The sequence below is a fragment of the Pituophis catenifer genome, unplaced genomic scaffold (genome assembly GCF_029215685.1).
Source record: "Pituophis catenifer annectens isolate HBS135680 unplaced genomic scaffold, rPitCat1.0.hap2 SCAF_1, whole genome shotgun sequence".
Lineage (NCBI taxonomy): Eukaryota > Metazoa > Chordata > Lepidosauria > Squamata > Colubridae > Pituophis > Pituophis catenifer.
Window position 1 is genome coordinate 198,494,682 of NW_027256881.1, and position 288,358 is coordinate 198,783,039.

Genomic DNA, 288,358 nt, shown 5'->3' on the forward strand with positions numbered 1-288,358 from the left:
TAGTGTGTTTCCCCCTTTGCTTCAAGCAGCAAAATAGCAGGGGCTGATTTTGTCTCTCACACATCGAAGGCTCGGTATCCTGTAGGTATTTTGTTTAAAAGGGTGGACTGATGATGTCAGCTATCCCTGCAAACCTTCTTGCCGACGAATTAAATCCGGAAAGATTGCATGTGTAACCATTGTTTTGGGTTATTTGGTCTACGTATTCATTTAATATTGATTCAGCTGCATTCAGGAGCTGAACATTACTAAACTATGGCATTCAGAATGTGAGGCTATTTAAGAGAGGTTTAATATATACAGTATGCCCCATTTCTACTTTCCATTGTACAGTTGGGAGAAGCCAGGGAGAACACTGAAATACAAGTAGGATTTTAAAAGGGGGAAAAAATAGCTGCAAAATATGGACCATTAGAATAGGCTTCCTGAAAAATCAGGAAGTACAATTCTTAAAGAAGCAATTATTTTTGTTTCACATAGTCAAAATAAAAAATAAAATCTGAAGGCTATGTTTACAGTCACCATTGGGAAAAACCACACTTTGTTTGGTTTATAGATATAGATGCTATCCATATAGATGATTTATAGATATAGATGATATGCAAACAAAATCCTCCAGAAAAGAAAACATTTTTCAGCAGTCATAAAGTGGCTGCTGTATGCCATTTTAATTAATTCCACTTTGATGACAGTCATTTTTTGGTTAAACAAAATGCTTTTTTTAAAAAAAAATGTAGAAATCAACAACATTCTAAAAGATCTGAACTTAGCACAGCCCCATTCTGTATTATACGAAGTTTCCAAGGATTCAAAAATTTGCCTTACTATTGAAATAAAAGATGCTCTTACTGATCATTGACATCCATATCATCTTTGTCCCAATCACTTAAGATGGAACAGTTATTTCAAATCCTCTAATAGCTGATAATAAGTCTTGTAAAGTCTGCAGTCTTTCTGGAAATTCCGAATTATTACCACCCCATAGCCAACACATAGCCACCTGAAATAGTTAAAAACTACTATGATTGAGTACCTCAGATAAGTTCCATTCCCCTTGCTCTACTTAATTAGTAGAAATAAAAGCCTGTAGTACAGGGGTCTGCAACCTTAAACATTCAAAGAGCCATTTGGACCTGTTTACCACAGAAAAGAAAACACTGGGAGCCACAAAAACCTGAGTGGGCGTGGCCAACTCAACATGGAGTGGCGAGAGCAAGTTGCAAGTCTAGAGCTCTGGCCTGGCCCAGCTGTGGCTGCTGCTGCTGCTCTCACTACCTCCACAGCCTGCTCACTGCTCTCACAGTGCCTTGTGCAGCACACTTAAATTTAGCGCGCTTCACAATGGGGGAGACAGCATCCCCCCTCCTCCTGGAGCCCATTACGATGTGGCGCATTGGCCGCAGCCAGGCCGAGCCAGTGTCTCGGGGTGAAGAGAAAGCCGTGTGTCTCCCCGAGTGACCGAGGTGCACGCAGCACCAAGAAATGCCGGAAGAAGTTCCCGCTAGATGAGGGGCAAGTACAGGGGTGCTTCCCTCCCGTTCTGGAATATGGAGTGTGTTTCCAACCCTGCCATCACCCTTATCTTCTCAGGCCACATGAGCAGTGACTGGGAGGGTGAGGGGCGGAGCCAGTCATCTGATAGGGAGCCACAGCAGGGAGACAAAAGAGCCGCAGGTGGCTCGGGAGCTGCACGTTGCCGACACCCGCTGTAGTAGAAGTTCTTGAAATAATATGTTGTGCATTTATATCCTTGGTGGCAGATTCATTGCAAAGGACTTTTAAGTTTAAGATTCAAGAATGCATTTTTCTAATTGGTTGGTGATGTCACTAGATGAGAGGCAAATGTTAAGACTTCTTGTCTTTCTTTGCTGCTATCTACCACTCATTTAGAGCTTTGCAGCCAGAAAAACTTTTTTAAAAAAGCCAGATTCTTGTAGCCCAATTTTCACCCAAGATCTAACACTTCTAATTAATTAATTCTGATCTGCACTCTTCTAATTAATTTCACCTGCCGCTATACAGGCTGGAAGAAATACATTAATAATTGCTCCCAGCAGAAGTAATTAAAGCTTTATATTTTTATTCCAAATTTAAAATTGCCAATATGGCCACATTCATCACTTAGTTCAGCCATGCCTTTAAAGTATGAGCGCCAACAGTAAGAATATATAAGCAGTAACGAAGAGGTTAGAAGCTGGCTGTTCCCAAATGATATTTGCTAGTCACAAGACATTATTTAAAGCATTTCTTTGCTGCTTCCCACTAAAAAATGTTGAAGAAGTTTCAAAAAAAATTCAAATAATGAAAATGGTAGATTAAAATACTGGGAAAGAATAAAACGATTAAAATATTCTTAAAAATACATAAGCGATGAAATAAGAAAGAGGTAGCGATAATGTAAAAACAGCAATAACATCTGTTTATCAGTGTGTGAGTCGGTGGTGAAATCCTCCGAGGTCTGCCACTGATTCGCTGTGCGTGCATGCGAGTGCACACCAAATGTGCGCTTCATGCCAGTGGTGAGTTGCTCCCAGTTCGGTCCGCTTCTATAGAACTGGTAGTAAAACCAGTGGGAGGCTCCACCTACCCACTACAACGTCATCATGGGTTATCTGCGCATGCGCAAAAGCTTCCCATTGCGTGTGCGCTCCCATTGCGAACCGGTAGTAAAGGTAAGTAGAACCCACCCCTGCTTCACACGCAGGCACTACTGTGCAGCACTGAAAAAAGAAGCTTAAGAAGTAAGTAGAACAGCGAGGGGGGGAACAGCGATTTAGATTCGCTAGAAAGCAGGATTTCCTGCTTCCTAGCGAATATAAATTGTGCAGCACACCAGACGAACTGGTTGCATTTTTTTACTATTGGTTCGCCCGACCCGGTAGTTTTTATTACTACCAGTTCGCCCAAACTGGTGTGAACCAGTAGCATTTCATCCCTGGTGTGAGTTGCCCAGAGTCATATATATGAGACGGCAGCTATATAAATTGAATAAACAAATGAATACATGTTTATCAACCTTTTAGACAAAAGCCAGGGAAGGGGGGAAAAAGATCTTTGCCCACTGCTAAGAAGATAATGTGAAGGGCACCAGGCATACCTTCTTGAGGAGGACATCACAAAGCTGAGGAGATATTACTGAAAAGGCTTGCTCTTGGATAGCCATTTACTCAGAATGAGAGGATAACTGGAGCAGCCTGAATACACTGTATGCTTCATCTAATCAAGGCTTGCTCGTACAGGAAAGAGCTAGAAGGGACCTTGGACTTTGAGGTCTTCTAGTTCAACCTCTTGCTCAAGCAAGAGACCCTTCAGAGCTTCTTGGGTGAGAAGCGAAACATCTTCAAAGAAAAACCAGAAAGTCCAGTTGCTTCTTGAAAAAGCACCTTTGGGACAATCATGACCTGGATGACTGAGAGTCTCCATAGACAAGAGACCCAATATCAGTGATGGCTAATCTTTTTGCCGTCGCGTGCCAAAAGTGGGGGGAGTGCGGGGAGGTTGCCCACGTGTGTGCCCACACCCATAATTCAATGCGCCCCGCGCTTGCGTGCGTGCCCTCCCATGCTCCCCCCTGCTTTTAACATCCGATGGCACGGTGGCCCAGTAGGCCTGTTTTTCACCCTCCCCAGGCTTCAGAGGCTTTCTAGGAGCCTGGGGAGGGCGAAAATGGCCTCCCCCACCCCCGGAGGCCCTCCAGAGGCCAGAAACAGCCCATTTCCCAACTTCCGGTGGGACCAGAAGGCCCAAAAGTCAGCTGGCTAGCGCACGCATGCACGCTGGAGGTGAGCTATGGCAAGGCTCGCATGCCCACTGATATAGCTCCGTGTGCCAACTGTGGCACCCATGCCATAGGTTCGCCATCACAGCCCTATACCATTTCAGACAAGTGGCTGTTCATCTCTTCTTAAAAGCCTCCAGTGAAGAAGCACCCACAACTTCTGAAGGCAAGCTGTTCCACTGGTTGATTGTTCTCACTGTTGGGACATTTCTTCTTCCTTCTAAGCTGCTTCTCTTCTTGATTTGTTTCCATCCATTGCTTCTTGTCCTGCCCTCAGGTGCTTTGGAGAATAGCTTGACTCCCTCTTCTTTGTGGCAGCCCCTGAGATATTGTAACACTGCTATCATGTCACCCCAGTCCTTCTTTTCATTAAACTAGACATACCCAATTCCAACAACCGTTCTTCATATGTTTAAATCTGCAGGCCCTTAATCATCTTAGCTGCTCTTTTTTGCAATTTTTTTTTCAAAGTCTCAACATCTTTTTTTATAATGTGGTAACCCAAACTGAATGCTAATCAATTTTTGATTGTTTCCTCTCTTCTTTGTTGCCTAGTGCAGTGTTTCTCAACCATAGCAACTTCAAGATACGTGGATGTCAACTTCTCGAATTCTGAGAGTGGAAGTCCACTTATCATTAAACTGCCAAGGTTGAGAAAGATTGTCCTAGAGGCTGTTCTCACAAAGACTTTTCTGCAATGGTGTGTTGAAAGAGGCAAAAAAAGTAACGTTTCCTGGGTTCATTTCTTTGCTGTCGTCATTGCTGAGCTCACACAAAGTGATAAGCCTGTTTGGTAATGAACCAGGTTCTCTTCTGATCTGGCCCCCCAAACACGACAAACCCTCTGTAGTTAAATAAATGGTCCCTTTATAAGGAACTTCAGCAGCCCCAGCAAAAAGTCTCTTTCTCTCTCACAGCAGTCTGCCCAGCATGGGGATGAATAGTTGTCTGCCACACCTATCTCCGCCCCCTGCCCTTTATCCGCAGAGCTAGGGTGGGACTTCGCTAGCAGCGGTGGCTCTTCCATCCCAAGGATTGACCCACAGATTTCCACTGCTCTCCTCTCCTCTGCCTTCTGCACATCTGCACATCAGGCACTGGACCCATCTGTTCCTCCTCTTCCTCATCAGCCACCTCCAGACCTGGGGGCTGTTGACTCTCCCTCTGAGGGCTGATGGATGGCCCAGGCACCGCCTCTGTCTCTATCTCTGACAGCTCCATTCCCTTTTCCCCCTCAGAGCTCTCCGATTGCCTTGATGCTGACCCTGACTCCCACGCCGCCGCCTTATCTGATTCAGCTGCTGGAGGGGCCAGCGGCCGACAAGCCACAACAGGTTCACTCCTCCTTGGCTCTGCCTACAAGCAGAAGTAGCTACACAAACTAGGCATTTGCTAGCCCTGGGAAACATTAGGTCTGGTTTATCTCTTGCATAGCAAGCTAAGATTTGGAATTCTTGGCTTCGAAGTCTTGTTAGAGGGAATGAGATGCCAAGAGGTTTTGGACATGGTATCACAGCTGAGATCTTTGTTCTTGGAAACACTTCCAATTATAGGCCCATTTGGGAAAGCCCATTTGCTCATAATTAAAATGCTAGGCAGCTCAACAATCTAAAGTTATTCTCTAGTGCAAATGCAGCCATTATTAGACAAGAAGAAGAAGAAGAAGAAGAAGAAGAAGAAGAAGAAGAAGAAGAAGAAGAAGAAGAAGAAGAAGAAGAAGAAGAAGAAGAAGAAGAAGAAGAAGAAGAAGAAGAAGAAGAAGAAGAAGAAGAAGAAGAAGAAGAAGAAGAAGAGTGGAATAAGTATATTTTCTATTATTTTCCTGTCAGTATATATTTAGCACTTTGCAGACTAAAAGAATTATATAAAACAAGAGCATGAAAAAAGTAGTAACGGTAAAAGAAGGGCAATAACCAAAAAACAGTCTTCATGAAGTGATAGTCCTTAAGACAATAGTCCTCCATTGGGCTCTGAATTCAGAATGTCCTTCTGTTGGCATTAATTCACTTTTTCAGGTAAATTAAATCTACCTCTATTGTTCTAGATCCATTGGGGAGAATTTTGAATTGTTGAAATGAAGTTTAATTTACCATACATCCAGTGGTGGATTCAGCCAGTTTGCACCACTTCGGGAGAACCGGTTGTTAACTTTCTGAGCAGTTTGGCAAACTGGTTATTAGAAGAAATCATTAGGGCAGAGAACCGGTTGTTAAATTACTTGAATCCCACCACTGCATACATCCATTTCTTTTTTACTTGCTGGCTTTCTGTTTGTTCCCCTATTTGACTTTTATTGTTTTATTTCTTTAACTTTACGAATGCACATTGCTCATCATTGTCATCACATTTAATGCTTACCACCATTTTCTTAATATATATATATCTTTGCTTTTACATTTCAGTTTAATATATCTCCTCTTAAAACATTTTCTTTCCAAATTTATTTAATTTTATACCACTTTTGGCCATATTCATTTTCTATACAATGATAAAATTGCCCCCATATGTTATGATACTCCGATTCTTCATTCCCTTTAATTGCCAATGCTAATCTATTCATTTCTGCACATTCTAATATTTTCTTAATTTGATACAGATAATTATTTATAGAAACATAGAAAGCTATGCAAAGCAAGCTTTTAATAAATAACTAAAGGACCTCCTTTATTGCTTCTCTGCTTTTAAAGAGATAAATGGGTTGAAGGTTTTGCACATTTTGCTCTAGCCTATATACCATTTTTAGTGTTCAGGGTCTAAAAAATGTTTTTGTTACCTAACTTGAGAATGTCCCGGTTACTACAATTGTCTCTTTCTCCCATGTTCTTCTAGATCTACTGTTCATTGGTTATTTCTATTAGCTATGCTGTTTTATGATGCAGTTATATTTTAGTTTATTCATTCAAGAAATAAAGGACCTAGAATATTCAGTTATTTTTTGAAAAGCAGCTAAAACTAGTTGGATAACATTTTCTTAAGTGTAGGCCGTTTAATATACAAGGGGTAGAATGCTTTTAAGGAAACCATTTACTGTCCTACTTAAAGTATTTACTAGTTTACTTGCTAGGTTTTAATTCCTCTTTCAAAACCCCTAAAAGGGATTACCGGTATATATTTGCTGATTTAAAAAATTATCAAATATATATTTAATATACCGGTATGTTTTAAATATATATTTTTAAAAATTATAATTTAAAATATATATACGCTGATTTTAAAAATTCCACCAGATGGCAGCACCCATCAACCTTGATTGGTCCCCAAAAGGTAGGCAGAATTGGAGCTGATTCTCTCTTTGAGAACATATGGATCTGGGATCCTGCCAAGTGCATTCAGATACGTTGCCCACCAGGCAGAACAGGTATTGGGTAGATCCACCTTGACTAACTCACATCAGCATTCCACCTGCAGCTTTCAGCACCCATGAAACTCCCCTGTTATTCCTATCAGTTTAATGTTGACCCACCTTGTAGAAAGAGTAAAAACCTCAGAGGTTTTTCAATCCACCTCACTGTGTTGTTGCTGTGGAGAAAATAGAAGGAGGGTTTAAGTGTTGATGTGTTTAAAATAGTTATTTGTAAAAATAATAAAGATGGAATGCAAGTAAGTAAAGAAACAAATACATAAATAAATGCTAGGTAGTTGTTTGCAGACAAAACAAACCCACGTTTTTTGCAGATCTGCGTCCTGCAGAACCCAGAAATCAAGCCCTATGTGACATGAATGTCAAGGGCCAAGGAAATCAGGAAATCCAGCCAGTTCAAATTAATATAAAGGTTTATGCAAGCTTAAGCCTTCTACAAGAATCTGAACTACTAAGAGTCCAGACAAATAGGTGGTAGAAAAGCGTCAATAGAACTCAAGGTGGACTGGACTTAGATTTCTTGTGAACACAAAGGGACTTGAGCAGGGGTGAAATCCAGCAGGTTCTGACAGGTTCTGGAGAACCGGTAGTGGAAATTTTGAGCAGTTCGGAGAACCAGCAAATACCACCTCTGGCTGGCCCCAGAGTGGGATGGGAATGGAGATTTTGCAATATCCTTCCCCTGGAGTGGGGTGGGAATGGAGATTTTGAAGTATCCTTTCCCTGCCATGCCCACCAAGCCACACTATGCCCACCAAGCCATGTGCACAGAACCGGTAGTAAAAAAAATTGGATTTCACCACTGGACTCGAGACTGATGACATGTTTGACCCCTCCCTCAGGCTCAGCCTGGTCATCTCCCACAATGAACCTATATGCCTCAAGATTTAAATCAAGACTTTTCCTCCCATCTTTTCAACTCAGGCCTGTTGGGTGTTCTTGTCCCAACCTCAAATGCACTCGCACCAGTGGTGGGTTCTTCCCGGCTCGGCCCGGTTCTCCCGAGCCGGTAGCGGTGACGATATAACATCACCAAACCGGTTCTGCCCCCCCGCGCCCCCGCATTATTCTTACCTTTTATTTGGCCCCACCCCCAATCTATTGCTGCCTCCTGAGTCCCAGCAGATGGCTAGAGGGAAAAAAACTGTTTAAACTCTTGCTTCAAAGGGCCGCCCTACAGCTGATCAGTGTTAAAAGAAAACAAATGAGTAGACCAGTGCCTGCAAAAATACATCAGTAAATCAGTGCCTGCAAAAATAAATGGGTAGACCAGTGCCTGCAAAAATACATGAGTAGATCAGTGCCTGCAAAAATACATGAGTAGATCAGTGCCTGCAAAAATAAATGGGTAGACCAGTGCCTGCAAAAAATAAATGGGTAGATCTATACAGCTCTGCAAGCAGTTAAAAGCCTGGTAGACCAGTACCTCTGCTAAATCCTAAATAATTGTCACATGACCATCAAGCCACGCCCGCAAAATAAGCCACGCCCACAGAACCAGTAGTAAAAAAATTTAGAACCCACCCCTGACTCGCACCATATTTACACAGTGTTGTGGCCAGTCTAAACAATGTTGGTTCCCCTGTTGCCAGCTTCAGCCCTCACACACACACAGTGCAAGAGCAAAATAGACCTAACTTGGGAGTGCAGGCTGAAAAATGTAGGTTTCTATTTCTGACCTAAGAGAATCCCTTTTTGATATTCAGTATTGCCCGCCCAGCCTTCTGCCGCCAGGTATCCTCCTGACTTGCTGGCCAGCAACTCCCACCTGTATGGAAATACCCTCCGTGATCACGCAGGTTATGTTGCACTCACAGAGATATATAGACCATTTCCAATGAGCTCATTAATAATTTCCCATAAAGGGTCGCACGCTGCCCTGCTTGGATAAATTAAATATCCCAGCAGTGCTACTGAGTCATTCCAGAGCTTTGTAAATGTGCCATGCTTGGTGAGGAAGAATGGAAGAAGGCATGCTCCACTGAACTTTAAGCCAAAGTGGCATTTTTGCTTTTCTCTGCTGATTTCTTATTTAAACCACTTAACTCTGGATTTGGGTCACAGCTGCATTTTGAGCACAGCAGTTCCTGGAGTTGTCCATAATGTGCCTGCGATCTGGTCCCTGCATGAATATGGCTAATTTAAAAGTAATTAAACCAGCATAAGCATCGCTCTACATTTTCTCCCCCTCTGATACGTATTCATTTGCATTTGCAAGAAGTGAATTTTATCCTTCAAGTACGTTGTTCATTTCTTGGTGGGGGTGGGGTGTCCTTTGGCTCACCTTAATCATTTCCTCTAGACTTGCACAATTGAACTTCGTCCAATTATAGCTTCTGCCACTTCACTGTTGAATTTCTTTTAAGAGTTGTACTACAGTCCTCTTCTCGAGTTTCTCTGCGTGGGATGGGATAGGATACTATTAAATCCTTATGGATCAACATGAAAAACACCAACATTCTAATTGCATTACCAGGTCATTGCTAATGAGCTACTTCTTCAGCAAATGCACATAAAAAAAAACCCAACACCTTTGCAATCTTATTTTTTTAAAGCTACAGTAGAAAAATGGCAGCTTGAATCAAATCCTTTATTTTTTCAGACATCAATCCCCTGAAAACGCATCATTATGTTTGATAACAGTCTAATGCAGGGGTCCCCAATTGGGGGGGAGGGGCACAGACCAGTACTGGTCCATAATCTGTTAGGAACTGGGCCACACATCTGGAGCGGAGCGATGGGCAAGCGAGCAAAAGAGGAACCATGCCCCCCCCCCCTCCTGCAGTCGATGGGAAAATTATCTTTCATGAAACCGGTTCCTGGTGCCAAACAGGATGGGGACCGCTGCCCCAAAGAATGAGCTGGGTCTTAGCAAAGTAGATTGTGGCTGTTACAATCTTGTGTAACGAATAAGGAAGATGATCTTGATGGAGATCAAAAACATGAAAAGGGCTGGAAAATGTTTTAAGTCCAAAATATCAAAGTAACATTTAGAAATACTGTAGCCCGGGCAGATTCCTCTCTATTAACAGGGGGAAGTACAGCAGAATCCAGTTTCCAAGATTCTGTTACTATAGCCACTCAAAGTATTTTTAGTTTCCCTGGGGAGTTGATTTTCTGGTCTGGTTTACCTAATGGGGCTGAAAGAAACCAGACTGGGAATGAAAGGACAAGAAATAATAATTTTATCCATGAGTATTTTATTTTGTTTGCTAGAAAAGGGAGAAGCATATGTGTGATTTACATGCCAGCATGACTTGGTTGGTCTCATATGTCTTGATTTTCACCATCTATTTATTGTAGACTTGGCTACCAAAATGTCTTGATTTGATTTGGTGCCAGATACCCCATCTCCCAAGTTCCTACTTCCCAACCTCAGCCTCAGTGATGACAAAAACAAAATCCGAAAGTTTCATTGACACTTTAAAGACTAAAGAATGGTGAATGTCTCCACCTTGTCAAATGAATGAAATGAATTCCTGACTGTTAGATTTCTATGAGTACCTACGATTTACAGGGAGATAAAAGAAAGAGGAGGAAAGGGAAGTGCTGAAAATACACAAGATTCTGCTAGAAAGCTGAGAAACAAAGAAACAAAATTGCAGAGATAATGCTCATCAATAAAATATTGATTTCTTCCGCAGTGATTATTTGATGGTGATCAAATATAAAAGCATTCGCTTTCTGTTTCTTTTTGCTTTGAATCTAAATTAGAACCAATATCATCCATTAGATGGCTTGTTGAAAACTATAATTTCCCTCTGCCTGAATATCTGATTTTTTTTAAAAACAAACAAACAAAATAAATCATGTAAATGAACACATTTTCCATAGTTGTATGTCTATAATAGGTTTTAGTTTTTTTATGAAAAAGTTCAGTTGATTACTGGTCTTTTCTACACTGAAAGAAACATGAACCTTACAAGCTGATGAATCTTTTCCTTTTATATAAAATATCAATTGCTAATTGCTGAACTCATTACATATACTTTTTAAAAGATCAATAACTTTTTGCAGTTGGTAAGGTGCTACCCATTCAGATTTTGTATTCAGAGTTTCACTGTTTGCAAGATCCATCAAAATCAATTAAACACAGTACTCTTTACAGTTTCAAAGATGTTTTATTGTCTGGTTTGGTAAAACCTTAAGGATTGAAAGATATTTACCATTAAGCTTGTTAAATCCTGCTTTATGGGACTCAAACAGAAGCATCTTGAAATGTTGCCACTGTTTCTGATTGAAGGAAAAGCATTTTGTGTTATAGCTAGAATCAGCTCATCAATTGGGCTTCTGATACTTAGACTACGACATGTTCTAATTTGTGCTGGTCAGTTAAGTTGTTAAGAGAAATGAATGACATTTGGGATTTGATTCCACAAGGTTTTGGCAGATGCAGGCATGCAGATAATACCTGCCGGCACTCTTTAAAGCAGCCACATCTTTCCTCAGGAATAAGGCCCTCAAACAGATGCTGTATTTCTGCTTCTCCAAAGCACTTTTTGGGGGGATGGGGGTTTAAATAGTAATTTTATTTAAAAATTACCATTACAATGATAATAGAAACTTAGAAAATAAAAGAATATTTAAAAAAATAGAAGGTGCAGAAAAGAAAATAGAAACAAAAGAAAAAAATAAAGAGCTCTTCATTACAAGTATAAACAATTTTAGTAGATCATCATCTCTTAAAATATCATAAATGATCTGTTTTTCCCATAAACAATCTCTCATCTATTAAAAAAATTCTTAAATCCACATCATTTTAATCTTGATCAGCAAAAATCCATTAAGGGAAACAACGTATCTGTTTTAACGTTGGTCAAATAAACCAGCTTCATATTCTTTCTCTTTACTTTTCACACTCTACATCATTACTCCCTTCAAACAATGTCCTACAATTTGTTGTTGTTTTTCATTCATTTTTGTTTTCTTTTCCCACAAAATTGTTCAAAGTTTGAATAAGACTACTTTATAAATTCAGTATAGGAAAATTATCCAGGTCACTCTCTTTGTCTATTATTTGTCTATTCCTTTTAATTATTAAAACAGGAGAATGGTGGTTGCATGATTAGGACGCTGGCTTGACAAGCAACAAGCTTGTGTTCAAGACTCGAGTGCTGCTCTGGGGCGGGATGAGCTCCTACCTTTTGCTCCAGCTCCTGCCGGGGACATGAAAGGAGCCCCCAACTGGGCACCCCCCTGGCAATGGCAATGTCACCGGCTAATCCTTTCAACCCAGAAGTGCCTCGATGCCTCCAACATGAGTGCAAAAAAAATTTTTTTAAAAAAAACATCAGCTGGTTTCTTTTGTATGACCATTGGATATACAAGGCATTTTTTTGTAAGCAAATTCTGATACAAAATATTTAGCAAAGTTGCATATTGTGGAAAAAAAATGTGTGCAAAATTTGAAAAAACAAACAAAAATGGCAATTCTTTAAAAATCATCAGTTTCTGGAGGCATGCAGTTTCTCCTGGTAAGTGCGAGACGATTGTCCTGATTTCTAATTTTAAAACCAAGAAAATGTAGCAGGCATCTGGCAATCTGGTATTATTATTTTTTTAGTTAACATAGTGAGTCATTCTCAGTATATTAAAATTGTCCACAAGCTCTGCTGTGCTAATTAATAAAAGCTCAAGATTATAAAAATTAAGTGGTAACTTACTTTATTAAAGCCTTTATAATAAACTTACACATACGAGAAGAAAAAAGCCCAGAATGTCAATTGTTGAAGATTCATCTCCAGGTCTGTTACAGGAAAGAGTAGAAATTCTTCTGCTTCTGGCCACTGATTGTCACTTCATGTTAGAACCAGGGTTCAAAAAATTGAAGGAGCAGTCTGAGCCTGATTGCTGTGACTCAAATTATACCAATAATTGAGGATGTGGGCGTCCAGGTTAAATGGACATTCACTCTATAAGCCAAAGCCAAGTAGGCAAATTTAAAACAGTTTCTGCAGCAAGAGTAAAAAAATAAGCTCACCTATGTAAAATATGTCCCCTTCCCACACTCAGCCTAAGTCAATTCAGCAGTGTAAAGCCTGCTGATTCAGAGTGTCAAATGGAAATTTTTTTTCTCCAGGGATTCAACCCAAGCCTGCTAGCCGTATTTCAAACCACTCTAAGGCTGCTCCCCTTTTAATGGAAGCATGTCACAATTCAGGGATTCATGTGGAGAGGGCAATAATATGATGTTAAAACGAAAGATCAGTTCAGAGATCATCGATCCAAAAGCTGGGCACCAACTGTGAGCAATTACTCTACATTCAAAGAATCCCTTGTTAGTCTCTATTTTACTGAGCTCAAGAGTCCCTGGACACATTTGGAACTGTCGTAATGCACAATGCCATCACATTTCTTTGAGGACATGTGTCTCTGCAGGGTCTTAAATGCGCATTGCTTATCTTTAAATCATTCTCTGAGGGGGGAAAAAAAGGCTTCACTTAACTAAAGCAAAAAGCTGTTACATATTAAAACAGGCAAATTTAGGGGGGAAAACATTAGAAGGGTAATTCAGCACGATGCAACATTCACACAGCATGGAATAACTTAAGTAATTTCTTTATGAAAGCTTGTGAAGTAATTGCCTCACAGCCTATCTGAGCCCTAAGTAAGACTCAACTGGGCTGATACTTTTTTGTATCGAAGATATTTATCAGTATAGTATATATTTTATGCAAGATAGATGAATATAGTTAAAACTCATGCACAAGCCTGAAACCTTGCTTTGTGTCATTCATGAAGGGTGGGGATGAGCCAATTCGCCTCTCATTTATGATCTTCAACTGAGGGGCCCAGATGCTCAAGCTGAGACACCCCAGGATTGCCTATAATTCAGTTTGAGAGTTATTGAAAGCAAAAGAGGACATGCGTGTGATTATAGGACCCCTGGCCTATAACAGAGGGGTAGAATCAAGATCACGTAAAATATTAACACCACTTTATAATGCCTTGGTAAGACCACACATGGAATATTGCATCCAGTTTTGGTCACTATGATATAAAAAAGATGTTGAGACCCTGGAAAGAGTGCAGAAAAGAGCAACAAAGATGATTAGGGGACTGATGACTAAAACATGAAGAACGGTTGCAGGAGTTTGGTATATCTAATTTAATGAAAAGAGGGCCTAGGGGTGACATGATAGCAGTGTTCCAGTATCTAAGGGGCTTGCCACAAAGAAGAAGGGGTCAACCTATTTTCCAAAGCACCAGAAGGCAGGACAAGAAGCAATGAATGGAAACCAATTGAGGAGAGAAGCAATCTAGAACTAAGGAGAAATTACTTGACAGAACAATTAATCAGTGGAACTATTTGCCTCCAGAAGTTATGGGTGCTTCAACACTGGAGGTTTTAAAGAAGAGATTGGACAACGATTTGTCTGAAATGGTATAGGGCTTCCTGCCTGAGCAGGGGATTGGACAAAAAGACCTCCAAGGTCCCTTCCAATTCTGATATTCTGGTATTCAGAGAGCAGGTATTGTTGAGGGCAGGTGTTTGTGAGGAGAAGGAAAGGCCAAGCTATTATTTTTATAGCAGCCTTAGCCTGAATTTCACTTATTGTTAGTATGGTATATCTTTGTTTCAGCACATCAGGCATGCTGAATAACATGATAGCACAATTTTGCAGCTGCTAGATTTCTCTTCCCTTCTCTAGGGAGTAATTCTTGAACTACAATCATTAGAATCACTCAGGAGGTTAAGGACATTTTCAAGAGCTGCTAAAATTTTAAAAAAATAATTATAGATTCTAAACTCACTGAACTTTGTTCAAAAATATACGTAGGTCTAAAGTTAATGCACAGAAAAGTATTAACATTTGATGTAACATAGCCCTGGAAATCGATGACCTCTGCATCCAAAGGTTTGGTTTTTAGTTGAATTTGAGGTATGTCTTCATACCAATATTTTATACACAATTTACATTGTCACATCATCCACAGTTGTAAACCTAGCCATGATAAGCCATGTTTTTGGCTTTGTAAGAACAAATTATTTGTTCAATAAACCATGGTTAAGAAAATTGAAGGCTGAGCGCCAAAAATTGAGGCCTTTGAGCTACGGTGCTGGAGAAGACTCCTGTGAGTCTCTTTGACAGCAAGGTGACCAAACCGGTCAGTCCTAGAGGAGATCAACCCTGACTGCTCTTTAGAAGGCCAGATCCTGAAGATGAAACGCAAATACTTTGGCCACCTAATGAGAAGGAAGGATTCACTGGAGAAGAACCTAATACTGGAAAGATTGAGGGCAAAAGAAGCAGGGGACGACAGAGAACGAGGTGGCTGGATGGAGTCACTGAAGCAGTAGGCATGAGCTTAAATGGACTCCAGAGGATGGTAGAAGACAGGAAGGCCTGGAGGAATGTTGTCCATGGGGTCACGATGGGTCGGACAACAAACAACAACATAGAAAATTGTACAAGTTTTGTCACAGAATTTCACCAAGAACTCACTACTGCTACACAATTGTTCCAAAATATAGGGAGAATTCCAAAGGCCATGTTATCTATTTAAAAACAAAGCTCCTTGTAAGCCTTCCATTCGACATCTCAGGCCCCACTTGATGTTATTTTTACATCTATTCCTTCTCCTGTGACTTTAACAGCAACGATGCTCACAGAATGTGAACAAAGTTTGTCAAATGTGTTTGTCAAGATGAATTAAAGGTACAGGAACTGTTACTGGACAAATAAATAACTTCTCCATTTCTATGTTCAAAGACCATCTACTTACTGCATGCACCTAAGATAACCTATAGCTACCTATGAGGTTCTTGCATGGTTTTGGAAGATACCCAATCCGTAAAATTCTGCAGTAGAGAAATAGGGTCTAAATACCATCTAAACCTGAGGTTAGTTCATTTTGGAAGCTATCTGAATGGGCAGGTTGTTTTTAACCTTTTTGTATAAACCAAGCAAACAAACTACTATTTTATTTCTGCATTCCATGTATCAGGAAGCTTGCATGTTTTACCCAAGTATTGGAAATAGATTCAGAATAACAGCTAAATTTAGATTTTCCACTATGGGTCAATTGTGTGTATGTGTGTGTGAGAGAGAGGGAGAGGGAGATATTTTTAACTTCTCTGTCTAAGTAGTCTCAGGACAGGATTGATGCACCCTGAATCATTTTGGGATCTGATATCATCTAGTTTTCATGGCTACAATATAAATATTCTCCCATTCAATTTAATTTAATTTAATTTAATTTAATTAATTCAATTTATATGCCGCCCCTCTCCGAAGACTCAGGGCGGCTCACAATACATTTTAAAATATCATTATAAAAAACATTGAAAAATTAAAAACATTAAAAACTCATTCACGCCATTCATGGCCGGATCTCGCTAGATCACAAGAGTGAGATCAACAGCCCCAGGCCTGCCGGAAAAGCCAGGTCTTCACCGCTTTTTGGAAGGCCAATAGGGTGGGGATGGTCCGGACCTCACGAGGTAACTGAGGTAATTTCTCAAAATAGAAATTTATGATTTGTACAAGATGTTCTACTCTCCCACCCACTCCACTCTTCTTTTTTGTTAGTGTACATTGTAATTGTGTTCACATGACACACACTAAGATAAACTCTTGATTTAAAATCCCAGTTTTTCATAAACTGGATTAAAGAACTCTGATTAAAGAGCTGCCTAGAAGAGACTAAAACAGTTGTAACCATTATGTACTTGCAAACCTTTGCAAGTTTTTATAGCCTGAAAACTTATCGTGGTGGTGGGTTTTTTGTTTTGTTTTTTTGAGACTTGAGCTGATCTAATAAAGGTCTTGTCTTAAACTGGAAGATGACTTTTCCCTTAGGGCTAAGGATAACTAGTTTTGTTCTTTGGCCTTCTCTATCCATCTTTTTCTGGTTAAACAAACTGCAGAGGGTTGGTTTCTTTTGACCAGTAGGGTTGGCCTGCAAGGAAATTGCAAGTGCAACTCTTCCATTTACCCAAAAGATTTGCTACAGAAAGGTCATTTTCTCACATTCACTCCATTTGAGAAAATGCCCTTTCTGCAGCAAATCTGTTGTGTAAATGGAGGGTTGCACTCCCAATTTCCAGGCAAGCCAACTCCACCAGTCAACCGAGTTTCCGTGTGCTTTTATTAAAATCTGCTGCATTTTTAATCGGTCGTGCCACAAAACACAAATGCAGAAATACGAATGGGTCTTATTTGTGTCCAATGGGGAGGAAATGAATGTGGGCTTGAATAAAGGTCAACATTATAGAAAACTGTTAGTGTGTTGGCAAATACAAGTGACTACTGGGGGTATGAAAGAACTCCAGTTTTTATCAGGAATCTTCAAAACGTTTGCACTTTGTTTTCATTAACTATTTAATGTTATGGCACAGCCTAAAACTGGATTTGAACGTAGAAGCCTTTATAGTCGAAGAATACAATGTTTATGCAGGCAGTCCTTGATGTACAACCCCAACTGAGCCCCAGATTTTTGTTGCTAGGTGAAACATTTGTTAAGTGATTTTTGCCCCACCTTACGACCTTTCTTGCCACAGCTGTTAAGGGAATCACCACAATTCTTAAGTTAGTCACACGGTTGTTAAGGGAATCTGGCTTCCTCAGTGACTTTGCTTGTCAGAAGCTCTCAAAAGGGGATCACATGACCCTGGGACATTGCAATTGTCATAAATATGAAAATAGGAGCCAAGCATTCAAATTTTGATCACGTGACCATGGGGATTTTGCAACCGTTGTACATGTAAAAAACGGCCATAAGTCACTTTTTCAGCACTGTTGTAACTTTGAACCAGTGGTGAAATGTAAAATTTGTTACTACCAGTTCTGTGGGCATGGCTTGGAGGGTAATATGACTGAGTGGGCGTGGCCAACTTTTTTTTTTTTAACTTTTAAAACCATTTTTTCTACAACCTCTTCTGCTGAAGAGGTTGTAAAAAAATGCTTTTAAAGCAACTGACATCCCAGCTGACTTGCCTGATTGGCAGAGGCTTTTTTTTCCTTTTAAAAACATTTTTTCTATAACCTCTTCGGCCAAAGAGATTGTAGAAAAAATGCTTTTAAAAGCCTCCGATGATCGCAGCTGAGCTGCGTGATCATCAGAGGCTTTTTTTTTTACTTTTAAAAGCATTTTTTCGGCCAAAGAGGTTGTAGAAAAAATGCTTTTAAAAATTAAAAAAAAGCCTCTGATGATTGTGCGGCTCAGCTGGGCAATGGGGGCGCAGGGATTTTTGCTACCGGTTCTCCGAACCACCCGCCTCCATTGCTACCGGATCGGGAGATCCGGTCCGAACCTGGAGCATTTCACCCCTGCTTTGAAGGGCTATTAAATGGACTGTTGTAAATCGAGGCCTACCTGTAATTGAAAACGGTTTAGAATAAACATTATATTCTTCAACCTCAAGGCTTTCATGTTTCAAATTACAGAGAGGTGAAAGTTGTGCAATGAAAGGATTTCAGCTGCTTCATAAATTTGAACTACAAAAATCCTACTTGCCTATGAACAATCGATATTTAGTTAGCTTCCGAGACCTCCCGTAACAGCTTAAAGAGCTATGTTTGAATGTTATTAGGGAAGGATAAAATAGGACTGCAAAACTCCAGGCATGCCTATAGAGCTAATGTGGGTTTGCATTCACTTAAGAAATCAATTTACAAAACATCCAGAACTGGTTTATATATGATCTTGCCATTAGTACTATGCAGGCTGCATATTAACAGAAAACCCCTAGCACTTGCAATTGCCAAAATGCTTTTGCCACTGCAGGATGCTTCATCGGGCACCCCAAACATTCTCTCAGCAGCCACTTTCCTTATACAGGTAGCCTTGACTTACAACAGTTCATTTAGTGAACCTAAGCAGGGAGCTGGACTAGAAGACCTCCAAGGTCCCTTCCAACTATTCTATTCTATTCTATTCTATTCTATTCTATTCTATTCTATTCTATTCTATTCTATTCTATTCTATTCTATTCTTCTGTTCTGTTGTTATTCTGTTCTATTCTATTCTATTCTATTCTATTCTATTCTATTCTATTCTATTCTATTCTATTCTATTCTAATGTTCTGTTCTATTCTGTTCTATTCTATTCTATTATTCTATTCTATTCTATTCTATTATTCTATTCTATTCTATTCTCTATCCTATCCTATCCTATCCTATCCTATCCTATCGTATTGTATCGTATCGTATCTATTCTATTGTTCTGTTCTGTTCTGTTCTGTTCTATTCTATTATTCTATTCTATTCTATTCTGTTCTGTTCTATTCTATTCTATTCTATTATTCTATTCTATTCTATTCTATTCTATTGTTCTGTTCTGTTCTATTCTGTTCTGTTCTGTTCTGTTCTATTCTATTCTATTATTCTGTTCTGTTCTGTTCTGTTCTGTTCTATTCTATTCTTCTGTTCTGTTCTGTTCTATTCTAGTGACCATTCAAAGTTACAATGGCACTGAAAAAATGACATGACCATTTTTTTACACTTACAACTGTTGTAGCATCCCATGGTCATGTGATCAAAATTCAGATGTTTGGCAACTGGTTCATCTTTATGTTGGTTTCAGTGTCCCAGGGTCATGTGATCAACTTTTGGGACCTTCGGACAAGCAAAATCAGTGGGGAAGCCAGATTCACTTAACAATCGTGTTACTAAATTAACAATTGGCAAAATGGGCCAAAACTCACTTGACCAATGTCTCACTTAGCGACATAAATTTTGGATTCGATTGTGGTCATAAGTCGAGGACTACCTGTATTAGAAGTTCTATTGTAGTGCAGTGTATGATTGTATTACTTGGGAGTAGCACTTAATGAGATGAGGAGATGAAAGGGACTGGCAGTGTGTGCAGGTGGGTGATTGTCTACTCCAGGGATATCAAACTCAAGGCCCACGGGCTCGATCTGGCCCATGGGGTGCTTAGATCTGGCCTGCAGGGTTGCCCTGGAAACAGTGAAGGACCGGCCAAGCTCCGTTTTCACTGGCAGAGCACTCGGGCCACCACAGGTGCCCCGGACACCAGTGGCGTCAAACTGGCCATGCCCCCCTTACCCCCGCTGAGGTTAAACACCACCCTGATACAGCCCTCAATGAAATTGAGTTTGATACCCCTGGTCTACTCCTAATGTAACTTGCAGCAGGTACCTAGCTGACTATTGGCCTTGTCTTTCTTTTTAACTTCTCTGTTGTGGTAACAAACATAATATGATCTCGGCAGTGAATTGAGAGCTTTTGATGGGGTCAGTGTAACAAGGTGCAGATAAATGAAATGTTCTTGGAAGTGTGACAGGGAACTGGAATAGATGCTAACAAAGGTTTGAGCTGTGCGGTGCATGGAGTGATACTGATACAAAGATACAACTTGCAATGCATTGTGAAAAACCGGCTGGTGTTTTGTCTTTTTACTTCCTGTGTTTGTTGTGGTAAGAAAGGGAACGGCAGAGCCTGGCTGTGTATCTTCCTCCTCCGGTTTCAGTACTGCAGGGCAGGGCAGGGCTGAGGATTTTGTGCAATTCCTGCATGACAAAGTCACTCAGATTCAGGAAGGTCTGGACTCTGATTGGGTAGATCTGGATGGGATGACGGAGGGGGGTCTTGAGAATGTTATCTGGGAGGGGTTTGACCTTGTGACTCCCGAGGATATGGACAGGATTCTGGGGAGGCTTAGCGCTGCCACATGTTTATTGGCTCTGTGTCCCTCCTGGTTGGTGCTGGCCTCCTGGGAGGTTACACGAGGCTGGCTCCAGGGGATTATTAACGCTTCTTTGAGCGAGGGTTACTTCCCCCCCTCTTTGAAAGAGGCGGTGGTGAGGCCCCTCCTCAAGAAGCCCTCCCTGGACCTGGCTGTATTAGCGAATTATCGCCCAGTCTCCAACCTTCGCTTTGTGGCGAAGATTGTTGAGAGTGTGGTGGTGCGACAACTTCCCCAGTACCTGGATGAAGCTGATTATCTAGATCCGTTCCAGTCGGGCTTCAGGCCAGGGCACAGCATGGAAACGGCATTGGTCGCATTGGTTGATGATCTCTGGAGGGCTCGGGACAGGGGCTGCTCCTCTGTCCTGGTCCTATTAGATCTCTCAGCGGCTTTTGATACCATCACCAATGGTATCATGCTGCGACGATTGGAGGGGTTGGGAGTGGGGGGCACCGTATTGTGGTGGTTCTCCTCTTTCCTCTCCGACCATGTGCAGTTTGTGTTGGCAGGGGGGCAGAGGTCAACCTCAAGGCGCCTTGTATGTAGGGTGCCGCAAGGGTCAGTCCTCTCACCCCTTCTGTTCAACATTTATGTGAAGCCGCTGGGCGAGATCATCCGTGTTTTTGGGGTGAGATTCCACCAGTACGCTGACGATACTCAGCTGTACATCTCCACCCCGGACCACCCCAATGATGCCCTTGACGTGATGTCCCAGTGCCTGGAGGCCGTGCAGATCTGGATGGGGAGAAACAAGCTCAAACTCAACCCCTCCAAGACCGAGTGGCTGTGGCTCCCGGCGTCCCGGTATAGTCAGCTGGTTCCATCCCTAACTATTGGGGGCAAGACCTTGGCTCCCTCAGAGAGGGCTCGCAACTTGGGTGTTCTCCTGGATGCACGGCTGTCTTTGGAAGATCACATGACGGCCGTGGCCAGGGGAGCTTTTTATCGGGTTTGCCTGATGCACCAGTTGCGTCCCTTTCTGGACTGGGACGCCCTGCACACGGTCACTCATGCCCTCGTCATGTCCCGTCTGGACTACTGCAATGCTCTCTACATGGGGCTCCCCTTGAAGAGCACTCGGAGGCTCCAACTGGTCTAGAATGCGGCCGCGCGGATGGTTATGGGTGCGACTCGGCGCACCCACGTAACACCCCTCCTGCGCGAGCTACACTGGCTCCCGGTGGTCTTCCGGGTGTGATTCAAGGTGTTGGTTACCACCTTTAAAGCGCTCCATGGCTTAGGACCAGGGTATATACGAGACTGCCTTCTGCCAGCAACAACCTCCCACCGGCCAATACGCTCCCACAGAGAGGGACTCCTCAGGGTGCCGTCGACCAAACAATGCTGACTGGCGACACCCAGAGGGAGAGCCTTCTCTGTGGGGGCACCAGCCCTCTGGAATGAGCTGCCCCTAGAGCTTCGTCTTATCCCCGACCTGCGTACTTTTCGCCGCGCCCTTAAGACCCTTCTGTTTCAGCAAGCCGGACTGGCCTAGTATGAATTTTTAAAATTTATGTATGTTTTAATTCACAGCCAAATTTTTATATTCAATTTTAATTGGTTTTAAATTTTATAAATTTATGTGTTTTAATATGGCTGTACACCGCCCTGAGTCCTTCGGGAGAAGGGCGGTATAGAAATCTAATAAACTCTTAAACTCAAACCGGTGCCTTTTCCTTGCCCCATCATGTCTCCCTTTCGTGGATGGACTTTTTGGACGGCAAGCCTGGAAGTTAGGGACTTCTCTGTTTGCTGTTGTTCTAAACTGATCTTCTGTAAGCCACTGATTAGAAGAGCTTTCTCTGTGGAAAGCACAAAATAAATGTGCCATGTGCAAACATAGCACCAGCTTCCTGGCCTGATCAAAGCCGTGTCTGCAGTTTGAGATGGGCATAATAGCTTCCCAAGCACGTCCCCTCAAATGTTTGCTCTGATACTGTTGAAAATGAAAATACACATAAAGCAGAGAGACACAGAGGCATTGGACCAAAGCGCTTCCTGACTTTCACAATCCCACATTCCGAACAGTAAAAATAACAATAAAACATCCGCTTGTGAATTCTAACCCTAGTCGTTCTTTTATTGGACGACAAAGTACTGCCTCATTAAAATAGCAGAGGTTTTCTAATGTAGGGTCTTGCAACTTTTTTAAAATGATTGACATTTAAGATTCGGATAGCAATAGCACTTAGACTTATATACTGCTTCACAGTGTTTTTACAGCCCTCTCTAAGCGGTTTTACAGAGTCAGCCTATTGTCCCCAACAATCTGGGTCCTCATTTTACCCACCTCGGAAGGATGGAAGGCTGAGTCAGCCTTGAACCTGGCGAGATTCGATCTGCCAAATTACAGGCAGCCTGCAGTCAGCAGAAGTAGCCTGCAGTACTGCACTCTAACCGCTGCGCCACTGTGGCTCATGGGTGGTTGGATGGATGGATGCTTGGCACAGGTAATAGGGCAGCTTGTGATGCCTCTTAAAATGCAGTACCTGTGAACATCCCTGGATTGGGGGAGGTACATGATGACACGTGTGCAATGACATCATCAAGCATATGTCATGGCTCACATACTTGCATATCTAGGACACATGTAGGTAATGTGGCATCCTTCTGGTTTGCTGTGGGCCCTGCTGGCGTTTCAAGGTTGTGACCCAGAATGTCCAAGCACTCATTCTAAGACTGCATTTCTCACCAAAGACTTTAGATGAGACCACCAGAGGCTACCCAGAAATCTCCACCTGATTTTAAATTTAATAAAGCAAAAGAAAATGATTAAATACTTGGCAATAATCCTGTGCGTGCGCTCCTGGGATGACAATCAAAGATCAAAAGATCTGATTTAGGCAAATGCAGATTTTTATTTCTACTGCGACTTAGTAATATACACCAGGCTATAATAGTTCGAAAGCACGAAAAAAAATGCAAATAGAAAAATAGAGATCACCTTTGGTGGGAAGGTAAGAGCATTCCGTGCGCCTTTGGCGTTTAGTCATGCCAGCCACATGACCACGGAGACGTCTTCGGACAGCGCTGGCTCTTCGGCTTTGAAACAGAGATGAGCACCGCTCCCCAGAGTCGGGAACTACTAGCACATATATGCAAGGGGAACCTTTACCTTTACCTTATAATAATAGTATCTTCTTTCCAGTTGTTTTTCTGGGCATATTTTCTTTTACCCAGCAATTGGGGGGGGGGTGTTATATCTGTGGAGCTTACCCAGGAGAACAAGAATTGATTTATTTTACAAAGCTAGCATTTTATGACCACTTTTAAATGAATAGCTTTGGAAAGTTGTTGTTACTTTTCTGGGAGACAAGAAATAATCCTCTATCACTGTCACACAAAACAGATGGTCTTTTTAAACCGAAGACCAGCAATCCTAATAAAATAACTCAGAATCACTCACAGATGTTTTCCAAGCAGCCTTAGTGTCTTTCTTATATATTCTGGGATAATTGTTTTTTTCCCCCCTGTGAACGGGGAAATAAAGAGAGCATCAGGGAAGCAAATGTGATCTCTAATTACTACCTGCAAAGGCAGAAAACGGAGAAGAGAACAAGACACGGAGGCCGCTTGACAGATTAAAATAGAAGAATTCAGAATGCATGAGCTGAAAAGTTAAAAAAAAATAATAAGGAGAAGAATGATACCTAAGACCAGAGAGTGTTGTAAAGAATTTTTGCAACCAGCCAAATGAAAAGATTCAGTTTAGGGAGCACATCCAACTTTCATTAAGAAACAGCAATCTGCTGCTGAAAAAAATAAAAAGTACAAAGATCTGTTTCCAGGATGAATGACACAACCGAAATATTCCGTCTCACAGCAATGGAGAACAGAATGCAGAGCACATAACCATTCATTAGGCAGTTTGCTATTTATTATTGCCACTCAGCTAGAGCTTCCGAAACGCTGCTTGTTCAACATCCTATTCTGGCTTTTAAACATTTGACGGTTGCAAAATAAGATTCTTGCCACAAAGTGTGAAACATGTTTATGTATAGACAAGGTTTATACCAGAAGAAAACAATTTTCTGCAATCTGTAAGAGCTCAAAATTAAGGTGCCATACTACAGGCTTTAAAACCTTGTTCGGCTGATGTAAGCATTTTAATATTTATTTTTGCTCTGTGCTCTGCAAAGAGACAGAGGAGTTATCTGGTGGGGGGGGGGGGAAGCAGAGGTGCTGGGGTATCTAAAAAAAAAGTAAAGATACCAGGCATGATTGTGTGGCTTAAGCACACAACCCCCATTCACTATGGACTTCGAAGAAGCAGGGTTTCAGATCAGAGTTTGTGCCATGCATGCTGACATTTTTTTTAATTGCCTCCTGCCTACAAGCTGGTAGTTAGTTTAACTTCAAAAGAGATTATGGATGCTCAGGGTTAAAGTCAATCCCCACAGTGATCAGTGATGGGAGCAATTAATGGAATTCCTTTGAGGTCTTAACAATGGCAAGCAAGCCTTATTGCTTATTGCTTAATGCATTGTAAGCCGCCCCGAGTCTCCGGAGAAGGGCGGCATATAAATCAAATTAAAAAAAAAAAAAGCCTGAAAAAGGAAGGTGCTATTTCTAAATGAATCTTGTCTCTTGAGGATTGGAATTTTAAGAGAACCAGCTCACCACGCTTGGTTGCTGAGGGAGACTAGCAAACCCTTGCCCCCTCTATGCTGAGGGTGCTGCTATCACCTCATACCGTCAAAGAATCATGGGGCTGATAGAGACCTTGAAGATCTTCCAGCTTCCCCCACCCCTTCCCCGTCCAAGACCAATCATCCTGGACAAATGGTTGTCCAATCTTTTTTTGAAAACCTTCAACAATGATGCACTCACAACTCCAGCAGGCAAGGTTTTTCCTGGAAAAACCCAACCCATTGCTCAATACTGTGCTTGTTGGAAAATCTTGATAATAGAAACTATTAAATACCTTTTGACTTTGGGGCAAAGTTCCCCAGCAGATAGATGTACCCAGGGTCCAGTTTTTCTTCTTCCATTGGGAGTAAGGGACAGTGGCAAAAGTGAGAGAGCCCTGGATATGGTTGCTCAAGGAAGGTATGAATTTGGTAGCAGTAGTAGATAGCAATAGCACTTAGACTTACAGGTATATACCGCTTCATACTGCTTTACAACCCTCTCTAAGCGGGTTACAGAGTCAGCCTATTGCCCCCAACAATCTGGGTCCTCTTTTTACCCACCTCAGAAGGATGGAGTCAACCTTGAGCCTGGTGAGATCTGAACTGCCAAACTGCAGGCAGCCGGCAGGCAGCAGAAGTAGCCTGCAGTACTGCACTCTAACAACTACACCATCGTGGCTCCAACTCAGGCATTCCTGGTGGGTGAGGAAATTTCTTTTGCCATGAACCTAAGTAGTTTTCAAGAATCTGAAACTGAAGCAGAAACATCTAATTTACATTAATAAAATGAAAGAGAAAATCATGTTTAGAATGGAATGGAATGGAATGGAATGGAATGGAATAGAATAGAATAGAATAGAATAGAATAGAATAGAATAGAATAGAATAGAATAGAATAGAATAGAATAGAATTCTTTATTGGCCAAGTGTGATTGGACACACAAGGAATTTTTCTTGGTGCACACGCTCTCAGTGTACATAAAAGAAAAGATACATTCGTCAAGAATCATAAGGAACAACACTTAATGATAGTCATAGGGAACAAATAAGCAATCAAATCATATTAGGAAACAGTCAATATAAATCTTAAGGATACTAACAACAAGGTTACAGTCATAAATGGGAGGAGATGGGTGATAGGAACGATGAGAGATTAATAGTAGTGCAGACTTAGTAAATAGTTGACAGTGTTGAGGGAATTATTTGTTTAGCAGAGTGATAGCGTTCGGGAAAAAACTGTTCTTGCGTCTAGTTGTTCTGTTTGTTTGTTTTTTATTAAAAAGTTTTAAAGAATTTTACAAATGTTTTCCCATCCCCCCTCCCCCCCCAACCTTCCCCCCCCCCAGACTTCCCAGAGCAAAATCACAGGGTATAGCATTTAACAACCATATACTAACATATGCTAACTATCTATAGACTCCTATCTCCCTCTTGTACTTTTAACTCCCCTTTTACATGACTAAATTTAAATACTTTCTAAAGTCTCTTTATTCATTCATAAAATATTTGAAACTTTTTAATCCCATATTTGTTTTGAATATAGCGTCTAGTTGTTCTGTTGTGCAGTGCTCTATAGTGTCGTTTTGAGGGTAGGAGTTGAAACAGTTTATGTCCGGGATGCGAGGGGTCTGTAAATATTTTCACAGCCCTCTTTTTGACTCATGCAGTATACAGTAGAAGACAGGTTGGTAGCAATTGTTTTTTCTGCAGTTCTAATTATCCTCTGAAGTCTGGGTCTGTCTTGTTAGGTTGCAGAACCAAGCCAGACAGTTTAGAGGTGCAGATGACAGACTTTAAGAGAGTTTTAGCCTTTTAGCCTTTGAAAGAAAAGCAACATTAAAATGCAAGTTGGATTTTCCCCTTCCTTCCTAGCTGTGAAGACAAATCATTGGAGCAATAGAATTCCTAATAGGTCAGCAAGGCAAGGAGGAAATATAACAGTTACAAATAATACTGTACAACCTGAAGCTCATCCTAGTTTTCTTCAACAATCCTATTGGCACTGAACATTTCACGGCCAAAAAAAATAGTTGTTCTACTACTTTACAAACATTACATATGGCTCTATATTGAGACCTTTTCCTTTGGAGTGAACACACAGTGAGATGAGCGTGCCTTCCTTCTTGCTGTGTGTTGGACTGAAAGACAGCCAAAACACAAGAAGAATCTGAACTTTCAATGCCACATCTTAAGCAGACAATGGGGAAGTTTCTCATCTTTGTGTAAGGCAGTCGGATCTGGGTTGCAAAAGTCTAGTAGGTAACTATTGCAGATGTCAGTGAAGAGAACAGAAAATTCTGTAATACTCATAAAGCTTTATATGGCTCAGAGCCTGGGTCTCTTTGGGACCAAATTCCCAACTGCATCTGCCCAGCCAATAAAATGTAGGAAAGCCCCACTCCATCTCATTTCTGTCAGGCTTCAGTTCTTCAACAGAGAATAGTGATGGAGGCGGGGGGAGGGCTTTTCAATGGCTGCCTTCAATATTTCCCTGAGGGTTAAAATGTCCCGAACCCTACTGAGATTCAGGAACATACAGAAAATATGGCTTTTCCAGCAGGCCACGGAGCTTGGATGCTCGGTGGCTAAGATACTGAGCTTGTTGATCAGAAAGGTCTGCAGTTCGGCTGTTCAAATCCCTAGTATAGGTCTCCTGCGTGAGCAAGGGGTTGGACTAGATGATCTCTTGGGTACCTTCCCACTCTGTTACTGTTACCCTTCTTATTTTAGAGTTTCTGTTGGGTTGATGTGACCTGTGTTTCTTGGTATACTGTATATATGTTATACAAGTGCATTGTAAGTTGTGTTATTGCTTTTAATGCTTTTATTTGTTTAAGGCTTACATATCTTGTAAGACCAGTTTATAAAAATACAAACAAATCTTTGCTGCCATCTAGTGGCCATTGGAGTTTTGCAGTCCAACTCTGGTGGCAGCATTCGAGGTGCTTTTCTGCCATTTCAAGTCTTAAAAATGCACCTTAGTGGCTTACAGTAATGAAATCCATACTAAAACACCACATAATTATCAACAACATACAAAAATATGTCCATAAAACCCCATGGTAATTATAGAGACACAATAAGCAGCACCCACACCCATTTTAGGTACACATTTAACAGTCACCATGGTCTCAAAACACCCACGCCAGGTTTTCACAAGCTTTGTTAATAATGTTAATCTTAATAATGAGAATGCTGTTCTTCTTTCCTGGCTCTGTAGGAGGGATGTTCTGGCAGAGAATGCAGTTCAGTCCTCACTTTCTATAAAACTTAGAAAATCTTCAGGCAGACTAGAATGCCTTCCTCAGGGTAGCCCTTGTATTTAGCATAATAGATTTGCAACCTTGATTAGCAATAGCAATAGCACGTAGACTTATATACTGCTTCATAGTGCTTTTACAGCCCTCTCTAAGTGGTTTACAGAGTCAGCATATTTCCCCCAACAATCTGGGTCCTCATTTTACACGCCTCAGAAGGATGGAAGGCTGAGTCAACCTTGAGCCTGGTGAGATTCGAACTACCTAACTGCTGAAATAGTCTGCAGTACTGCACACTAACCACTGCGCCATCTAAGCTCTTTAACAGGTTGGATCAAAAGGTGAGCCCCTCCCCCAACTTTACCTAATCCGACATGCCGGAATAATAGTTATAAGATCCATTTTATAATTGGAAAACACATTCAATAAATCTACTCGACATTTAAAATGAATTTAAAGGTAAATTTCCTCTGTCAAGTCATGTCCGATTCTAAGGAGCGGTGCTCATCTCCGTTTCTTAGCCGAGGAAGCCAGCGTTGTCCAAAGACACTTCTGTGGCCATGTGGCCAGCATGACTATACACCAAGATGCACAAAATGCTGTTACCTTCCCTCCAAAGTGATGCCTATGTATCTACTGACATTTGCATGCTTTCAAACTGCTAGGTGGGTAGGAGCAGAGGCAAGTAACAGGCGCTCACCCTGTCATGCGCCATTGGGTCTCAAACCTGGGCTGTCAGTTTTTCAGCTGACAAGCCCAGCGTCTTTAATCTCTGAGCCAACACACCTAAAATGCATTTATTCCCTGCAGATATAGATATTTTCCAGTTCATGTTCTCTCTTTGGCAGAATTTTAGGTCCTGACAAAGTTCATCATGGTCAGAAACTGAGGGCATATGTATGACTGTGGAAAAAAAATCTGCTAAATTAATGTCCATCAGGCAGCCAATAAACACAAAATTTACTTTATTTTAGCTGAAGTCATTCTTTAAGAATAAAAGTGTTTGCATCAGGCTGAGAACAGCAAGGACAGAGGAGAAAGTTATTAATGATGTCATCTTAATGAGTTTAGTAGCAGCCCTTTCATCCAATGATACAATCAAGGCCATAACAAATAAAAAATATAAATAAAAAATAAATAAAAAATAAAATAATTAAATAAAAAATAAAATAAAATAATAAAACAAAACAAAACAAAACAAAACAAATCAAAACAAAACAAAACAAAACAAAACAAAACAAAACAAAACAAAACAAAACAAAACAAAACAAAGAGAGGGAAAGACTACCAGCCCTTTCTGATTTTTGGTTACCTCCGGATGTCTTCGACTACAACCCCCATAGTCCTTGACTCTATTGGCATGGATGGAAGTTGAAGTCCAAAGCGTTTGACAGATACCAGATTGTGAAGAATTGGTGTAGTTTAATTAGATGTCATCAAACTGGGTTTGATTTCTGGTGGCAGCTTGGACAAATGCCTTTCCTCCCAACATCTCCCCAGCAACGAACAGACAGCTCCGATATGTTGCATATTTTGGCTTAAATTACATAGTCAACCATAGTTAACCATAGCATGGTTAAAGGAAACCTCCTCTTCGTCTTTTCTCTAGATATTTCTAGTTTCTTTCTGCAGCCCAGTATAGGTACTGCAGCCCAGTATATTTTCCTCCTATGTGCCTATGGAGATTCTCAGCCATTCAGGTCATGGTTGTCCTGAAGGTGCTTTTTCAAGAGGCAACTGGACTTCAGAACTGGAGAAGCTTCTTGGATGAGAAGCGAAACGTCTTCAAAGAAAAACCAGAAAGTCCAGTTGCCTCTTGGGGGGGAAAAAAAGACCTTTGGAATTTCCTCCTATGTCTGCCAAACAAGCCCTAGAGAGGAAAAGAAACGGGGTGCGGCGGGGTGGGTCGGTGGGAGGAAGCAACCCTTGATGCACAGCCGCGGGCAGAGGATTTCTGTCAAAAAGCGGTCACTTTCACTGTCGTTCCCTGCTCCTTTTCATCATTCCAGCGAGCGCCAAGTTTCCGAACTGCCTCACAGGCAAAAGCTTTTAAACTACAACTCCCATCATGCCCCGCTCCCTCATCTCTCCGGCTCAATAGGAAAAAAAAAAAAAGAGAATCCGAGCGTTTGACCTTCCTCTGCCACGGGAGCCAATGGCGAGTCCCGTTGGCGCTCTCGCTCAGCCAATCATACGGGAAGACGATCTTTGAGGGCCGGGCGGGAAAGGGGTTGCGATTTTGAATGTCGAGAAAAGTCTGAAAGGTAAACCATGGCGATGCGGTTGTTTTTATGTGTGTTTGTCTGTCTATCCGTCTCTGTCTGCCCGTCTTTGTCCAGAAACATTTTTTTTTTTTAATGAAGACCAACATTGGTAATTCGCTTGATAATTCTAGGGAGACAAAAGTAGAAACGCTAAAAAAAATATTTTGGGAAATTCTTGCTACTAAGCTTTATCAAGGTCTTTTTGCAAAGGGAAGTTTACCTATTGAAAGAGAATTAGGTGGTTGTCCCGTTTCATAAAATTCATGTTTGATGTGTGCATAAATCTTGGTTTTCTGTCTCTGTGGTTCAGGATCAAAATTTTCAGGAGGTTTTAAGTTGGAGGGTGTTTAGTGTATAAACATTATGCAGAATAATACTCGGGTCTCCACCTTAAACGATTTGAATGCCTGGGATTTTTAAATGTAATAGCCTGGTGGACTAGTAACAGCGGTATTCTATTGCAAAACTGTCCTTAAGCTGGAATTAAGGAAGTTATTTCATTTTTGCTATTTGCTATTTCTTTTTAGAATGATGGCTGAGATGAAAGATGATAATGATGAGCTGGCAATGCTTGAAAAAGACATCAAAGAATTTTGGACAAAGTTCAAAACTATTTGTTGCCATGGGCCTATTGATCAGGTTTTGGGGCTAAGAGACTCATGGTATGAATCCATAAACAGCCTTTCAGGTAAAATTATATCTGCTTTATTATTTTCTTCATTCAGTATATTCTTCATTCCCCTTTCTAGCTTTGTAATCAATTGGGGTAGGCTGACCATGGAAAAGAAGAATGATATTTAAAGTATCTAAACCAGGCCTGTCCAACCTTTTGGCTTGCCTGGGCCACATTGAGTGAAGCACAATTTTCTTGGGCCACATATAAAATACACAATGTAGTTAATGTATATAAATAACAAGTGTCCTTTATTTTTTTAATATTTTAAATAAAATCTTGTGGGACCACATTATTAGATGTCCAGGACCACATGAGAGCCATGGCTTAGATATACCTGACCTAAACTATATATGATATTTTCCTTTTTTTCCATCTCTCAATATATTGGGGAGAGTTTCATCTGAATGTGAAGTTTGTTGGTGATTTTACTGATTAGATTTATATCCCACCTTTCTCAGGAGGGTGAATTTATATCTTTTCACTGCTTTGTATACGATTTAACCTAGTATCAATCATTATTTACCTTATATAGATGTACATCTCTCTTTTGCAAGACACTAGGCAGCTTATAATACAGGTAGTCCTTGACTTATAACCATCCATTTAGTCACCAGCACTGAAAAAAGTGACTTATGACTGTTTTTCATACCTATGACCATTGCAGCATCCCTAAGGTTACCTGATTTGGATTCGGAATTAGGACACTTGGCAACTGGCACCATATATTTATGATGGTTGCAGGGTCCCAGGGTCATGTGATCACTTTTTGCAATCTTCTGACAAGCAAAGTCAATGAAGAGGCTACATTCACTTAGCTATATTAGTAACTTAACAACTGTAGCAATTCATTTAACAACTGCAGCAGGAAAGGTCATAAAATGGCAACATTCATTTAACAACTGTCTTCCTTAGCAATGGAAATTTTGGGCTCAGTTGTGGTCATAACTCGAGGGCTACCTGTAAAACAAATAAAAATACATCACATAAAATAAAAACAATAGTTTCTGGCTGAGTTTTGATTTTGTTTTTTACATTATAGATAAATGGTCTAAAAGACTGAAAGAAGGGGATGAAATTATCAACAAATTTCATGAGTACACCAATGGTACAGTATGAATCATTTGCTTACAATCATTTTACAGAAGCTAATAGACGAAGTAGAACCCCTGAAAAATATATATTATTTTATTCAGTATTGATGTCTATCCTGAAAAATAATGTCTGGACCACCTTTTCTATAAAAGTAAACTGCTGAATGCTGTTCGGATAAGCCAAACCTTGATCTAACTTCCAGTTGTGTTATACAATAATAACACATATTTAATTGTAAAGAAGTATAGTTATGAACTTCAGGATAACCATTGCATTGTCAGTAATGCTTCTTCTGTTCCTTTCCTCTCAAATGTTCATGAACCAAACTGTTTGGATAATGTACATTGTATAATATTAAGATGATGAAGGTGCCAGTTTTATGGGAATTTGTATTTCTGTTGGATTGGGACTAAATGTAAAATCTTCCATGACCTGGGTTTGGCTTCTGGGGCTTACATATGTAGTTTTCTCAATAACAGTATGAAATTGCTTTCCATAGCTTTCTTCTGGATTTTCTTTTTCATCCCAGCCTAGTTTGCAGTCCTGCCTCTGCCTGGTGCTTTCTCATCCAAATACTAATAAGAATGTGTTGTACTGTAAATATAGCAATAGCACTTAGACTTATATATCGCTTCAGGGTGCTTTACAGCCCTCTCTAAGTGGTTTACAGAGTCAGCATATTGCCCCCAACAATCTGGTCCTCATTTTTACCGACCTCAGAAGAATGGAAGGCTATGGTGTCATCCAGGTGCTATGTAGTTTACTAAAACAGTTTTGTTTTCTTCATATTTTATGTGGGTGTTGCATTTAATGTTATATTTTATTTTTTAATATTTAGTGGCAAGGATAGCAGTTAATATCTAACACATGCAATACATAAACAGAAAACATTCTCAAGTAAGATAGCCTTAAATATTTATTTTGTCATATTTATGCAGTGTATGTCACAGCATCATTCAGATTATGTTTAACTTTTTAAATGTTTTATTGAGTAATCTATATTACCCAAATTATTGAGTAATCTATATTACTCAAATTATTACCTAAGTAAATAGCTTTTGCATTTAAAAAAATATGCAGCCAGTTTTCTCTGTTTCTTACAGAAGTCTGTGTGTTGAATAAATCAATCGAAGAAAAGCAAGCTAAAATCTCAGCAGCTCTTTCTAACATTACGGACGAGGAAAAGGAGAAGACAGACTTGATGAACAGCATTCAAGAGCTGAAGGAAGAATTAATCCAAAACAGTAAATGTAAGTTGCACTGGGGAAATGGAACATGAATAGTTTAGATTTGTATCCTGCCTTTCCTCCTGAAAGTCAAGACTGCCTATGTAACACTTTGTCTTTCAGTTTTTCCCTGAATAGCATCTGGTTGCGTTGGAATGAGAGAGAATGGCTGGCTTAGTATCTGCTGAGCTTTCATAACAGGGTGTTATTGAACGTGGGATACCCAGGTCTTGAATGAACACATTAATCATTACATCATACTGGATATTTTTATAATGATTCGGGAGATGCTGGAGCTGGCCATTCCATTTCAACAAAGTCAATTTGTAACCGCCATTTTAGATTTCCCACGAGTGGTGTGGTGGCCTAGAGGTGGAGCTCTCGCCTCACAATCAGGAGGCTGTGAGTTTGATCCTAGGTAGAGGCAGATATTTCTCTCTCTGTGCAGGATGAGAATATATCTGCTGAAACAGTCTTCACATTGGCGACAGGAAGGGCATCCGGCCAGTAAATACTCAGCTCCATTCAGTTGCCCAAGACTCCACCCCACAAGGGATTACAGGGTCTTTAAAAGAAGATGATGATGTTAGGTTTCCCACATGAAAAAATTTTCTCCCCATAGTGAAATAAATAATACAAGTTAATTCAGTTATGCGGTTTTTTTATCCTTGCTCTGTATGCTAATTTGGTGTTTCTTTAATGCTTTACTTAGCCCTATGAAATGGCTCCAAAGAGCACAGTCAAATAGGGGTAAAAGCATGGAGAAAATAATCAGGCAAAAATTACCTCATTTCTCTTCCTTGTATGTATTTTATATTCACGTCTCACTTACAAAGCTTGCTTTGCAAAATTACCTGCAGTTTTAAATGAAAAGTGAAATATTTGATTTTAGATAGCAATAGCACATAGACCGGTATACCGCTTCATAGTGGTTTTCAGCCCTCTCTATAAGCAGTTTACAGAGTCAGCCTTTTGCCCCCAGCAATTCATTTTACTGACCTCGAAAGGATGGAAGGCTGAGTCAATCTTGAGCTGGTCAGGATCGAACTCTTAGCAGTGCACAATGAGTTAGCCTGCAGTACTGCATTCTAACCACTGCACCACCATGTCTCTTAGATGAAGATGCTTTAATCTTAATGGGCTTTCCAAGCTAAGTCTGTACAGTTGGAAGTAAACATACATGTTCAATGATACTTGATGAAGAACCACCATATCCAGCAGCTCATAAACTTCAAGCCCCTTAGTCTTGCCAGGGTTGTGCTGTAACCTGGTCTCTCTCTCTCATTCGGACTCTTACAGCTGGGTATCAGCATATTAATGGTATTTCACTCTGTGCCAACAGATGACCTCACCCAGATGTAGGAGTGAGAAGAAAGATGAGTTCTGTGGCATCCCACATAAAAGCTAGATCTTTTCCCCTACCAATGCTGGCTGAAACTAACACTGGAGAAAGGAAACAGGGCCTTCATCCCAGCCCCTGAAGCTGGTCCAGAAGGATATGATGGCCAATGGTACTGAAAGCCAGCAAAAGATCTAGAATAGGGGTGTCAAACTCAAGGCCCTGGGGATGAATCAGGCCTGCGGGGTGCTTAGATCTGGTCCGCGAGGCCACCCTGGAAACAGCAAAGGACCGGCCCACTGGGCCTTTGACAATAAAGCAGGTGGCCCTCCTGAGCTCCGTTTTCACTGGCAGACGATTGCAGGAAGCCGTCGCAGCCAAAAATGGAGCTCGGGAGCCCATTTTCAGTGGCAGAGTGCTCGTGCCACCACAGGCTCCCCGACGAGTGACGTCAAGCTGGCCACGCCCACCCTGGTCCCCCAAGGTCAAACACAACCCTGATGCGGCCCTCACACAAAATCAAGTTTGATACCCCAGAACTAGAAGGACCAGGACAGATGCATCAAGGTTATCCATGAGCACAATCACTCCTTTCTCAGTACTGTAACCTGGTCTGACTCCTGATTGGAAAGGTCTAGATAATTTGCCTCTTCCAGAGTCTACAGAAGTTATGCACCTACCACCTATTCCACAATTGTCCCTTAAAAAGAAAAGGTTGGAAACTGGATGAAAATTGCCCAGTAATGTTGGGTCCCAGGACAGTGTCTTAAACAGAGGGAACAGACCACTGTCACCTTCCAAAAAAACCCTACCCTATAAAGAAGCATTCAACCCCCACTTGGACCCAACTATAAGCCATCTCCTAGCTGGCCTTGACCAACCAGGAAGGAAACAGGTCTGAATCGCAGGTAGTAGAACTCGTAGCTCCGAAGACCTTGTCCAGTTCCTCAGAGCTAACTGGGTCTGAAATTCATCCCAAACTCATCCCAGATATCTGTCCCTTTCGTAGAACCTGTCCAGCAGTACAGTAGATCTGAGCAACTTCGTCCCACAAACTAGCCTCTTAGTAACCCTGCAAGGGCTTCTCCATCCCCTCCCAGGGGAGGGATCTGGTTACCAGAAACAGGGCTACCAGTTTCTATTTGTAGATGCAATAAAGAAGAGAGAAGCAAGTCTGCTTTGTTGCTCTTACCGCTACCAAATAAATCCTTGTTATTAGTTGCAAAGTCGTGTCCGACCCATCGCGACCCCATGGACAACGTTCCTCAAGGCCTTCCTGTCCTCTACCATCCTCTGGAGTCCATTTAAGCTCACGCCTACTGCTTCAGTGACTCCATCCAGCCACCTCATTCTCTGTCATCCCCTTCTTTTGCCCTCAATCGTTCCCAGCATTAGGCTCTTCTCCAGTGACTCCTTCCTTCTCATTAGATGGCCAAAGTATCTGAGTTTCATCTTCAGGATCTGGCCTTCTAAAGAGCAGTCAGGGTTGATCTCTAGGACTAACATAAATCCTAATAAAGGTTATTATCCATGTTCGATTGGATTTGTTCTTCCAGCAGTGAACTGAGTGTCTATTGTGATGTTTCTTTCCCCCAAAACTCAGAAACTAAAGAGCATTACATGATCCCAGAATTACAGGGAGTTCACACGAATGCAATCTAACCAAGATAGCCCACTAAAGGAACGGCAAATGATAAATTGGGTGATATTTTAAAATCAATGGTTATTTTTTAAAAAAGTCAGGTACTAATGCTGAAAAAACAGGTGCTTGATTTCATAAACTTATCAGTTTACTAAAAAAAAAATGAATCTGGGCCTAAGCTTAGCAGAGATTTTGAAGCTTTGTTTCTCTTTTAAATTCTAGCAAAGCATAAAAAAGCAGAAGAAACGGAGGAAAGACTTCTTAAGGCTGAAAAATTATTCAAAGAGAGGCTTGGGTTAGAAATACGAAAAACATGCGGTAAGATTGACGCTTGCATTTCTACTTCAGAATGGCTGACGTTACATTTTATAGCAAAATCCATTCATTTACTTTTCTCCTACAAAGCTGATCATTATTACTGCTATGCTAACCGTGGTGGCGAACCTGTGGCACGTGTGTCAGAGGTGGCACGCAGAGCCCTCTCTGTGGACACACGGGCTGTCGCCAGCTGCTCTTCTGGTTTCCAGCACGCACATGCATGCCAGCCAGCTGGTCTTCGCAGATGTCGGAGCGCCAGAAAACGGCCTAAAAATGGCCCAAAACCAGGTCGTTTTCAGGCCAGTTTTGGGCCAAAACCAGCTGAAAATGGCCCGAAAAATGGCCTAAGAATAGGCATGCACGTGCCGGCCAGCTGGTCTTCAGGTTTCCGGCGCCCACACACACACATGTACATGCATCACTGCTATATAAGCTTAAAAAGCAATAATTTTTCCATGCAGATTTGCAATGTTGCCAAAGGTTTGTGCAGGGGGGAATATTCTTGCATTCAACGATCTCTTGTCTGTGCAGTGCACCACTGCCTGCTCAGCCTCATTTTAAAAGCTCTCTGTTAAAGGCCAGTTCAGCCCTCCAGTAACCCTTGTCTTCATCCTATTACTTGACCATTTCAGGAAATGAATGAATGAGGAAGAGGTCTATTAAAAATGGGGGACAAGCAGAGTAGGGATTGTTGTCCACTTCAGGTTTTGCCCCACTCATTGCTTCAATCCCAGTTAGCATGTGATTTCCAATTAATTACCGTAATAATTCAGGCTATGCAGATGGCACCATTTGCATAGGGAGCCATAGGGCTCCAAGCAACACCGTATTGAAAACACTATGAAGCCGTGTGACTATCAGAAAGGCCAGTTCTGTCCTTTGGTTTATGGAAAACGGAAGGATCTCTAAGACATGAGCTTAATTAAAGGGAATGCTTCATCTCCAAAACAATACCTTTTGCATATCTTGAAAATTTCCCTTTCCATAAAATTGGGTACCAATAGCAAGAGCACTTAAACTTATATACCGCTTCACAATGCTTTACAGCTCTCACTGAGCTGTTTACAGAGTCAACGTATTGCCCCCAACAATCTGGGTCCTCATTTTACCCACCTCGGAAGGATGGAAGGCTGAGTCAACCTTGAGCCAATGAGATTTGAATTGCTGGCAGTTGGCAGTCAGCAGAATTAGCCTGCAATATTGCATTCTAAGCACTGCGCCACCACGGCTGCTGAAAAAGCTGGTAGCTGAAGAAGCTGCTACCAGATTCCTTACGTTTTTGCCTCACAGACTTAACACGGTTCTCTTCCTACAATACCCCTAAGGATAATGCTTTTCACGAGTGAGTAGAACCTTTCTGTGTGCTAAGTGGTCTGAGTTATTTTTCCTCACAAGGGTTTTTGTGTAACAAAAGGTTTTGCAAGCCTGTGAACAAATATTCAGCACCATGTCCTTACTGAGCTCTGATCTGCCTGAACTCCAGTAAGAACCTTCGTAATGTCTTAAGTTCTTAAAAGTGCTATTTACCAGGGTGGATAAAAATCAATGATTTTTTTTAAAAAATCGGGTTTTTTTATCAATTTTTTAAATCAAATTTATTTTAATAAAATGCTTTTGAAGTAAAAAATCTATCTAAAGATAGTTTTCTATTTAAGATACGTTAATAATTTAGTTTATTCAGCATGAACTGGAGCTTAGTTCTGTAGCAGGAGGCTGTATATTCTGCAATATTGAGACTGTTGGTGAGTCAACAGCGGGTCAGAGATGACAGTTGCTCTTTAAAAATTCTGATTTCAATCGAGTTGATTTAAATCAAGCCTTTTTACAAGTGATTTAAATCATGATTTAAATCGTGAATTAAATCGACTTGGTTTAAATCAAATCCACCCTGCTATTTACTATTATCAGAACCATGGAGTCTAAAAAATTAACCCCACACCAGATGATTTCATAGGGAATAAATTATTTCTCAGGAATCAAGAGTCCCTCTGAACATACCCTCGTTGAAAAAAAATGGTTTTCAGTATTAGAACTGAGCTTGGGAGTCCAGTCACACTTATATTAGCTATTTTGTGTGACAGTTATACATCCTAGCTTTGCCCTCAAGCTTTTGGCCAGGGCTTTTATTGCTGATAAAACCTTCAACTATATTATCAAGAGACTTATTGGAATGGGATGCTCATCTATCTTCTGCCTATCCTCTAAAAGGACTGGAAAGCACATGCAAGTGTCTATGTCTGTTACAGCTTCCTAAATACCCAACTTTTTTAAAAAAAAAAAAATTGATTTTTATGCCGCCCTTCTCCGGAGACTCAGGGCAGCTTACAATGCGTTAAGCAATAGCCTTCATCCTTTTGTATATTTATACAAAGTCAGTTTATTGCCCCCACAAACTGGGTCCTCAATTTACCTACCTTAGAAAGGATGGAAGGCTGAGTCAACCTTGAGCCTTGGAGAGATTCGAACCAGCAGTAATTGCAGGCAGCTGTGTTAATAACAGGGTGCTTAGACCACTGTGCTATCAAGGCTTCCCTTCTGTTATATCCCTTCAAATGGCTTTTTCTCCCCTTGCTCTAAAGAATAGACACGGGAGTCGGAAACCCCGGGAAAGACAAGCAGTTCACATTTCCATCCTTAAAATCTTAGAAAATGGCCTTAAAATGGTTTCCAAAGGGATAGTGGCCATATGTGGGCTTTGGGTTGCCTGTCCTTCATTAAAGGCAATCAGTTAGCATCCATTTATTTCTGTATGCACACACAGAGAAAAGAGCAAACATGTCAAACACATCTGTTCTTCTTTAAAGGGAATTTCTGAAAACTGCAGTTAAAGTGATACTATTTTGGTCCCAAGATTATTCAGGGTTAGGGTTTGTTTTTTTAAAAAAAAAAACCTTCAGCGCACAATAGCCCAATCATGCATTATGTGTGTTCCTACTGATCCTTTGTAAATGATTATTTGGATCCACGGGAGCTTTTCTCCAAGTAGAAATAAGTCTCTGCAAATAAACCAGGAGTCGTGATTGGTCAAAGCTTCCCGGGGAAACAGTTTGCCATTTTCCACACCATTCGCTGCACTGTTTAGACATTCATTGCTAGTAATTTCTTAAAATGTGAGAATAAAAGAATCTAAGATTTTATAAAATGGCAGTACAACTGAAATATATACATTTTTATCTGGCATACCTGAGATTTAATGCATCCTTATTTCTGCATCTAGATAAGCATTTGCAATTTGTATTCCGCTGCATTGATCATAAAGATTTCCAAAAGCCGTACATACTTACTCTTTCCATAAATGAAGAGGGAGCTTACGAAGGTATGTACACAACCATGTCTTATTTTCCTATTTCCTTTATATCAAAATAAGCTCACACCTGTTTGTTCTCATCACTTTTTCATTCGACTTAAAAAAAGGCTTCAGTATTGAAATGATTATTTTACAGTTGTAGTTCAGATTTTCCATCCATTTTTATATATTTCTCTTGGTAACTTCTGTTTTTTCCATGTTTTTTTTTCCCCCTAAGGACTAGTAACAATTTACTAGTCTGTAGGTCAGGTTATATTATGTCCCGTGTTTCAAAACTTCCCTGCCTTCTCTCTAATGAAGGCTGGGCTTAGCAATAGCACCTAGACTTATATACCGCTTTACAGTGCTTTACAGCCCTCTAGGCGCTTTACAGAGTCAGCCTATTGCCCCCAACAATCTCGGTCCTCATTTTACCCCCCTCGGAAGGATGAAAGGCTGAGTCAACCTTGAGCCTGGTGAGATTTGAACTGCCAAATTGCAGGCAGGCAGCAGAAGTAGCCTGCAAATACTGCACTCTAACCACTGTGCCACAGTGGCTTAAAAAAATTTCAGACTTTTGTTTTGGCAGCTTTTTGTGAGATCTGTCCTGATTTCTTATCTCGTTCCTGCTTGAAGAAGACCTGTGTGGCTTTGAAGGTTTGCTCCTCATTTTTTTACCAACTGAAGCAGCAGTTGGGATTTACAGGTAGTCCCGGAGTAACGACCGTAATGGATCCTGCCCATTACAGTCATAAGTCATTGTAGTCGTTAAGTGAGGCACCCATGCGATCACCTTGCTCAGTGACTACTGTTCCTGCCCTCCCAGGTGTGGTTGTTCTAGGTCTGTGATGGCGAACCTATGGCACACGTGCCAGAGGTGGCATGCAGAGCCCTCTCTGGGCATGCACACCGTCGCCAGCTGCTCTTGTGGTTTCTGGCATGTCAGCTGGTCTTCACATGTGCCAGAGCGTGGAAACCCAAAGACCAGGTGGCCGATGCATGCATGCTGGTCTTCAGGTTTCCGGTGCTCCGATGTGTACGCATATGTGCACATGTTCTAGTATGGGTACTTGGTGCCGAAAACGTTCGCTATCACTGTTCTAGGTCATTAAACAAATGGAACAAAAGAGATGCCTGTCAAAAGAGGTCAGGCAGACCCTCTCTGTTGCACAGAAATGGTGCGTTAAGCCAGAGAAAAAAAGGGCTTGGATCTCAAATGATCTGCGCTTTCTTTCTCTGGTCCAGCACGCTGGCTCCCCTCCTCGCCATGCATTAGAAAGAAAGAGAAAGAAAGTCTTTCTCTCTGGCTGAGGGTGGGGAGGGAGTAGCGGGGCACTGTGCAGAGGAGCAAAGCTGTTCCGGCTTTGTTCCGCCCTCTGCACAGCACATCCCTGCCCTGCCTTCCCCAGGCTAGAAAGAAAGCCTTCTCTCTAGCATGGGGCAGGGAAAGGGAGGCAGCATGCTGCGTAGAGAAATGAAGTTTCCCTGCAAGCTTCCCTGTTGACTTTCTGAAGAAGCCAGCAGGGAAGGTTGCAAATGGCAATCACGTGATCGTGGAGGGCTTGGCAATCCATCGTATGTGTGAACAGTCCACAAAGAGCCCAGATTGCAATCACATGACTGGGGGGCACTGCAATGGCCCTAACCTTGTGCAGTGGTAGTTGTTATTTCAAACAGTCAATTGAATGAACGGTCGTAAAACAGGGGCCATCCCGTACAATAGTGCAGAGGGCACTGGGATTATGTGAATCATGGAAAAGGGTGTGCTGCACGGAGAATGTATCTGCTGAATAAAACTCCGCATTGGCGACAGGAAGAGCATCCGGCCAGTAGACACTTCGCTCCATTCAGTTGCCAGGACTCCACCCTGCAAGGGATTATGGGGTCGTTAAGAGAAGATGATGGGAAAGGGTGTGCTGAATGGGGCAATGCTGCCAGCAAAGCATCAAGGTGATGGCATCCTTAGGATCTTCTAGGGTGGCTACTTCAAGGGCCCCTCCAGAGGCGTGAATAGAAAAGAAGTCCTCTTCTGAAGGACAGTCACCATCCGAGAACTTCTCTGAATGATTTGCAAGGTCGTTCTTGTAGCTATCCATTCTCTTCTGCTTTGCAAAGAGCCGAGGTGCAGTGGTTAGAATGCAGTACTGCAGGCTGCTGCTTCTGCTGACTGCCAGCTGCCTGAAATTTGGCAGATCGAATCTTACCAGGCTCAAGGTTGACTCAGTCCTCCATCCTTCTGAGGTGGGTAAAATGAGGATCCAGATTGTTGGGGGCAATAGGCTGACTTTGTAAAACTGCTTAGAGAGGGCTGTGAGCGGTATATAAGTCTAAGTGCTATTGCTATTAATGGCCACTTATCTAGCAGCTGGGAGAAGTAATGTAAAAGATAGCTTAGTCTTCTTAGAATGTATTGACTCATTTATTAAAAATTCCCAAACAGTTTATAGTAAAACAAATCCAAAATAGAGTAATATATATATATTTTAATAAAAGCCATCAAGAAGATTTAAAACTTTCACAATCACTTACAGTATAAGAGATAGCTGATAATATGAAGCCAGCATCCAACTGCCCACAGATGTGTTTCCTGGCCTTATGTTGAGAGAGAAAATTATGAGAAGTGAATGCATGTCCCTTTCTGACTTTTGTGTGTCCAAATGAAATATATCATGTTAGCAATGGTGAAATGCTACTGGTTCGCATCAGTTCGGGCGAACCTGTAGTGATATAAACTACCAGTTCAGGCGAACTGATAAGTTAAAAAAAGCTCCCGGTTCCTCTGAACTGGTATTTCCAACGATCAGCTGTGCCACGCGATTTAAAATCTACTTACCTTCCCAAGCCTCCTTTTTCCACGCAAAGTGCACACTTGGTGTGTATTGTGCATGTGTCCACAGCATGATTTGGTGCGTATGTGTGAGCACCATGCATGCGCGGGCAGCAAACTAGGGAAGATTTCACCACTGCATGTTAGGATGTCTCATTTTCAATTTTTTAAAAGAACATAATTCACTGCTTTTTCCTAGTGGTCTCTTGTTCTCCTCCCTTGGACTGCACAGAAGAACTGCAGCGGAAAGTGAGAGAAACCAACAATTTCTCTGCGTTTATTGCCAATGTTAGAAAAGCCTTCATTGCGTTGACCTACAAATAAAGCACTGCTTATTCTCTAAATCTGCCCTTCATGTTTTGTCACTTCATACTTGGGAAGAATAAAAGTCTTGTAACAACTTGAGGGCCTTGGACAATGACTGTGAAAACTTAGCTCCAGATCTTCGTTCTTATTTTGAGGTGTTGTTTTTTTTTTTTAATGTAACCTGGGCTTAGATGGTGGTTGTGAGAACAAAATAGGCCTAGGTGGAAAACCAGGTGTGCTGCACATAACTCTTGAAAGAAGAATAGGTTTCAAATGTAACATATCTAACTATAACTTAATAGAATTAGGAAATAGTAACCAGTCATCTGTTGGATGATTGTCCTACCTCACTATGCAACAAAACAATAATCTTAGGATCCCCTCAAGGGGATATATTTGAAAATTGGAAGTCTTGTATCTTCTGGCAGAACAAATTTCTGGTTTGCTCAGCCTTGCCATAGGGAATGCTATTATCTTCATGTCCTTCTAAAGTCTTATGAGTCTGGGGGGAAAAAAAACATTGTGTAGAATTTGATTACGTGGTGCCAATTCCATTTATGAATGGTCTATGGTAAATTGACTTCCTCTTGTATTTCAGAAATAAATGTCAGCTTTCCTTTCATTGTATTGCAAAGATCTCCCAACAATTCATTAAATGACTGGTTAACGTAATAATTTAAGAGTTAGTATCATTTAAAAGGGATTCAATGGAAGTTGTCTCTAATTGTTTTGTTCCAATGCTAATTCACCAAATATCTGTTTCAGAGCTTCTTATAAATAAAGATTATTCTTTGGCTTATGTTCTGAGCATAGAAATATGTCTGTTGGATTTGTTATCCATGTTGGGCTGATTATTTTTCCTTTTGTTTTAAAGAGAAGGTTCTTCGTCTCTCCTGTCGGTTGAGAGAGTGACTTCTTCCACATATGTAGCAGGAAAATTGCCTCTTTCCCCCTTTCTAGAACCGTACCACCAGCCACTCTTGTCTTTGTGATGAATTACAATTACATCGCCTGAAAGGATAATACAAGCAAGTTAATATTGACTTAATTATGTTGTGTCATTTAATCGAACGCATGGGACAATATCTACCCACCAATGCAAGACAGATGTATAGAAGCCCTTCAGCAGGGGTGTCAAACACAAGGCCCATGGGCCGGATTCGGCCTGCAATGTGGCTGTCCTGGTCTACTCGCATCGCTTCGGCCTGGTCTACCCAATGCAAAGAAGAAACATCGGGCCGGCATGGCTTCGGCCTGGTCTACCCAGTGCAAAGAGGAGACATTGGGCCAGGGTGGCTTCGGCCCGGTCTACCCAGTGCAAAGAGGAGACATTGGGCCAGGGTGGCTTCGGCCTGGTCTACCCAGTGCAAAGAGGAAACATGCCAGCAATTTGCGGAGTGATGTCATGCTGGCTACGCCCACCCAGTCAGCCACACCCAGTGAGTGGCATCAAGCTGGCCACACACCCCCAACCCCCCCCCCAAGTCAACCACAGCCCTGATGCAGCCCTCAATGAGATTTGAGTTTGACACCTGCTCTACAGGCTTTCACACAAGGCACCTACTCTTAAGTGCATCTTGCATGTAGGTAGGAAGAAAAATCAAGAGTGACAACTTCCAGAGCTAAAGCTGGGTTAGGAAAAACGGTGCATTCTTTGAATTCTGAATGAAGTTCATTCCATTCCTCTGGATCATAGCAACCACACTGTTCTTTAAGTTAATCAGGAGGCACATCTCTGAACCAATTTATAACAAGCTTGATTTCTAAAGCTCTATCCCAAGATACAGGCTGTTGCTTTTAATAGCCTTCAGCTGTAGGCCGGTCCTTTTGCAACATCAGCTCAGTTTCTTAAATACCTAGCAGGTTTCTTTATGCATAGATTTCTATCTTTTTTTTCCTCCAAGCTGTTTGATCAATGAACATCCGCAAAAATGTTCAAGTAGTGGTGATTATATAATATTTAAATATTCCATGTAATTATAATAAGGAAGCCGCAACGCTTTTCTCTTGAGTTTTAATTTGGCCATCTTAGGACAGCTGTTTTAAACCTGTATTTTCTCAGTCCATTTATTATTGAGATAATTACTATTATTTGAGGCACACAGGTACACTTAGGCAGGATTGAAACCTTTACCAGATTAGTTTCGTTAAAAAATATATACCGTGTTTCTCCAAAAAGATGACCCACCTTGAAAAGAAGCCCTATCATGTTTTTGAGTGCATGCGATCAAATTAAGCCCCACCCACAAAATTAGCCCTAATTAAGACCCTGCCCACCCCAGGATGCAGGGGGTGGGGCGAGGCACACAGGTAAAAAATAAGCTAGGGTGGGGATTTGGGGGTGGAGCTGCCCTACTTACCAGGCCTTGCACACCCTGACACCTGCCTTGCCTTCTGCAGCCGCTAGCCATCACTTGCACATGTCACCCTGGCCTCCATATCGCTTTCAGATGCCTGCCGGAAGGCACTGCAGCCGATAACAGCTCCGGATTAATCCGGAGCTCTGTTATCAGCTGCACATGCCTTCCGGCAGGCATCTGAAGGCAAAACAAGCCAGGGCAATGCATGTGAATGGCGTCAAGCGGCTGCAGAAGTGGGCCAACAGCGGGCTCCTGTTGGGCAGGGCTGTCGGTGCCACAGCTGCGACTTGAGTCAATAATTAGAACCCTCCAAAAAGGAGGCCTAGCTGTTTTTTCAGGGCTCAAATGAAAATAAGACCCGACCTTTTTGGAGAAACACGGTATTTGCATGATTAGCTCCTACCCTGAGTTTTCTCATCAAAGTAATTCTAATCGCATATATTTCTCTTGTTACATTCTGAAACAATTATCCAAGGGCCTAGGCAAAACAACGTTCTGAAATGACACAAACTTTCAGAATATTAGGCAGACAAGTACTGGGCAGACTTGGTTACCTCTTCAAGTCTTTCTCCACTTTCATTTTTAGCATCCAATAAGGGGAATTAAAAACACGGGCAGCTGCTTTGAGAATACTGCCCAGTAGGAATACTGAAGAGCCTCACAAATAGAAAAAAGCTCTGAATAACAAATCAACTGTGATAAGTTGAATTTGGCCAACCATGCCAGAGGACCCCAAATAGTTCTATTACATGTTAATGGGTCCTCTTCGTTAAAAAAAAAATGTATGGGATGGCACCCATTGATTTTCCATTACAATAGTCGAAAGGGATTAGCGTATTGATTTCCAACTCTCTTCCCCCCCTCCTAAATTCTATTGAGATTAGGATGAGTAAATGTTACCTTTACTTAAGCAAAGCTCATCCTCTCTTTCTGCGTGGTAATCATACACAGCTCGACACGTTCTGCTTTCTGAATTCTCCGGTTGCAAGGAGGTGGTGGAATTCGCGCTGCTCCCCATTTCTACAATGTCAAGCCAAAAATGGAATATTTTTAATATCGGCCCAGTTGATTCCTTTTCCTCTGCAAATGATCCCGAAACTCTATATAGGTAGTCCTCGACTTACGACCACACAATTGAGCCCAAATTTTCTGTTGTCAAGTGAGTTTTGCCCCATTTTTGTGACTTTTCTTGCCACAGTTGTTAAGTGAATCACTGCAGTTGATAAATTAGTAATCCTGTTGTTAAGTGAATTTGACTTCCCAGTTGACTTTGTCAGACGGTCACAAAAGATGATCACAGGGCCTTGGGACATAGCTACTGTACCATCATAAATATGAATCAATTGCCAATCATCTGAATTTTGATCACATGATCATGGGGATGCTGCAAAAGTCGTAACTGAAAAACAGCCATAAGTCCATTTTTTCAGTGCCGTTGCAACTTTGAATCATCACTAAAACCGTCAAGAGTGAAATATTGACAGCTACGTGCCTCTTCATCTCAACTTGTCATTAGAGTAAAGGGGGGAGGTGTTGATTATGAATGGGTTGGTTGGAGAAATGAAACTTCTACAAGTCCACTGAAACTTGTGAGAGCCTGGAAACTTTTCAAGGATATATCAACAGGTGTGAAGAAGAAGGCAGACAGTTCCCATAACAAAGAGAACTTACAGTATTTACATGGCCTATGTGGAAGCCTGGGGGTTGGGCTGGGAACTTCATACTATGAACTGTTCATACTGTGAACTGTTGCCTGAGAAATTCAGTTAGTTTTACCTTGTTACCACGCTATGTATTCAATAAACAGTAAGCTTTTGAGTAAAGATATGATCTTGGACTTTTATTTGGATACTCAAGCAGGATGTTGACACAAACAGTTGTAAGTCGAGGACTACCTGTATAGGAAGGAAATGCCTCAAAGACAAACACAACTGCTGTTGACTGTATGGGTGTAATCCGTTTTCTTGGAAAACCACATGCATGTGGTTTGCCCCTGCCTTTTTCTATAATTCCTTGTTTTCAGTCAATTCTGCCATTTCTGTATGTATAGATAAATGAATGAATGTATCTCTATGCTAAACGTACTATTTCTCTGATAAATCTGAAGAAGAAAGCCTATTCGGAAATGAATTGTCATGGAAAATATCCCCTTGGTTCCCATCCCACAGTATATTAAGAATAGCTGCAATTTAGTGTCTTTTCTTTAAAGAAATTCAAATGCTGTTATTTTTTAAAATTATTTTTAAAATTACCAAGGCAATAGAGCCGTGATGGGGAACCTATGGCATGCATGCCACAGGTGGCACGCGGAGTCCTCTCTGCGGCCATGCGAGCCGTCGCCTAGCTCAGCTCCACTGCGCATGCGCAATCGCTTCTCGCCGGCCAGCTAATTTTCGGGTCTACCCTGCAAGCAGCATGCATGGGGAGACCTACCTTTCTCTTCACTTTCTGCTGCCTGTGCCTTCCCAGATCTCTGGAGATTCCCCTCCTAGTGATGTTTTGGGAGGCGAGGCTTTTTCCCTCTCCCAGCTGTTTTGGAAGCTTCCCCCTTGCCCCGCCGTTTTGGGAGGCAAAGGCTTTTTTTCCCTCCTCCCCAGCCATTTTGGAAGCTTTCCCCTCCGCTCCCAGCCATTTTGGGCGTCAAAGGCTTTCATCCCCAGTGCTGTTTTGGGATGTGAGGCCAAAAGGGGGGGGGGTTGCGTGCGCATGTGCAGGGGGAGCGGGAGTTGTGTGTGCATGCAGGGGTCGTGTGTGCATGCGGGGGGGGGTCGCGCGCATGTGCAGAGGGACGGCATGCGGGAGGGGCATTGCATTATGGGTGTGGGCACATGCGTGTGGCACATGCGTTTTGGCACCCGAGGGAAAAAAGGTTAGCCATCACTGCAATAGAGCATTGTTTGGGCTCAATCTTCCTTTGATTAATAGCTGCTCAGTTAGTATATGAAGTAGAATACAATTAGTTTTGCAGCCAAGAAACAATTGAGTGGGGAAGAATTAACAGAAATAATAGCAAATAGCACTTAGACGGCTTCACAATGCTTTACAGCCCTCTCTAAACGGTTTAGAGTAGCACCCCAACAATCTGGGTCCTCATTTTATCGACCTCGGGATGGAAGGCTCAGTCAACCTTGAGCTGGTCAGGATCGAACTCCTGACAGTGGACAGTTAGCTTGCAATACTGCATTCTAACCACTAGGCCACCACAGCTTTATAACTCAGTAACAGGGTCTGAGGAATCCACCAATAAACTTACCTATTTTTTTTATTTTTTAAAAAACACTATTTCAGGCTTCTCTAATTATTTGATGCCTACTTTTGTAATATTTCCTTGATAGGAATATTTCCTTGATGGGATATTTTTAAAATTTAGCCAAATTGTTTAATCTGTTTTAATCTATTTTAAATTTTGTATCTCTGTGTTTTATCTTTTGGCTGTTCACCGCCCTGAGTCCTTCGGGAGAAGGGCGGTATAGAAATTTAATAAAATAAATAAATAAAATAAATAGAATAAGGACCTTATTCCAGCTATGTATTTATGAAAAGGAAACAACCAGTTTGATGTAGTGCTTAAGGCATCGCACTAGAAACTGGAAGACAGTCAGTTTTAATGCTTTATAGGCCCTGGGAAGAAGACAATGGCAGACCACTTCTAAAAAGCCTTGCCAAGAAAAACTAGGGACTTGTCCAAGCAGCTGTCAGAGTGAAAAATTGTCTCAAAGGCATACACAGACAAAAAACCAGACAGAAGCAGAGGTGGGTTTCAGCAGTTCTAACCAGTTCTGGAGAATCGGTAGTGGAAATTTTGAGTAGTTCGGAGAACCGGTGAATATCACCTCTGACTGGCCCTGCCCCCATCTATTCTCTGCCTCCTGAGTCCCAGCTGATCAGGAGGAAATGGGGATTTTGCAGTAACCTTCCACTGGAGTGGGTGGGAATGGAGATTTTATAGTATCCTTCCCCTGCCACGCCCACCAAGCCATGCCACACTCATCAAGCCTCACCCACAGAACCGGTAGTAAAAAATTTTGAAACCCACCACTGGACAGAAGGAAGCTTGAGTGATATAAACTGGCCTAATAAATAAATGAATAATTTACCTGGCAGGCAGCTTGAGCTAATCCCAGATTCACCGGTGTTCCTCATTTTCAAGGTCTGCTTAATGCTCTTCATTGTAATAGGGCAAGTGATGGTCACAGAACTATGTAGACAGTCCTAAAGAGAGAGGGAAATAGTATTGTTTCTCTTTGCTTATTCAAAAAGTGTTCAACTCAGATTTCTTGGTCAATAATCCTGTAAAAAAAACGATCACCACAGATAAATTTTAATTCTGCAAACATTTAAAGCAATCATCCCAGATGCCACAGAATTCAACCACAACATCTAAACATGATTGCTGATCTGAAAGAAGAGGTAAAGTGTTGATCTGAAAGAAGGTAAATCCTTCTAAAGTAAGGATTCTGACAAGCGTTGATTGGAAGGCTATTGGAAAGAAGCTCTTTTTTTGTTTGTTTTTTGCTTGCAGCTGTGCAACCATCTTGATCTGTAGCACAGCAGGGGAAAAACATGCCACACACACAATCTCAGCAGCAAGAGCTGACTGAGTAAAGTCCCTAGGTGTGCTGTCTACAGGGTTGTGTGATACTTGTCTCCCCCTCTAGGGGTCACTCTTGAGGAACTGGAGTTTTCTTGGATCAGCTTCCAATAATATTCTATTTTTTAATAACCCTGCACCTTTGAATGCCATGCAATTAGAATCTCTCTCTTAATTGTTGGGATCTTTAAAAAAAAAAGTTCATTTGGGGGCTGCAGTACAAGTCAGGGATCCTTTTCTGGAGGGTTTTTCCAGACAGTATCAAGATGTAAAAGAGAGGGCTTGTGAAGATGACTTTGGAGGTCTGTGGACGCTTCCAAGCCCATCTACCTTATACATATTAAAAGAATCTATAACATTAAATAAATGGAATGGAGTAAAGTAGAGTAGAGTATAGTAGGGTAGAATAGAATAGAATAGAATAGAATAGAATAGAATAGAATAGAATAGAATAGAATAGAATAGAATAGAATAGAATAGAATAGAATAGAATAGAATAGAATTTTTTATTGGCCAAGCGTGATCGGACACACAAGGAATTAGTCTCCAGTGCATAAGCTCACAGTGTACATAAAACAGCAAGTAATAGATCATAAATCATACAGTCATTAATCATAAGTTACAAACAACAATTGATAAATCATAAGAAACCAATAGGAGAAGATAATAGGAAAGATGAGAAAAGATCAGAAATGAGACAGTGCTGTGGGAATTAAGTGTATAGCAAAGTGAAGGCATGGTGGGGGTGGGGAATCTATCTTTGTGTCTAGTTGTTTTGGCATGCAATGCCATATAGCAATATCCTGAGGGGGATCAGTTGAACCAGATTATGTCCAGGATGTGTAGATATTTTCTCAGCCGTCTTTCTGGATCGTGCAGTATACAGATCCTCAATGGAAGGCAGGCTGGTTGAGATTGTTTTTTCTGCAGTTCTAACTATCAGTTGAAGTCTGTATCTGTCCTGTTTGGTTGCTGTTACAAAGCAGACAGTTATTGAAGTACAAATGACAGATTCAATAATTCCTCTGTAGAATTTTTATTGTGATTTTACTGTAGAATCTGCCACAATACAAATCATTAACCTCTGAAATTTGCTCCATTTCCAAAAATGTTCCTGGAAGTTGCATGGTTTCGGAAGCATCCTTACGAAATAATAAAATCTGAATGTCTGCAGTTCAATACTTAGTTTGGAATTGGGGGGAGGGAATCCTCACCAATTTTTCTTTTAATAAATGGGGCTAAATTGGGGAGTGGCCAAATCCACCATGGTAACCATAAATGCTTGAAAAACTAAGCATGCATTAAAAGGCTATTTGGAAATGACAAAAAGGGGTTTTGTTTTTTAATGATTTTTACCCCTATCATGAAGCCAAGCTATTGACAACGGTAAAATGAAAGAGAGGGAGGGAAGGAGGGAGAGAGGGAGGGAGGGAGAGAGGGAGGGAGGGAGGAAGGAAGGAAGGAAGGAAGGAAGGAAGGAAGGAAGGAAGGAAGGAAGGAAGGAAGGAAGGAAGGAAGGAAGGAAGGTTGTTAACCATCACAAAGGAAATACAAATTGACAATATCAGAACACAGTCAAAGGCATGCAAACAATTTTGACTAAAATCAATATTAAAAACAGAACATTATGATACTTGTTCCACCTATACATATGCAAGAAAATTAGACTAAAATTAGCAATTAGGGTAGTCTAAACTTTAAAATGGTAGCATCACATTCAAGTAAACATTGACAAATAAAGCAGTTAAATCAGAGGTGGTATTCAGCTGGTTCTGACCGGTTTGAGTGAACTGGTAGCGACGACCCAAGGGTAAAGATTTTCTATTTAGCCATGTTTTTGAGGCTGGGGGCATGCGTGGAAAGTGCACATGTGAGCAAAGCGCATGCACGGAAGGCTGGATGGATGTGAGGAAGGTGCATGCATGTGCGAAGCAAGCGTACGTGTCAGAGGTAGGTTCTACTTACCTTTATTACCGGTCCTCAATGGGATCACATGTGCGAGCGAAGTGAAGCATGCGCAGATCGCCAATGATGACATCCGGGGGGGTGGGCGGGGCTTCCTGCCGGTTTTACTACCGGTTCTTGCGAACTGGTCTGAACTGGGGGCAACCCACCACTGGTTCGCATGCAGGGCAAACAGTGATAAGCATTTCTGAAACCCACCACTGAGTTAAATCATACAGAAAGGATTTGGAAATTGTAAATGTCACTTAGAATCTCCTGCCAAACCTGAGCGTATATAATATAACAAATGTACATATCAAGATGTAACCACCTTCAAATGGATTAAACAAGTGTTAATGCTGAGACTGGGCCATTTCCAGATGGGTTTACAATAACATAATAATAACATCTGATTTCCATTACTTAGCTATAGGATTAAATAAAAGGGCTGAAATAATTCTGTAGGTCTATGGGATTAGGTTGTAAATGTGTGTGTGTATATATCTCCGAAATCATTTTATGGACAAGTAGTATCATATCTCATAATATTACCTTTTCTTTCCATTTTGAAATGCAGTCATTGCAGAGATGAGATGGTTTAGGCTTCTTTTCAATTTCAGCAAGTGCACTCTCCAATTTGAAATGATTTGCTTGCAGAAGGGAAGCTTTCAATGTTGCCTTTAACATATATATATATGTATATATATTTAAATATATGTAAATAACAAATTATTATTATTATTATTATTATTATTATTATTATTATTATTATTATTATTATTCGCTTTGGCATTTAGTCATGCTGGCCACATGACCACAGAGATGTCTTTGGACAATACTGGCTCTTCGGTTTTGAAACATAGATGAGTACCGCTCCCTAGAGTCAGGAACAACTAGCACATATGTGCGAGAGGAACCTTTACCTTTACCTTTTAAATAACAAATATTTTGACCTAACAGTTTTGTTTTCACAGTTCTGATTGTTTGGAGCAGAGGGAGACACTGAGATTAAATCATCTAGATTTAAAATACGATAAAGCCTCATTAGCAACTGCAGGAACCAGCAATTTAGTTCTTAAGAGGTCGTTAAATATAAAATCTCATGCCCACTGTACTTATGATTTTACTTAAGCTTTGCTTTGCTTTATAGCTATAAAGACAGTCAGGTGAACCCAAATGGCAGGGAAAGTTTCTGGAACTTGATTCATAGGGAAACTGAGTAAAAAGGCAACTCTTAAAAGTCCTTTTTCTCCATTCCTGCCCATTTGAATGCTCACCCCAGTGTTGGGATAATTAGAATTGATGTTTGTATTTACATTAATTGGAGAGAAAGGGATTACATGAGAGTAAGGAGGAATATATGGGGAATTCACTTTGAAAGGAAAGTGCTAGCAGGAGTCCTGGTTCACTTAGCAAGTGAACAAAAGCAGAAGGTGTAAAACTGATTAAGGTCTGGTCAGTTACAGGAAGCAGCTGTCAACTGGCTAATTAAGTTCCCAGAATTGACCCTTTTAACTTGCAGTTAAGACTTTTTAAGGGTTGTGCTATGTTGTAGAGAAAAGCAATTCAGGAAGAGTTAGTTTGTTTAGGCAATTTCTGCTCTGCAAAGGCAAAAAAAGGGTGGGGAGGGAAGCTGGTCAAGCACAAAACAACATGTACCGGCTAATAATGAACATGTGACTGAAAGAGAAAGATAGTTGCTGCAAAAGTTGTAAATATAAAGATTGGTCACAAAGTTATCTTTTTCATCACTAGAATAGAATAGAATAAAATAAATAGAATAGAATAGAATAGAATAGAATAGAATAGAATAGAATAGAATAGAATAGAATAGAATAGAATAGAATAGAATACAATAGAATAGAATAGAATAGAATAGAATAGAATAGAATAGAATCTTCATTGTCACTTTAAATGTACACTAATCAGCATAGATTAAAATGAAATTTTGTTGTATTCAGCTCTCAAAAGATAACCATTATGCATATACCCACATACATACATACATGACACAAAGAAACATTACAGTCTACTTTGGATGAATACATATATACGGCGGGAAAAAAAGAATCCTGCAAGTTTACAAGACGGATGGCATAAAGAACAAAGCTGTTACAGAATCTAGTAGTCCTCTATAAATACTTTGAAACCTCCCCCCAGAGGGGAGTAACAGAAACAGACCACGAAGTCCGTATGTGGGGTCTCTAACAATGCTTTGAGCAGTATCCTGAATAACAGGAAGCGAGCTTCCTATAATCTTCTCAACTGCCTTTACCACTCTCTGTATGGACTTTCTGTCTGAGGTAGCCATCAAATCATGATGCAGTTTGTTAAAACACTCTCCCTTTTTTTTTTCACCACCGTCAGAGCTGCAAATAGTCACTGTCCAAGCTAGTTACTAACTGAGGACTACTTGTACTTGTTTTATTGTTCTAAAATAATGCTCAAATAATATTAACAAAACATGTTTGGTAGGTTATTCTATTTTATTGCCAATGAATCTTCTAGTAAAGATGACATTGTTCCTGAACATTTCAACCCTATTCATTCATTGTATTTTTAATTCATGTTGGATTAACTTGTGCAAGGTGCCTTGGAAAGGGCTTTCCTTAAATGCAGCCCCAAAATTGAAAGGTTGTTTTTGTAGTTACTAGCCTAACTTCACTGATGTGTGTATGTAGAGGTTCACCTCTGAAGACAGCCAAAGGATTAAAACTGAAGATTACATTTCAGCTGAACAAAAGCTACGTAATATAGGTATTTAAAATGTGACATATATATTAATTTCCAGTGTACCTCATTAAGCTGCGCAATGGTATCATTTATATTCTTTGCATCTGAAAACTGGGGGGTTTCTTTGTAAGCCTGAAGCATCCGTTCCAAGCCTTTAAAAATATAAATACAAGGATTTGCTCAGTCTTCATAAATGTCTAAATAACCCTGGAAATCAACCATGATATAATAGCACTGTTAGCAAATTTCCATTATTTACATTAAAATATTTTTAAAACTTTTTAGGTTCTGAACACAACATGTCATGTTAGAATAAAGCAATATGCATGCTATAAAAAAAGTACGAACAATATTAGAATGTACACAATGGGACTCATCTACTTTCAAGTAGTAATCAAAAGGAACGTTATTCAGATACCCACAGTTTTGTTTCAGTGACAGTGTGTCTTGTTTAGTATCAGTTTTAGGAACCTACCAGGGGTGGGTTCTACTTACCTTTACTACTGGTTCGCAACGGGATTGCGTGCACGCCTTGCTTCTGAGCGTTCACAGATCATTTCTGATTATGTCAGCATCAGTGGGCAGACCCTCCCGCCGGTTTTACTACCAGTTCTATAGAACCGGTCCGAACCGGGGGCAACCCACCACTGGAACCTACCTATCATATTTTAACCTTAGAACAGTTGTAAAGGCTGTTCCAAACTGAAGATGTTGCTTGTATTCCTACCATACATCCTCAAATATCTTGAAGTACTGGGAACGTTCCTGCTCCATTTAAATATTAAAAAGTTGGATGTAGCCCATTTTCTTAAGTAGGGCTTTTGATCTTGTAACCCTTGTTGATCCATGAACTTGCATGGGAAAAATTTACATTATTTTTGTTAACCTCTAAACTCTTAACTTAATTCTTGCTTTTTATTCATAGGCAAGAAAGTAAAGTATGGTATCTAAACTCCCCTCCTCCTCAGTATTAACTCCAATATATTTCATTATATAAAATCATACTCCAAAAAGGGTATCATTTTTTTATTGATTTAATGTATTTAATAAAGAAACACATGTATCTCTACAGTATGTTAAACATTTTTTAGTTTTTAAATATTTTGGTAACAATATGAGCAGAATTGGTTCCATTTGTAATGTAATCTATCTGTCTCTGTATCATAATCTATCTATCTATCTATCTATCTATCTATCTATCTATCTATCTATCTATCTATCATCTATATCATCTGAAACTCTATCAATCATTTATCTATCTACCTATCTAATAATCTATTTATCAGTCTATCATCTGTATGTCTGTCTGTATCGTTATGATAGATTATATCATCTATCTACCTATCTATCTATCTATCTTCTATCTGTCATCTATCTATATTATTTTCTTTTATTCATTTAAATACATTTTTCTGAGAAGGTCTCTATAGACTTTCTCAAAGGAGTCCCATCCATGGCACAAAAAAAGTTAAGTACCCCTTCTGTAAATGCTATCAGGTAAAGGGACCGATAAAACCCATTATCCAAAGGGGAACAAACTAAGTGAGAGTTTTAAAATTTTGGCCTTCTTAAAGTCTGGAAGAGCTAGGAAGGCACGAATGAGATACACCTTCACCTTTTGTAAATGATCAAGTATAAAACGCTGAAAGTGTGAGGTAACCTGTTTTGTCCTGTAGGGCCTTCTCCAAGTCTGTTTGTATCCGTGTTATTTTCGCTTTAATGGCAGTTTGTCTCCTCTCTTTTTCAATTAGGCTCATCATATCTTCTTCCTTTTATAGTAAAAAAGAGGAGGGGAGAATGAAAACCAGATTAATATGTTTTGATTAAAAGGCAGGCAGAGTATGAAGTATATCTCTGATAATGTTCTCAACTCATGCTCATTGCAAAACTAGCAATTTGCTGTTTATTTTAGTAACCTTGTGAATTATGAAACGCTTCAGACATTAAAATGAAAGAGTTGAATCCCCTTGGCTAGGAAAAAAAAAAGCTGGACAGATATTGCTGACAACCAGAATGAAGCTCACAGATGCCATTCCACCCTAATATACTTTGCCAATTTGGTCTGTAATAATTTGTTTTTAAGTTTATATAGAAGTGTCAGTGGAAGACAACAGATTCCTTGTTCTTTTTAAAATCCCATTATAGGGGTGTCCATTCTTCTCTGCACCAACTTTTTGCTTCAGTTGTCTCTTGGAGACAACTTGTGTCACTTTCTCATTAAAAGTTGAATCAAAATCCCCAAAGATGCCAGATGAACAACTTTTTGGTCCCAAAATCGTAACAGTTAACACTAGCTCCTAGAACTGTTATTCATATTTAATCTTTCGTCAGCATTAGCCTTCACTTCACCAATAGTTATAGGCGAACACTTCAAATAGGCATGTCTGTCTGCCTATCTCTCATCTCCTTCCCTCCCCCCTCCTTATCATCTATGATCTATCTATCTAATTTATATATCACATATCTCATGAGAAATAACTCTGGGAAGCATACAATAATCCAATAAAAATAATACATACATAAAAGCAAGCATTTAAAATATAAAAAGTCCACATTAAACAATTAGAGATTAATTGAAACAATATAAATATATTTTAAAAATATCTAAAGGGAGAAATGAAAATCGAGATTATGTGGGATGAAAAGTTGGAAGCTGAAAAAAGCAATTCTCTAGTAATCTTGAATCTCTTCATATGGCAGTAGGAATTTATATTATTGAACTCTATGTCCCTGTGAAATAGACATGACCCTTTATGGCTTTTCTCCAGGTTGATATGTGAGCAGAATTTGAAATACTGCAACCCTTTTTAAGAATTTGCATGTGGTTAATTAAAATATTAGAATGTAGTAACTAATGTTGAGTCTCTTCAATTAAAAATAGAGACACTGAAATTCTGGCTATTGCCATAATGATTTTTTAAAAATATTTTGTTCGACTATGCTGTCATACCCTTGTGCATTCCTGATCTGGTATATACTGAATACCAAGTGTTATTCACACAAGTATTCTGTGTGACACTGATCCATGTAGGTATAAACTTAACCAGGCTAGCAGTTTACTCTGTTAGGCCATGAACTGATAAGGTTGCATCTGAAAAAGCTCAAGTCTTTGTGTGTGACAGGCATATTTTATGGAAATATTTTATGGAAAAGTGTTTTAATAATGTCTTTCATTCAACCTGAGTCACGATTAGGGGCAGAAGTATATATAACTACGTGGACAGAAGCAAATCTTGTTTTTGACTTGCATATTTCAGAGGACAAAATATATTGGGTTTGAGCTACAATAGCCTAGATTGGGGCTGTCAAACTTGCAGCCTGTGGGCCGGATGCATCACATGCTGGCCATGCCCACGCCCAGTTTAGTAAAGGGGAGGAAAGTCACGATACATCATGTGACGACACCATGATGATGCAAGTTTGAACCCCTGGTCTAGATGGTCATTAGAAAGCATCACAGAGATAAAGAAAACTCTAACTTTTCCCTGGTGGGGTCTGAATTTGTTTAGCCCAGGTATGATACTATGTTTCCCCGAAAATAAGACCGGGTCGTATATTAATTTTTGCTCCAAAAGATGCATTAGGACTTATTTTCTGGTTAGGTCTTATTTTGGGGGAAATACGGTACTAAATGCATCCATCTGGCTGACAATCTTAACTGGGGCTTATTTTGGGGGTAGGGCTTATATTACAAGCATCCTGAAAAATCATGCTAGGAAAAAATATTGGGCTAAAATTAGAAGTTGGATAGAAGAGATAATTGGCTACAAGATGGACTTGAAACAAGAGACATTTTTACTAGGGATATTGAACAGAACCTACAGTAAAGAAAACTGATATTTGATTTTGCATATAATTACAGCATCAAGGATAGTCTACGCACAGTCCTGGAAAAGCAAAAACGTACCAACAGAGGAAGAAATAATTAAGAAAATTCTGGACTGTGTGGAGATGAACAAATTAATGAAAGAAATAAAAGAGAAGGAAGATACAGAATACTATCAAGTATGGACTAAGTGGTACGATTGTTTCGTGATTAGGGAAAGTAAATGTGAATAAAGGATGGAGAGAAGAATGTGATCAAAGTGTAAAATATTGTAAATGAATAAAATTAGAAATAAAGGGACGATAAAGATAATGCTAATAAAGGATGGGAAAAAGGGGGAATGTATAAAGTAGGAAGTAAGAGGAACGAAATTGACATGTTAAATGAAACACATATTATGTGTTTGTGTTATGTATGTTGTGTTGTGTTGTAGTAAAATCAATAAAAAAAAGAAAAAAAAAGAAAAAGAAAAATCATGCTAGGACTTATTTTCTGGTTGGGTCTTATTTTCAGGGAAACAGGGTAGCTGTTATTTAGTCCCCATCTAAGTAGAGTTTACTTTCTGTATTTTCCTTTAAGTGAAGGAAATAAAGCATTAAACTAAGCCATTGTTGCTGAAGGTTGACTTTCCATGTCATGATTCCCATAGAATGCATTATAAGATTGTGCTATGTTGGCACAATACTTTGTCCCTAATTAAACATAGTTTCAGTCAGGACACTTTTCAGAGTTCATTTAACACTGAACCATGACACACTTGCTGTGTTTCAGAGTACAATAGATTAAAATTTATGCTATTTGTTAAATTTATATGCTGTCCCTTGCTCTTTCCAAAGTGACTATAAAATGTGCGCTGGGGAAATACAGCTCCAAAATCAAAGATTCTTGCCACTTTTAATCCTACTGATTAATAGAGGCATTGTGAATAAATACATGCATACATATGCTGTCTCCTTTGTTCTCCGTTTCCTCTCTGTTCTGCATATTCCTGATTAGAAGACTAATTTTCTTAAGTTCTGCCTATCAACCTACTCCAGTGGGGAAAGTAGTTTCGTCTCTTTTCTTTGCCATGAAGGCTTTATATTGGAACATGAAATGTGCTTACAGTTTATAGGAGCTTGTGGATTTTAAGCTTCAGATGCTAGCTACTCTATAGTAAACAGCTTGGATTCTACTCATGTACCAGGAAAACCCCGGGCCAGGGGAAGGGAGGGGTGGGTGGGTAAAACAAAACTCAGGGTGACAATGGCAACCATGCGATCAATGTTCTGCTCCTTCTGTATGCGTGTTGACATTGTATTCATGTACAAAGAATTGCACGAATGTGATCGCTATCTTGACATTTTGATATAGCAATAGCACTTAGACTTATATACCGCTTCACAGTGCTTTAAAGCCCTCTCTAAGAGTCAGCATATTGCCCCCAACAAACTGACTCCTCATTTTACTGACCTCAGAAGGCTGGAAGGCTGAGTCAACCGTGAGCTGGTCAGAATCCAACTGCCGGCTGTGTGCAGAACTAGCCTGTAATACAGCATTCTAACCACCATGCCACCACAGCTGCTGGTGGCAAGGGGGCTAGATATTCCACCTACCCTTGGACACTGCTGTCATACACACGTGTTGTGCTTGTGAATGAACTGAAGGATTCCAACCTCCCAAAGCCACAATTGGTTAGTTTGTGGTTTTGTCTTGTGCGATCACAACCAGGGTTCTACCCCCGCAGGTTAGTTAATCCATCCTGATATCTTTCAGAACTGCTCTGTTTCAACTTCCAGCATCTCAGTTGGGAAAAGCTTTGGCAGCCCACTTACATAGTAGTCCGTTAACAAGAGTTCGAGCTTGGTCTCTGCGGCAGTTACTGACATTTCGTTCACTAACATCTGCACGTCCTTGTCAGCTTCTGCTTCAGCGACAACACTGTGAACCTTTGCATGGCACTAGAATGAATGACAGATGAGGTTAGACGGGGGAATGCTTTCCAGTAATATTTAATTCAGAGTAAAAGAATGTGGAATTAACATACCGCGGTGAGGCTTTGTCCAAAATGAGAAAGAAGCTGGCTGTAACGATGTAATGTATTGCAGAGAAGCAGGAGTCTGTCTTTCTCAAGGTCAAGAATGCTCTGTGGGAAAGGGAACATTGACTACTCCAGATGGAAAGAAACCATTAAACATGATAGTCAGACCAGTTACTTCAATCTTACTCAGCCGTTAGTCATTAGGGCTTGTATCTAAAGTGAATCATATAGAGTTGAATGGGTCTTCATTCACACAGATTATTTTAGAGCAGGGGTGTCAAACTTGATTTCATTGAGGGCTGCATCAGGGTTGTTTCACCTTGGGGGGGGGGGGGCGTGGTCAGGGGAGGCATGTCAGCTTGACATCACTTGTGTTGGGGGAACCTGGGGTGGCTCGAGCACTCTGCCAGCAAAAACAGGCTCCCGAGTTCCGTTTTGGGCTGTGATGGCCTCCTGCAATCCTCTGCCAGCGAAAACGGAGCTTGGGATGGCCACACGCAGCCCTCCCGAGCTCTGTTTTCACTGGCAGAGGCACCGCGGGCCGGTCCTTCGCTGTCTCCAGGTCAGCCCCGTGGGCCAAATCTAAGCAACCCATGGGCTGGATCCGGGCCCTGGGCCTTGAGTTTGACACCCCTGTGTATGAAAGTAGTAGGTGAGAATGTTAGATACATATAATAGGTACTCTTCCAAGGAAGAGTAAATTCTGATCCTGGTAACCAACCCAGTTTTGATTTTGCAACATTATCCTGGGACATGTATATTTGCCTTTGCTTAATCAGTGAGTCAAACAAATTCTGAATGTACAATATGTCAGGGCTCCAGAATTTGGTCGTGAATTGCACTCCCTAGTCTGAGAGATCCTTCATGGGATGCCTTGGAGGTGGTAGACGTTGGTAAGAAACATCTTCACCAGCTTACATGCCAACGGGAGGCTTGGAGAGACTTGCTTTGGGTTTGCTTTGAGAACAGGTTAATAATCATCCATATCAGTGGTGGGTTGCTCCCAGTTCTGTCCGGTTCTTTAGAATCGGTACTAAAAGCAGTGGAAGGCTCCGCCCACCCACCCAGACATCATAATTGACAATCTGTGCATGTGCAAAGCGAGCACACACACACTCTCCCATTGTGAACCGGTAGCAAAAGTAAGTAGAACCCATCCCTGATCCATATAATGGTATTTCCATTACCCTCTGGGAGCTCTACAATGAAATCCATGGCTATTTCTTCCCATGGTCGAGTGGGACTAGCCACGGATTTCAAGAGGTCCAAGGGTTTCCCTGGCTGCACATCGTTGCACAGACTGTACAGCTCTGGACATAGTCCTATAGGTCTTTTTTCATTTTTGGCCACCAAAATTGTCGGTGTCAATTTTGTTTTCCCTCTCTACATCTGCCTCCCACGCCATGTGTCTAATGTCCCTGCCAAGCCTTCCCTTGGCTAGTTCTAGTACAGCTGGGCAGAAGATTGTAGTTAAGCATTCCCTAGAATTTCCACCCATCGGTTCCAGTCCTGCTAGAAATATCTGTTAGAGAGGTTCATTCTGACTCAGTATTAATTTCATAAAACTTCCCTGAGTAAGGCAAATGCAAAATCAAATCTTGCTGCCTTATAATCAGCACAAAAAAATGCAAAATAGTAATCAAACATGATCTATCTGCTTCTATAATGTGGTGCACCCAAGTCAATAATGAAACATAGTTCAAAAAACCAGATGAAGAAAGGAATGCAATTGAAATTAATTAATTCTCCCTCTCTCCTCCCTACCTCCCTCCCCTCCTCTCCTTTATTTCCCTATGGAGCTTAAGAGTTGATTCTAAGATTACTTTAACAATGCTTTTCTGGTTCACTGAAGCCATCCATTTGCACTAACAATAGAGAATGCCGTTTGCTTGCACATTGTTAAGAGCTGAAAGAAATAGATCCAAACAATCACTTGGGAAGCAGCTTGAGCTCAATCAAAAAATAAGCTGGGGTTTGGATCGTGGATCTTTCTGACTGTTACGTAGGTGTGTTCCTTTTAGCTAAAGAGCACTGAAGGAGTTGGATAAGATCTAAGGATGTAATTAAAGACACAGAAGCTCTCAGTGGAGGTGGTGATGCTCAACAGCATTTAATTAAACTGCTCCAAGAAAAAAAAAGAGAAGATTTATGGCCAATGTGTTGATTTATTTATTTATTTATTTTTAAAGCACTTTTAACAAATCTCGGTATTTTTATTATTTTTTAAGATTCTGATCTAGTTCACGATGGTCATTAATCTGATTTTAACTAAGTTGGACTCAACAAGGTATATACAAAGGAAAGAAGGAAGGAAGGAAGGAAGGAAGGAAGGAAGGAAGGAAGGAAGGAAGGAAGGAAGAAAGAAAGAAAGAAAGAAAGAAAGAAAGAAAGAAAGAAAGAAAGAAAGAAAGAAAGAAAGAAAGAAAGAGTCCAGAAGCCCTTTTAGTCAAGCAAGAGTCTGACATGACTACACACCAACTACAGAGCTATTTATTTTAGCATTTTAGCAAGACTTGCAGGCAAAAGGACAATGTTGTCAGTCATATAGAATCATGGAGTTGGGAAGGACCTTGGAGATCAGTCCAGGATCCACTGGACCATGTCTGACAGACAATGCTTCAGCCTGTCTGAAGATTTCCAATAAGGGAAAGCTCATCATTTCAAGTGGCAGTCTGTCTGAAAGTTTCCCTTGACATCTTCTTTGAATCTACTTCCTTGTAGTTTTAGCTCACTGCTTCTGGCTCTGCGCTCTGTGGTAATCCTTCAGGTATTTGAACGCTGCTGTATCTTTCTGAGATTATCTTTTCTTAGGCTAAACATATTCATCTTCTTTAATTTTGCCTTAAAGGTAAAGGTTCCCCTCGCACATATGTGCTAGTCGTTCCCGACTCTAGGGGGTGGTGCTCATCTCCGTTTCAAAGCCGAAGAGCCAGCGCTGTCCGAAGACCTCTCCATGGTCATGCGGCCGGCATGACTAAACATCAAAGGCGCACGGAACGCTATTTCCTTCCCACCAAAGGTGGTCCCTATTTTTCTACTTGCATTTTTTACATGCTTTCGAACTGCTAGGTTGGCAGAAGCTGGGACAAGTAACGGGAGCTCACCCCGTTATGCAGCACTAGGGATTCGAACTACTGAACTGCCGACCTTTCGATCAACAAGCTCAGCATCTTAGCCACTGAGCCACCACGTCCCTTGTTCCTTAAGGAATGTTTTAATGTGAACATGTTGATTTTAACTATTTGTGGGCAGGGGAATGGGAAAGCATACAAATACATATTAAACATTTATTTTTATTTTTAAAGCTAATATGTATGCACAAAAGCAGAAGTCAGTCCAAGCCAAGAATTTATATTTCACTGTTCATTCTGTTCTTAGGGAATAAATCTTGGGAACAGCATGAGCTATGGAAACGAAGTGTTTCTTAAGAACATTTATGATGCTGCAAATCAATATGCTTTTATCACGTGGTCCTCTTTCTTGCCAGAAACTAAGGGAAATAATACATTACCTATGAAATTCAAATACATTTGATTTTACCAAAGATAGGTAAAACTGTCTTAAAAGTATACTACAAGACAGCAAACCTCTGTTGGCATGTGAAGAGATCTCTTTATGTACATGTGTGCCCTTTATTCTGTCCTCCAAAAATTGAAGGTAATGATGATGAAAATCTGACATAGATGGGAAAAGAAGCTGAATCTGCGGTAACTGAGGATGAAAAAGGAAAAATTTCTTATCCTTCCTCCAAAGCATGGGTGTCAAACCTGTGGCCCATCACACGCTGGCCACGCCCACCCCCAGTTTAGCAAAGGAGAAAAAAAGTTGTGATACGTCATGTGACAGCATCATGTCATCGCGAGTTTGACACCCCTGCTCCAAAGAATTAGTAGCAGCTCTAACTTCTTGCCTGCTGTTACCTACAGCGTCTCATCAGGCTAATGCTGGGAAAGAAAAAGTGATTATCCTTCCATAATTAGGAAGTTGTAGGTGGGCTCTTGGGCCCTTCTCTTACAAAGGGCCCAAGAGCTTGCTCTAAGTATTTGGAGAGTTGTGATCCTGGGAAGACTTTTTGTCATGGGACCATGCAGGATATTTAAAAATAAAATGAAATTGCTTCATCTAATGATGCCTGCTCTCACACACAGTTCGTTATTCTGGAATGGTGACAAAAATGTGTACAAGATCTCCACCAGTACAGTTAAAATTATTGAACCTTTTAGGTTGGCTATTTTTATATATATATATATATATATAAATACTTTCCATCAATAGAGTGACAAGTGTGTAATGTTTGAGAGGCCGGGAACAGAAACCATTTTATTTCATATGTTCAACAAAACAAGGTTTAAAGTTATACTTTTGGGGGCCTTAGATGTTTTATCTTGAACGCACAGCTGTAAATCAGGAGGTGCCTCACGGAGTTGCAAATCGAACTAGAATATAATTGGAAAAGGAAAACAATATGCCTTGTTTCCAGCTGAAGAAAAGCTCAGTAGAGACAGAGATAACAGTGCTAGAAAGAAACTTCTGGTGACTTGCCTGGTGCCCATTTTCTAATGTCTGCTCCCATTTCACACGAGTTTCACAGGCAGTTAAGTTCTTCTTGTAATAGTCTTCATCTTCCTTTGCCAGTTTGATAGCAGATTTTTCTAGGTTTCTGAGCAACTAAAATGAAAATATAAGTGCAGGGTTTTTTTTTTTTTAAAAGGGTAATTGATTTCACCCAGCAGGAGTATTGCTTTCAAAGCAGGTTAATAGGTGAAAATTGTATTTTATCTGGACACGTGCAAAGAAGGAGAGGAAAAAGCAACATCTCTGTAATCACTAAGATTTACCAAATAATGTAGAAGAATAGATGTCAGGAGAAATGTGCTATTATGGGCTATGGAAGTGCTGACAGATACTTCCCCAGAAGGTAATTAGCAAGCAGGTAAGTGTTCCTCTGGGAATTGAAGATCCTGAGTCAAGTTACCTGTCTACCTACTCCACCTTATTTATATAATTTTATTTATTTATTTATTTATTGGTTCGATTTATATGCCGCCTTCTCCGGAAACTTAGGGCGGCTTACAATGCGTTAAGCAATAGCCTTCATACTTTTGTATATACCTGCTTAGTAGGGCTTCCCCCCCCCCCAGTGGTGTTCTTTTTTATACAAAGTCAGCTTATTGCCCCCACAAACCGGGTCCTCATTTTACCTACCTCGAAAGGATGGAAGGCTGAGTCAACCTTGAGCCTGGTGAGATTTGAACTTGCAGTAATTGCAGGCAGCTGGTGTTACTTAACAGTGCTTTAGTCTGCTGCGCCACCAAGGCTCTTCAAATAATGTCTCAATTTGTCTGAAGACATACCTTTCTTTTGCTCTTTGGGGAAGCCAATGGGTGGGAGCTTTCTGTATTGCGGAAAAGTGCTTCATGGTCCTTGGTCAGCTCTTTTAACTTCTTCTTGGCCTGTCCCACAAATACACCAATATCAACAGAATTCATAATCAGAGTGAATATGACAAACCATGGTAAGCAACCTCTTACAGTAGATGCTTTGTTTTTCCATGTCTTGGGCATTGCATACAATCCAAACCATGGTTATTGGGATATCAAAAGTCAAGAGGGTGAGTATAACTGTGGGACTGAAGCTCTACTCTTTTTAATGCTCATTGGCTTAATGACTTTTTTTTTTGCGCACACACACACACACACACACACTCACAAATACACACACACGCACACACAGTGGCTTGCAATCTCTGGCTTGCTGATGATGACATTTAGATGAGATCTATCCGTCACTGAAAATAGTAAATATTTTGTTGTTGGATACTGATCAGTGTAATATAGGGGAGAAGAAAATGTTCAATTTTTAAAGAAAAATTTAAATTTTTTAAAAGAGTTGTGTCCACCAGATTATTAATTTTTAAGCATTGAAAATGTTTAAGTCACTTATTTTAGAATCACCTTCTTTTCTTCTCGCAAATTAGAACCCAATCAGCGAGTATCTTTTTTTGTAGTCATTAGAGACTCCCACACTTCTTAGGAAGAACTTCTGAATCTCATTTAGATAAATGGAACCATTGCAGCAGTTTGCAATGGATGGATCACTTTGAAGTATTTTTGTAGGAATAAAAGATTGAAACTTGCCTTTAACTGTTGACGCCAGTTGCTGGTAACTGCTTCGGCTGCCTTTTCAACGGTATTATCTACCTTGTGGAGAGAAACACCACAATCAGGGGGAAAAATAACTGTTCATTAGGTTTTCATTTTATCTATGGAGATTCTCAATCATCCAGGTCATGGTTGTCCCAAAGGTGATTTTTCAAGAGGCAATTGGACTATCTGGTTTCTTGTAACTGCTGGTGGGGTCTCTCTTCAGAGTTTCATATGTAGCAGTGTCCTTCAGAAGATTACTCACCTTGGCCTTGCTTGTAGTCATCTATGTTCAGGATGACTATGCTGAAGAAGCTTCTTGGATGAGAAGCGAAACATCTTCAAAGAAAAGCCAGAAAGTCCAGTTGCCTCTAGAAAAAGCACCTTTGGTACTTTGGGGAATATAACATAATATATTTAGTTATGTTGGACTTTTTAGCGGAAGGTAAGTTCTAAATCTTAACTTTTTAAAAAAAGCTTATTTTTTTTACAATAGAATAGATAATGTAAAACAACCCCCCCCCAAAAAAAAAATCCAAGAGAATAACAGTTTGCATTTCTTTCAGTTTAGGACTTGCCAGGAGTATGTGTCTACCACGGGTGAAATCCAGCAGGTTCTGACAGGTTCTGGAAAACCGGTAGCGGACATTTTGAGTAGTTCGGAGAATCAGCAAATACCACCTCTGGCTGGCCCCAGAGTGGGGTGGGAATGGAAATTTTGCAATATCCTTCCCCCAGGAGTGGGGAGGGAATGGAGATTTTGCAGTATCCTTCCCCTGCCATGCCCACCAAGCCACGCCCATGTTCACACCCACCAAGCCACGCTCATAGAACCAGTAGTAAAAAAATTTAGATTTCACCACTGGTGTCTACCATATAAGAAAGAGATGGGCTACCTTGAATTTTTTAACCTCCCCCACCTCTCTACATGGACCCCAAGATTTACTAAAGAAATACGTTGGCAAAAGCTTTATAGTGAAAGGTGTAAGAAAAGAGAGGGGGTTGAGAGAAAAATGAATTGCACTGACTGATATATACTATTGTGCACATCATCCTAAACCCTCCACTTGGTGATAAACGTAATGGGAGATCAGGTTGAAAATGATATCATTGTTATTCTATCGTTTTCAACTTGATCTTCCATTACGTTTATCACCAAGTGGAGGGTTTTTCATGTACCATGTTTCACAAGGTGTCCATTTTACAGTATCTTAGATCAAACGGATCACAAAGGACAGAATGGGTACCAGTATCTCTTTAGGTTAGAAAGACTTTCTACCTCAGAGACCTTTGAAATATGTGGGATGCCTTTATCTTTATTTTATTTATTTATTTATTTATTTATTTATTTATTTATTTATTTATTTATTTATTTATTTATTTATTTTTATATACCGCCCTTCTCTGGAGACTCAGGGCGGCTTACAATGCGTTAAGCAATAGCCTTCATACTTTTGTATATTTTATACAAAGTCATCTTATTGCCCCCACAAACCGGGTCCATCTTGTTTTGCCAGCTCACACAATTGTTGATTGACTACTTAGAATCCTAAGAGGTAAAAACCATGTGGTAGATGCTTTGCCTACAAGATGCACAGTATGGAATAGATCATTGCCACAGCATAGTCACATTGTTTTCACCCAGTAAATGCCAAGGCCCTTACTGAAATTTGAAGCCTATCCCAGTGTGAAATCCAATATTTTTTATTACTGGTTCTGTGGGTGTGGCTTGGTGGGTGTGGTGCGGCTTGGTGGGCGTGGCTTGGTGAGCATGGCAGGGGAAGGATACTGCAAAATCCCCATTCCCTCCCCATTCCTGGGGGGAGGTTATTGCAAAATCTCCATTCCCACACCACTCTGGGGCCAGCCAGAGGTGGTATTTGCCGGTTCTCCGAACTGCTTAAAATTTCCGCTACTGGTTCTCCAGAACCTGTCAGAACCTGCTGGATTTCACCCCTGGCCCATCCCCAAAAATCAGATGTAACCTTCTTTGCAGGTGCATATTTTACATTCAGGATTTGAAGGATGAATCAGTTCCACTGTAAGCCAGATACAAGGAAAACAGGTCACCTATGGTGATCATCGCCCATCTGGGTTAGTTATGGGGTAGGGTGATACAGTTTTCTTAGGATGGTTTTCAGGGAGAACCATCCCAAATCTGAGCAATAAAGCCTGATTTGAAAGGAATTATTGCCTTTACAGCTTGCAGTCATGAATGACTTTCCTTTTTCTAATGCATCTTCTTCTTGTATTGTCCCTCTTCGTCTGTGTCTCTAGGAATGATCTGCTAGCTAGTGTTGTCCAAAGTCAATTTTGCCCATACTACTATATTTGTAACATATTCAGACCTGGGGAATGGATGAGATTCAAATGAAGGATGAGTGGTTTTTTTTTTTCCCATCAAGAGATATTTTGATGACAATTTGGGGTTACAGGCTTGGATCCTAGTCAGTGTCATGGTAGGCCCAAATACTGCAAGCAAAATGTTGCAGTACATTAGCAGAACAACAAGGGTTATCTGAACTCACTATTTTTTTCTTCTTCTCGTGGTCCTGCAGGATACGATTCATTGGGTTTATTGCTTCTGTCTGAATGGCTTTGCCAAGCTTTCTAGACGCAGGACATAAAATATATACACCTATGTTATGAAAACTTGCCTTCTCAAAAAACAATATCATTTGCCAGACAACCACAGCAGAAATGATTGTAAATATCACCCATGCAATCTCCGAGGCGGAGGCAATAACACTAAAATGTTTATTGTAGAAGTTTGAAAGCCCTTCCAGGCCTCAGTAGACTTTGAATAATGAAGCAAGTTGTGCTTACCTGTGCAAATCTGATTCAGATTTCAGCTCCTCCGAAACACAAAGCGAAGTACTATGAATATAGCTAAAGAAAGACCACGGGAAAAAAAGGAGACATGGGTTTTTATTTCAGCTTCCGAATGAGCGAGTTAGAATTCCTAAGAACCCAGGAAATATGACCTCTTTACTAGGTTTGGGTTTACATTTTTGTATGATCTATTTTGGAAATCTGAGACCCAGGCTAATTTCGTAACAGTGGTTTTATAAGATGAATCACAGATGTGTATTGCTTTGCAGAAATGAAACCTAGAAGCAGGCTGGCTATATTTGAAAATAGTTTTGTATGGCAAAGTGACACCTGAGTGATGTGCAGCTATTGTGAGGACTGCTTCATTTTTTTCCAATATTGGAGCAGTTCGTTTCAATTCTATTATGCACATAGAGCAGAAGGACATTCTGAGATCCCAAAGTAGAGTATGGACTGTTGAATGAACCCCCTTGTATTTTTTTTTCAATTTGATCACTACCGTTGAATAATAGTGGCATAATTTCCCTATTTTGGGATGGGAAACAGAGACAAACTCCAATAAAAGCTCTATAATAGCTACATTTTTTTTTTTGAAAATATGGAGAAGCTTCCCAACTTTTCTGTGAACCTCTCCCTGCAAAAGAGAAAATCCTGGTTCCATTCACATGCACTTTGACCAAGTCTTTTTTTGCTTAGCCCCTCAACCATGTCTAAATACAATTGTTTCTAACAGAGATTGCCCATATCTGATATAGGGTATGGATGCAAATGAGAAGAATGATTCCCATTTGTTATTGGGGACTATTATTAATCCACAAAAATACTATAATAGTCAGTGGTGGACATCAATATAAATATATACATACATACATACATACATACATACATACATACATACATATATATATATATATATATATATATATATATATATATATATATATATACGTTTCGACGAAATCGCATTCGTCATCTTCTGGCTGATGTTCTCGGTTTGGTGCTTATGGGCAAACTGTGTGAGATCATGAGAAGATGACGAATGCGATTTCGTCGAAACGTCGCTACTACCCTTTTAAGGATATGTTTACAATTACACGGGAAGAAACCCGAGATATTAACTGTACACACATATATACCCAATATGTTCTTTACATACAGTAGTTTATACACTGCTCAAACAACTAAAGGGAGCACAAAACTACTGTATGTAATGAACAAAGTATTTAATAAGGCTATTTCATTCATTCAGATCTCGGATGTCTTTTGCTTGTGTTCCCTTTATTTTTTTGAGCAGTGTATATATATTAAAAAAGTAAGTCAAATCTCACAGCATCATTTTAGGTGAGAATCCTAAACTCTTGTAATATTTGGTAACATGACCCAATTTTGGTTGTTTTAGAAACATTTTTAGGGAGCCTGCGGTGTCCCTGTGGTTCCTTGCAATCACCTTATTAGTAACCATCATGCATGGTGGTTCTCAACAGTTTCCAATTAGGATGCAGTTGCTGCAGTTCTCAAATGGGAAAAAAATCAAGAAAAGCCAGTCTCAAGCAGAGCAATTCTTTCTAATCATCAGAGCTCTTGAGTTTATACCATTTGGTCAGATTACGTAACTGCAGCATGTCCAGGAAGACAGATTTCCCAGAAAAGAAGACTACTAGTAATCTTGGAACTCCAACAGCCACCAAAGGTAACATATCTTTATACCTTGAAGAAAATCCTGGACCAGGGGTGGAGGAAAAGAGCGTAAAAGTATAGTCAATACTTACTTCACTTTTATTTTAGTCAGCATTTTGGCAAGCTTGTTTGCCAATTTCTCCAGTCCTTTACCATATGTAATCTCCAAACTAGTTCTGTAGAGAAAAGAATCAATGGGCACTCATTCCTCTTAGAAGTTAAAACTTTGGAAACTTCACCAAGGGAGGAAAAAATGAGCATTGTGAGTGTGTATATGGGGAGGGGGGGCAGCTAGGGTGGGGAGAGAAGGGGAAGTGCGGAGACAAGAATCTATACAGCAGGAGTTAAAATAATACAGTAGTTTCAGCCTTGATCCAAACTGTGCTAGAGCCTGTGCAAGCCAGAATCTTTTGCTAAACAGTCTAATAAATCTCACAAAAGTCAGACTTGGAGGAAGTTGAATAATATGTGAAAATAAAATGGACAAATCCACCAGTCCCAAGACAACATTACAATGCATAGCTTCTGAAAAGTCTGAATCAGGGGCACCCACAGAAATGTTTCCATGGGCAGAAGGGAAAAATCAAGGCTACTTTGGAGGCTATGCTTGCAATTTGTATATCTGTATTTCTCTCTCTCCCTCCCTCCCTCTCATCTCAAATGACATCTAGGAATCTAGGATTATGGCTCATCAGTGTAGGTTGGCAAATGTCCTTCCTTGCCATTGCAGATGTTTTCAATCATGTTTATGGCACAAAATTAGAATTGACACTTCCCTTTCTGAAAGGGTTTCTCAACTAGAATTCATACATGCCTTTAAAAAAAAATTGAAAGGAAAGAATTTGATTTTTAAAAAAAATTAAAATAAAATGGAAAGAAACTGAACACAGAGAGAAATTATGCTTTACCTGTAACCGCCAATTCATTCTCTCTGCAACATGTGGAAGCAGGGGGGAGGGACAGTTCATTTCATTTCAATGTACCCAGTATTGGTTTTAACCCTATGGATGCACAGATACCCCACCCCCACCCTTCCAAAACAACAACAACAATGAAGCAAAATATTTAACCAGTTCCAACAAGTCATTTAAAAGTGGTTTGATCGTTGCTAAGTTTTTAAGAACATAAATACTACCGAAATGGTTTATGCTCTAATTCAATAAATATATATTTTTTTATTTTCAGACAGCATGAATGCATCACCGATGGATAAGTAATGATTTAGTTGTGGTTGGAAGGATGTTAATGGGATTTTGTACCTTGTTTCAAAGAGTACTTTTTCTTTTACAGACACCTCTCTAGGGGAAGGAGGGTGGATTTGAACTTTTTCAAAACAACCAGTCTTCCAAAAATCCCTTCCTCTTCCAATACATGCCGCTCCTTGTACTTGACAGAAACTATCTGTCATTCTGGAAATGTCATCCTTCCCTGCTGCTCTGTAATTCATGTCACTCAGCAGCTCATATTAAAGTCGGCACCGCTCTCCTAAGAATTCTCATTTGCACTGTCATGAATCAGTTATGCCCTGTTTGCCCTCAGCACTCATGTAATTTACATGAGAAAATTGGTTTCCGTCTCTCAGCCACTCTTACTGGCTTTGACTGGAACGTAATTTATCAAACATGCTCCTTGAATGAGGGTGGAGCAGGAGAGGACTATGAGAAAATGTATAGGACAAATAACGGGAAGACAGTTAAAAGACAGTTATTACAGCCAGAGGTGATATAAGTGGATCCTTGGAAGGCACTGATCACAGATCTGTATACTAATTCTGACACAGATGTACATAAGTTGAGCAGTTTCTCTTTTTTATTCTTGATCTGATAATAGCAATAGCAATAGGACTTAGACTTATATACCGCTTCACAGTGCTTTACAGCTTTCTCTAAGCAGTTTTACAAAGTCAGCATATTGCCCCCAACAATCTGGGTCCTCGTAAGTTACAATTGAATATCTAAAGCAGCCTCTGTTGAAATGCTCTGAAGGTTTGAGTAATGCTGGGTCTCCATGGGTATCTACACTATCACAGGTGAAAAAAAAAACACTTAATACACCCTTCAGGAAAGCAGCATACAACTCGGGGATCACAAGCTTTGCAGCCAGACAAAGTTCACAGATCTTATCTTTTGTTTCAAAGGCTAAGATGGCAGGTGGTGACACATTGCCTGAGAGCAGTGATAAAATCCAATTTTTTTTACTACCGGTTCTGTGGGCGTGGCTTGGGGGTGTGGTATGGCTTGGGGGGCGTAGCAGGGGAAAGATACTGCAAAATCTCCATTCCCACCCCACTCTGGGGCCAGCCAGAGGTGGTATTTGCAGGTTCTCCAAACTCCTCAAAATTTCCGCTACTGGTTCTCCAGAACCTGTAAGAACCTGCTGATTTCACCCCTGCCTGAGAGCCAATAGGGAAGAAATGTCTGCTTAATTCACTGAGATTAAGAATTTTGAAATCAATTTAAATGGCAATTTTGAAACAATCCTCAGTTGAAATCAGAGTAGTCTAAAATAAATACCTGGGGAGATCCCTGTGTTCTAAGATGCAATGTAGAATTGAAATGTTTTTTTGATGAATTGGTAGAGCAGCTATGTCTGACATTACTCCATTAAATTGTATATCTTGATTCATTTTTTACTTCAGGTTTTTTGTGAAAACACAGCTCTTGTGCATAAATGTATGACTTACTGTGTTATGTATGAACATAGGCATTGTACTTTATTCAATAAACCATGATTAAAACCAGCCATGACTTACTGCAATGTGCGAATCCAACTAGTTATTGAGCCAAATACTTGCTTGATTCAGAATCAGGCTGTTAAGAATAGTTCAGCTCCTAAAAAGTTGTGCATTTTATTTTCTCAGTATTAGGTGTGGGGGGGAACCTTCGATGCTCCAGCATCTATGAAAGGAAGAGCAGTGATTTTTGTTCAATTTCATTTCCCCCGCCCTTTAACTGCACAGATGGTAAAATGCTTCATTCTATTTATAAAAGCATCACTTTTATAAAGACATCTCATACAAAGGAAGTCCTAAGGTTTAAGATGCAAGACAAATCTTCAGTGGAGTGGCAATTGCTTTTTGAAAGGTACAGCTAATGAAAACCATGGTGCTCAAAATATTTGACAAGAAAATGAATTGGGTTTTCTGGATGAAATAAGCTGCAGCTAAAAGTCTTCCCTCTCTCTTCAGTGATAAGTACATCTTAGTAAATCTTATGGAACTTTTGTTATGGAATATAAAAAATCAACCATAACTGCTACAAAAAGTGTCTTCTAACCTAGAGATACAACTGATATGAAGGAAGTAGCATGGTAGATTTCAATTAAATGTCATCCATTTTAAATTAAATAGAACGGTTTAAAATTATTCCATATTGAAATCAGTAAAGCATGAAAATTATTGCCAGAGTTTCCCATGTTGTAAGATGTTATTCAGAATGAAGGTGTGACTATTCTTACATAATTCCCATCTCCAGAATGAAACCAGGTAGGATGAACCAAGCTGAAGATCTGATTCAATGGTTCCCATGCCAATCAAACCTGGAAAAATGTGGCCCTCCCGATTGGTTGTTAGATTGCCGCTTCGAATGTTTTCATTCTGTCTCAATGATGGCTGAAACTGCTTGGGACTGTCATCCAACACAATTTGAACACTATAGGTTTCCTAACTAGGTCATAAAGTGAACTTTAGAGAAAGAATATTCTAGATTGCCTTTTGAGTAATTGAGTAATAAACCAACAATAGGGTTCAGATTAACTGTTTAACTGGGTTTGCAAGCTGGACTGGGGCCCGTTTTGGGTGTCGTATGTTGGAGATGGCTGATAGGATAGAAGAAGATCTCCACCCTCATTTCCTCTTGGAGTTTAGTCTTTATTTAATTTTTCATAAGTTTAATTGTTTTATATTATCTTTTTTTAACTTTATCATTCTATAAACCGCCCAGAGTTGCTGCAACAATGAGATGGGCAGCATGTAAATTTAACGAATAAATAATATATAAAATGTGTCAAGTAACTAAACCTGCAGCAGAGTGACATGTGGAGCACATCAAATAACACTGGAAATGATCAAAATAAATACAGCAATGGGGGAAAAACATGTTTTTTCCCCTTATTACAAGAGCTATACAGTATTGGCTTTCAATTAATATCTGAACTGAATTCAAAGGTCTCCTATTTAAGGAGCCCTGTAGAGTTTAGAAATGGGGTAATTCAGTAGTGAAATCCAATTTTTTTTACTACCGGTTCTGTGGGCGTGGCTTGGTAAGCGTGGTGTGGCTTGGTGGGTGTGGCAGGGGAAGGATACTGCAAAATCTCCATTCCCACCCCACTCCTGGGGGAAGGATATTGCAAAATCTCCATTCCCACCCCTCTCCTGGGGCCAGCCAGAGGTGGTATTTGCCAGTTCTCCGAACTACTCAAAATTTCCACTACCGGTTCTCCAGAACCTGTCCGAACCTGCTGGATTTCACCCCTGGGGTAATTTATAGACAATCCTTTTCCATATGAGTTACCTGCTCCTTATAATCATCCACAAGACACATTGATCCAGTATTCACTCCTTTTTCATTTAACAAAGCTTATTTATTTATTTATTTATTTATTTATTTATTTATTTATTTATTTATTTATTTATTTATTTAGTGTCACCTTGCTCATTTTGAAATAGATAGATATATGCTAACTAGATGATAGATTTCATTTGCATCAACAATGTTCTGCAAGGCTTGTGGGTTTCCCCATTGGCTTGAATTTGCTCCACCATCTCTTGAAATTCAGTTGATGTAACACTCATAGGTCTCTAAAAGGGAATTCTGCCTCATTAGCTCAGATGTGTTTTGTGTAAGACCAGTGACATGGAAGCACCTCCCTCATTCCAGTTGAAAAGACAAGTCGGGTTGATTTGAACTTCCTTGGCTCTTTGCAAGGTATCTGTGGAAATGACTTTACCATCCTCTTTGCCTTCTCTTCCTCTGGCGTTTTCTCTAGGTCTAGGAGGTCAAAAGTTTTGATTTCCCTTTTAAATTAATCCTCCTGTATGGCTATTTCTGCAAATTCAATTGTGGTTAATTTTTACTGTCAGAACATGCCAGCTTCTTAAACAAATGGATAGTCTTGTAGCCAATCACAAATAGAAATAAAAACCTTCAATTATTTTCCCTATAAGATGTGGCTATGCATGTTTGGGTAACAGAATACGAGAACACACTATCATCAAGCCAAACATCATGCAAAATAAATAAAATCCAGATATATAATATTATTCTGAAACTTGTCTTTTCCCTGGTTACCAGCATTAGCTGTCCTGGTAACCAGTGGGTGAGTATATTAAACACTCCTTGCAAACAATGCAGAGTCTCATCTTAAAGCCTGCTCTATGTGACAGCAACTCTCTCTCTTCCTTCTCAATTTTGAAAACAAAAACAAATTCAGTCGTAGGATTTGTTGCATTCTTTCAGGCTGTTCATACATACCTCTGTTGAAGGATAGATAAGAGTTGCTTGCAGTAATTATCTCCATTTTTAGAATACCCTTTCAGCGCTTGGTATGCCTGATCATGCTGAAACACAGCACAGGGACTGAGTCACTTAGGAGGTTTAACATTTTGCAATATTTCAAGCCTACGCTAGTGTGACCAGCTATGTTGTTCTGGCACAAAGCATTTGGAATTGTCTGTACCTGCATGGGGTGTGCTAATGTGTGTTTGTGTATGTGGGGGGGGGAGAGAGGAATGAGTGAGTGGCAATGATCCTTCCCAGCAGGAAACATTGGGAATAAAGGAGTGAAAACTTAAAAGAATAACTCATTTCGAAAATGGATGAATCAGTGAGAATACATACAATGCCCAGATTTGCGAGTGTCCGTGCACAAGAATTTCAGCTATTCAGCTGTAACAATTTTCAGTATCTGACATCTCCACCCAAGAAACTGAATGCCCAGCCTACTCACAAAGAGATGTATTTACAATATCACCACACCTTTTTTTTTAAGCATCCACAGAAGTGTACTTGCCTACTCAATTGCCTCCCTCTTTCAAAAACACCCGTTTTTCTGTTCCTAATGTATGAATGATGTTAATTTTTGAAAGGATTACAGCATTAATAAAACTGAAAAGCGCAAAACAGCAGAACCTAAACCAGCTTGTATCCACATGTAGTGGATCCAGATCAAGCAGAGAAAGACAAACGTTCTGCTAATTCTATCCAAAAATCCTTGTAGACTTTTTGTGAAATATTTGTAACTTCCAAAAATCAAAAAGGGTAAAAAAAAAAAAAAGGGTAAAAGTAAGGGCCTTGGTAGTACAGTGGTTTAAAGCACCCTGTTATTAAGACCGGCTGCCTGCAATTACTGCAGGTTCAAATCTCGCCAAGGCTCAAGGTTGACTCAGCCTTCCATCCTTTCTAAGGTAGGTAAATTGAGGACCCAGTTTGTGGGGGCAATAAACTGACTTTGTATAAATATACAAAAGAATGAAGGCTCTTGCTTAGCGCATTGTAAGCCGCCCTGAGTCTCCGGAGAAGGGCGGCATATAAATCAAATTAAAAAAAAAAAAAGCAATAGCACTTAGACTTATTACCACTTCATAGTGCCCTTTCTAAGCGTTTTACAGATTCAGCATATTGCCTCTCAACAATCTGGGTCCTTATTTTATTGACCTTAGAAGGATGGAAGGCTGAGTCAATCTTGAATGGGTCAGGATAGAATTCCAGGCTGTGGGCAGAGTTAGCCTGCAATACTGAATTCTAACCACCGCGCCATCATGGCTGAAATACATTTGATGCTATAATATATGAATGTTATCCTCAAGGATGTTAGTTTTTCCTCACTTGTTTTTGCAATGCATCTACCCAAAATGAAATTTGAAACATGACACAGGATTGAGGGTGTGTTTTTTTCAGGCTGTCCTCTGGTCAAAATCACCCAGTGATGAAGCTCAGAGAAAAGAGTTGGAATCCTGTGGTGACAATTGGTTGAAATAAAGGTTCTAGCAAGTATCAGAATCTCTTACTGAGGCAGGAGACAAATGTGACCAAATTGATTGAACAACAAGGAAATTTTCCCACTACTAGGAAGGGCACTGCATTTCGTTCTCTTTTCTCTATAGCTCTTTACACACCAAAGAGTTGTTTCAAATAATCGGAGGAAATTTAGTCTTTAACACTGTCTGTAACTTTTTTGCAGCCTCCTTCTTGACCTGCCATTTGAACGATAAGTGTAGTTTTAAACTGGAAAAAGTTAGGCATTTCTGATGTAGGACACAGCCTATGCTAGTGTGGTTAATTTTTACTGTCAGAACACGCCAGCTTCTTAAACAAATTGTCAGTCTTGTAGCCAATCACAAATAGAAATAAAAATCTTCAATATTTTCCCTGTAAGATGTGGCTCTGCATGTTTGAGTAACAACATTTTTTATTGGCAGAGGGATATAGTAAGTCTTATAAATTTTGGACCTGCTTTGAAAGGGGAAAGGAAGCTGTTGTTGCAACAGATTTGTCAGATACTATGTGTTTTTGTCCTTTCACATTTTTTTTCAATGTTTTTGTTTAGTTTTGTCTCTGTTTAATTTTTTTCATTTGGGTTTTGTATTTTAACCTTTTCAATAAATATATATATTAAGGAGACCTTTGGATGGTATGTCAGGGGTGCAATTCGGAAATGGCCCAGGGCAAAATTATATTTGGTTAATTAAACGTCACATTAGATTACTTAAGCTTTGTTAAACAGATTGTTCCTGTATATTGGATAACTCCCCCACCCACTGGTTATTTCTGGTTGCAGGTTTTGGAGGAAGTCTGCCAGCTTTTCCCACAGATTTCCCACCTACTAGCTTCAGCAAAGAGAGGAAGAAAGGAGTTGTTCTAGGAGAGGAGAGGCTGAACTGGGAAAACAGGGCAGAAGGAGAATTCTGGCAAAGGTGTGTTTTTAACACAATCATTGTGGAAGCTGTTGTGTGATGTTACCCATGTCACAGGAGCATGGGGTCTCGCGTGGTTAGGAAGCTAGGTTGGAGGTTATCAACAGTGGTGGGTTGCCCCCGGTTCGGACCGGTAGTAAAACCGGAGGGAGGCTCTGCCCACTGACCCCAACGTCATCAGAACGCTTCTGCGCATGCCCTGCTGTGAACCAGTAGTAAAGATAAGTAGAACCCACCCCTGGTTATCAAGCCCTGTCATGGGGCAGGGTGAGCTCTCATCTTTCGTTCCAGTTTCTGCCGGGGACATAAAAAGATCCCCCCAACTAGGCATCCCCACCTCAGTGATGTCACTGGCTAATCCTTTCAACCTTGCAGTGCACAAGTGTACTTGAAGTACGTTTCAAGTGTACATTTTACACAAATGTAAAAAACAAACAAACCCAAAACAAAACTTTCAAAACTTCAATAATGCCCACCAGCCTCAAAGTTGAGACTTAAACCAACAAACAAAGCATTCAGGAAGGTCCTATGTTGCTTGTGCTCTTTCCCACTGGGTTTCTTCTCCTGCACATTCTTTTTATCTTTCATAATCAACAGCTTCATTTTTCCACGATGGGCCCTAGTCAGAAAATCAAGATGCCAGAAGTGAACAATAATATCCCTCAGCTTTTGATATGCCCAGAAGGAATGGAGATGCTCATTATTAGCTTAAGGAGTGAGTGAGGAAGTCGGAAACAGAACATCTGAAGAGTAAAAAGATAAAGAGGGAAGGGTACTTAAGAGCATGCAGGAATCTATGGCCGGCTGCTCAATCCAGAAGCCAGCTTCCAGGTACTGTAAGAGTGCTCAACAAATCCTACAGGAACAAGGAATTCTTCCTGCTTGCCTCCAAGCCCTTTTGAAACTTTCCCCTTTCCAAACAGACATCCAGTCTTCTGGTCAAAGGGAAAAAAACAGAAGGAGAGAATTGCACAGAAAGGCCCATGTTCTACTCACCATGCAGCCAGCAAGTGGGTTCTTCATTCTGAGCTGCCTGCTATTGCAGTAGCATTTCCAGTTTGCTCTAAGACTAAGGCTGGGTGTTTCACGGCAAGCAATTAGGTAGGTCAGATGAGCAAAGCAAATACAAAGTAATTAAGGGACTAGCCCAATGGGTGATCATTATCTAATGTGCTTCCTGATAGACAAGGAAAAATCAAAAGGCTAGAAGCAGCTTGGAGGGTGATTTCTGAGCATTTTTTTTAAAAATCAGCCTGCAAACAGAGCACCACTGTAGAATGAAAAGTGATCCCGCTAGGGTTGAGTGAGCAAAAGATTGGGTTAGAACTGACAGCCTTCCCTCGTAATTCAGATCCTCGGTCATAAATCTCAGTAGGTGACTCTGGACCAGTTATGTGTCTGAAACCTTTACTACTTCATTGATGGTAAACTTGAAGCATCCATACTGGACTGCACAGAAGAAAGCCAGAAAATAAAAGTAGCAAACTCTTCTGTCCAAGTTTTCCAAGAACCAGCAGCATAACTGAATTATATTGAGTAGCTGTCCCTGATTACAACTTCCACAACCTCTCCCCCGAAGTATTGCAGATCCTCCTTTGATGTGATTCCATAAGCACAGGAAAGTTGTTTTAATTAGTGACATTTTCTACTCTTGGTTTTTTTCCAGATAAAAAATTCAGAAGTAAATGCAAGACCCAAGCAAAAAACAAAAAAGCTTTCTTTTTGGTGTCCTGCTTCTTAGCTTCTCGTTGGATCAAGGTAGCTGATAAAGATATTCAACTCAATTCAACTCCCAACTCTTAAGCATATTGTTCAGTCTGGACTCATGAAAAGGGCCATGGGAAGCACCCAAAGAAGGGAAGGATCATAGGTCAATACCTGTGAGAGATGTCGATGGCAAAAAAGCTGCCAATGAATGTTGGATAGTCCTACTGCCACATGGGCCAGTCTTGATGTCCACAAGGAAATGTGTCTTATTCCTTATGGGAAACAGCTGAAGACAGGCATTTCTGCTGTTCCCTTCCCAATCTTCCCTCAACACACCTTCCAAGCACACTGAACAATTCAAGGCGTGCCCATCTTTCTTTGCTCAAGACAAGAGCAAACACAGGCAAGGCACACCTAGGATTATGCAAGCTGTTTTCATTCAAGGTGTAGTAGGAGAGGATTGAAGATATCATAATACTGGCAAACCTGTTAGGTAGCTAGTTAAAAAAGACTAGACTATCTTAAGGACCACCTATCTCTGATAATTTCTGCCCATCCTGTATAATCAGGTGGATTAGTCATAATCTAATGTCATAGGACCAGGAAACACACTTTTTTCTCACACCACTTGTCTCTGAACAGTATCCTCTCTGATATTCCTATGGTCCACACCCTGAAAGTGCTTAAATGGTCTTTGAAAATCTGGATGATTCCCCAGACCTTGAATTAAGGTGAGAAGCAAGTCCATCATTGAATTTTTTTAAGTTGCTTTGTATGTTTCTCTTCTAGAGAGAGGCATTATTCTTTTCCTTGCTTTATTGTTCTGTTTTGAATGTTGTACACTGCTCAGAATCTTTACGGAGCTGGGTGGCCTTCTATATTTGACAAACAAACAAGACACACTGGCTCAAGAACAATAATTTAACATTGTATGAGCCAGGACACATTTTATTTTATGCGGTTATAAATTACTGTTTAGTGTGATATGTAAACCCAGCCAGTCATACATGCAGCCTGAAACAAACTCCATTGTGTTGAATATTGAGAAAAAGAACACAATTTGATGTTGGCAGAAGTGTAACAGATACCTGAATCCAAACAGGCTAAACTACTATTCCAATTTGTACTAAACATATTCAGTAGCTGTGGAATATTAAACCAAAAACAAAAATGGAGGAAGGGTGAGGAACATTGCTTGTATCTCTTGAGGAGGCATGGCTCCTTGGGGCCCCCAAGCAGCAGATCTGCTCAGGATGTTGGTACAATATATTTCACTGCAGATCCATCTTGTACATTCTAGGTAAAGAATTTAGTTCTCTTTTAGAGCTTCACCTGAATTCATGGGGATACGGGTGAGCCGAGATTGCTCTCCAGCCCCTGAAAGTGAGATATAACCCATTGGCCTGGAAGCAAATACCTCTCTTAATACCATTTAAGAGTATTGTGGTGGTTAGGTCTCACGGTACCTAACTCTGGTCTCAGGAAAATAAATGCGTTGAGAAATTGCACAAATCAAAGAAAGAACACCTCTAGGTGCTCTGACCTATCCTAAGAAGCAACAACAAAAATCCATCCTTATCTTTATTTTCAGAAATGTCTCTAGGCATTCTTAGAAAATGAAAAACTGGCAGTGATGCCTCATTCGGAAGGGGTTGAAGGGAAATATATTCTTGAGTGGCCTCTTGGGTCCTGGACACAGTGATAGACTTAAGTTACATGAAGGGAGCCTCCACCTGAAGGTTAGCAAATACTTTCCAGTAGGACAAATGGTTGATAGTCCAACCAATTACCAAAGAAACTAATAGAATACCCTTTTCTAGATAGGGCTAAGCTGACGCCAACATACATTTATTGGAATACTTTCGGTTGGGTTTCTACACCAAGCAGGAAATCCTATCAAAAACAAAGGATGAAATTTAAGGAAATCTGCACCAAGAGTCCTTAGTGGCCTTTTCTATACATTTTTATAGTGTCTTTAGTGGCTTTTTCTATACAGTTAAAAATGTCTTGGGAAATGGGAGCAGCCAATTTATTTTTTTTTGCCTTCATGGAATCACTGAATTACTCTTCTAGCAGTAATTCCACTCTCCCTCTAAGAAAGCAGCATTTTGAGGGAATAGTACGACTCAAAACATCCACATATTTTGCAAAAGTGATTTTGATCAGAGATTAAAACATATCCTTAGTATTGACGATGGAGCCTGTGGTGCTCTCAATACTAAGAAAAGACTCTGCTCGCTAAAACAATCCCTAGGATTTGCCTCTTGAGACTATTTTAATAAATTACAATTTATGAATATCTCTCACTGACAGGAGGATCTTCCATTTGGGCAAGTAGAAATTTCCACCGGTTCCTCAGTTCTCAATCTGTTTCAGAGGCATAATTGCTTTTGGGGACAGCAGAAAACGGTGACGCATCACTTTAGGAAAGTTGTGCTGGATCAGATAGTCTTTTCAGACAGGATATGGCTTGTATCCAATGTAAATAGGAACTAAAACCAGCATTATTATGGAAAAGACATTTCCATACTGAAGTTCTATCAGTTTTTATGTGAACTTTGTTTTGCCCAAAGAGTTTCTATCCTGACTTTCAATCAAGGAACATCAAGGTGGTAGGAGCCAGCGAGGTCTATGCAGCTTTCTTCCAGCACTATCCAAAGCTCCTTATTGTGAGTGGTGTACAACTATGGTGCCTGAGGTCACAGTTTATTGAACATATGCAAATGTTTTCTTATACTACTGGAAGGTAAATGGGTTGCGCGTGTGATGCTCAATTACAATGTGCTTTAGGCTAATCATGCTTTATGGCTTGGCATGAAGTGGGAGTCCAGATCTTGTGGTTTATGCAACACGTAATAATAGCTTAGTGTGATTTGTGAATCCAACTTCTGGTCAATCTGCTTCGAGGACTTCGGCCTAGGTTCAGGCCTTACGTTTCCCTCTGCAATCATTTAATTAGAAAGAAGACAAGTGAAAAATAAAAGTCCTAATGCTTAGTGTTTATTATGAAAGTGTTTTCAAATCTAAATTCACAATATTGATTGATTGATTCCAAATATTTCAGAAGAATGGTTATTTTTATATTTACGACAAAAAGGAGAAAGAATGCAAAATCCAAGGCTATACACATTGTTCTTTTTTTGACCATGGAATATGCCAGTTAAGTTCTGAAAGTTCTAGGAATTTCTCAGACTGTTCGATTGTCTTGAAATCTCAGGGGGAAAAATTACTGCTTTTGGTCCTGAGCTGACCTACTGAATATAGCACAGGGCATAAAAAGGGAGTTACCTTTTGGGGTACATTGCACTTTCTGTGCACACCGGTTGTGGCCCTCCACCATATCAGATTGGCTTGAATCAAACTTTGCTTTGATCTGATTGTCATTGCCATCTGGTTATGATCACCTTATTGTAGCGTTAATGCGCAAGGCTAAAGTGAGGGTCAAAATAAATACTACCAACATTAAAACAAAGGGAAGCCATTTCCTAAGTATGCAAAGCTCAGCCAGGCACTTAATTTTCATTTCAGTTAAAAACATGCTGCGATGGAACCTATACAAAGAAAGTTCCTCCAAAAACTCAAGATAATTCTGAAAGAGAGAAACTAAAATTGGGCAGTTTAGCAGCAGCATCCCATTTATCCAAGGAAGACTCTTGTAGTATAATAAGAGCCCTTTTGATTGTTTCTGATTTCCAGATGGCTGGATTTGGAATACTTTGGTCATTCCCACCGTAGCATGCAGAACTCTTAATTTATTATGGGTCATGAGAATTCAGGAATACACAGAACATATAACAGCAAACAATAATGAAATAATTAAAATATTAATAACGGGAGAGAAGAAACTATTCCATCTGCTTCTTACAGAAAGCCAAAGTTTATGTTGTGGTGAATATATGTGTGTACATATATATGTATATAGACATATATATGTGTGCTTGCACACATACACCTATTAATTTGTGGTGAAAAGAATGCACATTAATAGCCCTAAATGCCAACTTCTGGCATGTATTGTTAAAGCGATGACAGATTATAATTGACCTGAACCATCAGCATGCCGTGTAGCTTATATTTTTTTATATATAGTGTAAGACAAGCTAAAGAAACTGCAATTCAGTTACATAACAATTTGCCCATCATTTATGGGAAACTATAGCATTCATAAAGCACACAAACACGCTCAATTCCAGTTGTGGAATATCTGGAACAAAAGCAGAGTTTCACAGGCTATCAGTCTGAAGGTCCTCCAGAATCATTCCCAGAAATGTATTTGATAATGTGTGAAAATGGATGGTTAATCTCCTTCTCTAATAATCCCAAATCAAGCTTTTATTCTGCTAAAGGACGAAAGGGACCTACCTCCATATATCAGATATAAGGAAGAAGCCCACTTCAGCATATGACAGGAGTAGGGAGGAAAACACATATTAATGCTTCGCAGAAGAATGGCTCATAGGTTGATGTCATTAGCAACTAATATCCAATATTTTCTCCTTAAAACAAAATGGGGAGTATTTCACAGAGGATGTATTTTTGTTTGTGGGATGTGCAAGGAACAGAGAGGAAGTGAATTCTAGAATGTATGCACCTTTCCCTCCATTGTATATAAATTTTCTGTATGAACCAATGCATGTGATTAAGCTCCAATTAAGGGTACTATTTAAAAACAGTAAAATTGGGGGGGGGGGGGAGAGAAAAGGATCAAGTTGTCTGTGTAAGTTGTCTGAATTACAAGATGAGTGCAAAGATAAAGTCACCCAGACCTCTATGTTGGGTCTTAGGTAAACCAGTCCTACAGGAAATGGCAATCTGCATCAAAGAGGCAACGAATGAGAAATCCACTGAACCAACTCAAAAATGACAACAGATACGTGTATTATTTCTTTTTGGCATTTTTAATCTGGCACTCTACAGTTTGGATTGAAACTGCAGGTAAGGCGTCACACTTCCAACTTAACTGGATGTACACCAAAGAGACTTTCGCCTTCAGATGTGTAGCCAATCTTTTTCTTTTCTTTTCTTTCTTTCTTTTTTAAAAAACACACTGTTACTTATTTTAGTGCGTTCCATTGTTATTTGATAACAGAATAAATGCACACAACTATAGATCTTACTTCACTACTCCAGGGCTGGCTACTAAAACATTCAGTCAATCTAAAGGCTACTAACTCCCAGAGAGTTTTCTTCAATTTTTTTTTTCCTATTCTACACACTCCAGCTACTGCATTTCTTACTCTAGTGCAAAAAGGGACCAAACAGCTTTTACAAATAAGACCTTTTAAACTTTTGTTTTTAAATAAAGAAGCTACATGAGAAAATACCGTTAGAGGCAAAGGAATATCAGATGGATTCTAGGAAATCTTCCTGGGAATAATTCCTTATTTTGACTTGGGCTCTTTGCAGGCACAATCATAGGAGAACATTTAACTTACATACATCTGAACACTATCCCCATTTTCTTACAAGCCCTAGAGTGCAAGAAGGGGCATCTTTTCAGTGGAGTCTTCATGGTATTAAAAGAGACCAATTTTCCTGTGACTTAACACTGTCTACTTATATTTTGTAGCCTTAACGCCCATACTATCTAACACTTTTTTAGTTGCTGAAGTGCCAACTACTGAAGCTGGAACCCCTTTTTTTTATTTATCTGATTGCAACATTTATATGGACATGGGATTAAACAGGCCAACTCTCCGAATTAAATGTTCGCTTTCAATATTACCTAACTGAAAGAACATCAAACGCATATTTATTTTGACCATCTTACTTTATCACAACTCAGGTTCTGCTATTTGTGCAGCCCTTGTAATCTATCTGCTTAAAAGACTTCAGCCTAGCATCAGAGCTGAGCTTGTGTCAAAGGGTGACAGCTTTGGAATGACAATATAGAAATAAAAATAGAAACTCTGGAACAAATTAAATTTTAATTGATATCCAGGAGGGTATTAATACTGTTAATTTCCCCCTTCTTAAACTCTTGAGTGCAGGACTTTTGATGGGTTACATTAGTGAATGTTTACCATATTTGCATTTCAAGAGATTTTTAGTCACACAAGTGACTGCTTGTTTGTTTTTTGCCAATGCATTTGCACAGAACAGTCAAGTGACCAGAGTCCAGCTCAAGACTTAAGATACCTTGGGGTCTGTGCAACAAATCAAAACATCTGGAAGATTGGGAACCAGCATCCCTACATCTGTTGGGAAAACAGAAAATACCACCTGGGTTGGTTTCAGAAACAGTCATATGAACTCTTTCTTCATATAAATGGTAATCAGGGTAGCTAATTATTTTGTCTTCTTTTTTCCTCCAAAACTCTTCCCATATAATAAAGCCAGGTAAAATACTATACAACTTTTCTCAAGCTGCAGATATGCAGCAGCAAAAAACAAAAAACTAAACAAACAAAAACATAAAACAGACCACCTTCCCAAACTGGCTTAAAATTAATTTCTGGCTCATTTAAACCGAAAGCAAGTGCCTCTTAAGCAGGAGATTTTTGGTAAGATAATACCCATTCAAATGAGCCACTCATCTTGTCGCACCAACAGTAAATGTAAAAATTGGGCATTTACTGTGATCCATTAAAACTAGCCGTATGGATAATTCGGTCTCTCCTCTACATCATGCCTCTAGAGCCCACATTATTTCTACAAAGACATTCTTTCCAGTTTCTGTTCTTTCTTTTATGCTAGATCTTTCAATACTAACTTTGGCGCAGGTGACTTTGGAGCCAAGCAAATGTATATCTTCTAAAATAATTTTAAAAAAGCATCGGCGTGAAAGTCATACCATTTGTTCCAGATGTGGCCTGTGCAACTAACTGGCAAAATGGATTCCCCACTCTTACTCACAACAGCCCACGAGCCCTCCAAAAAAAAAAAAAAAGGCTACCAAGATGGTTGGGGCTATCCTTGATCACTGTAAGTCTTGCTGGAGCTGAAACTACCGTAAGTATCTCCAAACTTTGGGTGGAAGCCCTATTTGTGAGTGCATTTCTACTTAGAAAAAAAAGAAAATAAATCCCTCTCCCCCACTTCCCTGACTATCAAGGTCTCTAACCCTAAAATATTTTTTCCTATAATACACCTATAAAGATAATGTGTGTGTGTGTGTGTGTGTGTGTGTGTGTGTGTGTGTGTGTGTCACTCTGACTGCTCTGCCTTCTGCAACACAAAAAGCTCTAGAAGAGCCTGGTTTCACTCTCTTGCAAAGGTGAGTTTGTGTAAAAAAAAAAAATTCTCAGGAACGCATGTGGGATATAATCCTCCTGACTTGTCTATAGTAGTACTGATTCTGCCTGTGCCATGTGTAGTTTTCACCTCAGCTAAATAAATATATAAATAAAGGTAAAACTGGGAAAGGAGTGACAGTCTCCCAGCCAACTCTGGGCTGACTGGAAGGACTAGAAACAAAAGAACCCTGGACAGATTGATCATTGATTGAATCATCCCAGCTCAAGTGTTGTTGATGCGCAAGACGAGGCAATGGGATGGTTTGATCAGACTCTAAACTTCATTTTTGAGCAGCTGGAAGGGCTACTGAGGGAAGGAAATGAATATTGTAAATAATAAGAAAGGAAAAGCAAGAAATAAATATTATAATTATTATAAGCTAGTGCTTATAATACCAGTTCGATTGCACATGCTTGAAAAATGGATCCAAAAAGAAAATTTGAGCTAATCTGCAAGATAGGACCTATGTTGAAGAATGAGTTAGTTCATTGGCTGGAAGCCAAATCAAATTTGCCACTAAGTTGGGGTATGGTGGCAGGTAAAATCAATTAAACAATGTGTTCTTATAGCATATATAGTGAATGAAAATGGATGTTCAAACTGACTCTGTTACATAAAACTATCAAGATAACATTTTAAAATGATGGGAAATGACAATTGTGATTGTACCAGCAAGTTCTAAAATCAGCATCTTTCAGAAAAAGAAACTTCCCTCTCATTAAAAAAAAAATCTAGAAAGAGTCATAAACTTGTGTGATTTTGCAATAAGTGAAATCTTAGCAGGCAACTACAATATCAGAATACTGGCTAGAGAAACCAAGCACAAAAGAAACCCCATCTTTAACCTGGCAACCTTTAAGCCTAATGAAGTCCAAAAGAGAATCTTGAGGAAGTTTTCTTTTTCATTTGGAAGTCATGTCAAAGTAAGATATAAAATAAATAATATTCAAAAACTACTGAAGAAAATACTGCTCCCATCTGGTCAGATATATAGATAGATAGATAGATACAGCATGCCTACATACAGAAAATCATGTGGCGCTGTCATTTACAAACAGGAAATAAAGCAGTGTGGTATTAGAAGCTTTAAATATTCCAAGTGTGTATTGATAATTTTTCTAAGATTTAAACCCCCCACACAAAAAAACGAAGGAAAGAACAGAGAGAGAGAGAAAAAAAATCAAATCCTGCATTCACAACTTATTGGTTTTCTGTAGCAAACAGTTCACGTAGCAGTGTATACTCCAAGGATTAATATTCCTCTGCAGAGTTGCTACCAGTGAGATACCCATTTGTTCCATTTGTCCCATTGATGGTAGCTGAGCTGTGGGAGGTCCTTGACTGAAGAGTGGAGGTTTCCTCATCTGAACTGGACTCAACATCACTTCGGTCATCCTTTGTCTGCAAAAGGTGTAAGGAAAGGGGGAGCGGGGAGAGGAGAAGAAAACCTTATTGTATCAGTTGCATAAGAGAAAGAAGATCGGCTCTCTGTTCTGTTGTTTATTTACTTGTTTATTAAATCTGTTATATTGCCAACTATCAAGAGTTTCTTGGCAGTTTCTCTGCCCCCATTCAAAAGTTGGGGAACCAACCAGCTTCCAGTTGCATCTTATCTATTTGCTTCTAAAGTGCTAAACCAGAGAAATTGAGGGAAAGTTGCATCAAATTAGTATGGTAGGTGCTGGGTGAAGACCAGAGATGGGCTGCTGGGGTTCACAGGGGTTCGGGAGAACTTCTAGCTTAGATTCTGTGCAGTTCAAAGAACCCTCAAATCCCACTCCTAGATGGCCCCGCCCCACCCAACCCCTCCCAGGAGTCCCCACATGGCCCGTTTTGGATGCAGGAAGTGCAGGGTGCGCGCGGACGCTCGGGGACGGTGTAAAACAGGCCTACCGGAAGTTCAGGAAGGCTGGAAACAGGCCTGTTTCTGGCCTCCGGAGGGCCTCCAGAGCCTGGGGAGGCCATTTTCACTCTCCCGGAGGGTCGAGGAAAGCCTCCGGAGCCCAGAGAAGACAAAAATGCTGACTAGGCTATGCCCACCATGGCCATGCCCACCCAGCAACCGGGCAGAAAACCCCTTGCTAAAATTTTTGAAGCCCACCCCTGGTGAGGACCAGGTTCTGGGCTTTGTGCTAGAAAGGACACTTAGTTGAGAAGAGCTCAATCCTTTCCTCTTTTCCTGCTACTTTACCTTCTGCATCTGATCAGTTCAGGCTTTCCCTCTCCCAGCCCATCTTATATCTGGTACTAGAGTTAGGCTGGGAGGAAAAAGAGCAGTTTATAGAGTTCAAGGAGAAGTTAGACAGCAGACAGATCCATTTGTTAGACTTGAGAACTAGATTAGACTCGAGCACCAGATTTTGCACTATTGCATATACGCCAGCGGGACAGACAAAAACAAACAAACAAACAAAAGTGGCTAGATACCTCTGTTTCATCCTTTCTACCATTTATTTTTTTTTTATTAAAAAGTTTTATCAAATATTACAACAATTTTTCCCCATCCCCCCTCTCCCTCCAACCCCCCTCCCCCTACCCCGGACTTCCCAGAGCAAATACAGGGTATAACATTTAACAATCATAAACTAAAATATGCTAACTTTCTGTAGGCTCTTAATTCCATCTTGCTCCTTTCTCCCATGTGTGCTGCCTCCTAACCTCACCTTTTTAACTTCTGTATTGTGGTCCTTCCTCCCTCCCTCCCTCCCTTATACAATATCTCCCAGAATCTCTTCAAGATATACTTGTCTCAACTTCTGTTGCATCTAAAGCAAGCTTTAGCATTACTTTATTCCTGATATCACTCTGAATGTCCCTTGTCAATAAAATAATGTAGTCTGACACCCACTTTGAGGAAGGAATGGCAGATAATCAGTAAATCTGATCCATGGATCTACATCTTAGGCTTTCAATTTTTCTTCCTCTCCATATAAACGAAGAGAGGAACAGCACTGGCATATTATGACTTCTTGTAAACCTACACTAGTATACAGTATTGAAAGTTTATACCAGATATCCGTCTTGCAGTTGTTATTGCTTATGCTACTAGATTTGCCAAAATAGCCGTAAGAGATTCCAGCTGACAATTTTGATTATGCGTTCTTTGTCTAGAGTTCCCATTGGTAAATACATTTTCTTTTGACAAACCAAGCATTTAATTGGTAATGTCTCTAGTAAAGATATCAACAGAAAAAGAACAGTTTGGATGTTGAAGAAATGTTGGCCTCAATAAACAACACAGGAAGCTTCTGAGGGCATTACCAGTCACGGCTTCAAACTGGATTATGAAAACCAAAAAACAACAAAACAAACCACTTGCTATCATAGTAAAGGAAAAAAAAAACAGGATTTGAGATTACAGAAAGCATGCAATCATGCTTTTGACTGATCAGAAGAGAGATCAGAACTGGAAGCCATGTCTGCAGTGGCAGTCAAGATAAGCAGGAGAGGGTGTGTGCCAAGAAGCAGCAGCAAAGAAAGTATGGCAGTTGGGAAGGGCATGAACAACTAACAAGCCATTGATGTAAGATGGGCAATTGGTAATCCAACCACCATATGTGGCTCCCAAGTTCTTATTTTTAGGATAGTTCTCAGAGCTACCTCTAATCTTGATCTTGAATGGTGCACTCTCCCCAGATTAGCAGTTGCCTGCCATATTGAGGTAGGAAATATGAAGACTGCACTTTAAGAGTTTATATAATCTTAACATAGTTAATCAGAGAAAATACATTGTAGAAAAATGAGGAGAAATCCTGTAAAATTCCAGCCCCATCTGTATTCTTAATATTGTTCTGTTTATTCTGACTCTCCGCTCTCCCCCCAGCCCTACTACCAAAAGGCTCCCTACTCCTGCATCAATGAGCGCTCAATATACTATGAAGTAATGTGCTATATAATAAAATCCCTGATCGTGAATTGCATTTGGCATAACAGCAGGCAGTAAATTTTGAGCAGAATGAAAAAAAAAAAAAAAAACCCTGATAAACAGAAAAAGGAGCCTCAGAAAAAGGCCAAGCAGTATCAAAAGTGACAAAGGGATGGATGGTTGAGTGAACCTGCAAGGGTGTGAATTTGATGCATGTAATGAATTTTAGCACTGCATAAGAAAGGAACGCTAGCATCTAAAGCCTCTGAAGTCTTGCTGGATGTGCATAGGACACCTATTATTTCATGGCCAAATAGTAGATTGTATATTGAATTCAAATGTAGGATGAAAGCCATTGGCAAAGCAGAAATAAAATTCTGTGCTGGTTACTGTTCCTATGATCACCAGACCAAAGGAAATAAATAGCCCTATCTAGTAACATTCTGTTCTGCCCCAGCTCCGGATTTCCGAGAATATTGACACACACCAACGGTCCTTAGCAAATTTATTAAGTAGCAAGAATAAACCAAAGTCCGGCAAAGGTTGGCAACCAGCCCAGAAAACAAAATACGATAAGACTTTTCCAAAAATGCTCTGATGATAATTACAAGTTGTTTCCAGCAAGAAACTGACTAACCACGTGTGACTTAATAGGCTAAGGGAGTGGCCAATTATCCTCAAGCCTTACTCTTGAGGAGACCTCCTCCTCCTGAGTAGCCACTCCTGCCTTTTGGCAGCCTTGTGTGCTCGAGCATTGAGGAGAGGCTCCTCCTCTTCGCTCTCTCCACTTGAAGAAACCTCTGGAGGTTCTGAAGGCCCTGGCTGAGTCTCTGCCTCTGGCACCACATCCTCTTCAGCCTCCTCGCTGCCCGATGCGAGTGCCGGCTGCGCAGGCTGCTGACGCGACACCACACCAGCCTCCTCATCGTTGGGATCAGCCACGATCCACGCAGGCTGCTGGTGGGCCACAACACATTCCATAAAATTTTCACATAGGCTTGTGGGCCATTGCAAATACTTTTAATTATCCCTCCTGTAAGTTAATGGCAGGATAGAAATGATAAACTCGGCTGGGGGCAACTCCAGAAAAAATTCCCCCTTTTTTCATATTTAAATGTTTCCATCCTGAAAAGGTCCGCAGAACAGGAGGTCAAGAGAAGAAAAGTCAAATACCAGTAGCTTTATATATTTTCTGTCTAGGAATATGCTAAATAATAACATTAGCACTTAGACTTATATACCGCTTCACAGTGCTTTACAGCCCTCTCTAAGCGGTTTACAGAGTCAGCATATTGCCCCCAACAATCTGGGTCCTCATTTGACCGAACTCGGAAGGATGGAAGGCTGAGTCAACCTTGAGCCTGATGAGATTCGATCTGCCAAACTGCTGGCAGCCGGTAATCAGCAGAAGTAGCCCACAGTACTGCATTCTAACCACTGTGCCACCGCGGCTCATGGAGCTAATGGTTAGCTATTGTATGATGTCAGGCTCGGTCAACAAGACAGTTGGTCAATTCATGTCGCATCCAATGGATCAACACTCAGTTGATTTGAAAAAAAAAAGTAGACCCTGCCCTTGTGGGAAAACACTAAGGAAGAAAACAAAAACAAATTGCTGGTTCCAGAGCTGCAAAGAGCATGCAATCTTTAGCAAAGTGAATATTCAGCTGAACAATTAAAGGACACAGAAAAGAAAGGAGAGAAGCGGCAAGCCCACAGAAAGAGATACTGTACTGTGTTCTTCCTACCAGAGAAACTTACATGCAAAGGATTCCACTTCCCAGCCTTCAGAGGCAGCAGAAAGGAAATGATTAAGAAGGTTTAGAAAGAAGTCACATGCAGTTTTCCCATGAAGCAAGAGGCTGCCTACCAGAACATCAGTTAAATACCTTCCAGTATGCGGATCAGTCTGGAAGACACAGAAATCGCACAGAACTCCAGCTATCAGTCTAAAGATGAGATGTCTGGGTAGATTTGTGGTTTCACATTCTGCAACTGCTTGGGGCTGTTTTGCATAATGCCTTTTTAAGGTTATTTATATGTATGTATGTATGTATGTATGTATGTATTATATTTTCCACACATATTTTTTTTAAAAAAGAAAAATACAATGCATGAAAATCAATGCATATTTGTAACTGCACAAGTGCTTTCAAAAAGAATTGAAAATATACCCCTGACAAGTATACACACGCACAGGTAGAGAGATTCTTCTGGTCCTAAGAAACAGACCTTTGCTTAAGAGAAAATGGTTCTGGTGATGAACTAAGCACAAAACTACAACAACAATCACTTGAACCAGAATAATATATTCAATCTAATACTCAAATAATAAATACATAGTCAGATCGTCAAAAATAAATATTTCAGACTCACAGTGGCTAAACCACATGCAAATGTTTGCTTAGCCAGGTTTCATTGAATAAACCACAGTTGGCTGAGTTAGCACAATAGCCTAAACTATTTCCAGAAAACCAGGCTGAAGAGAAGCACAATAGGCTGTTTCACTTGCTGTTTCACTGCAATTAGGCAGTTTAAAGGAGCAGTTCAAAACAATCTTTCCACTGGAAACTAGAATTTAGTTCAGAAATCGGGTAGATAAATAAGAAAAAAAAATACAGACAACCTAAAATACAAGGCTCAATGAGTTTCCTTATGTATAGAGCTCAAAGTTCAGCCTTTGAACCTTTCAGAGAGTGGGATACCCACCTACAGATTCTATTCTGAGGTAAAATACAATAGTGCTGAGTGACTCTTTGGAGAACCACAATTTGCCAGCTGTTATAGTTGAATTCATATAATGTATTAAGATATAGATATAACAAGAACTGAGTTTATGTTTATTGGAAGAACTGATCTTATGTTTATTGTGAGTCTCTTTAGCAACATATTTAAAGTCAGAAATCCTAACAAAGCTACCCTAACAATCCTAACAGACTTCCACTGTCAAAAAGGTCAATAAAGCATGCAAGAATATTCACTGGAAAAGTAGATGATTAAAAGACATCAAGAAAAAAACCCCCATCCCCATTGATCTTACCTTGCCTTTCAAAACAGCTTTATAGGCTGCCTTTATTATTAAATAGGACCAAAAGCAGTGGAGAATTTGAAGTATCAAAAGTAAAATGACAAAGATTGATAAACCAGGAAAACCACCAACAATTTCAGGCAGTTCGAAGAATACAGTGTTCAGTACCCTGAAAGAAATGGGGAGGGAGATGCACACTCGTGAGAAATAGATCATTTACCAATCACTTTATCACAGAGATATTTACTGTAGCAGTCAAGCAGATAGCAAGGGAGATTTCACACAGCTTTTATGAACTTGGAGACGAAACCGTCAAAGATTACTTTTCTATTCATGCAGAATTTACACATTTGATTCACAGAGGACTAGTGTATTCCTATTTGTTTAATCCCCATTCCCCTTTCCCTCCTTTTTTTAAAGAGAAGTTTCTTACATTTATATCCTGCTTTTGCTCCACCTATTTCGAGAACTTTCAATAGAATCATACCCATTTCTGTTGAGTTTGCTAGCCTACGACTACTTCCATGTGAGCTGCTTGATTGACTTCTATTAAAATGCTGGTTGACAATCTATATTTATACCACATCTATTTCACAACAATATCTTTAAGCAAGAAACAGAAGATTAAAAAGCAAAACATAATGTGTAACGATAAGATAATTTGTTAAAATAAACTATCAAAAACTAAAATATATGTCTGAAGTTTAACACCATACCACATTCACAATCAATTATTTTTTTTAAAAAAGAAACAATACAGGCTGTAGCATGAGTCCAGAAGCTCAGATGAATAAACCTCTGGTCCCAGTGATTGACCCAGATCAAATTTTGCAACATTATCTAGGGACATGTATATTTGCCTTCCTTTGTGGAAAAAAACAGCTACCAACTAAATCAAAAGTATGGCTCATTTAGCACTCTAGCCTAAGTGCCAGAAGGAACAATGAAGTCTCTAATGTCTTCTATGAATGGTCAAAAAAGTCAAAATTATCGTCCTGGAAGGATGGTGTTCCACAGGATAGGTGTTATGACAGAGAAATGATATTTGCCGTGTTTCCTCGAAAATAAGACTCTGTTTTATATTTTTTTGAACCCCGAAATAAGTGCTTGGCCTTATTTTCAGGGAGGTCTTATTATTTTGGGGCGCGTGGAGTAGGATGGGGGTCCTCTTGCCGTTTTACCTGATTTCCAGCTTTGTTTCCCTAACCCTAACCAGAGGAAATGGCGGAGACCGGCTGCACGTGCGTTTAAATATTTTTGGGGAGGGCTTATTTTCAGGGGGGGTATTTTAGCGCATGCACTCAAAAGCCCAATTGGGCTTATTATCAGGAAATGTCTTATTTTCAGGGAAACAGGGTAATAGAAGGGACACAGAGCATGCCCACTCTGTTGGTTCTAGTGGGGGCAAGCACAAACAATTGCCTACAAGTGATCCAAGTAATTTCTTGCTAAATTTCCTGTCCTTTTTTGCTTTAGAGACTTGTTTTATTTTGCAACAATTCTTCAGTTAGACTGCTCTTTTAATCTTTACTTTTCCAGGATTTTGTTTGCATGTAGAAGGGCATGTGTTATCTTGAGGGTGGATATTTTTAAAGGTATGGTTGAGTTTTAGATTTCTTTTTAAGAAATACATCAAACAAAAAATAAATGTGGCGTGAAACGCTAAGTCATATTTATTTCATTGGACTTGCAGGATTATTCATTTTGTATTAGCTTTTTTTCCCCCCCTCCAAGGAAATGTGGTAATGAACCAAATATAACCACCAGATGGCCTCTTCAGCAAGTTAGCTTCAGTAGTCCATATTATGAATTTTTATTTTAGGAGAAAATTCTGTAACACCAAGAAATTTGAAGCGTTAATTTGCTTATATTTGTAATTCAATGTCTGTGAGGAAACAAAATCTGGGGTTGCATGGAAAAGTGGAGATTAAACTTTATACAGGATGTGACTGAAGATTCTAAAGGTAGGAGATACAAAGGGGAGACACATCAGTAGAGTCCAGAGACAAGGAAGAGGATAAATGAATTTCATTCATGAATTGAAATGAAACTTGAAAGCAAGGAGAGATAATTTTACAGAATGATCTTGAATGTTCTGGACTTAAACCGAGGAGCTGCTATTCTCTGAGAAAGAGAAAGGAATATTTTCAAAAGGATGGTTAAATGAAGCCTGATAAAATCAGTCAGATTTTTCCCATTATGGTATCTTCTCCATGATTCTTGATTCCAACTTCTTTAATTCTAGTTAACATGGCTGGTAACTGAAGACTCAGAAGTTCAAAGAGAGATAGTTGAATTAAGCAGTGGCCTAAAGTATACCATAATGAGAAAAGGTAATGCAGACAGAAGTTGAAAGGTAGCAAGAGGAATTGCTAGGTTCCACAATTGCTAATTGTTATGAATTAGAGATCATAGTTTTTCTTCAACGCACTAATTTCCATCAATTTAATTAAAAGCAAAATGTATCATGCACAGTCTTAAAAGACTTATGTTTTCAATGGTCTATGCAAACCTTTCAAATTTCTCAATAAGTGCCCATAAATGTATGAGGCACAATGGCATAACTGGTACTATATGTGAGAATGGGAGTAATATGACTCAAATAGATATTCCACTGGGTGAAATTGTGAATGGTGGAAAGAATATGATGGAAAAAAATCAAACATATTGACCTGGCTCACAGGTGGTACTTTGTCATGGGTTTTTTTTTTTGTTTTAATTTAATTTATATGCCGCCCTTCTCCAAAGACTCAGGTATGAAGGCTTACAATGCATTAAGCAATAGCCTTCATACTTTTGTATATTTATACAAAGTCAGCTTTGTATAGTCACCCCAACGATGCCCTTGAAGTGATGTCCCAGTGTCTGGAGGCCGTGCGGATCTGGATAGGGAGGAACAGGCTCCAACTGGCGCAGAGTGCGGCCGCATGGGTGGTTATGGGAGCAACATGGGGCTCCCGTGTGACACCTCTCCTGCGCGAGCTGCACTGGCTCCCGGTTGTCTTCCAGGTGCGCTTCAAGGTTTTGGTTACCACCTTTAGAGCGCTCCCTGGCTTAGGACCTGGTTATTTACGGGACCGCCTACTACCACAAACAGCCTCTCACCGGCCGGTATGCTCTCATAGAGAGGGGCTCCTCCGGGTGCCGTCAGCCAAGCAGTGTCGACTGGCGGCCCCCAGGGGGAGGGCCTTCTCTGTGGGGGCACCCACTATCTGGAATGAGCTCCCCCCGGAGATATGGAGGATCCCGGATCTGCGCACTTTCCACCGTGCTCTTAAGACCCTCCTATTCCAGCAAGCCGGCCTGGCCTAATTTTCTCCCCTTTCTTTTAAATTTTTAAACTGAAATTTTAATTTGTTTTAAATTTTTGGGATTTTTAATTGTCTTGGGCTAAATTATTTAATTTGGTTTTAAATTGTTTCTAACTTTTGTATTTATGTATTTTATTCTGTGCCTGTTCACCGCCCTGAGTCCTTCGGGAGTAGGGTGGTATACAAATTTAATAAAACAAAACAACAAACAAACAATTGCCCCCACAATCTGGGTCCTCATTTTACCTACCTTAGAAAGGATGGAAGGCTGAGTCAACCTTGAGCCTGGTGAGATTTGAACTTGCAGTAATTGTAGGCAGCTGATGTTAATAACAGTGCTTTAGTCTGTTGCGCTACCAGGGCTCCTTTTAACTACTTTTTGCTTAACTACTGTTCATTGAACAGATCACAATTAGCAGTTCATACAATAGCTAAGCCCAGATCAAGGAATCTACCTTCTGGCTTGCTATGATGCATGATTACAGTCACTGTGATAGAAGAAATTTCTAGGTTCACGTAACTAATATTTCTAAGAGAAACTGAGTACACTTTCATTCATATGAAAAAAAAAATCTGACTTTCTTATAGCTACAGAATAATACAGATTCACTGTTAAAAATTGTTTCAATTCTTAGTTCTCAGGAGAAATGTCAGAGAAAATGCAATTATATGAGTTTGAACCATATACTGTACGTACTTTCTTTAATTTACATTTAATATTCTATTTTAGCAACAAGTATTAAAATCTTTGACAAACCTTAAAATCCTACTGGAAAAGACTTCCTTTCAAATGCATTTTTTTTTTGCAATTCTCCATTGCCTTCCATTTTTAAAATATAATGACTAAACACTTTTAATTACCCTTCATTCTATATGAAACACAGAACAGTATGTAACTATAAAAATACAATATAATAAATAATATAAATGCTAATACTAAAAAACAGATGAAACAATAAGATAGAAAATATCTAGCTGCACTCTCTACATGAAAGGTTGTTTTACTTCACAGTTAAGTTGATTTTTATCATAATTTTGTCCCTTAGGATAGTTAATTAAAAAAATACCTGAAAACGTGTCCAATTACTTTATGATACTTAATTAAATGCAACCCACAAAAGAATTAACAACGTCTACCTTTTTTTGTGGTCCATATAACTCAGACAAGAATGGGTAATATATTTATATTACAAAAGTAGATTTTATCTTTCCCAATTTAAGTAGCTGCTTGTTTAAGATAACATTTGTGTGACAAAACGTATAGGAATCACCAAATCTTAATTTGTTAATTGCCCAATTAATTAAAATGGTTTTTGAACAACATTCTTAACAAATCTTTACCACTGGTTGGGATTTATATGAATTGTAATTAAAAATCTAGAGATCAGACCATTTACTAGATTTAAGGAAACGGTCAGCCTTGGAAGCCATATTAGGCCAGAAGCTTCAATGCTGCCATCTCCTCATATGTGGGAAAGTAAGAGAGGGGGATTTAGGAGAGGAGAATTATTAGACATAATAGCATTCTTCCCATCGGTCAAGGTCAGGGGCTGAGTCGAGGTGGAACGGATGTTGATTGGAGCATATGACCGACTGGGGAGAAATGGGATGGTTTTGAGAGCTTTGAATTACTGAAGGAAAGCCCGGGCTTTTCAGATTCGGGATTTCCCAGATGTGCCAGTATGCCTATTCTAGTAAAGAGGACTTTGGAAAATGCTTGCTTCCGTGTCTTTACTTGGAGAGCAGGTTTTTTTCTGGAACGCTGACAGAAACATTGTTCTGAGTGTAGCTAATTACAAAATGTTAATTTCCCGGAGGAAAAAGATGAGATTAAAAGCAAACATAACAGAACAGAAAATTAGCAATCCGAATGCTGTTTTTCTGTTTGTATACATATACATTTTTTTTTAAAAAAGTGAGCTGCTGAATATAAAAGACCTTGTTCCAAATCTCAAATACTTTATAGAAAGGAAATTCTAGCCTCAAAATACAAACCACGATCTCCAAAATCCAAGCAAACTGCAAAGGAAGTGCAAGGTTTGATAAAAATTGCAATCCAATCTATAGCAGGGTGTCGGGTTGAAGGAGATGATACACTGAATATTATTCAAGAGCATGTTTTAGGTCAATTCTGCCACAAACTTTTGAATGTAGCTGAAGACCCATCCTCTACAGCAATTTTTTTTCCTGCTGAGTAATCCAGTCCCGGTGACTTCTGCCATTTTCAAAATGTAATTACACTGAGAGGAAAGCAGCAAGGAAAAATAGAAATCTGCTACTGAGCTTCCACTGAATTTCAACAGATGGATTAGGGAAGATAATGAAAAATCCAGGCATCACCCAGTCAATCAAATTTTTATTACAGTCAAAAGCAGCATAAGGAGGGTGGGTACAGTCAATTAGAAAGCATCAAAAATATTAATCATTATATAAAGCTAAAATATATAAAATAAGCAGTGAATATCTAAAAGGAGGAGTAGGAACATTAGATGGCAGCAGGGAAGCATAAACTTTAGTATGGGGCAGATAAATCTATCAAATTACAGAGCACTCTACCGTGATGAACTACATGCTCATTTAGCCTATTTTTTGGCACAGGTGCATCATCTGACAGATTTTAAGCACCACTGCACAGAACCTGGCAACATTATATCTTGTAGCAGGGTTGGTATTTGAAAGCTGAAGGAAAATGTAGAATTGCAACAATGGCGAGACAAATGTCTCTGTAATATAGACACTGGACAGGGGTGGGTTCTACGTACCTTTATTACTGGTTCATAATGGGAGAATGGGAGCGCGTTTGCGCGCTCTCTTCGCTCACCCATGCTTCTGCACATGCACAGATCACCGATGATGTTGTGGCGGGTGAGTGGAGCCTCCCGCCGGTTTTACTACCGGTTCTATAGAACCGTACCGAACCAGGGGCAACCCACCACTGGCACTGGAGAAGCACATGCTCTGTTGTTTCTGTGTGTCCAGAGTCATGGGGCATTGTCTCTCACTGGGTAGGGAGTCTTCCTGTATTGCCGTCAAGGCCATCTTGGGTTGTGGGGAGGGCATGCTATTGTGCCAGAGTACAGAACACACAGAGTTTTAACTTTTTTAAAAAAGAAATGAGAGTTTATCAAGCCGCTGGAGTTACTTTTAGATTTGGCAAAGCTGTAGGAAAGTTTAGAGCAGGTGTCTGCAACCTTGGCAACTTTAAGAATTGTGGACTTCAGCTCCCAGAATTCCTCAGCCAGTTCGCTGGCTGAGGAATTCTGGGAGTTGAAGTCCACAAGTCTTATAGTTGCTAAGGTTGCAGACACCTGGTTTAGAGGATCTTTTAAGGTTAGGGTTAGGCTTCAGGGGCATGCCTTTCCACAATTTCTGTTGTCACAGAATGCAAAACTCATCCAATTTCTGTAACCTGCCACTAAGAGAAGTGGACACAGCGTTGAACTCCAGCAAGTTACACCTAAATGGTCACCTAGCTGAGAGCCACATCTTTTCCATGCTATTATTACCATAGTCACAACACTATAAAGCAATCTGGAACATCATTCCTCCAGAGGTTAGAATGGCCCCCACTCTAATACTCTTCTGGAAGGCACTGAAGACCTGGTTCTGCCAGCGGGCTTGGGGAACGCAGAGCAGGATGGAGCCCATTAAATGGCTCATGTGATGGGTTGTCACTGGGGTGGGGGGGGGGGGGGTTGAGGTTTTTTTTTATTATATTATTTTATTAATTTATTATATGATTCTCTCTTTTATTATTTTTATTGTTTTTATATGAGGTTTTATATTCTTGAAAGCCATCTTGAGTCGCCATGTGTAAATAAGTGGCAATATAAGTTTCCAAATCAATCAATCAATCAATCAATCAATCAATCAATCTGTATAATAAAAAAGTAGATGTTAATTTGACATCTAATATTTGGATGGTTGTAATTTTGGCAATGCTCTCTTCCTGCTCGGATTCACTGATTTTTCATTAGGGGAAAAATATCACACTAAAAAAAAAACCTACAGTTCTGAAAACATTGCGGGTAACAGACCACCAACAGGTACTTCATATACAATCCTTGAACAGTCTTCCCTAAAACCTGGAGCCATCTGTGGCCATGCCTGATAGAAACTTAGGGCACTGCAGCCCAACAAAGCCACAGGTTTCCAGATTGAGGAAGGTTGTTTTAGCATATGCAATTCCATGGGAAAAAAATACAACTTACCATAAAGGATATATTCCAAGCCTAGTAATAATGAAAATAATAGCAAACATAAGGAAGAGGAAATCGCAGAGTTTTTGAAACTTGCAGTAGTTTGCCATTTTGGCTGCCTGTAACAAGAAAAGGAAATAGGTCACTTTCTTTCTAAAGTAATTGTACCATATAAAATATCCAAGCATGCGCTGTCACTATTTCAATTTTTTATTGCCCTTACTACTTTTGCTTTGAAACTTTGTAGAGTATTGCGAGGGCAAAAGTTGATGCTATCCATTAACACTTCTCATCTTATTTTTTAATGTCTCTACTGCTATATGCCATCTTTATTTCTTGATGATAATAAATTATAATATTTATAATATTATTATAAATATAAATAATATATTGTTATAATATTATATATTTTTTTTGTTTTTCCAACACTCCAAACTTAAGCTTATTCAACACATTCTGAGTTCAACAAGATCTAATCCCTAGAAACAATTACTAGAATTCTTTTTTCACACTTCTGTTTGCTTTTTTGTTTTTTTCATCATTTTTTCCTTTATTCAAAAGAAGTTAACATATAAAATTCCCCAAAAGACAAAAAAGATTTTTTTAAAACCATTAATCCCCCCCCAAAATCAAGACATTAAAAAAGTGCATTAAAAGAAAAAAAGCCAAGATATATACACACATTATCCCCCAATTGAATACTGATTAATACATTACTACAATATTGGTTCCCACCTCTTGTGACACAGGCACCCCCCCCCAAAAAAAATAGACTAGTAAATCAATTTGCAAATTATTGACCTGTCTTCTACATATTATATTAATGACAAAATAGTTAATTGGAAAAAGAATAATAAAAATGTCAAGGTTAAGTTTTTAAAAGTCTCTGTTAACAAACTGTTATTGTAATCCACTCATAGAAAATTTTCCATGACATCTTATCTATCCCAAATCATCCCAAAAGTTAAAAGTAATTCATCCTGAATCAAATATCCACATTTGTTTCTTAATGCCATCTCTTATCAATTGCTGTCTAATTAGATATAATAAATTCAGTCTCCACAGTAAGTCCCAACAAAGTCCAAATAGAAGTGGTTTCCAGTTAGGTGTAATAAATCCATTCTCCAATCTCCCTCCTTTTTGTAGGAGAAAAGAATGTCACTTCCCTGTTCAGTCAGGCTCCTAGTACTGTAAGAATACGCAGGCTTGAACTTCAAAGAGACACATGAGATCAAGCCAGTTAGTTCTCCGGCTGTGGGGATATCTCTTTGGTCTGCAACTTTCAGATCAGAAGCCCTTTGTAAATCTAACTTATCCAAAATTACATGCGTCTGCATATTTTCCATGGCCATTATCATCTCATCAAATGTTTTAAAAAAACCATTCAACTAAAAGCTGCATGCTACCCCACAGGCTTTTCTTAGATTTCAGGCACCATTAATTATCTATAACCTGATATATTGTAACTCTGTGTAACTTGATTAGGAAACGAACAACGATGAAGCAGAAGGAAACCGGATAGATATTTTCTGGATATTTCAATCCAAGGTTAAAAGAAAAATTCCAAAACATAAAAAACAAAAACAACCCCCTCCCCCCATGAATCAAAAGGAAAGAAAAAGAAAAAAAACGTAACTGAGGTTGAAATAAATCAGCATTCAACCGCTGATCAACTTTTAAGAACAAAAAAACAGAGTAAAACAATAAATTTAAAAAGTGAAAGTTAAAACTCAGGTGTACTTAAGAAAACAAAACTGCTGAAAGGAAGATGGATTTGCCCAGTGACTTTCCTGGCACGTTCAGAGGGAATTGGAATCTTCAAGACTCGCCCCCTTTCCCAAATGGGTCCACAGCAGGGGTGAAATGCTACCGATTCGCACCGGTTCATGCGAACCGGTAGTAATAAAAGTTACCAGTTCGGGCAGACCGGTAGTAAAAAAATGCTACCAGTTTGTCCGAACCGGTATTTCCGATGATCAGCTATGCCGCGCGATTTATATTTGGTAGAAAGCAGGAAATCCTGCTTTCTAGCGAATCTAAATCGGACGGCACAGCTGTTCCACCCCCCCGCTGTTCTACTTACCTTCTTAAGCCTCCTTTTTCTGCGGGAAGCGTGTTTGGTGCGCACTGTGCATGCGTGTGCATGCAGTGGGCATTTGGCATGCACTGCGCATGTGCGCATAGTGAACCACGGAAGATTTCACCACCGGTCCACAGCCGTTCAAAAGTCATCTGTTTGTTTTTCTTCTGTACTAATTCAATCACATCCTTGTTATTTGATCTCTCTATACTCAATTTCTTCTTTGGATTATATTTCAAATACTGTATACTTGGGCTTACATAAAAGTTTTCACAAAGGCATTGTGGTAGATTTAGGGGACTGAAGGCAGATGATGACAAGTATTTTAGTATACCATAAAGCCCCTATTTTCTTCCGATGAGAGGAGGAGGAGTTTGGACTGAGAGAGGTAGCTAGAACTTCCCCCTGACAGTAAAATGTTGGCTGCAGGTTCTGAGAATATCAAAAATTGCAGGAGCAAATCTTCTGAGTAGGTATAATAGTATGAGGGAATGACCTTGGGAGAATGGATAAAAAGATACTGCCTAGGGAACAGTCAAACAAGTGACAGCATAGCTTGCAGTTGCATAGTTGGTGGAGCAAAAGGCTCAGGAAGGAGTCTCCCAGAGTTATTGGGCTGTATAGTTGACAGTGGGAGAACTGTAACTTCAGATGTGCAAGGTTCTTAAATGTAGCTTTACAATAAAATAGAATTAGTTTATCTGGTTGTTTCCTGTCTGGTTTAGCTGCTAAGAATGACACTAGGCTTGGATTCATATCCTCTCCTAAATGCCTGGGAGAATAAGAACCAACAGGGTAAAATTAGTCAGAAACATAACAGCAAAAACATCAGGAATGTTTTATTTCTTTTCGGTGCTGCTATGCTTAGTTGTGTAGTTTTAAATTTAGTCACATTTTGCTTGTGGGGTTGCTTGCCCACGTTAAAACTTGCTCATATAACTATCTAGCAGTGTGTTTTAAATGAATTTTGATAATGACACAAATTATTCAGACTGATAAAAATAAACAACAACAACAAAAAAAGGATTCTGAACAAGGTGCAGAAAGTCAATCTCATTGGGTTCATGAGTCTCACTTCCAAAGACAAATAAAAAGCTATTTATGGTCTTACAGAAACAGTCCTTTAAAACAAATGTCAATACATTATGAGCTTTCACAGGGTACAATATTTGTTCCAGGTAGAGGCCATTTTGGACAGCAGAGAATTATTACAAATAACTCTCTCTTACCTCCAGCACGACATCAACAACATCATGAAGACACAAAGCCAGGGTTCCAACTCGTGTGAAGTTGACTACGTAAGAGATAATTAGTAATAAGACTGCCACAATATGATGTGTAAACATGATGCTAAAATCCTGGAAGATAAAGAGAGAGAAAATAAAGCACCATTATATCAGGGGTGGGTTCTACTTACCTTTACTACCGGTTCGCATCGTGCTCATGCATGTGCATGCTCTTCTGCACATGTGCAATTGCGCATGTGCAGATTCTGATGACGTCCGGGTCAGTGGGCGGAGCCTCCCGCCAGTTTTACCACTGGTTCTATAGAACCGGTCTGAACCGGGGGCAACCCACCACTGCATTACATAAATCGGTTTTAGTTTTCCATGTGACTTTATTTTCTACCTTGATATTTTTGAAGAGTAAGGAAGTCTAATTTTTCTTTGTGTCAACCAATTCTCACAGTATAGGATAGTCTTTGTTTAACAATCCTTACAGTTACCTCCATTCCCTGCCACCCCACATTGCCTCCAGCTGATCTTTGTGGCTGATGCCAACTGATGAAGTCATGCTCAGCTGAGGCACTTGCTGCCCTTGATGAAAATTTGAGGAGGCTACATGAGGGCCTCACGAAGACCAGCAGCTACCTCAGCTGGATGTACCACATCAGCAGTGGAAGGAAAAGAAGTGCAAAGGTCAGCTGGGGCTAGCAGGGGTAGACCACAGAGTGCAGGATGACCAAAAGGGCAGAGATGTGTGTGTGTGGGGGGGGGGGGAGATTGGTGGGTGGAGGGAAGACACAAATTGTGTGTGTTTTATATATGTATATAGGAACTTGGCAGCAGAAGAAAGACTATCTCCTATCTGCTAGAGCCAAAATATCTATGCATGCTCATAAATGCTTTTCAGTTTCTTCAAGGATCATGGACTTCAGTCAGATGGGCGTCCACCCCAAGTATTTCCCTCTGTTCAAAAGCAAACTAAAAGGATCTGCTCTTTTCTCTCTTGACTCTTATCTTAGTGCAGAAGGAGCTCTGGTAGCGCAGCAGACTAAAGCACTGTTATTAACAGCTGCCTGCAATTACTGCAAGTTCAAATCTCACCAGGCTCAAGGTTGACTCAGCCTTCCATCCTTTCTAAGGTAGGTAAAATGAGGACCCAGATTGTGGGGGCAATAAGCTGACTTTGTATAAATATACAAAAGTATGAAGGCTATTGCTTAACGCATTGTAAGCCGCCCTGAGTCTTCGGAGAAGGGCGGCATATAAATCAAATTAAAAAAAAAAAAGATTGAGCAATTCGCACAATCTCAAAGGCTGCAGCAGGATGTGTGGGCATCTTTTAAGGAGTTGTAAATGGTGAGATGAGTGGCTCAAGGATTAAAGCATTTCTTTTGCCCTTTAAATTCCCCAAACTCTAAAATCTACAAAGAAGGTCAACATTTTTGGCTCCTTGCTCTGGGAGATGGCTTCATGCTCCTTGCTCTGGGAGATGGCACAGATGGTGGAGGACCAGACAGCTTGGATTTTTTTTTTTTAATTAATACCTAGGAATATGAATGTGATCTTAATGTTCTGGGAAAGACAGTGTGGGTTGGACAGGTATTGGAAAGACTCAAGTTCAAGTGCACCCTTAGCTCAATGGAGGAATCTGAATATAAATCTAACAAAATAAAATAAATAAGCACGTGGGGACATTCCAAGACTGCCCCCTGGTGTGTTTAATATAAAAATACACTTTATCCTATATCAGATGCATGGGATATTGGAAGAAAGAGTCACATATTCTTTTTATGGCATTATTGTTGCGATAATAGTTTAAGTTTCTACTATTCCACAGTAGCAGGATTAGCTACTCCCAAGACTGTTTCTCTCTAAAGATGATTGAATTACTCTAACTATTGCTGGTTTTAATCAGGTCCCAAGAGGCAGACAGTTTTTTAGGGTATTTTGATAGTTATTTTCAGAAATCTGGAGAAGAAAATTATACACATGCATATCTCTATGGTACAGGGTAATTAACAGCTACTATAGTTTCAAAACTGGCATTAGCTACTCTTCATAAATACCTGCACAAAGGAACAAATCTACCATAGATTGCTCTTGGCTAGGTTATGATTGGAAGTAAATGTCAGTATTTCATCTGCTTTTGCAGGAAATACTTAATTGCTATATAGATGAATCTAAATTTCTTCCCCCCAACTTAATATTTTAGTACACCAATATCTTATTAAGGTAGCCATTTCCTAAAATCCTTTAAATAATGACTTTGAGGTAAGTCTCTAAAAATAATATCTGGTAAAACAGACCTGACCTAGTCATACCAGTTACACTGGTAAATTTGACTGATATTCAGGTAAGATATTCTAGGACAATCATAAACATTCTCTACCCTTAATTATTTTTGTACACCATAAATGTAGCATAGCGATACATAGGAACACGCTAATTAAACTGCCCACACATGCCTCTTAAGCATACACAAGCTGCACATGATGATAACCAATAAGGATAATTCATCCCTCATGGCTCATTATGAGCTATGAAAAAAAAATGGCATCTGTTCTATCAGGTTATTTTTGCAGAATGCTGATCTGATCATATGCACCGGATTTGCAGATCCTGTTCATAAAACCTCAACCAAACAGAGCTAAACACATCAATAACAAAAAGACGCTTTTGAAAATCAGGAATCAACTCAATTGGAAGACGCTTTTCTGTCAAGAGTTTGCTAAACAGCAGGGTGAGCACATCTGTCTTTTCAATGCAATATGGTGAACCATTCATAACCTAGGACTATCCAGTTTTTGAAGTGACTTGCTATGCCTCTCTCCTCAGCTAATATACAAAGCTGCGATGTGAATGAAGTCACCAATATTAATTCCAAAAGACAAGTTTGGTTTTGGTTTTTAAAAGACACAGTTGCTATGAAGATTGTTCAGTCTGTATTTCTGCTTGGCAGACTGCTATGGTTTTCTAACAGACGGAGGGGTGAAAAAACCTTCCATGTTCTTCCTTTGCGTTTCTTCCTTTATCTATTTTAGACCCTTTGCCCACATGACAATAAACTGACTTCGACAAAAAAAAAGATTCTCTCCCATCATGTTGACAAAGACAGCCTACAAGAAACCTGGACCTCTTATAAGTCAAAGCCAAGCAGCGTATGGCTGACACTTCAAACTTCCACAGTTTTGGTACGGAGGAATTGAACAGTTCTCCTCCCACTCTTGCAATGAAACAGCCTTGAAGCTTTTCCTGGCATATGAAATTCATGGAAAAATCTTCACAAAAGAAGTCCTCAGGTTGTACTCAAGCCACAAGGACCAATTTATATTCTTTAAAGTTGAAGGGCATGCACCAGATATTCGCCTGCTGTACAAAGTGAAGTCAGGGTGAATAGCAAGAAGTCAGAAGCCAGGAAAACCATTTGTCAAACTGAAAGTTAGTAGGCCCAGTTAGGTGGGAGCACTTTCGCTGCTAACTTGACCTGGAGAAATAAAACAGGATCAGATCTGCTTAAGATAGGTTCCCCTCCTGCTTCTATTCTGATTCACTTTGGATCTGTGGTGTTCTGATTTTATGTATGCACTATCACGGTAAGTAATGCATCTGGTTGATTCCTCTTCTGTATGACATATACTGGCAGAAAAAAATCTGCCAATCATGCTGCAGTAGGAAGGAAGTCAGTCTGTCTGTCTGCAGAACTCTGTTAATCACTTTTAGTTCCTTTCCTGTTCCCCTCCACTTACTCACAATACTTTCATAAACAAAGCTGAATACTCTAAAAAAACGCAACAGATTGGAGTCATGAAAAACCTGAGTCATAAGCGTGATATTTATTTAGGATTTATCTCCCCCTCTTTTGCTTTCTTTATATAGCCTTCCAGATTCCTCCATGCTTTGTGTGGGACACTGGGATGGAACGGATCCTATCGTTTCAGATTTATACTATTTCACCATTTCACTGGGACACCATTGTAATTTTGACTTTATGCTCTTTCCCTTTCCCACTCACAGCGTTTCAATCTTTGCACAAAATTGGGACTGCAGAATTAATGTGAATTGCTGTAGTCATAGGACAAGCTGAGTAGTTTACACTACTGTGCGGTTTTGACAATGCAACAGAATGATAGTAACCAAGGCTGATTAGGAATGTGAAGGAAGGGGATCTTCCTGAATCAGCCTGAATTGGCCAATACCACTGCTCAGATCCTGTACCCCAATGGCCACCTTATTTTGCCTCTGACTTAAATAGGTGGTGAAACATGATTAATTTTATACTCCTTCCAGATACTGCTGGATACTATTGGCTTAAGGGCGGGGGAGAAAGATAGATGTAAGTCTATTTTCAATCTGTCTCCCCATAGGTTAGAACAAGGGCGGGTCCTTTATGACCTGTGGACTTCAACTCCCAGAATTCCTGACCCACCATATATTGGTCAATTCAGAATTCTGGGTGTTGAAGTCCACAGGTCATAAAGGGGGTCATAGTTGCTCGCTCTTGTTCTAACCCATGGGGAGACAGATTGAAAATAGACTTACATCTATCTTTCTCCCCAGCCCTTAAGCCAATAGTTGCCCATCCCTGGGATAGAATAAGCAACTACCAAAGGATGAAGTGGGGGAAAATTGTTATGGCATGTTTCTTCCATAGTTGTCTGTAGGGAAGATTTGTAATATGTTATCCTCTGCTTTTGAGTGTGAGGAGAAAAGCAGGAGGTTCTGGGTTCACTGACCTTGGAGTCATCTTCGTTACCTATTCAGGGTTTAAGGATCATGGTAATCAAGATAATGAGAATGTAATTAACCAATCAGAATAAGCTGCTCTCCTTGAAATGCCACTGACCGAGGCTTCTTGAGGTATCATGGCACTAAAGTGCACCAGCCCCCTCCATCAAAATACCACCTTCCCATTTCACCATGTTTTCTTCTCCCTGGCACCTTCACAGAATAAATTTAGGAAGTGGCCAGATATTAGATTATTAGATGTGAACTGCAAAGTCACCTGGAGTAAAGTGACACCTTAATTAATTAATTAATTAATATAAACAAACAAACAAACAAACAAATAGATAGATAGATAAAATAAATAAATAAAATTAAATAAATAAATAAATAAATAAATGCTGGCAATTACAGGTATATATTTAGTACAGGTATGAATCTGCAATTTTTAAACACACACACACACACACATCCAAAAACCTGGTGCCAATCATTTCTAAAGTGTGTCTAATCTTCTTTTGGGGGGAGAAAGCCAGGTTTTAAAGCCTTATGGAAGGCTAAAAGGCTGGTGACCTGCCAAAAGTCAGGGGGCCAAGGTATTCCACAGAGCAGGGGCTGCCTTGGAAAACAGTCACTTGGTTGAATTGGGCGGCTATAGAAATGGAATGAATAAAGAAATAAATAAAAGGCACTTGTCCTAGCTCCCATCAGGTGATAATATTTAGGGGAAGGGAACCAGAGTGTGCCCACCCTACTGACTTGGTAGGATAGGTAGATGTCCCCAGGGACATCTGGCCCTGTGTGTCATACAGAGCTTTAAAGGATGATGACCAGCAGCTTGTACTGCACCCAAAGCATGTCCATTATAGTGCAATTTCTTACTGTTTCAAAATCATACATTATTCCATGAAATAATGGGAAAAATCTGTAGCCCTCCCAAAAGGCTGTGACCAGCCTGAGAAGGCTTTGCAGCAACATTAGGCTCTGCAGCATATCTTTTCTTTCCAATGTTATTCACAGAAATCGCTGTGCACCCTGAAGCAGGCAATTCTAGGCAGTTTAAAGTGAATACTCATTTTTATTCCCACTGGGATTATTTTAAATTCTGCTTCCAAGATCAGACATGCTGGGACATGTGTAAGATTTTTCCCCCCTCAAGAAACAGATCTGCTTTCTGATAAAAAGCAACAGTAATAACAAAAACATTATTAAGCTACCAATTATACAAGGATGTTTTTTTGTGCCCTAGAAATGAAAACCACCCAGAGTAGTCCCAAGGCGAGATGGGCAGCAAATGAATTTAACAAACAAATACGGTAAATCCAGCTGCTAAGCAACCAATATGTTTTCACATAACCTTCCTCAACTTGGTGCCTAAAAGTCAACTATGATGATTTCTACCAGCATGTTCAAGTTCAGTACTGGAAGAATATCATATCGGATTATGCTACTATAGATTATTTCTTAGTACATCTCCACCAGAGGTGGGTTTCAGCAGGTTCTGACCAGTTTTGGAGAACGGGTAGCGGAAATTTTGAGTAGTTCGGAGAACCGGTAGTAAAAATTCTGACTGGCCCCTCCCCACATCTATTCTCTGCCTCCCAAGTCCCAGCTGATCGGGAGGAAATGGGGATTTTGCAGTAACCTTCCCCTGGATTGGGGAGGGAATGGAGATTTTCAGTATCCTTCCCCTGGAGTGGGGTGGGAATGGAGATTTTACAGTATCCTTCCCCTGCCATGCCCACTAAACCACACCCACCATGCCACACCCACCAAGCCATGCCATGCCATGCCACGCCCACCAAGCCACACCCACACAACCGGTAGTAAAAAATTTTGAAACCCACCACTGATCTCCACCCTTAGGTGTCTTCTAGATCAGGGGTCCCCAACTCCCGGGCCACAGACTACCAGCGACCCATGGCCTATTTGCAACCAGGCCTCATGAGCTTCAGGCCAGAGCACACGGGCAGCTCGACTCACGCGAACGGCAGGCCGGCACATGCATGCGCAACTCAACTTGCAGTCGAGCTGCATATAAGTGCATGCCAGGCTGTCGCAAGTCGAACTGCACATGCATCCACACCAGCCTGCTGCTCACACGTCCTGGTTCCCCTCTGACTCCCAACCATGCTGCCAAGGCGCCAAGGTTGGGGACCACTGCTCTAGATGGGTTAATTTCAATTCCCAAAGTTCTCAGCAACGGTTGTACTGACGATGGAATTCTGGGTGCTGAAATCCGTACATTTGAATATTTAATGACACCTAAAAAATAAATATTTCCTAGAATACTTTAATAGAATCTGAATAAAATGGTCAGTATCGTACTAATGAACCAGTGATCAATATTGCTATCAGCTCCCAAAAGATATTCAAACTACCTCAGCCTAATCCAATAATGTTAGCAGATTATGCAACCTGACTGTATATTGTTTTCTGAAAATATAACAAACATTTACAGCTGCAGTTTTGACACCAAATTTATATTGCCCTGGACAATTAGAATTAAGATGCTAATAGGGCAATGCAAAGCATTCATCAAAGTGCTTTGGAAAGCATGTTGGCACAGATGAATTACTTCTTTTTATATCTGCATGCAATGTTTTTATTGGGATTATCCACAAAATGAAGCAACTACGCATATACACAGAGATTGAAAGAGTTGGGAACAACGTTTGACTTCGTTATATTACTGTCTTTATACCACTGTTTATGTTTTTATTGTAAATCACCCAGAGTCACTCAGGTGAGATAAGCTGTGTAGAAATGTGATGAATAATAATAATAAAAAAGTTGCATAAGTCTTGCAAAAGACATGGCTGGATTAATGCTTCAAAGGGCAACGCTCTACTTAGTGGTTCAAATGCACAGTCCTTGGTGTTATTTCAATGCATATGTGTCAGTCAAAATGATGTTACACAGTTCTATCAAATAGCATTGTTCTTACAAAAATGATTGTTCTTACCTTTCTTTTGATGTCAATGAACTGAGAAAACATTACAGACCAATAGAATGCCAGTTCAAGTATATAGTAGTAATGAATCTCAGGCATCAATGGCTGGAGAATAAAAATAATAATAATAAAAAAAAAATATGTTAAAAACTCTACCAAGGTAAATTCAATAACTTTGGGAACAAATAAAATCCTTATCTAAAATAGATTTCTGCATAACAATTTTGGAGTTTTGGTGGATTAAAACAATATTTTGAACAATACCTTTTATTTTTTTCCCCAACCCAATGAAATATTGGAAAGAAATTATGTGAAGGGCTCAAAATTGTGTCTATCCATCAGCAGATTAACTCCCCAAAAGCAAATGAAGAGAGCTCAAATTTGGTGTGATGGGACAACTTTCCTCCAACTTTCCTAGCCCTCCTGGATCTCTCAGCAGTGTTCAATAACACTGATCATGGTATTGTTCTAGACTGCTTTGGAGGTTGGGAGAGGGAAGCACTGTTTTGCAGTGGTTCTCCTTCCTGCATGGCTGGTTCCAGTTGATGTTGCAAGGGGGAGGGGGGATCAAGTAGATCAAGTAGGGTCAAGTAGATCCCTGAAATACGGGCTGCCTCAAACTTAGGTCTCTCACTCTTCCTCTTTAACATCTACATGAGGCTGCTATGGGAGGTCATCCAGGATCATGGTTGCAGACGGGATTATCAATGTGTTGCTGTGAGTGAGGATGGAGTTGAGTAGAGTTGAATGCTGATGTAGGGGGATTGTCACCTTTGGGAGTGTTTTTGTTATGTTTTCATGGCTTTGTGGCATATTTTTATTGTTTTGTATCATGCCTGGGTCATGATACATAATATGGCTGGCTCTATAAATGATTTGATGGATGAATCGATCATATAAATCATGATATAAAACTGGGAGACATATTCAAAACATAAAAACCCATTCCACCCAGGCCCAAATGCCTTTAAAGGTAACAATGGGCACCTTGAACTGTACCTGGAAGACAAAGGACAACCAGTTCTTGAAGTTGGTGACTAGCTTGTTACCTAAGGGCAGGGGTTTCCAAACTTGGCAACTTTAAGACAGGTAGACTTCAACTCCCAGAATTCCCCAGCCATCCCACTCTCACATTCTGGGAGTTGAAATCCACACGTCTTAAATTTGTTAAATTTGGGAACCCCTGCTCTAGGATGTCATTCAGTTTTAAAACTTGTTAAACTTTTAAACGTTTTGATGGGATCCAATTTAACATGTCGCTAAAGGCGATTCAGAATCGCTACTTTATTGGAGCTGCAGCTCTTATGTCCTCCTCCTCCTCCTCTGATGTCAGCTCAAATTGGTTTTCCACTCTCTCTGAATAGGCATGGGAAAAAAGTCCCTGGCATTCTTTTGCAAATTCAGCTTTGATTCAAAATAAGTAGAAGTAGAACACATTTACATAAATAGAAGACACTCTCATTGCGATAAACCTTCATTAATATCCCATAGGTTTTCCCCACTGAAAATATCTGTCAGTTCTTCAAGGTCACTATTTTTTTTTAAGAACATTGGAAAAGTCCTTGATCCCCTTCCCCCCCAAGGGGTTGAAGAATTTTTAGCTTCCCCATCTGCTTTGTCAATTCCAAAGCTTCTTCTTTAAAATGATATCTGACCTTGTCAACTAGCTATTGAGAAACAGGCGATTACAACAGCGAGCACTGGTCAAATCAAAGATTCCCTTCCCCAAGCCCCAGCTCTTCCTCCCTTCTACCACCCAGACCGATGTTTTTCAAACTTAGCAACTTTTAAGATGTGTGGAATTCTGGGAAATGAAGTCTACACATCTTAAAGTTGTCAAGTTTGAAAAACACTGATCTAGACTAAATGAACGAAGTGAAAGGTTGTATTTGAAGATGGCAGCTACAGTCATTTCAAAGGATGGCTATACATTTTCAATATTTTACATTCATTCATTCATTCATTCATTCATTCATTCATTCATTCATTCATTTATCACTGGTTTTTGTTGTTGTTTTACCTGATATGGGTAACCAATCCAGCACTGCTTTGTGTTCCACAGCCAAGAACTCTTTAAAAAAGTAAATAAATAAACAAGAGAGAGAAAAAGAGGGGGGGAAAAAAGATTAAAATGCTTGCAGAGCAATGCAACCAAATCTTTTGGATATTTGAAACACATTCATTTGGCCCTGCCAGAAGGACTGAAGCTGGGTGACTTTGGGCAAATCACTTTCTCTGAGCCCAACTCCCTTCACAAGGTTCTTGTTGTTGGGAACATAAGAGGAGGAAGGTGTGTTGGATAATGCTTCACCTTGAGTTATTTGTAAAAAAAATAATAAAAAAAATAAAGGTAGGACACAAACAAACAACAAACAAAGAAACATTTGTCTGTGGCTTAACATGACATATGAACTCAACCATTATGATTTGTAAATTAAACTTTATGGCTTAAGGTGTTGTAGTATTCTAGCCAACTATGGTTTATTCAGCAAGCCATGGTTATTTGAAACATGACTTCGCACAATTAAGTAATTCAGTATTAGTAATATCATACCTCAAAGACTAATTATTTTCACTTTCAATGTTTTGCTTATGTCTCTGAGGTACTTACTTCATACTCTAGACCTCATTATAAACTAAATTCTGCTATGCTCAATGATACCAAGTTCCATTAGTCCATAACTTTCTTTCCGACAAAGCCTCAAAAATAAAAAGGGGCAGTAATGGTTGATCCTTGGTTTTTGTCCAAACGTTTGAACTTAATTAAGCAGTCTGGCTATGGATCCATTTAGGAAATGAAGCTAATAACTATTGGCAGTCCTAAATACTTTTTAAAAATAAGTCATTTAAATCTTAAACATGTATATATTGTTTTGTATTAGGAGAAGTTCATATTCTGCATTTCTTATGAACTGTGTATCAACTACACAAGTGGGAGACATAGAATTAATAAGTCATACCACAACCTAGCAATATGTAATACTAGCAATATTTAATAATATGCAGCTCAATTAATTTTTGTTACATTGTATGCACACTATACCCTACATTTATAATGAGAGAAAGATGAATTTATTTTTCTTAAGTTATAAATGATCCATTATGAAAAAAGTTGAAACCTGAAATTTGAAATAAACTTGAACATTTTATTGACCAAATTATCTTAATTTTTAGGATTGTGAAGTATAAAGTATTCAGTTTAGTAAAGGGCTAATTATTGGTCTGGGCTGTAGGTATGGTTATCAGGCAACAAATAAGCAACCATACAATGCAACAAATTTTTAAAAAGGGAAAGCTAAAGTAATAGGTATTTTTAGTTCTTTTTAATAGGGCAGTCAAAATTGAAATGTATCCCAACAAATAGCTATTTTGAAGCTTGCCGCTACATTATTGGTGATTTCTGATTTTCAAATCTGAACAAGAAGAAAAATCCTCAAAAATTGTAACATAAAGTTCTCACTGGCTCAACAATCAACCCACAAGTACTTTTGCTTAGTTAAAACCTTGTAACCAGTCACCAAAAGAAGCTGGTATGAAACTGATAATTCTACTTTCATGTAGCTCCTGGTCCAGTTTCCAAACATCATCACTTCATATTTCTGGCAAGAGCAATCTGTCTTTTCCTCTAACTTGAAATAAAGAGGATATCATAAACATAAAAAATAATGGACACCACCACCAACCACTAATGCAATAGTATTATTTCCATTTATTCATTATAGGAATGAAATGATGGCAGCAGTGATATATGCAGAAAAGAAATTATTTATGATAATTACTAATCCTTGAGCAGAAGACAGCCTAAATAATAACAACGAAAATTCTTGGGCTAGAAGATAATAAGGAATTTTGTTAAGGTGGTTAAGTTCTGATTCATCAGTATGCAGAAAGAAATGCTGAGTTTGGAATTCACCACCTGTTCTTCCGCTACAAATTTTCTTTGTTAGCTTCTTCTATAGGTCTATTTATCCATTTACCTTAACCAAAAGATGTTTTAGAAAGTCATCCCTGATACTTAAAGTTCTAAATAAATATTTTTAAACTACTCAAGGCCCAGGCAGATGGCCAGGTTAAAGACCTACGCATCAGCAAAGAAGTAGATAATCCTCAATTTATAACCATTCAAAATTACAATGGTGCCGTACTTCTGCAGTGGCCCCATGATCACGTGATGAAAATTTGGGCACTTAGCAATCCTGCCCTTACAACTGACTACAGATAGACTGCAACTGCCCCACCTGCCCATCTCTCCCCTCCATCCTTCACAGCTGGGTGCCAGAGGATTCATGCCTCCTCAGAGCCTCCTCTGCGCCCCAGCATGCCTTGTTCCACTTACCTTTTCCAAATATTGCCTTTCTGAAAGAGTTCCCAACCGATGCGACATGCAGCCTTCTTGCAGAGGCCACCTTGCACCATTCTGAACATGGCTGCAATTCTTGCAATCTCTCAGAAGGGCATGTTTTTTTCCAAAATGTGAGATTTGGGGGGAAAACTTTCTGAAGGATTGAGGGAATGGTGCCGACTTCCAGAACGGTGGGAGGCAGCCATTGTAGGAAGGTCGCAGGTCATATCAGCTGGACACTCTTTTGGAAATGTCCATTCTGAAAGAGCATCTAGCTCATGTGACACATGGCCTTTTTAAAGTGGCTAACTTGCATCATTCCAGAAGGAGGCACCATTCTGGAAACAGGCACCATTTGCCCAATTTCTCTGAAGGGTGCTATGGAAAATACTTCTGATACTTTTCAGTCAGGTTATGGTATCAAAGTAGCATTGGTCACACTTTTAGATGACTTCTGGCAGGAACAGGATGGGGGGTAATGCATCCATTCTAACTGTTCTTGACTGTTCAGCCTCCATCAACCAGTATGGTTACCAGCATGCTGCTAGTTCAATGCAAGAAGAGGGTAATGACCTATAGAGTCCCATGGTCTGGGACTGAGACCACCTCTTCCCAATTATGTCTACCTGTCCCAACAGCTCTGGCACGGTCGCATCAGGGTTGTGTTTGACCTCAGGGGACTGGGGTGGGGGCTTGGCCAGGTGTGGGCATGGCCTGCTTGACATCACTCGTCGAGGCTCCATTTTCAGCCACGATGGCCTCCTGCAGCCCTCTGCCAGCAAAAATGGAGTTTGGGGAGGCTGCGTGTGGCCTGCCCAGGCTCCATTTTTGCCGTGATGGCTTCCTGCAGCCCTCTGCCAGTGAAAATGGGCTCCCCAGGCTCCGTTTTCACTGGCAGAGAGCTGCAGAAGACTGTTGTGGCCAAAAACGGAGCTTGGAAGGGCCACATGCAGCCCTCCTGAGCTCCATTTTTGTTGGCAGAGGCATCATGGGTCGCTCCTTTGCTGTTTCCAGGGCGGCTCCGCAAGCCAGATGTAAGTACCCCGCGGGCAGGATCTGGCCTGCGGGCTTTGAGTTTGACACCCCTGCTCTAGCTCCTGTCTACTAGTCAGCGTAATCCGACAGGGCCAAGTAACAAAGCCTTTTTTATTGTAGCGTCTGCCTTTGAAACATCATCCCTCCCAGAGCTTAAAATGACCCCAATCCAGGGGTGAAATCCGAATTTTTCCCCTACAGGTTCTGTGGGCATGGCTTGGTGGGCATGGCAGGGGAAGGATATTGCAAAATCTCCATTCCCACCCACTCCAGGGGAAGGATTCTGCAAAATCCCCATTCCCACCCCACTCCAGGGGAAGGATACTGCAAAAATCTCCATTCCCACCCCACTCTGGGACCAGCCAGAGGTGGTATTTGCCGGTTCTCTGAACTGCTCAAAATTTCCGCTACTGGTTCTCCAGAACCTGCTGGATTTCACCTCTGCCCCAATCCTAGTGGCTTTTCAGAAAACCTTAGACATGATTTTGTCACCAGGCTTGGAGATCCAGATGAGTGTTAGAGTCTATGTACTCTGCTAAATGTCTCTGGTGTTTTTTGTACTTTGCTGTCTCTATTGGCATAGTTTTTATTTTGCTTCTTGTTTTTTAATTGTTGGTAACTGTCCAGAGACATGCATGTGAAATGGGAAGATATATAAATTGAAAGAATAAAATAGATAAAAATAAATGAACGAATGAGTAAGAATTCTGCTGGATCACGGCCAGAAGTTTATTTAGTCTAGATCTTTGTGTCACGTAGTGGCCAACTAGATGAATTCAGGATGGTCATAATCAGGGACAAAGAATCAATAGCCATCTTTTGTTGGGGTTCCCAAGTAGTTGGTACTTAAGGTACATTGCCTGTGATCTCAGAGGTACCAACATCCATCAAGAGTAGACTAGCACAGTTCATATTTCAATCCTTCATGAAATCACCCCAGTCCATTCTTAAAACTCTGGTGGAAGTTACTCACATCTGACAGCAATAAACTCCAGAGTTTAATTACAGGTTCCGTGAAGAAGTATTTATTTATAGGTTCTAGAATCTCCCTACATTTACTATTATTGGATGATTCTAATATTGCTAAGAGAAGAAAAATGCCCATTAACATTTCTCATACTATAATATGCACAATTATTTATAAGTTTATCATGTCTCCACCTATTCTACCTAAATCACACTTATCACACTTGCTTCCCTGGGGAGATGCTCTAGCCCTCTAATTTCCATCTTCTTACTACTCCTCATCAGAAGAAGAATCCAGGCCCTGACAGTTTGTCCCTTCTATGGGATTTTTTTTTATTAATGAGTTTGGTATATTAATGGGTTAGGTGTATTAACCCCCAGGGTATTGGTTCTTTTTGGTTTTATTGTGTTGCATAGTATTGTACAGTACCCAGAGTCATTATGAGTAGACCAGCCTATAAATAAGTATGGGTAATCTTCAACTTGCAACTGTAATTGAGCCCCAAATTAGTCATAAATCATTGTTAGCTTTGTAAATCACAGGCATCATGTGATCAGAGGCAAAGTTATGACCATTTTTTTTTACAAAGGTCATTAAGTAAATGCTGCAGTTATTGAGCAAATCCATTTCCCCTAATGAGCCTTTTTTTTTTTTGTACTAGAAACCAAAACTAAATGTGAGAAACTGGCAAAAAAAAAAAAAAAAAAACCATTGCAAGTTGCAAACACATGACCGTGGGATGTTGCAAACAGCTGTAATGGTGAGCGAGTTGCCAAATGTCCAAAATGCGACCAAACGTCATCATACTGTATATGTGTACAGCCATTGTAACTCTGAAAATGGGTCATAGATAGCTCTGGGGATGTCTGTTGTAATTTCAAACAGTCATTAGACAACTGTTCGTAAATTGAGGATTACCTGTAAATTAAGGTGATAATCGTACTATGAACTACTGTAGAGTGGGACAGTTGCTCGGTAATCACTCTCTGCTGTGGATTATCCTCTTTTGTACTCCACTAACATCTGGATTTCTATTCTCATTTATAGTGAGCTAAATTCCCAGTATTTAGAATAGGAAATAAAATAAAATGTTGGCTTTCCAGTTCTATCTTTCTCAAATTGAGAGTAGCAGGAAAAATATATAAATATAGACATATGCTAAGCCTTGCATTTGTCAGTATGATTCGATCACTGATCTGCAGGACAAAAAAGTGAATTACACACAACAGCATTTAAGATATAATTAACTCCTTCTGCTTGATCTTTATTATTTTTAACAATAGTAGAACCAATAAAGATTTTTCCTTCCTTCTTGACTTTTCCTGCTTAAGATATATAATATTAAGCCTAAATGTTGCTAATTCTTTTCTTTTCTTCTATATGTTTATAATCCTCAAAAAGATTATTAACATTCTAGGCTATTAGTGTTAAAATGTCTGTACTTCAGAATCATGGAATAACGTGTATCAAGCTGGTAATTACTGAAGGGCTAGGTTCTATCTTTTTTTCTTTTTCTTGGCCATTACCCTTAAATGATCAAAGAACTGACAATTGGTCAAAAAGCATCAGTTTAAAATAAAAGTGATAAAAGAGAAATCTACACATCATCTCTAAAGCGATTTAGTATTCAGATAGATTTAGTGCTGACTCCAATGCTTTTCACTTGTGAAAAAAAGAATTTGATTTTCTGAAAAGCCCATTTTGAAGTTTTGTATTTTGGGGGTAAGTTTAAGAACATTATCATACAGAGAAAAGAGACTCAGGATGTAAACAATTAATAGGCTTATTTGAAAGCAATGTATTATTTCGAAGTGTAGAGACAAGCATCTCTGTTCTTAATCCCACGTGAAAGCCGTTCCCTAGATATAGTATATCTAGAAGGCCAATAAAGAATATATCCTGCAGACTCATATTTTGTTTTTATGAGAAGACTACACACACCATTCGTCATTTCACAAGCTCTCAAGAAAGTGTAATGAATGGAATGAGGAGATGAACCCCAGGATGAAAGTGGTACATTCCAGAGGAGTAAGAGGCAACTTGGTCCAGGTGTTATGTGTACAGAGTTCTCAGTGTGGGGAAAAATTGTCTATGGGTGTAAAATAATAAAGAACTCAGCTTGGAAGAACTACTATGTGTCATTCTGGGTTTTGGGCCTGACAGAAAGATCTTCTTGAATCAAGTTCAATATGTGACGACAACAAAAGACCTCAAGGGATAATAATTCCTCTGTTTCTTGTTTACCAAGAATCACAATAACCACAGAAGAAAGCAAGAGACCCCTCAGCTTTATTCTAATATATGCCTCAAGAACCAATCACCGGCTCTCTTGTAGAAAATGTTCCAGAATACTTTTGCAGCGTAGAATTCAGACCACCCAAACTCCAACAACAAGCTTTGGAAATGATAGTGAAAATATTAAAATGGTAGATAGCTTATGTCTTTTAGGATCAATAATCAAGAGTAAAGGAATAATTAGTCAAGAAATATACCACAGACTAGTGCCTGGTGGTACACCCGTGAAGACTTTGGAAGAGGTATTCAGAGGTGTGATATGTCAATACTTACAAGGATCAAAATAGTGCAAGCCATGGTATTTCCTGTGGTACTCTAAGGAACCAAAAATTAGACTTTGAAGAAGCAAGATAGGAAAAATATTGACATAATGTCTCCAGAGTAGGGTAATTTGAGCTGCATCATTTGTGCCTTGAATGAGAACTTTAGGTTGATTTTTTTTCAATGTTCCTTTTGTTTACTTTCTTGGCTGTCCACATATTCTCGGGAGCCTGTTCTAAAATACCAAAGTTTAAAATTGTTGATACTATTGGGAGTGGGACTAGGAGCAGCCTTGATGATGAAGATCATTACTTGACTAAGAACTGGCACTGCAATAGCAAACATACAGCACCATCAAAAAAGAGGCTTTGGTGCTATGATGGGCTGTTGAAGAATTTATAGTCTATTTATGAGGGGAGAGAGAGTTTCAAGTAATCACCACCCATCAGCACTCACATCGATTTATTAAATGAAGGATAGCAACTCAAAGGTTACTAAATGGTACCTATTGTTACAACCATATAGGTTTATCGTTCAGCATCAAGCTGGAAAACAGAACATCCAGCAGACTAAATGTCTATGGAGATTCTTAATCATGCAGGTCATAGTTGTCCCAAAGGTGCTTTTTCAAGACGCAACTAGATTTTCTGTTTTTTCTTTGAAGATGTCATTCTTGAATGAGAAATGAAACATCTTCAAAACAACAACAACAACAACAACAACAACACAAGAAAGTCCATTTGCCTCTTGAAAAAGAACCTTTGAGACATCCAGCTGGCTACTTATCACACTGTGGAGTGAGTATAGTACTCCAAGTCACATGTTAAACAGCTAATGTAGACAAGGAACTGAATGGGACTATGACTCTCATAAAAAAGGGGGAAGGAATGTGGAAAGAAAACCTGGCAGTGACTAGCATAAGCATTTTCTTCCTTTTGTTTTCTCCCTTAGAGACTTTATAGCAGCCTGAAGGACAATGCACCACACCTGGACTCAATTATAAGGGCAAAATACTGAAAGACGCAGGGTGTGAGTGTATAGGTACATTTGGAAGATGATTTCTGTTGAGTAGAAAAACCAAAAGGAAACATTTGCGCAGTTACCAGTTCAACAAGCAACTGAGGGTAAAGGAGGAGCAGTCAAACCAGTGATGGAGAAGCTGAAGGGAGAAGCAGAGCCTAACAGCTGCACCACTCCAGCAGGAAAGCTGAGAAGCTACAGTCAACCAATCACTGGTGATTTCATATAGTACAGAATGAGAAACTGCAATCGGCAATTTGGAAATGCAGCCGGCAGAAGCTGACCTGCAGGTGGCTGAAGACTTTGGTTCAAGTTCAAGCAACAGATAGTGTGGAAATAAAACAGAGACATAGATGGGTATTAGTATAGATATGGTATAAGCCTAGTAATAAGTACATTTGTTAATTGTTTTGTAATAAAATCTGAGAGGATTAAAAAAAACTGTCCATATGGTATTGGTCACTCACAGGAAGCGATTCAAATGGAGGCCCCACAGTAGACAAAGCTGGGGTGAAAAACTCTGTGAAACAGCAGAACCTTAAGAGTCTTCATTGGAAGATTCTTCAAAATCAAGGATAGGAACTCATACAAAATTATGTGCCAAAGCAGGTGGCAATTTAGAAGTCAGCCACCATTTCAACTGAGTAACTAAGGCTTCTATCCTCTCTCAAAGGGATAGCAGAGAAAAACTTGAAATATATTTTAAGAAGGGATGACATGAAATATTAAAAAAGAAAACATCCAAATTTACTTCTCCCTCAGTAGATTTTGGTTAAAAAAAACTCCAAAGAATTGACCTTAGTATGAACAACTGCCATTATCTATGGGGAAGGAAAGAGAACCAGGCCAAAAATAGTTTTCAGCAATAAAGTGTTCAGTTCAATAAAACACCATACCACTTGGATCAACACATATACTACGACAATACATTACAACATCCTTGGTTCTTGGGAAGAAGTCAATGTGTGTATGCAGGCCAACACCAGCTAAAGAAACTGGCATCTGTGACTTCTGAACATTGTACTGAACAGATAATAATATTTGGGCATTTTACAATTAGATAACATCAAGCATGGACAAATTAAAATTTTGATTAGTAAAGAACACATCCAAAGGGTGAGAAAAGTGCTAAACACAAAATTAAATGGTGAAAACACCATTAAAAACACCAATATCTGGGCCACACCTGTGATATACCTGTGATACTTATGTTAAATGAACATAAGATGAACTGGAGAGTTTGTACCAGAATCAAGTATAGTCATGATTATTCTCTATGCATTACATCTCCGTAGTGATATTGATAGATAAAAATGGAGGCAGAGATTAACTTCAAGTCAAACAAACTGTTGAAGATGAAAAGCATGCATTTGCTGATTATGTAAAAGAAAACCAAGAAGAAGCATTGATGCAAGTTAAAAACTGGATCTTACTGAATGTACACGAACAAAATATGAAAATCAGAATAAAATAATAAAAATAGGCATAGAATGTTGGCAAGGAAAAGCATTACATAATCAATTTCTCTAAAAGATATCAGAGAAAGTGGATAAAGTTAAAACCTGGCAATGGCTGACAACTGGAATGTCAAAGAAAAAGAAAGAAAGAAACTGAAGTCTTGGTTTTAGCTGCACATGAGGGGCACATGACATGAACTTTGTAATTTGTTAGTTAACATAGTTCCTTTGTCTTTTAATTTGAATTATTTTCTATGTTCAGGCTTATTACAGACAGGAATGTAAAAAAAAACTTTTATCCTGTGGTTGTATGGATTGATTAGATAGCTTTTAACATTCCTAAACTGAAAAGATAATTTACAGAAGGATCTCCTGATAAGAAAAAGTGCAAGGAGGGGTTACTCCTTATCTTGTCCAACCTCCTTTCCTCTTCCATTTGTCTTTGTTGTGTTAACTATAAAAAGGAATGTAAGATGGATCTTGAGGTTCTCCTTTTCATAGGGAGATCCCACTTCATCAGGGTACCCTAATAAACTGCTTTTTAATGAACTCCCAACTCGGTTGCTTATTGGGAAGGTAAATCAAGGCAGAACCTCAGGCCAGACTATCAACAAGAGCAAGTTATTTGAACTCATGCAATTAAGGCCAGAGTTAAAGAAATCTTCAAAGGATCAAAGTAGATTATGCAGGGAAGCAGAAGAGAGAGATTATGTACTCAGATTGTGCAAGATAATTATAAACAATGACATAAAACAATTACCAAAATGATATAAAATTATGTGCCAATAATGAAGAATGAGCAACATTGTGGGATTATCAAATACAAACTAACGAAGTCTTGGCTAATAACACACCAGATTTAACTGTGGTTGAAAAGAAAGGGTGGATAATTGATGTGGAAATACCAGGGAATAATAGAATAAAAGAAAAAGAATTGAAGAAGTATCAAGATGTGAAAATAGAATGACTTTGGCAAAAGAACCAAAAATAACACCAATATTAATAAGGTTTTTAGAATTGCTTTGGGTGCAATTCTAAAACATCTGGAGGACCACTTGAGTATCATCAGCAATTATAAAATCATCATTAATCAATCATTGCAAAAGGCAGCTTTATTTGGAACAACTTACATCTTGCAACAATACCTGTAATATTATGAAACAAGATCTGCCATTTCTAGTGATTTGGGAAGGGCTCAATAGGTGGAGCAAAAGGTGCCAAATCCTGTCTAAACATCCGGCTGATTGTGTGATCAACCATAATGATAAGACTGTTTTTAAACTGTTATTATAATTTCTTATTAAGGGGTTTATCCTTGAGAAATGTACTGGGGTCACTAAGAAATACTGTATTTGGAGCCACAGTTTTGCTTCTTTTTGCTCATTTTTAGTCTCCCATTTCCCAAACACAATGCACATTTCCACTGCAATTTATCTGTGTCTTTTGGAAACTTTTAAACTTTCTTCATGCTAAAAGAGATGCAGCTACTGAGGAGTCTACAAAAACCTCTAATTCCATATTACTCTTATATTTTAGCTGCTAATCCATTTTTGCCAGCATGTCCAATTCTTTCTGAATCCTTTAGTTTAGGGGTGGATGATTATTAGGTATTGAGGGCAAATTTAATATGATTTGGGAGAACAAGAGCCAGGGGGAAGGGTTTCCAAGAACCATACAAGTAAGTAAGCAGCAGCAGCACCCAAGTAGATGAAACCAAGATTGTTTGGTTTCATTCAGTACTTGCTTTTGGGGACGAGGAAAAGGAAGACTCTTTTTTAAGATTATGGGAGACATTTTTGACTTCCAGGGAGAAATGGCATACTGATGAAGTTGGTGGAAGGAAGAGCTGACAAGTAGACTAGTTTTTTGTAATTCCTCTCTAGAAAAGGAAAGGTCTTGAGGTCACTCACAAGTTCTCCAGAGGAGACGAGGGAGAGCCATCATTGCTCAAACCATGTTGGGTGCCTTTCAGTAAGACACTGAGCTTGCATTTCTAATCACTTTTCTAATCCCTTTTGGAAATTGCTTGCTAACTCCTTTTTAGCTACAAGGAATCTTTGGATTAACAAGTTTATAGCACCGGTTAAGTTTCATTCAACCCTTAGCAAAAGAAGTTTTAAAGTTTAAGGACTTATTTTTTCCTTTTACAAAAAAACTGTAAGAGTCCTTAAAGCTTTGATTTGGGAAGTTACAAATGGACTAGAAGTCCAGATGAATTTCAAATAAAATTGTGGAATTAATTGTAAGGATCCTTCCCATGGGAAAATTCTTTTGTTTTGAATTCTCTTAAAAAAACATGACAGGATAAGACCTTGAAGGTTGGGCACTAGAGGGAACCAGAAGTAATTAAAGATTACAATTAAAAGAAAGGAATACTTACATTTGATTTACTAGTACAGTATCGAACAAAATAGTTTAACATACAGCAAGAACTTAATTTAATTTAAGAGTATTGTCCCTATAGATAAGACTGTATTTAAATGATGTTATGGAAGAAGAACAAGTTTTATCTGCCATGATTGAGACTGATTTGAAAGTGGATCTAAGAATGATAGGTTACAACCATGATATGGGGAAAAATGCTACACTGGACATACAAAGTAGAGACTCTGTTCTAATGGTTAGGGTATCAGTTTAGAAACCCTTTTAGGTATGAAAACCAGCTGGATGATTCTCTGCCCAATGTACTCACAGGATTTTTGTGGGAAAAAAACAGAAATAGGAAGGAATATTAGATATGTTCACCATCTTGAGTTATTTATAAAAATATAAATTTGGGATTAAAAAATAAAAAAAAGAAACCATCTATCTTAATAATTAAAAGCAGTATACAAATAACAAACCAAGAGAGCAATATGGATAACTTTCTTATATTAGATTTACAAAAGGGACATTAAAACTTTTAAGAATTTTCTGAGGAGGGACAAGGAAAACATGAAATAAAATCAAGTTTCTCGGCCATATTTGAAGGAATTAAAGATCAAAATTGTTAAAAGGAAAAGGAAGGAATATAGAGTTGGTTTATTTGATCCAGGTTCAAATAGATGTGTTATTAACTCTGGTAATCCTTAATGGACTTTTGCTGATGAGGAATGAAATGAAAAGGCTTAAGGGGATTTTTTAATAGGTAAGAGATGGAATATGGAAGAAGAGATCATACAAAATACATTTGTGTATTTTAAGAGAAAGTGATAAATTACTAAAATTGTTTACACTTCTGATGAAGGGGGAAATAATTACTTTATGTATTCTTGTTTCTTTTTTTAACTTTCTTTTTTTATTTTCTGCACTTTTTTTATTCTTTTGGGGTTTTTTAGTTTTTACGTTTTCATCTGTAATTTCTAATATTTTTTAAAAGAAACTCTCCTGCTACTTTTTGGAAACTGTGCTTTCAGGTAGCTCTGAGGTCAGACAAGAGAGGTCTACAGTTTGTACACTATTCCACACCCTTTAAGCCACCAGTATTATACTTTATATTCATTCTTCAGAAATGAATGAAGTTTCCCTCTGCATCCAGTGACATATTCATGAATGGGTGACCATAACCATAGATACCATGTTTCCCTGAAAATAAGACAGAGAATCTTGAACCTTCTCGCGAGTTTGACAAGTTTGATTGAACTCAGGTTTTCTTTTACAGCGTGTTTCCCTGGACACAACGGTGAGGAAAGTGACGGAGCTTGAAAGGTAAGACCTGCGACCCGCTTCTTGCCTGCCCCACCTGCCACCCCCAAATTGCATCCCTAAAGCCACATCTCACTCCACACATCTTGCTTCTCCCCTGCCCCACCTCTCTGGGTGAGATCATCCGTGGTTTCAGGGTGAAGTACCACCAGCTGTACATCTCTACCCAGGACCACCCCAATGATGCCCTTGAAGTGATGTCCCGGTGCCTGGAGGCCGTACGGATCTGGATGGGGAGGAACAGACTCAGGCTCAATCCATCCAAGACCGAGTGGTTGTGGTTTCCGACATCCCGATATAGTCAGTTGGTGCCATCAGTGACTATTGGGGGTGAGTCGTTGGCCCCCACGGAGAGGGCTCACAACTTGGGGGTTCTCCTGGACTCACAGCTGTCTTTAGAAGGCACTTGACGGCTGTGGCCAGGAGGGCATTTTATCAGGTTCACCTGATTCGCCAGTTGCGTCCCTTTCTGGATCGGGACTTGTTAAATACGGTCACTCGTGCCCTCGTCACTTCCCGCCTGGACTACTGCAATGCTCTCTACATGGGGCTCCCCTTGAGGAGCACCCGGAGGCTCCAACTGGTCCAGAATGTGGCCGTGCGGGTGGTTATGGGAGCGATGGGGCGCTCCCATGTGACCCCCCCTCCTGCACGAGCTTCACTGGCTCCCGGTGGTCTTCCGGGTGCATTTCAAGGTTTTGGTTACCACCTTTAGAGCGCTCCAAGGCTTAGGACTGTGGTATCTACAAGACCGCCTTCGCCACCAGTACCCTCTCACCAACCAGTACGCTCCCATAGAGAGGGGCTCCTCAGGGTGCTGTCGACTGGCGGCCCCCAGGGGGAGAGCCTTCTCTGTGGGGGCACCCACCATCTGGAACGAGCCCCCGCTGGAGATACGGAGGATCCCGGATCTGCGTGCTTTCCACCGTGCCATCAAAACATTTTTATTCAAAGCAGGCTGGCCTGGCCTAACCTCCCTTTTAAATTGCTTTTTAACATTTTTAAATTTTAAATTTGTCTTATGAATTTGGGGTGCTTTAAATTTCGTTTTCTGGGCCAAATTATTTAATTGTATTTTAATGGTTTTTTAACATTTGTATTATATGTATTTTATTTGGCTGTTCACCGCCCTGAGTCCTTTGGGAGTAGGCCGGTATACAAATTCAATGAATAATAATAATAATAATAATAATAATAATAATAATAATAATAATAATAATAATAATAATAATAATAATAATAATACGGCGGGGAAGGGAAGCAGCCAGTGGGGTGGGATGTGTTGGGTCGCTCAGCCAACATGAAGAACAGGGAGGGGAGGGCATGTCCCTCCCTTCCCCCCCACCTCCGGCCTCACCTCAACTCATTTTGGTTGCATGGCAAACAACCAGAGGAAATGGCAGGACTGGCTGCGCATGTGTGTAAGTAGTTGGTGGGGGGGCTTATTTTGTGGGGGTGGTTTATATTATCGCATGGACTGAAAAGCCCAATTGGGCTTATTATCCGGACATGTCTTATTTTGGGGGGAACACAGTAATAATGTATTGAATTTATTGGTTTCTGAAATGTATTTAGAGCAATCACTGAAAATCTCCAAGTTGGATAAGGGGAATGATTGCAGAACTGAAGTGGCTACTAACCCCCCCCCCCAAGACAACAAGCATTCATTCACCATAAAAGATAACAAGCATTTTTGCTAATTTCATAAAATGGCCTCTTTGAGCATCATGGAAATGTTTCTGAAAATTAATAGGGAGAAGAATTTTTTCTGAGAATTTATCTATTTATTTATTAATCGGGGTGGGTTTTAGTTATCTTTACTACTGGTTTGCAGTGGAGCGCACTAGCGCACTCGCTTAACTTGTGCACACACACGCTCTTCTGCACATGCGCAGAAGCGGTTTGATGATGTTGGGGTCAGTGGGTGGGGCCTCCTGCCGGTTTTACTACTGGTTCTATAGAACCGGTGTGAACCAGGGGCAACCCAACACTGTTATTAATCCAATTTATATTGTTGCCCATCCACACACACACCACTTTTATTATTTTTGTAAATAACTCACAAGGGGGAACATATCTAATACTCCTTCCTCCTCCTATTTCTTCCACAAAAACAACCCTGTGAGGTAGATTGGGCTGAGAGAGTGAATGACTGGCCCAAATTCACCCAACTGGCTTTCATGGCTAATGCAATTTTGTTTTTTGCTTTCTAGCGCAATGCCTTAATCATTAGACCAAACTGGATTTCCAAAAAATTCAAAATTCAGTGCTGCCATTCTGTGCTTCGAGGTAGAAGAACAGTCAACAATTTCAGACCGACACCCCCCCCCAAAAATCAAATTGTCTGTCTTTATGTTTAAATGTTCACCCAGAAAGACTGATGGATGAATCATAGGCTCAAAGCTGGTGTGCTTTTTTTTCATCTTACTGTGTCAATTGAGAGCCTGTGAAACTTTATAATGGAAGAAGGACAATATTGTTGTATGGGGTGACAGAGAATGAATAAGTATCAGCCAGTAATTCAGATCAACAAATAAATAGCCAGAAAAATAGAGGTAACAAAACCGCCTTTTTAAAACGGCATATACAGTACGTAGCTGGCAAGTGGCAAAAGCAAGATGAAGGGCAACAACGAGAGACAGTAACAGCAGCCATAGCAAGGAGAAAATTGTGGGAGCAGAAGAAGCAAGGTGGAGAAGTTGGAGCTGGATGATAGAGCAACGGGAGAGTCACAGGATAGCAAATGGAAAAAATGGTGTTGGTGGATCTGTGTAGATGTATCTCTTTCAAGGAAAGGATTTAAGCCTATATTTTTGTAGGGAAGCTCTGTGAGGGGGTCAGTTTGAATGCACGTACTCTCTTTTGCTCTAAATGGGTGTGCCTCTCAAAAGCTTAATCTGCCATCTGGAGCGCCTCAGGACTAAGAACACCTGTTTAAATTAAGATGACCTATTAAGATGAAAGATGAAGCTTTCAGTCATAAATCTAGGGTTAGATTTTCTTGCCAAGAATGTTTTTTTGTTTCCTCATGAGACCTTTAGAAGACGATTTTGTTGTTCTTCAGTCCAGTCATCCAGAACCTCGAAGACCACAATATGTCAATCCCCCCCCCCACATCTTCCACTATCTCCAGGAATTTATCCAACCCACACCCACCATGTCAATAGCATTATCTAACCATCTCATCATCTACTGTGCCCTTCTCCTTTTGCCTTCTATTTTCCCCGACATCAGGGCCTTTTCTAATGGGTCTTCTCTTCTTATTTGCTGACCAAAATATTAGAACTTCAGTTTCAGTATTTGTCCTTCTGAAGAACAGTCAGGGTTGATTTCATTTAGGATTGACTGATTTGATCTCCTTGCAGTTCAAGGGACTCTCAAGAGTCTTCTCCAACACCACAGCTTGAAAGCATCAATTCTTCGGTGCTCAACCTTCTTTATGGTTCAAAAAATTCCTTCTACTTTAGTCTATGGAGATTCTCAGTAATCCAGGTTATGGTTGTCCCAAAGGTGCTTTTTCAGGAGGTAACTGGACTTTCTGATCAGAGCTGAAGAAACTTCTTGGATGACAAGTGAAACGTCTTCAAAACAAAGAACAAGAAAGTCCAGTTGCCTCCAGAAAAAGCACCTCTGGGACATCCTTGTACTCTGTACTCTGAGAGTACAATCTGCTTCCTAAATTGACTTAGGCTAATAGCGTATACAGTTGCAGGCAAGAAACTCTCATGTTACTCTGAAGCAGGGGTGAAATTCAGCAGGTTCTGACAGGTTCTGGAGAACCGGTAGTGGAAATTTTGAGTAGTTCAGAGAACCAGCAAATACCACCTCTGGCTGGCCCCAGAGTGGGTGGGAATGGAGATTTTGCAGTATCCTTTCCCCAGGAGTGGGGAGGGAATGGGGATTTTGCAGTATCCTTCCCCTGCCACACCCACCAAGCCACGCCCACCAAGCCACACCATGCCCACCTAGTCACATCCACAGAACCAGTAGTAAAAAAATTTGGATTTCACCACTGCTCTGAAGTTTTCTGCTGCACATAGGCAAAGCATAACCTTCATATAGAAGTATTTTCAAATACAAAAATACAGAAAACCTGTCTGGCCATGTTTCTTACATCTATGCACAACTATATTACTCCATTTGTTTCCTGTAAAAACTGTAGCTCATTTCCTCACAACAATTGAGAAATGCCACACATTGCTACAGGTTGTAGCTTCAGCAGAAGGAATTTCCAGCATATAACAAATGGAGAATCAAATCTGCTTGATTCTTAACAACTTCTCAGGAAGACATAACAACTTCAAGATATTTGGGGGCTTTTCGATTAATTCAGTGACAATAGAGCTGCATCTCTGAATATAGTCAGAGGTACCAATTTGTGTTATTCCAGATGCTTTCTGACTAAGTCCTGTTGCCAGAACACAAATATGCATTTTAATTCAGACATCATATTGAAGAACAATTAAAAGGAAGACACTGAATACATTTATGGAATGTGAGCAATAAACTGATTAGAAGTTTTAAAGTTCTAAATATTTTAATTTTCACATCTGTTTAAACCGAACACAGGCCTCATTTTGGTATTGAGCCTATTTCTATTGCTATGATGGTTAGTCTTTGACGAGAAAGGGACTGGGGGCTACAGCATCTGATTCTCTAGAATCTTTCAGTGGATGTTGATACTACTATTATATATTTCTAAGATAGAAATTGAGATTACTATCCCATTCCTGACACCTGTCCAGTTATAAATGGGACACTTCTATAGCACAACATTCTCGCTTCTTTATCTTTCTATTGTTATCAGACCATTCAATATCTAATAAAACAAGATTAGGAATCAACAAGCGCACCACACAATTCTCATGCAGATCCAGGTACCTATCCCTCTAACAAAATGCAAATATAAATATAATTTGGGAAAAATCTAGTGAGATTGCCAATTTCTGAATAAGGATATCCAATGTTATTGTCCCCTTTAATGCTTGAGTGTCCTCCTTGATGCATCTTTGTTACAGTGCACAAGTTAATTGTTTGACACTAATTGTCTCTACTCAGCTGCATTGAGATAGAAAAAATGATTCTTTAATCTGAAGACTGAAGCAGGCAAGATAGGGAAAAAGGAACCTGGGACCAGACAAGACTGTTTTGTAAGAACAGCGGAGGTACCTACAACAGTCAGGTCTGAGAAGTGGGCTCATACAGTCTGATATGGGAAAGGAAAGAAATCCTACTTCTTTTTCCTTAAAGAATAGAAGCTAGAATAAAGATTTTAAAAATAGTAGAAGCTTAAAGTCTGTAGAGATTCTCAGGCTATCCAGGTCATGGTTGTCCCAAAACTGCTTTTTCAGGAGGCAAGTGGACTTTCTTGTTTTTTCTTTTGAAGACATTTTGCTTCTCATCCAAGAAGCTTCTTCAGCTCTGACAGGATAGATAATTCCCCACTGTCCTGTCAGAGCTGAAGAAGCTTCTTGGATGAGAAGCAAAATGTCTTCAAAAGAAAAAACAAAAAAGTCCACTTGCCTCCTGAAAAAAAACACTTTTGGGAGTAGAAGTTTAAATTCTATACAAGTTGCTCTTCATCATTACTAAAGCTATCTCATCTCTGCAGTAACTTTAAGCTTATCCTTGCATGAGAATTGGAGACTTTAAATAAGATTAATTGCAGTGGCTTGGGTGTAAATTGACTTGTAATTATTTGTTTTTCTGGAATCTTCCAAATATCTGAAGATAGTTCAGGTACTCTAGTTAATTATACTGTGAATTATCTACAACTTGGGAATGTTATGATTTTATTATGTTGGCGCTATGTTCGTTTTGCCACTAAATTACCAGTTCCTGAAAAACGTAGTTTTCGTCTTTTAAGAGTTTAAGTGGAAAATATTTTTCTGTGTCTGTACCTAGGTATGCCTTAAAATCTCTGGGAGGGTCTGTAAAATAAACTACTGTTTTCTATGGAAGCCCCACTAAAATGTGTACTTCGCATGGAAAGGATTCCAGATTGAAATCCTTATGTGAGACTTTGGAAAACCGTTTCCATACTGGACTCTATGGGCAAATAATCTGACCTGATTGAATCATCTCCTTATGAACATTGCAGATTCTATGTCATGACTACTTTTCTTTTGCATTTTCTCCTAGCTGTTTGAATGGGTAGTAGAATCTGTTTCTGACAGGCAGTACTCCAAGATCAGTGAAGGGAGCGGGAATATAGAACAATGAAAGATTTTTCTGCTATATACTGCCATTCTTTGTAAGGCCCAAAGTCAATTGTTACACATCTTCCCTTTTTTATCCCAGCCCTAAATGGCTGGTCTTTTGAAAAATATCAAAATCTTCTGAGTAGGTTAATTATGACCAATTTTTTTTTACAAGGAATGGAACACTTTTTTTTCACTCCAGAAAATCTGCAGTGAAATCTGCCTTTGCAGATTGTGTAAAATGATATATAAACATGAAATGCTTAGTGTCATAATTCTAATCTAATTATCTGGTTATCTAATCTGACATGGTCCCTAAATCCTATTTTGAATAAAGATATGTTTAAGAAAAGAGGAATATTTTGCAACATTAATTGCAAGTGGTGAAATAGCGCAAAGATATGGGGATTTTCACGGGAAAATTCAATTACATAAATCAAAATGAAAAAACAAACAAAACAATGCCCTGCTATCAAAAGATGCTCAGCTCTCCTAAGACACATTTGACTAGACATATAGGGAAAAAACTAGGGGTTCCTGAAATCTATGTAATCTCACAGATATCAAATTAGAGCTAGTCATATTAATTTTGCAGCATGCAAAGAAATGCAGTTACTTCTTTGAAAGAACACAACCAATGTAAGATTGAGGAGGTCAAGTTGAAATCATACCACGCAGAGCAATATGACACAATCTTTTGCATATATAAAATAGTTTTAAAATAGCCAATCAACCAATCTATATTTATAGCCAATTTAAAAATTCTGAAACATGTTATTAAAGAAAATGGCTTCGTGCGAATGTGATAGCAACAGTCTCCAAATTAGGAATCTACCTAGAGTTCAGGAGATGTTGACTTTAGGTCTTACTATTGGATATTGTCCACTTTTTATTTTATTTTTTTATCCAAGCAATCTAATAAATTAATAGAAGTGTGTTCAGGGAGGGCTTTTTAACCATTTTTTTTAAATGAGTGAAGAACAGAATTGGTGGTTATTATGACCTCTCTGTCTTTGAATTTCTACACATTTTGTTTCATGTTGATGATGCAAGAAGGCTAATATTGATTGCCTGGAAGATCTTCCTCAATTTCTACATAAGTTGTCTCTAGCAGTACCTTACAGCATTGCAATACCACATTTCTAATGTAAATGAGATGTATTTTTGACAAAGTATGTTGGTCTTCCAAAAGGTATGTCGGTCTTAAGATAAGTCTTCCAAAATTCAGGCCACTCAGTAGGTTGCATCCATTAAACCAACTTAAAAGGTTTACAGGCCAGCTATGGCCAGCAAAAGGAATGAAAGTATCATGTATGTATTAAAAATGATCCTGCATTCAAAGAATCACTAGATCAAGGGTGTCAAACTCGTAGCGTCACATTGCCATCATGTGACGTATTTCCTTTTTGTGGATGGGGTGAGCGTGGCCTGCACGTGATGCATCTGGCCCATGGACCGCCAGTTTGACACCTCTGCACTAGATTGAACTAAATCCTTATAATTTTGGAAAACGATACTTATTTTATTTCAGGAAATGTAAAAATAAACACAAAAAACAAAGAAGAGAAAACTGTAAAAATATTTCCATGGCATATGGCTACTTGAAAACCTTTCTTGAAAACATGCAATTATTGAGTCATTTATTCAAAGTGATTGTCCAAAATCAGCCATATCCATATGGTACTGTATGGTATATGGATAGTACATACTGTATAATGCAAATTATAGTAGTATATCCAGTGCAAATAAAATAGTGCATAGTGCAGATATGGAACAAAGTGTGAGAAAGAAATAATCCTGCCCTGCTTTTATTTATTAGAAGATCAGACAGAGAGATATTTGGACAGGCTTTCAAGATTTATATCAACCTTTCAAGGCTGGCCAGATCAAGAAACAGGGCGTACAAGGATTTATATTCAAATATCAATGTCTAGGCCATCTAACCACTACATTCTTTAGAAATATTCATAAGGCTATTATTAGCAATACCCATGAAACAATTTGATTTAGCCCCAAAGACAAAGCATCTTACCTTTTTTAAGATCCGGGATCCATAGGTGAATATGTAAAGATAAAATGTAAATCTCCACCTGCAAATAATATAAAATAGATAACCTTAACAACCTTGTGGTAAGAAAACTTGAGAATTCAAGATACAGAACAATGTAGAAATGTCCACAAGCGTGTATTCCAAAGTGCCCATTTGTTGCATCGAACAACGCATTGGTTATTAGAAGCATGTATCAATAAACAAGAGGAACCAAGTTCGTTTGGATACCAACTAAATGCAGAATACAGGATTTCATTCTCCAATAAAGCACTATTTCATAACCACAATAAAATGTATTTAAATGAGGTCAACCTAAGTTTGTGTTTTCTGCTAACAAAGTGGTCTAAAACAGCCTATCCTAGGGCAGTATACTGTTTGTTAGAAGCCTTGGCCTTCAACTTCCAGTTTTGATAAATCACCATGGTCAAAGGCCACAAAAATGGTAGAGGAGAATATGCCCAAAAGAAAGTAACCAGGGGCAACATGCCTCATATACTCATATCTACCATCCCGCTGGTTAAGTTGCATCTATTGTGGTTCTCAGGAGGAATAGAAATTTCCTCTAATACAAAAGAATTCCTGGAGTCAAGGTTCCATGTACGCAAAGCAGTAGAGGGCAAGAGAAACTATAGACTGTTTCTTTCATTCACAAAGACATTCAAAATAACATCAACTTAGGTAGTTTTAAGAGAAACCATGAGTCATCTTGGTGCTATCCACAAGGAGAGGCTCCCTAGCTGATTTTGAAGCATCAATCCAGTGGGCCTGGGGAATAGGCCAGTATTGATTAACTCTGTATAGTACTTGGGGAAGAGGGGAGAAAGATCAGCATGGGAAAATCTGCCTCCTATTAGTCAAAAGGGGGAAAGGGGGAATGTTAATAAACTAGCATTTAAATGAACTGGAACAGGAAAGAAAGTTTACAAATAAAATCTGGATTGCACCACATGACCCTGAGCACACTAATTCAACTTAATGATGTGTGTGTCATTATTATAACCACCTTGCATTTTAGCTGTGACACCATCTTAGAGGCAAAAATAGAGAAATATGCTTAGCATTCAAGGCATTGTTGTTTTTATCACTGATGTTAAGACATTTGCCTCCACAATAATCTTTGTGACTGCAGTAATCTTTTCAAATCAATGCAGGCATATTAAAGCAATTAATTCATTCACTTCATTTGGTGAATGCAAACCAGAAACCCTTTGTTTGATATCAGTTTTGAATTCTAACGATTACAAAGTCCATCTTTGTCCTTTGTCCTTTCTTTAGTTTTCATTAAAAGATTTTTACATACGTAATAAGAACTACATTCAAGAAAAACATATAATAAAGTAAATGTGAAAGGGGAAAAAAAGAAAGGAAAAAGAGAGAGAAGGGAAAAGGGAAAAAGGAGATAAAAAACAAAAACAACAGAACAGAAATGAAACAGTAAACATGAAAAATTTATGTAAGAAATCTTTCTCTCAGCAGTTATATGTACAATTCTAATCAAACACCTAAAACATCTAAATATTGTGTCCAGTTCCAGAGACTTCACTTAAAAAAAGACATAAGATTGAGCAAGTCTAGAGACGGGCAACAAAAATGCCACAAGGTGTGAGGGTCAAAACATATCAGGAGATTGGAGGAACTAAAGCCTGGATAACAGAAGGGAAATGGGTGGCATTATTGAAACCTTTAAATATATTAAGGGTGTGAATAAGATTCTAGAAGGCAGTATTTTCAACATTAAGCAAAAATAAAGAACATGGGGGCATCAGCTCAAATTGACAGTAGAGAAGGTCAAAAGTAATGTTACAGAGTATTACTTCACAGAAAGAATACAGTTAGTCCTCAACTTACAGCCACAACTGAGCCCGAAATTTCTGCTACTAAGTGAGACATTGGTTAAGGGAGTTTTGCCCCATTTACTGCATTCTAACCACTCCACCACCACAGTTCATATTTGATACTTCAACTAAGTACCCTGTTTTCCCAAAAATAAGACCCAACCAGAAAATAAATCCTAGCATGATTTTTCAGGAAGCTTGTAATATAAGCCCTACCCCCAAAATAAGCCCCAGTTAAGATTGTCAGCCAGATGGGTGCCTTTAGTACCATATTTCCCCAAAATAAGATCTAACCAGAAAATAAGCCCTAATGCATCTTTTGAAGCAAAAATTAATATAAGACCCGGTCTTATTTTCGGGGAAACATGGTATTAATCTTTAAAATCCTCTGTATCAATGTCTCTATTTGGATCTAATTGTTTTCAGCTTTTTTTATATGTCCTTCATTTCCTTCCTAGTCCATGACTTGACATAATTATTTTGAAATAATATACAGTTTATATTCGTCATAATAATACCCAAATCTTTTGCTTTTTTCACAATCTTAAAACCAGTTTACTCCCTCAGTCGTATTTGATCTTCTAGTTTCATATTTTTTTGTAACTATCTTCATCTTCTGATTTTTAATCTTAGAGGAAAAGGGGTTTAATTTTTTTAAAAAAGTGGGTGGACGGAAAGAGAAATGAAGGCAATATCGCAGCCTCCAAGAACCACAGGTTGAGAACCACTGTTCTACTTAAAAGAACCATATCAAGAAATCCTGAAATTTAGAGATTAGTGTAATCCCTGATCCTCTCAACACCTTTATTGAAAATCTGCGATTCTGGAGTAAGATTGGGGCACAGTAGAGATCTGCAATTATTTCTTCTTAACATCTACTTAAGACTTTAAGACTACCTCTGTAGGACTAAGTAAAGCTAAAAAGTATGTTTGAATGCATTCATCTTAAGCAACCAATTAATTCTATAATTATATCTTTATTTTTGTGAGAAAACAAGCAAATCATTCTTATCTGCCAGCTCCTGAATACTGTAGCTTTCTGTAAACAATAGAATTAAGATACCTAAATTTAAGATTGATCAAAAGGAATTAAGGAACAAGGGCAAACTCAACCCATTATGCAAAAGATCCAAGACTACAATTCCTGAAAAATTTATTTAGACCTTACGATAAGTATCTACGTGAGGAGAAAATTATGAAATGTAACTTACTCTGATATTCCTCTTTCTCTGTTGTAGCATAGCTTTGGTTCACTAGGACAACTTTACTTCTCAATAGTACATTTAAAAGAGATCAGTTCTTTTTGTTCATCAGCAGGAATTAAAATTCCTTAATATTTTGATAACCTGCTAGAATGATGTATAAAATCTGAATTTTCAGATTAAAGTACGTGACAAGTCTTTTTGACAGAATATGAAAAATATTACCGTGGAAGGATGATTCTAATCCAAGTATTTAAAGCAATACACACAATGCAGTTGGAAATCTTCATCACGTGTCTATTTGATTTCCTAGCTGACTATACTCTGATAAAGATTCTCAATATTTAATGATCATAGCATTACTTGAGATGAATGATTCCCTAAATCTGCATTATTCCTATGCAGCTTTGAGAACATCTGAGCATAATTTACTAACAAACCCCCCCCCCCCCCCCGTTTTCCTATGCTAAACACCATAAATACAAAATGATTGGACAGGTGCACCAGAAACAAAGATATAAGCTGACTAAGTAAGAGTGCAAATAGCTTTGAATTTTGTTCACTGTTGTATCATTCTTTTGTTGAATGGCTGTCAGCATTCAGAAGAGAACGATTCAAGTTTCATAAAAATTTATATTACTGTTCTAGGAAAGATTCTCCTGGATCTTTTTCTTGCAGAAAATATGCAAGAAAATAGCTGGCCTAGGATGTCCTTTGCCACAATTCCATCATCCTCAGATTAGAGCTTTTCACTTGTGATGATTCAGATAAAAGCTTCCAGAAGACAAAAGAAGCATTTCTACATTGCCAGATGTAACAATAGCACTAGCAATAGCACTTAGACCAGTGGTTCCCAATGTGGGGCATGTGACCAGTGATTCCCAATGTGCTTAGGTGGGGCATGGCCAAAAAAAGGTTGGGAACCACTGACTTAGACTTATATATCACTTCACAGTGCTTTACAGCCCTCACTAAGTGGTTTACAGAGTCAGCCTATTGCCTCCAACAATCTGGGTCCTCGGAAGGATGGAAGGCTGAGTCAACCTTGAGCTGGTCAGGATCGAATTCCTGGCTGTGGGCAGAGTTAGCCTGCAGTACTGCACTCTAACCACTACACCACCATAGCTCTTACAAGCTGCTATTGTAGCAGTATTTTTTCAATTTCAACCAATGATGTGGACAATTCTCATCATACAGTTATGGCAATAGACATGTGCGAAAGGAAGTTTATTCTTGCTTTACTTCCTTTAGTGCAGGGCTGTCAAGCTCCCAGCCCGCAGGCCAGATGCATCACGCGCTGGCCACGCCCACGCCCGGTTTAGCGAAAGGGGAAAAAGTCCCAATACATCACATGACACCGCCATGACGCCGCGAGTTTGACACTCTAGTGTGTGCGCTCTGCCAACAGTTCCTCACAACAGCTACAAGCCCAGTCCTCAGCCTCTCTGCATTATGATGCTTTATCAACTTATACAGATGTGACTTTGCGAGCATAACCTGCTTTTCAAAGGATTAAGGAGTTTCTATAGGACCATAATGAGTATCATTATGGGAAGATGGGATTCCTAGGCCAAGTAAAGCACAAGTTAATTATTGAAAAAGGTTCAAATAGTGGCTAAAGTATAACAGAACACGTCAGGTTTTCCCATTTGCTTAAACGTTTAGCAAGAGAGAAAGCAATGATTTTCTCCACTCTGTGCTGTGTTAGGATTTTCCAATCATTTTTTTCCCCTGTGTGTCATTTAACTCATATATACCTATGTGTTAAGAAGATTGGCTTCAGATGGCAGGGAAGCGTTCTTCAGAATGAGAGGTTCTGATTCGGTCAACATAGCTTTACAATAAAGTAGAATTTGTTTGTTTGATTGTAATTCCTATCCAGTTTACCCTGTGAGATCAATATCAATCTTGCAAACCTGAAAGTATAAGTCTCCTTTAGAGCTAGGAAACTAGGGAGGGTCTTTTCTGAGCTTCTTGCCCTGCTCACTATCCACTTGCAAACTATGCTGTCTCTTTTCTGCCCGTTCCCTTGGCAGCATCTCTTGGCTTAGTATCAAAATCTTTCTCACAGACCATCACATTGCTACACTTCAGAAATTCCCTGAAGGATTCCCAGCCCTGTATTAAGATGATTACTATTCTTAACAAATCACATTCCGGGCCTTCCAGTTTCCCGTCCTGAAGTAATTGCTTACAGTTTTTTTAGAATATTAAGATAATGAACTGAGCAGGTGAAGTGGTGGCTTAGTGAACTGAACTAAATGAGCAGATCAATCAGATTCAGAATTACTCCATATCACACATGACATTGCCATTCCCTTCCAAATCACTATTAGGGAGTTTTGTCGAAACTGAATGGATAGAATAAACTCTATATATGTTACAAAACAAGAAGTAATTCCAATCCTTCTACAGTAACCACTTTTTATGATCATTTCATCAGGAGAAAGTGGACAAATCTCTTCCTTAAATTGAACTGTCCCTGTGCATTCTTTTCTCCCTTCAGCCCTGAGCCCAAATGTTCTTTGCCTCCAATTAGACTGTCTATGGAGATTCTCAGTCACTTAGATCATGGTTGTCTCAAAGGTACTTTTTAAAAAGGCAACTGGACTTTCTTTGTTTTTCCTTGAAAACATTTCACTTCTCATCCATGAAATGTTTTCAAGGAAAAACAAAAAAAATCAAGTTTTCCAAATGGAAACTGTGATCACCGTAAACCAACTAAATCCAAAAATGCTAGAGAATTCCTGGCAGCTTGGCATTTAGGCAAATTAGTCATCAATAGACTCATGAAGATAAGCAGTGGTGGGATTCAGCCAGTTCGGGCCGGTTCAGGCAAACCGGTTCTTAAATTGCTGGCTGGCCCCGCCCCTCCCCTCCCATTCCAGGAGTCCCCACATGCCCCATTTTGGCTCCCAGGTAAGTGCAGTGAAGCCTAATAGGCCAAAAATGGGGCATGGGGTGTGTGTGGCACGGCCCCACATGATCCGTTTTTGCTCCCACGGGGTGCAGGAGGCCGAGTGCTGCCTGTTATACCCCTGGCCACACCCACCATGGCCACACTCACCCAGCTGGTCATTAGGGCAGAGAACCAGTTGTTAAATTATTTGAATCCTACCACTGGAGATAATATACTATATACTATTTTAAAAAGCTATGGAAACAAAAAGACCAAAATATATCCTCTCGAGCAGACATTAATACCAGACAATCATGAAGAAAATGATATCCTAATCAAGGAACTACCAAGGAGAAAACTACATCCCACCAACATTGGCAGAGCAAGCTAATGCCAAGCTAATGATAATGGAAAAAAACAGCAACAGAGGAAGGTAGAAGGAGTACCATCTTCTCTATCATATGTTGTTTTTTTTTCTTAACAGCTGTGTGCAAGTAACTGATAGTTTGGCTTGTGTTAATGAAAGTTAAGTTCCTTTACAGACATGGGACAAAAATGATTGGGTTTAAAGCTCTCACAGGCTTGTGAAAGAATTGTATGTTTATTTATTTATTGGTTCAATTTATATGCCACCCTTCTCCGGAGACTTAGGGCGGCTTACAATGCGTTAAGCAATAGCCTTCATACTTTTGTATATACCTGCTTAGTAGGGCTTTCGCCCCCCCCCCCCAGCGGTGTTCTTTTTTTATACAAAATCAGCTTATTGCCCCCACAATCCGGGTCCTCATTTTACCTACCTCGAAAGGATGGAAGGCTGCGTCAACCTTGAGCCTGGTGAGATTCGAACTTGCAGTAATTGCAGGCAGCTGGTGTTACTTAACAGTGCTTTAGTCTGCTGCACCACCAAGGCTCTTATAATTGGACAATTACTGTTGATTATAAACGGATGCATATAAATTAAATTTTCAGCTTTCTTCTGCTGTTTTCCAGGTTACTTAGTAGGAAGCAAACAGAGAGGACACAAATATTATAAACCCCTCACACTAGCAAGAATGTTCAAATGAAAAAGCAGCCTTTTTCTGGCAGGGCAACCTAAAGATATACTGAATAATTAAGGAACAATCTGGAATTTCTGTAGCTTGCACAGAAGTTATGCTCCTGTACATTTTATGAAGAAGACATTATTATGCAATCACAGGGTGGTCCAGCCTAGAATGAAACTATCTGATGCAACTCCTGTTGTTCTGGCAAACAGCTGGTTTGATTCATAAGTGCATGTGTTCCAAACGTTCATTTATTATTTTAGGTATAAAATAATAGGTATTAGCATTATAATGTAGAGTCTCTGCCTTAGAAGGCTTTTATATGTGGACTAGGATACTTAATTACTACACAGAGTGTGTAGTACTTTGAAAATACCATTAGACATGTAGTTTTTCAAGAACCGCAGTGGCGCATTGGTTAGAGTACAGTACAGTACTGCAGTTCCTTCTGGTGCCTGCCGGCTGCCTGCAGTTTGGCTGTTCAAATCTCATCAGGCTCAAGCTTGACTCAGCTTTCATTCTTCCGAGGTGGGTAAAATGAGGACCCAGATTGTTGAGGGCAATATGCTGATAGCCACTGAGACAGGGCTGTAAAGCACTGTGAAGTGGTATATAAGTGTAACTGCTATTGTTATTTTCACAAGGCTTTATATACAAGGGTATAAAGGAGCCTGAGTGGCGCAGCAGACTAATGCTACTGTTAAAAGGTAGTATTTAGCTTCTAGCTGTCTGCAATTACTTCAAGTTCAATTCTCACCAGGCTCAAGGTTGACTCACCCTTCCATCCTTTCTAAGGTAGGTAAAATGAGGACCCGGCAATAAGCTGACCCTTTAAAAAAGGGTCTATATACACTTGTATGTGCATTTATAGATAGCGCCTTGGACTACTATAGCATCTTGTCCCTGAAAGTCTGTAGAGATTCTCAGTCATCCAAGTCATGGTTGCCCCAAAGGTGCTTTTTTCAGGAGGCAACTGGACTTTCTTGTTTTTTCTTTTGAAGACATTTTGCTTCTCGTCCAAGAAGCTTCTTCAGCTCTGACAGGATACTGGAGAATGGAAGGAAGCTATACAATTTGGGATGAATACCCTTTGAATGTTGTGGGAGTAGGAATGGATTTCCAGAGGAAAAATTGCAGACTACAGGAACCAGGAGCCCTACTCAGGTGACCCTGAGGACACAGTTAAACCTCCAAGTTCTTCAACAACCCTCGAGATGCAAGGAATATAAATCCTTCCATTCCGTAGTATCCTGTCAGAACTGAAGAAGCTTCTTGGATGAAAAGCGAAACATCTTCAAAAGAAAAGCAAGAAAGTCCAGTTGCTTCGTAAAAAAAGCACCTTTGGGACATCCTGTCCCTGACTCATCTAATTTAAGATGGACAGATACAGATGGATGTGAAACACCCTCATCCCTATGTCTATTGGTGTCATCACCCCGGTTTCTTCTGTCATGCTCTTCAGCCACATATGTCTAAGAGCTGCTGGATGGTTCAGAATGAGAAAGACTGCTGCCAACCAACTGCCCAATAGGCAAAATAATGTTTGCCCCAATTGACGTTGACAGACTACAATTCAGAATAAATTTTAAATACACTTTCTGCCCAGATTCCTTCTTTGGATGCATTGACTTAAAATTCTGATTGAAAATTCAACTCATATTTTGAAACGAAACCAAAATCAGCAAGCTATGCCTGATGCTACTGAGATAAAGTAGGCAAAGGAGAAGCTATCCCTTCCCTAGAGCCTGATAAAAATATAAAAATCTTTTCAGACAGTAAAAAAAAAAAGTATCAATGACATGTACTAGTTCTCTTAAATTACCCTCCTCTCTAAAATCTCTGCCTCAAGATACTTTTGATTCAATGGTACACTGAAATACACCATAGCTGGGATCTGTCAAATAGTCTTTAGTTAACAGATCTGGCAAACCAAATGAAACTGCAGTCCAGGAATGAAGGCTAAAAGCATTTTTATTGAGATAGTCTGTAAGAGATACTTGCACGTCTGATTGCGCTGTACCTCTTCTTTTTATAGCTCAGTGGATCAGGGAGGCATCTGCCTGAGCTGCATCTAAACAGTACCTCATTCTGGACTTTTAAAAAATGCATCTTTTGCCAAGGCAAAATGTGGTGGTGGTGGGTTTCAAATTTTTTTAGTACCGGTTCTGTGGGCGTGGCTTGGTGGGCGTAGCAGGGGAAGGATACTGCAAAATCCCCATTTCCTCCCAATCGGCTGGGATTTGGGAGGCACAGAATAGATGGGGATGGGGCCAGTCAGAGGTGGTATTTACCAGTTCTCCGAACTACTCAAAATTTCCACTACCGGTTCTTCAGAACTGGTCAGAACCTGCTAAAACCCACCTCTGGGTTCCTGCATATCTCTGTCTGGGCCATCATCCTTCCTCTCTAAATACATGGATCCAGTGGGAAGCTACTATTTTCTACAGATGCAGAGCATTAGGGATTTTCCTCCACAAGAAAGGAATAAACATTAAGTCCTGCCTTCTAAGTACTGTAGAGGAAGCGAGTTAACGTCTTTGTGGCAGTAGAGACTGAGAGCAGTCTGATTCAGAAGAGATCTTTAGATTTTGACAGGGACTTTATGTCTTTATTTCCTGCCCTTTAAAGCCTCTACATCTAAAACAATGAAGTAAATTTAAAAAAAAAACACACATAAAATTTGGTTCCACTGACTCTACAGATTGTAAAATCATAGCAGCCACACTACTCGATACACAGAAGGTCTACTACTTGATCACAGGTGGTCTACTAAGAATGACTGAAGATAACCTTTTAGAGCAATTTCTGTAGAATAGTTGATTCTGTGTTTAAATGTGGGAAATAAATCCTTATTCTATTGGATTCCAATTTCTTTAGAGAGCTGTAACTTACTTCTATGCTTCCAAAGAAAATGTGTTTCAATTATATTGAACAAAAGCAATTTGAAAAGAGGGAAAAGATTTTATCCATTTTAACAAATGATATACAATATCGCAGTGATGCCCAAAAATCCATGAGACTTGAGATGAAGAGGCTTCTCTTCCATCAAGACAGGAGTGAGGAAAAATAGAAACAAAGAGGAGGAAAAGAATTCCTTACAGGCTCTCGCAGAACTTCCTAAGAATGCTTGGTTTTTCCTGGTTGCGTCTCTGTCGAAACCAGCGCTGAATACTGCGCACATCCCAGTCTAGCTGCTTGGATAGCCCTTCCAGCCTCTTCTCGTCTGGATGCTTTCAAAATAATAATAATAAAAAGAGTCAAAAAGTTACTCTTCTGAGGAGACTTCACAAAATTCCAATTGGTACTTTTCCCCAAAACTAAGCAGTAAGTTATGCATGCGGGGGTGGGGGGTGGGGGTGGGGAAACAGGACGGGAGATGGGACGCCCTTTGAAATGCCGGCTTGCTATCCAGACTATAAAACAATTTATGTAAGTTAAATAATTGCTAGATTCCTGTTCAGTTTTTATTGCTGTGTAGTTCGTGTCATTATCAAACTGCTGCATATGACCTGGACACAAGTAATTAAAGAATATTAAGGCCTCTAGATTTCTGCATTTTGCATAAAAAATGCCATCGTGCCAATGACAGAAATTACCACCATAACACATACTTTGATTCCATCTGTCGTTACCCTACTTTAATTTAAAATATACACTGTGAAGTTGCTTGGGTGGTCCTTAAATGTTAATAAAATAATAGAGTATTCGCTATTGGGAATAACGAATACTCTGTTAAATCATGCTTTCAATTATATGCTAATTTTGATGTCTTATTTGCTCCACTTATTATGAATACAGCTCAACACTTTTTTGCCTTGCTTTTTGTGACATTGTTTTTAAATTCACTCATTTTCCACTGGGCTATTGGCTAGAAATTCGGGGACCTGCAAACCAAATTCTCTGGATAGCTCCACGATGGGAATGGCTACCCACACTTGTTTATTTTTGCTTCACTTTTAAATTTTTTTTATCTTTACAGCTTCAGGATACCCATCTCACAAAATGATCACAAAATACTAACTTATTTTTTCATGGAAGATTCACAATTCTACAAATTCCTTTTCTGGAGAATAAAAACACGTTAATAATAAAGGTAGACTTCGCTTATCGACCTCTCATTTAGTGACCATCCTAAAGTTACAATGATGCTGTAAATAGAGATTTACAACTGGTCCTTAAAATTTTGGATGTTGCAGCATCCCAGCACATGATGAGCACTTGATGAGCTGAGATTTCCCCTCCCCCCCATCCCAGACCGGTAATGTCCAGTCTGACAAAGGATTTCCCCTTCTCTCCATCCATAGGAGGCAAATCCTTCGTTGGGCTGCAGGATTTTAACTCCATTCCTGGAGCCCAATAAAAGCTTTTCCCAAGTGGATGCAGAAGGGAAATCCTTTGTTTCCTGTGAGTGCTGGGACTGTGGTAATTGAGTGAAGGTGGTCACGTGGCGTCTTGCTTAACAACCACTTTGCTCAACGACTAAGATTTTGGTCCCAATTGTGGTCGTAAATTAAGGACTACCTGTAAAGCTTTTTTCCAGTCAACTCAGTCCAAACGCTTTTTCCCTCTTTTCTTACTCCTGTCAAACATGTCTTGCCATAATTAGTAAGCACACCCTTCACACTAGAGCCATAAATATATCCAATCTCTCAGATCCCATCTTATGTAATAGCCGCACTTGGATCATTTGTGGGGAAAATGAACGTTGGACTTACCTTGAACATTCTTTCTATGTGCGTTGCAGGAGAGTCCAAGCATGGGTTAATTTAGTCTGACCTGTCATCACTGAGTTGGAATTTCTTTGGCCATGCCTTCCTCTTCCGGCTGAGCCTCAGTTTTTCCAACGAAACTGGAAACAGAGAAGACGCAGTCCTAATCGGAAAAATAACCACTCCTGGACCCCAGACCAGCACAAGCCAGGGTGGGATTGGACTCTCCTGCAGCGCACATAGAAAGAACGTTCAAGGTAAGTCCAATGTTCATTCTCCTGTGCGCTGCTTGGAGAGTCCAAGCATGGGATATACCCAAGCTAAATTGATGTTGGGAGGGATACAGATTGGTCCAGGGTCCCCTCAGCCAGCAGGACTCTCTGTAAAACAACACCGCCGAAACGCTGCTACTGCAGATGTGTACTGATCCAGCTTGTAATTCCTCACGAACGGAGAAGGGGAAGCCCAAGTGGCAGCCCTGCAAATTTCCAAAATTGATACCTACGTAGCCCAGGCCGCCGTGGTGGCCGCGCTTCGAGTAGAGTGCGCTGTGATGCAACGGGGCACAGGACGAGTTTGTTGTTCATAAGCTAAGGCAATACATGCCTTGAGCCAACGTCCAATGGTAGATGGTGATACCTTTTTTCCCATCGAAGTAGGCTGGAATGACACGAATAAGGCCTCCGTCCGCCTAAAAGGTGCTGTCCACTTAATGTATCTTTTCAAAGCTGGTGAACATCCAATGTATGCCAGCGCTTTTCTCTTGGATGTTGTGGATTGGGACAAAAGTCCAGTAGAATAACTTCCTGTGCCCTGTGGAACCAGGAATTTATTTTTGGCACAAAGGTAGGGTCCAAATGGAGAATGACACGGTCCGGGTGAAAAATACATAAGTCCTGGCGCACTGAAAGCGCCGCCAACTCAGATATCCAGAAGTAATCGCCACTAAGAAAGCAACTTTAAAGGTAAATAGTCTAAGTGTAGTAGTCCGCAAGGGTTCGAAAGGAGGTAAGGTGAGCTATGGGTACCTATGAACTGTTGGCGGTAACAAGTTGGCAGCTCCTTTTAAAAAACTGCGGACCTTTGGATGATGGGAGAGCAGTACAGGCCCCTCACCTGGTAAAATGGTCACCAGAGCTGCAAACTGTCGGCGAAGTGTATTCGTGGACAGTCTCTTTTTCAGGCCCCATTGTAGGAAATCCAGGACCTGAGAGATGGTCGCATCTCTTGACCCTAGTGCACCAGCGACAAAACGATGCCCAGGTGGCATTGTAGATCCTGACTGTCGACGCTTTTCTAGATGCCAGAATGGTAGAGATCACATCAGGGGAATAACGCTCCTTCCGGAGAGTCTCCCACTCAAGTGCCAAATGGCCAACTTGAGCCACTGAGGGTCTGGATGTTGAAGGGACCCCTGACTGAGGGCGACCTCGTGCGGTGGTAATATCCAGGGGCGAGATATTGATAGTGACATCAGGTCGGCGAACCATGGATGCCTCAGCCAATACGGAGCTACTAACAACACTTCCGCCTCCTCCTCCAAGATTTTCCTGATCACCTTCTGGAGTAAGGGGATGGGAGGAAAGGCATACAGTAGTTAGGTTGGCCACGGGCAACGCAGGGCGTTGATCCCTTCGGCCGCCGGAGTCCAAAACCTGGTGAAAAACCGAGGCAGGTGAGTGTTTTGGGGAGTGGCGAACAAGTCCAGAGTCGGGGTCCCGAAACGAACCATGATGAGATAGAAGATATCTGGGGGAAGACGCCATTTGGACTGGTCTATTGTCGTTCGGCTCAACCAATCCGCTGTTGAGTTGGACGTCCCGGCAATGTGTTCCGCCCACAAGGATAGTAGGTGCCTCTCTGCCCAGAGACACAACTTCCTCACCTTGCACATGAGGATCTTGGAGTGAGTGCCCCCTTGATGGTTGAGATGCGCCTTGGCCGTGACATTGTCCATTAACAGAAGAACGTGCTTGGTCTGAAAATGTCGGCGCGCCAGATGGGTCACCCTCAGCTCCAGCCAATTGATATTGTTGCGTAGATCTTGTTGAGACCACCACCCTTGTGTTACATTGGCTTTCAGGTGCGCCTCCCAGCCGAAGAGACTGGCATCTGATGTTAGGACCAGTCTGGGAGGATTCCAGAACAGGCAACCCTTCTCCATGGTCTTCAACTTCCACCAATCCAAGGAGTGAAACACCTGTGGAGGAACCCTGATCCTGCACAATGAGTTCCTGCGCCCTGACCTCTGACTGGAGAGAAGGAGCCATTGTAAGGCTCTGGTATGCAAACGAGCCCAGGGAACTATTGCTAAGCAAGAAATCATTTCCCCTAATGGTTGAGAAAGAAGCAGTAGGGGTACTGAGTCTCACGCCTGAATCTGCATTACCATCTCTCTTATACTGTTCCTTCGCTCTTGTGACATGAACACCTGGGACAACTGAGTATCGATCACCACCCCCAAATGGACAAGCCTGGTGGATGGGATCAGATGGCTTTTCTCCCAGTTTACAGAGAAGCCGTGATCCTGAAGAGTCTGGAGCATGAGTTGCAGATCCAGCTCTGCCTGCCTGAAAGACGATGACTAGATCAGAACATCATCTAGATAACATTGTAGGTGGATGGGATGAGCCCTCAGACGTGCTGCTACCATGTCCAGTAATTTGGTGAAGGTGCGTGGTGCTGAGGAAAGGCCAAAGGGAAGGGCCCGGTATTGCCAGTGGCGGCCTGCGAAAGCAAACCTGAGAAACCTCCTGTGGGATATCCTTATGGGCACATGGAGGTTAGCCTCCTTGAGATCTATCGATGTCAAAAGATCTGCTTGCCTGAGGCCATCCAGGATTGAATGAAGGGATTGCATTTTGAACCTCTTGTATTTTATGTGAACATTGAGGTCCTTTAAATTCAATATTGCCCTTTGGCCGCCCGAGCTCTTGGGAACTAGAAAGAGTACGGAGTAAAACCCTAAACCTCTTTGCCCAATTGGTACCAGTTCTATGGCCTTGATGTCCAGCAAGTGCTGAATTTCGGCTTCCATCGTGGCCTTCTTGGTGGCCTCCCTGGGCACAGGACATTGAATGAAGCAACGAGAAGGTCTGGAACAAAATTATAATGTTAGTCCAAGGGTCACTGTTTGTAAGGCCCACGCGTCCATGGTGGTATCCGTCCACTGGTCGGCAAACATCTTTAACCTGCTACCAATAGGGATTTGAGTCCATGAGTCATTTGGAACGGCGGTAGGGGCGTCCCCCTGAACCTCTGTAAGGCCGCCTGGACTGTGGCTGTGGCTGCCTAGATCTATCTCGGAATCCTGACCTGTCCTGAGATCTGTCCACCCCGTGGGAATATTGCCTATGGAAATGGGAGGCGGGGAATCCCGCCTCAGTATTCCGAAAGGGCTGCCTACGGTAATAAGGAGCAGGTCTTCTATCATATCTCCTATTCAGCTGAGGCAGAACCTTCTGTTAATCTTTCCCTTCCACAAGGATGGGATCTAACACTTCTCCAAATAGCTGATTTCCCTTAAAGGGGGCTGCGGCGAGGCGCCACTTGGACCTGGTATCCGCCTGCCATTAGCGTAACTATAACAAGGGTCTGGATGCTACGTTAAACGCCAATGTAGGCAAATTTGGCAGCATTAATAGTTGCATTGGCTGTATATTCCGTTGCGGCTATCAGCTTACTGAGAACTTGTTGGAGGCAAACGTCCTCTGGGGAGATCCTGGCCTGCATCTGCTTTAACCATAAGAGGGATGTTCTAGAAAAGAATGAAGCTGCTGTAGCAGATCTAATTGCCCAAGCTGCAGCCTGGTGAGTTTTGCGTGCAGCCAAATCAGCCTTCCTATCCTCAGACTTCAACCCTTCCGCATTATCAGAAGGGAGAATGGCAGTAGAAGCCAAATTAGTCAAGGGAGAATCCACTGTGGGAATTTGGAGGAGCTCTTCAAGCTCCTTTTCCACTGTGTACATCTTTTTATCCATGCCACTAGGTGCTTGAATAGAGACAGGATGTTCCCATTGTCTTCAAATTACTTTTACAAAAAATTTTGGAGAAGGAATAATTTCCTGAGTAGAAACCTGTTCTGTAAAGAGACTGGCACAAAGATCCTGAGAGTCCTTAGGGTCTGCAGTAGACCTGTCCATCTGACTCATATTAGCAGTCATTTTAGCTTTAAGCAATAATGTCTTAAAGAGATGAGGGCGGAACAAGCCAGTGTATGCTGGTTTATCCTGTCCAAGTCCCTCATCACCAGACATTTCAAATTCACCTAATTCCTCCTCTCCTTCCAGCGAAGCCTCACTGTGAAGTGATGGAGAATCATGACACAATTCTTCCCTATAGTCCCTTTGCCTATGTGCATGCTGATGCACAGAATCTGGCTTTGAAGGCCCTGGATGTAAGGGAGCCAACAATCCCCTTTGTGCCAGCGCCTCATCAATGCCCTGGGTAATGGTTTGCACAATGGCATAACTGAGAATAGAACATTCAGCTTGAGGCTGAGATGGTGACGACCCCTCAGAATCACTGCTATTTGCCATGACTAACACAGAATGTTAGATTCAGTAAACAATTGCAAGACAAACTGAAACAATTTACTCAGTGCGCAGTTCAGGGCTCTTATTATGCCAAACCAGCAAAATGGTTTGTTTGCAAATAATATTAGGCAGCAGCAGCAATAAACTGGGCACCCCAGGAGTTAAAGGGGCGTAAGGCCTGCAATACTGCCTCCAAAGGCCATAAAACACTTCTTAAAACCGGCAATATGGTTTACTTGCGTGATAAAAAGATGCTCAGGCTTCCAAATGCAGATCTCTTCCAATTTTTACCCAGCTGCTTTAAACGTACATATTTTGCTGCATTGTATGCCCCAACAAAATGGCGGCTATCGGCCGTGCGGTCAGCGCGCTCTCTCCCTATGTTCTGCAGCTCTCCAGCAGCAATAAGGGATGAAATCCGAAGCCTCGGACCTCCCTGAGTCTAACGATGACTGCCTGACGATCCTCGCTGCGATCCAATTCCACATGGCAATGGCCGGTGCCGCAGCAATCTTATCGCTGCCTCATAGAGTGCACAGCACTAACTCACGCTTCATGCTCCTTCTTTCAGCCACCCAAGCTGATTTCAAAGAGGCTCTCTTTTTTCTTTTTGTATTTAGCCAATTTATTCTTTGAAAAATAGCCAATTTCCTTATTAATTTAAATTAAATTGAAGAGCCAACTCAAACAAGTCTTTCCTGTCAGACTGAGTTGGAAAAACTGAGGCGCAGCCGGAAGAAGAAGGCATGGCCAAAGAAATTCCAACTCAAGTCAGACTGAATTAACCCATGCTTGGACTCTCCAAGCAGCGCACAGGAGAAATTAGCATGATATTTCTATTACTCATTACTCAACTCAACTATCAAATTAACATGCTAGCGAGACAGCTATTCCTAATAATTAATTACACTGTCTTTTATGAACAACTTTTACATTCGCCCAAAGCAAATAAAAGGATTTTAAGGAACATATTGTACCTTTGTGATAGCAGTGAAGACTTTTTCAAGAATGGCATTAGGCTGAGCCTTCTGTGGTCCATTGGCTTGGACTTTTAAGCCTAAGGCACACGGCTTAGCTATAAACCTAAAATGGAGAGAGAAATAGGGAAGAAAAAGAAAAAAACTAATTAGGTACATATGACAAATATTTACAAATTAGGCCAATTCTATTTACTTCTTCAGCTGCACACAACTCAAAAGATGAAATTATATTGTCTGCAAATGATTATGTTTAACACCAGTACGTTTAACCTGTGCCTGTGGGTGTTTTGCTTCCCAGTACAGAGACTGCTATCAATATCTTCCCCTATGTAATTTTGGTGCCATGTAACTTTCAAGAGTTTATTGTCCTGCAACAGTCTCATGATTTGCTGGGGTAACACATTCCATAAGGCTTTTGCTAGCGTGCTGGTCTTCAACACTGATCTAGTATCATATGAATAATAGGTTTAATTGTTTTTAAAAGCTGATCTTGGCCTTGTACCTGCTTCAAAAGTAACCTATTGAGAGGAACATTTTGCCAAATAGATGCCTGCAAATAGCAAATGTAGGAAGAGAGCTATGTTAGCTTATGGTTGCTAAAAATCAGAAAGACTTGGGTAGCATGTTTTCAGCCTAACACATTTTATTGAAAGGCATAAGCTTTTCTGAGCTATAGCTCATTTCCTAAAATGCCCGCGGGCTGGGAGTTTGACAGCCATGGCATAGAGTGACTAATGTAGGATTTAAATTGGGGCTGGGTGGCGGAAGACAAGACAAGATAGTTATGCAGATACAAGATACATGTGACAACAAGTAAAACAAGTACTTTATCAATTAATATTACAATCAATTGTAAACAACCAGCAAAGCCCCTATGGATTCTGTGTAGGACTGTACAAAATAAGAAATAGAAGTTTGGCATCAGAGCAAAAAAATAAAGACAAATAATATGAGAGCATTTTAACTTCCTAGGGTGCACCACTACAGATCTCAAATGAGCTGTTTTGGAGCAAAGAAATTCTATCAGCACAATTGAGCAAGAGACTGCTGAATTCTCAGAGCAAAAGATCACAAAATCTCTTAATAAGCACATCATCAATTGATCAAGCACTTGAAGTCTGTCTTCAAGTTATAGTAATATAGTTATATAGTTAAAAGTTATATATTAATGGAAGTTGGATTGGAAGAAGATGTGCGAAGGGAAGGGAAGGGAAGGGAAGGGAAGGGAAGGGAAGGGAAGGGAAGGGAAGAGAAGAGAAGAGAAGAGAAGAGAAGAGAAGAGAAGAGAAGAGAAGAGAAGAGAAGAGAAGAGAAGAGATCAATAACTTGTTCTATGGTGATTATCCTGATAGCCGAAAATGCAAACGATCTTCAAGTCCTAGTATTAAAAATCAAAGAGCACAGTGAAAAAAATGGGACTAAAGTGAAATATAAAGACAAAAGACCAAACTAATAACAACAGGTAAAACAACCAGCCTTAGAATTGACAATGAAGGTACTGAAGTGGAAGACAGCTTCTGCCCTTTAGGATCAACAATCAAGAATAAAAGAATTCTTACAGTCAAGAAATATGCCACAGTGTGAGCATTTGATACAGCAGCCACAAAGGCCTTGGAAAAGATATTCAAATGCCATGGTGTGTCAATACTACCAAGAACAGAATTGTGCAAGGCGTGGTATTTAAGATGCAGGAATGGAAGGATATTGACACCTCTGAACTTTGCTGTCAGGAAAGACTCCTAAGAATACCATGGATAGTCAAGAAAACAAAGAGTTATGGAGAAAATCTGGCTTTTTCTACAGCTCCTTTGGAACAACTAGACTCCATGATAAGGGATGGAAGTTTCATGGAGTTCATTCCAGACCAGCAAAGAGGACAATGATTTAGCCTTGTCAATAGAGGACAAAGAATTTCTGCAGCTCATGGAAAAGGAACTTCAGCAGGATGCTAGCGGAAGCTGGGTAACCCCACTGTCCTTTCGCACGTGGAGCTTGAACAGGGTCTTGAATGCCCTCACCCGGAGTCCTTTCGAGCCCCTGAGGGAGGTTAGTCTACCCTTCCTGTCATATAAGGTGGTGTTCCTGATGGCTATCACCTCCGCCAGGCAAATATCTGAGCTGGCAGCTCTGTCAATCAGGGAGAACCTGTGTGTCTTCCATGCTGACAGAGTGATTTTACGCCTGGACCCGACATTCCTGCCCAAGGTCAACATGTGGTTCCACAGGGCTCAAGAACCTGTCTTACCCAACTTTTGTCCTGAGCCAGTCCACTAGCAAAACTGCACTCTTTATTTCAAAGGCCATTTTGAAGAGGGCAGAATATTTAGATCAGCTTGAATTAACCATAAGGGTAATGACTTAACTATAAACATGTCCTATTGTTTTCTTTTCATCCATTTGTATGTTTGTGTTAGTTTCCTATTTTGATATGGTCAAATGACTAAATCAATAAAGATTCTATTATTCTATTCTATTCTATTCTATTCTATTCTATTCTATTCTATTCTATTCTATTCTATTCTATTCTATTCTACTCTACTCTACTCTACTCTACTCTACTCATGATAATTATAAGATGTAACAGAAACTCAGCTTTTGTTATCCCAGGGTTCTAATCTATTAAAACACAAAAGCCCAAAAGAGGGGAATTGTTTCATTTCTTTGATGAGGAAAAAAGGAGACAATCAAAAGGATCGGATTACAGAGATGAAGGCAAAAAAGAAAGAGGCTATATTTGTTAAGTGGAAAGGGAATTAAAAAAGAAATTAAAAAAGAAGAAAATCAAAGGAGCTTGCCTGATGCACCAAATGAAAAGTACTTCAAACTTAGTAGAGAATCAGTGTCCCTATATCCCCTGAGAAAAGGAGTCCTTGCCTTACAACCATTTGTTTAGTGACCAAATTACAACAGCACTAAAAAGTGATTTATAGCCAGTAACTTAACACTTACAACTGTGGCAGCATCCCCAGAGTGACGATCAAAATGTGGATGTTTAGCAACCAGCATTTATTTACGACAATTGCAGTGCCCCAGGGTCATGTGATCACTATTTGCAACCTTCCCAGCTGGTTTCCAAGTAGCAAAGTCAATGGGGGAAACCAGACTCACTTCACAACTGAATGATTCACTTAACAACTTAACAAGCATGGCCAACAAAGTTGTAAAAGCGAGCATCCCTCAATAAAAAACCACCTTACTTAGCAATGGAAATTTGAGTCCCAATTGTAGTGATAAATCAAGGACTATCTTTCCGCAGGCAAACAAAAAGTTATCTGGATATTCCTCAGCTGTTTTGCAAGCTTAATCTAATTTCCAAGGACTAAAGCGCAGAAGGTGCAAGGTGGGTTGTGTAATGATATGATTTTCATCAGGATGGATAAAAATCGATGCTTTTTAAAATAAAAATTAAAAAATCGGATTTTTTAAAATTTTAATGGGATTTTTTTTATTATTTTTATCACATTTATTTTAATAAAATAGTTTTGGAGTAAAAATCTATCTAGTTTTCTATTTAACATACATTAATAATTTAGTTTATTCAGCATGAAATAGAGCTTCGTTATGTAGCATAAGGTTGTATATTTTGCTATATTTACGTTTTTCGTAAACTCATTCAATGAATCCAAGCTCTGCAAGCTGAGATAACATGCACTGCATTGATGCATTCATACAATTTTACAGTAACCATGAGATAAATCATAAAACAAAGTTCAGGAATATTCATTTATCCCATTGTTTTGCAAATCTATGTACACTACAAACTGTATGTTCGTTTGAAGAGAAATGCATCTGTACCACCAGGCTCTAAGTATGAGAAGGAAGGTCGAGCAGTAAAAATGAGAGTAAAATCTTCTAAGCAGCTTATAAATATAATATTAAAGAGCACCTGTCATTTCAGATCCATCATGGCAGCGCCTGTTAGTGGGCATTCACTCACCTGCCGCTTGCCAGGTCCCTCATCTTGTTGTGTCAGTGCCGCATCACCAGCCATCCCATTAAAGTGAATGGGACTGTCAGTGAGTCAATAGTGGCTCAGAGGAGGAGCCGCTGCGAGACAGAGATGACAGTTGCTCTTTAAAAATTATGATTTAAATCGAGTTGATTTAAATCAAGCCTTTTTACTAGTGATTTAAATCAAGATTTAAATTGACTTGATTTAAATCAAATCTACCCTGATTTTCAGGAAAGAAAATAAATGTGTAATGCATAGCAATTGATGCAAATCCGAAGTCTGAAACCTGTGGAACTCCAGGTCTTCTAACACTCACTGTTCCCATGAATTACAGCCATTAGTGAAGGAAAAATGGGGCTATAATCTAGCAAAAGAGGATCATAGATTCTCCACCTTGGTGGTAAATTTATTTGTTGTTTACTTATTAAATTTATATACCATTTAATAAATAATTTCTGGCAATTCTGGCCATTTGGCAGGCAGTGATGGCCATCAGGAGCCTAATTATAGAAAGAAACAAGACAAGACTATAATTGTGCATGCTAAAAATCTACCTGAATTATAAAATTTGAAAACTATGAAAACTATGATTTCATGAAGTTCAAACAGTAGTGAAACAGAGACCATAGCACAGAAAGATTTTTTCTCACATGCCTTTTGATATTTTGTAAAAAAACACATTGTTCTTCCTGACTATTTTCACAGATGATGATTTATTCCCATTGCCTACATTCTGTTCTCTCTTTCTCTCTAAAGGGCAGATTTCTGTCAGAGTTTTGTAAGTGATATTCCAAACAAATCAGATTTCTTTTAAAAAAATGTGTTATTTGGAATAAAAAGATAATCCATCTGCGGACCCATGGTAAGTTATCTCTCCTCCACCCCCGGCTCTACAACTTAAATAAAAAAGTTAAAACAAGAAACCTCACACAACAGAAGAAAATCATAATACAATGCATCCTTATGCAGCATGAAATTGTTGGTCAAATTAAGTATTTGAATTATTTGCAATAAATTTTTATATTGATCTGAATGAGATGAGACAGGGTCTTAAAAGATTAGCTGGAGGGGAGAGGAAAAAAGCAAATGGATCAAATTCAAATTTCAGTGAAACTGTTTGTATGTCCTTAGGCCCAAACTGACAGCTGCTGTTAAAATCTAAAAAAAAAAAAAAGGTCAATATTTTCAGGAATATTGGTAGTCCCCACCTTAAAACAGTTCATTTAGTGACCATTCAAAGTTACAATAGCACTGAAAAAAGAGACTTATGACAGTTTTTCACACTTACAACCATTGCAACATCTCCATGGTCACGTGATCAAAATTCAGATGCTTGGCAACTGATTCATATTTATGACAGTTTAAATTTGAAACGCTTTGGTTTGAGTTCAGATCATTTTTTTTTCATGTACAAAACAGGCTGTGTTAATTATTTCAAAGAGTTCAAATGTTCTGAAATGAAATACTTCTGAATTATCAAAACAGCCTATTGAAATGTAAAAAAGAAAGAGCTGCATTCTTGTTCAGTTAGTCTTCAACTTACAACAGTTCATTTAGTGACCTTTAGAAGTTACAATGGCAATGAAAAAAGTGACTTATGACCATTGCAGCATCCCCATGGTTACGTGATTTACATTCAGATATTTGACAGCTGGTTCATATTTATGACGGTTGCAATGTCCCGGGGTCTTGTGATCATCTTTTGCGACCTTCTGGCAAACGAAGTCAATGGGCAAGCCAGACTCACTTAACAACAATGTCACTAACTTAATAATTGCAATGATTCACTTAACAACTGTGGCAAGAAAGGTCGTAAAATGGGACAAAATTCACTTAACAAATGTTTCACAATTTTGGGCTCAATTGTGGTCATACGTCAAGGACTTCCTGTAACCACCACTTCAGATTTGTAGAAATCAGTCTTTACAAGCATGTTTTATGAATCCAGCCTCATCTCCTAGAAATCAGACAAACCTGCAGAAATCAGGTGTACATTCTGAAACACAACCAAAATGCCAGACTTTTCAAAATGCTTGAATATTTTTCAATTAAAATATATGGAGATTTAAACAACAATGGGTTTTATCTAACTTCCCATGCAGCATTACAAAATTAGTCGGCAAATTAAATTCCATTCATAAAAAAAAAATTCTTGAAAATGCAACAAAAGAAAGACTTGAACTGCAATGAAAGAACAACAAAAGACCCTAACAGGCAACTAACAGCCCTTCCAGAACACCACAAACCTCATGCATTTCACAGAACTATATTAATGCTTTCAGTGCTATTCCCCTTAGGCTGTGGGGAATAAGGGAGAGGATCATCCAGCTGACCAATAGGAAGCAGAAAACAAAAATTACAGCAGCTTTCTGTCTCTCGGTTCTCACTACATTTGTTTTTATAGTAAGGGAAAACATGATTGGGTGAGGGCAAATGACAAAGCGACTACTGGAATACTTCAAAATAACATGATTCGGCAACCAGCAAGGTACTATGTATGGCACTTTAGTTCAAGAAAGGAGAGCCTAAATGCTAGGAAGCAGATAAAGATAAGAGTTCCCACAAATAGAAAATAGCTACATTTCATGGTTCCAGAGAAAACACTGCAAAACCATTATTTTCAGCTGAACCAAAAATTAATTAGCGCAGCCTGTAAAGACCTCCAGAAGCTGCAGAATCATAAGAATACAGATCAGTGCAGCTCTTGTGCATGGAAAGATTTTAGTATCTACAGCCAATAGAAATGATAATGGCAATGGGAGCTGCCACCAGCATGAATACTGGTCAGAGTGCACTCTTCCAATAAAAAGGACATCATGACTCACATATGTTTCTCAAAATGAAATTACACTGTCATATTCAAGAGTGTCCTTCTGGATTTCTCAGAGGCTTAAAGAGAGTTACTTTGTTGGAAACACAAGCAAGTCCAATTAGACTTGAACAGCTGTTTCTGGTGTTCTTAAACAGGGTGATTTAACACAGCATTTGTATTCTTCTCTGATTCCGTCTTTCTGGAGATACTTGAAATATGTATGTGGATGTATGAATGTGTGTGTGTGTGTGTGTGTGTGTGTGTGTGTGTGTGTATGTCAGTATATGTGTCAGTACCGCATCACCAGCTGCCCCATTAAAGTGAATGGGACTGTCAGTGAGTCAATAGTGGCTCAGAGGAGGAGCCGCTGCGGGACAGAGATGACAGTTGCTCTTTAAAAATTATGATTTAAATCGAGTTGATTTAAATCAAGCCTTTTTACTAGTGATTTAAATCATGATTTCAATTGTGATTTAAATCGACTTGATTTAAATCAAATCCACCCTGATTTTCAGGAAAGAAAATAAATATGTAATGCATAGCAATTGATGCAAATCCGAAGTCTGAAACCTGTGGAACTCCAGGTCTTCTAACACTCACTGTTCCCATGAATTACGGCCATTAGTGAAGGAAAAATGGGGCTATAATCTAGCAAAAGAGGATCATAGATTCTCCACCTTGGTGGTAAATTTATTTGTTGTTTACTTATTAAATTTATATACCATTTAATAAATAATTTCTGGCAATTCTGGCCATTTGGCAGGCAGTGATGGCCATCAGGAGCCTGTTAATTATAGAACGAAACAAGACAAGACAGGACTATAATTGTGCATGCTAAGAATCTGCCTGAATTATATAATTTGAAAACTATGAAACTATGATTTCATGAAGCTTTAACAGTAGTGAAACGGAGACCACAGCGTAAAAAGATTTTTTTCTCACATGCCTTTTGATATTTTGTAAAAAAACACATTGTTCTTCCTGACTATTTTCACAGATGATGATTTATTTCCATCGCCTACGTTCTGTTCTCTCCTTCTCTGTAAAGGGCAGATTTCTGTCAGAGTTCTTCTCTGATTCCATTTTTCTGGAGATCCTTGAAGTGTGTGTGTGTGTGTGTGTGTGTGTGTGTGTGTGTGTGTGTGTTAAGTTATTCACTTAACTTAACAATTGTGCCAAGAAAGTTGTAAAATGGGGCCAACTTCATTTAACAACTGTCTCACTTAACAACAGACTCACTTAACTTCAACATTCATATCGTCAGCGTTCCAGAAAAACCCCAACTCCAAGTAAAGACGCGAAAGCAAGCATTTTCCAAAGTCCTCTTTACTAGAATAGGCAAACTGGCACATCTGGGGAAACCCGAATCTGAAAAGCCCGGGTTTTCCTTCAGAAAGTCAAAGCTCCCAAAACCATCCCCTTTTCCACCCAGTTGGTCACACGCTCCAATCAACGTCCGTTCCATCCCAATCCATCCCCTGACCACTCCTTCTCCAGATGCTGGATCGCCCTGATCTTGACTGACAGGAAGAATGCTATTATGTCTACTAACCCCCTCTCCTAAATCCCCCCTCGTACTTTCCCACACATAAGAAGGTGGCGGCATTGGAGCTTCCAGCCTAATATGGCTTCCAAAGCTGACACATTATATTCTTAGTTCAAAAATATAACTGCTTTTTGAAGTTAAAAGGCCCTAGCTTAAAACAGCATGATTTTTAGAATACAGGTGTATTGCAAATTCAAAAATAAATACCTCACAGCCAGCTGGCTATTGTCTGATGCAATATCCAAAAATAATTCACTTCTAAAGTCTAGCATTTCCAAAAGAATACAGGTGGACAGAAAATATTTGCTTATTTACAGTAGACTGGAAACCAGACTTCTTACATATTTAATACTATAGCATAAAAATGGGTATAACTGATATTCCAAGTAATTTCCATTTCTTCTTCATGGGGAAAGACACCAATATGACTTCCACATAAATTATCAGCAACTAAAAAGCATGGTACTGCTGTTTTTGCTATGAGAAAGCATTTTATCCCTCCATTAAGATAGTAAAACATGGATGGAGCTCCATACAAAATAATGTACAATACAGCAAAACGTCTAACCCCATACAATATAGAATAATGACCCTGTGTGAAGTGGAAGTTTCCAAAAATTGTAGAAGTGTGAAGAAAATTAGCAACAAAATATAGCTGGGGAAAACTTGGGGTAGTATACTTTAAAATGAGACTTTATATATACATTGGCAACTCCAATGTATCTGAACATAGCTACTTGAAATGCAAGCATGTAAGATTTGAAGTGCCAAACGGACCACATAATTCACTCTGCTGTTGTACCAAATTTCCACTTATTTTTTGTCAACGATTTGGGTGGGGGGGATAGATGCTGGAAGCATTTCATTAGAATTGTGGAAGAGAGTAGTAAAGCTGTGATTTTGGAGCTGGCATAATAAGGTAATTTTTAAAAGCTGGCATGGAGTATTTCCAGGAGAGGAGGGAGCACTGAGAAGAGATTATATGATATCCTTTGGAAACATAGTCAGGAAGTCATTTTTGTGCAACTCCAAAACACACTATCCATTTCATCTGCAATTAATTCCCAGTACAATCTAAACCTAACTTGCATTTCCTCACTTTGTCTTTAACATCTGCTTGCAAGTCTGATGCTTACAGACAGTACCATTAGCTAATTATTACTTATTCTAAAGTAGCCAGTAGCTCAGGCTGCAAAACACAAAGCAAACAGCTTCAACTCTTTCTCCTTCAAATATGTCAATCTTTACATTCACTGTTTTCCAGTTTCCCACCTGTCATGAAATAAAAGCCATTCTTTTTTCACAGACACAAAAGAAGCAAAAATATTCTAATTTTCCCTTGTAGATATACCACCCAGGCATTTGTCAATAAAGTATTAGTCTGCATTTGTCTGATGGTTTGCAAAAGCATTTCTTCTACTAAGCTGACCAGACTGCAAGAGAAAGGAAAGTTTTAAAGTCAACACCAAATGCAGAAAAGCTTCAAAGGTCTTTCTTCCACCAGATCAAAAAGGTCTCCTAAATATGTTAGAACAACTCTAGAACTATGGCATCTACCTTTAAAGGTAAAGGTTCCCCTTACACATAGGTGCTAGTCGTTCCCAACTCTAGGGGGCGGTGCTCATTTCCGTTTCAAAGCCAAAGAGCCAGTGCTGTCCAAAGACGTCTCCGTGGTCATGTGGCCAATATGACTAAGCACCAAAGGCGCATGGAATGCTGTTACCTTCCCAGCAAAGGTGGTCCCTATTTTTCTACTTGCATTTTTTACGTGCTTTCGAACTGCTAGGTTGGCAGAAGCTGGGACAAGTAACGGGGCCTCACCCCCTTACGTGGCGCTGAACTGCTGACCTTTCAATCAACAAACTCAGGGTCTTAGCCCCTGAGCTACCGCGACTCTGCATCAACCTTCACAAAGACCAAAATTCATTTTAAGACTTGACTGAATGAATGAATGAAACAAAAGCTAGGATTTGGGGACTGGGATGATATAGAAGACAATCTCCATTTGTCTCCAAAATCTAAAAGGACAGATAATTAAATCTAAATTCATACAGTGGTGCTTTGGTACGCAACTGCTTTGAAACACATCAAATTTGGTATTCAATGCATTTTGACGTGAACATTTGTCCCGGTACTCATCATTTGTTTGGTACTCAACGCACAAGCTAGAACTTGTTAGTGTTGACTGTCTTGTAATTTACCACATTATTCCTTATTAGAAAAATCTGTTTGGTACTCATTGTTATTGGTGCTCACTGCGCCTCCCAGAACAAATTAACGATGCATACCGAGGTACCACTTTATATGTAAGCCCAAAATAAAAAGAGAGAGTGAATACATTAACCTCAATAGTAGAGCCATCTATACAAGTTTCTGGTTCCTGGCACATCCAGGCCTGATGGCATAACCAAGTCATGAGAGAACTCCAGGACATTGAAATGAGTGGAACTAGACCAGGGGTGGGCAAATGTGGCTCTTTTACAACCTGTGGCCTTCAACTCCCAGAATTCCTGAGACAGCCAAGCTGTCTCAGGAATTCTGGGAGTTGAAGGCCACAGGTTGTAAAAGAGCCACATTTGCCCACCCCTGAACTAGACTAATATCCAGAGGGAGAATATTCCATAAAGCGGGTGCCACAGCATAGAAGGTCTGTCACCTAGGAAATGTAGGACCTGGCAGATGTTATTCCCAGCATGTCCCCACTGCCAGATCAGGTATTACGGAGACCTGGTTGGGCCAAGGGGGGGGGGGTCTCCCTCGTTGAGATGTGCCCGCCAGGTTTCCCACCAAGGGCTCAGGGAAGGGGTGGGGGAGTGGCGGTGATTATTAGGGAAGGTCTTTGTCCAAGGGAGACCACTGTTCCTCAGATAGCCGGATGTGAGTCCCTTTGTGTGAAGTGGGGCCGTGAGGTGCAGATGGGTTTGCTGACTATGTACCTGGCTCCCTGCCACGTGGCAGCGATCCTGCCCGAGCTACTTGATGTCATTGCCGGGGTGGCGGTTGATACCCCCAGACTTATTGTCATGGGGGATTTCAACCTTCCATCCGCGGGTGAGGTGTCAGAGGTGGCTCGGGAGTTCATGGCTTCCATGACCGCCATGGACCTGACCCAGTTAGTTCAAGGCCCCACTCACATAGGGGAACACACTCTGGACTTGATTTTTGTCTCTGGTCAGTGGTTAAATGATCTTGGTAGAGGGGACCTAGATATCAAACCCTTGTCATGGACAGATCATTCACTCCTTCAATTAGACTTTCCTACCGCCTGCCCCCGCCGCAGGGAGACGGAACCGACCAGATGGTTCCGTCCCAGGCGCCTGATGGATCCCGAAAGGTTCCTGACGGAGCTTGGGCCGTTTCCTGAGACTCTAACACACGACTCGACTGAAGAGCTGGTGGCCGCCTGGGAAAGGGCGGCCGCTGGAGCTTTGGACCGCGTCGTGCCTTTGCGGCCTCTGACCCAATGCCGATCTCAATTGGCTCCTTGGTTCTCTGAGGAGCTGAGAGAGATGAAGCGTCGGAAAAGACGCCTAGAGAGCATTTGGAGGACTAGTCAATCCGATTCCGACCGGACACAGGTGAGGACTTATATCAAGACCTACCTAGTGGCAATAAAAGCGGCAAAATCTAACCATTTTTCCGCTCTTATGGAAATCTGCAGAGAACCGCCCAGCCGCCCTGTTTAGGGTGCCCCACTCCCTTCTTCGGGGGGGAGTGCGGGAAGATCCCTTGCAGGGTCATGCTGAGGATTTTGTGCAATTCCTGCATGATAAAGTCGCTTGGATTCGGGATGGCTTGGACTCCGATTGGATGAGTCCACGGGAGGAGACGAGGGCAGGTCTTGAGAATGTTATCTGGGAGGAGTTTGATCCTGTGACTGCTGAGGATGTGGACAGGGTTCTGGGTAAGATTAGTGCCACCACGTGTTTATTGGACCCGTGTCCCTCCTGGTTGGTACTGGCCTCCCGGGAGGTTACACGAGGCTGGCTCAAGGGGATTATAGGTGCTTCTCTGAGTGAGGGTGCCTTTCCTGCCGCCTTGAAAGAGGCGGTAGTGAGGCCCCTCCTCAAGAAGCCTTCCCTGGACCCGGCTGAATTAGCCAACTATCGTCCAGTCTCCAACCTTCGTTTTGTGGCGAAGGTTGTTGAGAGCGTGGTGGCACGACAACTTCCCAGGCACCTGGATGAAGCTGTCTATCTAGACCCGTACCAGTCGGGCTTCAGGCAGGGGTACAGCACAGAAACGGCATTGGTCGCATTGGTGGATGATCTCTGGAGGGCTCGGGACAGGGGTTGCTCCTCTGTCCTAGTCCTATTAGATCTCTCAGCGGCTTTTGATACCATTGACCATGGTATCATGCTGCAGCGATTGAGGGGGTTAGGAATAGGGGGCACTGTTCTGCGGTGGTTCTCCTCCTTCCTCTCCGATCACTCGCAGTTTGTGTTGGCAGGGGGACAGAGGTCGACCTCGAGGCGTCTCGCATGGGGAGTGCCACAAGGGTCGGTCCTCTCGCCCCTCCTGTTCAACATTTATGTGAAGCCGCTGGGTGAGATCATCCGTGGTTTTGGGGTGAAGTGTCATCTGTACGCTAATGATACTCAGCTGTACATCTCCACCCCAGACCACCCCAACAATGCCCTTGATGTGATGACTCGCTGCCTGGAGGCTGTGCAGGTCTGGATGGGGAGGAACAGGCTCAGACTCAACCCCTCCAAGACCGAGTGGCTGTGGCTTCCGGCGCCCCGATATAGTCAGCAGGTGCCATCGCTGACTATTGGGGGTGAATCTTTGCCTCCCACGGAGAGGGCTCGCAATCTGGGTGTCCTCCTGGACGCACGGCTGTCTTTAGAAGAGCATATGACGGCCGTGGCCAGGGAGGCCTTTTATCAGGTTCGCCTGATTTGCCAGTTGCAGCCCTTTCTGGATCGGGACGCACTGCGCACGGTCACTCATGCCCTTGTTACTTCCTGGTTGGACTACTGTAATGCTCTCTACATGGGGCTCCCCTTGAAGAGCACTCGGAGGCTCCAAATGGTCCAGAATGCCGGCGCGCAGGTGGTTATGGGCGCAACTCGTTGTGCCCACGTGACACCCCTCCTGCGCGAGCTGCACTGGCTCCCAGTGGTCTTCCGGGTGCGATTCAAGGTGTTGGTCACCACCTTTAAAGTGCTCCATGGCATAGGGCCCGGGTACCTTCGAGACCGTCTTCTGCCACCGACCAGTTCGCTCCCACAGAGAGGGTCTCCTCCGGGTGCCATCGGCCAAGTTATGTCGGCTGGCGACACCCAGAGGGAGGGCCTTCTCTGTGGGAGCCCCAGCCCTGTGGAATGAACTCCCTCCGGAAATACATAAGATCTCCGACCTCCGGGTGTTTCGCTGCGCACTGAAGACCCTGTTGTTCCGCCAGGCCGGGCTATCAACATAATAGTTTTAAATTGGGGTATTTAAATTTCTGGGTTTTAAATTTGAGCCAAATCTATTTAATTATTTTAAATTTTAATCGCTGTTTTGTCTTGTGTTTTTAAATAGGCTGTACACCGCCCTGAGTCCTTCGGGAGAAGGGCGGTATAGAAATAAAATTATTATTATTATTATTATTATTATTATTATTATTATTATTAATAATAATAATAATAATAATAATGGTCAGCGTTGATATAATCAGGGAGAGGTGGTCCTTCAGATAACTCAGTAGTACTGTATTGTTCAGAGTTTATAGAATGAGTTCAAATTATTTGGAATTTTACCTGAAAAGTATCAAAGGTCATGGGAAGTAATAAAAATTACTACGAACAATCACTACTTTGCAAACATTTACACCAAGTCATTTGCATTTTCTTTTTCTCTAATATAAATACAACAGCGCACCCCAATTTTCAATGACCAACATATGTTTTCAGAAAGAATAGTGTTTGGCTTTATAACCGATGCAGGAGGCATCAGAAATACTGAATTAAAAGACATCCCTTTATGATGGCATTGCTGGGAATAATTATGACCACTTTACAAATGCAAACAATTTGTAGACTATCATGTAGTACTTGTAGCAAACACCTTCACTAATAACCAATGGTAAGATGCCAACAGAAATGAAGCCAAAATGGGACTATTAAGAAATAGGAGAGAAATCTTAATATACAGTACTTTGAAAATATCCAGCCCTTACATGGATACAAGTAAAAATGGATTAAATATGCTTGTTATTGAAAGGATGTTCTGGGAAAAAATGGAATGCCCTGGTTTTTTGCTCCTTAGAGACAAGATTCTGAGGATATGCAATGTTTTGCTTTGGATCCTAACTATATTAGTGTATTCTAAAGAATCCAAATTTAATATCCTGTTTCTTGCGGGTTTTTTCTCAGAATAAGAGGAGGAGGAATGATGACCATGTCCTCCTTTGTTGAATATATTTGGCATGTTCATATTTATTTATTTATTTATTTATTGCGATTTATATGCCGCCTTTCTCCCTAGGGACTCAAGGCGGCTTACAAAATGACAACTTCAATACAAATCACAATACAATACCAAATTAAAATCAGTAACCCAATTAAAAATGATTTAAAATTATACCAGTGTACCTCCCCATCCAAACCCACACCGCTTCCAGGCAGTGGGACATCACGGAAAGGGCATCCCTAGGGTGGTCAGGGGTGGAGATGTAAAGCTGGGTATCATCAGCATATTGATGATACCTCACCCCAAACCCACGGATGATCTCACCCAGCGGTTTCATATAGATATTAAAGAGCAGAGGAGAGAGAACCGAGCCCTGAGGCACCCCACAAGTGAGAGGCCTCTGGGAGGATCCCTGACCCCCCGCCCAAACAGACTGCAGACAGCCCGAGAGATAGGAGGAGAACCACTGTAAAACAGTGCCTCCTAACCCTATCCCCCTGAGACGCTGCAGCAGGATACCATGGTCGATGGTATCGAATGCCGCTGAGAGGTCAAGAAGGACCAGGATGGAGGAGCAACCCCCATCCCTGGCCCGCCAGAGATCATTTACTAGGGCGACCAATGCCGTTTCTGTGCTGTGGCCACGCCTGAAACCAGATTGGTAAGGATCCAGGTAGTCAGTTTCCTCCAGGAATTGAGGGAATTGCTGTGCCTTGGTCCTCTTAACCTGTGGCACATACTGTCATCCAGATATCCTTATTGCCACTCTGAGGCTGGAACATCTGTCCATTAAAGTGGAAATATCCATTCTCCAGCCAGCACTCCTATTTCCTTTTGCAGGGAGAAAAATCTCTGAACAGCTGACTTGGGCAGGGGTGGAAAAGCTGCTCCTTTGATCTTGCCAGTAAAAAAAAAAAGGAGGGGGAATGGGAAAAAAATTCCTAGCAGTCCGGAAAAAATGGGAATTCCCAACCATAGAAAAATGTCCCACCCTAATGCTCAAGAAAAACCTGCAAGAACAGTATGTTTTCAAATTTCCTCTTGAGCAGGGACAGGAGCTGAGCTGATAATTAGTTAAACCCAGTTTTCACAAGATCATTGCGACAAAGAACAATGATGCCAAATTCGAATTGGTGTAGCTTCTGCATGTGGTAAAAAACTGCCTCTTAGTAATTAAATAAATACTAAAGACTACATATATTTTTGACTATTGCCAAGGATTGAAATTATAGAACTCAAATGATAAAATTGTATTGATTGGGTTAATTGGATTGATTGTATTGATTGGAGAGTCCAAGCATTGGTTAATGTTATCACTGACATGTGATGACAGTAATTTTCATCACTGAGTTGGAATTTCTTTGGCCACACCTTCTTCTTCCGGCCGAGCCTCAGTTTTTCCAACGAAACCGGAAACAGAGAAGACACAGTCCTAATCAAAAACGACCACTCCTGGACCCCAGACCAGCACAAGCCAGGGTGGGATTGGACTCTCCTGCAGCGCACATAGAAGGAACGTTCAAGGTAAGTCCAACGTTCATTCTCCTGTGCGCTGCTTGGAGAGTCCAAGCATGGGATATACCCAAGCTAAATTACTGTTGGGAGGGAAACAAATTGGTCCAGGGTTCCCTCGGCTGGCAGGACTCTCTGTAAAACAACACCGCCGAAACACTGCTACTGCAGATGTGTACTGATCCAGCTTGTAATTCCTCACGAACAGAGAAGGGGAAGCCCAAATGGCGGCCCTGCAAATTTCCAAAATCGATGCCTGCGTAGCCCAGGCCGCCATGGTGGCCGCGCTTTGAGTAGAGTGCGCTGTGATGCAACAGGGCACAGGACAAGCTTGTTGTTCATAAGCTAAGACAATACACGCCTTGAGCCAACGTCCAATGGTAGATGGTGATACCTTTTTTCCCATCGAAGTGGGCTGGAATGACACGAATAAGACCTCCGTCCGCCTAAAAGGTGCTGTTCGCTTAATGTATCTTTTCAAAGCCCGGTGAACATCCAACGTATGCCAGCACTTTTCTCTTGGATGTTGTGGATTGGGACAAAAGTCCAGTAGAATAACTTCCTGTGCCCTGTGGAACCAGGAATTTATTTTTGGCACAAAGTTAAGGTCCAAACGGAGAATGACAGGGTCCAGGTGAAAAATGCATAAGTCCTGGTGCACTGAAATCACCGCCAGCTCAGATATCCTACGTGCAGAAGTAATCGCCACTAAGAAGGCAACTGTAAAGATAAATAGTCTAAGTGTAGTGGTCCGCAAGGGCTCGAAAGGAGGTGAGCGCTTGCAAAACCAATGACAGGTCCCAAGTCAGGTAATTGTGGATTGTTGCCGGTAACAAGTTGGCAGCTCCTTTTTAAAAAGTGCAGACCTTTGGATGATGGGAGAGCAGTAAAGGCCCCTCACCTAGTAAAATGGCCGCAAACTGTTGACGAAGTGTATTAGTGGACAGTCTCTTTTTCAGGCCCCGTTATAGGAAATCCAGGACCTGAGGGACGGTCGCAGATGTCGGTACCAGCTTGACCCTAGTGCACCAGTGACAAAACGACGCCCAGGTGGCATCGTAGATCCTGACTGTCGACGCTTTTCTAGATGCCAGAATGGTGGAGATTACATCAGGGGAATAATGCTCCTTCCGGAGAGTCTCCCACTCAAGTGCCAAATGGCCAACTTGAGCCACTGAGGGTCTGGATGGTGAAGGGCCCCCTGACTGAGGGCGACCTTGTGCGGTGGTAATATCCAGGGGCAAGCTATCGATAGTGACATCAGGTCGGCGAACCATGGACGTCTCGGCCAATACAGAACTATTAACAACACTTCCGCCTCCTCCTCCAAGATTTTCCTAATCACCTTCTGGAGTAAGGGGATGGGAGGAAAGGCATACAGTAGTTCGGTTGGCCATGGGCAACACAGGGCGTTGATCCCCTCGGTTGCTGGAGTCCAAAACCTGGCGAAAAACCGAGTCAGTTGAGTGTTTTGGGGAGTGGCGAACAAGTCCAGAGTCAGGGTCCCGAAACAAACCGTGATGAGGTGGAAGGTATATGGGTGAAGACACCATTCGGACTGGTCTATAGTCATTCGGCTCAACCAATCCGCTGTTGAGTTGGACGTCCTGGCGATGTGTTCCGCCCGCAAGGACAGTAGGTGCCTCTCTGCTCAGAGACACAACTTCCTTGCCTCGCACATGAGGAGCTTGGAGTAACTGTCCCCTTGACGTTTGACATGCGCCTTGGCCGTGACATTATCCGTTAACAGAAGAACGTGCTGATTTGACAGCTCGGTCTGAAAATGTCGGAGCGCCAGATGGGTCACCCTCAGCTCCAGCCAATTGATATTGTTGCGTAGATCTTGTTGAGACCACCACCCTTGTGTTACATTGCTTTCAGCTGCGCTCACCAGCCGAATAGACTGGCATCTGATGTTAGGACCAGTCTGGGAGGATCCCGGAACAGGCAACCCTTCTCCATGGCCTTCGACTTCCACCAATCCAAGGAGTGAAACACCTGTGGAGGAACCCTGATCCTGCACAATGAGTTCCTGCGCCTTGACCTCTGACTGGAGACAAGGAGTCAGTGTAAGGCTCTGATATGCAAACGAGCCCAGGGAACTATTGCTAAGCAAGAAATCATTTTCCCTAATGGTTGGGAAAGAAGCAGTAGGGGTACTGAGTCTCACGCCTGAATCTGCATTACCATCTCTCTTATACTGTCCCTTCGCTCTTGTGACAGGAACACCTGGGACAACTGAGTATCGATCACCACCCCCAAATGGACAAGCCTGGTGGACGGGATCAGATAGCTTTTCTCCCAGTTTACTGAGAAGCCGTGATCCTGAAAAGTCTGGAACGTGAGTTGCAGATCCAGCTCTGTCTGCCTGAAAGACGATAACTGGATCAGAACATCATCTAGATAACATTGTAGGTGGATTGAATGAGCCCTCAGACGTGCCGCTACCATGTCCAGTAATTTGGTGAAGGTGCGTGATGCTGAGGAAAGGCCAAAGGGAAGGGCCCGGTATTGCCAGTGGCGGCCTGCGAAAGCAAACCTGAGAAACCTCCTGTGGGATATCCTTATGGGCACATGGAGGTAAGCCTCCTTGAGATCTATCGATATCAAAAGGTCTTGCCTGAGGCCACCCAGGATCGAATGAAGGGATTGCATTTTGAACCTCTTGTATTTTATGTGAACACTGAGGTCCTTTAAATTCAATATTGCCCTTTGGTCGCCCAAGCTCTTGGGAACTAGAAAGAGTACGGAGTAAAACCCCAAACCTCTTTGCCTAATTGGTACCGGTTCTATGGCCTTGATGTCCAGCAAGTGCTGAATTTCGGCCTCCATCATGGCCTTCTTGGTGGCCTCCCTGGGCACAGGACATTGAATGAAGCAACGAGGGGGTCTGGAACAAAATTCTAATGTTAGTCCAAGGGTCACTGTTTGTAAGGCCCACGCGTCCGTGGTGGTATCCGTCCACTGGTCGGCAAACATCTTTAACCTGCCACCAATAGGGATTTGAGTCCATGAGTCATTTGGAACGGCGGTAGGGGCATCCCCCTGAACCTCTGTAAGGCCGCCTGGACTGTGGCTGTGGCTGCCTAGATCTATCTCGGAATCCTGACCTGTCCTGAGATCTGTCCACCCCGTGGGAATATTGCCTATGGAAATGGGAGGCGGGGAATCCCGCCTCAGTATTCCGAAAGGGCTGCCTACGGTAATAAGGAGTAGGTTTTCTATCATATCTCCTATTCAGCTGAGGCAGAACCTTCCGTTTATCTTTCCCTTCCACAAGGATGGGATCTAACACAAACCTGGGAGGACACATTTCAAGGAGGGGAAATACCCCCCCTTCAGTGCCTAACTAGATGTTAGTAAAGTACCGTATTTTTCAGAGTATAAGACGCACATACCTTTTTTGGTGAGGAAAAGAAGAAAAAGAAATCTCTCTTTGCCTCTGAGCAATTTTGCCTCATTGCAGCAAACAGCAAACAAGCTGTTTTACTTTCAGTTTCATTTTCAGCTTAGCTTAATTAGCACAAGGAAAAAAAAAACTGTTCCAGCAATTTACTTCTTTGCAGCAAGCAGCAGAGCCCTGCGCAAAACAGCTGAGAGCAAATCAGCTGAGAGTCAGGAGCTTTTCCTTTCAAGAATGTCCACAATTTCTGTTTATGGATCTACCCATCGTGAGCGCTTCAGTTAAGTCCCAGTCCCTGGTGACTTTATGCAAATAATGTCTGTTTCTCAGCATCATATATATGTTAAGCATTTACTGTATTTCCCCGAAAATAAGCCCTCCCCAGATAATAAGCCCCCCCCTGAAAATATTTAAATGCATGTGCAGCCGGTCCCTGCCATTTCTTCTGGTTAGGGTTAGGGAGACAGAGCTGGAAATCAGGTAAGACAGCAAGAGGAGCCACGACTTGCTCCACGCGCCCCAGAATAATAAGACTTCCCTGAAAATAAGGCCAAGTGCTTATTTCAAAAAATATAAGACAGGGTCTTATTTTCAGGAAAACACGGTATGTCTAAAGGAGGAAAGCTTTTGCAGATCCCGCTTTATGTGTAATGGCTTCCATCAGCAGGATTCTGACTCATGAGGACCTAGAAAGCAGCTTTTCCACTATCCTTTCTAATAGTGCATTTCTCTAGGGGAGCTACTGTCATTAGAATGATGACCATAGGGGCTATCACTTGTGTTTTTACTTTGGTGGTTGGAATGAAATACAATTACAAAATTAAAATAGTGTTAATAAATAAAAGTCCAATCTTATTTAATCTTTGCATCACACGATTGCAATTCAACAATACACAAGGGTATTCAACAATACACACCACCAACACAGCAGACACATATATTGATGACAATTCTATGCTGCGCAGATTAGTGAGAAAATTGAAGAACTGGGTACGTATAATCTAACACAACATATTAATTTTAATAATGGATTTAATTCATGACTGCTCATCATATTTTTACATACACACACGTAACAGAGAGAGAGAGAGAGAGAAAAGACTTTTCTTTTATTCATCTAGCATTTTTCTAGATGAAAATAGGAGTGCATGTTCTACATTTGCTTTTAAAAGTAAAAATAAAAACTATTCTTTTTCATGAAATCTAACCTGTACTGCTAAGCAGATTGACAGAACTAGGTCAAATACTTCTCTAGTGGATCTGGCCAATTTTAGTCAATTGGCTAAAAGTGCACCTGAGACCAGCCTTTGAAAAAATCATTTTTGGAATTCAGATCCCAACACATTATTCCTATTAGAGACAGGTAGAGAATAAAGGATGCTATGCCAGTACACTCCTTTTAAACCTAACAAATCTGACTGTTTCTAAATCTTCTATTATTTAGGCACTAGACAGTTCTACTTTGTCAATGTGTCCCTTAGGTGATACAGCAGACTCCAGTAGGATGGCAGATAAAATATTAAGACAGCTAATTAGCCAAGTGTATGATGAAATCAAACAAAAACAATTCTGTACTTGGGGTAATGGTCAGGCAAAGACAGCTGTACATCTTTTTAATACTGTTTTATTGATTTGTAGGTAAGGCGCAGGAAAGGTAAATCTTGCAAGATAATCACACCTGTTTTTCAAGACTTGCCCGGAAAGCCAGAGGTTCTTTTAAGGCTTAAACAACAGAAAATCTGATGGTTTGGCCAACCACAGAAGCACGGACCGTTAAGAACTTGTATATAAAACCATGTCTACTACAATTGGGGTCCCCAATCCCTATCGAGTCATGGCCCAATTGCAACTGGGCTAAGTGAGTGGCGGGCCGGTGGACACACATGCTCACAGCTTGATGCCTGTGAGCAGTGGGCCAGCGTGCATGCAGCTCAACTTACATAAGTTGAACTGCACATGCATAAGGTGTGCTGGCCTGCCACTTGCGTGAGTCGAGTCACATGTGCACATGCATCACAACCCGCTGCTCACGTGGCCTGGTTTCCCTCTCCCCACCCTCAGCCAGGCTGCCAATCCGCAAAGGTTGGGGACCACTGTATTAAGGGAAGAAATGTTAAATACAGCTCAAAAGAAAATTGAACTCACCAAAAAAAAAAAAAAACATCTTGATCTATTTTCATCTGTAGATTACATCATCTTTATAAAATTGTTCAGGTTTGTTTTATCTATAGCAGGGGTCCCTAACCCCTGGACTGCAGCTCACTACCAGACCATGGCCTATTCACAACCAGGCCATGTGAGCGGCGGGTTGGCATGCACGCATGCATGTGCAGCTCGATTCACATGAGTGATGGGTTGGCATACGTGTGTATGTATGTGCATACTGGCATGCAGCTCACACGGCCCAGTTCCCCTCTTCCCACCCTCTCCCCCCACAGCCGGGCCACCACCAAGCCACAAAGGGAAGGAATAAGCAGAGAGTTGCAGTACTATTGGGAAGATGGGATGGGAGACAGCTGATAATTTTTCTGTGGAGGAAACAGGGAAAGAATTCATGGGGTTGATTTTGCTTGCAAATATTTGAGATGAATATCCTATAGGCTCCCATTAGACTCCCAGAGAGACAGAGTCAAGGGTGGCATCCACTGGCATGACCTTCCATAAGCTAGTAAAAACCTGACTCTTCTGGAAGACCTTGCTTGATCATTTTAGATGTTGTACAAGAGCAAGTTTGGGATAGTGATAAAGGCATCGGGTGAGAAACTGGGGAGACTGTGAATTTTAGTCCCACCTTAGGCACAAAGCTAGCTGGTTATCTTGGGCCAGTCATTTCTCTCAGCCCTAGGAAGCATGCAAGGACAAATCACGTCTGAAATCTTGCCAAGAAAACTGCAAGGAGTTGTCCAAGCAATTGCCAAGGATCAACACTGACTTGCAGGAACACCCAACACATACACAGTCACGTGTGAAAGATCAAGTTCAGAATAAAAGTTTAATTTAATTGATTTATTATTACTCATGCCCATGTACAGGAATATTCTCAATTAATGGTTAGCACTTGCTAGGAATTAGATAAAAGTCAACAACAGTTCAGGTTTGGACTTGGCCCACTTGTGGCTACATAGAGATTCAAGGCTTATTCCTCTTTTAACTCCGCCCCAGGTTCTACCAATCCTACACACACACACACACACACACACAAACACGCATCTAGAGTAGAGGATAAATACATCCTATCCACAAAAACGAAGACAAGAGATTTCCTGTACTCCCTAATAAGGTAGACCAAAAATTGTATCAACTTTATTAAAAACCAAGTCCTACCATTGTGATCTCGGTCCTTGCAGCCTTTGTTTTTAGAACCATTATGATTTCACTCTCAAAAGGGTTTAGTAACGCTATATCCTTTTGGGTAGGAAGGCTTTCTATTAAAAGCTCTTCGATTAAGAATTTTAAAATTCAAATACAAATAGCAAAAAGAGAGGAATGTGAAGTTGCATTCATTTTGACAAGTATTTTAATAAATCTTTACTTCAATGTTACTGTTTGGGAGTTCATTTTTCAAAAAAAACTTAAATACAGACATGCTTCCAATATGTTCCTACAAGTGATCCACTTATATCAAGCAAATTATTTCCATTTAAAAAAAAAAGCAAATAAGGAAAAGCCTTTCATATGCTAGGAATCCAAGGGTAATTTGTCTAGAACCGTGATTTTCAAACCGTGACTGATGACGTTCTACTGTGTGGATAAGACTTATTGCCAAGTTCTGGTTTGGGAAAGTGAATCTATATACTGACTAGACTACTCTCTATCAACTCTGCTGACCATTAGTCAGGTAATTAGCATCTTGCTTCCAGGAAGAGATATCTACTATTCTAGGAATTCCAATTGAATAAAAATCCTTAAAACACCCAGGAAACAAAATTACCAAGAATATTTTTTTTAAAAATCCACTGAAATTTCAGTTAGAATATTTTTTTATGCAGAAAACTGAAAAATTTTGCTCCAACTATAAGAAATCTATAATGTATAGGAGGATTTTATATTGGCTGCAGAAACAGGGATGGTAAGGTCCCAAATTTAAAACATTATTTTCAAACACTGCAGTGAAGTAATTTGGTTCCATTTGTATTAGATAATTTGCCTAAGCATGGAATTCTACAGAGTATATCAGAACCGGACAATTGTTTTTTAAAAAATACACTTTTTCAGCTCAAGGTTTATTTTCAATAAATAAAATCAATGATGTGTATACCAAGATAATGTTTCAGATCTGGAAAAAAAAAGATATCTAGTACTAATAGATGACATCTCCTTTCTAGTAACCCAGACATGCACTTGCATGTTGTCCAAAGCTCAAATAAATAGGGAGGATTACGGTAAGATCTGAAAACTTACTTTGTAAAAACCTTGCCAAAAAATAATTATGGAAAGGCTTTCAAATAAATTTGATATGGTGTCCAATGATAGGATCCCCAGGGCAGAAGGCACCCAACAAACTACTGAAGAAGAGCAAGGGCTTGCAGTAGCTACTCAAGGTATTAATGACATGCCTGGAGCAAATCCAGCAGGAATCCCAGTTTAAGAGCCAAGAGTCTCACTTGTCAGGCTTAAGCCCAAAAATGACACAATGAAATCCAATTGAATCTAGTTTGCTTACACCTAATAGACAGAATCTTGCCAAACTAAAGCTGTAACCTTCTAATCTAACAGATATATCCTGGCAATATGTCTACCTTGAACCTTTTCCTCCTTCTCCCATCTAGTTCAGGGCTGCACAGCCTCTTGTTTTGGGCCTCTCTCTGGAATGTGTTGTCTCTTCCCTGGGAAGTGCCATTGCCAAGATCACCACCACCACCCTCATTCCTCGTCATACATTCCAACACAGCACTGCCCAAAGATACATTAGATACCAATGTGGAATGTCCAAAGAATGAGCCAGGGTAAATTGGATATCTCCACCCCAGGCCACCCCAACGATGCCCTTGAAGTGATGTCCCAGTGCCTGGAGGCTGTGCGGTTCTGGATGGGGAGGAACAGGCTCAAACTCAACCCCTCCAAGACTGAGTGGCTGTGGCTCCCGGCATCCCGATATAGTCAGTTGACTCCATCACTGACTATTGGGGGCGAGCTATCTTCGAGACCGCCTTCTGCTACCGACGACCTCCCATCGACCCGTGCGCTCCCATAGAGAGGGCCTCCTCAGGGTGCCATCAGCCAATCAATGTAGGCTGGTGACCCCCAGGGGGAGGGCCTTCTCTGTGGGGGCGCCTACCCTCTGGAATCAGTTGCCCCCAGAGATAAGGAGAATCCAAGACCTCAGTGCCTTCCGCCGTGCCCTTAAAACCCACTTTTTCCAGCAAGCCGGGCCGGCTTAATTTTTAAATGTTTTAATTGGTTTGTGATTTTTTAATTTTTGGGCCAAATTTATATATATATTAATTGTTTTTAACATTTGTATTTTATGTTTTTAATTCTGGCTGTACACCGCCCTGAGTCCTCAGGGAGAAGGGCGGTATATAAATTGGAAATAAAATAAATAAAATAAATAAATATAATGAAACAGGAGATGACCAGGTTGAAAATCAAACTCCTTGATATCAGTGAACTACATTAGATAACCAAAAGTTATGTCCAGCTAGAGGAATTCACTATCTATTAATCAGGATCTGATACCCAGAAAAATGAATGGATTGGCATTTATCACAAGCAAGAAACCCACCCAAGCAGAAACAGGCATCTCTGGCAGCTTTGGACTCGGGGAGAGGAATAAAGTGGGTAATTATTTAGTTCAATTTCAAATCATGAGGACCTGGTTTAAACAGCACAAGTGTCGCTTTTACTCTTGGACCTCACCAAATAAACTGCATTGTAATCAGATCAACTATGTCGTGTGTAGCCATTGCTGGTCCAGGTCAGTCCTTACTTTCAAGACATATCCAGGTGTCGATTATTATGAATTGTGGCTAAGGTCAGACTGAAATTATGCAATATCAAAAAGACAGCACCACCAAAGACATTTGATATCACCAAAATCCCTTCCATGTATGCAACTGAGGTGAGAAATAGGTTTAAACCACTGGATACTGCTGAGAAGGTACCAAACCAACTGTGGCAAGAAATTTCAACTACCTATCATTGAAACAGCAGTTGAACACATACCATACAAGAACCCTGAGAAAAACCCCGAGTGGCCCTCAGATTAAACCATCAGAATAGGCAAGTTATGAAAATAGCCAAAGCAGAAGGCAAATGGGAGGAAGCAAGGAGATTAAATGGGGGTTTCCAAAGATGTTGAGCTTGGCAGCTGTAAAGCTGACAGCCGGGGTTTGAGACCCGAGCACCGCGCAATGGGGTAAGCTCCCGTTCCTGTCCCAGCTCCTGCCCACCTACCAGTTTGATAGCAGGCAAATGTGAATAGATTCATAGGCACCACTTCTGTGGGAAGGTAACAGCATTCCGTGCGCCTTTGGCATATAGCCATGCTGGTCACATGACCACGGGAAATGTCTTCGGACAATGTTGGCTCCCTCAGCCAAGAAACAGAGATGAGCACCGCTACCTAGAGTCAGATGTGACTGGACAGAGAAAACTTTATCTTTAGTACTATTATTTAAAAAAAAAAAGCTTAAAATCTAACCTTTTGCTACAGTATCAGAACCAAACGACTATATGGATGTACCAGCTCACAGAGACAATGAAGCAGCCCAGCAGGCAGGACAAAATTAAAATCAAACACCATCACATATGTGTCCTTTTTCAATGGAAGCACAGACTGATCTCACAGCTGCTGTTGAAACAGCTGCCACTGTACCCATCTCAAGCCTAGGATCTACTTCCTCACCAAACATACTGTAACTGTACTTTTAGAAAATTCTTCGCCTTTCTTGCTCAGTGTCAAATGTGCAGCTTTCTTTCCTCTGCCTGAATCCATGTAGGATGTGTATGAACCTAATGACGGAAAAAACAACAGGCCCTGATTTGGACAATTATGCTAATTTTGTGGCACGTTTGACTGCTAATTTCAGGAATCCTATCAAGTAAATGATAGTCAACTGTGAGACCCATCACAGCGTTTCAGGAAAAGGCTGGAATGGAAAAGAAAATGTATGTTTTCAAATCAGTTTAGACTCCTGGTGACTGCCTGGACAATTCCTTTTCAGTTTTCTTGAAAATGTTTTCAAAAGTGTTTTGCCACTTCCTTTTTTTATAGGGCAGAGAAAAAGTGACTGGCCAAAAGTCCCTCAAATGGCTTTATACCTAAGGCAGGGCTAGTAATCAATCTCCTGGTACCTAGTCTGATGTCTTAACGTGTATACTACATTTTTGCCTTGGGGGTGGGAACAGTTTGGGTTGCTCCCAATTTGGGCGAACCAGTAGTGGTGGCGGCAGGAGGCTCTGCCCACCCACCCAGACATCATCAAAAACGCTCTGCGAATGTGCAGAAGTGCCGCATGCTATCGATAGCGAACCGGTAGCGCCGGGATTTGAATCCCACTACTGGGTGGGAAGAGAGGGTTTCATCAGTTGCAACAGAAAACAAGTATTGGTTTCTCTTTCCTGCCATTTCTAATTCTATGCAGAGTAAAGGGTGGGGGGGAATACAGGTAGTCCTCGACTTACAACATTTCATTTAATGACCATTCAAAGTTACAGTGCCACTGAAAAAAGGGACCATTGCAGCATCCCCATGAACATGTGATCAAAATTCAGATGCTTGGCAATTGGTCCATACTTATGACCGTTGTTGTGTCCCAAGGCCATGTGATCCCCTTTTGTTTTTGTTTTTTTCCAAACATTTTTTTATATTAAAACAAAAATAAAACATAAAAACATCATCATTCCAAACAGTATATCGATCGGTTTGCATCCTTTTGTGCTCCTTCCTCTCTTCAAAATATCACTATACATCCCAAGGTAATTTTCATATTAAAAAAAAAGAAAGAAAGAAAATTCACTTAATTTGTCTCAGCATCCACATATTTCATATTTATCTCCATTTTTATTGTCCATCCATTGATAAAATAAATCCCATATCAAATAATATTATCTTCCTGCTCTTATTTTAAATGTCAATTTACTCATTTCAGCACAGTCCATCATTTTCTTAATAACTTCTTCATCAGTAGGTGTCCTTTCTCCTTTCCAATTTTTTGCAAATACAATTCTAGCTGCTGTTAAAAGGTTCACAATTAAATATTGCAATTCTTTATTGTATGTCTCTGGTAAGATCCCTAATAAAAATATCTCTGGTTTAAAATCAATATGTCTCTTAGTCTCATTTTTTCCAACCACCTGTGTATCTTAGTCCAATATCTCTTTGCATCTCCGCATGTCCACCACATGTGGTAATAGGATCCTGGAGTCTGATGACACTTCCAACACTTCTCCGATTTATTCTGGAACATTCTGGCTATCCTTGTCGGGGATAAATGCCACCTGTAAAACATCTTATACAAATTCTCCTTATATGCTGTAGACATAGTCATTTTATAATTATGTGACCACAATTTTTGCCATTTCTCTAAATCAATACCATAACCAAAATTCCCCCCCCATGCTATCATTGATTCTTTAACTTGTTCTTCTTCATTTTACTTCTAACAAATATCCATGCAACTTTTTAATTATATGATCATCAGAGCCCATTAAGATCTTGTCTAAATTAGTCAAGACATTATACAAACCTTCTTAAGATCTTCTCGATATCTAGAAAATATTTGCATATATGAAAACCAGTCCATCTTATATCCCTGATCTTCTAATTCCTGCTTTAATTTAAGTTCACCCTTTTCATCCAACAATTCACTACCTAATGATTTGTTCCCTTTTAAATATTACTGAATATGAAAAAGCTTCAATTGTAGATACCCAAATTGGAATCTTCATATAATGGTGTTTTTTGACCTTCTCCTAGTTCAACTATAAAGCTTCACGTATCTGATGTCTTCTAAAATACCCTTGTATTTTTGTGCCTTTGTACCATAAAAAGGCATGTCACCCCATCAACAAATCATGTCCCTCCAAATTCAATAATCTGGTATTTCTCAAAGTTATCCATTCTTTAATCCACATTAAACTTGCTGCTTGATAATACAATTCAAAATTAGGGAAACCAAAACCACCCCTAGCTTTAGCATCTTGTAACAATTTTAGTTTTATTCTCGCCTTTTTTCCTTGCCAAATATATTTCAGTATCATTTTATTTAAATCTACGAAAAATTCCTTACCCAACTTGATAGGAATTGTTTGAAATAGGTACATAATTCTAGGTAGAATATTCATCTTGATAGTTGAGATCCTACCAATCAAAGTTAACTGCAAATTACCCCATTTCACCAAGTCTTGCCCTATCTGTTGTTTAAGCTTATTATAGTTATTTTCTTTAAGTGCACTACACCTTGGTATTAAATATATCCCCAAATATTTTACTTTGTTTGTAACCTGCATTTTTGAAACCTCCATCAGTTTTTCTTTTTGCTTTTTCAACATATTTCTAGTCATTATCTTCATTTTATCTTTATTAATTTTCAAGCCAGCTACTTTCCCAAATTCTCCAACAGTTTCTATCAATTTATTTATTGTTGTTAATGGTTCTTCAATGATAAAAACCAAATCATCTGCAAAGGTTTGAAGTTTATATTCTTCTTTTCGGATTTTCATACTTTTTATCTCTTTTTCTTCTCTGATGCATCTATTTAAAACTTCTAAAGTCATTATAAACAACAATGGAGACAGCGGGCATCCTTGTCTAGTGCCTTTTTCTATTTCAATAGGATCAGTCAATTCTCCATTTATCATTACTTTTGCCGTCTGTTTAAAATAAATAGCTTCAAGTGCCTGTATAAATTTCCTACCAAAGCCCATCTTTTCCATTTGGAGTGTCATAAATCGCCAATCAACATTATCAAAAGCTTTTTGTGCGTCTAAAAATACCAAAGCCATCTGTTTTTCAGGATGTGCTTCATAATACTCTAAAGTGTCCAAAATTATTCTTATATTATCTCTAATTTGTCTTTTTGGTAGGAATCCATTTTGATCCGCATATACATAGTTGTTCAAATAACTCTTAAGTCTTTGTGCCAATACTGATGCAAAAATTTAGCAAGGATATAGGCCTATAGTTTTTGATTTGTTGTGGGTCTGTATCTTCTTTATGGATCAATGTAATATATACTTCAGTCCATGATTTAGGTATTGCCTTCTTAGTCATCACTTCATTCATCATCTCCAATTGTGGAAGGGTCAAAGGTTCTTGTAGCGTCCTGTAGTATTCAACTGGTAGACCATCTGGCTCTGGCGCCTTCCCATTCTTTTGCTTCTTGATTACTTCTGTTAACTCCATCATCGTTATGTTTCTTTCCAACATCTCCTCCACATCTTTACCAATCCAAGGTAGTTTTGCTTCTTGTAGATACTTTAGCAGTTTTTCCTCCTCTATTGTCTCTCTTTCATATAGTTGTCTGTAAAACTCTTGTATTATCTTCCCCATCTCTTTATTTCCAAATTTACTTTGCCCTTGTGCATCGACTAAGTGTGTTATTTTCCTTGATTCTCTTTCCTTTTTCAATTTATAAGCTAACCATCTGCCTGGTTTATTCGCATTTTCGAAGTAGTTTTGTTTGGCACTTCTTATTTTTTGAGCTAATTCTTCTTTCTCCAATAGATCCATTTTATGCTTTACTGTATCCATTTTGATTTTGATATCCTTCTTATGTGGATCTTTCTGGAGTTCCTTTTCGAACCTTTTGTAATCATCAGTTAATAATTTTGAAGTTAGCCTTTTTTTTTGCATCCCTTTTCTCGTGTAGTCTATAATTAGTCCTCTGAAATATGCTTTCATTGAACAAGAAGATCTAGATGGACTTTAAATAATACAATATTAAAATGGACGTTGGTCTTACCTGATACGTCCTTTCTCTGTCAGGAGGAAATGGCAGTCAGGCTAGGGAGATGCTCCATCTATATTGCATAGGACCAAGTCTGCCAATCTAATTAGCTCCGCCCTCTTGGCTTTCTCCAGTTGTTCGGCAAGGGTGATGATGCAGACTGATGTGACGTGTCTTCCTAAAATGATAGAGAATTAGAAAAGCCACCCTCCCCTGCCAACCTCCTGGGCCGGACTCAGCAGGGTGGGGCTGACTGCCGTTTCCTCCTGACAGAAAATGGACGTATCAGGTAAGACCAAGTCCATTCTCCTGATAGGAGGGAAATGGCAGTCAGGCTGGGAACATACCAAAGCTTCATGTCCTCCAGGGAGGGAGAGCTCCGGGCCCATCAGCCGTCAAGAGTGATGAACCGCCTGAAGAACCCGTCTTCCGAATGCTGCATCAGCCGATGCAAAGGAGTCCACCTTATAGTGTCATATGAATGGGCTAAGGCTGGTCCATGTGGCGGCTCTGCAGATCTCCTCCAGAGAAGCCTGGGTAGACCAAGCCGCAGAAGTGGCAGCACTCCTGGTTGAGTGAGCCATGATGTGGCGTGGCACAGGAATATCCACATGGCGGTAGGCCATAGCGATCGTGGCCCTGAGCCACCGATCCAAGGTGGGGCCCGCAACGTGGGATCCGATGGCTGCAGGTTGGAAGGCGATGAAGAGCGCCTCCGTCTTGCGGATAGGAGCTGTCCGGGAGATATAAATCTTCAGCACTCGGCGGACGTCCAAGGTGTGCCAGGAGCGCTCCAATCAATGGGATGGTTGGGGGCAAAAATTTGGCAGAACGAGCTCCTGAGCTCGGTGGAAGGTAGAGTTCATCTTGGGGAGAAATGTGGGGTCAAGGCAGAGTACAACCCCGTCGTTATAAAAATACAGAGATCCCTACGGATAGTGAGTGCTGCCAGTTCTGAAATGCAACGAGCTGAGGTGATCGTAACGAGGAATGATACTTTAAAGAACAGTAGATGGAGAGACACCTGGCGAAGGGGTTCAAACAGTGGCACCGTCAAGGCATTGAGGACCTTGTTGAGGTTCCAGGTGGGGAAGCGATGAACAACCGGATGGTGCAGGTTAGCAGCCCCTCAGAGAAATTTGCAGATGATAGGATGCCTGGAGAGTGAGTCGGTGGACCGTCATGCCAGGACCGATGCGATAGCCGCCACCTGACAGCGAAGGGTGTTTGGTGCCAGGCCCTTTCCAAGACCATCCTGGAGGAAGGTTAATACGTGAGCGACGGTGCCCAATGTGGGCGACACAGCGGCCCTGGAGCACCATAAAGAGAAGGAGTGCCAAGTAGCTTCATAAATACGATTTGTGGAAGGACGGCAAGAAGCCTGAATGGTGGAAATAATGTCCGGCGGTAACCTGGCCGCAGTCAAGATGAGCCGTCAACCGCCAAGCGGTCAAGCGAAGCCACTTGAGGTCCAGATGGTGTAGTGCCCCTTGTGTCAGGACTATCTCAGAGTCCAGTATGAGCCAATGTGGTGCTACAGACAGGGACATTACGTCCGCATACCACGGCTGCCTGGGCCAGTGCGGGGCAAGAAGAATGAGTTCTGCCCCCTTGTCCAGCAGTTTTTGGATTACTCTGGGGATCACTGGAAGAAGGGGAAAGGCGTAAAGTAGCCTGGGGGGCCATTGCCTGCGGAGGGCATTTGTGGCTTCTGCTCTGGGATCCGGGTACCTGGTGAAGTATCGTGGGACCCGATGGTTGGTTGGGGATTGCAAAGAGGTCCACTAAGGGAGTCCCGAATCTGGCCGTTATCTCCCGAAAGAGAGCCGGAGAGATGCTCCACTTCCTGTGATCCACAAGGTTCCAGCTGAGGCCGTCCACCTGGATGTTTGCCGCACCCGAGATGTGGTCTGCCCTGATGGAGGCCAGGTGTTTCTTGGCCCACAGACCCAGTTGAAGGGCCTCTGTCATGAGGGATTTTGAGTGAGTGCCCCCCATCTTGTTGATGTGGGCTTTGGCGGTGATATTGTCTGTGAGGACCAGAATGTCCTTTCCCTCTACCAGTTCCCTGAAGTGGGCAAGGGCCAGGCGAATGGTCCTCAACTCTAGCAGGTTGCTATTGAGGTGGCACTCCCGAGAAGACCACTGACCTTGTGCTATGAGATGGTGGAGGTGGGCTCCCCATCCTGTGAGGCTGGCATCGTTGGTGAGCTGGAGCCGAGGAGGTTCTCTGTAACAGGTGCCCTGGGAGATGGCTTCCGAGGTCCACCACCATAGGGACAGGAGCACAGGTTGCGGCAGTTGCAGTCGGGCGAGTGACATGCCGCGTTGGTCCTTTTGGTGAGGAAGTAGGAGCCACTGTAGTTCCCTGCTGTGTAAGCAAGACCACAGGATAATGCCAAACGTTCACACCATCTTGCCCAATAGACAGGATAGCTTAAGAACCGTCGCCGAACCAGCTGACAAACATTGGTTCACTAGGGACCGGAGGCTATCTTGATGATCGGGGGAGAGGGAAACTATGGATAATTCCGTGTCGATAAGAGCCCCCAAATGTAGAATGCAGGTGGATGGGAAGAGAAGGCTTTTGGGCCAATTAATAGAAAAACCGTGACTTTGGAGAATGTTAAGAACGGTGGAGGTGTCACGATGTGCCGTAGAGACGGATGGTGAGAGGATTAGAATGTCATCTAAATAAAATTAGATCCGTATAAGGTGAGAACGAATATGACCAATGAGGGCTGCCATAATCTTCGTAAACACCCTAGGGGACGAGGAGAGGCCAAAGGGGAAGGCTTTGTATTGGTAATGTTTTCTAAGGAAGCAGAAATGAAGATATTGCTGGTGGGCAGGTACGTGGAAGTAAACCTCCGTTAAATCTATGGAGGAAAGGAAATCCCCCGGTCTGACTGATTCAAGAATGGAGAAAAGGGATTGCATCTTGAACTGGCAATAAATTATATATCGGTTCAAGGCTTTAAGATCTAATATGGCCCTCCACCCGCCCGAAGACTTCTTCACGACAAATAGGCGGGACTAGAACCCCTTTTGCAGATGGGGAACTACCTGAATGGCCTCAATTTGAAGTAGGTGGTCAATGGCAGTGGAAACCAGGTCTAGTTTGGACCTGTCGTGAGATACTGGGCATTAGAGAAAAATGGGTGGAGGAAGGGAATGGAGATTTTGTTTAAGTCCTGATGGGACCTGGTGTCGGAGAGAGGGATGCGACTTTGGAGTTGTTTGAACCAGAGTAGGGTAGCCCTATTGAAGAATGAAGCCGATGTGGAAGCTTTGACCAACCAGGCTGCCGCAAGGTGCCCTTTGAGGAGCGTCTTTTTGGCTCGCTTGTCCTCTGGGCGGAGCGAATCCTCAGCTGGGCCTGTGGGATGTGGGACGTTGGTGAAGGCCACAATGGAAGGATCCACCGTGGGGGGTTGGAGAAGATCTGAGAGAGTAGCAGCCGAGTTATATAGGCACTTGTCTAATCCGTTGGGACTGGGTCCCGCCCCTGGAAGGGACCATTGTCACTGGAACACATCAGTAAATAGTTTTAGGGCTGGTACAGTCTCCGGATCGATGGTAGGTTCAGCAAATATGGCCATTGACGGGTCACTAAACGAGGAGGCTGCCGTGGTGGAAGGTTGTTCTCCCAAGCGGGTGGTGGCAATAGCTTTGAACAGGAGAGACCGGAACACCTGCAGCCTAAAAAGACCTACAAACGATGGTTGGTCTGGACATAAGCCTTCATCATCCGATAAGGCTGATTTGTGAAAATCATCTATCTCAGAAACCGAAGCCTGATCAGCTGAGGTGGGGGATTCAACATGATCCTGTTCCGAAAGAGAATCCTCCAGATCCCTGGACTGGACCTGAGGAGGTTGTCTGGAGAGGTTAAAGTGCCTGGCTGAAGGCATTGAGCCAGGCTTTGCCTGATAGCTCTAGAAATAATGGCCTAGAAATAATGAATCCGCCATGACAGCAGGAGGGGCCTGAGCTGGTGGTGGATCTGAGGCCACGATCCCCGCAGAGCCCTGCTCAGAGATCGAGGGGCCCGATTCAGGCAGCGTTTGGAAAAGCAGCTGGCTTTCTGGAGCTGGAACCAAGGAAACAGCTGCCGAAATGTCAGGGGATAATTCCCCCACTGACCTTGCTGAGCCTGTGGCAGGATTGCCTCCGCTTGATGGAGGCCTGGATCTGGGCCTGGGATCGTTGGGAACCGCCTGGGCTTGAGCCTTGAGAAAGACTTTTTCAATGGCCCTGTGCCTCCTTTGTTCCTCCTTAGAAGAGGAGGAGAGGGTGGCAGCAGAGACGGTCTTCTTCCCCTTGGCCTTTTTTGGAGGGGGAGGCAAGGCCGAGGAGCCCTCTAACGGGTCACTAGGGTGGTGGCATCTCCCTGTGGTGGTGGAGCGTGCCAAAGGCTGGGACCGCATGGCGTCCGCCATCTTGAAACGGTCCGAAAGGCAAGCACGGCAAGGGTGATGAAGAGAAACACTCACCGGCGGCCCGAGAGATCGTTGCCGGACCCGATTCTTCCTGGGACTGAGTGAGGCACGGGTCCGGTAAGTCGCTAGCTGTCCGGCTATTAGCATGACCGGTGCCTTCCGGCTAGCTGCCGCTCAAGCTGAGGCAGGCTGCTGGGCAAAGGCCTTTGAATCACAGCCGAGCTCACCCGATCGTCTGGGGAGCTAGAAGGGACAGGCAGTAGAAGCCTGTTCAAGGTACCTGCCAGCTGGCAGATACAAAGCCGATTCTCGGCTGAATTAAAGAAATCTTGCACACAACAATGATCTAGGCTGTAGATGAGGAAAACTCGGAAGGCTGGAAGACACGTCCATCCAGCATAGACCGAGTCGAATAACTGGAGAAGGCCAAGAGGGCGGAGCTAATTAGATTGGCAGACTCGGTCCTATGCAATATAGATGGAGCATCTCCCCAGCCTGACTGCTGTTTCCCTCCTATCAGGAGAAGAGCAAGATTTTGTGCAGAAAATGGAAAGAGATCTGGCTTTCTTTTTTAAAGAAAATAAGAAAGATGTGATCCCCTTTTGTGACCTTCTCACAAGCAAAGTCAATGGGGGAGCCATTAACAACCAGGCTACTAACTTATCAACTGCAGTGATTCACTTAACAACTTAGGCAAGAAAGGTCATAAAATGGGGCAAGACTCACTTAACAAATGTCTCTCACTTAACAACAGAAATTTTGGGCTCAATTGTGGTCTTAAGTTGTGGACTGCTTGTACCATAGCTTCCTGCTACTCTGAATCAGGAAGAAGGAAAGGTGCTTCCTGGTATTTCCAAATACATAGAGACCAACAGGGGGATCCTTTTATTTCATTCCATTTACATTTTAGTTTACTGTAATTAAAATATAGTTAACATGAGTGCAGGTAGTCCTTGAGTTACGTCCATAATGAAGCCTGCCTAGTATGATCATAAGAATAGAATAACAGAGCTGGAAAGGACCTTGGAGGTCTTCTAGTCCAAACCCATGCTTAAGCAGGAAACTCGATACCCGTGATGGCGAACCTATGGCACGGGTGCCACAGGTGGCACAAGGAGCCATATCTGTGGGCACACAAGCGTTGTCCTACTCAGCTCCAGCTTGCATATGCGCACCGGCCAGCTAATTTTCAGGCCTTCCGGGCCCACCTGAAGTCGGGAAATGGGCTGTTTCCAGCCTCCGGAGGGCCTCCCGGGTGGGGGAGGGAAGGCTGTTTTCACCCTCCCCAGGCTCCAATAAAGTCTCTGGAGCCTGGGGAGGGCGGAAAACGGGCCCACCATACCATCATGTGTCAAAAGTGGGGGTAGCATGGGTCATGTGCGGGGGGTGGGGTGCATTGAATTATGGGTATGGGCACATGCATGCGTGGCCCCCCCACACATGATCCCCACTTTTGGCACGTGACAGCAAAAAGGTTAGCCATCACTGCTCTATACCATTTCAGACAAATGGCTATCCAACATCTTCTTAAAAACTTCTAGTGTTGGAGCATTCACAATCTCTGGAGGCAAGTTGTTCCACTCATTAATTGTTCTAATTGTCAAGAAATTTCTCCTTAGTTCTAAGTTGCTTCTCTCCTTGATTAGTTTCCACCCAATGCTTCTTGTCTTGCCCTCAGGTGCTTCGCAGAATAGTTTGACTCCCTTTTCTTTGTGGCAACCCCTGAGATATTGGAACACTACTATCATGTCACCCCTAGTCCTTCTTTTCATCAGACTAGACATACTCAATGCCAGCAACCATTCCTTATATGTTTTAGCCTCCAGTCCCCTAATCATCTTTGTTGCTCTTCTCAAGTTGAGACAGTCATAAATCAAATCACCCACACAACTGGCCCAATTTTATGACCTTTTTTGCAGCAGTCATAAAACAAAGCTGGCAATCTTTAAGCAAATACAGCGGTTATTCGGTGAACCCCATTGTCCCGTTTGCTGAAAACAGGAAAAGCTGATTTGGGGCAAAACCGTCATAACATGCAGTCACATGACAGCAGGATACTGCAAACAGCCATAAATTCAGGCCAGTTGCCAAATGCCTGAAGTCATGTGACCATGGGGGGTGATGTTGCTGTTGTAACTTTGAATCGAGTTGAAAGTACCTCTAGGGAGATCTGTTGTAACTTTGAAGTGTCACTAAGCAATTGCGTTGCAAGTCGAGGATTACTTATACTCCCCAAATATGTATTTTATATCCCCTCCCTTCTGTCACATTAATATAGTATTGTAGCAACTGGTAATACCAATGAAAGCTTGGGGTGAGGGGCTACTTGTGTGCACCCATTTTTTTTGCAGCCAGCACCTAAGGAACTGATTGGTTTTCCCCCCTCTAATTCTATTCTGGGGTGGTGTTTCATATTTTTATTCTCTTCAAATGAACTCCCAGTGATACATATGAATTGTAGCCTCCGTTTTCTGAAGAAGAAACCTGTGAGATCATTTTGGCTAAGAAAGGGAGTGAGAGATTGGCTCAGAATCATCCAAGGGGTATCATGGATTCCTTGTCCTAGCTCAGGAGTGTCAAACTGGCGGCCCACAGGCTAGACGCGTTGCATGCAGGCCACGCCCACCCTGGCTCCACAAAGGCAAAAAATGTCACGATACGTCAATTTGACACCCATGTCCTAGCTCAGGGGTGGGCAATTGTGGTCCTTTTACAACCTGTGGACTTCAACGCCCAGAATTCCTGAGACAGCCAAGCTGTCTCAGGAATTCTCGAAATTGAAGTCCACAGGTTGTAAAAGAGCCACAATTGCCCACCCCTGTCCTAGCTGAACACATTCATTAGATCACTATCTCTGTTGGTTGAACATCCAGTATTTAACACCATTGCTTTGGTTTCAACAAACCGCAGTACTATATCTGTTTTAGACTCAATTTAGCAACTCTTCCCTCTTACATAAAAGTAAACATATGGAGCTTGTTAAGCAACTTGCTTCTATACAATTCTTATGTGCAATTAGTCTTTGTGGAAGAGTAATTACACTAAAACATTATAATGAAAACTGGATTTTCACAGATGTAATCAAAAGAAAATCTTTGATGAAGTGCATTCAGGTTATCCAAGACTAAATACTTACTTGGGAGAGTTCCACTGAATTCAGCAACACATATGTCAAAATAACCATGATTAAAGTATTTAACAAAAAAACACAGCGATTTTGCCAAGAAAAATGAATCATGCTTGCTTATTAACAGTTCGAAGGCAAAAAAGCGCCACAAACTGGAGCTTCTGCTACATTTGCATTACATGATTTAAGCAACTGAAGCATTTAAGGGGCAAGATATTAAATGTACTGTACTACTGTGTGGAATAATGAACTCAGATCACAGCATCTGATAAGTATATCTGCATACTGAGATCAACTGCTGTGATCTCAGTTCATTATTCCCAAATATATGGTGAAGTGAGCAGCATTAAATGCTATATCCCAGAATTGATGTAGCATTTAATGCTATAAAAAAAAAGAAAAAAGGAAAGTCCTTTCTTCCAAAATGCTAAAAGGTGAATGCCTACTGCATTTCACCTATCTGAATTTCAATAGCTATTGAACGTATTTACAAATTATGCTAAGCAACATTGAGACTTGGTTTAACATTTGAGAAATTTAGAGCATAGTTTGGACCAGCACTTCTCAAGCTTTTACCCTCTATACCCGTGATGGCAAACCTATGGCACGCGTCTCACAGGTGGCACGCGGAGCCATATTAGTGGGCACGCCAGCTCAGCTCTGGGGCGCATGTGTGTGCCGGCCAGCTGATTTTCGGGCCTTCTGGGCCCACCAGAAGTAGGGAAACAGGAGGTTTCCTGCCTCTGGAGGGCCTGGGGGGGGGGAAGGCCCAACTCCTAGAGAAGCTCCTACAGACTCCTAGAGAGGCTCCTAGAGACTCCTAGAGAGGTTCTGGAGGCTGGGGACAGCAAAAAATGTCACTTCCTGTCCCACCGGGAGTTGGGAAATGGGCTTTTTCAGCCTCCGTAGGGTCTCCAAGGGAGTGGGAAAGGCTGTTTTCGCCATTCCCAGATACACAGAGAGGATCTGGAACCAGGTAAGAAAGAAAAACGGGCCTACCAGGCCATCATGTGCCAGGAGCGGGGGGAGGGGGTTGCGCACACATGCGCGTGGGCACATGCGCGCGCGACCCTCCCCCGCCCCATCTCCTGGCACGCGATGGCAAAAAGGTTAGCCATCACTGCTCTATACCAATGATGCCTAACCTTTTTGCCGTTGCATGCCAAAAGCGGGGGCAGTGGGGGGGATTATACGTGCGCATGCCCACACCCATAATTCATTGCGCCCTGTTCCCCCACGCATGCGTGCGTGACCGCCCTGCTCTCCCTCTGCTTTTGGCATGCAATGGCACAGTGGGCCCGGTAGGCCCATTTTTTGCCTTCCCCAGGCTCCAGAGGGCGAAAACGGCCTTCCCCACCCCCCCAGAGGCCCTCCGGAGGCCCTGAAACAGCTTGTTTCCCAACTTCCAGTGGGCCCGGAAGGTCCAAAAATCAGCTGGCCAGCAAGCACATGCGTGCTGGACTGAGGTAGGGCTCCATGTGCCACCTGTGGCACCCGTGCCATAGGTTCACCATCACGGCTCTATACTCTCTGCTTACCTTGTTTTATTTCTGTTTACCCCTATGCAGATCTCATTACTGAATAACAACTTGGGATAGTAACTGGTGCATCTTCTACACTAGCAGACACAAATTACAGTCAAGAAAATATATTGATTTTGATATTAGAATTATGAAAATACAAAAACCAAATTTCATCTGAAGGGGGAGAAGCCCGAACCTAAACCTGTAAGAAACTAGGTGATGATGATAAAGGAGAATAATGCACATGAGCAATAGTTCATAATAATGAGGCTGATTATTAACCCATTTAAATCCATCTCTCTAATCATATAAAATGATCCCAAAGAGGCATTTCTATTTAAATATTTTTCAGATGGTTCGAATACTTAGATATGCATCACTTGATTTAGCAGCATGTTTTTATTGCAAAAAAACCTGAAAGTGGCATAAAGAAAGAATTTAAGTGTTTAAATAAATTCCAGTGAAAATATTCCCTGGGATTGGAGAAAGTACGTGATAGGATGTTGGTTTACCTCAAATGCTGTTTACTGAAAACTACTGTAGCAAATGTAAATCTCTTCCACTTTCAATCAAACTCTTTTAATTTGCAGGTATGGCATTATGGAACAGTTTTTAAACTACAACCCAGTAATTGTGTATGAAGAACTTTTTAATTTAGAATTACCATAGCCTATTCTTCTCCCTAGGCAGCAATGTTTCAGACAAAAATGCCAATTTGCAAACCCATCTACTATTTGATGTTTCCAGGAAGAATAGTATTTATCAGTAAGAATAAATTGTATTAGAACTTCAGATTCAAAATGAATTTAACTGTGCTGCATTCTAGAAGCTGTTCTAGCATCTTGGCTTAGAAAAGTCACAGTGCACCTGGCATAAATTGATTTGCTTAGGTTCTACAAGTTCTTGCAAAAAGAGCTCACTTAATGGTAGGATACATTTTTCATGAGTTAAGTATCCATCCTGATCCAAACCAGAACAACCCACTCTAAGCAGCCTGGATGGAGATTCTTCTTCTACCCAGCCTCCCATATACGTTTCCAATAGAGATGTCTAGTATAGATTTTATTGATTATGCTAGCAAGACTTACTGGGCAATAACGGGCTGGAACATTTTTAGTTCCCTTCTTCCAATAGCTAGACAAATAGATTTTCAGGGTCCCTTCCAAACGATTTTTTTCCAGTTCTAGTGAGAAGCACTAACAGAAGTGAGTGCTCACTAACAGTTCTAGTGAGAAGACTGTTAACAGAAGTCCCTCATCAAAAATGTGTCCCATTATCAAAAAAATCCAAACTATTCTGATTAGCCAATAGCCAATGGCCAATGGCTAATAGGATCATCCATAGCCAAATGTTCATTTCCAGCATTCTTTCTCCCAGATCCAAGTCTTTCAACATGAAGGAATGGAAAATAAAACATCACCAGCGTCCCCAGATTCCTCACCCTCCTGCCCAGTATTCTGTAGTCCTTTGCAGCATCTTCAAAGTTATGTCTAGCTATGCTATTTGTTTCCACATAGTTCAGTAGGAAGAAAAACTGGTCAGTATAGTTTGAAAAAGCATAACATCTCAGCACTCTGGCTCATATTTGTATTCTTTCTGATGCCCATGTTGTATGCTTATACCAAGATGGAAGCTTATATGAGCAAAACATATTTTACACAAAGAGCGAACTAAGTATTTCACAGTGGTAGAATTCACACATCACATTAAACCATGATGGAGCTTGTTTAATTTTTGATCGGTATCTTGTGGGAACCAAGGCACTGGTTTATAAACCTTGGCTAGCACAATCCATGAACCTAATCAATTATGTTTTTTTCAATAAATTGTATGGCAGATTGATATAACATTTGTAGATGTTTAAATATTTTATTCTTTGTTTTTATTTATTTCTTCAATTTATAGGCCACCCAATTTCTAAACAACTGTAGGTGGTTTACAACAACAACAACAAAAACCCGTCATAAAAAGAATACAAGAATACAATCAACTGGAACAGCAAAATATCAAAATAAAAGCAAAATAGATCAGCACAAAATGGAACAACACAAAATAACCCCCACCCCTCCAAAAAGGGGGTGGACAATCAAGGCCTGTTAGAGTAAGTTTTTCAATAATTTCCTGAACAATGTAAGGGTAGGAGCCACACAAATCAGTGAGTGGAAATAATTACGGATACAAAGAGAAATGTATAATTTTTGTTTGATTGAAAAATTAAAGAAATGTAAAAAATATTTTCTTTCTTGCAAACATAATCAGAGTTTTAATTTTACATCACACTATTGCAATTACTTAATTTGCAATTATTTACAAAAATCATATATTTATTGCAACTAATAAATCAAATGAGAAAATCATCAATGGAACAGTCAAACTGATCCAATATATTACAAGCTACTAATAGTAGAGTTTAACAATTTTTCAAAAATCACTATTTTCCAGACACAGGTTTTTTTTATTTTATTGATTTAAATGAAATTATTTATAATATAATTAAAATATTTTACAGGTCTCTTTTTTTAAAAAAAGTCATTAAAATAGTTGCCTATAATAGTTCGCTTTTAAAAGCAAATAAAGTATTACCAATTTGTTGAGAAATACACAATTAAACACAATGTAATAAAAGTTGTGCTGGAATTTTATCATTCCCCAGGTATTCTTCCATCACAGATTAAAACTACTGAAGTAAACTGAAGTTTACTATTTTCATAATCCAGTACCATTTTCTTAAAAACTACTATAGTTGAAGTATACCTATTTCATAATTCACCACCATTTTATTCCTTGGATTATTTATAGCTGATTCCTGGAATGCATTGAAAGATTAATTTTCATCTAGGAGCTATGTTTACAGAACATATAAAAAGATAAACTCCAATCTTTGGGTACACTGCCATCTTGTATCTGTTATTATTTGTGAATGAAAGCCTTAAGCCATAGTTTTGATTTACAAAAAACTCACTTTGTAACCAAAATATCTCATTCCAGTTATTTCATTTTATTGCACTTTATTTCACTGCATTGTATTGTACTACAGTTATTTATTTTTACCAGTTTTATATTGCTGGGCCTACCCTATGATATCCAGATATAGAAGCTTTGCTCATGCAGTCACATATACAACGGGAGGGATATTTAATACAATGGGAGGTTTTTGTCTTGTTTGAGAAAAACAACATTTGCCTCTTTATTTAAATCAATCAACCAACAATTTTGCAAAACCACGTTAGAGCCCCAAATAATACTGAGATCCAGACTGGAGAATAACTGTAGCATGCAGAAGCCATCATTTTATGGTTTGGGACATGTTAAACTATGGTTTGCTACAAAAGCATACTAAATTTCTTGTTTCTTCTCACAAGCACAAAAATCCATAATGTGTAAACCCATACTTTCTCATTTATTCAATAAAGAATGGTTAAACAAAAATTGTTGCATGAATGCAGCTGGTGTATGCTTTGTATAACATTATATTTTCCTGTCTTCTTGTTTTTAAAGTTAGAGGGCATGTGGGATACAGACAGGCCAATAGAGAAAGAAACAGGTACAGTTTAGAATGCAATAGCCTTTTGCATTGGATCATCAGATCACAAGCCACATTGTCACTGGGTTTACACATAATGCTAAGTCATAATGTGTTTTGTTGAGCTCTGCTTTAATATACTGTACGAATCCAGCCACTGTGTTTATAGATGGTAGTTTATGGCTTTATTAAATAAATCCTGCTTAAATAAACCATGCCTTTCTCTCTGAACCAAGGAATTTTTTTTGTAATTTTTTTTTATTTTTTCAAACATAAACATAAAAAAGATTTTTCCCAGGAACGAAGTCTTGGTCCGGTCACAAATAGGTAGGCTGATTTTACAAATAAAGACAGATATTTTTAACATAAATTCCAGCTTCTTAAATTAAATCTTTCTGTTATATCATCATACATCTTAATTTCCTACTAAAACAAAGCTCATTTTTATATTCAATTATAAATTCAATTATAAATCAAAATTCATTACCGCTCTTTCTAAATTTTTCTCCATTGCTCCTTTAACATCAACATTAAACACAAAAACGATCTAATCTATTAATCTATATATTTACCTTACAATTTTATTATTATTATTTATTCAATTTATATACCGCCCTTCTCCTAGTGGACTCAGGGCGGTGCACAGCCAAAACTAAAATACATAACAATACAAAATTTAAAATTAATTAAAAGAATTATATACTTTGGCCCGAATTAAAACAGTGCGAATTAAAACCCATTAACAAATTAAAACTAAACAATTAATAACCATTAAAAACTAAAAAAAGGGGGGCGGGGTTCACGCCAGCCCTGCTTTCTGGAAAAGAAGAGTTATCACCACAAATCTTAATTTCCAAATGTGTACAACTCTATTTTTATTTCAATTTATTAATCAAAATTTCTTTCTATTTTTCTCGATTTCTAGACCCATTTCATCCAATCTTTTAATCTTAAACTTTTACACAGACATCTCAAATTTTTCCATTTCATTTTAATGATCACCCAACATTTTCTTCTTCACCCCTTATTAATAATTATTCTTCAGAGTATTCTCTTCTATACCTCCAATTATTATTTTGCTAATTTCCAGCATAGTTTATTTCAGCTAATTTCAGCATTTTCCTCCATCACTCCACCTATTGTTTGGCTGATTTCCAGCAACACATATTTTGGCTGAGTTTTCAGCATATTCTCCTCCATAACTCCAACTATTGTTTGGCTGATTTCCAGCATTTTCTCTTATTTTGGCTGATTTCCAGCATGCTTTATTTTGGCTGATTTCAGCATTCTTCTCCCTTACTCCACCTATTATTTTGCTGATTTCCAGCATTACTTATTTTGCTGAGTTTCCAGCACATTCTCCTCCAAAACTCCAACTATTATTTGGCTGATTTCCAGCATTTTCCATTGTTTTGACTGATTTCCAGTATGCTTTATTGTGGCTGATTTCCAGCATTCTCCTCCAAATCTCCACCTATTATTGGCTGATTTCCAGCATTACTTATTTTGGCTGAGTTTTCAGCATATTCTCCTCCATAGCTCCCACTATTAATCTACTAGTTTATTTTAAAATTTCCTTTTTCAATATGTTTATCTATTAATTCACTATTACCAGCTATATTCTTCCAGGGTGAATCCCCATCTATTTCTTAATACTAATCATTTCCAACATATATTAAAATCATTTTCAGTTGTTACTTCCATCTGTGTATCTTATTGTATCATCTATGATCATTAACAGTTAATCATAATTAACCTCCACCACTTTATTATCAAATTAAAACAAAATATGTTACATCCAATTATGCTTTTATAAAAATATCACTTTTAGTCACCTTACCTTCCAACTTCTATTTTATTTATCTTTTGTTCTTTTTATTTTCTATCTCTATGTTGTGGCCCGCCAGCGGCCTGCGCAGATCGTGGCTGATCCTGACGAAGGAGGCTGGTGTGGTGTCGTGCCCGCAGCCTGCGCAGCCAGCACTCGCGTCAGATAGGAGGCTGAAGAGGATGTGGTGCCAGAGGCAGAGACTCAACCAGGGCCTTCAGAATCTCCAGAGGTTCCTTCAAGTGGAGAGAGCGAAGTGGAGGAGCCTCTCCTCAATGCTCGAGCACGCAGGGCTGCCAAAAGGCAGGAGTGGCTACTCAGGAGGAGAAGGTCTATTCGAGAGTAGGGCTTGAGGATAATTGGCCACTCCCTTAGCCTATTTAAGTCGCACGCAGCTTTCTTGCTGGAAACAACTCGTATTTATTATCAGAGTATTTTGGTTTATCATATCTTGTTTTCTGGGCTGGTTGCCAACCTTTGCCGGTCTTGTTTATTCTTGCTACTTAATAAATTTGATAAGGACCATTGGTGTGTCAATTTCCTTGGAAATCCGGAGCTGGGGCAGAACACTCTATTATGCCATAAGCACCTTTTATTTTTATTTAAAACTCACTTAAGCATTAAACCGTTTTTTATTTAAAACTCACTTAAGCATTAAACCATTCAAACATTGCCGTCTGATTTTATCTATTTTACTTCTTCATTTCCGTATCTGTCCATTAATATTTCATTTCAAAGTCACTATTTCAACGCTTAAAACTCTGCATGTTCTTTTTAATGAACCAAGGATTTGAAGTAGTACCTTCCGCTTCCAGAAATTTTCAATCACAAAACATTAACATGATCAGAATTCTGGAGAGAAAGGAGCATCATTTTGTTCTGTCCTTAAAAATTAGACAGCAAAGAGGCCCAGGACAATCTAACAAGGTTTATAGATTATACTAGGCCACTATACATTTGATTTTGATTTTGGCTTAGCACAGTGTGTGAATCTAGCCACTGTGATTTGTAAACAATGGTTTATGGCTTAAAATTGGGAATTCATCCAAATTGTGGCTTAGTAGACAAATCATGATTAAAACTCTGAATCCAGGCATCTGCATCCAATGCATCAAATATACCAGAATTGGCTAACGTAACTTTATAAAGTTTGGTTCAGTTTCCTATATTAATTTAAAATTTAATTTAATTTAAAAATACACAATTTTCATCCAGAGCTAATTAAAGTTCAGCATTTAACCCTAAACCTAACACATGTAATTTTCACATGAATTTCCCCTGTCCTCCTTATGTAAACACTGAAAATCTGAGTATCCATCTCTTTATAAAAAGCAATTCATATGAAGTGCATGAAATTACTGAACATGCAGTTTCTTCTGAAATGGAATTATACAGTACCCCCAGAGGTGGGCATCACATACTGTAACAACCGGTTCACCCAGAATCAAAAATGTGAGCATGCCGAAGAGTCAGGGGATTAAAGGTAAAAATCAAGTAATAAAAAAAAAAAGGGTCCTCATACTGTTATCAACCTCATCCTTTTATCATCTAGTATAGTGACGGCTAACCTTTTGGGCACCAAGCGCTGGAACCCGGAAGAGAGCAGCTGGCTGGTGCGCATGCACATCGGACCAGCTGGCTGGTGCACATGCGCGTGACAGAACCCGGAAAAGGAGTTGGCCACCACACAAATGCGCATCAGTCAGCTGCTCTCTTCTGGGTTCCAGCACTCGGTGCTAAAAAGGTTAGCCGTCACTGTGCTAGGCTGTAGTATGGCAATTACCAATACAGCAATTTTGTGGGTTAGTTTCATGTAAGTATGTGCGCGACGGAACCAGAAAGAGAGCAGCTGTCTGGCGCGCATGTACGCAACAGAACTCGGAAGAGCAGCTGGCGAGAGCACACGTGCCCACAGAGAGGGCTCTGCGTGCCACCTCTGGCACGTGTGCCATAGGTTCGCCATCACGGATCTAGTATGTCAGATTAAGGAGCTTTGATATATTATACACAATCAGGATATTAAACAAATCAATGACAAAGAAAATCTTAACAATTTGGATTGACTGTATAACCTGGAAACCTGGAATAAAAAAGTAAAATTCTAAACATTATCAATTCTAAGGGATTGGGAAAAGAATTGTGCAGAATATCTAAGCAATTTTCCAACAACAAACAACCCCTTTTACTGTATACTATCTTCATTCTATGGATTGGGTGACATTTACAATGTTTTACCAGTTTACATTAGGATTTAGGAACTATGATGCATTACATTGCTAATTTGATCAACAGACATTTTACCTGTGGTGATTTTTTTTTTTTTTTTGAGTTAAGGACTAAAAACGAACAGGAACTGTACCTTCATTATTAATGCAATCTAGTTTGTGACAAGAACATATTACTCTTTTAAGTAAATTCACAACCCTAATCCTTTTTGCTTATTAACTACCCTGTTTCCCCCTGATTATCAGACACCCCCTGATAATAAGCCCAATCGGGCTTTTGAGCCCATGGCAATAAGGCCAAACACTTATTTCAGGGTTCAAAAAAATATAAGACAGGGTCTTATTTTTGGGGAAACACGGTATAACAATATACAAATCACTTGCTCATAAAAAGTAGAGATTTATTTTTAGAATTGAACAATATTGAAAAGTTATTTAGGATCTATTCTGATCCTGCTCATGACTCTATTTGTTTTTACCTGCTTGAAATTCTGTAGCTTTAGCTTGGAATTAAACTAATTATTTTAAAAACTCATTTAAGGCTATGGCTATGTAAAGAAAGCATTTTTTTTTCTTTCAATGCACTTTATAGTTTCTCCTTCCTAATCCTGCTATTAAAAAACAGTGTTTGGAGTCCGAGGGCCTATCTTAAAGTACATTCCACTGAATCCTGCTATATTTATCTGAAACACAAAGCTATGAGGCTGTTCAAAAGAAGTTGACTCAGCTAACAAGATACAAGAGTTTGGCTTTTTCCGAAGCATATCATTCTCCACAGGGTAAAACCACACACACACACACACACACACACACAAATCCCCATTCTTCCACTCTTGATACCAGCAGACTGGCTGATGCCTGTCAATGAAATTTTGCCTTTGAATGCCATCATGTGGGCATGTTGCCCATCACAAAACCGCCTGCTCCGATACTACAGAAGAGCGGATCTACAATGAACTCAGATGCTCCCCAGCCAAAATAAATGCTTTTCTTGTTGTTGATGTTGGATTATTATTATTATTATTATTTTTGCTTTACAAATCCAATGATCACACCCTGGACTAGAACAAATGTTAAGGAAAGCACATTCCTCCCTCCCCTCTCCTCTTTTTCTTCAGGGAAGTTTGATCTGTCCACCCCATAGTCCTAACTCCACAGACTAAATTGGGGGGGGGGGGCACGTGCCATAAGGGATGTGTGTGTGTGTGTGTGTGTGTATATATATATATATATATATATATATATATATATACACACACACACACACACACACACACACACACACACACACACATATATATATACATATACATATATATATGTATATGTGTGTGGATAGATAGATAGATAGATAGATAGATAGATAGATAGATAGATATTGATATATAGATATATATAGTGATATAGATAGATAGATAGATAGATAGATAGATAGATAGATAGATAGATAGATATAGATATTGATATATAGATATATATGGTGATATATAGATAGATATAAAGATTGGTGGTAGGGAAAGAACCCTGTATCTATATCTATAGCTTCAGGCACACACCAACCAACCCAAAGAGGCCAACGCGACACCCCAGCCAGCCGGGTACGCCCGTTGTTCACGGGAGGAGCGGACTTTTCCCACCGGAGGCTGAGGTGAGATAGGGCGGGGGGGGGGGGACGGACGGACGTGGGGACGAAGAAAGGCGATGCCACCTCACCTTTCGAAAAGCATGCGGATCATGAAGATGCAGAAGGCCAGGGGAAAGGCTAAGTAGAGGTCCTCCACCTGAGGGAAGGTGGCTTCTTCGGTGTTCTTCAGATCCGCCCAAGTGACATTGTGGGGCAGCCAAAACCTCTCGTTCCAGAACCAAGCCAGGATCCCTGCCATCTTTGCTTTGTCTGGCTCAGCTTCTCCCACTCCCACCCCCACCTTTTTTTTCTTTTTCTTTTTCTTTTTTTTTTTTGCTTTCCTCCTCGCTTGCCGCCGCCTCCGCCGCCGAAGATGCTCAGGCGCGCGCGAGTGCCGGGCGAGCTTGATGTGCCTTGAATGTGGCCGGTCAGCGCTATGGATGCTATTCTAAACCCCTCCCTTGAGCGGCAGCAGCAGCAGCACCAGCCACAGCCAAGCTGGGCCCGCCCAGCCTCGCCAGCTCGCCAAGCTTCAGCGAAAGGGGCCCCCCTGCCTGTCACAAGTCCTTCAAGGAGGCGCCCCCTGATTGGCTGGCGGGATTGTCAACCAGCTGGACGCAGGCGAGTCCTAACGCTCCCCGATGCAGCTGCTTCTGCCCCCCCCTTCCTTTCTCTCCCCCCCCCCCCACCCCGTTCGATCGCGGAAGGAATGAAGGGTGGATTCCGGGCCGGGCAGATTGCTTCCTTGGGGGTGCTGGATGTTGGGGGGAGGGGGGGGGTTGTTATTTTTTTTTTTACCTGGGGATGGGGGGGGGGGGATGTCGAGATCTGATGGATGATTTGTGTTGCTTGCAACGAATCGAACTTTCTAGCTCTCTTTGCAGGAAACCAAACAACAACAAAGCGTTGCCTGTCGATTGGGAATTTAGGCATGGCTTTCTAAGAGGTCGGTGTACCCATCCCTAGAAACATGTCACATTGTGGAGAAAAATAATAGGACATCAGGGAAGGCAGGAGCCCATCTGCTTTGAGCAAAATATGGAGCGTGGGTTTTCCTCCCCCCACCCCATAAAATATAAACAGGTGTGCAAGGTCTGTGCCTAAGTTGAGCTGTAGGATAGCCTACCTTCTCCTCCCCCTCCCTCAAAAAAATAAAAATAAAATTAGGTCGCAGCAGCGGAAGCTTTGGGCAACAAAAGTCAGATGGGTCCATGTGGGGTGTGCTCTGATTCCCATTCTGCAGGGGGAAAACTTTTAACCCGAAATTGCAGAGTAAGCACGCTGCCAAAATAGTTGTGTGGTTTTGTTTTGTTATGTTTTGCTGAATGAAGAAACACTTCTTTTAAATGTCTTCTAATCAACTGGAGCCCTAAGGGTAGGAAGAGAGGCCCATTGGCTCATCTACAAGGCTTATGGATAAGTTTAAGCGTCCCTGACAGGGAAGCAAATAGGATGTAAAACATGTTTTGTAACCTTCATGAGGCAAGAAGAGTTGCACTTGTGGCAGATGCTGGGAGATCAGGACAGAGGGGAGTTTGCTGTGTGACATCAGTGCCATCATTTTGACTCCGTTCCTGGTTTGCTGCACATGCTTTGTGTGTCTTGGTGAGCGTTTAATTGCATGATAACTCACCAGCTGTGTTCGCCCAACACACTAAGCACCTATAAAGAATTCATGATGGTGTCTCCTGAAGCTATTTTATTATAAGATTCATTAAAAGGGCAGACACTTCCTGAGGATCATGGTGTTATCTGAATCGGAAGCAGCCCTGGTTCCTCATTTGCAGAAACTGGAATTTAAAGACTTGTTTAATTTTCAAATGTGGGTTATTCTTCAACCCAAATATTGTTTATTTACTTCCTGGAGCTATTCAGGGTTTCCCTCATTCTAATTAGGAGTTCAAGACCCAGCATAAAAAGTCACTCTTCCAGTTGTTCCTGCTATAACCCCTTGGAGCATGTTGAAGAGTCATTCGGTCCTAGTGCAGAACCTTCTCCACTATACTTTACTGGAGTTATTTTCAATTGGATAGCATGCTGAGCTTTAGGTACATTTTTTAACTTGGACCAATAATCACAATGAAGGTTCAAAGAGGAGTAAGATTAGTTCATAAGCTTTTTTGTTCTTCCTTTTGGGTATAGCATGTATAGGAACAGAGTCATTGTCTTGAAACTTAAACCTAGTCTATTTTGGAATCTGAATTAATATAATATTACATTACACTACTCTTCAAAATGGTTGGTTCTTCATCCTCAGTTTAGGATAGGATAGGATAGGATAGGATAAAATAGGATAGGATTTCTTTATTGGCCAAGTGTGATTGGACACAAAAGGAATTTGTCTTCTGTGCATAAGCTCTCAGTATACATAAAAGCTATAAGTAATAACTCATGATCATAGTCATCATAAAAATACATTTGGTACTATAGAACTAAAAGATGTTTTGCTCTATATCTATCTATCTATCTATCTATCTATCTATCTATCTATCTATCTATCTATCTATCTTATCTATCTATCTATCTATTTTCAGGATCTCCGGAAAGATGGAATCAAAGAAGAATACAAATGTTGTGTTAAATCACCCTGTTTAAGAACACCAGAAACAACAGTTCAAGTCTAATTGGACTTACTTGTGTTTCCAACAAAGTAACTCTCTTTAAGCCTCTGAGAAATTCAGAAGGACACTCTTGAATATGACAGTGTAATTTCATTTTGAGAAACATATGTGAGGCATGATGTCCTTTTTAATGGAAGAATGCACACTGACCAGTATTCATGCTGGTGGCAGCTCCCATTGCCATTATCATTTCTCTTGGCTGTAGATACTAAAATCTTTCTGTGCACAAGAGCTGCACTGATCTGTATTCTTATGATTCTGCAGCTTCTGGAGGCCTTCACAGGCTACGCTAATTAATTTTTAAGACCTGGCTTTTCCGGCAGGCCTGGGGCCGTTGATCTCGCTCTTGTGATCTGGCGAGATCTGGCCATGAATGGTGTGAATGAGTTTTTAAGGTTTTTAATGTTTTTAATTTTTCAATGTTTTTTTATAATGATTTTTTAAAATGTATTGTGAGCCACCCTGAGTCTTCGGAGAGGGGCGGCATATAAATTTAATTTAATTAATTAAATTAATTAAATTAAATTAAATTAAATTAAATTAAATTAAATTAAATTAAATTAAATTAAATTAAATTAAATTAAATTAAATTAAATTTTGGTTCAGCTGAAAATAATGGTTTTGCAATGTTTTCTCTGGAACTATGAAGTGTAGCTACTTTCTGTTTGTGGGAACTCTTATCTTTATCTGCTTCCTAGCATTTAGGCTCTCCTTTCTTGAACTAAAGTGCCATACATAGTACTTTGCTGTCTGCCAAACCATGTTATTTTGAAGTATTCCAGTAGTCGCTTTGCCATTTGCCCTCACCCAGTCATGTTTTCCCTTACTATAAAAACAAATGTAGTGAGACCGGAGAGACAGAAAGCTGCTGTAATTTTTGTTTTCTGCTTCCTATTGGTCAGCTGGATGATCCTCTCCCATATTCCCCACAGCCTAAGGGGAATAGCACTGAAAGCATTAATATAGTTCTGTGAAAGTGTTGCATGGTTTGAGGTTTGTGGTGTTCTGGAAGGGCTGTTAGTTGTGTGTTAGGGTCTTTTGTTGTTCTTTCATTGCAGTTCAAATCTTTCTTTTGTTGCGCTTTCAAGAATTTTTTTTTTATGAATAGAATTTAATTTGCAGACTAATTTTGCAATGCTGCATGGGAAGTTAGATAAAACCCACTGTTGTCTAAATCTCCATATATTTTAATTGCAAAATATTCAAGCATTTTGAAAAGTCTGGTATTTTGGTTGTGTTTCAGAATGTACACCTGATTTCTGCATGTTTGTCTGATTTCTAGGAGATGAGGCTGGATTCATAAAACATGCTTATAAAGACTGATTTCTACAAATCTGAAGTGGTGGTTACAGGAAGTCCTTGACATATGACCACAATTGAGAAACATTTGTTAAGTGAATTTTGTCCCATTTTACGACCTTTCTTGCCACAGTTGTTAAGTGAATCATTGCAGCTGTTAACTTAGTAACATTATTGTTAAGTGAATCTGTCATCTCAAGTTTTGAGTGCTCCATCATTGGAGGCTTTTAAGAAGAGACTGGACAGCTACCTGTCTGAAATGGTATAGGGCAGTGGTGAAATCCAAATTTTTTCACTTATCGGTTCTGTGGGTGTCGCTTGGTGGGCGTGGTGTGGCTTGGGAGGCATGGCAGGGGAAGGATATTGCAAAATCTCCATTCCCACCCCACTTCAGGGGAAGGATACTACAAAATCCCCATTCCCTCCCCACTCCGAGGGAAGGATATTGCAAAATCTCTATTCCCACCCCACTCTGGAGCCAGCCAGAGGTGGTATTTGCCGGTTCTCTGAACTGCTCAAAATTTCCACTACTGGTTCTCCAGAACCTGTCAGAACCTGCTGGATTTCACCCCTGGTATAGGGCAGGGATGTCAAACTCGCGTCGTCACGGTGTCGTCACGTGATGTATTGCGACTTTTCCCCCCTTTGCTAAACCGGGGGTGGGCAGCACATGATACATCTAGCCCATGGGCTGCGAGTTTGACAGCCCTAGTATAGGGTCTCCTGCTTGAGCAGAGGGTTGGAATGGACCTGCAAGGGCCCTTCCAACTCTGTTCTATGTTCTTTGATACAATTTTTCTACTGTTTTATCTTGGTGATTTTAAAAATGACCTTACTGGCTGCCTTATTCTTTTTTTGTGTGAACATGTTAGCTGCTTTGGGAAATACGTAGATAAATACATGTTTTGGTTTCACTGTTATAATTGAGAAAGGAAACAAATTTTTCCTTTTTAAAAATAAACAGTTTATTAAAAGTTTTACAAAGAACACAAAAACGAATGAGAAAGTAGAAACCGTAAAAAAGAAGAAAGAAAACAAGCAAAAGTTTAAAAAGAATAAAAATTAGAAGCTTCCAATTTCCTTTTCAATAAATTGAAGTTATGTCTTAAATTTCAAAGTTATGCCTTACTTTATAATAAAAAAGCTCGCTTTTCTTCTATTCTCCCATTTTCTTCTCATCAAAATTACAAATCATAAATGCATTTTTTTCCTTTTCATGCAAAAAAGTCTATAAGGGGTTTTCAGTCAGTCATAAATGTAGATATTAGTTTTTTCCCCCCTCTAAGCAGAGAAATTAATTCAGCCATCTCCACAAGTTTCATCTTTTCCACCACCCATTCCTCCATTGTGGATAGAGTTGAACCTTTCCATTTTGGGTCTTGCTGCAGTTGTCATCTTTAAAACCAGTATTATATTATTAACCAGATAACTTATACAAATCTCTCTAACTGGAATCTGTGGAATGTTTAGGTATTTATTTATTGTGCTTTTTAGTTTGCTAACACATAGGAAAAATTAAGAAATCTTGCGAAATATAAATGATCTAAATGACATATTAGGGAAGCAATGCTTCCATAGAGATATTTATTTTTAATTTATTATATTTGCAATATGGCCTAAATTGGGGTAAATGTAGATCATCATAATTTTGTTGAAATCTTTCCTAGTATAGTAGTTGGGTGGATTTCTTACCAGCAAGTACTTACAAGTTCTAAGTTTAGATCAGGGATGTCAAACTCAAGGCCCAGGGGACGGATTCGGCCCATGGGGTGCTTAGATGTGGCCCGTGGGGCCACCCTGGAAACAGTGAAGGACTTGCCCACGGTGCCTCTGCCAGTGAAAATGGAGCATGGGAGCCCGTTTTCTCTGGCAGAGCACTCAGGCCACCACAGGCACCTCTGACACGAGTTATGTCAAGCTGGCCACGCCCCTAGCCACGCCCACTCCATGCCCCCCCCAGATCAAACACAACCCTGTTGCGGCCCTCAATGAAATCAAATTTGACACCCCTGATTTAGAAGATATAAAAAGCAAACTAGCAAAGAAATACTTTCTAACCAGTTGTTTTCTAACCTATTAGTTCTTTATTCTAAGATGAAATACTTCTGTAAGGTATTTTTTTAAGCAGTGCTTCATATTCAAACAAAAAACTAAAGTAGATGGTGAGACATTTAGTCCAGCATTTTCCTATTCAAAATACAGAAGCTATATGGTACTCATTGAAGTTTCCAACAAAAATGTAAAATGAATCAATTTTTTTAAAAAAAGAATGCTTTGGGATGTCTGCCCACTGCTGGAATATCTGAGTATTACTGTCCATTTTATGAACTATTATATTAGCTTGATGTACATACAGCCTGTGTTCATACATAATGTCAAGCTTGGTTGTTTATAATTGATCTGTTGAATATGTCATTCTGGCCTGATTTGCACATAAAACTAAAACTTATGTGAGTTTGTACAGGTGAAACTTGAAAAATTAGAATATCGTGCAAAAGTTCATTTATTTCAATAATGCAACTTAAAAGGTGAAACTAATATATAAGATAGGCTCATTACATGCAAAGCGAGATAGTTCAAGCCTTGATTTGTCATAATTTTGATGATTATGGCTTACAGCTCATGAAAATCCCAAATTCACAATCTCAGAAAATTAGAATATTGTGAGAAGGTTCCATATTCTAGGCTCAAAGTCTCCCACTCTAATCAGCTAATTAAGCCATAACAACTGCAAAGGGTTCCTGAGCCTTTAAATGGTCTCTCAGTCTGGTTCAGTAGGAATCACAATCATGGGAAAGACTGCTGACCTGACAGTTGTGCAGAAAACCATCATTGACACCCTCCATAAGAGGGAAAGCCTCAAAAGGTAATTGCAAAAGAAGTTGGATGTTCCCAAAGTGCTGTATCAAAGCATATTAATAGAAAGTTATGTGGAAGGGAAAAGTGTGGAAGAAAAAGGTGCACAAGCAGCAGGGATGACCGCAGCCTGGAGAGGATTGTCAGGAAAAGGCCATTCAAAAGTGTTGGGGACTTTCACAAGGAGTGGACTGAGGCTGGAGTCAATGCATCAAGAGCCACCACACACAGACGGATCCTGGACATGGGCTTCAAATGCCGTATTCCTCTTGTCAAGCCGCTCCTGAACAACAAACTACATCAGAAGCGTCTTACTTGGGCTAAAGAAAAAAAGAACTGATCTGTTGCTCAGTGGTCCAAAGCCCTCTTTTCTGATGAGAGCAACTTTTACATCTCATTTGGAAACCAAGGACCCAGAGTCTGGAGGAAGAATGGAGAGGCACACACTGCAAGATGCTTGAAGTCCAGTGTAAAGTTTTCACAGTCTGTGTTGATTTGGGGAGCCATGTCATCTACTGGTGTTGGTCCACTGTGCTTCATTAAGTCCAGGGTCAACGCAGCCGTCTACTAGGAGATTTTGGAGCACTTCATGCTTCCTTCCGCAGATGAGCTTTATGGGGATGCTGACTTCATTTTCCAGCAGGACTTGGCACTTGCCCACACTGCCAAAAGTACTAAAGCCTGGTTCAATGACCATGAGATTACTGTGCTTGATTGGCCAGCAAACTCGCCTGACCTGAACCCCATAGAGAATCTATGGGGCATTGCCAAGAGAAAGATGAGAGAGATGACCGAACAATGCAGAAGACCTGAAGGCTGCTATTGAAGCATCCATAACATCTCAGCAGTGCCACAGGCTGAGAGCATCCATGCCACGCCACATTGAGGCAGTAATTGATGCAAAAGGGGCCCAAACCAAGTACTGAGTACATATGCATGCTTATACTTTTCAGAGGTCCAATATTGTTCTATGTACAATCCTTGTTTTATTGATTTCATGTAATATTCTAATTTTCTGAGATTGTGAATTTGGGGTTTTCATGAGCTGTAAGCCATAATCATCAAAATTATGACAAATCAAGGCTTGAACTATCTCGCTTTGCATGTAATGAGTCTATCTCATATATTAGTTTCACCTTTTAAATTGCATTACTGAAATAAATGAACCTTTGCACGATATTCTAATTTTTTGAGTTTCACCTGTATATGCTAAGCAAAATCAGGCAAGATTATAGCATAGCCAGTGGTGAGATTTAAATAATTTAACTACCGGTTCTCTGGCTGGGTAGGTGTGGCCGGGTGGTCATGTGGCTGGGTGGGTGTGTCCAACTCAACATCACTCATCACACCCAGCCCCGCCTCCCGGCCACTTGCCTTAAAGGCAGAGGTGGGATTCAGCAATTCTGACCAGTTCAGACTAATCCCACCACTGGCTGGCCCCTCCCCCGCCCACTTTTGGTCTGTTTTTCTGCTGTTTTTTGCCTGTTTTTCAGGCCATTTTGGGGGCTATTTTGGGGGCTACGTTTTGGTCTGAAAAATGCCCAAAAAGCAACCTGAAAAAGGCTGAAAAACCGGCGAAAAATTGGCCGAAAAATGGGCGGAGGCGGGGCCAGCCAGTGGTGGGATTAGCTGGTTCGCCGAATGGGGCAGAATTTTAACAACCAGTTTGCCCGAACTTGTCTGAACTGGCTGAATCCCACCTCTGAGCATAGTATTACTCTTGTTTCAATCAGTCAGACTTTATGTCTGTTATTGGCTGCTGTGGCTTACTTTAAATTGGATTTAGGCAATTTGTAGAAACTCACCTATTGTAGTTTATCAACCACACGTTATGGCTTAGCATTGTGTGAGCTTAGCTAATTCTGTCGTATTTGCCCAATGGTAATATATTCAGTGAACAAGCAGTTGCTTGCCAAATATAGACTAAGCTCAACCATTGCATATTTAAAATAGTAATATAAATTTGCAAGAACATGGTGAAATATATTATCTTTCTGCTAATGCATCCTATTAAAAATAATTTACTGTATATCATCATATGTGTCTGTCAGGGTGGCAATTAATCCCATTCTGCTTTTGGGTAATTGCACCTTGATTAGAGAATGGATTGTGACCATTTCCTTGAAGTATACTTTAAGAAAATAAACCCGAAGATGTATTTTCTAAGAAAAACTCATTTATTTGTTATAAAGAAAATAAAACATCTTACTAGCTAATTAATTACATCTTGGCAAAGCTTTCCCAGCCACCCCTCTTGGCTGGAGAACAAAGAGATAGAAGAAAGTGAAGGAATGTGGACATGCGCAGTTAGCTTAGAGATAAGAACTTGGCAAGCTACGGTAAGTCTGAAAGTTCAAAAATAAGAGCTCATCTGGTAAATACAAAAATGCAGTGACAGTGTCATATTTTTGAAATGATCATATCCTTGCTTAGATAGTTTATATTTGGGGGGGGGCAGTAATGATATCAGTGGTGGGTTTCAAAATTTTTTACTACCGGTTCTGTGGGTATGGCTTGTTTGGGCGTGGCTTGGTGATCATGTGACTGAGTGGGTGTGGCCAACTTCACATCACGGCCACCGCCACTCAGTCACATGACCCCCCCCACCTAGCTATGCCCACAAAAAAAGGTAGGATTTTAAAAACAAATTCTACCTATCTACTTATTTTCTGCCCAGGCCTGGCCTAATCTATCAAAGGCCTCCTCCTGCATGCCGCCCCGCCCTCCCTTCACTAGTTACGCACGTCTCCCCATTTCCCCTCCTTCAGTAGCCCCGGCCCTAGGCCCGTTTCCTCCCCCCCCACCGCCTCTTTCTTCAAGCTGCTTTCCTTCCTCCCGCGGCAGCTGGTTTGGAGTCTCGAAGGCAAAATGACCTCTGGTAGTTTTCAGCGGCCTCCAGCCAGCTGCCACTGCTGGGAAGTGGCTGGCAAAGAGGCGGCAGCTAGGAGGCTTCTCGAAAAAGAAAAAGCCTATTGGAGGTGGCCGAAAAAACCACTGCCATCGCCGCCCTGTTTTTGTGTTGGCTGCACACGCGCATCCCATTGCCTGCTCCGTCACTCTTAGAGTGACTCAACAGGCAATGGGATGTGATGGCAGTGGCTTTTTCGGCCACCTCTGGTAGTTTTTGGTGGCCTGCAACCAGTGGAAGGCTTTTTCTTTTTCAATGCGACTGCAAGAACCTCCCAGTCTCTGCCTTTTTGCCAGATGCTTCCCGGCAGTCAGGCAGGCGGGGCAAGCGAGTGGCAACCAGGCTACAGGTTTGGGGGCATGGCCAGCCAGCAGTTGCTACCCGTTCGGCGACCCAGGCCAAATTACCTCTACCAGTTCGCCTGAACTGGTGTGAACTGATAGAAATCCACCACTAAATGATATGTTTATGTAATCAGAGATATAAAAGTTATATTCAGTGATTACAAAAGCACTTAATTTATCTGTTCTATCAGCTTATAATACGGCTTGTGTACATTTATTTATTATTTATTTATTACATGTATTTATATGCCGCCAGTCTCTCGAAGGACTCAGGGCGGCGAACACAAGTTAAGAAACAAGTACAATAAAATCATAATTTAATCCAAATAATTAATTAGTAGTAAATAATAAAGCCCGGAATCAGTCTCAGCCTATTTGTTTGAAAAGCCAAGTCTAAGTCCCGACGGAAGGAGCGGAGATCAGTAGGTAATTCATTCCAGAGGGTGGGAGCACCCACAGAGAACGCCCTACCCCTGGGCACAGCAAGGTGACATTGGCTCGCCGTCGGAACCCTGAGGAGAGCGGCCCTATGTGAGCGAACAGGACGGTGAGAGGCAGGCAGGAGAAGGTCATGCAAATATCCCGGACCTAAGTCATGAAGGGCCTTATAGGTGAGGACTAGCACCTTGAAGCGGACCCGGAGAACCACTAGTAACCAGTGCAGCTCACGCAGGAGGGGTGTTATATGGGAGTAACGAGGGGCTCCCATAACAACCTGTGCAGCTGCATTCTGGATCGGCTGGAGTCTCCGGGTGCATCTCAGGGGCAGGCCCTTGTAGAGGGAATTGCAGTAATCCAAGCGGGAAGTAACCAGGGCATGAGTGACTGTTCGAAGGTCATCTCGGTCCAGAAAAGGGCGCAACTGGCGCACCAGGCGAACCTGTGCGAAGGCCCCCCTGGTCACGGCCGTTAGATGGTCTTCTAGAGATAGCCGAGCATCCAGGAGGACACCCAAGTTGCGAGCCCTATCAACGGGTGCATCCACAGCCACTCAGTCTTAGAGGGATTGAGTTTGAGTCTGTTTCTGCCCATCCAAGCCCATACCTCCTCCAGGCAACGGGACATCACGGAAAGGGCATCTCTGGGGTGGTCTGGGGTGGAAATGTATAATTGGGTATCATCAGCATATTGATGATATCTCACCCCAAAGCCACGAATGGTCTCACCCAGTGGCTTCATATAGATGAATTGAACATTGAATTAATGTTGTGAAGGAAATAAATCAATGTACCGTAAACCTTTATCTCTATTAAGATCTACTTTAACAAATGACCCTTTGAAGCAGTTAACAATAAATATTTTTATTTACATAAAAATAAATATCCTGTCAGATAGATAGATAGATAGATAGATAGATAGATAGATAGAGATAGAGATAGAGATAGATAGATAGATAGATAGATAGATAGATAGATAGATAGATAGATATGTAATCACACTAAGCAATGTTAGTTCTGTCTATTCTTCCTCAGAAGAAATAGTCTTGTAAACCATCAGAACTGCATCAGAACTGCCCTTCTAACTGACTTCCAAACTGCCCACAGTTTTCTAACAGAAGAGCTGAATAGAACTCTCCAAACTGCCAATTGCCTTCTGAACTGCTTTCTGGACTGCCAACGGTTTTCTGTCAAGAATCTCCTTTTATACTGTCAACTGTGACAGTTAGGGTAGGGAACATAAAAGCCCTGGAGATTCAAACCCATCAGCTGCCTTCTGATTGGCTCACCCACTTGTCCATTCCAAAAACCATTAATAGGCACAGCAATTGAGAAATAACTTTTCTCTCACAATTAAGGATTCTAATCTAAGCACTTTACTGTATTACAACAAAACAAGTGGAATAATTTTATAAAAGTTATTGATTTGACTTTTCATAAATGTTTACAGAAGACGAGGGCATGCTGAGAAAACAATAAGGAAGAAAGATGGAGATCTTTTGATCAACTACAGGCTGAAATGCTATTAAATGTAAGATTCTTGGCATGGACTGATTTCCAGATGGACAAAGTCAGGAAAGGATATGCACCATCATATGGCAATAGCATTTTAGAGCACAATCTCAGCGGTTTACAGAGTCAGCATATTGCCCATCCCTGCAGCAATCTGGGATCTCATTTTATCCACCTCAGAAGGATGTAAGGCTGAGTCAACCTTGAGCCGGTCAGGATCAAACTCCTGGCTGTGGAAAGAGTTAGCCTGCAATTCTGCATTCTAACGACTGTGCCACCATGGCTTCTATTGTGACGTATGGTTCAACTCATGCTTAAACTCATTCACTGTCCTGTTTCCTCCACACTCTGGGCCAGCTCCTGAAAAGGTTTAGGGATGTATGAAGCATAGAGTAAATGGAGTTAGACTCTCAAACTATTTTGCTTTACAAGAGCTGTTTCTAGTAACCGATTTACTTATTAGTCTTTAAATCTTACAGCATTGTTCTGAATTTGTACTTAGATGATTCAGTAATATCTCCTACAGTCTTGCAGTGTTGAGTTGTGGAGTGGTTAAATAAATTATTATACAACATTGGAAGGACAGATCCATATTGCTGGGTGCAGCAATGGAATTTTGATAGAAGTGATGTATCTTTTTTTAAAAAAACAAAGGGTGTAAGAGAAATTTCAAACAACCTATCAAATTCTGTAGCCTTCTTTTCTTCTTTACTTCTCTATTTACATTTGAGCTTGATTCAACATAATAACCATACAATTTTAGGGCACTAGTAGTGCCATTGCCTATTTCCAGGAGATTTTTTATATTCCAGTTTAGGGCCACAATCCCAGTATATCATAATGATAACTCAACCAAGCACTTACTGTCCTGACCTGCTTAGCTTTCCAGCTCAGATGGAATTGGCCAGGTGCTGCCACCTACTGATAATTATTTTCAAAATATGTATTTCCAGCCCTGCTTTTTCTTTCCCTAATACAGGTAGGGAATTACAGGTCCTTGAATTACAACAGTTTGCTTAGTTCAACAGCACTGAAAAAAGTAACTTATGACCATTTTTCACACTTATGATTATTGCAGCAACCCCATGGTCATGTGATTTACATTCAGATGCTTGACAACTAACTCACATCTATGATAGTTACAGTCAGGGGTGAAATGCTCTCGGTTCAGACCGGATCGCTTGATCTGGTAGCGATGGCGGCGGGTGGTTTGGAGAACCAGTAGCAAAAATCCCTGCACACACCCCCGCCCCCATGCCCAGCTGAGCCACACAATCATCAGAGGCTTTTTTTTTATTTTTAAAAGCATTTTTTTACAGCTTCTTCAGCTGAAAAAATGCTTTTAAAAGTAAAAAATAAGCCTCTGATGATTGCGTGGCTCAGCTGGGATTGTCAGAGGCTTTTAAAAGCATTTTTTCTACAACCTCTTCGGCTGAAGAGGTTGCAGAAAAAATAGTTTTAAAAGTAAAAAAAAAGTTGGCCACGCCCACCCAGTCACATTAACCCCTCCCCACCAAGCCACGCCCACAGAACCGTTAGTAACAAATTTTACATTTCACCACTGGTTACAGTGTCCTGGGATTATGTGACCTCCTTTTGCGACCTTCTGACAAGCCAAATCAATGGGGAAGCCAGGTTCACTTAACAACTGTGTTACTAATTTAACAACTGCAGTGATTCACTTAACAAATGTGGCAAGAAAAGTCTTAGAATGGGACAAAGCTCACTTAACTAATTTCTTATTTAGCAACATAAATTTTGGGTTCAGTTGTGGTCGTAAATTGAGGACTACCTGTACACACACACATACACACACACATACACACACACACACACACACCCCTCTCAATCGAATGACGCCATGCAGTTTATGATAATTGAAAGCAAAATGATAAAATGTACAACTTCAATAAAAGAATAAACATGATAAATCCACTTGATAAAAGAAAAATGATAACATCAATCTGCAGTAGATAACATCTAAAAGTTTGGAAGAAGATGATCATTTTAAGTTTGAACCTTGATGCTAACAAGGAGACCTCATTTTATTATTTCTTTATATATGTTTTAATTTTCTTCTATTTTTTTAATCCTGTAGACACTGCTTTCAGAACAGTGATATAAATCTTGCAAAGGATGCAGCTGCATTAATGCTTTAAAGAAAGTAGTTTTGTTCATGTTGAGTATGTCTTTCAGATGTTTTGCACAAAACTAGGATTTATAGTGGTTCACCCAAATTAATTAAAGATAAGGCAAGAGAAAGACTTATAATATGTTATTTGCTGCATGTAGAAAACAAGGAATTATATATGATATAAAATATAATTGACAATGGCTATAGCAGATTCATATTAAAAATCAGAAAAAGGGAGAAGCAAGCAGAGAGAAAGACAGGTAAGCAATATTATACTATAAGTACTGCATTTAGATAATTATTCCTACAGTACACTAAGACATAATTTACAAATTTTAATTGTCTTGCTCACCTAAACCTTGGCTTACAAATTAAACCATTAACTTTGGTTTATAAATTATACTAGCCAGGTTCACACAATGTTAATAAACCAGTGGTGGGATTCAGCCAGTTCTGTCCGGATCGCATAAACTGGTAGCGGTGACTACGGGAGGCCCCGCCCACCCACCCAGATGTAATGCACGACTACTGCACGTGCGCTCACATTTGCAAACCAGTAGGGAAGATAAGTGAATCCCACCTCTATAATAAACCAACTACAGTTCAACAGCATATTCTTTGAACTTAGTATCAAATTGCTGTTTTTTTTTACTGAGAAGTGGAATGACTAACGGTAATTATGGAAGACCTTGTAAGCTGATGAAGCACAAAATATGATGCTTACGAGAAAAATATACTGAGGGTATATCATAAATACCAATAGTGTAATAGATCAAAGAATAGAAGCAGAGCACATTTTAGATTCTCTAACTCTACTGTTCATGGCCACCTGCTTATCAAATGTACAATTACCAAATAGATAATACACTTACAGTATCTAATCTTTTAAACTGAATCTATCTGGGAACTTCATTAAAAGTTTAACGTGAAGTTTGAGAGACCCAAGTAACTTATTAAGATAAGTTAAGCAGATAAGCTCTAGATATCAAAAAGATAGGGATCAATTTGGGATAGAGATGAAGTACAACAATTTAGATAAAATTATCCTGGGAATGGAAAAGAAAATGCTAGCCAGATTCTATAACCTCTTATTAGGCGAAGACAGAGCAGAAGGGATAGCGAGGAACCAACTAAGCATTTGGGAAAAAAATATTGGCCACAGACTAAATTTTAATGATTGGGAGGAGGCCTGGAATAGAAATTATAATTTTACTAAATCTGTTACTTATAGGGAGAACCACTACAAAATATTTCATAGATGGTATCTAGCCCCAGCTAGATTAGCAAAAATATTTCCTAATGCCTCAGGAATTTGTTGGAAGTGTGGAAAGGAGATTGGCACCTTCTTTCATATGTGGTGGTCCTGCTCAGAGACAAAGAAGTTCTGGACAAAAATACAAACCTGGCTGCAGGAAATAGTAGAAGAAGATATAGAATTTTCTCCAGAAATTTTCCTATTGGGAATGACGGGAGACGGGTTCTCTAAGGACAAGACACAACTAATAATACATATCATAACAGCGGCCAGATTAACCTTCGCAAAATATTGGAAGGATAAACAAGTCCCTCCAGAGGTGATAATAATAAATAAAATTTTGGAATGTGCAGAAATGGCGAAATTAACCAGTATGCTCAAAGATGCGGAAAATTCAAAATTTAAGGCAGTATGGCAAAGGTGGTACATATGGTGGAATAATAGAATATGACTATAAGGATATACCTATTTCTAAAAATGATTAATAATAATGATTGATTTGAAGATACTTGCTGTGTATATACTGTATATATGTAATCGCACGATACCTCAGATGTTACCTGAGATTTGATATTTTATTTTTTTAAAAAAACCTTTTTTTAAAACTCAATAAAGTATATGGAAAAAAAAAACTTATTAAATTACATAGTTTCTAAGTTGAGAATGATATGACCACAACTCTGATTACAAGCTTTCCTTTTTTTTCCAGTTTTGGAATGCTTATCCTACTGCTGGAATAATTAGCAAGAAGAGAATTAATGTTTGGATTTCCATTCATTGGGAGAAAGGGATTACAAGAGAGTAAACAGGCACACAGTGAGAGGCACGCAATGGGAAATACACATAGAAAGGAATGTACTAGCACCAACTCTTTTACCCACTACACTTCTGGCACTGAGCCCCAAGCAACTTCCAAGGCAAAAATATGAAAATAATTAAACTCTTGTCAGTTACTGGCAGCAGCTGTGAGGCAGATAATTAAAGTCACAGCTGAACTTGTTAAATTGCGCTAGCACTTTTGGGGAAGTGCTGTGCTGAGAGAACAGCAGTTCAGGAAGATATTACTTGCTCTGCAAGAGTGGTTAAAATAAAGATCAGGCAGGACAAACTGTACTAACTTTAATGGCAAACCTATGACTAAAAGAAAGATGCTGTGAGGGTAATAAATGCATGTCCTGGTTCCAAAGTTGTATTTTTTCAATAACTTAGAATTGTGTCTGCAAAAGACAGGCAGTACACAAAATCTATATTTAATGAAGAACACAGACTGATGCGGGTAGCAGGATAATTTGCAAAAATAATCTTCTATGTGTGACCTTAAAGATAAATATTAGCATCCATTCCCTTTTTTAATATATACGTTTTATTAGGATATTTATTAGGAATTTTGAATAAAAGTACAGTTAAGAGAGAAAATGACTTCACAACAACTGTAACAAATTTAGTAACTTTACCCTCTCTAAAGTTAAATTAGTTTACTTTATTTATTAGCCCTTGGGCCAGATCAAAGTGCAGAGTTCCAAAGACAAATTATTACTAAAATCTGACAAAAACAATTTAAAATGGAATTGGAATGAAATACAATTTTAAATGAGATTGGAATAAAATACAATCATTTAATATATGGATAAATAAAATATGATAAAATTATATTTCAGTGTCACCCCTATAATCTATCCCAATCAGTCCCACATTTGCCAATCTCAACCGAACCATTTTGCTCAAGTACTGTGCTGTGTTAAATGTTATTTTCAGATTCTGGCTGCACATAAGGTAAATTGTTTTGATATGGGGTTCCCAAGGAATCATTTGTTTAGTATATAGACCGAGGTACCTGTCTTCACCCTCTTATACAGGCAACAATAAAATAGGATGTAAACCAGGTCTTCTACCTCTGCCGCTCTGCAAATGCAGAGACGCCCATTATAGGGCATAGAATGGAATCTCCCATATATAACCAAAAGTTACATATTGTCATCCATAAATAAATCCATAAAGTATCAACTTTTCGGTCCTTGTATAAGCGTTCCTACCTAAGCATAATGATAGCAAAATGACAAATCATCCACTTAATGCTATGTTAAAAACAAGTACGTTAGGAGTTGAATTTGCTGGCATGTTGTGACACATTTTTTTGCCTTCCCATGAACAGCTGTGAAGATGAAATAATGGTTCTGTGACAAAGTCAAAGATGTGAAGAAAAACATCATTTGGTTATAAATAGCTTGAATGGTAGTTCCCTCCACACTTTAGTAGAATATTAATATATTGACAATATGTTGGCCATCGTGGCTTCTGAGTGCATGAGTCAAGTCCTCATACAGGTAGTCCTTGTGTCAGGCCTAGAAGCCATCTTTTACTTTGAATCTTCAAGCCTGCCACATTTAGTGCTGTGGAAAACTGGGAGGGAGGATTGTATGGAGTTGGGAAGATATCTAGCCATAATAACATTCTTTTCTCTGGGAGTCAAGGACATTCTGCCTTGCACCTGGAGTGGTGTGACTGGGAGGCATCTCCAGTTGGGACGGTGCATTGATTGGGCCATGTGATGGACATGTGGGTGCTGGGCAGGGACTTGGACTTTCCTTTGGGTGGGGGAAACCTGGAAGCTTTCAGATTCGGGTTTTCCCAGATGTGCCAATATGACATCTCTAATAAAATGGAACTTTGAGGAATTTCTAGCCTTGGAGTCTTCTTTCGTTGGGGCTGTTACTTGGAACCCTGACACCTTGATTTACAACCTTTTGTTTAATGACCGTTCAAAGTTACAACAGCACTGAAAAAAAAGTGAGTTATGACCATTTTTCACACTTAAAACTGTTGCAGCATCCCGATGATCACATGATCAGAATTCAAATGCTTGGCAATTGGCTCATATTTATGAGGCTGTAGTATCTCAGGGTCATGTGATCACAACCTTTTGTCATAGAAAAGCCAGATTCATTTAACTAATTTCACAACTGTGATAAACCTCATAAAAATGTTAACTCATTTAACAACTATTAGCAATAAAAATTTGGGCTCAATTGTGATTGTAAGTTGAGGACTACCTGTATGTGTATTCCAGTGTTAGTGATTAGGTTGGTACAACATGGGACTATCAAATGGTAAAACACACACTGGCCAGGTTAATGCAACGTCCTCAATTGGGTCATTGGATCTAACAGGTCATGCAAGTCTCAAACTCTGTCAATGGGTCCTGCAACCCTCCCAGAATGTGAGGCACAAACAACCAGATCCACACATGAAGAATTCAATTGGCTGTTTTATTGCTCAAATCTTTACACCAGAATCTTTTCAGACCGATGGTTTGCACCTGAGTAAGTCTAGATAAGGTTCAACAGCACTGGAAGGGGAGGTCAGACTTCGCCCTCTTGTGTCCATGTAGGATTCCAGACTAATTCCCCATCTGACTCCTCCTCTTAGCTTGGCCAGTCTCTCTCCAACACAGAATAGATTAATTAGGGGCCACCAGATGCAAAAACAAGAGTCTAGAACTGTCCTATACAAATAGAGCTGTTGGAGTTCCTTTGTCATGTTTGGTTTTTAAACTCTGTGGCATTGAGGGAATATCAATGTTCACCTGCATAGCTGTGGTGGCTTCTGTCTCAATCAGGCCGTCATTAATTTTCATTTAATGTTTTAAAAAAAAGGACAGGAAGGTGAAGCTGGCACCCAAATGGATGAGATGCTGTCAAAAGGACTGTCCCTGAGATAACTATAGCCATCACTTTCTTAGACTGACATCAAATAAATGAATCACTTGATTATCGGGGATCAAGTTATACTGGGCTAGCTGAGTCATGGGAAAATAGTCAATGAATCACTATCTATCCACATTTTAATCACATGGTTAGCTCATGGTTCATTGTATTGTGCTAAATTGAGAAAACTGGACTCTGTAAAACCATGATTAAATTAACCTTGCATAAATCTGTCAGGCAATCAAAATAATGATCATACGCTTCTTTCTGTGTAGATTCAGATGCAAAATCTGAACAAAACTCATTAGGGCTGAGGGCCTAAACCAAATTATTGATTTTCTACTGTATAAAATAAGAGTAGGATTGGGAAAAATACTTCATGAACCTTCTCCCTCCAGGCTCAAACTATTTATGATGAAGACTGTTTCTCTAGTCATTGGAGCAGCTAAATCCTATTCTTGTGATCTTCACAAGATCTTACCTAAAGCTGCTTTTATCCTCTTGATAGACAACTAGCACCGCATTCCATGCAACTGTCAGATGGTAATACCATGATCTTTTGCTCAGACTCCAGGAAAAAAAAAATCACTAAGTTGCAAATCAAAATCAGAATATAGAATGCACAGTGGGGTTCAGGTCACTTTGCACATAATTTGCTTAATGAATATGGTAAATACAGCAATATTATGACAATATACTTTGAAGGGAAGGATGTCGGCCAATTTATGGTCCCAATGATTTCTCAAACCTGAGAAATCTTGGAATTTAACCATAACATTGATGCTTCCCTTGCTCCAATTCTGCGCAAGGCAAACTGAATTGAGTGATGATAAAATCTGAAAGGATAAAATAAAGGACTTTAGTCTTCAGGGCACCTAATATAATACCCTCCATGAATAATAATGTCGACTTGGCATGAATTATTTGAAAGAAACTGATTTTTTGAGGCTCCCCACACAACTACGTAATTTGTGGAAAGAGGAAATGTCATTTAAAACTGGCTGAGCAATGCTAGCAGCACTCTAAATCAATACAACTGTCTTCTCTGATTTATGGTGTATGTGTCAAACTTCTGGAGCACGACTGATTACAGCTTATTTAATTACACTAGTTGATCTGTCTGGAAACAAATACACTGAATAAGCATTCTCCAACTTTATTTTCAGTAAAATTGTATACTTGATTGATTTTAAAGTCTTGACACCTCTTCTTTATGCCTGTAGAAATAAAGTCTTCTGTTTCAGACTTCCAGTTTCAGTCTGACTCTGCATACCATCCTGAAGCAAATCTCGTTTTATTCAGTCAGATTTACTTTTTCAAAGAAGAATTGTTACATTAAATGTTGGTATTAAGCTGCTGGCTTACTGACTTAACATGCTTCAGAGAACAGCTGCCTTAACACAGTCCAAAGGGGGGAAAAGTTACTGCTGAAGGTTATGTAGGCCTAGTGAATTATTAAAGAATTGTTAAGTAAAATGTTGGTCCTTTAAACAGAATTGATTTGTATAAAATAAAATGTCTATCATATGCCTACCTCTCTTATGATGTTTCTACATAGAAAATATTTCTCCTAGGAGAATGATGCAGAATGCTTAAAATAGAAAAAAAAATAGATTTACAATATTCACTATGCATAAAAGAGAATGAAAAAGTTTTAAGATCATTGAAAAATTATGTTTTATTGATAGCCACTAGAGGGCTTTGGGAGCCATGCTAGCTCAGACCCAGGAATTAAGATGTCTACCTTGTAAATCACCTTCAATCAGATAAATATTTGTCTTCTGGACTCAAATCCACGAGATGCTTTTGTGCACTTTATTAATGGAAGCACAACCAACAAAACAGAAAATACTTTTTTTAAAAAAAAACCTCCTATTGTGACATTTTAAGAATTTTCTCCTTGTCACTTGCATTTATTTATATAAAATCTTAATTATTTTAATAAAACAGCTAACATGTCTTCTTTGTCAATCAGTGGGATTGTTTTTTTTTTCCAACTATGAATTTAAATGTGTTGTATGACCATTATTAAGAGTGGACCAGCAGGCACCTTTCACATTTTGCTTGGCCTGCCTGTTTATGGTCTAAGACAGTGGGTCTCCAATACTGGGCTGCGGCCTGTTCGAAACTGGGCTGCGGGAGAAATGGGCAAGCATGCACGTGTGATGCTCTACTCATGCAAGTGGTGGGTAAGTGTGTGCACACATGCAAAGCTCCACTGGTGTGAGCAGAAGGCACTCACGCACAAAGCTCCATTCGCGTGAATGGAGCTTCGCACGAGTCCCTCCGCTCATATGAGTAGAACTTCTTGTGTGAGCACAAGCGCCCTCCATTCATGCAAGCAGAGGGCACGCATGTGTGCTGTTCTCATAAATGGAGCTTTGCAGGTAAGCATGTGCCAGCCACTCACACGCGTCCCCCACCCTCTTTGCGGGCTGGGTCACCAAACTGGAAAGGTTGGGGACTGTTGGTCTAAGAGAAACCTACAGGGAAAATAAGTCAGAATGGAAAGGATGTGAAAGTGATGTTACAAAGTATGTTGTTAAAATCTGCTCAATATGACATAATGATTTCAAATTTAGACAGGATTTGCCATGTCCTTGACTCACAACAGTTCATTTAGTGAACTATTCAAAGTTACAATAGCACTGAAAAAAGTAACATGCCTTTTTTTCACACAACCATAGCAGTATCCCCATGGTCACATCATCATTGACCTTCTGACAAGCCAAATCTATGTGGAAGCCAGAAGAACTTAACAACAGTGTTATTAACTTAACGACTGCAATGGTTCACTTAACAATTGTGCCAAGAAAGATCATAAAATGAGGCAAAATTCACTTAATCACTGTCTCACTTAGCAACAGAAATGTCAGGCTCAATTGCAATAAAGGACTACCTTTATTGATAGTATCAATTTATAGTCACATGAACCAATTGGCTAGGTATGGGAGTGGCTTCAGGAGTTGGAGGTGGGTGGCATTGGGTCTTGCTAATTCTCTTTCTTCCAGGGTTGCTTCCAGTTGGTGTTGATGGGGAGGAAGAGATCCAGTCCGCAGCCCCTACCTTGGGGCTCAGTTCTTCTCAGCTCTCCTATTTAATATCTATATTAATATGCTAGGTGAGGTGATCTGATGGTTTAGGTAAGGTATCACCAACATGCTGATATGCCCAGCTTAAATTTTCACCTTGGGCTGCCTGAGCAATGCCATGGATGTCCTAACCCAGTGCCTGGAGGCTGTAAAGGGTACAATGACTCAACAGACAGAGCGGCTTTGGATATTTGGGTTTTCTAGTGACAAGGTTTTTCTCCTGCTAGTCCGGGATGGGGTGCCACTTCCCCAGATGGACCCAATGCACAATCTGGGGCTTATCTTGGATTTACAGTTCCTGCTAGAGGAATAGGTAAAAGAAGAGTTTTGCACCTCTTAGAGTTATGCATCAGTTGTGTCCATTTCTGGAGCAGAGAAGCTTTGTTCATAATCAATCATGCCCTCTTGTCTGGATTACTAAAACACATTTTACATTGGGCTGATCTTGAGCATTTAGAAACTTCAACTGAGGAAGAATGCAATGGTGTGGGTAGTAAAGGGTGTTGAATATTGGACACACGTAACACTACTGCTGTATGAGCTGCATTGGCTGTCAATTTGCTTTGGGGTGCAATTCATGGTGTTGGCTATCTTTAAAATTCTTCATGGCTTATGGCTGGGTTACCTAAGGCAGGGGTCCCCAACCTATGGGCTGCGGCCCACAACTGGGCTATGGCCTATTGGGCACCAGGCTGCGTGAATGACTGGCCAGTGTGTGTGCACACCTCACACACATAAGCGTCGCACAGGTGCTAGAGTTGCCACTAGCATCATGCGGCCACTCACAGCCCCATTTGTAAGTGCGTATGTAAAGGTGCCTGCCGCTTTCCCCCTCTGGGCTGCCAACCAGTGGTGGGATTCTGCTGGTTTTGGGCGGTTCGGCGAAACCGTTTGTTAAATTGCTGGCTCGCCCCGCCCCTTGCCCCGCCCCTCTGCACCACTATTTATTGCCAATAAATAGTGGTGGGCGAGGAGCGGGCGAGCCAGCAATTTAACTAATGGTTCGGTGTTTTTTTGTAATTTTATTGGCCCATGGAGCTTCAGCATAGGCTAATTAGCCCTTTGATTAGATCGGCCTCCCGACTCTCAGCTGATTTACTCTCAGCTGTTTTGCTCAGGGCTCTGCTGCTTGCTTGCAAAGAGTGCTGGAGAAGATTTTTTTCCCCTAGCTATCCTGAAAAACGAAACTGAAAGTAAAGCAGGCTGTTGGCTTTGCTGTTGCTGCAACATTGGAAAATTAGGCAGGCAGATTTCTTTTCTTTTTCCTCACCAAAAAAGGTAGGTGCAAACAATAGGAAATTTAGGGAAAAAGAGGAGAGTTTAAGATTTTAAAACACAAAAGAAAAAAAGCTCTATTTAACTAGGGAATTGTAATAATTGAGATACTATTAATTGTATATTGTGTTGAAAGCAGAAATGGTTTAAGTTGTGGTTTGGAGGAAAATATGGGGGAAATTATTTGGTTTATTATTAGTAATAAATATAATTAACTGATTTGTAAGAAATTGGATTGCATGGAAATAATTGGAATATTCATGTTCATATTGATTAATATACAAAAAAGATAGTTATATAACTAATTGATTTATATTAAAATGTTGAATTTATATTAAACAACTGTAATATTACATAATTAACCAATGTGAGGATGGATATAAAAATAGATGACAATGGGAAGGAGTATAATATAGAAGGGAAAAATTGAATTTGATTAAGATTAGAGATGAGGATGAAGGGTAATATTGTCTTTTTTAAAAAAATAGATAAGGAATAAATATGGCAAAAAGGAAATATAGAAATTGTAAATTTAATTGAAATGACTAAACACTGTTTAAATTTGTGAACCGGCCAAATACTCTGTTCAAAGAAAATACATTGTATGTTTGTATGTGTGTTTCTAATTATTGCTATTTATTCATATTTGTTCTCTTTTATTCTTTAAAGTTTAACAATTGATTCTTTACTGTACAGCAATCTTTCTCCTCAAACCTACCACCTCTCTTTTCTTTCCTTCTTACTTTCTTTCCCCACCTGCTTCTTCTCCTCCCTACTTCCTCTTCCTTTCTCCTTCTCTTCCTCTCTTCCTCTCTCTTACCCTCACTCCTACTCTAATTTCCCTTCCTTCCTCCCTTCTCTTCCTTCCCTCTCTCTCCTTCTTTCTTCCATCTCTCTTCTCTTTCCTTCGTCCCTCTCTATTGCTGTATCCTTTTGTGCATATGGACTACTCAGAGGGCTGAAAAAGTTATTTTTGACTGGTCCTCGCACTTTTGACCAGTCCTTGAACTTACGACTGTCCTCACATTTTACGTTTTTCGCCCTATCTTGTCACCATGGTGAAGAGAAGCAGTTGTGAAATGAGTGACACAGTTGTTAAGAATGCTACAATGGGCATAAATGATGACCAGTCATAAAGGTGAGGACTGGTCAAAAGTGCGAAGACCTATCAGAAATCACTTTTTTCAGCCCTCTGGGTAGTCCTTTTGTGCATATGGACTACTCAGAGGGCTGAAAAAGTTATTTTTGACTGGTCCTCGCACTTTTGACCAGTCCTCAAACTTACGACTGTCCTCACATTTTACGTTTTGCGCCCTATCTCGTCACCATGGTGAAGACAAGTAGTGGTGAAATGACTGACACAGTTGTTAAGAATGCCGCAATAGGCATAAATGTGAGGAAGGTCATAAGTGCTGGTCAAAAATGTGAGGACCAATCAGAAATGACTTTTTTCAGCCCTCTGAATAGTCCCTATGTGCATATGGACTAGTCAGAAGGCTGAAAAAGTTATTTTTGACCGGTCCTCTCACTTTTGACCAGTCCTTGAACTTACAACTGTCCTCACATTTTACGTTTTATGCCCTATCTTGTCACCGTGGTGAAGAGAAATAGTGGTGAAATGACTGACACGGTTAAGAATGCTGCAACGGGCATAAATGTGAGGATGGTCATAAGTGCGAGGACCAGTCAGAAATGACTTTTTTCAGCCCTCTGAGTAGTCCCTATGTACATAGCCACGCCCACCCAGTCACATGACCAGCTAGCCACGCCCACCCAGTCACATGACCACCAAGCCACACCCCCAACTAAGCCACGCCCACAGAACCGGTTGTTAAAAAAATTGAATCCCACCACTGCTGCCAACCCAGAAGGGTTGGTGAACTCTGACCTAAGGAACCCCTCTAAGAGGTTGGGAATATTATGGGTCCTTTCAGCCAAGGAAAGTTGGCTAGTATGAACCTGGAGATGTGTTTTCTCTACCATAATTACTGCCCTCCAAAACAGTGTTCCTTCAGAGATCAGAACAATACTCACACTGTTGGCCTTTCTTAAGATGGTGAAAATTTGATTGTGTGCTCAGGCCTGGGGATCTGAGTGTGTTAAGGACCCCATTTCTTGGCTGAACAGGTGGTCCTCTACTTATGTTTGTTTAAAAATGGTACAATGGCATCAGAAAGGGTGCTTTATGTCCTGTAAAGCATTTCTAGGCATCACAAGACATTGCCTCAGGCATATATGTGAGGCCTGGTGCAGGACATGCATTGTTGTCTCTTCATTCAAGGGCTGAAAATCCTGTTTGAATTGCAGCAGGGAGTATTTTTAGCTCCTGAATATAGCTTCCCTGGGTTGCCTGCATTCCTGAGGCATCCTGCTCAACTTACCTGGGGCTCCATCTTCTTAACGACCTTCAAGATTGCTTAACAACTGCAAGTAGGAGTGCCAGAATTGTGGTCATTGAGCAAAGAAGTCATGTGACATCTTGCTTTTCTGGTCAACAATTGAGATTCCAGTTGCAATTATAGCTGTAAGTTGAGGACTACCTATATTAAGCATCCATGGAAATAGTTCTACTTGGTGACCATATATATTTTGTGTTGTTTTTAATTTGTTTTTATGTTTTATGATGTATTTTTCCCAGACTGACTTGAAGACACGGGTGCCTATAAAGATCAAATAAATACATGTGGCTAGCTTACTTAATTATTATGGTGAAGGATTCTGCAGATGTCCCTTACAAAACAGGTCAAAAGTACCATGTGAAAGATATGGATCAATTTTCACCTTCAGAGGAAGGACCAATAGTAGTATGTCTTAGTCTCCTTGAGAAGAAATGTCCATTTGAGGAGATTCTAATTCCGTTTGTCCATCCCATTTCTGCTCTGGTAGGAAGATTCAGAATTAGACACTTCCTTTGGCTTGGTTGAGGTTTTTTGTTTCCTTTTTTCACTTGCTTCTTCACTGGAGATTCCTATGTCCATATATATCATAGGACAATCCTGATATCTGCTGATTGTTTGGTGGATACCCAAGGCCAGGTTATCTTATTTCTAGTGTCTTTACTGTTTTCAAGTCTATCTGCTCCTTTTCTTCTACACTTTTAGGTCCTCACAGCTCAGGTGATCAATATAGGGTGGATTATTCTTTGTGGTTTGAATCCCTAGCGGTTTGAATCCCTAGCGCCACGTAACGGAGTGAGCTCCTGTTACTTGTCCCAGCTTCTGCCAACCTAGCAGTTCAAAAGCACATGAAAAATTCAAGTAGAAAAATAGGGACCACTTTGGTGAGAAGGTAACAGCGCTCTGTGTGCCTTCAGCATTTAGTCATGCTGGTCACATGAATACGGAGATATCTTCAAACTGCGCTGGCTCTTCAGCTTAGAAACAGAGATGAGCACCGCCCCTAGAGCCGAAATGACTAGCACGCATCTGCAGGGGAACCTTTACCTATTCTTTGTGGGGGAGTATGCATTCCTATTTTAACCAGAACAAGTCTTATTGTGGTTCCCCATCTTGATGCAAGGGCTTTTCCTTTTTGACATTGCTCAATCTAAAAATTGTAGAGATCTCAGTGTTTCTGATACTTTTCCAATATCTGCTTCTTTCTATTAAAATATCATGATGCACAGAAGAACCTGAGAATTTTTACTAGAGATCTGCATTGATCTTTCCCCAAAAGCTTTTAAAATCATTTGAAATTAGGCCGAGGAACAATTGTTTTCCATCCCTCTGATTTGGAACCTCTAATGCAACTGGACATTTACTGCCCCTATCTTCAAAAATGGACCATTGGCAAGGATGCCTCCTTCAAAAATGGACCTGCAAGAATGCCTCCTTCACTGTCAAACGAAACCAGTGTTGTTTTTCCAGCTGAAATAAATAAGACAGTTCTTGCAAATGGACAGAAGATAACAATATCAAATATTGCTGAAACTTGGAAAAAATATATTAATGCAAGTTATTCCAGAAACATGGCCTAGATGCGGCTTGCTGAGATGTTACTTTGTAGTAGCAATAGCACCTACACTTATATACTGCTTCATAGTGCTTTACAGCACTCTTGAAGTGGTTTACGGACCCATTTTACTGACCTCGGAAAGATGGAGCCGGTGACGATCGAACTCCTGGCAGTGAGCTGCATTAGCCTGCAATACTGCATTCTAACCACTGTGCCATCTCCGCTCCAAGTAAAGACTTTCTAGCTCTAATTGCATACAGTAATATCCCCCCCCCTTTTTTTTCCATTTCCAGACAGAATCCATTTGTTATAGGATGCTCAGTGCACGGTGGCTGAGATTTGAACATAAAATGCATTCTCTTTTCTCCTAATAGCCGTTCACATATCATTCTTTAATTGCTCGCTATTTTGCTCCATTAATTTATAAAAGGAGATTAATATATAAGCGATCAAATGAAAAGCAATCAAATAGACTCCCTTTCTTTTTGCAGTGGTTGAATCTGAAGAAGATATATCATTTGAAAAACTTATAAAGCTTACTTATTTGAATATAAGCCAAGCAGCACAAAATCTTAATACTTGACTATAGCAAATAAAGAGGGGGAAATTACAGTTGCCTGACAAAATATAGGGCATGTTTTATTAGTACAAATTTCTCATAATATTGCATCAGAATCTCTTCCTTCCTTGCCAATGAAGAAGAGATATAGATTACGTAAATAAGGTAGAGCAGACTAGTACGTTCAGACTTAAAAACACAATTCTGGATATATTTTCTCAGAATAAACCTGCAGAGTTCTGGGTAACTTTATAAGAGACTGGAAGCTGTTTGTGGATTTTCTACATGTTAAATACAATAACAGATGTTTAACAGAGGGATTTGAAGGTTAGTGTAACATTTCGGCTAACCTGTTGACTGTTTTTTTTCTTCCTATTTTTCACATACATACAATGATTAGATGTTGGGCGGATTTGCTTGTTAAAAGACTTCCCCATATGGAATATTTGTTTATTTAATATAGTATTTCTATTCAGCAGGGATGGAAAAGTTTATAAATATTTGTAACCTGTTATGTAAGGGGAGGAGAATCCATCAGCTTTTTAAAAATTCTTTTCAGCATCCAGCTGGGATGGATTATATTTAATGTCAGATTTATTTGACATTTGGGTCATTTTTTTTGTACACAAATTTGTGTATAAAATATTTTTTTGTTTTCTATTTTGTATTTTACTCCTGTGGATAAAACAAAATAAATTTTATAAATTATAATTTTATATATATATATATATATATATATATATATATATATATATATATATATATATATATATATTTTTTTTTTGCAGGTTTCAGTGTGACTTTTCAACTAACAAAAGTGGAAGATAATGTCAGGAATCCTAACAGATGGAACAGGAAAGTTTCCCTTCCCCCCCAAAAAGCTATGTCATTTTATTCATTTCACTGTATACTTTTAAGTTATTCAGATTTGGCTTATATCATTGGTAGGTTTTGCTCTCTGTGCTATAAGCCATCCTGTGATTTATTTGGTTTGGGCTAAATATGATGTGTAAATCCAATCAACAGTTTGTAAATGATAATTTATGGCCTTGCGTGTTGTGTGAATCTAGCCAAGGGTGGTTCCTTAAATAAGCTACACTTAAAAAATAAAATGTGGATTACAGAAATTCAATTTGTAAATCAGATTTTTAAAAAACCCCAAACAAATCTGGTGCTGTTGGACTACATGCAGCTGCAGTGCATCTACATAGAAACTAAACTACCAAGAAAAGAAAAATTATCAAAACCTTCAATATTGGTGCGCTTCTACTTCCTCTTATGAAAAGTATATAAAAAATGTAGTACGTTCGAAGAATTTCTGCTTAGACTTGACTTCCTCCCCCCATGCTTAAAGCTGACCCCGCTGTTAGCACCTAGCTTTCCTGCACTTTGTCTCTTTTATTAGGAACAAAGATTCTATTATCATTTGTTCTCTTCTGTGTCTTTGTGTTGCTCCAGAGTCTCATGATCCCTAGGCAGTGTCCAGAGTTATTTTGACATAACCTTCAAAGAAGATTTACCCTGTCAAGTAATAAGCAAAGTTAAACATCTTTCCAAATCTGATTTAGGTTTCATTTTTAAATAAACGAATGAATGAAAGTAGAACTTAATTAAGGTGGACTGCCAACATCTGAACCAAGGAGAGATTTAAATCTTAGAACAAAACATTCTTCCAGCTTTCAAAGTTTAGGTGAAATGAGGATTTTTAAAATTGTTCCTTATTGATGATTATATTAACACAATAATTGCTGGGAAGGTATACTATACAGCTATTATTTAGACTTAAGAAATTATAGCTGATGAGAATTTTGTTCAACAGGGAAGTCTAACTTTTGATAGTCATCACTGCATGTTCCTGTAACTGGAAAAGGGAAACAAAGATTATATCCCAACTAGTTTTAGATTATTAAAACTATGGTTTCCAAGCACTACAGAATGGAGAATGCATATTAGCATCCGAGGGGCGAAACAGAAAATATATTTATACATTCATACCACTATGTCACCTTATAAAACAGCATAGCGCAACACAAAAGAGAGAACATCCTGTTTAAACAGAAAGCTAGTTCCTTCATGAGAATAAATCATACCTGCCAGGGTAATATGAAAAAGTAAATAGGCAAGTTGACGTTAAGCATAAGATTACACTGTTTCATTGTTTAAATTAAGGCCACAGCAATAGCGAGACAGAGAATCTGTTATTAAATAAAATTCTCCTCTGTAAAGCTTTTGCTTTTTTTGATCAAAATCTTTTTTTTAAAAAAACAAAAAAAAAACAGAACAAGCTGAATTAAATCTTTTCTGTACTATTTGTCTATAAATACGTTGGCCAGATTTTTGGTATGGCATTATTTATAAAAAAAATATGTTTAGGATTGCACTGTAGAACTTTGTTTCAAAAATAAGATCTACGAGGAAAGCGTTCTTAGAATCCAGTATGAAGTTGAGGGTGAACTTCTTGCTCTTGTCCATCATGACACCTCCCATCTCCCATTTAGCTAAATCCAGCCATGCATATCTATGCCTAAACTATGCAGTTAAGTACTCATGTAATCTCCAGGGTAACCCACATGCACAGACAAGCTTTTCCTGTACTCCTGGAAACAGCACGTATCTGGAATATACTATTACTGGGCTCTTTTAGTATGTAACTGGATTACAAGAACACATGTACAACCCACACCAAGTTCCTACAGAGGCAGAAAATGCTTTGGGTTGGAGATGAAATTTTGAGATAGATAGGTACTCTCACAAAATGGCTGCCCTGAAAAATGGCTACCCTGCTGAGTATGGCTAATGACAAAATAGTCATTCATCAGAATATGAAAACATCCTTAAGATGATCTCTACCACGTTTTTCTGCAGGTAAATCTGATATTAGATGCTGTAGCTTTGCTCAATAGCACATCAGTTTTGTTTTCAATTTTGTTTATTACAAGAAAAAAAGAATCAGGTGGGCCAGAAAATAGATTGCAAGAATCACTATAAACCCCAAATTGTCTGGATTATTACTTGAAGAATTTTTATGAATAAAGCTAGTCTGAAGAGGATGGTCATCAGTTATGGGTATTTTGCTTCTATCAATAGTTTTACTACTTTGTTCTACAAGTGTATCACAAAAAATAGGTGTTTCCCCCCCCCCCCCCCAAAACAGTTTAAAATTGTCATTGTTATGTATTGGAGATAATTGGTAATGAAGGTTTTATCCTGGTTATGTTGGAATGGGGAAATGCTCTCTCCTGATTGGTTGTTGGCTGATTAGTTCACTATAAAAGGAATGTCAGCTAGGGAGTTTTTTAAATTGCCTTTCAGGCAGAAATAAATAAAGAGCTATTGAGATAACTCTGGCTTCACCTCCATTCTTCACTCAGAAATTAAGTTATCACTAAATAGCAACTCCCAGTGCATCTTGCTGCTAGCTGTGCTGCTAGAACAGCTGTTTATTATTATTAAATTTATATGCCACCCATCTCACTGTCAAGCGACTCTTGATAGTACACCAATGTGTGGAAGTCACGGGTTTAAAAGTGCTAAGATTCAAGTGTATAGGACACGTATACTTTCACCTAGAAAAATTATGTGATCATTATGTTAACAGTGAAGAACTGTTACTTGCGTATGTTCTGAAACACGTCTGGACCATGACATGATGACTCATAAACTTGTCATAATGTTTGCTGCATTACAGGACATTTTGCTATGTTTTCCACTTCTCCAACCGTTCAACCCTAAATATATTGAATTTCCATGCCCAAAGCCTCTCTGAAGTCCAACAAACCTGGAAAATAGCACCAGGTTGGGATGTGAATAATATAAGCAAAGCATTGAGAGGTACTCAAGGGATTAAACAAGAGTAAAAAGATCAAAGCTCACTAAAGGCCAAAATGTTGGCGCATCTTTTCAGCACTGAGGGCCGAAACGGGGGGAGGGGGGGAGGGACGTGCTTGTGCCGAAGACCAGAACAACAGCCGCCCAGTGCACATCTTCCGGTTTCTGGCACATGCATGCACACTGACCAGCTGTGTGGTTTCTGGTGCACATGCGCGAGCAAAGACCATCTGGCCAGTGCACATGCATGCACCAGAAACTGGAAGATCATTTTCCTGATGTGTGCATGTGCACTGGGCAGCTGCTCTTCTGGTATCCAGCGCACCCACGCACGTGAAGGCCAGCTGGCCGGCACACCAGAACCTGGAAGAGCAACCCAGAGATGGCTCTGGGTGCCACTTCCAGCACGCGTGCCATGTGTTTGCCATCACGGACCTAGAGGAAGATAACCTTGATCTTCAGATGAACTGTGTCCTTGGGAACTTAGGGGAAAAATGCTTTTCTTTTACGGTAGTATTAATGAATTTAGTTCAAGCCAGCCATTTTAAAAGCTAAAATAGTTGACGATAAAAAGAAACTATAGTGCTTTCTTTCAGGTGTCTGTTTCAAGGAAGTGAAATGCTACAGTGTTCTAGAACAGGGCTAAGCAACCTAATAACTTCCAGATATTTTTCACTGGAAGTCTAGAAATCATTTCTAATTAGCCAAGAGGCTGTACAGTACAGTTCTTCGCAATGTTTAGATTTTCTTGAGTTTCTCCAAAAGGGAATGCATTACCTTGCAAAAAAAAAAAAAAACAACTCAAAATAAAACAAGAGTTTTGCTCTGCAACTTTGCAAGCAAGACTTTTGCTGTTATAAAAACAGTTTCTGCAAAATTTCTTGCATACAATGCACTTTTTTTTAAAATCACGAATTAAAAAAAAAAACCTATTCATAAAACACTCCGTCCGGCAGAGAACTTCTGGGATAAACTGAAAACTTTTAATGCTTGAAGTACCGTAGGGCCATTTGCTGCTCCTTTCTCAATATCTAATTACATCACAAACGCTGCAAACACACCTCTTGCCCGACTTGGTTCCGGTTACCAGATACGGGCTACAAAGCTTTCGAAGGACTCGATAGTAGCAGAAAAAACATTTCTCCTTTCTGCCCTCTAGCGACGGTCTGGAGTTTTGCAAACCCAGACTTTGGCGTCCTTTAAGAAAGTTAGCAATACCCCTCGGCGCTTTAGCTCCAGCTATTGAGCCTGAATGAAAGTTAGCAATACCGTATTGCGTATTATTCCTAACGGCAGGAAAAGGTTCGTTTAACTTTTGGAGCGCATGTTGCCCTCCTCCTTCCAAAAAAGATATACCCGATGCCTTCTCTCTCAGATCCATCTTATCAGTGTTGACTCGGAAGTAAACCGTGCAAATGTTCTAGGGGGCGGACTACAAAATCAAGTTGCACCGCTGGCTTCAGAGTAAAATCCGATTGAATTCACCGGGCTTTCCTTCCACTAAAATACGTTACGGAGGATCCGGTGCAAGAATTTTCTCTGCCGCCGTTAATCAAGCTTGCAGAGCGCGCTCGTTGGCCGCCCTCCTTGGCGTGATTTCGCTCTTGTAATCAGGCTTTCGGATCGTCATGTCGATCAGCTGCTAATTCTCATTCCGCTTGGCAACTTCTGCTTCTCCGGCGTGCAGCTTCAAGCCTCCGCCCCCTCGGTGCGCTCCCTCCCTCGCCGTGTGGCTGGCTGGCTGGCTGGCAGGAAGGATGGGAGAGAGAGAGGGAGGGAGGGAGCGAGCTGCAGATGAGGGTTAAAGGTGCTGCTGGCTGGAAGTTTGAAGAAGGTCGCCGCTGGTGAGCGAGCTCCAGCAGCATCATGGCGGAGCAGAGCGAGTCGCCCGTTCACGTCCAGCAACCTCAGCCGGCGCCGGCTGCACCGCCCCCGGCTCCTACTCCCGCACCTCAAGCCGCCGGCTGGCCCATTTGCCGGGACGCCTATGAACTGCAGGAGGTGATCGGTCAGTTGGCACAGAAGGGAGCGGCTTCTATCACTGGGGGTGGGGTGGGGGGAGAAAAAGAGGGATGGCTGACTCAGTGGTGGGGAGAGAGGAGCAAATGCTTCGTCAGCCGGCTTTGGGGCCTACCGGCGTTTTTTGTGTTACCGAAGCCCGGCGGCTTCTCATTGCGGCGGATGCGCCCCGCCACTGCAGTATCTGCTGCAGCTACAAACTTGATTTCCTCCTCGCCTCGCACCTTCCTCTGTTGCAACGTTCCATCTGTTTGGGGGGTGGGGGGGAGGAGGGGCGGTCGCGTTCTAGAACGCTCAGGGCCGGCTCTTTGCCTGAAGGGGGGGGCATCCGAGCTTCTCTCTCTGTCTCCCTCCCTCTCCCCCCCCCCCACGCGTCCTCCCTGGCTCCTTGCTTTCTTCGCTCCCTTGGGTTTCTTCGCAAGTAGTATTTTGGCTCTCGCTGTCCTGAGGGTAGATCGCCTCGAAGTTGCCATGGCACTTCTTCTCCGCTTTCTAGAAGAGAAGATCGGAAGATTCTAACTTTTCCCCCCCTCCTTCCTTCCTTCCCTCCCTCCCTCTCTTGCTGCTGTAATTACGCCCAAATGGCGAAACGTGTAAACTAGTCGCTGACCTCTCCCACTCTTCTCTCTCTTTTTTTTTTTCCTTTTTCTTCCTATTAACATCTGTTTTCTCCAGCTGCAGAGAGAGTCTCGCCCGATGTACGGGTCTCCAAAAATCAATCAAACAAACAAACAAACCCACATTGCCGTTTTTTAGATGACTTGTAGGATGATCTGGTGGCTGGTGCAGTCGAGGGATGGCTTCTGGGGTGACTCCTTTTTCCCCCACATCTTTTCGTTTCTGGCCTTTACCCCTCTTGGGTTTCATTTGATATTAGTGTGTGTGGTTTTTTAAAGACGGGCTTTTTGGTGTGTCTGGAGACACATCCCAATTGCCATTCTGAGCTTGTAGTTTTAATTGTGCCCAATCATTCCTCTGCTAGGCTCACATAGAGATACTATGGTAGTTTTCTACAGAGAAGCAATGTTAGTCCAAGTGCTGCATTTGTTTCTTGCTTCTCTCCTGTTTCTGAGAGAACACAGCCCAGCTGGGGGAGGGGAATGACTTGGATGCTCTATTGGCCTTTAGTTGATTTTCCTGCTAGGTTATGGATAAGGAGGCCAAAAATCAGCAGAGGGGGAAAAAAAAAAAACACCTAACAGCAATCCAGGAATTTTATTATTTTTCAAGCTGTACTCTTCAATCATTATTGGATACTCTGGCTTCCAGTTCATCTTGCAGTTGTTCTCCAGTTCATCTTGCAGTTTCACCAACTGCTGGAACACTGAAAAGAAAATAATAACAATAAAAAAAACCCCTAATGGGCTTTCCATATGCTGCTCTGACCCAAATGTTTGAAAAGATTCAGACATTCTGAATCTGTGTGCTCCGCTTGGGGAAGATGCAGCTCTTATATGTTCTGCCGAGCTAAAAATGGTTAAGTTAGAAATCTCCCCCCTCCTTTTAATCAATTTTATTTTCTCTACCATCTGTCATTCATAGGCCTTCTTTGTCTTACGGGTAGTACAAAATATCTGAAAGGTGCTGTTTAAGTTATCTAAACTATCCTGTTTTTCTGATCTGGCAGAAGTCTAGCAAGTTTCCAACTCTGGAGTTTGACATTCTGCAAGCATGCTTGTGAATTGTCCACAGCTGAAGAAAATAAAGGCAGAATGGCTTGTCCTGTCTACTTCCTTAAAGAATGAGCTTGCACTCTCTGTGGCTCACTGAAATTACTCAGCTTCAGTAATCTGAATGGCTTACCCTTGGATCTATAGATTGCATTATTCTATTTAATAGATGCTCTCAAAACATTCAGAAATGAGAATGGTAAGATCAGTCATCAAGAAAGAACATTACAGGGATAATAAAAGTCACAGTAACCAACCAGATTTCACATTCTGATATGCAAATATCTGTGATTTGTACAATTGTTGTTTGGGGAAAAAAATGAAACTTCAGTAGGAGGAGATGAGATGTATGTCTGTGTTGCAGGCTAATTGTAGGTAAATTGTACCTTGTGCTGACTATTTAGACTTCCAAAAATACTTTTTTGGAAGGAAGCAACTAGAAGGTCTGCCATCCATTATTTGACATTGATTGGAATTTGTAAGCCTTTGTGAGGAAAGGGACAGAAACTGACTAAAAAAAAACCTTCATGCCATTTATACATGTGCTATTAGATTTTTATCTAGCCTTTTAAATATATAACTCAAGGGGGGAACATCTATTCATATTTCCCCACAACAAAAATCCCACGAGGTGGGTTGGTTTGAGACACAGTGACTGGCCCAAAGTTACACAGCGGCTTCCATGACGAAGGGAGGCCTAGAATTCAGAGTCTTCTGTTTTTTAGGCCAACATTTTTACCACTATTCCAAACTGGCTCTCAAATTACCTAAATGTATTGAGTGACCTTTTATCTTTCAATTCAGTCATCAGCATTTTTGTTTACAAGTTGGTCCTATTGAAGTGTTATCCTACCCTTACTTAAGTAATAGTTTAGATCTATTAGATCTACTAATAGATCTACTAAAATCAAGACACCCTCTTTATGCACGCAAATAAAGATGTGCAAGATTTTTGTAACCCAAATGTGGCCTATAATAAACCTATATATTGAAATAGCACTACTTGCATTAACCCTTCTAAAATCCTTATTATATCCTATGTTCATGTCAGAGAATTCTATTCATCTGTAAATCTCAAATCTAAATTAATTGCATGGTATATTTAGATGGAGATATAAATTTATATTCAGACTGATAGTAGATCCAATTTTTCTAATTTAGATCTACTGCACAAATATGCATATTAATCGGTTGCTATAGTAATTGACATGTCTGTAGCAAAAGAGATTTTTGAGCAATTGAGCATAATGGCCTACTGTCCATATGTTTTTTGAACCCCCCTACCCCCTCAGTGTGTCCTCAACTAGTGAGCTGTAATAATATTAAGGATCAATATTTGACATGAATTAAGAAAACAACAATAATGCAGGACAACCAGTACAAATGTATATTTCGGAGTAAGAACCATGAATTCAACTTGGCTTATTCCAAAATAAGGTGCTAAGATGAAGGCTATGATAATGTTTGACCGTGAGTTTTTTACAATTTTTGCCCCTAGTTTCTTACAAAGAAAAGCCACCTTTAACTGCTGATCTGTATATAATTTCAAATTAGGTTCAACTTTAATTCTCTGTTTGAAACAGGGCCGGGTAAACTGCATATAGTTCTCTAAAGCAATTTGTGATATAGTTGCGGCCTCCTTCCTGGTGGCTGACCCACAGACTATCCAGAGTGCCTTCTCACCACAGATTGGGGGCACTTTTTGCATGGGAGCACAACCCCCAAAACAGTTCATTGCCATCAAGATAGTTGAATCTGTTAGGAAGTGTTCGTCCTATTATTACTTGCGATCTACTAGGTATTTGATTTTCTTAACTTTGTATTTGCACATTCAGGGGATGACAAAGGTATATGTCCCAGGTTGTACTTAGGATATTCAGTTTAAGAAATTATACAAAGATGTTCTGAATTTTCCAGGAGATAGATAGGTGGGTGATGATAATTCCTGCTTTAAAATTGATGGGAATGTCTTGGACACAAAAGGACAAGATCAATAATCTCATAAACATATGGTAAAGAGACTTTGAGTTCATGTAATTGTTCTGGATTATCTTAATTATTATTGAACATAATTACTGTTCAGATGAACCATACTGCATTAAGCAATGGTTTACTAGCTGCATTTTTTGCTAAAACAAACCATATTACAGCACCCTCCTTCTATTAACCATAAAATACAGAAAGTACTGAAAATATCCCAGAAGCAGAAGATAGCTAATTGGATTCACACATTTCATTAACTCATAAGGTGTTTAGTTTTGACTTAAATTTATTAGTTGCAAATCCTGCATTATGGCGTTAGTATCCTATATGTGCTACTATCACTGGCTTCACACATTTTGCACAAAGCCATAGTTTATGTAATTGTAACTTCTTAAATAAATCACCAGATTGGATTCAAATTCTGCACTAAGCCAAAACCAGTCTACAGAATGTTTTAGCTCAATGGGTGAAATAATCGCTTCCTGCAATCGTAGTGAGGGGCATTGCACCTTAATTTAAATTGTTTACATGTCTTGTGAACATTTGCAATGGGCTGGCACTGCCCATAAAGTCACTGCTTTTTAATATCAGGTTCCACGAAATGTCTTAGAAAAAAGTAAATTAAGTTTTGCCAACCCTTGCAAAACGTTTTCCTATTTCAGTGTTGCATATCGGTTTGTAAATCCTACAGCATGGCATTCCTCAAAGGGTGTTGCTGTTTTGAAAGCTTAAGTCATTGAGGGGCAGAGAGTTAGAAGTGTAGCGATTGTAGGTTTGCTACAACCCCCTCCTGCCAGTTTAGAGAAAAAAATTGGCTGCTGAAAAGGCCAGAGTGGAATATTGGGCTGGCAGGGGAATGGACAGGTAACCATACATTTTGTTATCAAAGTAAGAATGCCCTTGACTCCCAAATAAATTGCAAGATGGTACCTTGCATGTTCGGTGGCTGAATTTATATAAATCTCTCTTATGACAGAAACCAGACCTTTTGGATTTATGTTTCGAATCAAATATACTTTAAACTCAGAAGTTACGCTATTTGAATCTGGTATAGCTTTTCAAGGTTCCTCTCCTCCCCGGATAAGAAGCAGAGCCAGCATTTCGTAATCTTTTCCTGTTAGTTCTTTATTGCACCTCCACACCAATGTGAAGATTAATTGAAGTTGTACAATAGCTGTTGACTCCTTTTTCTAAATTTGGATTGGGTGTATTTTGTTCTGGTCCTGATTCTCTATACTCCCTGAATGAATCTAAAAATAATAAAAACCAAACCCTGTCAGCAGCCACGATACGGTTAGCCTATTGAAAATATAGTTGAGGATGGATATATAGTAGTTTCCAAATATTTGCAGGGTGATCATCCAAAAAGAGGAGATAGACTTTCTTCTCGATGGCCTCAGAGGGCACAAGCAGAACCCACGGGTCAAAATTACAAAGAAGAAAGTTCAGTCGAGACTTCAGAACGCATTTTCTGACTATATGACCTCTTAGCTGGTGGACCAGGCTGCTCTATAACCTTAGTGAGTTCTTCTGTCCTAGAGGACTTCAAATGGAGGCCGGATGCTCATTATCAAAATTGCAGTAGTGGATTTTGCATTTTAAGCAGGGGGTTGGGTTTAGATGCCTTCTATCACTGATTCTTTGATTCTGTGAAGCTTGTCAGGCTAGGATGTGAAAAGTATCAGGAACAATGAAATTCCTCTTGTTGACTTTTTGTCCTTATCTTGCTTAATAGTACAAGTTAAATATTGTTGAGATTTCTTTCTTTTTTCCCTTTTGTTTAGGTGGGGACAAGCTTTTCCCCTTGTGGTTGTCTCTTTCCTGCAGCTTACTGAAAGAGTTTGGATGAAGTATGGCTAGTCCTTGGCTTGCAACAGTTCGTTTAGTGACCGAGGTTACAGCGGCATTGAAAAAAGAGATTTATGACCGTTTTTTTTTCACACTTAACAACCGTAGCAGCACTCCCATGGTCACGTGATCAGAATTCAGATGCCCGGCAACTGACTCATATTTATGACGGTTGCAGTGTCCTGGGGTTATACGATGTTCCCTTTTGTGACCTCCCGACAAGCAAAGTCAATGGGAAAGCCTGGTTCACTTAATAACCCTGTTTCTAACTTAACAACTTGCAGTGACCGAGTTAGCAACTGTGGCAAGAAAGGTTGTAAGATGGGGCAAAACTCACTTAATTGTCTCACTTAGCGACAGAAACTTTGTGCTCAATTGTGGTCATACGTCGAGGACTACCTGTATATGAAAAGCATTATGAATCAGTAAGGCCTGGACAAGCCTGATTGTGTCATTGCATGCCATCAACAGATTCCCGTGAAGAAAATCACTTGGAGTTGGATGCGATAGACGTGCATAGCATATGAATCAAATGTACCCAATCTTTGAATATAACTGTCTGAAATGCCCACTTGCAGAACAGTTAATACTTTAAACTATTTTCGCAAAACCTGCATTTTGCTCTTTGTTTTGTTTGTTGTCAGAACGAGCTTACATAGGGGTTGAGATTGCAGCAATTGGATAATGTGGCTAGCTTCCTCTTCCTGACGGTTGCATCAGTAGCTGGCAAATGGTATCCTCAGTAATTAAATTGTCAAAGGAAATGGGAGCCAGATTGCCCTGGCTTTGGAGAGAGAGCAGCCTATCTGTGACAAGAAGAAGGGGAACACCCTTCTTTTGTGTATTCTGCTTCCAAGCCTGGGCAGAGCTCTGTTGTTGAATAATAAGGAAGCACAATAATGCCAAATATTTATATAGCACTTGGGGGGGATTTGTGAAAAAGTTGTGATGTTCTCATGGTGATCCTTATACAATCTTGTCGATAGTATGCATCATTCTGATTTGATAGATGGTGCTGGGCCACAATTGAGCCTGCCTAATGAAAAGTTGTGGTGTGAGTTGAACGAGGGCCTTCTTAGTTCACTGTGGAGTTTTTGAGCTTCTCTCCTGCCAATCTACACTTGAAAAGGCGTGCAGCGTTCTGGAGAGACAGTAGGCTATCTGTGGGCCGTCTCTTCTGCTCTAGGGCAAACACTGTTGCCCTCTCTTAACCAAGATTCCTAAAATTAGCGCAGATGGAACAAACATTTCTTCTATTCTCTGTCTGCCATGCTTCAGTTGGGACTTTGTGCTTCCTCCCCAAAAGTATCTTGTACATTTATTTATTTTATATTTGTATGTGTGTTTGTATTAGAGCAGACAGAAAGATTCAGAGGAGAATATATATATACACACATACACACATACACACACACACACACACACACACACACACCATGTTTTCCCAAAAATGAGACCCTGTCTTATATTTTTTTGAACCCTGAAATAAGTGCTTGGCCTTTTTGCCATGCGCTCAAAAGCCCAATTGGGCTTATTATCAGGGGATGTCTTATTTTGGGGAAAACTTGGTATATGTGTGTATGTATGTATGTATGTATATAAAATATTGAGTTCTTGGGAATCTCTATTAAAATATAAAATGCTAGGAAAGAAAGATTCCCAACATTCACTGTCGATGTAAGCAAATATCTCTGGCTGGATTTATATATCATGGTAAGCCCTGTTTTGTTTTAACTGTAGTCACTTAAATAACTATTCAGATATCATTCTGAGAGCTACATCAGAGAAACAGCAGCATGGCATGGTCCCTTGGGAGTTGGGCGGCATAGAAATGCGACAAAATAAATAAATAAATAAATAAATGGTGTATGTGAACCTACCGATATTAGATAACTTTGAGACTATTTAATAATAATAATAATAATAATAATAATAATAATAATAATAATAATAATAATTTTATTTCTATACTGCCCTTCTCCCGAAGGACTCAGGGCGGTGTACAGCCAATTTAAAAACACAAGACACAACAATAATTAAAAATTAAAATAATTAAATAGATTTGGCCGATTTAAAACCCCAAAAATTTAAAATACCCCAATTTAAAATTATTAAGTTGATAGCCCGGCCTGGCGGAACAACAGGGTCTTCAATGCGCAACGAAACACCCGGAGGTCGGAGATCTTGCGTATTTCCGGGGGCAGTTCATTCCACAGGGCTGGGGCTCCCACAGAGAAGGCCCTCCCCCTGGGTGTCGCCAGCCGACATAACTTGGCTGATGGCACCCTGAGGAGACCCTCTCTGTGGGAGCGGACTGGTCAGTGGGAGGCTATTGGTGGCAGAAGACGGTCTCGAAGGTACCCGGGTCCTATGCCATGGAGCGCTTTAAAGGTGGTAACCAACACCTTGAATGGCACCAGGAAGACCACTGGGAGCCAGTGCAGCTCGCGCAGGAGGGGTGTCACGTGGGCACAACGAGTTGCGCCCATAACCACCCGCGCGGCCGCATTCTGGACCAGTTGGAGCCTCCGAGTGCTCTTCAAGGGGAGCCCCATGTAGAGAGCATTACAATAGTCCAGCCGGGAGGTGACAAGGGCATGAATGACCGTGCGCAAGGCGTCCCGGTCCAGAAAGGGCTGCAACTGGCGGATCAGGCGAACCTGATAAAAGGCCCCCCTGGCCACGGCCGTCATATGCTCTTCTAAAGACAGCCGTGCGTCCAGGAGGACACCCAGATTGCGAGCCCTCTCTGTGGGGGGCAAAGATTCACCCCCAATAGTCAGCGATGGCACCTGCTGACTATATCGGGACGCCGGCAGCCACAGCCACTCGGTCTTGGACGGGTTGAGTCTGAGCCTGTTCCTCCCCATCCAGACCCGCACGGCCTCCAGGCAGCGAGACATCACATCAAGGGCATTGTTGGGGTGGTCTGGGGTGGAAATGTACAGCTGAGTATCATCAGCGTACAGATGACACTTCACCCCAAAACCACGGATGATCTCACCCAGCGGCTTCACATAAATGTTGAACAGAAGGGGCGAGAGGACCGACGCTTGTGGCACTCCCCATGCGAGATGCCTCGAGGTCGACCTCTGCCCCCCTGCCAACACGAACTGCGAGCGGTCGGAGAGGAAGGAGAACCACCGCAGAACAGTGCCCCCTATTCCTAACCCTCTTAACCGCCGCAGCATGATACCATGGTCGATGGTATCAAAAGCCGCTGAGAGATCTAATAGGACTAGGACAGAGGAGCAACCCCTGTCCCGAGCCCTCCAGAGATCATCCACCAACGCGACCAATGCCGTTTCTGTGCTGTGCCCCTGCCTGAAGCCCGACTGGCACGGGTCTAGATAGACAGCTTCATCCAGGTGCCTGGGCAGTTGTCGTGCCACCACACTCTCAACAACCTTCGCCACAAAACGAAGGTTGGAGACCGGACGGTAGTTAGCTAATTCAGCCGGGTCCAGGGAAGGCTTCTTGAGGAGGGACCTCACCACCGCCTCTTTCAAGGCGGCGGGAAAGGCACCCTCACTCAGAGAAGCAGTTATAATCCCCTGGAGCCAGCCTCGTGTAACCTCCCGGGAGGCCAGTACCAACCAGGAGGGACACGGGTCCAATAAACATGTGGTGGCACTAATCCTACCCAGAACCCTGTCCACATCCTCGGGAGCCACAGGATCAAACTCCTCCCAGATAATATTCTCAAGGCCTGCCCCTGTCTCCTCCCCTGGACTCATCCAATCGGAGTCCAAGCCATCCCGAATCCGAGCGACTTTATCATGCAGGAATTGCACAAAATCCTCAGCGCGGCCTTGGGATCTTCCCGCACTCCCCCCCGAAGAAGGGAGTGGGTCACCCTAAACAGGGCGGCTGGGCGGTTCTCTGCAGATACGATAAGAGCGGAGAAATGGTTAGATTTCGCCGCTTTTATCGCCACTAGGTAGGTCTTGATATAAGACCTCATCTGTGTCCGGTCGGAATCGGATTGACTAGTCCTCCAAATGCTCTCTAGGCGTCTTTTCCGACGCTTCATCTCTCTCAGCTCCTCAGAGAACCAAGGAGCCAATTGAGATCGGCATCGGGTCAGAGGCCGCAAAGGCACGACGCGGTCCAAAGCTCCGGCGGCCGCACTCTCCCAGGCGGCCACCAGCTCTTCAGTCGAGTCGTGTGCCAGAGTCTCAGGAAACGGCCCAAGCTCCATCAGGAACCTTTCGGGGTCCATCAGGCGCCTGGGACAGAACCATTTGGTCGGTTCCGTCTCCCTGCGGCGGGGGAAAGCGGTAGGAAAGTCTAAGTGAAGGAGTGAATGATCTGTCCATGACAAGGGTTTGATGTCTAGATCCCCTCTACCAAGATCATTCAACCACTGACCAGAGACAAAAATCAGGTCCAGAGTGTGTCCCCCTGTGTGAGTGGGGCCTTGAACTAACTGGGTCAGGTCCATGGCCGTCATGGAAGCCATGAACTCCCGAGCCGCCTCTGACGCCTCACCCGCAGACGGAAGGTTGAAATCCCCCATGACAATAAGTCTGGGGGTGTCAACTGCCACTCCGGCAATGACGTCGAGTAGCTCGGGCAGGGTCGCTGCCACGTGGCAGGGAGCCAGGTACGCAGTCAGCAAACCCATCTGCACCCCACGGCCCCACTTCACAAAGAGGGACTCACATCCGGCTATCTGAGGAACAGTGGTCTCCCTCGGACAAAGACTCTCCCTAATAATCACCGCCACTCCCCCACCCCTCCCCTGGGCCCTTGGCTGATGAAATGCACGGAAACCTGGTGGGCACATTTCAACGAGGGGGACCCCCCCCTCTTGGCCCAACCAGGTCTCCGTAATACCTGCCAGGTCCGCACCCCCCTCTAAAATAAGATCACAAATGAGGGGGGCTTTATTAACGACCGACCTGGCATTACACAACATCAGCCGCGGACCCTGGGCCTGAGACTCTGCACAACCCAGGACATGAGTCGCGCATTGGGGGCCGGGGTGCGTAATTACTTGTAGACAGCGTGTGCGCACCCCCAGCACATGATATGGCCCCCTGCGCCCGTCATACCTGCCCCTCCCACTCATTGTTTCAATTACACAGCCCTTCCTATCGTCCCCCTGCTCCCCGGTTAAATTTCCTTTCACGACCCCTCTGTTGCAGCCAATCGACCCATCACCCCGCTCAGTTGCTATCTGAACCCCCCCGGGTCCACTTTTACAACCCCCTCCCTTCCTCCCGGGTCCCCTTAAAATTTTGGTTAAAAATTTAGCTAAAAAACCCCTCAACCCCCTTCTCGCACCATGCCACCTCTCGGGGTTCCAAAGCCCGTCATTAAGGTAGGCCCTCGATAGAGTGGAGGGCCAAACCTGCAAGAGGGGGGAGTCTCGCAGTGCACATAGCTCCGCCGCCGAGTACATCAAATAAGATCAGAATGAGAAAGCAGTTTGGTAGGGTCCACAGAGTCCTAGGACAGAAGGTCTTTTTATAAGCAGTAACCCGGAATCCCCTGCTCTCTCACAGCAGCGGAAGGAGTTGTTTTATACAGTCAGCAGGAGAAAAGTTTTTCCCAGCCACCCTCTCACAGTGGCCGGCCAGATGTCCAAAAGACAAGGAATTTGATGGTATCATCCCTTCTGATAAAAGATGATTCAAACAGCCAACTTCCCTCAGGGTCCACAAAATACTGTCCAAGTCCCCATCTGCCGGGAGTTTCGATGGAAGTAATTAATATGATTTGATTTGATTTGAAGCGGGGTACAAATAAAGCTGCCCAGTAGTTGCCCAGTAATTCCGTAGGAGGATAGATGTATACACAAGGGAGAGGAGAGGGTGGGGGGGGAGGAAGTCTGACTCCCAGGCCGATAACAGGGCCAGAAAGGGGGGGAGGAGGGGGAGGAGAGGCCACCCATGGAGGCCCCATCCCAGAGCCATCCACCGGACTCTCCAATCCCAGATCTTTCCATCCCCCCTCGTCATTTGAGCCATATCATGCCTCCGTTGGTGACCTCCACTTCGCCTCTCCGCCAGCATCGAATGTCCAACAACTTCCACCTCACCCTTTTTCGCAGCCATCTTTATCCAGCTAAACATCCCCTCCCAATCGCTGCGCAGCGGCTGCCATTGCTGCTGCAACTCCGTAACTCCACCGCCAGTGCCAGAACGTCCTCAGTCCACCATCGGCACCATTAGTCCTGCCACGTCGTCGCTGCTGTTCTGACAGCTGCCGACCAGCGAGCGGGGAAGAAGCTGGCATCGCTGCAGCCAGTTTCCCTGATCCTCCTCACGGGGCGCCTCGCGGCGTCCTGCAGCCTCCCGCGGCGTTCTTCTTTGCCTCCCCTCACCCAAGCATTCCGGAGGGCGAAAAAGCCCTCAACGGGTTGAGGGGAAACTCTCCCAGGCGGGGGTGGGGCTGCCGATGGTCCTGACAGCCCCAGGAGACCCTGAAACCCCCAAAATGCTGCCCGTCCTGACAGCGACTCAGGCCGGCATCGCCATGTTGGAGCATGCGCGGAAGACAACAATTTGAATTGATTAATAAGATTTGAATGGAATAAACTAAACCATAGCATAGCAACAGTTAAAGCAGCTTTCTTCACTCTTCCAGATGCGTGATGCTGCAAATTCCAGAATTCTTAGCTATTATATCCATTGACTCTGCTGGCTTGAAGTTCTGGTGATTTATTTATAGATATTCATATATTGCTCAGTTTCCAGATTTCTGGGCATTCCCAACATAGGATTAAAATGTAAATGACTCAAAAATAGAATCCAGCCCAAACAAGAATAAAATGGTAGTCAGTCGTCATACAATAAAGCAGTACTATCAAGCAGCTAGGGGGAAAAAAAATCCGTTGTCAGAGAACAATCTGGTAGATCAATGGAGCTTTGTGCAAGATCTATAGAGAGCTGGACGAAGCAGCCTTTGCAGGCAAGGATATCCATAGTGGTATAATATAAGCCATAGCAGAGAAGAATTGCTTTTATTTATTTATTTAGATAATGTATATTGTATATGGTCACCCAACTCCTGGCTTTTGAGTCCATGTCCTCCTGATTTCTTATAGGGTTTGAAGTCTTCCTATACATTCACATGGACTAGACAGATTCATATAGAGCTTTCTAGTCTAAAGTATTTAGTATAGCAAGGATGTCAAACTCAATTTCATTGAGGGCTGCATCAGGGCTGTGGTTGACCTCGGGAGAGGCGGGGTCAACTGGGTGGGTGTGACCAAGTGGGAGGGTGTGGCCAGCTTAATGGCATTCACTGGGTATGGCCAACAGGGTAGGCCAGATGTGGCCATACACACCTGGGTGGGTGTGGCCAGCTTGACACCATTCCCCAAACTGCTGGCATGTTTCCTCTTCGCATTGGGTAGACTGGGCCGAAGTGATGCTGGCTGGCCCCTTACATTTTCCAGGGTGGCTCTGCAGGCCTTGTGTTTGACACCCCTGCAGGATCCAATCTAGGCTGGTCACTGGGAGTCTTCTGAGCTTTCAGACTTGTGCTGGAGTCCATCCTTGGGGAACTTCTCTTTAATGGAATATGTGCTTTGGGCTATTCTATGCATAGTATTTATGTGGTGCCTGGCTGCATGTGGTGTTTTATTTGTTGATTGGGGTGTTGATAGTCGACTTGTTGTTGGCTGTAAAAGCCACACACAACCAGGCACCACATAAACACTATGCGTAGAATAGCCTAAAGCCGTGATGGCGAATTTACGGCACGCGTGTCACAGGTGGCACGTGTAGTCATATCGGTGGGCACACAAGCTCAGCCCAAGCGCGCACACTGATTTTCGGGCCTTCTGGGCCCACCAGATGTAAGGAAACAGGCTGTTTCCTGCCTCCAGAGGGCCTCGGGGGAGGGGAGAAGGCCCGTTTTTCTTTCTCCCCAGGCTCCAGAGCCTTTCTAGGAGTCTGAGAAGGGTGAAAACGGCCTTCCCCACCCCCGTGGAGGCCCTCCGGAGGCCAGAAACAGCTCATTTGCAGCCTCCGGGGGGGGAGGCCATTTTTGCCCACCCCAGGTTCCTAGAAAGGCTCTGGAGTCTGGGGAGAGCAAAAAAAAGGCCTTCCAGTCCCACCGGAAGTTGGCAAATGGACCAACTTCCAGTGGGACTGGAAGCCTCCGGAGGGCCTCCGGAGTGTGGGATGGGGAAGGCTGTTTTCGCCCTCCCCAGACTCCTAGAAAGGCTCTGGAGCCTGGGGAGAGAGGAAAACGGGCCAACTGGGCCATCGTGTGCCAGGAGTGAGGGGGGGGGGGGCTGTGCGTGCATGTGCGGGGGTGGGGCACATAGAATTATGGGTGTGGGCACACGCGTGTGACCCCTCCGTATGAACCCCCCCCCGTGATGGCAAAAAGGTTAGCCAATGCTGGCCTAAATCATACCTTCCATTGGAGAGAAGATCCCAGAGGATGGGCTCCAGCACGAATCTGAAAGCTCAGAAGATTTCGGAAGAACATTTCTGGTCATTGGGACCAGAAGAAACCTCTGGTCCCAATGACCAACCCAGATTGCATCCTGCAACATTATTCTGGGACGTGTTTATTTTCCTTCATTTGTTTAGTATAGGATCCAACCAGGGGTGAAATGTAAAATTTATTACTACCGGTTCTGTGGGCATGGCTTGGTGGAGGGAGGTAATGTGACTGGATAGGCGTGGCCAACTTTTTATTTTAAAGACTTTTCAAAGCATTTTTTCTAATGCTTTGAAAAGCCTCTCTGCCGATCAGGGAACTCAGTTTACCACCTCTTCGTCTAAGAGGTTGCAGAAAAAAATGCTTTGAAAAGCCTCTGATGATCCCAGCTGAGCCGCGCGATCATCAGAGGCTTTTATTTTGCTTTGAAAAGCATTTTTTCATCGGAAGAGGTTGTAGAAAAAATGCTTTTAAAAGTAAAAAAAAAAAAGCCTCTGATGATTGTGTGGCTCAGCTAGGCATGGGGGGGGGGGCGCAGGGATTTTTGCTACTGGTTCTCTGAACCACTCGCTGCCATCGCTATCGGATCGGGCGATCCGGTCCAAACTGGGAGCATTTCACCCCTGGATCCGACATAAAATTCTGTGAAATGGGAAAATGCATCATCAGTTAGTAAGAACACTCTGCTTTTCTCTCTTATATAAATAGAATCCTATGACCAGCAATTCCTGCTGCAGAATGATAACATAACCCTCTTATTGGCATTAATAGCAACCAATTCAGCACTTCGATGCTTCAAATATCTGGAGAGGGAGTGGCAGAACCAATACTTTTCCACACTATTGCTTTCTTCCCTTATGAAAGCACTCTCCTGTTTATAGGCATCCAAATTGTTCTAGAAGAACCGACTTGAAAACGTACATGGTCATTTATTGAGAAACAAGGTAACAGGTTGATAAGGCATCTGTGAGGTTAAATTTCCCTCTTTCGTTCTCTGGATCTTTGCCCTGACTTGACTACGGTAGTTGGTGTCCCAGTATATAGAATTAATATGGCTTGATTTCTATCTCATGATTAATGCCAATATGTAATTAGTCTAATGAGATAATGTGCATCTTAATATTCAGGGGACAGATGCTTTAGAAACCTTCCGATAAGATACATACTTAGGAAGTTGTGGAGATATATCTTTAATGTTGGGAAGGAAGTTTACATAAAAGGCCTTTCCCGGAGATGAGAGAATAACTTCTTGTATAAATGTATGCATTGAGGACATACGTTTTTGGAGACAATCTTTGAACTAGAGTTGATAGGCACATAGGCGCTAATGAAATATGTAAACAAGACATGCATGAGAATAGCAAAAGAAGGTTTTTATTGAGTTACTATCTTCCAGTCTGAAGTTTTGGGTGCTCTTGAGGGAGACAAAATGTGAGATTGTTATTTATCACCTTTTTTACATGTTTTACTGAAATTGAAAGTTGTCCAAGATGGCTCCTGTTACCCTTACAATGTTCTCTTTTAATCTCAGTGGAATTCGTTTAACAGAATTTCATCAACAATTGTATCCTACTGTAATTAGCTAGGGAGATCTTCTGTTGGGATTTTCCATCCATATCATTCCTAAATTGATGCAGCCTTGCTGCAGAAGGATAGCTTGCTAATTCTGCTATAGTCATCTGGTATTAAAAGGAGATCCCTAGATAGGAATCATATAACTCCCATGGAGTAAAGAAGTATCCCACTGAGTGCCTGTGATATTAATGGGAATAAATTGCAGTATTGCTATCAAACCTTTTTTGGAAGTTCAAGGTTGTACCATTATCAGATCATTAAAAATGTATCTTTGGGATGCTGTTTATATTTATTGTATATATTAAACGTATACCCTGCCACTTTCTCTCCAGAATCAAGATGATATATAGAAATAAAAAAAAATATTAAATGATCTAAAGAATAAAAATCTGTCAAAATTGAGACAAATTTAAAATAGTAGCTGTTAAAACAGGACTCGGTTCAACCGACAACCAAAAGGGTTAGTTAAACAGAAAATTTCACCATTTCCCTAAAACGGGAGAATGAGGACCAAAGGCACTTCTTGGGAGAAAATACTACACAACTCAGAAGGCGAGTAGAAGGTCTTCCTCATGTATTACAGGACTAAATGTCTGGCAGTAAGGAGGATCAAAAGGACCATTTTTGCTGATCTACCGTATTTTTCGTACTATAAGTCACACCTGGCTATAAGACACACCTAAATTTAGAGGAGGAAATCAACAAAAAAAAGTTTTGAACTCAGCGCGCCCCATTTTCAGGCCTTTTCCAGCCTTTTCTGGCCCATTTTCCAGGCTTTTTTGGCCTGTTTTTGAGGCTTTTTTTGGCCTGTTTTCAAGGCTTTTTTCAGCCCATTTTTGAGGCTTTTTTCAGGCTGTTTTTTTCCAAAAAAATTGGCCAAAAAAGCCTCAAAAACAGGCCAAAAAAAGCCTCAAAAATGGGGTGTGTGGAGGCAAAAAAACGGCCGGTGGGTGGGTGGGGCTTCTGCAATATTCAATCTATGAGACACACAGACATTTTCACCCCTTTTTGGGAGACAAAAAAGTGCATCTTATAGTCCGAAAAATACGATAAGTAACTAGATGGGTTCATATCAGGAAATGCAATTCTTCAGATAATTAAATTCTAAATAGTTTAGGGGTTTAAAGGTGAACCTTAAGTTGTGCCTGGTAAATAATTGACAAGTACAGGTAGTCTTCGACTTACAACTGCAATAAAGCCCAACATTTACGTTGCTAAGTGAGAAATTTGTTAAGTGAGTTTTGCCCTGTTTTACGACTTTTCTTGCCACATTTGTTAAGTGAATCATTGCGGTTTCTAAGTTAGTAACAGTTGTTAAGTGAATTTGGCTTCCCCATTGACTTTCCCTGTCAAAAGGTTGCAAAGGTAATCAGATGACCCTGCAACTGTCATAAACATGAACCAGTTGTCAAGCATTCAAATGTAAACCACATGACCATGGGAATGCTACGATTGTAAGTGTGAAAAATAATCATAAATCACTTTTTTCAGTGCCGTTGTAACTTTGAACAGTCACTAAATGAACTGTTGTAGGTCGAAGACTATCTGTAGTGCATATTTTTAAAAAAATCAGTTCTCTTATCATCCCCCTAGTGGTCATATTTGTTCTAGTCATCAATCTAGTTGCTCCATTTTGTACTAACTGCACTTAGGAGGTGCTGTTCAAGTACACTGAGCAAAGCATAGAGCAGCAGCCAAGAGAAGAAGGTAGGGATGATAATTGCTAAATCTAACATCACAGAAGGGTCCTAGTTGGCACATTAGCCATGGTTGGGTAAATGCTCCTTACCACAGCCTTCACTTGCAAATCTAGTGATAACTGGGACTTGGATACTCTCAAATTGTGAACGTGCTGTTTCTGGGGAATGCTGTCCTGTCTAAAGCCAACTTCACTTCAGTCCCGGAGCCCGACTTTCTCCTTACTATCTGTTTCTCCATCTTGTTGGGATATAATCTCACCTTATTCTTTCTCATCCAGCCCATCATTGGGTTTAAACAGTATTCAGAAGTAGTCTGTAGTGATTGTTTTATTGGAATTAGATGGTCAGGATAAAAATATAAGATATCATCAGCATATTTGATATCTGTATTGATGATGCCTCCTTCCAAAACTCCAACCCATCCCTCTTAGCAGGTTCATGTAAACGTTGAACAGCATAGGACAGGGGTTACAAGAGCCTTGGTAGTACAAGGGTTTGAGGCACCCTGTTATTAAGCTGCTTAAGACCAGCTGCCTGCAATTACTGCAGGGTTCGAATCTCGCCAAGGCTCAAGGTTGACTCAGCCTTCCATCCTTTCTAAGGTAGGTGAAATGAGGACCCAGTTTGTGGGGGCAATAAGCTGACTTTGTATAAATATACAAAAGGATGAAGGCTATTGCTGAGCACATTGTAAGCCGCCCTGAGTCTTCGGAGAAGGGCGGCATATAAATCAAATAAAAATAAATAAATAAAAAATAAAAAAAATAAATACAGGCCGTGACCCACTACGGGGCTGTGGCCTATTCGGAATTGGGCCGTGTGAGTGGCTTGCTGGAGCCTATACATGCAGCTCGAGTTCTGTGAGCGGCAGTCCGGCGGGCACGCTTGCGCATTGGCCCGCCACTCACGCAAGTTAAGCTGCGTGCATGTACGCCAGCCCACTACTCATGCAAGGACTGTGTGCGCTCATGTGGTCCAGTTCCATTCTACCTCTCAACTAGGCCGCCAAGCCACAAAGATTGGGGACCACTGGCATAGGGGACAGGATGATCTACTACAAGACACCATAGTTCCCTGATTTAGGGTGTCAAACTTTAATCCTCAGCATCACCTTCTTGTTATCAAATCCACGACAGAACAACCTGAGACCCAACCCTGCCACATGGCCTCCAAAATACTACAACCAATAGTACTGGAAACCACTGCAACATTCAGGAAAACTGGCAAGGCTTCATTCTCTCATCTAATTTCTGAAGCTAGTCATCACCAGGGAGACCAAAGCAGTGTCAGTATTCTATCTTAGGCAAAACCCCAATTGAGATAGGGCAGTATAATTCATTTCACCCAACTGCATCTCGAGCTGTGAAGCCAACTCCTTCTCAATTACTTTTATCTAGGAATTGGAGCCTGGCCTCTGATTAGAAAGATCTTTCTGGTTTAGGGAAATCTTTTTCAATAACATTGCACAACCACTTCCTTTAAACAAATGAGAACACATTCCTCATTTAAGGAGATACTAATCGCTTCCCATAATCATGGGATTAGCCTTGGCCTAGCTGATTTAATTAGTCAAGAGTGACAAATGTCAATGAAAGAGATGACCCTTGTCCATACCCTTGAGATGTACAAGCTGAACAATTTCATGGAGGAGGTGCTGCACAGCTAAGAGCATTACTGGTCCGTTCTTAGATGCAGTGGAAATAGAGAAGTGAACCCTTATTGTCATCACTTAGGACTGCAGTTGGGCCTTAAACCAGGACTTCTTTGAAACAAATTTGTCCTGAAAATTCCTCCATTTCTGTTCCTGACCTATCTTAGTTCCCTCCGTTACTGATTAACCAAGCTGCTGACACAGTTCTGCACATTGGAAGAGAGCACTTAAAAGCAATAGTGTCAGCCATCCACGTTCTGTTATATGGCCAAGCCTTCATCACTGACAGATGAAGCAGGAAACTCCCCAAATGCATTTGAGAAACTGTTAGGATTTACCACCTGTCTAGATTGGCCCATCTTTAAAGAACCCTCCACTCTACGGAATTTTATAGCAACCATCAATCTAAAACTTAGCAGTTTGTCTCTGTGACAGCAAAACACCTTTTTTTTAACTTTCAGGTCACCTGCTCCAGGTGAACAGAATACCAAATACCATCTGTTGGCCTGCTCCATTTCTGGGGCTTAATACTAGGTAATTGGACATTGCAGGTAGGCCAAACCATAATGCAGAGAATCATAGAGATGACCTTGAGGGAAATAAGCAAGAACAATTATATAAGCAAACAGAGCTGAAATATTCCTTTAAGTCCTGGGAAAACAATATCCTGCAGTATTCAGAGGTGGCTCAGGAAAAATTGGGCTCTAAGGAGAAGGGGAGGTAAATAGCAATAGCACTTAGACTTATATACCGCTTCACAGTGCTTTACAGCCCTCTCTAAGCAGTTTTACAAAGTCAGACTATTACCCCCAACAATCTGAGTCCTCATTTTACTGACCTCGGAAGGATGGAAGGCTGAGTCAACCTTGAGCCTGTTGAGATTCCATCTGCCAAACTGCTGGCAGCCGGTGATCAGCAGAAGTAGCCTGCAGTACTGCACTCTAACCACTGTGCCACCGTGGCTAAAGCACCATGAGGCATGCAAGACTGCAATTATAGCCTATCTCAAAAAAATATATATAGTTCTAAACTTTTTGTGGAGTTGGTTTCCTGATTTTCCGTACCCCAGAAGACTGACAAGTGCATTTATTGAGGCATTTTGTGCTGCAGAAGCAACACACTATGCTTTGATTATAGCACTGAAAGACTGAAGTATCAGGGTGGGTCCTCTTTTCTCAACTATTTTCCTCACTTTGAGAAAAGTAATGTTTGCCCATGCTAAATGAGAGGCCATATTTGTCAAACTGAGCGGTATAGTTTCTCTGCTTTGTAGAAATGGGTGAGGTACTTCTCTATATTGTGGTGTTCCAGAAGGTGATTCATTCTACACTGTGGCATTGACTTTGAGGCCTTGTTACATAGGTTAACATGAAGATGTGGAATAAGGGTGAAAGAAGATATATTGCTAGTTACCTTACATCAAATCGTCTGATCCTATACAAAGTTACTCAAGACAATTCAGAAATCAGGGTGGATCATTTAAATCACTAGTAAAAAGGCTTGATTTAAATCAACTCGATTTAAATCAGAATTTTTAAAGAGCAACTGTCATCTCTGTCCCGCAGTGGCTCCTCCTCTGACTCACCAACAGTCCCAATATTGCAGAATATACAATATTCTGCAATATTACATAACTAAGCTCCATTTCATGATGAATAAACTAAATTATTAACGTATCTTAAATAGAAAACTACCTTTAGATAGATTTTTTTACTCCAAAAACATCTTATTAAAATAAATTTGATAAAATAAAAAAATCCCATTTAAATAAATAAAAAAAATCTGATTATTAAATTTTTTTTAAAACAATATCGATTTTTATCCACCCTGATAGAAATGAAGTTAAATAATTACAGAATACAGTGCTCAAGAACAGCTTTAGAATCTTAAATATTTTTAACAGGTATTTCTTTCTCGGCAGGCTATTTTCTGTTCCCTGTTTTTTTTTCCTGGTACAAAGAGACAAGGTGAATAGAATCTTTAAGGTTTTTAGCTTTGTATTGAAAATCTTTAGTATGACTTTCCTTTTTTCTCTGTTTTCTTGAGCATTTTCATTTCTAAGAATTGTTTTCTAGAATTTGTAGCAGCATTTGAATTCATTTCTTGTGTTCGTTAAAATGTCTGACCTTAAATGTAGCTTTAAAAGAAAAACATATCCAAACCCCAGGCTACAAGGTATAATAGTAAATAATTTCTACTGTGCTCTAGATTGTAGTTTGTATCTACTTCTTGGAATATGTAAATATATTATTTATCTAAAAGGAAGACTTATTTTTGCACAAATCATTTATCTTTAAAATGAGGAAATCTCAGAATGGGGCAGACAGGTTAAGTTTGGGGTACATATGGGTAAAGCCATATGTACAACTTGAAATATCCTGCTGGAAGTCACTTCCAAACAAGGCTTTCATTGTGCAGTTTTTCTGTCGTATATGTGCATTTGTAGGAGAGCCCTCCTGCAGGTTCCTACTGTTTTTTCTGCTTTTTTTTCTCCTCTCTTTCTTATCCCAAATTCATTGAGAGAAAAGTAGAACAGCTGTTCTCTGACACTGCCTTTTAACTGATATTGTATAAACTTTTCCAGGGTTTTAGGCTCACTCTGCTATAAATCTGCAAACTGTTGGCACAAAGTAGTTAAATAATAGTGATTTCAATTGCTTGATACCCTTAGTTTTTGAAAGTAAACTTTGCTTTTCCTTTAACTAATAGCAGTTTTAGAATTTTAGTTTCTTACTAAAAAATGAGGGCTTTGAAGTTATTTCTGAAAACTACAATCTAACTTGTATATAACAAGATCATAGGAAAGATGTTTCTGTACTTTTTCAGCCATAGGCTGATTTCAGATCAACATATAAAGGGTGAATGGGTTCCTTGAGTAATACTACACTCTCTTTTTTTGACCTTGCACTGAGATCTGGGTCCTGTTGATGGTTATAATGGATAGCATTCAGTGCTGACTCAGGTGCTGCTGGTACATCAGAAATTGCATTGCTGTTGGATTGATAATTACCCACGTCTCCTGTTAGATTTTTTTTTGTTCTGGTGAAGGGAACCTACACTATGTTTTGGAATTTCTAGAAAATACCTATAACAAAGGAATAGGGCAATGCAGTATTAAGAAGAAAATTTTCATATTTGGATAAGATGCTAGTTTAAACAATTTCAGTTTACGGTTAAAATGTCTAAAATGACAAATACAGTATTGTGTCTCGGGCCTGCCTGGGAGTTTTACAATCTATCATGAAATGTTTTTGTAGATTATGTTTTGGAAGTGAAACTCAATAAGGTTTATTTATTCCATCATATTCAAGGAAATCCTTTTTCTTTCGTTACTGAAAACTACTTCTGAGCTTAAATAAGCACTTTTTATGTTTTCTTTTGGATTCTATTGCACTACGAACAAATCTGACGTTGCTTTGCTGCAAAATTCAGTCTTCACAAATATTTTAATTTTTTTAAAAAATGTTGGCCTGGGGTGAAGGGAGAAGAATAGGTTCTGGATTGAAGTGATTTATTAGCCAAGTTAAACTTTTTAAGGATTATTTGTGTTCTTTCAGTATGTCTCTTTCTGACAGAGTCCCTTAAAGACTAACATATTTATTGCTTCTTAGGTTTTTGATAATAAGCTTGTTAATCTTTAATGTGCTATAAGATTCAGTATTTGCTGAAGAAGACTAATGTGGTTTCTCCTTTGGCAAATAAGGGAGTAGTTTTCCTCAGCTGTACTCCCCTCTGGTCAACTGGGATTTCAGACATACCTATTAATTAGGGCAGAAGCTTTTTGTTTTTCAATTATTGATCGCGAGGAACAAAGGAAAAGGAAAAGTTCTAAATTCAAAAAGGTAGTCCTTTGCTGCCTTGTGTTTTCAAATTCCACAAATAATGCCAATAAAAGAAATAGGGGAAATTTCTACTGGCAGTCAGCCTGGAAGGGTGATTAAGTTAGAGGCAGGGTTGGTATTCTCTGAGTGATAGGAAGAGTCACATCTAACATATTTTTTAAAATAAAAGACGTATTTCAGTATTTTGAGGTAGAAACAATAAGGTTCCTGTTTACATTTAGATCAAATAACTGCATATAGGTAAGCCCAAATTAGGTTGTTAAAGCTCCTAAAAAGGAGTGATAATGCAATATAAGTGTAGTTAGTATTTAATATCCTACTTCATATTTGCTAAACCTATTTTAGTTATACAGTACTTCATTTGCACTCTGTATACCAGTTTTTAATAGGTAATTAATTTGTATCTATTGCTGTAGAGCAGGGCTGTCAAACTCGTGGCCCGTGGGCCAGATGCGTCATGCTCTGCCCACGCCCAGTTTAGCAAAGGGGGAAAAAAGTCATGATATATTATGTGACGCTGCCGTGACAACACAAGTTTGACACTGCTGCTGTAGAGGGACAGTCAGTTTAGTCTAGTGGTTAAGGCTTCAGACTGAGATATGGAGACCATGAGTTCTAGGCCTGAAGCAAACTGAGGGATTTTGACCAATCTCTCTCAGTCCTGGGAAGGAGAAAAAGGCAAACCACTTCTGAAAAACTTTGCTAAGAAAATTGCAGGGATTAGTCCAGATAGTTTTTAGCAATCATAAAAAAATTAGCAAACCTCTGTGACATAATCTCCAAAATGTATCAGATTATCTACACATCAAGTTTTAGAATACTATTATTGTTCTTCCCGGTAATGAATTTTTTTTAAAAAAACTAACCCCAAAGTGGAAAAACCCTGTGTTGAGAAGTAGGGCAGCATGATGATAACAGATCCAAATTTGGAAAGGAATCCTAGGTTTTGCAATAGCAAAAACAATAAGAGCTCTGTGAAACCCTAACTCATTAAAAAAAAAAAATCAAAGTTTCGAAGGACCAGCAATGAACTTGTGGCTGGGATGGGTAATCTAATATTCTCTATATACTTTTGACTTTGACTTTCATCTTTCCCCATACAGGGCATGCAAATTAAAGTCAAAAACATCTGGAGTCTCATGTTCCCACTAAATGTTAGAGCTGGCTTTCTGTACAACATAAAATATTTTGGGTATAAAAATGTAGACCTAAAAGCTGGAATGAATGGTAGGCTATATTAGCTGTTAAATATATAGTCTAGGACAGTTACACACCAAGTATATGATTCTAAACATTGTGGTAAGCCTTAATCAGATTCTTGGGCTTTGCTTGAGGTTTTGCATGAACTTAGTGTTGGTGTAATCAGTAAACACTGGCTTTGCTTGATGCCTGAAACTAATTATTGAATTATGATGTGACTGAATAAAAGCTATGAAATCTGTTTAGGTAGGCTGTGCTCTGAGTTAAATGTGACCTCTACCAACTCAGAGTACAATGCACTCTGTAAATTGCTCCAAAATCAGTCATAAAATATATTCCCAAATATTGCAGGCTATGTAATTCAGCTCTGTTGGGATGCTTTCCAGTTTTTAATTGTAGAAGATATTTGTGTGTGTGTGACGGGGGTGGGGCAGTTCTTTATTATTCTTTTTAATATTGTTTTTATTTATAATACAACACAATATAACAAACACAAAACACAACACATAATATTTTTACAACTGTTTTGTAGTGGTCATCTTCTAATATTTACATTTTCCCCCAATTCCCTTTATACTATTCATTTTCTTCTTGTCCCTTTCTCTCTTATTTACACTATAATTCCTAACAATCCTAACAATCCTAATATTCATTTTATACATTGTCCTATTAACATTTTACATTTATAGCTTCTCCCCTGTCCTTATTGTTCACTATTTCTGGTCTCTAGCCAGTTATACCATTTGTTTCATATTACATAATATTCCGTATCTTCCTTTTCTTTAAGTTCTTTTGTTAATTTGTCCATCTCGGCACATTCTAGGATTTTTTAAATCAATTCTTCCTCTGTTGGTGTGTTTTTTCTTTTCCAATTTTGTGCATATGATATTTGTGTGGCCGTTATAATATGTAAAATCAAGTATTTTATTTCTTTAGTATATTTTCTAGTGAATATTCCTAATAAAAATGTCTCTGGTTTCCCATCAATAGGTTGATCTGTTATTTTTTCCAGCCATTTCTTGATTTTAGCCCAAAACTTTTTTGCGGCCGGACAAGTCCACCAAAGATGATAATATGTTGGCAGTTCTTTATTTTGAATAGGGAAAGTGAATAAGGGTTAAGAGGAATACAGTACAGTAGCTGAATGCTTTGTTCTGGTAATTGAGTTGCCAGAAGTTGCTATCCAAGTTTAGGAAACCTAAGATAAACAGTCCCATCTATACAAACAAGGAAAGATTAATGCTTCAGCTGCAACACTGCTGACTGTCCTGAGTCACAAGCCGGTCATCAAATTTCTTTGTGGAACAATGAACGAGAGAGAAACCTGCAATTGTTAAGGCTGTTGCTTTGCCTTTCATTCTGGGATGAGTCAAGAGTACCTAGGCCTGCCCGGGTGAGTAGCTCTTTTTCAGATGATCCAATCATCTGACTCATCCCTTGAATATATAAGGGAAGGCTCAACTTAGATTAGTTTTGCTTATTACAGGATAAAATGTCTTCTACGTGTATGAAAATGGGAATGGGAGCGATGTGACTGTTTCTTCTCACAATACAGGTCGTCCTTGACTTCTTACAACAGTTCATTTAGTGGCCGTTCGAAGTTATGACGGCATGGAAAATGTGATTTATGACCATTTTTCACACTTACGACCATTGCAGCATCCCCAGGGTCGCATGATTGATATGTGGATGCTTGACAGCTTGTTCATATTTATGGGGTCACGTGAATGCCTTTTTGCGACCATCTGACAAGCAAAGTCAATGGGGAAGCCAGACTCACTTAACAGCCATGTTACTAATTTAACAACTTCAGTGATTCACTTAACAAATGTGAAAAAAGAAAAGTTATTAAAATGTGGCAAAACTCACTTAACAAATTTCTCACTTAGCAACATAAATTTTGGGCTCAGTTGTGGGCGTAAGTTGAGGATTTACCTGTACTACATGATGGAAGAAAGTCTCTTGAGTGTTCAAAGTTCTTGGCTAACTTCACTTGACACATAACTAAAAGTAATGGTTCAAAACAAGACTTGACAAGGAAAATGCTTTCTTATCCTGACCGCTTATTTGATTTAGTGCATTTTGACTTGATAACATGTTATGTTAACAGTTGGGTATTGAATGAATATATAAACCACAGTTCTTGTGTTAAATAAATCACATTTGTTTTATTGAAATGATGGCTTATCAGATAAACCACAGTTAAATGCACAACAATGGTAATCCATAATCTGTGGTTAATAAACCACATTATGGCTTTGCATAGCTAGAATTATAGGCATATGCAAGAGATGAAGAGATGTCAAGGTTTTTTAATTTTACATTTTTTCTCATCTGATGTTTGTTTGTGTATGTATGTATGTATGTATGTATGTATGTATGTATGTTCCTGAAAGTGAGTTTAAGATCAATCTTATTTCAGGGTATCAAGATAGAACATTTTTAGAATGCTAAGAGATGGCAACACAGACTTACACAGCAGATTCCAAATGGCTCTGAAAACTAAAATGTAAATACTTTGCTCACCGAGGCAGTGCACTTGTTAGGCAACAAATCAGGCCCGAAAATAGCATGTTGCAATATCTCCTTGGAGCATGGCAAATATTCCACTTCCATTTCATGTGTACTGTACACTTCCTGTTGGAGCAAAGATTTAACAAATATTAAGCAACAGGAAAATAATCATTGATGTAATCCATGATTAAATAGTAAATGCACAATAGCTTTCACTTCTACAAAAAAAGAATGTTCCATATCCTCAAGCTTAACCAGAAAGAATATTTCCTACTTAATAGATAATCATAGAACATTCAGTTAAGGATGCATAAAGTTCAGTTAATCCTTAAAAAAAACTTTAGATCCAGTTTTTAAATTTCACTCTTGTTTCTTGTTTAAATCATTCACAAAGGTATGTTTTTTAAAATGAAAGAAACTTAGTAATAATTAACTTTTTGACATGTTAAGTTTTCAATCTCTAAATTTATATAGTTCACAAAATATATTTATGCTACTTGTATATTGCCTTTGAACAAATGTTTGTTTTTAAAAATAAGGCAGTCCAAAATTTTTAAATATTAAGACTTTGTTTAGAAACCTTACATTGATGAGCACTGATGGTGTTACCTAGTTTGGTAATAAAACATCTGCAAGCAAACAACTAAGCTCAGAGTGTCTATGGAGATTCTCAGTCATCCAGGTCATGGTTGTCCCAAAGGTGTTTTTTTCAAGAGGAACTGGACTTTCTGGTTTTTCTTTGAAGACATTTTGCTTTTCACCCAAGAAGTTTGACGAGAGGTAAAGATGTTTCTTGGATGAGAAGTGAAACATTTTCAAAGAAAAATCTGAAAGTCCAGTTGCCTCTTGAAAAAAAGCATCTTTGGGACAGGTAGATCAGATGTTTTGTTGGTCAGATGCATACCGCTGATCAATAAATACATAATTAGCGATAGAAAATTTTACAGAATTAAACATACAAGGAATTTGTCTTGGTGATTCCAATCTGTTTTTCTGCTTTTTTGGGGTGTGTGTTCATGTTAAAAAAAATAATAATTGGGCCACATTAATTATATTTAGGTTGTGAAGTGCAAGATAGTTTTGGCTGCTGTTTAGCTTGGCAGAGCCTGGTAATTTGGACTCCGATAAGTTGATACCTCCGTGTAAAGGCATCTCATTGTATGAGATAGCAGTGGCTTTATTTTGTTGGAAGTGGAGGAAGACAATGACTCAGCAAAGTGAGGCAGTTAATGATATAGTGGGCTGATTTTCAAGGACCTCTGGGATGCTGGTGATAGAATCAGAAGCAGATAAATAAAAGCTGGCCCTTCCCACTGCAGTTGTTTTAGTGGAAGGTGACAATAAGAGAAGGAACTAGCAGCAGCTATACATAGGGTGTCAAGTTGTATTTTGGATCAGTAGTTGGGTCACTTGTACTGTAGGTGCTCCTGTGTCTCCATGGTGCCGCCTCTTGCTTATAGAAACTATTGTGGGAAAATATTTTTTTTCTAACCGAAAGCTTCCATTTATCGAGCCTGGATTTAACACTCGCACATGATGGTGGATATCTTGTACCGAAGTATTGTATTCTTACTATGGCATACTGCTTCTCAGGAGATAGTCAGGACTTTTTATTTTCCGATTAGACATGGTCTATGAAATGTTCATGTCTTGATGGAACTATGTACATCTTCCCTCCAGAAATACGATCTTTATCTCTCCCTTGTAATTCATCTATTATATGCATTGCTTGCTTTTATAGCTACAGTACTTGTTTCCACAAGTTTTGGAATCACAGGTTCATAGTAATTATTCAGTGATTTCTGGCTTAATCACCTGAAAGCAACCAGGTAAATTGGAAATAATATAGTGGAAAAATTGTTCCATTGGTAGCTGAAAATAAATTAGATGAAATTTGGCAGTCAGAATAAATCCCATTGAGCTATATAAGAGCCAGTGGCTTATTTTGGTGCCAGGTAGTTTTGTCTGAAAAAACTAAATAGTGCAATTCAGATTGGGGAAGGCAGTTATTTTGCTACTGATACCCTCTCTGCCACTTATGATTAAGGTTTACTTCGGTAAAGTAAGACACTTTTCCTATACTTTTTCAAATTTTAGTTATTTAATGATTTGCGGCAGTATCGGCTAGGCAGTGCATGTACTCATTTCCCATGTGATTGAATTGAGTAAGTCAGCACTGCCTGCCTGCTATGTCATGATGCATAGCCTTACAAATTATGGCTGAAAGCACTAAGCATAGTCTGGGAAAATACCTGGGAAAGAAACAGATGGGTTTTCAGACAGATGCAGACTGTCTCGTACAAGGAGATGGAAAGTTGAATCAGGTTAAAGAGTGGACCCGAAAGGAGTTTGGTGAGTGATAACAAAATATGGCTGCTAACCAAATGTGATTTAGGCAATTTTAGCTGGTGAAAAAACGCCAGGATGGAAGGAAGACCACTGAAGACCACCCATTCCTGGGTGAAGGAAGATCAACAAAGATAAAGGAGGACCAGACTTTGAGAGCTAAATTTTATCTTGCATAGAATTCTTGAAGGGGAATAAGATCTAAAGATCAACATTTTAATTAGCCATGAAAGATGGTCAGATACATTTATTTGAAACCTTAGATTAACTTTTGAGGGGATTTTAGTAGTATAATAGCTTATGTATGGGGTTGGTATGTATGTCTATGTTTTACAAGCAGCATCCCACACAGTTGTCTGCACAGTAACATCGATGGCAAACACCCACGTAGAAGACCAAAGCAAAGATGGCAGGACACAATTAACACAGACATGAACATTACCTAGTTTGACCCAGTTGCTGTGTTTGTGTCAGGGTTCGAAGTAATAGCGCCATAGAAACAGAACTCTGAGGCAGACAGGTTCCTCAAAAAACAGTTTTATTGGAGATATCATATTGCCACAAACTGGTGAAAACTGACTCTGAAAGTTCCCACAGTTTTTACCTGATCAAAAGTGAAAGATTCCCCCTTCCCACAATCAATCAATCACATTGTCCAATCAAGGTGCTGGCCAGTTGCCTGGTTACTTCACCCCTCCTTCCTCCAGCCACCTGTTGGAATGTCCTTAGTTCCCACAGGAAACTATTTTCTTTTGGCTACAAAAATCCGCATGTAACTATGTTCCCCCTCCCTATCCTTTCTTCGCATTGTGGCAACCCTGAAGCCTCAAAAATGGCCCCAGCTGGTTCGCTTCAGAGTTGACAGTTTGATCTCATAAAATGGCATTGGTTGATCCAAAAGCAGACTCTATTTGCAGAAAAACACTAGGATGAATAATAATAAAGTTATAGCTTATATTTATCTGTTATGTATTATATAGCTAAGGTATATAATACATTATATATCTTATTTCAGGGGGGGAAATCACCATTATTTTTCAGGACAGGAAATAGTCAATTGTTAAATGACACAGCAGTTAGAGTCATAAAGTAATTTACTTTTGCTACATCCCAAAATATTTCCAGTTTATACTATTTTATAATAGCTATGCCAGGAAAGGCAAACAGGCATCTGAAGACCGATTTATTTGCGATAGCAACATGCTGTTTATGGAGCTGTTTAACTGATATATATTGCTTAAAGCTGGGCTCTCCAACCTTGGGAACTTTAAGACTTGTGGACTTCAATTCCCAGAATTCTGGGAGTTGAAATCCACAAGTCATAAAGTTGCGAAGGTTGGAGACCCCTGGTCTAAAGTGATCCCCCCCTATTGAAATAATCTGCCTTTAACCCACAACTATAATATGGTATGTATGTATGTATGTATGTATGTATGTATGTATGTATGTATGTATTTATTTATTTATTTATTTATTTATTTATTTATTTATTTATTTATTTATTTATTTCTTGGTTTGATTTATATGCCGCCCTTTTCCGGAGACTCAGGGCAGCTTACAATGCGTTAAGCAATAGCTTTCATACTTTTGTATATACCTGCTTAGTAGGGCTTTCGGCCCCCTCTAAGCGGTGTTCTTTTTTTATACAACGTCATCTTATTGCCCCCACAATCTGGGTCCTCATTTTACCTACCTCGAAAGGATGGAAGGCTGAATCAACCTTGAGCCAGGTGAGATTTGAACTTGCAGTAATTGCAGGCAGCTGTTGCTACTTAATAGCACTTTAGTCTGCTGAGCCACCAAGTCTCTAATTAAATTTAATTTTACCATTTTAATTAAAATCCAAAGATGTCAGCTGATCAATTTTTCTTGATACTTTGGGGTAACAGATAAGAATTTGCTTTGGCAACAGAGCATCAAGTTACACACACTGCTAGATCTCACTTAACAACTGCCTTATTTAGCAACCCTTTGAAATTACAGTGATGCTGAAAAAGTAACTTTGCGAACAGTCCTTGCATTCACAGCCCACACAGCATCCGTATTGTCGGGAACTATGCAACCAGCTGGTGCAGTGTCCTGAGGTCACACTGAATGCCATTTGCATGCTTCACCACTGGCCTCTGACAAGCAGAGTCAATGGAGAAGCCAGCACAAGTCACGGTCTTGCTTAACGACCCATGGTGACCCACTAAATGACCAAATGGGAATGAGTTGCCAGTCCTAGCTGTGGTTATTAAAAAAGAATTGCTTGTACTTACATCACATTAAGCCGTGCTCTCTTTTGATGGGGGTGGACTGAACAAGCCAAATGGACATATCTTGTTAAGCCTTTATCTATATAAAGGATGTATTCATATGTTGCCCCCCCAATAATCATGGATTTGCATAATGAATGAATTCTCCCAAGATTTTTATGCCAGAATCTGGAACGAAGGTTAGGTACTGTTCTTTTTTTTTTCTCTCTTTCTCTCCCCCCCCCCCCCTTTTCTTATATGACTTGGCTCTTGGTTGGGCTGAGAGAATTTCTTTTCTATTGTTTCTTCTTTTGCAAATTGTGTTGCTTTAAAACTGAAAGCTGTATTCTGGACTAGTTCTATTGAATTGCTAATACTGTATTGGATTATTTAGAGAGGGCACTTATGCAGTTCTAATCAAAAAAATTTCTCCAGCTTCTCTGCTAAAAATTAAGGCCTTTAAGTAATAGCCTGCACGATAGCAAGAAACATCGACTCTCTAATGGGCCTTTTTATTTTTCTAACAGACCTTTTTCATTTTTTCCGTTTGATTAAATTGGAAGTACTGGACTGAAAGATGGAATTGGAAGGAATAGCATTGGAATGGACAAGATGGCCATGATGCGTTTGAAACAAATGGTAGCTCTATATGTCCCAAGTTGATAAAAGTCATTTAGGATTTTTCTTTCTTTTTTCTTTATAAGCACAGATACTGTTTGACAAATCAGCTTTATGCGCTTTGGGAGGTGAGAATATGATGGAATCTGAACATTTAGTGCTGGTTGCCTTTCAAGATTCAAATCTTCGTGCCTTAACTGGGTAATGCTAATGACTTTGGGTTTGAGAAAAAGAAAAGCAAAAGTAAAACGAGTCAAATTTGACTTGAGCAGCATGGAAATGTAACTTTAAATAGTGTTAGTTTCAGTTCCATATGGCAGGGCTGTGACCCACTACTGGGCCGTTAGCCATTCAGAACCTGGCCACAGAAGTGGGAAGCGATTGTGTATGCTTGCATCCCCACTTGTGGAAGCAGTGGGCAAGCATGTGCATACACTCCATTTGTACGAGTGGCCAGCATGCGTGCACGCTGCTCAGGCAAATGGAGCTGCATGCGCGCGCTTTCTGGGCACTCATATGGAACCATCCCCTCCCCCACTCCCAGCCAGTCTGTAAAACCAGAAAGGTTGGTGAACTCTGTCACTTCTGATTAATAGCTTCAGTTTAAAAGTGCATGATATTCATCTGTCTAATTCCCATCTTTGGATCTGGACAGACACTGTAGCAGAGTACAAACTTAGAATTTGTCATCTTTGAGAAGAGCCTTTTAATTTTTTTTAATGGTATTTAGTACAGTTGCAAAGTTGATTGCAGGTAGAAGATTGTAATTGTAGTCCTGGTAGAACAAACCATATATAGTGCCAAATAATGACCTGATTCATACATTGTATCACCTCATGGCTTGTTGACTCAACCACGGTGTTTCTACTACATGTTAAACCAAAACCAGACCAGACCACATTAAAGTTTCTCATGATGTTTGAACCCAAACTGGCAGGTACTAGACTTCAGATTGTATCAATATTGGATTATCTATGCCCTGCAGAGAACTATTTATCATTTTTCAACCTAGGACTATTAATTGTTTTAAAGCAACTTTCCTAGCCTGAGGCCTTTTCTGATTTTTAAAACATCCAGTAGGGAATTATGGGAGCTATAATCTAGAACAGCTGGAGTCATCTGACTCAGTATGGTATAAGTGCCATATTGAGGCACTGAGGCATCCATAAGTGCCACATTAAAGAAAATAACAAGCCAGAATTAGCTCTGTGAATACAGCACGAAGGAAACAAAATGTTAAAAAGTTATATTTATGTAGTTACTTACTAAGCACATCTAAATTATTTTAAAGTAATCAAAATATCTTTACAATCTCCAAGGCATGTTACAACTTTTGAGCACCCCTAATGTTTGGAAATTGAAAGTTGAAAAAGTTGACACGCCCTAAAAGAGCAACCCTGTATTGAGGGCCATTCTGACCTGGTTCTGTAACTGGAGAAAGGGGAGCTTTAACTTTAGTGGAAATACACTGTTCCAGAGGTGTACACACAGTGATGGGATTCTGCCGGTTCTAGGCAGTTCGGCCGAACCATTTGTTAAATTGCTGGCTCGCCCCGCCCCTTGCCCCACCCCTCCGCACCACTATTTATTGCCAATAAATAGTGGTGGGCCAGGGGCGGGCGAGCCAGCAATTTAACAAACGGTTCGGTGTTTTTTTGTAATTTTATTGGCCCCCGGAGCTTCAGCATAGGCTAATTAGCCTCTTGATTAGATGGGCCTCCCGATTCTCAGCTGATTTGCTCTCAGGTGTTTTGCTCAGGGCTCTGCTGCTTGCTTGCAAAGAGTGCTGGAGAAGATTTTTTTTCCCCTAGCTATGCTGAAAAGCGAAACTGAAAGTAAAGCAGGCTGTTGGCTTTGCTGTTGCTGCAGCGTTGGAAAATTAGGCAGGCAGATTTCTTTTCTTTTTCCTCACCAAAAAAGGTAGGTGCAAACAATGGGAAATTTAGGGAAAAAGAGGAGAGTTCAAGATTTTAAAACACAAAAGAAAAAAAGCTCTATTTAACTAGGGAATTGTAATAATTGAGATACTATTAATTGTATATTGTGTTGAAAGCAGAAATGGTTAAGTTGTAGTTTGGAGGAATATAGGGGGGAAATTAATTGGTTTATTATTATTGGTAAATATAATTAATTGATTTGTAAGAAATTGGATTGCATGGAAATAATTGGAATATTCATGTTCATATTGATTAATATACAAAAAAGATAGTTATATAACTAATTGATTTATATTAAAATGTTGAATTTATATTAAACAACTGTAATATTTAATTAACCAATGTGAGGATGGATATAAAAATAGATGACAATGGGAAGGGGTATAATATAGAACAGAAGGGAAAAATTGAATTTGATTAAGATTAGAGATGAGGATGAAGGGTAATATTGGTTTTTTTAAAAAATAGATAAGGAATAAATATGGCAAAAAGGAAATATAGAAATTGTAAATTTAATTGAAATGACTAAACACTGTTTAAATTTGTGAACCGGCCAAATACTCTGTTCAAAGAAAATACATTGTATGTTTGTATGTGTGTTTCTAATTATTGCTATTTATTCATATTTATTCTCTTTTATTCTTTAAAGTTTAACAATTCATTCTTTATCTTAATATCTTTATATTTGTTTGGGGTTGCCTTTCTTCCATTTCATCTTTTTTACTGTACAGCAATCTTTCTCCTCAAACCTACCACTTCTCTCTTTTCTTTCCTTCTTACTTTCTTTCCCCTCTGCTTCTTCTCCTCCCTACTTCCTCTTCCTTTCTCCTTCTCCCCCTCTCTTCCTCCCTCTCTTACCCTCGCTCCTACTCTAATTTCCCTTCCCTTCCTTCTCTTCCTTCCCTCTCTCTCCTTCTTTCTTCCATCTCTCTTCTCCTTCCTTCATCCCTCTCTATTGCTGTATCCTTTTGTGTATATGGATTACTCAGAGGGCTGAAAAAGTTATTTTTGACTGGTCCTCGCACTTTTGACCACTCCTCGAACTTATGACTGTCCTCACATTTTACGTTTGTCACCATGGTGAAGAGAAGCAGTTGTGAAATGAGTGACACGGTTGTTACGAATGCTACAATGGGCATAAATGTGAGGAAGGTCTTAAGTGCGAGGACCGGTCAAAAATGTGAAGACCAGTCAGAAATGACTTTTTTCAGCCCTCTGAATAGTCCCTATGTGCATATGGACTAGTCAGAAGGCTGAAAAAGTTATTTTTGACCAGTCCTTGAACTTATAACTGTCCTCACATTTTATGTTTTATGCCCTATCTTGTCACCATGGTGAAGAGAAGTAGTGGTGAAATGACTGACACGGTTGTTAAGAATGCCGCAACGGGCATAAATGTGAGGATGGTCATAAGTGCGAGGACCAGTCAGAAATGACTTTTTTCAGCCCTCTGAGTAGTCCCTATGCACATAGCCACGCCCACCCGGTCACATGACCAGCTAGCCACGCCCACCCAGTCACATGACCATCAAGCCACACCAACTAAGCCACGCCCACAGAACTGGTTGTTAAAAAAATTGAATCCCACCACTGTGTACACAGCTGCTTTTAACTGAAAACATTTCCAATTCAGAATGTTTGGACAACTCTAGTGCAAATCAATATCAATTCAGAAATAAGATTGTGTCTATCACTGTAGCATTATAAAGTCTAAGTTATTTTCTCTTCAGCAATTCCAAGGGCTACAGCAAAGTTACTATCAGAATGCTTATAAATATTACAAATATATGTTAACTCAGTATATTGCATTCATTGTGTATATAGTCAGGCAATAAACTTTGCCTGACTATAAATGAGGCAATAAACTTTGTTAATGTATTAATTTTGGCATCATATTTGCAATGCATATTAATAGCCATAATCCATTCCAATTATACCCAATTTGATTGGAATTTTATTTTTAAAATGTTTGTATGCTTCTCTTCCCTAAAATGCCTAAGGCAACCAATTAAAAATACCACTGAAATATCACTGAAGGCCCCATAGCACATAGCACCCTGTGGTTTTTGCTTTATAAGACTTAAAAAGTATGCATAGATAACATATTTTCAGAACTCACCAAGAATAAAACATTTTAACTGGCTATGACTGTGACTTGTAACTTCACCGTCTTGTTTTAAGTGAAATGTGTTGAACCTGTTCTTAGCTATTTATTTCTTTGGTTTGACTATTTCACCACCATTTGGAATGCAAAATCAACCCAGACATGTTTTTTCTCCATAATTTTTCCAATGCCCCTAAAGAAAAAGAGACAGAGAAATTGAGCCATATGCTTTGTCAAACACAGAGTAAGTGCTTAGCTTCTCAAATGGGTTTTGGCTGTTGCAATTTCTTCTGAGACGTTGTTAGGAAGAATTAGAAATCTTTATTCATTTGTTATAGAAATCTATGTGGTTGCCTACTCCACGTACTCATGAGTGGATGGTTAACAATTAGTTAAAAATATCTCTGTATAAAGAAAACGTAAAACGTAACACCTCATTCTCTTGTATTGACTCGGATACCATAAGAACAATAAGATTTGTTTGAAAACAGATGTCCAAAAAATATATGTAACCATGTCATCAAAACAAGCATATTCAAATATATATATATATTGTTCTTTTTTCGTAGGTCTATATGTGCATTACTGTTCTAGCCAGGGTTTTTCCTACGTAAATCAAGATGTTTGTATTGCCATAGTTAAGTGATTTGGGATGTCACTTAACTATGGCAATACAAACATCTTGATTTACGTAGGAAAAACCCTGGCTAGAACAACAGTTTACCTTCTTGGGTGTGATCCAGCCATATTCCTCTTGACATTTTCTAGAATAACCTTGGAAAGGAGTAAACTGAGAAATGAGCTGATGAAGTGTGATCCTTGCTTTGATTCTTCTTTTGAGACTTCTATATATATGTTTGAATCTCCACTGCTGTGCACTAAGTTATTAAGTTATTGGTAAGCATTTTTTTTTAGATGATGGTTTTATTTTTCGCTCTTGACACCAGCATCTTTCTTCCCACTCATAAACTGCTTTCTTATATCCTTCCTTTTACCGTGAATTGTTGCAATGCTGAAAAAATAACGTTTACTTACGAAGTATTTGAAAAAAACATTCTCTTGATTTACTTTGATTAGCTAGGCTGCTAAAATGTGGAAAGAAATGTAATATTTGGTTGTTCTAGAAGTGTTACTTCTCTCAAAATAGCCCAGGTTAGCAGTTCTGGAAATACTGACAAGCAGTAAATGGAACCTTAAAGCTTTTGTGAGGAACTAAAGGTGGAATTGTAGATATACTTTGCTTAATGTGCATAATAATATTTTAAATGTTCAGACTTTTCTCTCACATTCTTTCTACATTTCAGATACGCATAGATAGAGACAGATATGCATTCTCATCTGCAAAAGAACCACGAGTGTTAAGGTAGTATGGTAGAGAATGCTGAATGATGATGGAAGGAAACCAACATTAAAGTTTCCCTTCAGTGATGAAGTGTCCTGGATTATTATAGGTCAGGGGTGTCAAACTCAATTTCATTGAGGGTCGCATCAGGGCTGTGGTTGACCTCAGGGTGGGGGTGGGTGGGGCCAATAGGTGGGCGGGGCCATCTTGACACCATGCCCCAAACTGCTGGCATGTTTCCTCTTCCGCGGGCCGGCCCCTAACACTTTCCAGGATGGCCCCGTGGGCTGGATGCGGCCTGCGGGCCTTGTGTTTGACACCCCTGTCATAGATGATTGCATTAAAAATAAACAGCAGTTTAATCTGAACAAGCAAGGCTCCCTTCCCTTCTCCAGTTTATAATGGCCGAGTTCATATGAAGCTGAACCATAAGCCACAACCAATTATAATACAGATTTTTCTACAGCACAAGGTCATTGAGGTGGTGGCATGACGAGGAAGAATCATTTATCTTGTGCTTGATCAGATAAAGCTAATAGTAAATATGCAAAAGGAGACCAGTTGTTTTAGTATCCTGGCTTTAGAACATGAGGGCTGAGACATGGCTTCCCTTAAGGCCGCTTGAGTGACATCATGGCTCAGACTGCATAAATTGAAATGTTTAATCCCTCATTTCCTTAATTGCTATGCAGCATTTTTTGCCAATTAGTGTGTAATACTCTTCCAGCCCATTCTAGAAAGATTGCAACTGCTAGGGAATAAATATTTAAATGAATATTTAATTCATGAATGAATTTTGAGTTACAGCCATTTTGTCTCTACTTAGTACATGCACATTATCATAGCCCTCCGTCCCCCCCACAAGTTTTTTCAGTTTCCCTGGGTCATTGCTTGTGTGTTTCTTTGAGAGACCAAGCAACAAAATAGCGAATTCCTAGATCTGTTAGGCTGGGGTGGGGTGTGGGGAGAGAGAAAACATTTGATTTCCAGCAATGCACTAGATGCTTACATACATTATGTTACCAGCATCAAATTTTAATACCACAGGTTGTAATCTATCTATTGCTTTTTCATTTTTACCTGCCAAGAGAGGTAACTTTACAAATGCATTTTCTGCCTCTTAATAAATTTAGTTTTTCTCTTCTCTGGATAGAAAAAAAAAATAGCCTAGTTTCCTATATTGTTCAGCCAGGTGAGATCTACAGCTTTAGAACCTGCCATTTAGCTGAAATGCAGACTTGAGATTGAAGTTTGATCACCTGCTTGACAAGAGCTCCGTACAGATATACAACTATATATGCTTGCATTAAAATAAAATTAAAAAAAAAAATTGTCCAGACCTTTGAAGTCTTATCTTTCATTGACTGTTTTCTCCCAGGGTGGGATGAAGTGTTTTCCCAAGGAAGAAAAATGATTTACAGTACAGTTACAAGCCAAAATTGTAGAAACCTAACACCACTTTTTTGGGGAGTAGTACCATAAAATTATATATCAATGGAAAGATAATTTAATCAAGAATGTAATCCAATAACTTTTATGAAGGATTTGCTATTAGAATAGCAGTTACAGTATAAAGAAGAAAAGTGAAACACGTAGAAAAAATGAGATATACAAAAATTATCACCATGTCAGTTAATACTTAGTTGGGTAATCTTTAGCATGAATTACGGCCTTACAGCGTCTTCCCATGGAGTGAAGCAAGTCCTTTAGTTCTGCAGCTGTTATAATGTGAAACCAAGATTGAAGGATTGCTTCCATTAACTGGGTTTTATTGCTGGGTTGCTTCTGTCTAACAAGTTTCTTTAGTCAGCTCCATAGATTTCCAATTGGGTTAAGGTCTGGGCTATTCCCAGGCCATTCCAGCAGTGGAATATAATTATCTTGAAACTCCAAAAAAAAAAAAAAAGTGGTGTTATTAGCCATCAAACCTCAAAAATACACTTTTCCCAAAAGATTTCCACAATTGTGGCCACTACTGTAGTTGCCGGACATTATTCAGGCTGCGATCCACGGAACTGTTTCTATTGCAGCTGATTCTAACTCAAATCTGTTAATATTAAGAGGCCTCCCGCTTTCTGCTGGGGGAAGGTAATTGACGAATGCAAGTCAGTGAGAAGCAGCTCTTTCAGGGAGAACAGTTGTATCCTTTTACATCTGGAAGATTGGCTCTGTAAATGCCTTTGGGACTGAGCAGGAAGAACGCTATTATCTTTGCCAATGGATCATATGTTCCCCGTCAATACTTCTTTCACTTAGTTGGAAAGGGATACGAAAAGCTACTGCAGGAATTGGCTGGGTTCTGCAAAAGCATGAACACAGCTGAGAGGTTGACTTAAAAATCCATGCTGTACTTCCTTGTCATCATCCGTTCTCTTTTCTTTCTTTTTTTTTTCTTTTTACTTTTGCTAGTAACAAAGTTGAGGGTAGCATATCCTGTTTCTGTTCCTGTTGAAGTGATTTTGAAACAAAATTACTAGCAAGGATTACACTTCGAGAGGGATGTGTGTGGGGGGGGGGAAGTGTTGTGTGTGCATGTGTGTGTGCCTGGTGTTTTTTTTTTTTGCTGGCCTGCTAAAAGTATTGGTTTTCAAGGAGGAACAAGCTTTCTCAGGTAGACAGTATTTCCACATAATCTAAAATACCATACTCTGTTCACCAAAATTAGTTTGCAACTCCTCTGCCAGAAAATTGGTCAAATGTTAAGAAATCATGTACATCGTGTGTCCAACCACATGTTAGGAATATGCACATGCATAAAAATGTGAAGGATAACTATATATATGCTGCAGAATAGCAATAGCACTTAGACTTATATACTGCTTCATAGTGCTTTTACAGCCCTCTCTAAGCAGTTTACAGAGTCAGCATATTGCCCCTAACAATCTGGGTCCTCATTTTACCCACCTCGGAAGGATGGAAGGGCTGAGTCAACCTTGAGCCTGGTGAGATTCGTTCTGCCAAATTGCAGGCAGCCGGCAGTCAGCAGAAGTAGCCTATAGTACTGCACTCTAACCACTGCACCACCATAGCACAGTGGCACCCTGGCTCAGAATTATGCATGAGAAGTAATAATGCACAAAATGGGATATATATTTTTCTTTTTGCATGAATAAACTTACTCATTTGAATTCTACTGTGATACACTTTGGTCTGTATGTGCATTTAAATTTTCTGGAACATTGAATTCGAAACTTTGGCTGCGGTCTTTTCATTCTCTCCCCTTCAGAATGAATTATTTTCCTTGCAAATATAATATGCAGATTAGAAAAAAAATGAGGTAATAGAGGCTGGGTTATTGGGATAATAATAGCTCTGCATTTAATGACTGCCTCATTTAGTGACTATTTGCAATTTCAACAATGAGGAAAAAGTAAATTTACAAGCAATCCTTGAATTTGTGACCTTCACAGGTCTGTAAAACAAAGGAAAGCTGAAGTAAGATTGTACACCTAGTGGTGGTTTCACATAGCAACTACTTTGCTTAATGACTAAATTGCCAGTCCCAATTGCGGTTGCTAATACAGGGATTACCTGTATTGTATTGATGGTTTGCATGGTATGGATCAATGGTGGGTTTCAAATTTTTTACTATCGGTTCTGTGGGTGTGGCTTGGTGGGCATGGCAGGGGAAGGATACTGTAAAATCTCCATTCCCACCCCACTCCAGGGGAAGGATACTGTAAAATCTCCATTTCCTCCCAATCAGCTGGGACTTGGGAGGCAGAGAATAGATGGGGGCGGGGCCAGTCAGAATTTTTACTACCGGTTCTTCGAACTACTCAAAATTTCTGCTACCGGTTCTCCAGAACTGGTTAGAAACTGCTGAAACCCACTGGGTATGGATATAAAAACGAATTGTTTGTCAGGATTGATAGCCACTCTTGCTTGCTGGATCTGCTGGGTAACTTGAAGATATTGATCATCTGGAAGTGGGGAGCATTTGATGGACTTATTTCATTTCATTTCATTCATTTCATTTCATTTATTAAATTTTTATACCGCCCCTCTCCCACAGGACTCGGGGCGGTGAACAGTCAGGATTAAAAAACATACAATATAAATATTAAAATACTTTAAAACATAATTAAATCTATATTGGCTTCCCCCAATTTAAAACCCCTTACCCATAAAATTAACCAATTAAAACATTTTACGCCAGCCCGGCTTGCTGAAATAAAAAAGTCTTCAGAGCCCGGCGAAAGGTCCGGAGGTCTGGGATCAGTCGTATCCCTGGGGATAGCTCATTCCAGAGGGCGGGTGCACACAGAAGGCTCTTCCCTTGGGGGTCGCTAGCCGACATTGCCTGACTGACGGCACCCTGAGGAGACCCTCTCTGTGGGAGCGTATTGGCCGGTGGGAGGTTATCGGTGGCAGAAGGTGGTCTCGTAAATAACCGGGCCCTAAGCCATGGAGCGCTTTGAAGATGAGAACCAATACCTTGTTCACAGGAGGGAAGGCTAGTTGCTGGTATCAGGATACGAGGCTCTTTCCAAACTTCATATGAGATCTAGTTTCATGTTCCATACAATATACCATTTGGATATCCCTGCCTTGATCCTTTTGAAGTCAGGAAACTGACTCAAGCTAGGTCACATGGTTTATCTTATTAACATTACAAACTCCAGAGGTCAGCATCTAACCACAAAACCATTGATCATGCTGATTGAAGATGATGGGAATTGTAGTTTAAAACATTTTTACTGAACTGCAGTAATTTTCCTCTAACTATTCTGATAGCAGCAATCTTTAAGTATATTAAAGTTAGGTTTTCCTGTAACCTGCTACTTGATCTTTTATTTTTCCTGTTGATGTTAGAAATTAGGTTTTACATGCTAGGCTTGTATTTTACTGCTGAACTGTGATTCTTCTATCCAACAAGATGAAGTTTTAATACAGTTGAAAGCAAAGGTTTAAGCATTTGGACCTTCCTGCTTAAACTGTACATTTGTGAGCAGAGGCTTGACACAACCTCTACCCAGTACATCAATTCTGCAAATGTTATTTATTTTTATTTTTTTAATTTGATTTATATGCCGCCCTTCTCCGGAGACTCAGGGCGGCTTACAATGCATTAAGCAATAGCCTTCATACTTTTGTATATTTATACAAAGTCAGCTTATTGCCCCCACAAACTGGGTCCTCATTTAACCTATCTTAGAAAGGATGGAAGGCTGAGTCAACCTTGAGCCTGGTAAGATTCGAACCTGCAGTAATTGCAGGCAGCTGTGTTAATAACAGGGTGCTTTAAACCACTGTACTACCAAGGCGCTTTGATTGCATTCTATTTGATTGCATCCATGTCATTTATTGGCAGTTGTTTCTGATTCAGAATAAGAGTGTGTGTATATGGCAGATACATATATAGGTTGTCCTCCGGTTATGACCATTTGTTCGGCAACCGTTCAAATTTATGACAATGCTGGAAAAAAAATGTACTTCTGACCATCCAGCCATGACAGTATCCCTGCAGGCATATTAAAATTTGAGTGCTTGGTGACCAACCCACATTTATGATCATTGTGATGTCTTGCAGTCACATTCTATTGTGCACGAACTGTCCCTGCCTCAAATCCTCCCACCTCCTATCTCCATTTGCCATTCGTGATCTTTCCAAGGAAGTCATTGGGGAAGCTGGCAGGAGTTTGCAAATTGCATCAGTGGTGGGAACCGGTAGTGGCGACTGTGGTAGGCTCCGCCCACTCGCCCGGACATAATGGTGTCCTAGTTTTGCAACATTTTTGAGGCTGTGCGCATGCGTGGAAGGTGCGCGTGCAAGCAAAGAGCATGCACGGAAGGCCGAGTGTGCGTTCAAGGTGGCGCATGCAAGCAAAGCCAGCGCGAGCGTACGTGCTCACATTTGCGAACCGGTAGGGAAGGTAAGTGAATCCCACCTCTGAGTTGAATGCATGTGAGTTCCTTGCCTAACAATCCACAGTCGTCCTAAAGAACGCAACTGGGGCTGCCATTGTTAAGCTGTGCAGTCACGTGATGTTTTGCTTAATGACCGCTATGCTTAGGGACAGAAATTACGGTCCCAATTAGGGTTGTAATTCAAGGCCTACCTGTATTAGGACATCCTTTTGGTCTATAAGGCATAATACCTTATTTTGCAAAAACAACAACTTCCAAATGTTAGTTGTAGCCAACCAAGAGTTTTTCTACTATTGCTTTTGCAATTTTCCCCACTCCCCCTTGCAAAACTCTTCTAGCTTAAAAAAAATATTCTTAGGTCTCCTTGCATCCACTTCAGTAATGTGTGAATTATCCTACAGATGTTCAGAATTCACATGTGAATTCACATGTGTGAGTTATCCTTCAGATGTTCAGTAATACTAAAGTCCGAGACTGAAGACCATTCTAAAACCTCTACCTTTTATTCCTGTAAATATCCCAACCCAATCTTGGTTGATTGAGAGTACAGATTCTTTTCTTGCTAACATATCCAGCCTCTTTTCAGCTTTAGTTTCCTTACTTTCTGTGGGACATCAGCTTCTAATCTAGAATATCCAGTTAGAATATTAATATGCTCAAAAACTGCCACACAATCAAGAAGCATAAAAGTTACTCCTGTATTTAATGGTTGGCAAGCTGTTTTTTTTCTCTCTCTCAAATTTTTTCAGTCTTTTTTCCTTCAAATGTGTCTTGTGTGGTTGGGGCTGAATAATTCATTTTTTTGTTGCATCAGTCCAAAGCACTTTGTTTCAAAATGTTTCAGCCTCCTCAGAACTTCCTTTTGTACACTTTACACAATATCTGATGGGAAGTTTGAGAAAAGATTTTCTAAGAACTCTCCTATAGCGGTCATTGTTTCATAAGCACGTCTAATTCTGGATATTATAATGTACTGATTTGGGTGCTCTTTTCCAGATCTCACTAGTTTGGGGGCAATTCTAGTAGATCATTTTCTTACTTTTCTAGCTCTTACTTTGATTTTAGGAGTTTCATATTGTATTCATTTCTTAACACTATTTTTCATAGGCAAAATTACTACCGTGTTTCCCCAAAAATAATACCGGGTCTTATATTAATTTTTGCTCCAAAAGATGCAGTAGGGCTTATTTTCCAGAGTACTGCTCCTGCAGTCCATAGCTGGGTTTCTTCATCATCAGATCCTTTTGACTGGGTGATATTTTAGATACATCTCTCCTCGCCCTGTGGCCACGCCCCCTGCTCCCATAATGCACCAGTCTTTTCACTCAGTCACTGAAGACTGGTGTGTTTTTCTCTCCTCGTTATCCTTGTAGGATTTTAGCTTTATAGCGTTTAGGCCTTTATTTATTTTTGTTTAGTTTTTTCTCTCGGTGAGAGCCGGTATTAATAGGAGGCTGCAGGGAGTGACAATTGAGTCTGGGACGCCAGTCCGTTTCTCCCCAGGGCTTCTGACGGCCGTCAGACCGCAGCCTGGGGTTTCCGACCCTTCGGGGGGGGTCCCTGCCTCTAATTAAAGCCGCTGGTGTGAGCGCAGGGGTTGCGGATCGCCGCGATCACCCCCACACCCGTTCCTGTGATCTGCTCGTATCGGCTCTCTTAGAGGCGGCTCCGGAGCCTTGTATGGTTTGCCCTGCAAGCTCTGACGTTTCCCTTTGGCGCTGGCTGGCTAGAGCGACGGTTAACGCAGCCAGATCTAATCTCCTGCTGAGTGTGCTGCGCCGACGAGATTCTTCAATCGTCAGTCTCTGGAGCGCCGGGTGAGCCCTTTCGGCGGGCGGTGAGAGAGCGAGGCGTCCGACCTTCGGGCGGCGCCTTTTGAAGTTTGGAATTGCCGGTCTGTGTGCGAGGCGCTCTGATTGCCTTCAGAGCACGTCCTGAGCTAACCGCTATCAGCCCACGCGGTCCCGAGCACCGCGGACGCCATTTTGGGGACGGTTGTCGTTCCGGCGGCCATTTTGTGTCAAGCTCTCGGCAGGTCGCTCCCCTCCCTTGGCGGCAGATCTTTGCCTTCCCTCTTGCCCACGTTGAGTGCGGGACCTTAGTTTGGCCATCTCTGCCTCATCGCTGTCCCTGTGGGCTGGGACCTGAGACTTGCCTTGTTTGCCCTAGGCCTCCTTATTGGCCTTCTTTCTTGGGGCCTTTCTGGACCTTTCTACTGCGCCTTTGCTGCCCCATCATACAAGGCCACTGGTGTTATTGTATATAGTTCCTGGAATTTTACAGTTATTGTTTTATAGTACAAAAAAAAATAATCAAAAAATCATAAAGACACTAAATTAAAAAAGAAAAAAAAAGGAGAGGGAAAGAAGGGAGGCATCTGTATATATAGATACCTTGACTCACACTCTTGAGATGGCTGACTCTTACCTGTCCTCCGACTCAGAACGGGAGCCCAGTCCGCCAAGGGCACCGTCTAAACATAAATCAAAATCGAGGGGCAGGTCTACTGTCGCTCCTACTGATTCTCGCCAGCACAGGCCTTCAGCAGCGGCGGAGAAAGACGCCCAGCGCCGACACAGAGCGCTCGAGAGGCAGTACGATAGGGCCAGACTGGCCTCTTCGGCCTCTGTCTTTGCTACCAACCAACACCTATCCCTACAACATGGCTCTTCATTGGCATCTGAGGCCGTTCCGGATCTCGGTGAGGATCGTGACACCTCCACCTCTCAGGCTGCGACTGGTCTGGCCCATGCTAAGAGGGCCTCTGTCTCCTTACCTGACGTTTCAACCGTGGGCCTTGCAGAGCCCCATGCTCCGTCTTCCCGTCGGGCAGAAGCAACGTTTATCCCGACCGCTGCTGGACTTCAGGGCACGGATGGTCAGCTGTTGGCTCCCCAGGTGGATTTGCAAGCGGCGTTGTCTACTGCTCTGTCCTCCATTTTGGCTGCAGGACTTCACCAATCTGTTCTTCAACAACCCCTTCCAGCTCAGCCTTGTACTTTTCACTCATCTGCTCCCGGTCGTTCCAGGTCTCCATCCCGGTTGGCTCACATCTCTTCTGATGACTCCGAGCAGGAGGGAGAGCTTCCTGAGGAATTAGAATTCTCGGAAGATGAAGGCCTTGCACCGGACACTCCTGCCTTTTCCGGCTTGTTCCGGCCTTCATTGTTTAAATCTCTGCTGCATAAAGCTAGGCAGGTCACCAATATGGAAGTCCCGTCTGCTGAACCTTCTACTTCCTCGGCCCCTCATGAGGCCTTGTTTTTGTCATCCAAGCCAGGCAAGGACTTTATTCCTTGTCCTCAACTCTTTGCTGATGTTCTACAGTCCCCCTGGTCTCAACCGGGCTCTCAGATGGGTCCCACCAGCCTGGACAAAAAACTGTATTGTGTGGCTCCGGAATTGGACTCCTTACTATCTTTACCTGTGGTTGACCATCCGATTGCCAGCCTCTCCTCTTCTTCGCTTTTGTCCTCGGACGCTTTGGACGTTCTTAAATCAGAGGACAGGAAGTCTGAACTCTCCTTTCGTAAGGAGCATCAATCTCTTGCTTGGACAATTAAGACGGCGACTGCTACGTCGTTCTTTAATAGAGCCACATTGCTTTGGCTGAGGCAACTTCAAGAGAAACTACCGCCAGAAGACACACGTCTTCATCAGGATATAAATAAAATTGTTGCTGCCACTGAATATTTGGCGGATGCCTCGTTAAATTCGGTGAAGTTTGCCTCGAGAGCCTTGGCCTCGTCTGTGACATCCCGTAGACTGTTTTGGCTCAGAAATTGGAGAGCTGACGCCAAAGCAAAGTGGAAATTGGCGGCGGCTCCTTTTAAGGCCCCGAACCTCTTTGGTCCTGCCCTGGATCCTGTCCTGGTCGAGGACAAGGATAAAAGAAAGGTGATGCCCGCGTCTTCGTACCGCAGACCGGAACGGCGCTACGCACCCTATTCTCAACGTCAGCCCTTTCAGGGCTCGTCGGGGTCAGGGGGCCCTACTTACAACGCAGTTACTTTCCGGGGACCGACCGCTATTCGGACAGACAACGGTTTCGGGACAGGTCCAGAACCAGCAGCTCCAGACGCCCTTTCCATGGAGCCGGTTTCCGCCAGCCCCGTCGAGGCAAATGACTACAGTTTGCAGGATCCCATTGGCGGGAGACTTCAATTTTTCAGCCACCAATGGGAACGCTCCACCAAGGAGGACTGGATTCTTCGGACAGTATCTCAGGGCCTGGCCATCGAGTTTATGGGACGCCCTCCGGTTCGCTACGTCCGCTGTCCGACTCACCTGTCCCCCGACAAGGCGGCTCTTTTGCGGAAGGAGGTCCTCCACCTGCTCCTTATCCATGCAATAGAACCTGTTCCATTGGATCAGCGGGGCAAGGGATTCTATTCGACTCTCTTTCTGGTCCCCAAACACTCGGGGGGTTGGAGGGCCATTCTAAATCTGAAGGAGCTGAATCTGTCGGTCCGCTACCGCAGGTTCAAGATGCACTCCTTGGAATCCATCCTTGCTGCAGTACGACGGGGCGACCTTCTCCAGTCTGTCGATCTCAAGGAGGCGTATCTGCACGTTCCGGTCCTCCCGGCCCATCGCCAGTATCTGCGCTTCCAACTTGGGGAGGACCATTATCAATACTGTGCAATGCCCTTCGGCTTGTCATCTGCCCCAAGGACTTTCACAAAACTGGTAGCGGTGGTGGCGGCTGCCCTCCAGGTGTTACCTGTGAGGGTCCTATGCTATTTGGACGACGTTCTGGTCCTGTCCTCCTCCAGAAGCCAAGCACCTCGGGACCTGGCCCATGTCATCGACTCCTTTCAGGACCACGGGTTTTCGATCAACTTCCCAAAGAGTCATCTGCACCCGACCACGGTTCTACAACACTTGGGGGCGGTGATCGACTCGGTTCGGGGCCAGGTCTCCCTATCCCCGGACGGGGTGGAGAGCATTCGCAACCTGATTCGGCTCATCCGGTCCAAACGGTCTGTTCCTCTTCTACATCTGTCCCAGTTGTTGGGGAAAATGGTCTCGTGCTTCTCGATAGTGCCATGGGCGCGCAGACACACGAGGCCGTTGCAGTGGTTCCTGCTGCCTTTTCAGCGCACGGGTCGCAGCGATTCTCTCCACAAAGTTTCTCTTCCCCCTCAGGTTTCCATGTCCCTCGACTGGTGGACAGGTCCCAACCTTCTTCTCGGCACTCAATTTCTGCTCCCGGATCGGCTGACATTGACTTCAGATGCCAGTCTCCTGGGCTGGGGGGCCCATCTCAACGATCAGATGGTGCAGGGTCGCTGGTCGCCTTTGGAACAAACGTTGAGCATCAACATCTTGGAGTTGAGAGCGATTCGCCTAGCTCTCTGTCATTTTCAGTCCCTGCTGCGGGGCCAGCACGTCCTTGTCCTTACGGACAATATCTCAACCAAGGCCCATATAAACAAGGAAGGGGGCACGAGGTCAAGGGGCCTGATGCTGGAAGCAGAGAAGTTGTTTTCTTGGGCCGAGGGTCATGTTCTGTCTCTGAGGGCCGATCACATCTCGGGCGTGGACAATGTCAGAGCGGATTGGCTCAGCAGGCAATTGATAGACCAGTCAGAGTGGCAACTGGATCCCGAGATATTTCAGGAAGCCGTCAACATCTTCGGCCTGCCTGTTGTGGACCTCTTCGCCAGTCCGGCGAATGCCCAGCTTCCCAGGTTCGTGACACGTTATCCAACTCAGATGGCGGAAGACCACAACGCTCTACAGTGCCGCTGGCCTCCCGGTCTCTTGTACGCCTTTCCTCCGCTTCCGTTGATCCCTCAAGTCATTCGGAAGCTATTGGAGGAACGTGCGGAAATTCTGCTGGTGGCTCCCAGTTGGCCTCGTCGGCCGTGGTATGCCGACCTGGTAGCTCTGTCCATACTTCCACCGTGGGAGATTCCACCGAACCGTCTCTCTCTACGCCAAGGGGCGGTCTTCCACCCAGATCCCGGGTGGCTCCAATTGGCCATTTGGCGTTTGAGCGGGTCATCCTGCGCAAGGACCGTCTCCCCGACTCTGTCATAGCCACTATACAGGCGTCTCGCAGACTTTCGACAACGCGCATATACGAGGCCTCGTGGCGGGCCTTCTGCGTCTGGTGTGCTGACAATTTGGTAGACCCTACGTCGGCTCAGGTCGTTGACATCCTCTGCTTCTTACAGTCTGGCCTGGACAAGGGCTTATCACCGTCTACCCTTCGTCGACAGACCGCTGCCTTGTCCACTGTCGTTCGCTGTCCACCTTATTCGTCTCTGTCTCAGCACCCCCAACTCAGAGAATTCTTGCATGGGGCTATGAACTTACGTCCGCCTCCAGTTCGTCGATATCCGACCTGGGACCTTTCCCTTGTTCTTCAAGCGCTGATGAGTCCCCCTTTTGAACCGCTGGGCTCTGTGTCTCTTAAGTACTTGTCCTATAAAGTCGCCTTCCTTTTGGCGATCACATCCGCGAGACGGATATCCGAACTCTCAGCTCTGTCGATCCGGAACAACTTGTGTATTTTCCACGCTAATACTGTCATTCTTCGCCTGGATCCGGCCTTTTTGCCGAAAGTGAACTCATATTTTCATCGTGCTCAGGAATTAATCCTTCCGGACTTCTGCCCGTCGCCCAAGCACCAACGTGAGAAGGATTGGCACACCCTTGACGTGCGCAGGGCCCTCCGGCGTTATATTCGCAGGACTGAGTCATTCAGGAAAACGGAGGCCCTTTTGATATCCTTCCATCCAAGATCCTTAGGCCAGAAGATATCTCCATCGACTGTGGGCAGATGGATTAAGGCCTGCATCTCCACTGCTTATGAACGTCAGGCCAGGCAGGTCCCAGCCGGGATTTTGCCTCACTCTACTCGTAGTTCGGCAACGTCAGCTGCTTGGGCCACTCAGGCATCCATTTCTGACATTTGCCGGGCTGCCACCTGGACCTCGGTGACACCTTTTATCAGACATTATAGGGTGGATTCATTTGCCTCGGCTGAGGCTTCCTTTGGCCGTCGTGTCCTGCAGAGTGTGCTAGCGAGGCAGGACTCCGGGGGCCCTTAGTTTCCCACCCTTGTTTTTTTCTGAGCTTGGGTATATCCCAGCTATGGACTGCAGGAGCAGTACTCTGGAAAACGAACATTGTCTTACCTGAATGTTCCTTTTCAGAGTACTGCGACTGCAGTCCATCCCCTCCCTTGGTTTTTTTCATTTCTCTATCACTGGACTACTGGTGTCTGTGCCGGGTCGGACTCGTTAGGGTTGTCGACCGGTTGGTTTTTTTGCTTGGACTATTTTAAGTGGTCGCGCCTTCGTTCAAAGACTGGTGCATTATGGGAGCAGGGGGCGTGGCCACAGGGCGAGGAGAGATGTATCTAAAAATATCACCCAGTCAAAAGGATCTGATGATGAAGAAACCCAGCTATGGACTGCAGTCGCAGTACTCCGAAAAGGAACATTCAGGTAAGACAATGTTCGTTTTCTGGTTAGGTCTTATTTTTTGGGAAATACATACTAAATGCACCCATCTGGCTGATAATCTTAACTGGGGGCTTATTTTGGGCATAGGGCTTATATTACAAGCATCCTGGAAAATCATGCTATGACTTATTTTTTAGGAAATACATACTAAATGCACCCATCTGGCTGATAATCTTAACTGGGGGCTTATTTTGGGCATAGGGCTTATATTACAAGCATCCTGGAAAATCATGCTATGACTTATTTTCTGGTTGGGTCTTATTTTTGGGGAAATTTGAACAATTATCAGTGCTGTTAGTTATTATGGAATGCATACAAGTGGAGTATATATTGAAGAGGAATTGTAGCACTTGATAATAATGAGGCCTGAGTGGACATCTCATCTTGTAAGAAGAAGCTGGGAAGCGGATAATTTGGTCATTGCTTTGCATTATTAGCTTGGGTTATAAATTCAGATTTAACACTTGATGTCTGGCATTAAATTAAATTAATTAGCAAAAACAAAAAAGCTATGGGATTCTGTAATTATTGTAGAGTCTCGAGCAACAAGCTCCTAATTGAGATAATGATCTATAGCAGTATTTTTCATACTTGGCAACTTTAAAATCTGTGGGCTTCAACTCCCAGAATTCCTACCAGCATTCCTGCCAAGAATTCCCCGTACAGGAATCCTGGGAGTTGCATACATCTTGCAACTTTGGAATTGCCAGATTTGAAAAACACTAAACTGTACCTTTGTTCACATATGCATGAGAGTAGCATTTTTGCACGAGTATGCAGAGGTTATCATATTATTAGAATTTTTGTAGATATTTGATTACTATTCCAGATTAGAATAAGAAAATAGCACTCGACAAAGATTAAGAATAAAAATTATTTTGCCAAAAATAT

At 40.7% G+C, this 288,358-nt stretch overlaps 3 protein-coding genes across 4 annotated transcripts; 1 reads left to right on the top strand and 2 right to left on the bottom strand.

Moving 5' to 3' along the window:
* The first annotated feature begins 31,003 nt into the window (after positions 1-31,003).
* Positions 31,004-43,721, top strand: SPC25 (SPC25 component of NDC80 kinetochore complex). Its single transcript, XM_070956921.1, has 7 exons — positions 31,004-31,057; positions 31,476-31,636; positions 32,664-32,729; positions 33,820-33,966; positions 37,146-37,241; positions 40,459-40,557; positions 43,554-43,721. Exons 2-7 carry the CDS (start codon positions 31,477-31,479, stop codon positions 43,676-43,678), a joined length of 693 nt encoding a protein of 230 aa, XP_070813022.1. The 5' UTR covers positions 31,004-31,057; position 31,476; the 3' UTR covers positions 43,679-43,721.
* A 725-nt stretch (positions 43,722-44,446) lies between these two features.
* NOSTRIN (nitric oxide synthase trafficking) lies at positions 44,447-80,721 on the bottom strand. The gene is made up of 16 exons (XM_070956922.1): positions 80,695-80,721; positions 77,258-77,343; positions 71,879-71,962; positions 70,104-70,166; positions 69,806-69,887; positions 67,272-67,334; positions 66,489-66,587; positions 65,677-65,802; positions 61,141-61,239; positions 60,929-61,054; positions 56,949-57,057; positions 55,352-55,440; positions 53,108-53,233; positions 50,118-50,232; positions 46,921-47,040; positions 44,447-44,671 (listed from the first exon to the last, which is right to left on the bottom strand). The coding sequence occupies exons 1-16, from the start codon at positions 80,719-80,721 to the stop codon at positions 44,529-44,531; spliced, it is 1,557 nt and encodes a 518-aa protein (XP_070813023.1). The 3' UTR covers positions 44,447-44,528.
* A 9,171-nt stretch (positions 80,722-89,892) lies between these two features.
* Positions 89,893-203,694, bottom strand: CERS6 (ceramide synthase 6). 2 transcript variants are annotated; one of them, XM_070956923.1, is made up of 11 exons: positions 203,438-203,694; positions 154,538-154,643; positions 147,415-147,545; positions 137,319-137,376; positions 116,046-116,096; positions 114,038-114,130; positions 106,354-106,482; positions 103,057-103,163; positions 95,547-95,703; positions 94,268-94,291; positions 89,893-90,042 (listed from the first exon to the last, which is right to left on the bottom strand). In XM_070956923.1, the coding sequence occupies exons 1-11, from the start codon at positions 203,605-203,607 to the stop codon at positions 89,893-89,895; spliced, it is 1,176 nt and encodes a 391-aa protein (XP_070813024.1). In that variant the 5' UTR covers positions 203,608-203,694. The 2 variants fall into 2 exon arrangements, with proteins under 2 accessions (XP_070813024.1, XP_070813025.1); XM_070956924.1 differs by lacking the exon at positions 94,268-94,291.
* Between the last annotated feature and the right edge of the window lie 84,664 nt (positions 203,695-288,358).

Excerpts from the sequence above, each read along its gene's own strand:
- SPC25 (XM_070956921.1), top strand. The coding sequence starts at position 31,477 with ATGATGGCTGAGATGAAAGATGATAATGATGAGCTGGCAATGCTTGAA. Across the intron at positions 32,730-33,819 it reads ATTTCATGAGTACACCAATG|AAGTCTGTGTGTTGAATAAA; the intron begins GTACAGTATGAA and ends TGTTTCTTACAG. Across the intron at positions 37,242-40,458 it reads AGAAATACGAAAAACATGCG|ATAAGCATTTGCAATTTGTA; the intron begins GTAAGATTGACG and ends TTCTGCATCTAG.
- NOSTRIN (XM_070956922.1), bottom strand. The coding sequence starts at position 80,721 with ATGAAGAACCCACTTGCTGGCTGCATG. Across the intron at positions 71,963-77,257 it reads TTATCTATCCTTCAACAGAG|AACTAGTTTGGAGATTACAT; the intron begins GTATGTATGAAC and ends TTTTCTCTACAG. Across the intron at positions 53,234-55,351 it reads CCATTGCGCAGCTTAATGAG|GCAACATTGAAAGCTTCCCT; the intron begins GTACACTGGAAA and ends TATATGTTAAAG.
- CERS6 (XM_070956923.1), bottom strand. The coding sequence starts at position 203,607 with ATGGCAGGGATCCTGGCTTGGTTCTGGAACGAGAGGTTTTGGCTGCCC. Across the intron at positions 154,644-203,437 it reads ATCCGCATGCTTTTCGAAAG|GTTTATAGCTAAGCCGTGTG; the intron begins GTGAGGTGGCAT and ends TCTCCATTTTAG. Across the intron at positions 116,097-137,318 it reads GATCCCGGATCTTAAAAAAG|AGTTCTTGGCTGTGGAACAC; the intron begins GTAAGATGCTTT and ends ACTTTTTTAAAG.